Raw genomic sequence first — 267,891 nt, forward strand, 5'->3', positions numbered from 1 at the left:
CCGGGAGGCCAAGGTTAGGAGGTGAAGATTTGAGACCACAACTGACAAGATTCCAGCTCAACTAATGACTGGGCATGGTGGCATGCCCTTGTCTTCCCAGCTACAGGGGAAGCAGCATGGCCCACGCCTGTGAACCCCAGCAACACAGAGAAGCAGGAGGAGGGCAGCCCAGGCCAGCCTAGGCGTGAAAAAGCCCGACTTCCTTCCAACATAACCAGGGCAGGTAGGGACAAGAAGGGTGGCTCCAGGGATAGAGTATCTGAAATAGTGAGTACAAGGCCATGAGTCCAATTCCTGGTGCTGAAAACAAGTAACCTTCTGTTCATCTAGAACTTTCTTCTTTGATCTGCTACTTTCAAGAGGAAAAATCCATAGGTGCACAGAATTCGTCATTCGTGGTTTTGGGGTTTTTATTTTTAATCCCTTTTGCTCATTATTTTTACTTTTACTCATTTGCACCTAGAATACTATATACCATTCAAAGAAAAATAGATACCCAGTCAATTCTCTTTCATTAATTAACTACCTTCACACGGGCCAGAGTTGGCACTTAAAGCCAGAAGGTAAACGTAGAAGAGAGGGAAGAGGGGGAGGAAGAGGAGCAGCAGCAGGATGGAAGCCTCCCAGTCAGCCCTCCCTGGGAAGGCTTAATCACAGAGCACAGTGAGCTGTCAATCCGCTAAAACGGGGACTGACTGGCGGGAACTTGGCCACACTGGAGCTGGCCCCGGGCCAATGCGCACTGTTCTGTCTTTCCACAGCTTCCATAATTTGTAGCCTCTCACTCTCAAAGCCAGAGAGGCTCTGATTCTTTTCTCATGCAAATATCTCTTCATCACAAAGTCTGATTTACTAATAGCTAGATGATCATTATCATGGGCAGAAAGCTTTATAAGCTTCCTTCCGTCATCTATTTCTCAATGAATAAACATTTACTGTGGGTTTTAAGTGAGTTTCTTTGAGAAAATAGGAAATCCTTATCTTCTGTACCATGGTCACAGAAATAGCTCTTGCTCTTCTTACATGGAAACCAACTCAATTTTTATCTTTTATCCTATATCAAATGCATTGTTATTTTAGGGAGCTGAGTAGTGTTAAAAATATTTGTTCACTGTCTCTCTCTCTCCCCTCTCTCTCTCTGTGTCTCTCTGTGTCTCTCTCTTCCAGTTCAGATCCTCTGCCTTGTAATGGCCTATCTACTCAATCCAGGAGATAAGTGTCCCATGGAAAACCGAGAGTATTACACAAAAAGCCTGAAATCTGAGCATCCTGGTGCAAACCAGCCTGGGCAGGAAAGTCCCTGAGACGCTCATCTCTAATTAACCACCAGCAAGCCGTAAGTAACAGAGCTGTAGCCATTAGAAAAACGCCTCCAAGTTCAAACCTATGACTGGAACTCATGAAAACAAACCTCATGGCCCCGCTCCGCATCCCGGCTCCCGTGCCCCGGCTCCGTGCCCCGGCTCCGCGTCCCAGCTCCGCATCCTGGGCGGCTGCCCCCGCAGGTCATCTGAAGAGCCCAACGGGTCATCTGAGGAGGTCTCCCCGGAACCCAACCCCAGAGCTCTGTATTCAGAGACCCAGGACCATCTATGGCGTGTCCAGGGTGCACGCGGAGCTCATGGGAGAATATTGTCATTACGGGTATGGCCTAGATTTCTGGTGTCTGCCATACCCTGGGATCATTTCAGCCGATTCCCAGCCTGGAGGAGGAAGGACGGACCACGCAGTTCAGATTTTCCCCGCTGCTGCAAAGAGAGGCAAGTTCGAATGTAACAAATGAGGAAGTTCTTTCACCCAGAAGTCAGACAGACCTTCATGTTCATCAGAGAACACACAGGAGAGAAACCTTATGAATGCAACAAATGTGGACAGACCTTGGCATGGATAATAGAATTCACACAGGTGAGAAACCTTGTAAACATAGAAAGTCTTTCAACCAAAACTCACACTTTAGCAGGCCTAAGAGAATTCACACATGTGAGAAACATTAGGAATGTAATAGATGTGTAATGTCTTTCACCTGGAAGAAAATTCAGTTTGCATTGGAGAACCCAAACAGGATAAAAGCCTTGTGAATGTAAATCCATTTTTTAAAAAGAACTCTTAAAACAGGCTCAGATTGTGTGGTGAGCAGCAACCGGAGTAGAGAGAGCTAACAAAGCATATTGCTCATAAAGTTTACTTGCACATATGAAATACAATTAGGTTATTAATATGGAGAAGATAACATGACATCCTACATAATTTCATAGATAAGTCCGTTCTGTGCATATTAGGTAACATAATGAATTCTACTGAATAATCAACAAAAAATATTGTCTCTAAAGTAACCGTGTTTGCCTACTGAAAAAGTAGTCAATATGTTTAATGAAATTAACAGCAAGATAAACTTAGACATCAGACTACTCAGTAAATTTTTAATTTGTCATTGAAATCAGTTATTTTAGAATGTCTCTTTCAAAAGTGTTACATTTGATTTTAGATAATCAATCTCTTGTTTAATGTGTACTTAAAGGTAATCTTAATGGCAAAAAAAGAAATGATAAAATAATGGCATTCACAGGGAAATGGTCAGATCTTGAACGAATAATGTTGAGCGAGACAAGCCTAGAGCACAGAGGACAAAGGCGCATGGTCTCCCTGATGTGTGGTTGTTGGAGGGGGGAGGGGAGAACAGTAGAGATCATGTCTGTAAAGCAACAAACTTCTTTTCAAATGGTATTTCTACATGTTTTGGTCAGCGACTTTACATCATCTCTCTAAAAACAAACAATTACTAAATAAACATAAAAAGGTCTAAGATAGGCCTTCCAGGAGCACAATAGCTCAAAAGCTACAGACATATGATTATATAAGATGAGGCTAAGCAAAATGAACTCCAAGAGATGGAAACAGGAGGATTTTACTGTTGTCAATGTTTAATGTACTAGGTGAATTTCCTTTGACGTACCCCCTGTGGTCACTGTATATGATTCTGGTACACTGGATATTGTATATATGCTTATCTGAACTGGGGAAGGGAAAGAAAAATGAAGGAGGGTGTAACAAATATGACAAGAAATGTCCTCACTACCTTATTATGTAACTATACCCTCTCTGCACATCACCTTATCAATAAAATTTAATTTTAAAAAAATCTGGAAATAAGAGAAGCAGGGAACGGAAATGGGTGAAAGGGACTGCTATTGACTAGAGAGCTAATGAACAGCACAAAGACTACAGCTAAGGCTACCTCCTCGAGGTGAAATTCACTTAAGAATATAGACGGATGGGATCTCCCTGTAAAATAGCACAGAGGAAAGCTGATGGATTTGATTGTGTAAATCATTTCACAGTCTATATTTCTCAAAGGATGTGTGCATTCCATCAATGGTTGCCATTCTTGTTTCTATAAAGCTGGGAAATCACAGACATGTTTCATTAAAATGCAGCCTAGAAAATAGAAAAAAAAAATTGATCACATTGTATATAGCCAAAACCACCATCCATGACAGTAACTCTTTTCATCTTGCAGAAGTAAAGGGGGCTTATATCTGTAGCCCTCACTCAGGGATAAAGATTAGGAGGAGTGTGGTCTGAGGCTTATCTGGGCAAAACATTAGCAAGACCACATAATTCAACAAACAAACCAGACACAGCGGCATGTATCTGTGATTCCAAGTATGCAGGAGGCAGAAATAGGAAGACCACAGTCCAAGGCTAGCCTGGGCAAAAAGCATAAGCCCCTATACAAAAATAACTAAAAATAAGAAAGGACTGGGGGCATAGCTCAAGCAGAGGAGTATCTGCCTAGAAAGTACCAGGCTTTACATGTGAGACCTGAGGATTAGCGTTCCAAGTTAGCATGGGCAGACAAGCCTTCCGAATTCTTATCTCCAGAACTGGAGGTGTAGCTTAAATGGTAGAGTGTCAGCTCTGAGTGAAAAAGACACGCCAGTGCATGAGACCATGCATTTGAGCCCTAGTACTGGCACCAAGAAGAGTGAGAAAGAGAGGGGGGAGGTAGAGATACAAAGACAGAGAATATGTGTTCAAGCCCTAGAAGTGGCACCAATGAAAGAGAGAGAGACAGAGAGGGAAAGGGAGAAAACATGAGTTCAAGCTGTAGTACCGGCGCCAAGAAAAGGGGGGGGAGAGCTTTTTCAAAGAGCAAAGACCTGCGTGGTGTTAAAGGCAGCAAGTGCAAAGGCTCCGGAGTGGAACTTGACTTGGCATATCTAGAGCATGGCAGAGGTAGAGCTGAGGAAACACAGGGAAGAGAGAAGATGCGGTGGAAGGCTGGGTGCAGTGGCTCTCACCTGTCATTCCCGCAATCCCAGCTACTCTGGAGGAAGAGCTGGGGAGCATCTCTGGGAAAGGGCGTGTACACTTGTGTGCCTGTGTGCGGGCGTGGGCAGTCTTGTGTGAGCTGCTATCAGGTAATCGTGAATACAAACCCTTCCTTTGTCACCTGCCAGCTTCACTTATTCATCCTGGCAGTGGGGTTGGCCCAGGTGATGTTGGGACCGCAGGCTGAAGATCCACGGGGCTCCATCCAAAAGCTCACTCAGGGAGAGTGCACAGGAGACCCTGGCCCTGGCCCCAGCCCTGACCCCTCTCTCAAACCAGGAGATGAGATAGCTAGTGAGCTCAAGAATGTTAGCTTAAGAGTTTAGGCTCAGCTTGGCTCCCTACCCCTTCTCCGAGGTAAGAAAGGAGCTAGTGGATTCAAGCATTTAGCCTAAGAGCTTATTCGCCGCAGGGTTACTTTTCTACCAAAATGATGTCCACTTTGTGTTAGAGAAGACATTTATTTACTCACCACTACGTCATGATGGATAAAAGAAACTGCCTGGGAAATGAGCTCGAGGCCTTTGTCCTCCGGGTCGGGTGCCCCCTGCTATCCCCGTTGGGTTTTTGAGATTGCCTCTGTGTTTTCTTTCTTTCTCATGCCAGCCATGCAGTTCCCCTTTCAGGTACCCGTTCACCTTGCGGTGCTGGGTGCGGCAATGAGTGACTGTTTTGGTTCTGGCAGTGTTCACATTTCTTTCACAAGAAGAACCAGCACAAAGACGCAGAGGCAAGGAAGGCCCTGGCATGTTTGAGGAAGTGTAGAGAAGTCTTTGTAAACGTGGAACAGATTACCCTGGTTAATCTTTATGACCTGTCACATCTATACTGATTAAGATTTCCCTGTGATCACAAAGTATTATCTTGCATAAATAGAGTTTTGAGAATGTAATTGCTACATCACCTCTATGTAATAAAATCTGGGTCAGGTGCCAAAGTTGTGCAACGTGGGAATTTACCAGCTTTAAAACGCCCTACATCAGGATCGCAGTTCAAAGCTAACCCAGGTAGGAAAGTCTGTGAGGTTCTTCTTTCCAATTAACCAGAACACACACACACACGAGCTGTTGCTCAAGTCGTAGCCAGCTAGGCTTGAGAGGGAAAAGCTAAGGGACAGCACCCAGACCCTGAGTTCAAGCCCCAGGCCCCGCACAACAATGGCCCTGGTCCTCCAGTCTTGCACCACCAACCGGGCCTCCGTCTGCGCCATCCTGAATTGGCCACCGCCACTTTAGGGTCCCCGGAGGGCTCTAAGTGCAGACCGGAGGGGCAGCGCGGGCGCCAAGTGCTTAGAAGGACTTTGTCAAAAACGGTTGACAAGGAATGGGTCCTTCCAACCGGGTCGCCACGTCGGGAAGGAGGGGGCTCCGTGTCTGGGGGGCTCCGTGTCCGGGGGGCTCCGTGTCTGGGGGGCTCGGGTGCGGAGGGGGCTCCGTGTCCGGGGGGCTCCGTGTCCGGGGGGCTCCGTGTCTGGGGGGCTCGGGTGCGGAGGGGGCTCCGTGTCTGGGGGGCTCCGTGTCCGGGGGGCTCGGGTGCGGAGGGGGCTCCGTGTCTGGGGGGCTCCGTGTCTGGGGGGCTCGGGTGCGGAGGGGGCTCCGTGTCCGGGGGGCTCCGTGTCTGGGGGTCTCCGTGTCTGGGGGGCTTGGGTGCGGAGGGGCCTCCGTGTCTGGGGGGCTCCGTGTCCGGGGGGCTCGGGTGCGGAGGGGGCTCCGTGTCTGGGGGGCTCCGTGTCTGGGGGTCTCCGTGTCTGGGGGTCTCCGTGTCTGGGGGGCTCCGTGTCTGGGGGGCTCCGTGTCTGGGGGGCTCGGGTGCGGAGGGGGCTCCGTGTCCGGGGGGCTCCGTGTCTGGGGGTCTCCGTGTCTGGGGGGCTCCGTGTCTGGGGTCTCCGTGTCTGGGGGGCTCGGGTGCGGAGGGGGCTCCGTGTCTGGGGGGCTCCGTGTCTGGGGGGCTCCGTGTCTGGGGGGCTCGGGTGCGGAGGGGGCTCCGTGTCTGGGGGGCTCGGGTGCGGATTGGGCCCTCCGGCCCGCGCCCCGCCTCTCAGCCGATCGCCTCCCCCGTGGGCGCTGGGGCCCGGCGAGGGCGGAAGGCTCACCTCTGGGTGTCCAAGGGAACCCCACCCTTCGGAGGCCTGCCTCAACTTCCCCTCGGAGCCGGTGCCCCGGCCCCCACCCCGAAACCTCCGCAGCCCGCCCGGGAGCTGAGCTCCGGCTCCGCGGGTGGCGACCCCGCCGTCTCCCGGGCGTCAGTGCCCAGCCTCCGTAGACGGCGTGGATGGCAGGACCGCGTGGGGCTTCGTGGGTGTAAACGTGGGGCTTCCGCGAGCGGGCCGCCGTGCGGAGGGCAGGGAACGTGACAGCTCTGCTGGACAGGTGCGACTGGGCGAGCGCAGGGTCTGCAGACGGCGCATGCGCGGCTGGCACCGCGTGGCCCATTTGACTGCGCATGCGCGGCTGGCACCGCGTGGCCCATTTGACTGCGCCTGCGCGGCTGGCACCGCGTGGCCCATTTGACAGGAAACTAACGCCGGCTGTAGAGAAATTTCCAGATACTTAGTCACTGTCTGTTGTGACCTGGGAAAACACTGGCCTCGTCGACTTCCAGGAAGGTTTCTTTTCTTTTTTTGTTTTTGGCCTCTTCCCGCTCAAGGCTAGCACTCTGCCACTTGGCCATTTTCTGTATATGTGGTGCTGAGGAATCGAACCCAGGGCTTCATGTATATAAGGCAGGTGCTCTTGCCACTAGGCCATATCCCCAGCCCCTCCAGGAAGGTTTCTTACCGTAGCCGTCCGTGTACACAGAGAGTCGACCTTGTTAAAACGTGACTTCCGGTGACTGTCATAAAGGCGCCTGGCCATTTTGAAAAAAAAAAAAAGAACTGGGGAGCCCGCCGGCGAGCCGCCGCCTCCCGCCCTGGGGGGCCGCCCGCCCGGCGCCCGCGCCGCAGACAGCCCCGCCCATCGCCCCGCCCCACGACCGCGCCCACCCCGCGACACCGCCCGGGGGCCACGCCCCCGGATAGCCCCGCCCGCCTAGCCCGGCCCCCTCGCCGCCCCAACCCCCTCGCCGCCCGGCCCTCCCGCCGTGGCCCCGCCCCCTCGCCGCCCCGGCCCTCCCGCCCTGGCCCCGACCCCTCGCCGCCCCGGCCCTCCCGCCGTGGCCCCGCCCCCTCGCCGCCCCGGCCCTCCCGCCGTGGTCCCGCCCCCTCGCCGCCCCGGCCCTCCCGCCGTGGTCCCGCCCCCTCGCCGCCCCGGCCCTCCCGCCGTGGCCCCGCCCCCTCGACGCCCCGGCCCTCCCGCCGTGGTCCCGCCCCCTCGCCGCCCCGGCCCTCCCGCCATGGCCCCGCCCCCTCGCCACCACGCCCCTGCCGTGGCCCCGCCCCCTCGCCGCCCCACCCCTCCCGCCGTGGCCCCGCCCCCTCACCGCCCCGGCCCCCCGTCGTGGCCCCGCCCCCTCGCCGCCCCACCCCTCCCGCCGTGGCCCCGCCCCCTAGCCGCCCCGCCCCTCCCGCCGTGGCCCCGCCCCCTCGGCCGGGCTCGGCGCCCTATTTGGTCATCGAGGCCCCGCGCCCGGAGTCGCGCGCGGCGGAAGCGGACGCGGGCGCCTCGCGTGCGCAGAGCGGCTTCGCCCGTGGCGGCCGAGGACTCTCGGGGCCCCGTCCTGCCCGGAACAATGGAGCTCGGCGCGCGAGGGGCCGGGGCCGCGCTGCTCGCGGGGGCGCTGCTGGCGGGGGCGCTGCTGGCGCTGCTGGGGACGAGCCTGGACGCCGCGGGCCCCGCGGGTAAGGCCGAGGGCCGGGGAGGGAGCGCGGGCCCGGCGCCCGGAGTTGCGCCGTCGCGTGCAGAGTTCCCGGCGGCTGTGGGGGGGGGTGGAGCGCTCGGGCCGACGGGGCGCGGGGGGAGCCCGAGGCTGGGGCCCCCGCCCGCGCGGGGCGGTGCTGAGGGCGCGGGGCGCGGGGCGCGGGGCGCGGGGGCGGGCCTGGAGGTCCCCGGGGCCCGGAGCCCTTCCCGGGTCGGAGCCCGCCGGCGCGGAGGGGAGTTGGCTTCTTGGCGCGGCCCTCGCAGACTCCGAGAACTTTCCGGAGGAGGTCGGGAACCGGCTGCACCCCGAGGTCTCCGGCGCCCATCGAGCCCCGTCCGTTGCCCCGTGAGTGAGGAAGGTCTTCACCGTGTGCCGCTGGGAGATGAGTGACTTTAGCCAGATGGCTCGGGCCCAGAACCCGCCTTTGCTGAAATGGTCTGGGTGGATTAAAGTACCGTGGCCCTTTTGCCGATCTGTATTTGTGTGAATTGCGCTACTGGCTAATGAGACTTGCCAGCCGAAACTTGAGATCATTCAAGAACAGATTGATCAGTAAGATCGTCTTGTAGTCCCTGGCTGCTAATGTCGTCCCAAGGTTTGTGGGAGTTACTGACTGGAGAAAGCAGGAGGGCCCTCCCTTGTCTTTCTTCTGACCTCATAACACAGATTTTTACTTTTTTTTTTTTTGGTCCTATTTTAACACTCCCATGTTCTGTTTAGGAACGTGTCACTAGAGGTTAATGCTCTTTGGAAACTGGAAATGCCCCAGTGTAACACAGCCCTGATTTCCTGAGCCAGAATCAGCAGCTGAAGCTGCATGCATTTGTGTCACCTTGAAACCAGACGAAGAGAAGGTGCCTCAGACTTCTCAAAAAAGCCAGCAACAGTTCCAGACTCCAGGGCTAGTGAGATTGTTACAAAGTGGCACAGCTAAATAACTGCAAGAATAGACTGGATATGTAGCTCAGTGTTAAGAGCTCCCGCTAGCATCTTGGGGGCTCTGAGGTTAATCCCCAGCACTGAAATACAACAGAAAAAAATCACCCTAAAAACTAAGTCTGATTCTTTGGAGCTTTGAATCTATGAAGCTCCTGTTTTGCCTTCAACAGTTGTGATCAGTGTGTCTCTGGAGCCTAACTCTAGTACCGTGAAGATGCCAATAGCCAGTCAATACCTTGAGCAATTCCCAGTGGTGGACTCAGGTGGACTCCAGCGTTCAGGTGGGGTTTCATCACTAAAGCACAAAATGCTAAGTGGAAAATCGAGTGACCAAAGCCCGGCTGGTGGAATCAGAGGTGTCTTGTCTCAGCACAGCCCATGAGTGTGGCTTAATCTGGGTGATTTCTCATCTATAGCTTGTGGACCAAACCAAGCCCCACTGCTTTACACTGCATGAGAAATATTGGAGAAATGTGAAGTGCACTTAACAGTGACTGGCATGCAGCAAATACATTTTCTTGCTGCTTCTGTTGATTACAGCCCTTGAATCTGATAAAACATCATGTACATACAGATCTTTGGTACTTGCAAAGTTTGCATTTCTCCTTTGTCTTGCAGGGAAAATATATTAAAATTATCTAGCGCCTTTTACAATGAATTCAAACCATTCACTAGGTTACTGCACTGTACAGTTGTCATCTCTGGGGAATTCTTTGTGCTGACATTTGAGCAGATGGCTGTTTTGCTGACTGAATCTCTCTTTGTTGTGGTGCGTTGATCTTGCTAATGACCAGATTCAAATGTGCAGCTGCACATTACGGGCTACGTATTGTCTGCGTTTAGGCTCAAGTCCCGTCACTGAGTGACAGCACGGCCTGCCCGGCCTGCCCGAGACGCGGAGCATGTTGTTAGCTCTGTTAGTGGCCTGTGTGAGTTTGAAGGTGAGGAAACCCTCTGGTAGTGTCTCTTGTGTACATTTGTAGGACGTGGAACATGCAAAGATTTTGGACAAGCCCAGCCTAAAGTTTATGAAATACTCAGTCATCTGGAGCATGTCTGTGGTAACTTTGTTCTAGCCACAGTTTCTCACTTATAGCCAAAATCATGGCAAAGGTGAACTCACCCATCCCAACCAAGGACTTGTGACCTTGTGGCACTGCTACCCCCGGTGACTGACAGGATAATGGTGCCCTGGCCCAAGTTCAAGTCTTGGGTCTTCTCCTTGCTGACTAGGGTCACCAGGCAAGCTACTTGACCTACTGCGTGCCGTCATCACGTGCCTGCCTCCCAGTCTCCCTGTGGCGGTTGCTCCACTTGTGAGCTCATTTGAGACCAGTGACGCCTAAACAAGAATGCATTGCCTGGCCTGGGAGGAAGGAGGCGCAAGTCAGAGGCATGGATGACCGGCTTGCATGAGGGGCCTGCCGGTCAGGTAGAGGAAGCTAAGCACACACACACACAAATGAGTCCCAGCAAGGAGAAAGGCGGGGGTGGGCCTCCTGGGCAGACAAGGCAGCAGGAAGGTGTGGGCAAGGGGTCTTGTCTGCCTCCGAAGGGTTTTCACACCGCTTGGGTATCCCACCTGGTACCTTTGAACACTTGGCATTATGGTAGAAATTTTCTCAACATTTTTTGGCCCTTTAGTAGGATATAATGGAAATACAGGGGTTGGAGGCATGGCTCAGGTGGTAGAGCACTAGCCATTGAGTGAAAGCATCAGATAACCAAGTCAGAGTCCCAGTCTTGGAAGGGAGGGAGGGAGAGGGAGGGAGGGAAGGAGGCCAAGAAAGAAAATATAGGTGTAGTTCTTATAATGAATAGCCAGCTAAGACAAGATCTGGGAAACTTTTCCCTGCAGATCTCCTGTAATTCGTGCCAATTCTGATATTATCTACCTGGAATTAGTGTCTTTCCCACAAATTAAGGGTTTGCTCCCATAGCGTTGCCCTCAGTCCTGGAGCCAGTGGCAAGGCTGGCTCTCCTGCCTTGAGTTCCCACACCCTCCTAGAGTTAGCCAACTTCCCAGAAATGGCTCACAGACCTTGGGCAAGCATTTATTTACATTTACTGCTTTCTGGTAAGCAGCTCATCAACTCTGCTGACGGGTTTTATGCAGCTTAATCTGCAGCCCTCTCTTCCTCTTTCCCACAAGTCAGTGGACAGACCTGAGAGTTTGGGAGAGGAGTCCTGCCTGAGGCCAGCAGAGACCTGCTCCAGGCGCTTCATCAGACCTACACTGCCTCTCAGAGTTCAATGATTGTCTTACTTTCACTTCTTATCTTTTTTTTTTTCTTTTGTAGGTTGTGGGGCTTGAACTCTGGGCCTGGGCACTGCCCCTGAGCTCTTCAGCTCAAGGCTAGTGCTCTACTACTTGAGCCACAGCTCTACTTCCAGTTTTCAGGTGGTTAATTGGAGATAAGTCTCTCATGGACTTTCCTACCCTGGCTGACTTTGATCCACAATCCTCAGATTTCAGCCTCCTGAGTAGCTAGGATTACAGGCATGAGCCGCCAGCACCCAGCTAGTTTTTAATCATCTTATACATGTTATGTATATTAAGAGGATTAATGTAATTGAATAAGTTAAATAATTCATAATATTTGATTTTTCAGGAAGTAAACATTTCATTATGATGACCCTCCTTAAAAGGCCCAGATTTCATTTTTTCTTTTTATAAATTTAGATTTTATTTTATTATTTATTTATTTATTTATTTGCCAGTCCTGGTGCTTGGACTCAGGGCCTGAGCACTGTCCTTGGCTTCTTTTTGCTCATGGCTAGCACTCTGCCTCTTGTTTATGTGGTACTGAGGAATCGAACCTAGGGCTTCACACATGCTAGGCAAGCACTCTAGTACTAAGCCACATTCCTAGCCCAAATCTATATTTTTGTAGGGTTTTGTTTTGTTTGTTTTTTTATTCTAAGCCAGATTGTGCCTCACACCTGTAATCCTAGCTCCTCGGGAGGCTGAAATCTGAGGATTGCAGTTCAAAGCTAACTTGGGCAAGAAAGTAAATTCCCAGCCAGGGACCAACCAGTGGCTTACACCTATAATTCTAGGGATCGGGAGGCTGAGATCTAGAGGGTCAGAGTTCAAAGCCAGCTCAAAGTCTGCCTAAACTCCATCTCCAAAATCATCTCCAAAATTCCACCTCCAGAATCACCAGCAAAAAAACGAGGCTGGAGATGAACGTGGCTCAAGAGGTAGAACAAGCCAACCAAGTATTAAGGCCCAGAGTTCAAACCCCAGTATGGGGAAAAAAAAAAAAGATTTGAGAATCCCACATAAAAGTAGCTATTCTGTAATTCACTTAAACTACTAACCAAGCTTAGTATCATAGACTTCTCAAAATAACACTGGCAGTTTATGGCCCATGACTAAAATAGCTCTATTTTCGACAGCTTGTAAGAGGAAATTAAAAACCACCAAGTATTTAAAAATAACTTTGAGATTTCGAATTTGGATGTATACTCCAGCTTGGTTTAGGTATATGTTTGCTGCCTTATGAAATATTTAGATTGAAGAGGAGAAAATGGCCCTTGGGTATTTGGGGGCTTGTTTATAAGAATAAGGGAAGTTATTTCAACACAGCAGTATTGACACTAAGACTCTGGACTAATCCAGACACGGTGCTATATGTGGTGCTTCTTGGTCCCCTGGCCATGCTGGAAGAGGAAGATGGCTGGCTAGTGTGGGGAGGCCTGCTCTCGCCCGTGGCGTACGCGGTCATCTCAGTAGCTCAGTGCCCCATCCTGTCAGGCAGTCATACTTCAGAGACGCACCTTGGAGCAGGCAGGCAATTTGTCCACAGTTCCCAGCAAGCAAATGGGTGAACTGACAAGACCTCCTGCCGTAGACACAGTGGACCTAAAAGACATCTCAGGTCTGGTAGAACTCAGTAGACCATAGAGGAACTAGGCAGTTTTGCCACAAAACAGGAATGGAGAACAGAGTGGATTGCCCCACAACATTCCGCCCTTTGTGCCTGGTGCAGGCTGAGCCCTGGCTGCAGGGAAGGGCCACGCCTTGGGCGGCCTGCGTGCTGCTGTTGCAGCTTTGTTCCTGTGGTATCAGATAATAAAAGCAGGAATTGATCAGCCTTGTGTTTCTGGAGTCTACAGATAACCTCAGGTGATCGTTAACAGAGGCTGACAGTCATTTGTGCCGGTCTTACCGTTACACACATTTGGGGTCCATTTCCTATAACCACCTGAATAAAGCACTGCAAACTCAACGGGAGGCCTAGACAACGGAGTTTCTCACCCCAGGGCTCGAAACCACAATGGGAGACCAGGTCTCAGCATGGCTGCTTCCTCCTGCGTGGGGCGGGCAGCACCTTGTGGCCTGCTGTGTGTGGCTTGTGACTGTGGTGTTTGCTGACATACAGAAGTACCCTGTGGTCCTGGCCTTTCCCTTCACATGGTATTTGTTATCTATAACGATTCCCTTTCCATAAGGGTACCACCATGAAGTATAGCCTGCTGGAACCTGATGTGGGAAAAGACCTTCTCTCAGTAAGGCAGCCCTAGTCTGGAAAATACCGCGGGTTAGGAATTCAATATAAAGATTGGGCTGGGAGACAGTAGGGAAAGGGTGACTTACTCCTCTGTATGTCACCTTTATAACAAAAAAAGTAAATAGGCTTGGAAGCTAGGTGCCAGTGGCTCACGCCTGTCATCCTAGCTACTCAGGAGGCTGAGATCTGAGGACCACGGTTCAAAGCCAGCGCAGTCAGGAAAGTCCATGGGACTCTTATCTCCAATTAGGTACCAGACAACTGCAAGTGGCCCTATGGCTCAAAGTCCTAGAGCACTAGCCTTGAGCAACAGTGGCCAGGCCCTGAGTTCAAGCTCGATGATGGACCAAAAAATAAATAAAATTGGAGGGGCTCCCACCTTCACTGTCTACAGTATTAAGAGTATTCCGTTTACTGAATATTTCGTGGGGTATAATTTCTGTGCAGAGTAATGCCAAACTTAACAGTGAGTGGAAACACTCCTCCTTGGTGGCCCAGGCCTGCCCTAGGCATTGAGGGCTAACGGGGGCAAGGGGACACGGTGACCTCTGTATCCTCCAGCACTAAAAAGACCGTGTTTTGTTTTGCTGGAACTAGGGTTTGAACTCAGGGGCTCAAGACTGCTTGGTTTGCATGCTTGGCTGGTGCTTCTAACACCGAGAAGGAAGTGAGTTGATGCTTCGTAAGGTATAAACAACTTCCCCCAGTTCATGAGGAAATGAAGTATCATCACAGACATTTTGTAGTTTTCCATGGTTGAAAACTCTGCAAGTCCAAAATGCCTGTTTTATATGGGAGATTCATTAATCATGACTTAAAATAAATAATACCTAGCTCTTCCCTATGCCATAGCAACCAGCTTTACTGTTTCCCGACCTTTTTTTTCAGGAAATATTACTCTATATGTGCCTTCCAACCACACAAGTGGATCTAATGACACTGTAAATGCAACAACTTCAGTTCCACTGGTCTCAATCAATGTGACACTTGTTACCGTGAAATCCACAGCAACTCCACAAGTGGCAACCACAAAGCTCTCAACAAACGTGACTTCTACGACCATGAAGTCCACACCCAGAGCAACAAGTGTTGCACAGAACGTAACCAAGATGTCCACCGCCTCAGTGACCACCACCCACAGTAGTCTACCAGGACCTCTGGCAAGTACGTCTTCCCGCTTTTTCTATGCTGCAAGTAAGCTGTGAAGAGGCACATGTAGCTCATCGCTGTATTCTGTGAAAATGAATATAGAAACTCTTGGAACAAAGGGAAATTTAGTCTGTTCTTACACAGAAATTCAGTTTTAACTACAACATTAAAATATACTAATGCCTCTTTTGCTTTGTTTTCTTTGTCACAGCAACTGTTCGTTCTGAAGAAAATAAAGGATCAAAATTTGATACTGGCAGCTTTGTTGGTGGTATCGTGTTAACACTGGGAGTCTTATCTCTTCTTTATATTGGATGTAAAATATATTACTCAAGAAGAGGCATTCGGTATAGAACCATGTAAGTTTTCACTAGCCACTTGTCCTGTGCTGGCTGGCACGCAGACTCGGGATGGTCCTCTTACAGTGGTAAAAATACCACTAAGTCTGGGCCAGGCACTTCTTTGGAGGGTTTTAGAAGATAGCTAGCTAGTGAAGTCAGTAGAGGTCGGAGTGCAGGTCTGTTTGACAGTCTTAACCACTATGCTATACTTACTAGACACAATTAATTTTGATGATAAAGCTTGAAATTGTTCCAACATTACTGTGTACTTTGTAGTTTTGATACAAATACAAAAAGCCAAGTTATTTTCACTTCTTATATATTACAGTGACGAGCATGATGCCATCATTTAAGGAAATCCATGGACCAAGGAAAGGAGAAAAACTGCAGCTCTATCAACTAATCTCGGTTATTACTTTAAATTGAAAATAATGTAAGAGGCCATGCTTACATTGTGCAGTGCATTACATAAGTGCATGAGGATTCCTCATTCCTAAAGGTTTGGTTTTAAATTACTATAACATAATTTATACACTGATTAGATTCACTTTGGACAAACATGCTAAGATAAGACCTCTGTCTTTTTCTTTTTGTGGCCCTGGTCACATGGGACCAATAATTAAAAGGTGACCTCAAAGGGCAGGATTCCAAGTGGGTCCACAAGTCAGGCACTTATCACAACATTTAGGATCTTTTGCGCCTTTCTTGTTCACACAGGGAACTCCCAGCTTTCCAGAGCTGGATATATTCTAATTCCTAATGCCACACAACAGTCTAACGCAAGAAAGCACCATGATGTTTTTACAGTCTAGTAACTCACCTAAAAGCAGAATACACTCTTCAAATAAAACCCCAAACAATGCACTTGCTTTGCTCTATTAGACACTCTTTAGTTACATTTGAAGAATATGCATTTCTGTTAACTTTTTTGAGCTTTCATTGTTAGATTATTTTCCCCTCTGTATTTCAGGCAAATCTCAATGTTATTTAGGCAAAATATATGATAGTGCTATAAAGATTTGGTTGTAAGATGTATTATAGGAAAACACTCTTTGCAAATTATTTGCTACTGTGAAAATATTATCACTGGAAATTGCTTTTCATATTCACATCTCTATTTTATTTTTATATTTAGTGAATTTTGCTTTCAATTTTTAGAAAATGTTAATGGAATGTAAAAGCACCTAACTTTTTTAAAAGCCCTAGCTGATTTCCTAAACAATATTTAGAGCTGTAGATTGTCAGAACTGTAGATGAAAGCTGTGTTTACTAAAGCAGAGCCAAAAGGATTTCCCCAGCTTGCACACCTGCATTTGAGTACACTGTAGTTTCACTTGGGCATGGGGAAATGACATTTTATACATCTATTTTTGAGTAAATTCTTATTTTAGATAGAAACTTTGCTTACCTGGGTATCCCCTAGACAACTCCTCTTCCTCCTTTGCTATCGGGGATAGGAGGTACTTTCAGATGCACTATGTTAAGAGAAAAAGCACAGTATTACAGAAACACCAGTGCTAACCAATGTATTGTTGCAGCGTTTTCACAGTTTTACAGTTTATATTCCAGCACTCAAACTCAGGGTCAAGCTTTAATAAAAGGGGAAACTCACTAAATACTAAGATAATGTTTCTGTCCTAGAGGGCCAAAGTAAACCACACCAATTTCTGAAAGCAAAAATGAACAAAAATGTCTTGGTGCATATACACCTACATTTAGTAAAAAAAAAAAAAAAAAAAACAAACAGAAGTTAACTTCTGCCATCAGCTTTTGGCTTGGAGAGGATGCCAGATAGCAAGATTTTGATGTGAAAAGATCATTTCTACCTGCTGTGCATTATGACTAGTTGATTGACAGGATAAAAATTGTTCACCATGGCTATGCAGGAAATGGTATAAACCTTGTGTAGTCTGGGTTGATTTGAAACTCAGTAAGTTGTCTGTGACTAACTTGCTGTAACTAGTTTAGCTGGTTATGCAGCCAGTGCTTTCCTTCCCCACGCAGTTTCAGTATAGCCTCTCATGGACTTCAGTACCAGCCTCAGGAGTTTTTTGAATACTTGTTGCTGTAGCACTTTGAAGAAAGAAAACTACTTTTACAGTACTGAGTGCCAGTATTTGCCTTGAAAATGTCCTCTTGCTTTTTGGGTTGAAAATAATGTAGTTTTGACTTTTTATATATATATACATAAGTAATTTGTTATTTTCAGTGCATTATTTTACTCTGCAGAAATTGAAGAAAACAGTAATACAAAACAATTGCTTTGAAACACATTTGCCCTAAGCATAAATTGTCTTCCTAATTGTGTTTACTTGAGAATGTATTTACTTGAAGATAAAAACAATCCACATCTATGTCTAAAAATCTGGGATAATATATAAAAGGAATAATTCAAATAGACAAAGAGTTGGCAGTTTATTACAGTATGACATAATTTTGTATTTTCAAGACAAAATTCAAACAAGGTGTTGTTACTGTTCTTTTCTATTAAGGTGACTAGCTTTTGGTATTTCATTGTTACTGAGATCTATTTTTAGAATAAAACTTGCTCTCCATTGAAAGATTTTAATGTGGTTGTTCTTTTAAGGTCGAGAGAGGAGGTCCATTCACGCGGGGCACACGTCAGTCAGGTCCCTTAGGTAAAGGGGTCATCCTTCCCTCGGCTCTCAAGAGAAACTGTTCCTCCGGTTTGGGAATTTTGCCAGAGTTGAGCTCATCAGTAATTTCTTCAATAGCACTAGGTGTCGGGTCCTCGCACTGGCCGCTCATTTGAACCACTGGTGTGTTCACACCAGCTGTAGCGGCCCACGCCTCTGCAAGATGCTGAAGCCTGCAGGGCCCTTGCTGCCACCTGCTGGCCTGCCCACAGCCCACAGGAGGTGGGCACAGAGCCCAGGCGCACCCCGGAGCAGTGCGGCCAGCCGGCTCCAGCCTGCGCACACTTTCCCCCGTTCCCTCCAGTATTCGGCCTTGCTTCATCCTGTTAAATTCAAGGAAAATTCATAGTAGAAAAGCCCAACGTGATGCAGTGAACTACAAGTGCAGAGCTAGAGCCGTGGAATGCTCCCGGTGTGGTTGCCCTTGCAAGCAGGGGCACGAGCTCCACCCAGCCCCGACCTGCTGAAGGCCAGGGCTCGCGGGTGGAGCCAAGCACTCTTAGGGTCTAGCAAGCCCTCCAGGGTCTGAAAACCACTGCTCAAAGGGCTGCCAAGTCAACCTGCTGCTTTATTCTATTGGGCAGGAGTTTTTAAATAGCCTGCCATTTCCTGAACTGGCTACAAACACACGATTTTGATCAGGTGTATCTACAAATGATTTAAGTATTCGTTGTATGGGTAGTACACGCACGTAGCTCTCCGCAGACCAATGCCCGGACGACTAAGAACTCACAGCACAGCTGAGTGCACAGAGCACCCACGCGCGGGATGGCCCCTCCCACCAGTGTGCTGACGCGCCAGGAGGCTGCGAGGAGGATGAAGGTGGCAGCCAGGTGCCCCGACGGCAGCCCACACCACCCGCCGCTGCTCAGTGCACGGGGCCTACTGCCATCTCCCCCGCTCCCCCTCCCCCCCGCGGCTGCACACACCCCGGGAAAGGAAGAGGTCAGGAGGACACGGCAGACACGACCGCCTGCCAGGAGTCCCGCGGTGCCCACTCATGTCGGAAGCAGTGGCCTCCATCCAGCCTTCCCCTGCACCACCCCAGGAAGGTCTTTTACCTTGAAACCATCCTACCCAGTTCAGAAGAGGCGATAGCTCCCCAAATGCACAGAAATTAGCCTAAGAGCCAGGTGCCCACGCTTCACTCCTCGAATGCTAGCTACGCCAGAGGCTGAGGTCTGAGCAGACAACTCTGCAAGATTCTTATCCCTAGATAACCAGCAAAGGAAAGCTGGTGAAGGCACAGCACAAGCTGTAGAGCTCCAGCTGAGAGCGAAAGGCTCTTCCATTCAAGCCCAGTACCGGCACACGCAAAGACAAACCAAAGACACGTGAACACAGCCTTCTAGCTCCGGCCTCAGAGAACTGCAGATCTGCACATTACACAACAAAGACTTCAGAATGTTTTAAGGAAGTTCGTCAAGTGTTGAAGTAGAGGGCTAGCGGTATGGCTCAAGTGGTAGAGCACGTGCTGAAAATAAAGCCGTCGGTTCGATCCCTTGTACCACGTATACACAGAAATAACAAAGTGAAGGCAGATGTCAAAATCATGAAATGAACTAAAGCTTTACGTTTTTGTAACAAAAGACTTGACCACTTACCAGGAAGGAAGGTTGGTTTGGGCTCACTGTTGGGGACATCTGTCTATGGTCAGCTGACGTGCCCTGGGGCCTGTGATGAGGCAGTACATCTTGGTGGGACCACAGGAGAGGGGAAGCTGCTCACCTCCATACATCCAGAAAGCAGAGAGGGGAGGGGGCTCGGGGCTAATAACCTCTTGAAGGGCCTAACTAATGACCTGACTTCCTTCTGTAGGCCACACAACTCTGAAAGCGTCCACCATTTCATGATAGCATCAAGAGCTGGAGACGGGTTATTAACCCATGGGCCTCTGAAAGACACTTACTCAGACCATAGCAGTGTGTCAACACAGCCCAAGTGATGGTCCACAAGAAACACTGTGAACTCAAAGACAGGTTCTTTAAAAATACAGTTGTTCTTTGGTGCCTGCAAGGTAATAGTTTCAGGACCTACCCCCAAGACACCAAAATCCCCCAGTGAACTAATCCTTTATATAAATGGACATCATGTTTGCATATAATGTACAATGCTCTTACAGACTTGAAATCATTGTATTACAATGCCTAAGAATATAAATACTGGGGCTGGGGATATGGCCTAGTGGCGAGAGAGCTTGCCTCATATACAGGAAGCCCTGGGTTCGATTCCCCAGCACCACATATACAGAAAACGGCCAGAAGTGGCGCTGTGGCTCAAGTGGCAGAGTGCTAGCCTTGAGCAAAAAGGAAGCCAGGGACAGTGCTCAGGCCCTGAGTCCAAGGCCCAGGACTGGCCAAAAAATAAAAAATAAATAAAAAGAATATAAATACTATATAGTTATGGTAAAATAGCAAGAACAGGTACATGTTCAGTACAGACACAATTGTGTTTTCAAACATTTTCAGCCCCACAGAGAGAAGGAAAGATGAATAAAATGTGACTCCACAGACTTCATGAAACAGCACCAAGAGAAAATATTCAAATTCTTAGATTTAAAGAAGAAAAAAATGTCATTTTAGTCACTTGGGAGGCAGAGTTCAAAGCTAGCAAATGCGGAAAGTTATGAAGATCCCATTGGAGTGACCCAGTGTTGCGGGTCCATGCTGTGATCAAAGCTTGGTGAGAGGTGTGCATGGGAAGACTGAGGCTTCCTGCGAAAAAACAGACCTTTAAATAAAAGAAGTAGAGCTGTGGCTTAAGTGATAGAGTGCAAGCTGTGAGCAAAAAAAACCCAAAAAACAAAAAAGCCCAGGTACAGCATCAAGTTCAAGCCTCAGGACCAGCACCAAAAGAAAAAAAAAGTGGCTCAAATGATAGTGTGTCTAGAAACTGCAGGGTTCAAACCCCAGTACCACAGAAGAAAAGGGGGGAGGGGGAAGCTTTAAATAATAGCTGAGTAAAATATCACCAATGGGGGGGGAGGGGGAAGAACAGAAAGATCCAAAGTTACAAATCAGATTGCAGCCAGTAAAATTATTCCAAGACAAATTGTCAAAGCAAAAGAGGATCATGAAACTGTGAGAACGAAGTATGTTACACACACAATTCCAATTTCACTGCTGACGCATTTCAGAACCATAATAATCCAGAAAAGGATGGGATTATATAGTCAAAGTGCTGAAGAAAAACGAAGTACTTCACTTGGCAAAACTATCCTTCAGAAATAGACAGATAAGGAAGACTTAACCCAAGCAAAAGCTCTGGGTGTTCATCACCACTAAACTTGCCTGCTTAGAAATGCTAACGTAGGGAGTTATTCAACTAAAACAAAAGGATCAGCCACATGGAAACATACAAGACCCCCTGGCAAAAATAGTCAAAATCATAATACTAGAATAGTGGTGTGTAAATTATGTCTTTAGTATGAGTGTTAAGCTGTAAAACTATTAAAAATAATTTGTTAATGGATACACACTATTAAAAAAAAGCTTTAGCCCAGTGCTAGTGGCTCACACCTGTAATCCTAGCTACCCAGGAGGCTGAGATCTGAGGATCACAGTTCAAAGCTAGCCTGGGCAGAAAAGTACGTGAGACTTAGCTCCAATGAACTACTCAGAAAATGCCAAAAGTAGTGCTGTGGCTCAGCTGTTAGAGCACTAGCCTTGAACACAAAGCTCAGGGACAGTGCCCAGGCCCTAAGTTAAAGTCCCAGGACTGGCAAAAAAAAAAAAAAAGCTTTACATTATGATATGAAGAAAATAAAATGAGGCTAGAGTAAAAGTATTTCTTTTTTATATTTTAATTTGCTATGATTTAAAGTGGGCTGGCAGAGACTGTCTCAAGAAAAAAGACGCCCGATGCCAAATAGAAAACAAAGAGCAGAAAAAAGCTAAACATACTTAGATAAAACAAAGTTAAAAACTATAAAAAGAAACAAGTTCATTACACTATAGAGGGGCCCATTCCATACAGCAATTATACATATGCCCACCACTTGAACAAATAAGTATTCATTGTAGGACACTTCACTATTGTGGGGCACACCTGGAAGTCGACGAGCCGGCCCCGCCTGTTGCTCAGTCTGGGGGCCACGTGTGGCTAAGATGGCGGCGCCTCACAACAACGCACCGCTGCTCCAAGTGTCTTTGGTGATAACCCGGAGGCGGTTCTGTGGGCAGTGACCACCCCCTTCCACCCTTGATGGACAGCTCACCCCGCCCCTTCCTGCCGATCTGAGACCTGATTGGCTCCTGTGCCTTATATGAGTGGCACGTACTTCCCCAATAAACGAGATCTTGCTTCGACTTGACTCCCAGGCCGTCTGATTGTCCTCCGGTAAGGGAGGGCTGGGTGCGGGCGGCCTGCCGACCCTTTCCTTGCTTGGCTTGTCCAGTGGGGACGTGCCTTCTGGTCTCTCCTGCGGGTCGGGGGAGCACGCGGGGAGGGGAGGAGGGGGGGAGGGGGGTGGCTAAAGACCCCGACACTCTATCATACATTTAACAATGGATAGGTATATCATCCAGACAAAATAAGCAAATACAGGACTTGAATTACATATTAGACCAAATGTACTTATCACACATACATGGAGCATTCCACCGCAAACAGGACACAGACCCTTCTCAAGCATATGCAGAAACCCCCCAGGATGGAACCCTGAATATATACATTCTGTAAACTTACACTGCACAGTTAAGTATTCACCAAGTGAATTCACCTAAGTCCTTGGGGCGCCGCCCACATCTCCAGCACTGCACAAGTGCTGACACACTCCCTCTTTTCTCTCCAGAGGTAACAACCACTTACTTAACTGCTAACATGGCGATTAGGGCTGCCTACTTAAGAACTTCAAATTACAGAATGATATTTCTCTCACACTGAGGTTTTCGTATTCAAAGCCGTAGGAGATTCATCCATACGGTTGTTAGGGATTTGGTTACATTAACTTACTTTCATTGTGGAATGCAGCAGTTGGTTCACCTACTACCTGAGGGGTTTCCAGCAGTGAGCTATTAGAAATAATGCCACTGTAAACCATTCTGTATATGGTCCTGGGGACAACCTTCCATGTGTATGCTCAGGATTCTCCTGTCTGGTCTCAGGGTTCTATAGGTGCACACAGATGGTATCTTGTGCTTTGTAGTTCTGTTGCTTCAGCACAGTAATACATTATGACAGCACATGAGGTAGGAAGCCTGTTCACCTCAGACCCACCAGAACCCCAAATCCCTTCAACAGGCATGTCCCCAGTGACCTCATCTCATTCCAGGCTCGCCTCCTACAGGACCACAGGCTGGCAACCAAGCCTTTACCCATGGCCTCCGGAGGGTACTCCACAGGCAAACTCTAGCAATTATTAAAACTGACAAACAAGGGGCTGGGGATATGGCCTAGTGGCAAGAGTGCCTGCCTCGGATACACGAGGCCCTAGGTTCGATTCCCCAGCACCACATATACAGAAAACGGCCAGAAGCGGCGCTGTGGCTCAAGTGGCAGAGTGCTAGCCTTGAGCGGGAAGAAGCCAGGGACAGTGCTCAGGCCCTGAGTCCAAGGCCCAGGACTGGCAAAAAAAAACAAAAAAAAAAAACTGACAAGCAAGATAAATGGGACTCAAATAAAAAACTAAACAGTTATACTAGCAGTCATCGCAACTAAAAAAATAATACAAGCCATTCGTGGTGGCTTATACCTTTATTCCTAGCTACATCAGAGGCTGAGTCAGGATCATAGTTTTAACTCAGCCTGGGCAACTTAGCAAGACCCTGTCTCAAAATACTGCCAAAGGCTGAGATGTGGCTTAGTGGTAGAGTGCTTGCCTAGCATGCGTGAGGCCCTGGGTTTGACTCCTTAGTACCACATCAACAGAAAGGCTGGAAATGGTGCTGTGGCTCAAGTGGTAGAGCGCTAGCCCTGAGCACAGAGAGGCTCAGGGACAGAGCCCAGACCCTGAGTTGAAGCCCTAGGACTGGCACAAACAAAAAAACCCTGAACTTCAACTCACAGTGGCTAGAAGTCTGAGATGGAGGTGTTGGGAATGCCTGTATCCAAATCTCAAAATACTGGTCACACATACTGAATTAGAGCTCACCAACTCGGCGTATTACCTCTTTACAAAGCATCGCTCCAAATACAGTCACATTCTGGGTTACTAAGGATTAGGACTTCAAAATTAAAATTTGAGGACAAAAATCCAGCACTTCTCTTGTCTACTGCACATGGCACCATGCTTGGCACAGTGGAGCCTTGATAGAGTAACTCCCATTAAGCAAAAAGAAAAAGATCTCAGGAGGCTGAGATCTGAGGATCATGGTTCAAAGCCAGCCCAGGTCAGAAAGTCCCTGAGACTCTCATCTCCAATTTACCACCAGAAAGCCAGAAGTGGCACTGTGGCTTAAAGTGGCAGAGCACTAGCCGTGAGCAAAAAGAGCTCAGGGACAGCGCCCAAGCCCTGAGGTCAAGGCCTACAACTGAAACAAAACAAAACACCTTAGTAATAACATTTTATTTCATATTAACAAAGGATCGGTTCTTCTGGTTTTGGTTTTACAGTGTTGGAGATTGAAGTCAGCACTTGGCACATGCTAGGGAAGCACCTTATTGCTGAACTACACTATATCCTAATCCTGAGATTAGTTCTGATTTAGACATGCTGGAAGTTGACTAAAGGGCTTTTGATTCCTTGGGAAAACTGATCATCTTTTATGAATCCTAACTGGTCCAGGGTAAAAGGAAAGTCTATATTTTCTACCCATTAATTTAGGATGGGGAATTCTCAGTCCGCACCCTCCATAATGGCAGGGAGAGATTTTTCTCTTGCTTACATGCATACATGTATCAGAACATCAGGATGGAAAAGGTCGAGGGACTGGAGAACACAGATGTCACTCAACCTTCCTCCCAGTATATTCTTACTTTTAAGATCTAAGGGATTATCTTGTGGCATAAGAATAAAAGAGAGTTTTATGTAGTAAATCTCCTTACCCAGCCAAAGCTACATCTTAGGAAAGATAAAAGATTACTGCTCTCAAAAAGGAGGCACTGGGCTGGGAATGTAGCAGGAGAGCTCTTGCCTAGCATGCATAAAGCCCTGGGGTTCGATTCCTCAGCATCACATACACAGAAAAAGCCAGTAGTGCTGTGACTCATGGTAGAGTGCTAGCCTTGAGCAAAAAGAAGCCAGGGACAGTGCTCAGGCCCTGAGTTCAAGCCCCAGCACTGGGGGAAGAAAAGGAGGCACTTATAGTGCCCGTGTCCTACTTCCTTATCCCACCACCACCAACCACCAAAAAAACCTATTCTTGAAAATCCTAGAAAAAATGTATCTAACTTTACTTATTAAAAGTTTTTTGGGGGGCTGGGGATATGGCCTAGTGGCAAGAGTGCCTGCCTCATATACATGAGGCCCTGGGTTCGATTCCCCAGCACCACATATACAGAAAATGGCCAGAAGTGGCGCTGTGGCTCAAGTGGCAGAGTGCTAGCCTTGAGCGGGAAGAAGCCAGGGACAGTGCTCAGGCCCTGAGTCCAAGCCCCAGGACTGGCCAAAAAAAAAAGGTTTTTTGGTACTGTCCTCATCCAATATTAAATGTACGTGAAAGAAAGCAACTACAGGTTGTTATCTGAAGGAATTCTCTCGACTCACAGCATTTTAAAATGCACTTCTTAATTTATTTCATGAGTGTAAGCATTTAATGGCCACTGGGTACAATGAAGACATGAAAATTACTTTTGAAATCAGGTACAAAGTACATTGCAATGATGCAAGCGTTTTATAAAGCACTTTATTAAAATGTGTCTCACAAACTAGGAGAGATCTTACTCACCAATAACAGGAAAATCCTATTTTCCATAATAAAAAGCACCAAACAGCATTTGGTACAACCCCTGACCTGGAGTTCTCAGAGTTGACGGGGAACACCCAGGGCAGGCGGTCGGCCCCCCAGGCCCGGCCGCTCCTTCAGTACTTCCTACAGCCACACGCACTACTAACTTGGCTCATCAGATACCAATCATCCCTTGCAGCTACACAGACAGATGAAGTAGGCAATACTGACTTTTATAAAACAAGATTATGAAAGCAGTAGAGCAAAATGTCACCAACTGAAGAACCAGGGATTCCTTGTTTCAGACAGCTTCCAAAGTCAACACTCCATGCAGGCTACTTTTCCTTATGAGAGAAATGTCCGAACAGTGCCCTTGATTACCCCCCTGCAGATGGGGCACTTCCTTAGAGAAGGCGCACACTGCTGGCACACCACCAGGTGGCCACAGGGGATGAAGACGACAGAGACCTCTCTGTCCATGCACACTTTACAAGTGCGCTCCTCCTGCAGTCTCCGCAGCTGCTCTTCCAGTGACAGACCTGATTAACAAACAACAACTTTAGAATGCAATTCGCTGAAACTCATTTTCACTCATTAAAAAAAAAAAAAAGTTACATCTTATGTTGCTTTAAGACTCAATCCTACTTTACCTGAAACATCTTCTGTGGGAATATACTTCATATTCTTTGCCACTAAATGAAGAGAACATACAGAAAGCATCACTATTTCACCTGCTACCTACTGAACGGCATAGACGCCATTCTATATACTAATTACATTTAGGCATACTCTACTTGAACAATTAAAGACATCAGTCTTTTAAAATAAGTGAAATATATAGTTTGTTAACTGGATTTTGCTAGTAAAGAAATGACCATAATCTTAAGGATTTAAAAGTAATTTTCCCAACAAACTCACCAAATAAGTTCTCATACAATGCAGAGTCAATTTCTTGTAGACAGTTTTTGAAGATGTTGGCTGCAGCATTTCCTTTAACTAAAATAGTATCAATCAGTTCTCTTGCTTGTAAGGGTATCTGTGTTTTCTGTTTAATAATATCATGTTCCTGCTTATTAATTACTTTGGCCTTTAAAAGATTATCCAGGATAGGAAGGACACATGTCAATTGTTGGAACAGAGCCATTCTATTCTTCCGAATCAATGACAAGTCATCTTCATTCAAAGACAAGAAAAGAAAAAAAGGCATTAAATTTTAAACACCTCCATGGCTGTACACACATAATGAACCAACCAGCCCCACAAACAACTCAATCAACACATACGGTTTGGAAAAGAAAAGGGAGGTTATGTGCTGTACTTGGGGAAATTTCCAGATTAAACCAAGACACAATTTAGAATATACAGAGGGTCTCTTTCTATAATTTTTGTATTTACATACTAACACACCCTAGGACCCTGCTTCTCTTTTATTCTGTGGGAAGGGAGTGGAAGACTTTAGAAGGTAGTAAGAATTTGCCCGTGTATTCCATCTGCCATGGAATTACAAATACTGACTTCTAGTTACATCGCTTTACTTTCTTAAAGTACCTTCAGATAAATTGCCTCATTTGACAGAAATATTCTGCCAACTAATCAGGGCCACATGTTGCTGTCTCTCACCGGCAGATAGGGAAACACGCAGAAGAGCATGGTGGCTGGTCACAAAGCATCACAGACAGGAGCTGCAGCGCCAGGTGTCACAAGACAGGCTTCTCTCAACACTGCTCAAGTCTTTCATGCCCCCCTGCACGTCTACTGCGGCTTAGTAGCCAAGTACCTAGTGTCCCTCCACCCATCTCAGACGCCTACCCAGTACCTGAGATACAAAGTACTTAGTACAATGTCTGACACACTATAATTGTATAACTCTAGACTTAGGACAGTTTTTTAAACTACCTATAAATGAAGCTTGATCTTATTTAAAAATCAAATGTCTTATATAAAGTGCCAGTGGCTTAAGCCTAAAATTCTAGCTACTGAGATCTGAAGATTATGATACAAAGCCAGCCTGGACAGACAAATCCTCAAAAGCCCGAAGTGTGCAGGCTCAAGTGGTAGAGTTACAACTGTGAGCAGAAAAAGCTAAGAGCTAAGAGCTAGAGCAAGAGCAAGAGCAAGAGCTCAAGACCCTAAGTATTGGTACCCAAAAAAAGTACATATTTTATATTAACTCAATTCACAAAAAACTTCCAGTTAATTTAACATACTTAGGGAATCTGGACATGAATTCCTAAGTATTTTTCATCCAACTCCTTCCAAATGTTTACCTTCAGATTTTCAAAAGAAAATCAAAAGTATGCTGCTGCAAGGCTTAAGTCTACTGAGAAATAAATCATAGAAGAAAAGCCCAACTCCCTTCCTCCTTTACATTCCATGGAAGGGGACTGTTCTGTCCAGCTCACAATTATCAAGTTCCCTTCCTATCGGGCCACCTTCATAATCCGCCTAGCTGCTTGCAAATCTACGTCTGCACTTTCCCTTTCCAAGATCCCCACGCCATGCCCGAGTGCACCACTATAAAAGCTAATCCAGGTCTAATCCTGTCCTAATACAAGTCTCAGCCAGAGGTGTCAATGGCATTCTTGTATCATCCTGCTTAACTCTTCCTGTGCCTTACACAGCCTTTCTCCTACTAGCCCCCCACCCCCATCTCTACAACTCAGTGGTCACAAACTTGCTGAGGTGACTACATGTATTACTGACTTCATGTAACTCACCCTGGGTGCCTCTACTTAGGACCCTGACTCTTTTTACTCTTCTCAGGCCTTTCTTTCATTCAGTCCTTCCTGTTTCCCAGTCAATCTAATAGAATCTGGAAGTGTAGCTCAGTGGCAGGGTGCGCATTTGTGAAGCCGTGTTTAATCCATAACCCACCCACCCCCCCGTAAGTCACCAACAGCCCAATACCTGATGCTATCTCTTCCGCTTGTCTTTCCTTCTCTTCTTCTCTTCTTTCATCTTCCGCATTAAGAAGTGCTGACACAATATCATTAACTGTTTTGTAGTTCTCCCCCGTGGTGAGGATTCTACTCTGAACGGTCTGTCTCACCAGGCTTCTGCTAAAGCCCATCTCTAGAGCAGCTTTCACCACTGGCGTGTCCATCATGACTGCATCTTCTGAAGAACTTTCTCCGGGTCCAAAACGAACAACTATTTGAAAAAAGACATTCTGAGTATTAAGTTCCATAGCCAGAAAACTATGGGAAGAACAATGACAGCCACTCCTCTCGCAGCCTGATTAAGGAAATGAGCTATGCATCCGTTACCTGCAACTCCAAGAGAAGCTGAATTTAATAACCGTCACTGAGGCATACCTAATACGCTACATTTTTAAAAATGACTTCCAGAGTACATCCTAGCTATTGTGTCTTTTAGAATTTTCCCCAAATGATCTAGCACCCATTCCTTTTTGGAAATGGCGAAGTGTTCATTGTGGACGTGGGCCTGACATGCGCGAGGCCCTGGGCTCCACCCCCAGCCCTCACACACATGCTCACTGCTCGCACGGCAAACCGTCACCACACGGAAAGCGGGCTGCGACGAGGTGAGGCTCAAGGTTCAAAGGCTTCTCTAGCTTTACAAGGCCGTGGGCTTGACACACTGCGTCGCAAGAGGAGTAGGGGGGCCAGAGAGATAGAAGCTGGGGGCTCCATGGTAGAGAACTGGCATGTTTGAGGTTCAAGGCCCTGGATTCCATTCCAAGTGTGCACACATGCACCACCTGTACATACATGCCCATGCACACACACAAAAATTGGACTGAGAGCTGAGGGTATATAGGTCAGTGGTAGAATGCTTGCCTAACACTTAACAGAATATGGGTTTGATCTCTAAACTGGAAAAAGATGGCTGAGATCAAATAACATGGAGAAATATAATAAAATAGGAGACTTGTTATCCAAAATGTGTCTCAAAGTATAATGGAAAAGTGTGATTAAGGAAGCGCTATGATACAGACAAATGCCATGAAGCTATATATATATATATATATATATATATATATATATATGGTGCAAGGTGATTGGGAAGCAAGAAGCCATCTCACACAGGGTCGGAAGCATGTCTGGTAAGCAGGAACGCTAGCTCATATTATACTTGTGTCAAACTATACCCTTTTTCACAGAGCCTTTACTGCCATCTGCTGGGGAAATATTAAGAGTAAACATACAAAGGCACAATACTAAACATGGGTACTGAGTAATCTTGCCCCAAAACTAGGCTCTCTTTCTGAAAAGATAACATCAAAGCAGAGACTTGATCCCCAGCAACATGAAAGGAAAAAACCACTAACTCAAATGTCAAAAGTTAAGAAATTAGCTGTGGGAATGTCTCAGGTCTTGCAGGCCAACAGAATGACACAGGTGTTAAACTGGAAAAGCTAGCTATGTCCAGATGATGGGCAGCTTTGTAAGGAATATGCATTTTATTCTAAGTTTGCCAGAATATTCTAGGAGGGATTTAAGCAGCAGACTGGCAGTCTAACTTTTTTTAAAAGGTGACTGGCAAGTCAGTGGAGATGAACTTTATGGGGTAAAGTGAAATCAAGAACTGAGTTAATCAGTATGAGATGGTTTGGGGGAGGGGGAGGAGTAAGGATCAGAGAAATGTTGTAAAAGAAGAAGGACTTTTGCAAACTTAAGAAAAACTGGTTGTAATGCAAAGTTTTTAAGCTTAGCAAACCCCATTCACTGAGATGAGGAAGGCCAGTAAAGCAAATCTGAGGATGAAGGACAGATATATATTTTTGGTTTTATCATATTACTGAGACATGTATTCGATAATTACCTTTGAGATTTAAACAGATAATTGAACATTCCAGCCTCCGACTAACAAATTAAAAAAAATCTAAGCTGAGCATGAAGACTACTTGATCACTTAGAAGTGTAAAAATGCACTCATGCTTGTAATCCTAGCGACTCAGGAGTTTGAGATCTGAGGATTGCTGTTCAAAGCCAGCCCAGGGAAGAAAGTCTAGCACTGTGGCTCAAAGTAGTAGAGTGCTAGCCTTGAGTGAAAAAAGCTCAGGGACAGTACCCAGACCCTGAGTTCAAGCCCCACAGCTGACAAACAAACACAGCAGCCAACCAGAAAGGGCATGGTGGTAAGACTCTGAAATCCCAGCACTGGGGAGGCTAAGGCTGGAGGACTACATTCAAGGCCAGCCTGAGCTTCACATTGAGACTGTCTGTCCCAAATGCATTCACGGTGCCCAATGCTAAGAGGTCAAGTAACTGACTGGCAAACACAGCAGTTGTTAGTGAACATGACAAGAGAAGATGTTGCCAAAGCAACATTTACAAATCAAGAGTAAGGGACCAGACCTAGAATCCAGAGAATGAGGCCAGGCATGGTAGGGCCTATCTGTAAGTCTAGCACTTGGGAAACTGGGCCAGGTGATCACAAGCTCACGGCCAGCTACATAGCTAGCCACATCATGTCTCATAAACAAGGAAAAGAAAAAAGGACAGGAGAGGACATGGATATATATATAATGTGGACTGGTGATTTTGCTACTGAGAAGGAAAAACTTTCTTATGGCTTCTTTGATTCTATGATTTTCTCAGGGAAGCAAGGAAGGAAAGAAAACTTAGAAATTTATGGATAAAAACGTGAATTAAGTCATTTTGAAATTGGCAAAGGGACACCCCCTTGACACTGGTGATTACAGGCTGTGAGACGGGGTAATTTCCGCCAGGTCTGCCACAGAGCTAGTCCCCATGTCTTCATCAGGTAGTCCCTGCTTTCCAATACTAGCCAATCAGGACTCCTGCCAGCCCTCCAGCGCCAGGCTCCTGGGATTTCACACATCTCCTTTCTCTGTTCTAAGAACTTAACATCCTTTGCTAGCTGTAATTAGTACATAAAGTACACCGGTTTGGACACCACAATATATATTGCATACAGGTAACTACTGACAAGACATGGCTAAAATTAAGTTCCAATCTGAAGACTAATTTAGCTCAATCTTTAAAGATATGTTACCTGAGCCTGTTCTAAGCCAGGCTAGCTTAGAGGTACCCCTTCCCCCCAGGCCACCTGCATGTGTGGCACTGCTTTGAGGGATTTGTGGCTCCTACTTTTGCCTGCATCTTGCCTCTTCAACTGAAAAGTAGGCACACTGGCAAACTCGGAATACCATCAATTGTAGCTAACTTAGTATTGTTAGCTTCCTAGTATTTTTCTTGTATCTTTCCTCAGCAATACCCCCCTTCCTTTTTTAAAAATTAGTTTTGTGTGCATGCGCTGGTCCTAGGGCTTTAACTCAGGGCCCTGCCTCTCTAAGCCACAGCTCCATACCTCTAGCGTTTTGGTTCACTTAATTGTAGGTAAGAGTCTCTCTTATCAGCCCAATCTGACTTTGAGCTGCGACCTCAGATCTCAGCCTCCACAACAGTTAGGATTACAGGCATGAGCCACCAGCGCCCAGCCTCCTTTCTCTTCTTTTATATACTCTTATAATTAACATTCTCATAAAATTTTCCATTCTATATTTAAAATACCCTTATACATACTTAGTGGATCAGCATTTTCTTCCCCAGCAGTGTCTGAAGTTGACAACAACTATAAAATACAAAAAAAAAAAAGTTAGCAGATAAAATCAGAATTTCAAACAGTCTAAAGAGTAAGTTTATAAATGTACATATAAAACAAAAATAAGATCTTGCTATGTATAGCAGACCAGCTCAACTACGGAGTCCAGGTGGACCTCAAGCCTGCCAAGTACTAGGATTCTGGATATGTGTCATCATGCCTGGCAAAACTGGTCGTTTAAATACATGGCTTTCCTTGTTGTACTGTAATGACCACATAGCTTTCCTTAAACTTCATCTACCCCAAATTAGAATTCAAGTACGACTCTCGCTTCAGTAGAACACGTTTTAATGGTTTCTCATTCAATTTGGAAAGTAACAACTGAATGGGGTTACTTTTAAGTGGTCTCAACTCCTAGCCAGATGCTGGTGGTTCAGACCTCTAATACTAGCAATCACCTGAGAGGCAGAAACTGGGAGGACTGCAGCTGAAGATGAGCCTGGGCAGGAGGCCACCTGGCCCTTCTCAACCAAGAGCTGGGCTGGTGGCCTACACTCACTACCCTACTGTCTCCGCCTACTAAATGTGGGCATTACATAGCCATCATATACCAAAATTTCAAGCGCTATCACTAATATAGATACAAAATATGTAACCAAATTAGTAAGAACACAGAAATAAATACTGCTTGTAATAATAATGTCTGTAATATCAGAATTCAATGTTATTTTTTTCCTTTGTTGGTGGTAATGAGGTTTGAACTGAAAGCCCTGTGCTTCCTAAGTAGGTGCTCTACTACTTGCGCCATACCTTCTTTAACACTTTACCAGGCTGGCCTCAGACCAAGATCCTAAAAGAGTTCTGCCTCCTGTATAGGTAGGATTACAGGCATGAACCACTAAGCCTAGTCTTCAGTGTTAATTTTTTAAATATATTTACCTGTTCAAGAAGATGAGGATATCTTGCTTGAATCTCATCAACAAACTCCTGACCTTTCATACATATCAAGAACTCACACCTAAAATAGGAGAATACTTTTAAAAATTATTTCATACCAAAATATAACCTGATTATTCCCTGATTATTCAACCCTTTTTTATTACACTCATAGCAAAGGCACTTTACTAACAACCAGATGTGTAGTCCAGATGTGAGCCCTCGCAAAGAACAAGACCTGATCTCAAAATAACCAGTGCAAAAAAAGCTAGATGTGCGCCTCAGCAGTACAGCACCAGCCTAGCAAGTGCAAACCTCATTACCACACCCTACTCCCCTGCCCCACCAAAAACACACAGCACGATTTTCAGTTCTAAGTCCTAAACATCTAATGTACAGCATGATGATATGACTCTCTCCTGTATAGCTGAAATTTGCTGATAGTATATATTGTTCTCATGAAGGGAATAACAAAGTTTCTATGTGAGATGGTGGGTATTAATCCTGATGGTGGTAATCTTATATCCAACCATCCCTGCACACTACATAAATTTAACTTTGTCAATTATACGTCAAAAAGCTACAATCACAAAGTGCAAGAGGCACATCTGATAAAAGGCTTGTATGCAGAATGTACTAACTCTCAGGACTTAATTTTTTTTTTTTTTTTTTGGCTGTACCACAATTTCAACTCAGGGTCTTAGGCTTGTTAGGCAAGCACTCCACACTTTCAGCCCTTTCTAACACTGGCCTCAAACCCCAATCCTCCCAAAAGGAATCCTCCAAGTAGACAAGATTACAGAGATGAGGCACTATTGTCCAATAAGACTTTTCTTTTAAAAAGTATAATTTAGTCTTAATTTTTGTTTCTTAATTTTCAAGGATAAAAAAATTAAATTGAGACAAACACACACATATGGTATTTAAAGTTATTAAGAAAATACTATATTGCATCAGAATAGCTAAAATGAAAAAGACTGACCATGCCAAATATTAGTACAGATGTGTAACTCCAGTAAGTCATATACTGCCAGGTAAAATTAAAATGGTAGTCACTTCAGAAAACATTTTGGCAATTTCTTTTTATTTTCTTCACATTTTTATTAGCATCAATTAGTTATACATGAAAGCTTCCTTTTGACATGTCCATATGTGCATACAATTACTTCACCTCTATCATCTTTCCAATCCCCCTCCCCCTGCAAACCAATCTCAACAAGCTTTACTGCTCCATTTTCACAGGTGTACATAAAGTATTTTGACCATATTCACTTTCCTTTCCCCTCTCCAATCAACCTAGCAGTTAGATAGTTCAAATCCACAGCTGGCCATATAACCCATCAATTCCATTCCTAAGTATACACCTAAGAAAAATAAAAACATATTTACCAAATGCTTAAAATAACCCAAATGTCCTTCATTTAGTAAGGAGGCAAACTGTGATGTAAACTCTAATGCAATACTTAGTAATAAAAAGGGAACCCAAGGAACATGGATGAATATCAAAAGCACCATGTTCAGTACAGGAAGTCAAGACTCAGTTGCAAGCTGTACAATTCATTCTATCTATATGACAAGCTGCATGATTTTTTCTACTTATATGGCAAAACTACAGGACAGAGAACAGACCTGGGGTAGGAGGGACCTGAGGTAGTGGGATATGGAGTAGGAGGAGAGAGTGGCTCCCAAGGGGGCTGAGGAAACCTTTTAGGCAATGGAAATGTCCAGTGTCCTAATCATGACTGTGGCTAGATGACTGTATGCAAGAAAACTCATTAAATCAACTCTGAGACCTCAAAAACCTTCACTTTTTAAAAGAAAACAGTGAACAAAATCGCCCACTCCCCTTTAAAACAGAATATTGTTAGGGGATAAAAGAAAATCTACTGAATTCGTACAGAAGATGGTAAAAAAAAGATGCAAGCATCCTGAATATCCACGCTCGTCCCCCAGAGGGCAGCTCGTCTAATTGCAAATTACTTTTATTGTTGACTGGTTCATCTCTGTACTGGTATAGACATGAAATGTCTATGCTTAAAGTAACTGGCTTGGGGCTGAGAATGTGGCTTAGGGGTAGAGTGCTTGCCTAGCATGCATGAAACCCTGGGTTCAATTCCTCAGTACCACATACACAGAAAAAGCTGGAAGTGGGGCTGTGGTTCAAGTGGCAGAGTGCTAACCTTGAGCAAAAGAGCTCAGGGACAGTGCCCAGGCTGAGTTCAAGCCCCAGGACTGGCAAAAAAATAAAAAATAAAATAAAATAACTGGCTTTCTAATTGTAAGTTTTACTGTTGACTGGTCTGTATCTATACTGGTCGAAGACATCAACGACAATGACTCTGTGGCTGCTCCCTACTCTCCTATCTCTAATTCACAAGAGCACAGACTATTAGATCCCTAGCATACTTGATGAGTAAGTGAACGGGGCTAAAATACGCTGATAATGATTATCCAATTACATTTTTAATTTACTGACATAAAAGCTTACAACTGATACCTGTGGCTTTCAGAGAAGCACTTCTCCCTCAGCTAACCATTTTAAGCATAACACAAATTTCAAATATAAAGATTTTTTGATTCATAAGGCACAAGATATAGCAAATCAAATGCCAGAATTCTGGAGACAGTTTTGGATATCCTGAGTTAAGTTTCAAATCATATGTACATACTTCCATAGAGTCACGTGGGAATAAGTCATCTAAAACTGTGACACTAAAACATGTTTCTTACAAAATTAATCCTAACTAAATTAACCATGTAAGTTTCCAGAGGGAAAAAAGTCAAACTATATCTTGATATACTACTGATGACCTAAGAACACAACTTGCCTGATGTTGGTGGCTCATACCTGTAATCGTAACCACTAAGTACACTAAGCTCTGAGGATCACAGTTCAGAGCCAGCCCAGATAGGAAAGTCAGTGAGACTATGACCTCTAATTAACCACCAGAAAACTGGAAGTGGTACTCTGGTTCAAAGTAGTAGAACGTTAGCCTGGAGTGACAAAACTCAGGGACAGCGCCCAGGCCCTGAGCTCAAATAATGTACTGGTCCATAATAAAATATTTTGTTAGGTGAAATTTGTCATTCTATTTCACACAAAATGACAAAAAGGTTTTTAAATTTCCTGAAGAAGTTCAAGAGACTAAGTGGTAAAATACACTTTCACAAGGTACACAACGGTAATCTGCATGAATCTACTTAAATATGATGACTGCAGTCAAATTAGAAACAAAAAGCAGAACCGTGGCTGCCAGAGGATGTGTGGGGAAAGGAGGTAGTGTGTGGTGCCAACAGTTTTGGTTTGAGAAGATTAAAGGTCCCAGGGATGAATGGTGATGAGAATATAATAGGACTTACTGCTAACAACAGTACACACTTAAGCATGGCTAAAATGGCCAGCTTTATGCTATATTTTATATAACTAATAAGTAAAATAATAAGACAGTAACTAAAATAGTCTAACCCAGCCCCTTCATTTTACAAATTCAAGTTCTCGAAGCTAACTCAATTACAAAGTCAGAACTAATTTCTAATTCTATCCCACTAATCACTAAGTCCTCAAATTCCTGCTAGGCTATCATTAAAAACGTTGAGTGGCTGGAGATGCAGCTCGGTGTTAAGAGTTCACGCCTGGCTGACACAAAGCCCTGCATTCCATTTCAAGCAGGTAAAATAAACAGGAGACACACTAGCCAGAGGGAAAGCAAGAGACAGACACTTCGTAAAAAGGAAAAGCTGTACGGCGCTGGCCATCGTTATACATGCCTATAATTCCAGCTCTGAGGAGGCCGAGAAAGGAGGATAAAACTTCAAGGTCTACTGTGGCTGCATATGGAGACTGTTCCCCAAAAACTAATACATAGCCACAACCATGTAATAAGCGCAGTCCTACTTCTTTTAAGCCCACATTTTTTCAAAACAATTACTTTGGTGGGGGTTTGTAGTGTAGCTCAGTGACAGCATGTGACTAGCAGGTGCAAGGTCTTGAGTTCAATCCTCGGCAAGTAAAATAAAATCTTAAAATTACCTTGGAAACCATTTGGCATGTTCTACCCACGGATCATCTCCAGATTCCCAACACCTCAAGCCACCGTCACAACAAAAGCATTTGACATCATCATTGCGATCTAGAGAGGAAAAAGGCCAAAAATTGGCTATCCGTATGTCCTACTTACTACATGAGACAAACTCGACAGAATATACAACTATTGGTGTCTTACCCACGTAATAGAAACCAGCACTTGCGAGCTGCTCGGGCTGAACTGGAGCACTGGGTGGCCAGTACATAAATGTTCGCATTCGAGCTGCATGTGTCTGCATGCTCAGATTTGAAATACTGAGCCTCAGGGTTTCCAGGGAATTTTCCAAAAACGGACAGTGGGGAAAATGCCTCCGATGTTCTGACATGGCATCATCCTTCGGCTCCCAGTTACTCAGCTTTCCACCACAGGCAAAACAGGCCACCCTGTCTCCAGGTCCTATGTAATAAAAGCCAGCTCTTGCCAGTTCTAATGGCGACAAAAAGCTCAAGGGCCACCCATTGTAAGTGACAACTCTGGCTCCTTCAGTGCTCATGGCGTAACTGCAGAGGTTTGTCCTCAATGAAGAGAAGTCTTCCACTGCTCTAGAGCGAAGAGGGTTTGGCGCGAGGCTGGAGTAGGAAGTGCTCAAGAGGCTGCTGTGTTCCAGAGGAGGGGACAAGGAATGTGCAGGAGCATTTCTCGCTGGAGAGGCCTTCTTGGAGGGAGACTGCTGCAGACTAGCTGAAGTCAGGCTCTGAGCAAAGCTGCAGCTGGGGTACAGCTGTTTGTGCTTTCCCGCAGGACTGTCCCCTGGCTTCCAGTTGTCCAGCATCAGGCCACAGCAGAAGCACTTGACCTTGTCCTTCACCCCGGTGTAATAGAAGCCAGCCCGGGCGAGACTCCTTTCTGAGACAGGAACCCCGGTGGGGAAAGTCGAGTATGTGGACATGCGGTACAGCTCACAGGAAAAGTCATACTTCATTTTTTGCTTGTCTTCTGTCCAATCTGACAAGATGGCACTATCTTCCATTATACACCTAGTTGATATGTGGGACCCTCGGATAACTTTGGGAGGCCGTTTTGTGCATAAGTAGGTAACAGTGCTTTCAGATAACTAAATACTTCTATGTCAAATTTCTCATCTCCACACTAAAGTGGATTCTGACCACTAAAAGGAATCAAATAATAAACTCCTACTTACCTATAATTCACTACACCTTCATCCTATGTAGATGAATCTCTCCTAAATGACCAATATACTACTTAGTACTCTACGAGATTATATTAAAAACCTTTTACTCAAAATCTGATAAAAATCACTAACCTACTGAAAACGTTTATGAATTTCTGAAAGCATTAAATTTTTTTCAAAAAAGTTCACATTCTCAAAAAAATTAAGCAACTATAAAACATATAAAGTATGCCTTTAATTTGCTTTTGATGATAAGCAATGAAGCCTGTGTATGAAGCCAAGTACTGATTATGCCACAAAAGTCAGCTCGCAGGCTTTAGACCCTCATAAACACTTTAACAGGGCATCCTCATTTTATTCTAGCTACCACAAGTCATTACTGTCTCCTACACTTAGCATCACATAAAACTTCCATAGCTTCCATAGAGTATTAAGAGTGGATCATATTAGTTTCGGTTAACTGTGGGAGAAGGCAACATCTGAAGCCTGGTATAGTATATGTGACGAGTGAATTTTGCTGAAAACTCACAAACTTACTCTTTATCTTAAATACTTAAATTTCCACTTCTAACTCTACCACTGGTCAATGGACAGTATTTTCCCCATAAACTTGTTAACCATAAAACTTCACAACGTACACTTTTTTACACTACATGAGAAAAATTAAGCTGCTCTTCACTTAGGGGCCCTTTTGTTATGAATCTGAAAAGATAGCTTTTGTTATCAAAAATGCCTAACAAAATAGTGTGCCAACAGAACTGACTATACTTAATGTACTACTAATCTACTAGCCGTCTTTCTGAAAACGCTCCAACGAGACTTTTCAAATATAACTCACACACGAAATTACACTCCATGGAATTCGCACCACATCCCTTTTATAAAGGTTTACGGTTTCCACGGTGGGGCTTATCTCTGCAGAGGGCTAAAAATAATGGGAAAGATTCTTCAGGGCTGTTAAGTCTGAAAAGGAAAGGGGGAAAGAAAACGGTAGTTTAGAAAAATGTGCTTACAGGTCAAATACAGCTTAGAGACTCTTCCACCTCCTCGGTACAGTCTGGGAATGGCTTTGATAACACTGCCTGTGATAACACGGCTCCATTCCAGCCATTTACCCCCCCCCTTTCTGGGAGGCAAACCTCGGTTCGCGAGTGCAAGGCGCTCTCCGCGGCACACACTGTGTGTGTCTGAGAGTGTGCCCTAGAGCGTGCCCCTTAAGAATGAAATAGAAACAGCCTTCCCACACAGGAAGACGGGGTGACCTGGGGCTCCTTCCCTTCCGGACTCAAAGGCGCCCCGGCACTGAGCCGGCGCTCGGGGTGGGGGGAGGCCAGCGGGCCCCCCTCCGCGTCCGTCCTCGGGACGACCCCCGAGCTCCGGGGCTGGGCCCTTCAGCCAGCCGAGGTCGCCGGCCCCACCCGGACGCGCTCGGCCATTCCACCGAGGCCCGGCCGGCGGCCTGCGCGCCCCGCGCCGGGGCGGCTCCCGGGGCCAACCCCGAGCGGCGCCGGGCGAACCGGGAGGAACCGGGGCGGGGGGGGGGAGGGGCGGGCTGCCCGCGGACCGCCGGCTGCTCACAGCGCCCGGGCACCCGCGACGGCGCCGCCGCCACACCGGCGTCGAGGCCGGGATCCGTCGGGGAACCCCGTCCCTTCGGGGGGCCTCGCCCGCCCCGCCGCCCCCGGAGGCCCGCCCGGGGCCGCCGCACTCACCTCGGGCCCGCGCGGGGTCGGGGCCGCGGCCCGGACGCCCCTCCCTCCCTCCCTCCCTGCTCCCTCACACCGCGAGGCGGCGGCGCCCACAGCCGCCCAGCGCCGGGACCCCAACCGCGGCCCCGCCGGACCGTTGCCGGCGCGCAGTGACGTCAGCGCGCCCGGCCGCCGCGCGAGGGCTCTCGGGAGTCCGGAAGTGGGGCGGCCGGCGCCCCGGGACGCCGCGGCTGGGACTGTGCGGGGCCGTCCCCGTCCCCGGCCCCCGGCCCCCGCCCCCGGCCCCCGCCCCCGGCCCCGGCCCCCGGCCCCCGGCCCCCGGCCCCCGCCCCCCGCCCCCGGCCCCCCGGCCCCGGCCCCGGCCCCCGCCCCCCGCCCCCGGCCCCCCGCCCCCGGCCCCGGCCCCGGCCCCCGGCCCCCGGCCCCCGGCCCCCGGCCCCCGGCCCCCGGCCCCCGGCCCCCCGCCCCCGGCCCCCCGCCCCCGGCCCCGGCCCCCGGCCCCCGGCCCCTGGCGGCGCTGCGGGACCCGCGGCCGCGGACGACGTCCCCGGGGCTCACCGGCCGCGGTCCGTTCCGAGCCGGGGCGGCCCCGGAGCGCGCGTCGCCGGCCCGCACCCCCCCCCTCCGCGCGCGCCGCCCGTCGCGGACGTCGGGAGCGCGCTTCCCGCCCGCCGGGGAACTCCGGGGCCGCTCCCGCTTCCGGCCCCCGCCGCGCCGGCCCGCCCCGCGGGGAGCGCGAGGCTCCGCCCCGAGGCCCGCGTGGCCGGAAGCGCGTGCGGCCGTGCGTCACGCAGGGAAAGGGGAAGCCCGGGCGCCCGCCCGCCCGCCCGCAAGGGAGGGAAGGAGGGAGGGAGGGAGGGAGGGAGGAAGGAGGGCGGGGGCGCGCGCGGGGCGGGGCCTCCCGTGACGTTTCTTCACCTTTCTGCTCGCTCGGCGGACTCTTTTCCATACTAAAGCGCAGAGTCGTCGTCGATCGTGTGTGCGCGTGCGCGCGCGCGTGCCGGGCCTGGGGCTCGAACCCAGGGCCCGGGCGCCGCGCTGCCCCCGGGCCTCGCTGCCACTCGAGCCTCAGCGCCACCCGCAGCTTCTTCCGTGTAATTTGGGGGCCCCGAGAGCCGCCAGGGACGACTGGGCGGCGGGGACCGGCTGCCCCGCGTGCGCCTCGGACCCCGGCCTCCCGCCCGGCTCGGCTCGCAGGTGTGCGCCTCGGACCCCGGCCTCCCGCGGGGGGCCCTGCTGTAATGAAGTCGGGGGGCCCTGCTGTAATGAGGTCGGGGGCCCTGCTGTAATGAGGTCGGGGGGCCCTGCTGTAATGAAGTCGGGGGGCCCTGCTGTAATGAGGTCGGGGGGCCCTGCTGTAATGAAGTCGGGGGGCCCTGCTGTAATGAAGTCGGGGGGCCCTGCTGTAATGAAGTCGGGGGGCCCTGCTGTAATGAAGTCGGGGGGCCCTGCTGTAATGAAGTCGGGGGGCCCTGCTGTAATGAGGTCGGGGGGGCCCTGCTGTAATGAGGTCGGGGGCCCTGCTGTAATGAAGTCGGGGGCCCTGCTGTAATGAGGTCGGGGGGACCCTGCTGTAATGAAGTCGGGGGCCCTGCTGTAATGAGGTCGGGGGCCCTGCTGTAATGAAGTCGGGGGGCCCTGCTGTAATGAGGTCGGGGGGGCCCTGCTGTAATGAGGTCGGGGGGGCCCTGCTGTAATGAGGTCGGGGGCCCTGCTGTAATGAAGTCGGGGGGCCCTGCTGTAATGAAGTCGGGGGGACCCTGCTGTAATGAAGTCGGGGGCCCTGCTGTAATGAAGTCGGGGGCCCTGCTGTAATGAAGTCCGGGGGACCCTGCTGTAATGAAGTCGGGGGGGGGGGGGCGAGGCATACGAGTTCAGTGAACTTTTTATCTCATTTGTCCACTATGAATGAGACTGAAAGTCTTCTGTCCTCTGAATGAGGTATAGTAGTGTTTATTTATTTATTTTTAATTCAGCAAACAATAAAGAACATTGGAGTTGGTTGTGTGGTATTATTGAAGAAGAACACCCTGACACTTGTGAAAATGCTAAAGAGGGCTTTACTCAAGATTACAGCAACAATAAGAACATTGTAACAGAAGAGACCACGCAATCCATCTGAATAAAGAAAAGACAACTAGAGATTTATACCTAGCAGAGAGAGGAAGGCTGGCGGTTGAGAAAGTACTGGAAAATGAATGGTAGGGTTTTACAGAAGGCTTATACCTCCCTGGCAGGGAATGAGGAACTTGAACAGATAGCAAGTGTGATCAGATACCCATCAAGGGGAGAATTCTTACTCAATTGACTTAGGCGGGTTTTTGTTTTGTTTTTGCTAAAATAGGTAGGCAGATAGATTATAGGAGGGGTGGGGTGGAGGGGTCAAAGATGACTCAAGCTATGCTCATTGCATGCAATTGGCACCTTGTGGCCAGATCTTCCTTGAATCAGCCTGAAAAATCCCTGACCTCAAGTAAAGATCATGGGCCATGCTTGTGGCAAGCATGAAGAACAGGACCTTGTTCTCTCTGCACATTTTCCATAAAGGAAGGAAAGGAGAATTCCAAAAAGTCCATGGAATTCCAGAAAGAAAACTTTACCTCTGGATTTCCAGGCAGCACTCGAGAAAGACAGCAGAGGGACAGAGATGTTTAATAATTTTCCCATGGGTGCTAAGATGTGATTTGAACCCAGAGCCTGTCCTTTTCATCTCTGTGCTGTTGTGTCTCTTACACTGCCATAATTCTCAAGTAAAGTGCTGCACAACAACTGTTCAGTAAATAGCCGTTATTATTCTTAAGATGCTGTGCCCACATCGAGCTTTTCTTATGCTCTTCCAAGATGAAATGCCACCCAGAAAACAGTTCCAAGTCCAGCTTCTCCCGTGATTCCTTGTAAATAAGTTCATCTTTCCAAACCTTCCTTTCAATATCTGAAGGAGTGTAGAATTGACCCAAGATCCTCTACCTTATCAATGATGTCTTAGAACTTTATCAGTAATACCATATGAAGAGGAAGAAACCTCCCAGCTCAGCCTTTTAGCAGAGGGAACTTATTCTCATCCCAAGGACTTAGTTACTGCACCTCAAAATGGAGAGGTGGCCTCTGGTCCCCAATCTTTGTTTGTGTTGCCCTTCCCCCCCCCCAACATTCCCTTTGTTTTATTTCTGGCCACAGAGCCCTGCTACCTCTATAGGAATAAAAGAATAGGATTGGATATGTTGAAACACAAAGCAGTAATGGAGTATCTAATCATACACAAGAGGTCTGTACAGAAAGAGCTGTTGGTCCCAAGGGCTGGTAATGAGCAGTTTCACTAATGCAAAGTGGTGTAAATAAGACAGCTTTTCTCAATGGGCGCACCTACCCCGTTCTTTCTCCACGTGTTTTCCGCACTTGTTCTTCCACGGGTAGATCTAAGAGGAAAATGGTTTCTTTTCATGGGGTGTGCGTGGCTGCTCCCTAGAACCAGATAGAGAAGCCGGCCTTTCGCCCTGAGCTTCGCCTCCACTGTTTCTGCTGGCTTTGTTCCCTTTAATTATTAACGTTTGCACCTGGGTAGGGGTTTTACCGCGACCACTTCCCTGCGCACATCTGCTCCTATCCATCTCCTCATCCACCCAGGACGTAGCCCACGCCAGTCCCGAGCCCAGGAGAGCCTCCTGTCCGGCTCCCAAGCCCTGGAACTGCAGGCGGGGGGACGGACCCTACCAGGCCCAGCCGGAGAAAGGAGCTGTCCATCAGAGGTGATCTGCGTCTCCCCTAACAAAAACCAAGACAACGGACAGGTGTTCTGCAAGCTTGAAATGCTTGAAATGGTGGTACTCCCTCAAGTCTCCTCTCTGGGAATGGACCGGGTGTCCCGTGGCCCCAGGGGAGGGGAGGGGAAACAAAAGCATTCCCATGGCCGATGATAAGGTTAGCCTGCATCCCCAGAGCACATTTTGGTTTACTTCCTCCCGCAGTGCTGAGTTCAAGTCCAGGGCTTTCAGCACCATTAAGCCGGTGCGGGTCTCGTCGGGCATCAGCCTGGGTGGGGCTCAGAGCCATGGGCACCGCAGACACACGCAGACACACGCACGAGTAATGACGGACACACGCAGACACACGCACGAGTAATGACGGACACACGCAGACACACGCACGAATAATGACGGACACACGCAGACACACGCACGAGTAAAGACGGACACATGCAGACACACGCACGAGTAATGATGGACACACGCAGACACACGCAGACACACGCACGAGTAAAGATGGACGCCGCAGACACGCACGAGTAATGACGGACACGCGCAGACACACGCACGAGTAATGACGGACACACGCAGACACACGCACGAATAATGACGGACACACGCAGACACACGCACGAGTAATGACGGACACACGCAGACACACGCAGACACGCAGACACATGCACGAGTAAAGATGGACGCCGCAGACGCGCACGGGTAAAGACACAGGTCCCTGAGGCACCGACACACGGGCAGGGGCCTGGGAAGGCGCACGCACACATACACACACACAGAGGACATGGAAACATGCACACACCACATAGAAACACACACGCACACACACACACTTGCCTCGGGAGACAGAAACGACACGCGCAGTGGGAAGGCTGCCCAAGGCCCCGTCGCCTGCTCTGTGCTGCCGGCTGGGTGGTGGGGACTTTAACTGCCCCCCTGCCCTCTCCTGCCCCCTCCTGCCCCCCTCCTGCCATCCCTGCCCTCTCCTGCCCCCTCCTACCCACCCCTGCCCCCTCCTGCCCACCCCTGCCCGCCTCCTGCCCTCCTGTCCTCCTCTGCCCCCTCCTGCCCGCCCCTGCCCCTTCCTGCCCTCCCCTGCCCCCCTCCTGCCCACCTCCTGCCCTCCTGTCCTCCCCTGCCCCCCTCCTGCTGCCCCTGCTCCCCTCCTGCTTCCCCTGCCCCCCTCCTGCCCGCCCCTGCCCCCTCCTGTCCTCCTCTGCCCCCTCCTGCTGCCCCTGCCCCCCTCCTGCTGCCTACCCCTGCCCACCCTCTCCTTGGAAGGAGGCAGTGCCTTCCTCTGAGGAGAGGGATCTCCTGGTCTCACCATACACACGCGCACACACATGCACACACGCGCACACATGCGCGCATGCACACACACGCACGCACACACACGCGCGCGCACACGCACACACACGCACACACTTCCCCCTGGGCCACAGGCCTGGCAAATTGGAGGGGGTTCCCAGCCCAGCCCCTCGCCTGCCGGTCCCCCGAAGACTTTGCCGTGGAAAGCCTGGGGGGGCCACGCGCCGTCCCGCTCCAGCCCGGCACGAGTGTGAACCTGGGGGTGTGCACGAGTGTGGACCTGGGGGTGTGCACGAGTGTGGACCTGGGGGTGTGCACGAGTGTGAACCTGGGGGTGTGCACGAGTGTGGACCTGGGGGTGGGCATGAGTGTGGACCTGGGGGTGGGCACGAGTGTGGACCCGGGGGTGTGCACGAGTGTGGACCTGGGGGTGGGCACGAGTGTGAACCATGCACGAGGCTGCACTCTGTTCCACGAGGAGCAACGGAAGGAAGGGAATTCTGGGAAATTCGTCTTGCAGCTTCTGGAAAAATCCCCCCCCCCCACACCGGGACTGAGGTTTGAACTCAGGACCTTGTCCTTGGGAGCAGGCGCCCTGCCACCGAGCCGCGCCCGCCGCCAGGTCTGTAGAGCTCCCCCAAGAATAGGAAGATCCCGAGTGAGGGCCCCCGCTGGGAAACGTGCTAAAGGAGGCCACCGCTCGGAGATCAGACCCTCCCGTCGGAGGCTCTGAGGTGGGGGGGTGGGGGGCTGGGGGGGCTACGGGAGGCTGGGGGGCCGGGGGGGGTCTGCGGGAGGCCGTGCGGGTTGGCGAGGGGCCGCGCCTCAGGCCTCCAGAGGTGGCGCTGGCCGCGCGTGGGGCGGCTGGGCGGGGAGGAGGGGCGGGGAGGAGGGGCAGGCTGGCGGGGGTGTGAACGGTCCCGTGGGAACCTGGAGCCTGGCTGGCACCTCCAAAGTGTCTGTAGTTGAAAGGGCCCTGCCCCCCCCCCACTGAGTCATCAGATTCCCCCTGAGGAGGGGGGGCGGCGGTACCCCAGAACACTGCCACCAGGAGCCCCCGCAGCCTCGCTGCCAGCCTGAGGCAACGGGAGAAACAAACCACGCTGCCAGCTGAGCGCCACGGTCCCGCACCTGCAATCCTAACTGCTCAGGAGGCTGAGACCGGAGGATCCGAGTTCAAGGCCAGCCCGGGTAGGAAGGTCCTTGAGACACCAATCTCCAATTACCCAAGAATCAAAAGCCCCGCTTCAAAATTTAGCAGGTTAAGCACAATGTGTTAACCTGGACGTTTAAACCGACCCGAAGTGCTAAGTGGGCACAAGGCATCTCAAAATATCCCCAAAATGTGACTGTTACCTTTTTCCTAATATATATGTTTTCCCTTCTTATTTTTTGCTTTTGGGGACAAAGTCTCTACGAGCTTGGTAGACCACGCTGGCCTGAAATTCATGGTCCTTCTGCCTCAGCATCCAGGGTGCTGAGATTACAGGCAGGTACAGCCATAGCTGGCCTCCTCACGCAACTCCTCACAAGTTCCCATAACTAAGTCATTTCTTTCAGGGGCTGAGAACATGGCCTCGTGGCAGAGTGCTTGCCTCGGATACATGAAGCCCTGGGTTCGATTCCTCAGCACCACATATATGGAAGGGGCGCTGTGGCTCAAGTGGCAGAGTGCTAGCCTTGAGCAAAAAGAAGCCAGGGACAGTGCTCAGGCCCTGAGTCCAAGCCCAGGACTGGCAAAGAAAAAAAGACAAGACTTTCTGGAAGGGCCTCCATGGCTCCCACCTGTCATCCCAGCTGCTCAGGAGGCTGAGATTTGAGGACTGTGGTTCGAACCACGTCAAAAGGAATCTCAGAGGGAGATCCGTGAGACTTTTCTCTCCAATTAACCACCAAAAAGCCAGAAGTGGCGCTGCGGCTCAAGTGGTAGAGTGCTAGCCTTGAGCAAAAAGGCCCAGGGCCTGAATTCAAGCCCTGGGACTGGTACACACACGCGCGTGCACGTGCACACGCACACACACGACCCTCCCCCCAGTCCTCTGTGTTTTGTCACTGTTCTGGCTGTTACACTGACCTCCGCAGCTCCCTCCTAGGCCTTCGAGTCTCACGCACTTTCCTCTCCTGAAGGGCTTTGAAGCATGAACTTCGGATCTCCGCCTCCTGAGCAGCTGGGATGTCAGGCGGGAGCCGCCGCCGGTGCCCGGCTGCTTCTTTCCTTTTGTTAGTATTAGCCACAAAGATAACAAAACTCAAACCGCCCGGACCCTTGGAAGGCAGCTCAGAGTGCAAATTCATCCTGAGTCTGAATCCTTTTAGTTAGAGAAGGTCAAGCTGTTCCGGGAAGTGTGGAGCGTTCTTCTAACAATACTAACTCTTCCCAAAGCCTCCCGTTCCGAACCGCCTGCCTCGCTGTGGTGTGTCCGCGGCCCGTGGTTTCTGGCGGAGCCTCCAGCTCTTCAGGGCGTGACGGGCCTATGTTCAGACCCAACTCCACGGAGTCAGCACTGCACCAAATCACAAGAACAGAGAACAGCACTGCACACTTAGCAGCAAAACAAAGAAAGAAGCTCCAGCCTCGCTATGGCCAGAAAGTACTGAAGAGTCACTCTCTGTCCCTCCCGACATCCCCGGTGCTGCCGCCCTCAGCCCGGGCTCAGTCTCCGTGAGATCGTTCACACGGCTTCACGAGGCGGGGCGTCGTGGCACACACCTGTAACCCCAGCACCCAGGAGGCTAAGGCAGGAGGACCAAGCGTTTGAGGCCAGTCTGGGCTACTCAGCGAGACCTAATCCATGGCTACCCAGTGACAAGTACCCGAAGAGAGACTGGGCTCCCCGTTGGGCTGACCGCCACGTCCGGGGGGCGCCCGTGCTTCAGGCCTGTGGTGAATTAGAACATGGGGGCGGAGGAGCAAAGCTGCTCATGGCAGCCAGGAAGAAGGGGCCAGGCACCGGCGAGGGACGGGAGGAAGGGGCCGGAACCAAGCCCCGCCTCCTCCGGTCTACATCCTACCCCTTCCCAAAACACTGTCAGCAGCTAAGGACCGTGACTTCCACACGGGAGCCTGAGGAGGACATTCTGCCCAACCGCAACTGCACTGCGGCTGTGCCACCACTGTAAGGCCTGGGCTTCCTGGGCCCCACTTTCTTGGCCTGAAAATGTGTCCGAGGGGCTGAAATTCAAGATGACTTCCAGGAGGAGAAAGAGAAAAGGGCGTTGTTCCATGGAGCTGCCACAAGGGGGCGACCTTGTGGTCCAACCAGGCTGCAGCTCAGAACCAAGTAAACACTGCCATCTAGTGGCAGCATCTCTCAACTTCAACATTGACACTTTGATGTGTGTACTCAGCCATCTATCTGGTGTGTGTGTGTGTGTGTGTGTGTGTGTGTGTGTGTGTGTGTGTGTGTGTATGTGGTGGGGCTTAAATGGAGAGCCTGAGCACTGTTCCTGAGCTCATTTGCTCAAGGCTACGAATCTAACACTTTTAGCCACAGAGCCACTTTGGGTTTTCTGGTACTTCATTGGAAATGAAGTCTCATGGACTTTCCTGCCTGGGCTGGCTTTGAACTGTGATCCTCAGCTCTCAGCCTCCTGAGTAGCTAGGGTTCTAGGTGTGAGCCACCAGCACCCAGCTGGATTCTTAGCATTTCTAAGACCATAAACTAAGTGTTAAAGTGTGCTGAAGTGTTTTCCTGTTGTTATCAAATGCCAAAAAATAAATAAAATGATAAATGACAATGTCGATGTTTTGGAACCCTTTGTTCACGTTTGTTAGTGACACTGGAGATGACACTCAGGGCCTCGTGAACGCCCGGCCATCTCCACCCCCGAGTGGCAGGCAGCCCGGGCTCACGCATGTCCTCTTGGAGTCTTCCATTTTCACTCTGGAGTCGGATTCCTTTCTTCCCCTGTGTGGTAGAAGTGGGAGAATCGGGGTTTGAACCCAGAGCTCCCCCGTTTCCGTCTGGCCGCTGGCTGCGGAGGCCTAGCGCTTGCAGCTCCCGCCCCAGCGCGGGCGAACGGCTTTGAGCATTCCTGAACTGCAGGGAGCTGCGAGCTTGTCAAGTCTTGCTGGAAGCTGCACCCCAACCCCCCCCCCCCCCGCCCCCCAGCAGCCAGCCGTGCTGGGCGGGGCGCGCCGGGGCTCCAGGGGTTACAGGAGGGCGGGGGAGGGGAGATTGCTCTGAGGGCAAATCAACCTTGAAAACACTAAAAACAGTTGGCCACCCTTCCCTGCCCTGCCGGGGACTAAGTCCCAAGTACTCGCTGGGAGCCATTCCACCCGGCCGGCCTGCTGGCGCCCGAGCCTGAGGCGTCTGCTCAAGGACAGCGCTCGCCCGGAGCCGCAGCTGCGCTTGGGGCTTTTCTTCCCTGCCCAGGCTGGCTTAGAACCACCAACCTCAGCTGGCTAGGAGGAACGGGGCTGGCATCCCGGGGGGTGGGGTGCGGGCCCAGGACGTGAGGGGAGACCCGGCCAGGCCGTCCTCCATGGCAGAGCAAGGCTCTGGGCGCGCAGCGCTTGGGGGGTGCGGCTCGGGCCCCCCTGCTCTAGAGCTGAGAGGGCAGAGTCAGGGGAGACTCCGTGTGCACCGAGGCTCCCCCACATCGCGCTCGGGGCGCCCCTGGGGCCGCAGCCCGGTGGAACAGCCACCCTGAGGTCGGCCAAAGCAGCCCATTCGGGCGGCCCTTCCGTCACGTCCCGATAGGAGCGCGAGTGTTGAGAGCCAGGTGTGCAGCGCACGCCCGTAGTTCCAGCACGTGGGGGGCGGCGAGGCCGGAACGGGAGCGGGAGGCCGCTGGATCGCCCGGCACGGTGCTGTCTGCGCAGGGCGCGGTGGCGCACGCCTGGAGTCCCAGCCACGCGGGAGGCTGAGGCCTGAGGACCGGGGGCTGAAGCCTGCCTGGGCTCAATAAAGCCCACGAGACTCTGACCCCCAAGGAACTCGCGAGAAAGCGGGAAGCGGGGCTGTGGCTCAGGTGGTAGAGCGCCAGCCTTGAGCTGAAGACTCCTGGGCAGCGCTCAGGCCCAGAGTTCGAGCCCCACAACCGACAAGAAAAGAAGAAAGAAGAAAGAATGGCCGCGGGGCTGGGGCGGTCGGGGCCCGCTGCCCGCACGGGGCGCCTGCTTTGATTTCTTTTGTGACTGTTGTTTTATTATACCTTGGCCGGGCTGAGGATCGAACCCAGGACACGCTGAGCGAGCGCTTGCCTGTGAACAGAGGAGGGGGCGGCTGTGGGGGGCTCTGGTCGTCAGCACGAGGCCGACGCCTTCCTTCCTCCCCGGAACGTCCTTCCCCGGCTGGGAAGAGCAGCCGCAGGTCCCCGCGGGCGCCGTGTTCCGGGGGGCGGTGCCCTCAGCCCGGTTCCCAGGCGGGCAGGGGAGGCAGAGCGCACGCCCCAGCGAGTCAGCAAGCCGGACGAGCTGGGGGGGGGGTGCACCCACACAAGGCGCCTGGGAGCAGGCAATGCGGGGCCGGAGAGCCGGGAGGAGTCGCCTCGAACTCGGGGCCGGCGCTGTCCCTCAGCCTCTTAACCCAGGCCCGCGTCCGCCACTCCCGCCTCAGCCCCACTCTGGCCTGGGGGCGGCCCATTGGAAATAAGTCTCAGACCTTCCTGCCCAGGCTGGCTTCGAACCCTGATCCTCAGATCCCAGCCTCCTGAGGAACTAGGATGGCAGGCACGCGGCGCCGGCCCCACCCAGATTTCTAAGCCTGGCAAAGGAAAATGGGAGGCGGCTGAGCAGCCACATCGGTTATCACCATAGTTGGGTTTGGGGGGTCTGTTTGGGGTATTTTTGTTTGGTTTGGCCAGTCCTGGGGCTTGAACTCAGGGCCTGGGCACTGTCCCTGGCTTCTTTTTGCTCAAGGCTAGCACCCTGCCGCTTGAGCCACAGCGCCCCTTCTGGCCTTTTCTGTGTATGCGGTGCTGAGGAATCGAACCCAGGGCTTCACGCGTGCTAGGCGAGCACTCCGCCGCTGAGCCACATGCCCGGCCCACGCGTTGGCTTTAAAGTACACAAACACACACACACGAGCACTCCACCTTCCTGGAGGTAACAGGCCTGCACACCCGCCCTGGCCCAGCACCACGGCCTGGGTGGACCAGAGGAACCATCTAGAACAGAGCCACCTCTTCCCCCTGGCAGCGAGACCTGCAGCCCAGGGGCGAGGGACCCAGTTACCCTTCCGGCTGTTCCCGCGCCGGCCACCAGGGGGCGGCCACGCGGGGAGCGCCAGGCCCCGGGCTCCAGGGAAGGTTCGGGGCATCCTTACCAAGTACTCAGTGCCCAGCCAGTGCCCAGCATGCCTCTGTGCGGCCCCCACCCCGCACCCCCCACCCCGCACCCCGCACCCCACCTCTCACCCACTCGAAAACAAACCACCCAGTGTTTGAGAGGAAAACACCAGCTCTGTGCTGCCAACGTGGAATGGACTCGCTGCGTGCGCGATCCACGGGGCGGGCGGCTGACGCGGGGGCCTGGACGCGGGGGCCTGGCTCGGCTGCCCACGCGGGGGCCTGGACGCGGGGGCCTGGATGTGGTTGAGCTGCGGCCAGCAGGCTGGGCCCCGCCCCCTGACCTTCCCGTGGCCTGCCCCGCGTGCCCAGTGCAAAAGGCGGCCAGTCCCGGAAGGCTCTGGAAGCCGGGCTTGGGGTTTTGGGGTTCGGGCTCCTTGTGCTAAGTGCAGAGTCTCGGGAAGCGAGGTGCAGGAGGCGTGAGGCTCGCGCTGAGTGGGGGAGGCCCTGACACTCGGGCCTCCAGCTGATGACAGAAAGGGCTGGGCGCGGCGCTGCGGCTCGGGTGGCAGAGGCCTGGCGGGGACAACGAGGCCTGGGCGCTGCCGGGCCGAGCTACAGCCCCGGGGCCATCGCTCCCTGCAGAAGCAGAGCTGAAAAGCCTCACAGCGCCCGCAGGCTGCCTCTGCACAGCGCCCTCGCCTGACCCCCACCTCAGCCTCACAGCGCCCCCACCTGACCCTCACCTCAGCCTCACAGCGCCCCCACCTGACCCTCACCTCAGCCTCACAGCGCCCCCACCTGACCCTCACCTCAGCCTCACAGCGCCCCCACCTGACCCTCACCGCTCAGCCTCCCGCGGGGCCCAGATCGCAGGGCGAGCACCAGGCCCGGTTCCCGGCCCCTCGGGAGTGGCACCCCTGCCCCCACCCCCATTCCGGCTCCAGGCCCAGTCTCCGTACAGCCCGTTCCTCCTCCACGCGCCCCCCTGCCTGGCTGCCATCGGACGGGAGGCGGGAGCACCACCCCCCCTTGCCCTCCCCACCGTCGAGGCTACAATCCCATGACCTCCCGGCCTGGAGTTCGACGCGTCTGGTTTCAGTGCAGCGCTTGAGTTGAATAAAACTCAAAGCACGAGACAGGGGCCGATGTAACCCCGAAGGGCCCGGAACTCCTTGCTCAGCCTCCAGAGGGCCGGGACTGCACGTGTGTGCCACAACACCCGGCCTTCCAAGATGACGCTTCCCTAAACCAGCCACCCGGACCTTGCTCGGAAACGCCCGGGAAGGGCGGCACGCCGAGGTGGATGCGCGTGGAAGGCGTTGTGGATGCGCGTGGAAGGCGACACGCCGAGGTGGATGCGCGTGGAAGGCGTTGTGGATGCGTGTGGAAGGCGACACGCCAAGGTGGATGCATGTGGAAGGCGTTGTGGATGCGTGTGGAAGGTGACACGCCGAGGTGGATGCGTGTGGAAGGCGACACGCCGAGGTGGATGCGCGTGGAAGGCGACACGCCGAGGTGGATGCGTGTGGAAGGCGTTGTGGATGCGTGTGGAAGGCGACACGCCGAGGTGGATGCGTGTGGAAGGCGTTGTGGATGCGCGTGGAAGGCGACACGCCGAGGTGGATGCGCGTGGAAGGCGACACGCCGAGGTGGATGCGCGTGGAAGGCGTTGTGGATGCGTGTGGAAGGCGACACGCCGAGGTGGATGCGCGTGGAAGGCGACACGCCGAGGTGGGTGCGCGTGGAAGGCGACACGCCGAGGTGGATGCGCGTGGAAGGCGACACGCCGAGGTGGATGCGCGTGGAAGGCGTTTGCTCGCTCTGCGGGCCGGAGAGGCAGAGCCAAGATGGAACTGGAGGCGGCCTGGCGGGAAGGGACTGACCCAGAGCTCCTCCCCTCGGGCAGAAGTCGGTCTCCATGATGGGGGGGCAGGTGGGGGTCGCCTGTGGAACAGATGTGCAGGCCCCTCAGGAGGTATTCCTGTGAGTGCATGCTGGGAACTGAACCCCCAGACTGGCACACCCTGAGCCTGGCTCACTCGAGAAGCCGACGTGACTGGGCGCTCGAGGGCCGGCTCGCGCCCCACCTGCCCCCCCCCCCCCCCCCGCACCCAGCGCGCTGAGGAAGGAAGGCAGCCCGCGGACGTCACTCCTGCTAGGGAACAAGGAAAAGCACTTCCAGGAGGGGCTCCGGGGCTGCCGCGCCATCTTGTGTTGAGAGCTGGCCCGAGCGTTTCGGCGAGGATGGGTCAGGAGCAGCCGCGGGAGTCGGGGAGCCAGCCCGGGGCTTCGCTGTAGAGCAAACAACTCCTTTTATGGAAGGCAGGGGGGCCCTGGGCTGCAAATCTGGGGGTTCACCTGTTAGCCTAAACCAATACTGAAGCCAGCCAGTCCCCTTGTGAATGCTCTGGTCCAGTAAGGGCGCCCCCCCCCCCAAGCGTAGGGCATGTGTGAATATTTGGAAGCAATTGTGAAAGCAAGTGAGGAGAGCGATCTTAGCGAGTTGGGGGTGCCATCCTCACCAAAGCGCAAAGAGGAGGTGCCAGCGGAGCCAGCGGAGCCGCGCTGATGGAAACCGACATGCCAGAAATGCCTAGCTGCTAGGATGGAAGTGGAATCACTCCAAGGCTGCCGAAGCCGGATGGGTGGAGCGGATTTTCGGTGGGTGCCCCGCACCATCGCCTCAGTGGACAAATACTGCAAAGAGGAATCAATGTCAGTTTCCTCATCTTGCCATGTCCCAATTGAATCGCATGGTCTGATTTCATCCAGGGCAGAGGCACCGTGTGTGTGTGTGTGTGTGTGTGTGTGTGTGTGTGTGTGTGAACCTCGGGGATTGGCAGGTGGAGGCTGGACTCACTGGTAGGACCTGGTGAGCAGGAAAACAGCAGGAGACACAGGTGACTTAGTCAGATGCCTTCCTGCAACCCAGGGAGAAAAGTGAGCTGCAGATTCCCAGGGGCCCCCACCCCGGGAGTTCCCAAGAGCTGTTGTTTGAGTAGAGGGGACATCTGAAGTGCAAATAAAAAAATCACTGTCAACAGCGTAGCCAAACACAGTGAACTAAGAAACTTGCTTTAGAAGCCCGGCTGGGCACTGGCGGCTCCCGCCCATGATCCTAGTTACACAGATCTGTGGATCTTGGTTGGAAGCCAGCCCAGGCAGCGAGGTCTGGGAGACTTCTTTTTTTTGTTTTTGCCAGTCCTGGAGCTTGAACTCAGGGCCTGGGTGCTGTCCCTGAGCTCCTTTTGCTCAACGCTAGCGCTCTACCGCTTGAGCCACAGCGCCACTTCCGGCTTGTTCTGTGCATGCGGTGCTGAGGAATCGAACCCAGGGCTTTATGCGTGCTAGGCAGGCATGCTACCGCTAAACCATATTCCCAGCCCCAGGTGAAACTCACCTCCAATAAACTACCAAAAAACCAAAAAATCCCTTAGCGTAGCTGTGGCTAAAGTAAGCACTGAGCAAAAGAGCAGCTCAGGGAGGGCATTCAGGCCGAGACCAAGCCCTAGTACTGACACACTCACACACACACACACACAGTTAAGTAAGTCGTTATACATTTATGTATAACCGAATTCTCCCTTTTCCTCAAAAGCTTCCCTCCCTTGGCGCCCTTTCCTGGGCGGCTGCGCCCACCCATTGCGCAGCCAGGGTTCCCGGCACAGCGCCTGCCCGACCTGCCAATCACGCCAGGCCCCGCAGCCCACTAGGGCACCTGACCATTCCCGTCCCTTTCTGGAGCGCCCTTCCCCAGGTCCTCCCCACGGAGAGGGAAGCCCTGCTGCAGGGGGAGGAGGGCGGGCAGCAGCGCCCACTCCAAGAACGACTCCCTAGACGTGCGTCTTTACCGGGGAAGACGGCCACGCTCAGGCCCAGCACTCCGGCGCCCCCGGGTTTGGAAGGCTGGCAGGGACCCGGGCCTTTGTCTTCCTCTTAACGCGTGGCCGGAAGTGTTACATTCCCCAGCTATCCCGGGTTTGGCCGGCACCGGCGCCCCATCCGTACCGCAGGGGCGTTCAGAGCTGGTGCCCAGGGATGGATCCTGAGGCAATGCCACCCCCCGCGGATCCCTGGCCGCCCAAGAGGGGCACGGGGGGTCAGGGGACTTCCGGCCCACGTGTGGTTTGTATCAAGGCTTCAGGTTACCCAGGGACCTGGCTGGCCCTGGATCTCCTATAACATATGTATATGTATACATATATATCCATATATATCCTTTAGTTTGTTTTGCTGGGCCTGGGTCTTGAACTCAAGGTCCGAGAGCCATTTCTGGGCTTCCTTTTGCCCATTCTACCTACCACTTGAGCGTTTCCTGTGACTGAGTCTCCCAGACTTTCCTGACTGGGCTGGCTTCAAACCATGATTCCTTTATGTCAGCTTCCTGAGGAGCCAGGGTTACCGGCAAGGGCCACAGGCGTCACGCGACTGTCTTGTTTTTGCAGATTCTCTAAAGGCCATGAGACAGGTTCATGGGAAAAGGTGTGACTCAAAATTCTCATCAACTGCCCAGTAACAGCTGCAAGAGGCTGTTGCACTCAAAGCCCAGCTCCACGTTTGTCTTCCTGAGGCTGTGTGTCATCACATGGCCCAGCGTGGCCCTGAACTCCTGGGCTGGAAGGATCTTCCCACTTCAGCCCCCCGACGGGCCGCACTTGAGCTGCAAGCCGCCCAATCTATAGGCACGAGCTCCGCAGTGCTTGGCATTTTCGTTTTTTGAGACAGGGTCTAAGTTGCCTAGACTGTGGTCTCGAAGCCCGGGGCTCAGGGATCCTCTTGAGCAGATTCTCCATCCAGAGACTGAAGAGGGAAGATGGCCGATCACAGGGCCCCAGAGCGGGTATGGACACCCCACCCACCCAGTGGGGGACCCCGGAGCCAATGAGAACAGCCCCCTGTGGCCGGGCCCGGGGGCGGGGCCCCGCTACACAGAACCCACCCCAAGACACAGGGCCCCTAGGCTATACCAAGTGACAAGGCTTCACAAACCCAGGACTCTAGACACTGCGTGTGGCTCTGCCTCTTTAGAGCACTGGCATCAGCAGCCGGGCCAACCACACAGCTCCAGAGACGGGGCCACACCTCTGTCCACGTCTAAGACTGCCCTCCACCCCTCCCCCCCGGGCTAGTGCTCTCCCACTGGAGCTGAAGGTCTACTTCTGTGTTTTGTTTTGTTTTGTTTTGTTTTGGTGGTTAATTGGAGATCAAAGAGATTCACACTTTCCTGCCTGGCCCAGCCTCAACCCCTAATCGTGGGATTACAGGTGTGAGCGGCTGGTGGCTGGCTGTCCCTTTGTTTTACTTGACTGAGGGGGACGGCAGGTGAGACCAGAACACACGTTAGGGGGTTTTACGCTTCCAAGTTCCAGGTACCATGCGGGACCTCAGGAGAGCTCAGTGGCTGATCTGCCTGCCGGTGAGCACCCTCCCACCCCCCACGCCTCCTTCTTGTTCTGCGGGAAACGTTCACAAAAACAAAACCAACCTTACCAACGGTTGAAAACAATGAGAAGAGTTTAAGGAGAGAGAATATATTTGAATCACACAAAAAAACCAAAAAGGTATTACATAGGAAAAAAATGATGTAACAAATTCATGTGAAGTACCTAGTATAAGCATGCGCGTAACAGCTAAAACAGATAACATTGGTTCTAATATATATATATTTAACAGGTGTGTAGTAAAGAAATCTCTAATATAAAACATATAAAATGTGGAGAATAACTTTTTCAAGATACAGAGAGTAATTAGTGAGATAGACATGCCCACGGGTCTTATAAAACCCAGCCCGGAAAGGCCAGAGAGTTCACGGGAGCTCTGGCGGGCAGGTGGACGAGGCGGGTGGGCGGGTCGCCCGCAGACCCCGCCCGCTTCTGCACTTGGACTCAGCTCTGACTGGCATGAACTCGGGCACAATCTCATCTCCCCTCCCGCCTCGGTCCACACAGCGCACCCGTGTGAGGATTTAAAACACCCACACCATCGGGAGCCAAGCCACCGCCCCGCTTTTCTTTCCTCTCCCTTTATAACATGCACTCTACTTGGAAAATGGTTACTGTAACAACAGTGCTGTGGAGTCAATGTCTCCATCGCTCCGAAGCCTTGACTGTGAAAGAAGACAAATGTAAAAGGCTGGTACGTTTAGAGATTATAAAATTGGTTTATTGCAAAAGAAAATTCAAGAATAACCAGTTAAATTCTTACCCCCATGCTACCCAATACAAGCGAGAGGCGTTAGCCACTTTGATGTCAGGAGCCGAGACGCACAAAGCAGCCTGCGCGCAGGCCGATACCGGGAGGCAGAGGGGCCGCGCGGGCCTCCGCGCAGGTACAGGAAGCAGGGCCAGGGCAGCGCCGGGTTGGGAGCCCGGGCCGCGACACTGAGGTATCATCAGGCAAGTGTGGCGAGGGACAGGAGGATGCGGATGCGGGCTGTGCGGGTGATCAGAGACGTTCAAACTTTAGGAGCAACTGCCTGGAGTGACAGCAAGATGCAAGGCAAGTCTTTACTGAAGAGAAAGAAGTTCATCAAGTTTTCCCCTTGTCCGGGAGGGCTCCCACCAGCCCCCCTCAGCTGAAGCTGAAGCTGAAGCTGATGGAGAAGGCACAACTGTAGTCCGTGGCTTACTGGTGGATGTAAGTCCTTCTAAGCAGCCTCAATCTCCTGGACCGCCCATACTCCCGGTTCTGTATTGTAGGTACAATTTCACTATTGTTCTAAAACCCAATGCCTCTCTCTGCACAATGGCCATTTCTTTCCCCCAGACTTCATTCAGCATTGAATCTTACCGCTATTGCTTAATAAAATCCTTAGAGTCAATTACTATGAAAGATCAACCTACCAATCATTATACATAATACAGGGTTGCATCTTCTGAATACTCTTTAAGTTCTTAAAACGTCTTCCACCCCTCCAAATCAAAGGGCCGAAATACTTAGGATTTTCGTAATTTAAAAAAAAAAAAAAGGAAAGAAAATCTATCTTCCTAAACTGAGGCTTTTGTCAGCTTTAGCCAGGAAAAAGAGATTTTTGTCTGTTCAAACCCTTGAAAATAAGGGCTTCTACTAGAAGCAAAGACCCTTAAATCCCAGAGGCTGGTGCCATTATAATTAACAACCAACTATTATCTCATAGCTTATATTGAAGAGTTAATTCATGCTCACTTAGTTCCTTTAAAAATATTCTTTGGAAACCATTACTATTCCTGTAGACATATACTCTAGTTACAGCTCTTTTCATAAAAATAAGACCTAGGCATGCGTAGATCTACTTCTTTGCTAAATTCAACTAGCACGGTATACATGGATTAACCTGACCCCTCCCCCCGCTGACTTGCACGCACCCCGCACCCGAGGCCAGGTCTCAGCAAAGCAGCCACACTTCAACCCAGGCCGCCGCGTTCATTCAACACTGGGAACCAAAGCTGAAGGTTTCCTGGGAACCCGAGGCGAAGGGGAACCCCGAGAGCTCACGCTTGTCTGGGCGTCACTAACCCGGCGAGCTCTGAGCCAGGGGGGAGAAGCCGTTTCTCCTTCGCTCCGCGCCAGTCCGTGGGTGCGCGCCCCGCGGGGGTGGGGGGGAGCCCCCGAGCCTCAGACCCTGCCCAGACCTGACCCCAACCACCAACTACACCGACTACCACCACGTGCTCGCCATGCAGAGACTCAAATCTCACCTGCAGACGCAACTTGGGAAGGAGGCAAACCTAAAAAAGATAAAAATAAGGAAACCAAAAACAAAGGAGACACCTTCTGCTAGGGCAGTTATTATAAACATGGTGTGTGTCTAGAGGAGCGGATAACTCAGATTTAAATAAAATGGTAAAAAAAAAAAAATCCAGAAATACAGATTTTACCAAAAGAACTACCATAACCATCACAAGCTACAACTATAAACAGATTCACTAGTCACCTGTGTAGGTTCCGACAGAAACAACCAGCCATCCACGACAGCCACAGAACGCAACCCCAACCCACCCCCCAGAACACCCCCCGCCCTACACCCGAGCGCGTGGGGAACTGCCTCGGGCCTTCCGGGCTCCTACGATAAAATCAAGGTCACTACGTGCCTAATGGTAACCCTAGAGGAAACGCGGCCAGGGTGGAGACGCCGGGGCGGGGCTCGGCCCGGGTTCTCGTCCCCAGGACCCCGGGGGGTGGGGGGGGGGAGGGAGGGCGTCCCGGCCCGGCGGGGGCCATGTCTTTGGCTTGTGGGCGCGGCCGGTGCGCTGCCTGGCCCGGGAGGACGGCAGGGGTGGGCGGCCCCCCGTCTTCACTGCGCAGGCCGGCGCGCGCGCGTTCGAGGAGCCGAGAAACCCAGCGCGTCCGTCCGCGGTGTGGGCTCCTGGGGAGCGCGGCGGGCGGGCGGGCGGGCGCGGGACGGGCGCGGGCGGCGGTGCGGGAGCTGCGGGCGGGCGGGCGCGTGGGTCTCTCCTCCATCACCCCGGGGCGCCCGCGCGCGTCTACAACCACGTGAGGAAGCTCTCCTTGTCGAGCTTGGTGGCGGCCAGCACGGACTCCATGTCGTTGAGGATGTCGGAGCTCAGGGCCTCCTGCAGGCTGGGCATGAGCTCCTCGCCCTCCATGCTCATCGCGTCGCCCTCCAGCGTGCCCAGGTCCACGTGCGTGCCCGGGAGGCCCTCCAGGTAGTCGGGGAAGCGGCTCTGCTGCGAGGGCAGGCCGCTCTGGCTGATGGCGTCACCTGCCCGGACCGAGGGGGGAAAGGGGGGGGGGAGAGAGGGGGTGAGACGGCCGTGCGGGAGCCGACGCGAGCGCGCACGCAGAGCACACCAGAGCTGATCCAAGGGGCGCGTGCGCACAGCACGCACGCACAGCATGCACGCACAGCACAGCACGCACGCAGAGCACGCACGCAGAGCACCGCCTCCACAATGCCCAGAACTGATCCAAGGGGCGCGTGCACACAGCACGCACGCACAGCACGCACGCAGAGCACCGCCTCCACAATGCCCAGAGCTGATCCAAGGGGCGCGTGCGCACAGCACGCACGCACACCACGCACGCACAGCACGCACGCACAGCACCGCCTCCACAATGCCCAGAACTGATCCAAAGGGCGCATGCACAGAGCACGCACGTACAGCACGCACGCAGAGCACAGCACGCACAGCACGCACGCACAGCACCGCCTCCACAATGCCCAGAACTGATCCAAGGGGCGCGTGCACACAGCACGCACGCACAGCATGCACGCACAGCACAGCACGCACAGCACCGCCTCCACAATGCCCAGAACTGATCCAAAGGGCGCATGCACAGAGCACGCACGTACAGCACGCACGCAGAGCACAGCACGCACAGCACGCACGCACAGCACGCACGCACAGCACCACCTCCACAATGCCCAGAACTGATCCAAGGGGCGCGTGCACACAGCACGCACGCACAGCATGCACGCACAGCACAGCACGCACAGCACGCACGCAGAGCACCGCCTCCACAATGCCCAGAGCTGATCCAAGGGGCGCGTGCGCACAGCACGCACGCACACCACGCACGCACACCACGCACGCACACCACGCACGCAGAGCACCGCCTCCACAATGCCCAGAACTGATCCAAGGGGCGCGTGCGCACAGCACGCACGCACAGCACGCACACCACGCACGCACACCACCGCCTCCACAATGCCCAGAGCTGATCCAAGGGGCGCGTGCGCACAGCACGCACACCACGTACGCACAGCACGCACGCAGAGCACCGCCTCCACAATGCCCAGAGCTGATCCAAGGGGCGCGTGCGCACAGCACGCACACCACGTACGCACAGCACGCACGCAGAGCACCGCCTCCAAAATGCCCAGAGCTGATCCAAGGGGTGCGTGCACAGAGCACGCACGCAGAGCACGCACGCACGCACAGCACATACGCAGAGCACCGCCTCCATAATGCCCAGAACTGATCCAAGGGGCGCGTGCACACAGCACGCACGCACAGCACGCACAGCACGCACGCACGCACGCACAGCACGCACGCACAGCACGCAGAGCACACACGCAGAGCACTGCCTCTACAATGCCCAGAACCGATACAAGGAGCGCATGGAGTCTGGGTTTCCTCGAGCCCCCGGTGGGCGGCGGTCTCTGGGAAGCATCCGGCCATGGGGGGGGGGGGGGGGGGGGACGGGCACAGGCGTCCCTCACCTCCCAGGAAGAGCCGACGGCCCAGTGCGGAGCCACGGCCACCGGGTGCATGGGAGGACGGCCTCGGGGTGGGCGCTGCTCGGCTGCACCTGTGCCGCGCCCCCTCCACCCACCCCGCCATTCCCACCCACCCGACGGGCACAGGGAATCGATCGCACACGGGACACCGATTTATAACAGAAAGCCAGGCCTCTGACAGGGTGCTCAGTTACTCTGGCGGGGCAACGTGAAAGGCACCTTGCAGCCATTCACACAGGACTAAGATCCACGGCACGGTATCTAAACACCAGGAGAGGACTCCAATCACACGTCACCCAACACACAGCAGAGCTGACCCCAACGCTGGTCACAGAGAGACAGAGACAGACACACACACACACACACACACACACACACACACACCCTCTGCAATCCCAGAACTCAGGAAGGGGGGGGGGGGGAGGAAGGGAAGGAGGGAGGGAAGGAGAGAGGCACAGCGTGAACTGGATCTGACAGGACTGGCATGGCTTTCTGGGGACTCGCCCTTGCCCACAGCACTCATTAGGCCTGGTGTGACCCAGGAAGGAAGCGTGCTGACCTGTGTCCATCTCGTCCACGCTGTTGAGGAAGTCATCGGGGGTCCGGGGGACACTGTAGCTGCTCATGCTGAGTCCGCTGTCGGTGCTCTCGTCTCGGGAGTGATAGGTGCCACTGCGGAAGCACGATCGCATCAGTTCCAGGCACAAACTGAACACGATTCTCAAGGGGCACCGGCGGAACCCTGGCCCCGCCACGCCCGCCACGGGTCCCCGCCGTCACTATGAGACCCACACAAATGTGTCTGCAGGCTCCGGGCTTGGTGGGAGAGGGAGACAGGCAGACAGACTCAGCTGGTTTGACTGGCTGCAGGGTAACCTCTGTGGAAATGCCCCGCATGGAGGGCCGGGGTCAGGTGGGGTCGATGCCCCATCGCACACACCGGCACAGGTGGAGTCAGCACCTGAATTCCCGGAGGAGCCCGGGCTGGACCACCGTTTCCTCCCTAGCTCTGGGAAGAGCACGGAAGCCAAGGAAACCCAGCCCCAAATAAGAACCAGGATTCCTGCTGGGGCTGGGCCACTGCAGAGGAGTCACGGTCGATGAGAAACACCGCCCCCCCCCAGCTCGTGTCACGTGATGGTGCGCTTCCTCTCCTCTCCCTTCCCTGAAACCCAGCGCCCCAGCAGCACTCAGAGCCCCAGCTGCAGGGGGGCCTGGAAGAACGCATGCCTCGCAGGAACGGGGCACTGCATCCCACTGCGGGCTAAAGGAGACTTTTCTAGACTTACACGACACAGTGGTGAACAGCCGCAGATTAGGATGTTCGTGAATAGGCATGTTCTTGGCTGGGCACCTGTCATCCTAGCTGCTCAAGAGGCTGAGATCTGAGGATCGTGGTTCAAAGTTAGCTCTGGACAGGAAAGCCCACGAGACTCTTATCTCCAATTAACTCCAAAAAGCTGGAAGTGGAGCTGTGGCTCCAAGTGGTGGAGTGCTGGTCTTGGATAGGAAAGCTTAGGGATGGCATGCCCAGACCCCTGAGTTCAAGCCCCGGGACCGGCAACATAACCAACAACAAAAAGACTTAGGCTCACAGCACAAAGGCAACTGCTGGTATAAACGGAAATGTTCACTTCTATGAAAACTATGAATATTTGCAGAACTATTTTTTCCCCCTGGGTGTCAGTCCTGGGGCTTGAACTTGGGGCATAGATGCTGTCCCTGAGCTTCTTTTGAGGAAAGCTAGTGCCCTACCAGTGAAGCCACAGCTCCACATTTGGCTTTTTGGTAGTCTACTGGAGATAAGAGTCGCTTGGGCTTTGCCTGGGCTGGTTTTGAACCATGATCCTTAAATCTCAACTTCCGAAGTGGCTGGGAATACAGGCGAGCCACAAGCACCCAATGCTGCTGCTATTCTTCAGTGTGAAACTTTAATTTTCCCGTGAGGCGTACTTAAGCATCTATATAACTTACAGCATAAGGTAAAAAGGAAATTTTAAAGATTGCTTAAAAAAAGTGAAGAGAGGAAGGCCTTCCGAGAGCCTCCTTCTGAGCCCAATGCGGCTGTGGGTTCTGGGTAGGTGGCAGGAGAATGGTTATGACTCCAAAATACATTCGTAGACGCCTTCAAAAATAATTCTCAGGCCACTAGCACAAGGTGAATCCTGAGACGTTAAGAATAAGGAAAAATTCCTAAATCATTTGTAATAGAGGAAAAATGAACTCTACTCGAGTTATTAATTTTAAATGGCTTTCAAGGGCAAGAGAATGCCAGTTTTAGTTTGCAATTCTCAACCATTTGCCCCAAACCTAAGAATTGTGCTAATTCATTAAGAAGCACCTGCGAGCTAGTATTCACAAATACTTCTATGAATCTTTGTGCACTTTTTAAAAGAGGCCCTGCCTTATATTTTATCTCCTTGCATGACAGCCCACGAGAGCAAGACAGAGGGAGCTTCTCAGTGCTCCTGGATTATCTACTGATTTTGCAAAATGATCATTCCATGAAGATTCAAGACACAGCTCATCTGGTCTCACAGGAAGGACTCACCATGTTCCTTCATGATTCTGCCATTGTAAGCAGCTACTCGTCACCAGGACAGGCAGAAGCAAACAAGCGGTGCCCGGGTCCGAGCAGTCGCCTCTGCCTGTAGGAACCTTTATGGAGCGAGTGCTGTGCACAACGGCGCGCGTCTCCCATAGCGCCCCCTCCCTACTGGACACTGTCACCCCAAAGCCCACTTGCTGTCAGAGGCCGAGCAGCCACACCTGCAAACCTTCACCGACCTGTTAAGAAAGGGGTCTGAGCTGTTGGCAGTCATCGTCCTCAATTCCTGAGACATCCCAGGCGAAGACGCTGGGTTCTGTGTCCCGCCGTCCTGCTCCATGGAGGGTAACTGGCTGCGGAGGGCAAGCTCCTTCAACAGACAGAAAGGAACACACAGAGAATCAATCCACGGCCAGGCGGACTCACCCTTAGCCTGAAGACAGCACGCGCACTGGAGCAGCCACAAGTCTCAACACACAAAGTGAACACGTCCTCCGACTACCAGTAGCCGACATTTCCTATCCACTTCAGGGGACTGAAAACTAAGGCACCCGTCGAAGGCTGTCTAGTTCTCTGCACCCGAGGGCATTTGCACTGTGCTGGGTGGTTCGTGTCCCCGACCCCCGCTCACACAGGAGGGAAGAAGCCTCATGTCCGTGTCTGTGTCGCCTCATCAGCTCCCACAGGCCTTTGTGTGTTTGTAACCAGCAATGAAAATTCAGCAGCAGAAAGACACCGAGGCCACCCCGCCCCCGCCACAAGCCTCCCTGGCTTCCCGTCCTTCTATTCTGAAATATGCACAGTTGTGCCCTCTACTCCAGCAGAGAAGCGGGAGAGAAAGACAGCAGAAGTATAAAGATGACGCGGACACATGGCTCTCCACCATGACATCGGTTTAAAGTGAGCAAGCAGCACCTCATTAAACAGACACCCAGCAGGCCAAGGGGGCTGGGCGCACCGCTCAGGCGCAGCGTGGCTCGGCTCGTCTGCTCCAGGTCCTGACTTCACTCCCCAGTGCTGCCTCGTCCATCCACCCATTCATTCACCTCTAACTCTAACCCTCGCAGCCACCTCTGCATCTCCATCCATCAGTCCACATCAGCCTCCATCTCCTGCTTCCACGTTACTGAGACTGGTGAGAAATAACTTGCGCACCAAGTGCTGTCTGATAAACCTTCAAATACGTGCTCCACCCCCCCACCCCCCACCCCCGCCGCTGGCCCCCCGCTGCCAGCAACATCATCAGCCCTGATTTTTCCTGCGCCTCGCCTTCCTCGCTCCTAGCTGAGGAGAGGAGCGGTCTGCTTTCTGTTCTGCGGACCCATGGGAGCTCTATAAGGTTTTCTATCAATGAACCACTCAGCACTTAGAAAAGCATGGTGCTGGGGCCAGTTCCTGCTCCGCGTACGGTCCATTCCCCTTCACTGAAAATATTCTATTATAATTGTTCATCCACATGCTGTTAAAACATTTTGGTTACTTCTAAGTTTTGGCTTTGTGCAGACACATGCTTTCATTTTTCTTGGATATCCTAAAGAATTCTAAAACTTAAGACTAAGTGCTTCCAAATTTCGGACTCTTCCAACTGACTTTCTCCTCACTTTTCTAAAAGAAACACATCGACTTAACATAAAGCCCAAAGGCTAACTGTTTGAAAGTGTTTCCCTCCCCATTCCTTCTCTTAGTTTTTGGTTGTTGTGATTACTGGTTTGAACTAAAGACCTTGCACATATCCCCAGCCCTCACTGTGTTTTCTCCGTGCGTGCGTGCGTGTGTGTGTGTGTGTGTGTGTTTTACCCTGTGGGGAATTATATGGAACTCGAAGGTCCACAGCTGGGTCTGATTCCGTGCAAGTCCACGCCAAGACTGGAGTCGTGGCTCACGTGATGAGAGCGTTTGCCTAGCAAACACCGAGTTCGATCCCCAGTACTTAAAAAGAAACAAAAGCCCACTGCATGGAGCAGGCAAGCTCCATCCGCCTTCCTGGGGAAGTGAAGTGCTGCGGCCTGCTGGCTTTGCTGACAGCACAGAGGGCGAAGCCCAAATGTGGCCTAGACCAGCCAGGATTTACAAGCTCAATGGGAAAACCCACCACATTTTTGTATGATTACAGAAGAAAACGAGCTAAAAATACTTACTTTGTTTAGAAAAAGTCAAATACTCTAGAAGAACTATTTGACCTTTGAAATACAGAAGCATGATTTAAGTGTTGGCTGGATTTCCTATAGTTTGCTTACTTCCTCATTTTTGAAAGATTGTCATAAACTATTCTAGCTACCTTTGGGAAAAGAGAAGTTTAACCAACTTGTATTTTTAGCTCGGGATTCTAATTTTAGGCATTGTAGTCAGGATAAAATGATCCCAAAACACTTCATGGATAAGATGTAACTTACAATAAAATATTCCAAACTATAATCAGTTTTCAGGCAATTTAATTACAAAATAGTTTATATTCATCCAAAAAGTGTTTTCAGAACTTTTTTTCCTTTAAAGTTTTGGGGTCGTTTGCTCCCAGTGCTAGGAGTAGAACCCAGGGGCTCATGCACGGTAAGCAAATGCTTTTCCAAAAGATGGCAAAATGATCGTTACAGAAGAGTTGCTTTCTACACAGCTGTTATGTAGATACATACAGGCTGATTTTTAAATGTAACAGAATTATATTTTAGACTAACAACTTATTCTTTCTTATTGTTGTGCACGTTAAAGTAATTTCCTCTGAAGTCACGAGCAAAAGGTCCATAACACCCCGAAGTACATGCTCCGTGTTCTCCATCGGCACCCTTCTTTTTGTGCAGCGTGTCTTCCTTTCCACTGACACTCCTCGGTTAGGAGTGCAAGGCGTCGCAGGGGCTGCTTGTGATGGAAGCCCAGCCCTGCCAGCTCCCCGCAGGGCGCAGGACAGCTCACGAGAAACCACTTCATGGTTCCTAATTCTTGCTGTCCTTTCCTTTTTCTTTCTTTTTTTCCCCCTATTGTCTCACTGCATCGACAGCTTAGAAGCTGTTCTGTACACAGCCCAAGCTGTCCTCAAACTCGTGGACTTCCTCCCTGGGCCGCAGCGTGCTGGAGCGACTTCCTATGGCCATTTGACTCCACCAGTCACCGGGGGCAGACATCTGCACATAACGAACTGTCTTTATTCTGGGGACTTTCAAGAATTCTAACAGGGACACTTGGGCCTCATTTTGACCTTGGCCTTATAAGGGAAAATGGAAATCCCTAATTGCTCAGAGGGAAGAGAGCAAGTCTCCCACTGATGGAAGAGCAACTTACAGTCACCACACTCAACGAACACGTTTGCAGTTTAGACTTGATCTTAAAGGAAGTATAAACATCAAAACTGTACAACACAAAAGCTCATCCTGAGACCCCCCCCCCCGCCTCGCCCATCCTCTCAGACCCTGGGAGGAGAGCAGGAAGGCGTCCGAAGCCGCCTCCCTCACGAGGCCTGCAGATCCCCACGGGAAGCTGGCAAGCACACAGGCAAGAGCAGGCTTAGAAGACCACGCACACAGCTCACAATCTCACCAAGCAAAGACGAGTTCTGAGAATCACAACTCCTTTTGAAATAGAAAAGCTGGGAGTGACTGAAGGGAGGGTAAAACCTAAAGTTCAAGTAGAAATCAGTGCCATTTTGAGGTCACAGACGTGCGGGGAGACAGTCTACTTGGGGGGGAGGCCCGAGCGCCAGCCCTGGGGAAGTCCTCACCGCTCGGCTTGGCAGAAAGACTCCAAGGTATAACCTCTGGCTAATCTACACCGAGGACCTGGAACACACAAGCGTCTGTCTTTCCTAATTCAATATCCTTTGTTTCTTTGGCCAATGCTAAAACATCATAGAAGAGCCTACCTGACATTTTGGAGAATTGGCTGTGCTGCGATTGATATTCCGCATTGCCTAAGAGTGAAAAATAAGACGGATAAAAATTACTTTAAGCCACATGGTTTGGCTGTGTAGGCTTACAAATTGTATCCAGACATATCACCATAGCACAGAATTCCCAAGCTACCAAGAAGCAGAGGACCGAGGAGGACAGGGGCCAGGGAGTCACCGCAGAACACAAACTAAAACCTCTCCAGTCTGACAGCCTTAAGACGGGACAGGACAGCAAGACTGCAGGGCTCCCGGCCCAGGTACCACGTGACGAGGGCCGAGGCTTCCACGGAAAGAGACCCCGTGGCCCGCAGAGGGTCACAGAAGCCACTGGCTTCAGATCCGCTGCACGACACTGACCGCTAACACAGAGACAAGAAGTCTGAAGTCTGACTGTTAGTATGAGAACAGAGCACGCGGGTCACCTCAAGGCAGGGAGAGACAAGACGGCAGCAGAGGAGACACGAAGAGGTCACCTGTGAGGAAGCGAAGCTATTCTGTCCAAGGCCCATCACCTAGAGTAAGGACGAGAAGATGGGGGAACTCCTCAGAAGGAGGGGTTAACAAGGAGCAGCATTTTGCCCATCAAAACCAAAACAAAGCAGCCGGACTGACGTTGGCATCCACGAAAACGGTGGGCGGCCCATCAAGACTTTTAAAACAAAAACCTTCAGGCTGTGACATTCCTGAGTAACTCGTGTCTTCTTAAAGCTTCTCGCGTTGGACAGGCCTCCGTGGCCTGTGCAACTGGGGTCCGCCTCTCCTGACGGCGGTCAGTACTGAGCGAGACGCTCACCTCGAACCCTGCTCAACTGAGGTTCCGTTCACCTGTTCCCCTGCTCTGACAATGACGTTCCCTCGAATAGAACTGCCCTCTCTGCCAGTCCTAGGGCCAACTACAGACAAAGCCACTGGGGAGTTAGCCCGTCGGGGTTCCACGAACACGCGCTCCTCAGGTTCCGCGGCCACGCTGAGGCGGCTCACCTGCACGTGTGTTTGGTCAGGGGAGGGAGGGAGGACCCACCGCTCACTGACGGACACTCAGGAGACAGAAAACAGGAAAACAAGACTTCATATCCACTGCACTTTCACATTTCTTACCACTGTGGGGTATCTATTCGAAACCACAGAAAAGCTTAAAAAGAAAAAAGACTTATTCTGCCTAACATGACAAAAGTCCTCAATATCTGAATAGTTTAAATAGGCAGCAACAAGGTAATTTAAAAATTATTCTAAGGCCAGGCCAGTGGCTCATGCCTGTAATCCTAGCTACTGAGATCTGAAGATGACGGTTCAAAGACAGCCCTGGCAGGAAGTCCATGAGACTCTATATCTCCAGTAAACCTCTCAAAATCCGGACGTGGCTCTGTGGCTCAGGTGGTACAGTGCTAGCCTTGAGGAGCTCAGGGACAGTGCCCAGGTCCAGAGTTCAAGCCATGACTGACCAAAATAAAATTTTTTTTAATTTATTAGGGGCTGGGAATATGGCTTACTGGAAGCGTGCTCGCCTAGCATGCAGGAAGCCCTGGGTTCCATTCCTCAGCACCACATACACAGGAAAAGCCAGAAGCGGCGCTGTGGCTCAAGTGGCAGAGTGCTAGCCTTGAGCAAAAAGAAGCCAGGGACAGTGCTCAGGTCCTGAGTCCACGCCCCAGGACTGGCAAATAAAAATATTTTAACCCCATGCTTGGCTGGGTCCACCAGCAGCCCCTTTCCCGCTGGTGGACAACCATTCTACTAAGCCAGCTTACCCGAAGATGAATTGAGAAGAGGAATTACGTGACTGTCAGTCTTGTTTTCTGAGAGGGAAGTGGTGGTCCTAAGAGACTCCACGCTCGCCACCATCATCAAGAGCACACCCGGAAGGAGGGGAGCGATTGAGCGATGGTGTGACTGAGCCACAACAGACTGCAACCTGGGAGCAGGCACCCGCGGCTCCCCCGGGAGCCGCCCCGCGTCCCTCCTGGACCGAGGGGCGCAGGACGCCACAGCCCATCCCTGCCCGCCTGGCTCCATCGGCGGCAGCCGGCGCCCACGGCGCCAACGTGGCTGTGACTCGGGATTACACGAGACAGCCACGCCGCTGGTCACTGCCGTGGCGCCTGGGTCCCGGGGGCTTTGGGGACACCCGTGTGCAGGGTTCCCTCACGGCACCTGAGGCCGGGCTGAAGCCGGCCGGGCTCGGGAGAGGCGCGCGGAAGGCTGGTGTCTACCTGGGGCCTCACCTGCCGGAGCAGCTCCTGCTGCTTCAGTCGCAGCCGCTCCTTCTCCATCTGCAGCTGCTGCAGCCGCACCTGCTGCTGCTGGCTGGAGCCCCCGCCCCCCAGGAGGGCTCCCTGCGGGCTCTGGGGCGCCAGGGGTGGCGGCTGCTTCACAGGGGCGCTCTGACTGATTCTCTGGTTCATGGCTGAAACGAGAGAAGAGAGCGTCCTCAAGAACTCCGGTGACACGACTCCGTTCTTCAACAGCACCCCGGAACCTGACAGTAAGCAGCACTAGAAACCAAGCCTAGGAATCCACTGGGATTACGATGGCCACATTGAGTTCTCGTTGCTGAACCAAGGCCACAGGATGTAGAGCCACGAGACCGCCACACAGGTAGCACCAGAGAACACGACCACGAGCGTGGGACACCGGGGCTCAAAGACCCAACTATAACGAGACTGCTGTGTAGTTCTGTTTACGGGTCCTGGAACTTGAACTCAGGACCTACTGTCCCTGAGCTCTTTTGTTCAAGGCTAGCACTCTACCCACTTGAGCCACGGCTCCACTTTTGGCTTTTTGGTGACTAACTGGAAGGATTGCATGGACTTTTCCACCAGGGCTGGCTTCAGACCACAGTCCCCCGCCGGTGCCTATGTGGAAAGAGCCCTGGGACAGCGCCTGGCTCCCGCCTCAGGGCTGTAAACTAGACAGAAGCAAAGAAGGAACACCCACTGCTTGCTCGGGGGACCAAAGAGCTACGAAATTTGCAACTCACTGTCACAATCTAACATTTTATAATGCTGGCTTCTCATGACAAATGACTATTTGATTCACCACAGAAGTCTCACACCAAAGGATCAAAGGATGAGGGGCGGGCTGGGAACGTGGCCTAGTGGTGGGGCGCTTGCCTAGCACGCATGAAGCCCTGGGCTCCATTCCTCAGCACCACATACACAGAAAAGGGGGGAAGTGGCGCCGTGGCTCAAGTGGCTCTACCGGTACTCTAGCACTCGTCTAACCTTGAGCAAAAAGAAGTCAGGGACAGTGTTCAAGCCCCAGGACTGAGGGGGAAAAAAAGATTAGGGGCTACACTCTGACCAGGGCAAAATTTTGAGTTTGAGGCCAGAATACATTATCTAGCAGGACGGACCAGGGCTCTCAGCCGATGGCTAAATTAACGTCTTTATTGTCAAAAGGCGAAGGCCACTGCCCGATCCGCACCTGGGCTGTGCACCTAAATCAAGCGCCAGACCTAGGGATCTCCGGGAGGGAGGGAGGCCATGTACACAAAGCTCACCTCCTATGTGCACGTCTCAGTGCTTCTTATCGGCCAACGGATCTGTGTAACTCACCCGCACCCCCTAATCTCAGAACTACTGCTCCACAAGCCAAGCCCCTGTCATCAGCCATTTACCCAATTGGTTCCGCCCATACCCCTGGCTGTCCCCAGTCTACTTTTCACGTCTCCCACTCACATTTCCAGGGTGCACTCACTTGGTACTCTTTTTACTGCAGAACAGCATTCTGTATTTAGGAACTGCGTGCTTTGTTAGCTGGCCCATCATTTGACGGACACAGGGGTCGTGACTTCACTCTGGAGCGCCATGGTAACACAGCGATCCGCGCTTTCCATGGGAACATCAACTTTCTATCAGCTACTGCCCAATGGAGTCTCCTGCTCACGTGGGAAGGCTGCGCGTGGTTAGCTTCGTGAGGAACTGCCCAACTCTTTTCCAAAGCAACCACATCGCGTTTCCACCCCCGCTGCCACGTAGGAGGGTTCGGATCCATGCCTCCACATTCTGCTCCTCACTCTCAGTCTTTCTCAGCCGGCCCACAAGAGTGGTTTAGATGGGCCCTGTCCCTGGGGGCGGCTGCCGTTCATCTCCTCCCGTGCTGGTCTTGTCACAGCCACATAATGCTTCTCTCTCAACTCAGTACTTCTTGCCTCTCCCTAGCATCAAGTCCCAAGTGCCCTCAAAAGGGATTCAAGTATTTCCATCCATAACTGCTCAAAAACACGGGTGACAAACCCAACTGCAACATCCAACATTGCAACATTTGACTCAATCCTCGTGATAGCGTTACTTTGCAAACAATACACTTGTGGATGGCATAATAATAATAATACTGCAACTCAGGGGAGCAGAACAAAGTGAGTCAGAAACAGAACCAAGCCCCAGTACCACTCCCCTCCTAAGTCATCCTCATCTCCTGCCAGGCAGACAGGCCTTGGGGTGGGGGTGTGGGGGGGCTCTCCAGTCTCTTCTTGCTTTTATCTGAACCTGGGAGGGAGGGGGTGGCACCCACCAGCCCCTCTTCCCCGCCAGCCTCTCTTCCCCGCATTCTTTAACACAAGTAAAGCTGGAGACAGCTTTCTTCTGAAAAACAAAGGTGTGGCTGGGCATGCTCAATAGCTCGAGTCATTAAATGATCACACAGTGACTGGCAATAGGAAGCTCTTAAATGATAAAAATTGGGAAGTTAATAACAAACAAGAATGACAGGAACATTCTTTATATAGCTACTGCGTGGCTGAGCCACCCGTCCAGCACGATGTACACATTAACTTCATTAACATGGGTCTACTTGCCCTCGGTGAAGGGTGGAACCGTTTACCATGTCACCTGTCTTCCACGTGTGATCGCACAAGCGCCGCCCTCTAACAGTGGCTTCCACCTGACTCGGTGATGTGTACAGATGGGCTAAGCTTCAAGCTCAGACTTTCAACTGCATCTGTTTGTAGATGTTCTAGAAACTTTGTCTTTAAAGCATACCTACAAAGCACCACCGCCGGCAGTGAAAGCTCAAGCTGCTAGGAGCTCCGGGGTCTGAGGAGGGCACGGTTACAGCTTCGCCATCCTGCCCCCTCCTCCCCAATGCGCTTCAAAGAGACAGGGCTTATCTTTAGATGAAAGGTGCAGAGAACCCTACTCTCCTCTCAAAAGTAATTCCCAAGGACCAGAAGACCCAAAAGCAGGACTGAAAAGGTGCAATCAAGAGCTCAAAAGTTATCAAGGAAACCCCAGTGCACTGCAATGAAAAGTCACTTCCAGGAGGAACTCAGCAACCAGCACTCGGCGCTCGCCTTTCCCAAGACTGGACGCATTGTTCAGGGTGTCCAGTTTACCCCGCTCCCATTTCCCTCGCAGGCCAAGTGAAGTCAAGGGAGGTGAGTGAGGTCCCTTTCTCAATCACTGGTAACTTAGTGCCATCAGAAACACCTGGGTCTCTCTTTTTTTGTGGTGGACCTAAGGCTTGAACTCAGGCCTGGGCAGTGAGCTTTTGTGCCCAAGGCGAGTGGAGAAGTAGAACTCCTCCACTTCTGGCTTTCTGGTGGTGTTTAACTGGATTTTCCTGCCAGGGCTGGCATCAACCACCACCCTCAGATCTCAACCCCTGAGTAAGTCCTTTCATCTACAACACAATTTAATTCAGTGGAGCCCAGGAAGTTATGCAAAGGAGCATGTGGAAAACACGAGACTCGCCTTTACTGTAGATTTGGAGGGAAAACAAAAAATTGGAGGTTGGGGTGAGGGTGGGCAGGCACAGAAAATGCCCGGCAGTGCGCTGTCATCCCGGCTCTTCTCCTTGAATAGCGCGCATACTACTTCGAATGATACCACATGTAAAGAGGTACTAGAAACATGAAAGGTTAGCGCGCAGTCAGAGAACAGAGAACACAGCCCCCCTAAGATGAGGTCTATGTTCCCAGCCGTGGAGGGAAAGAGATTTCTCAGTGAAGTGACACCAGCCATCTCGTCAGGAGAACCTTCCTCAAATGGAATGGACTGACCTCAAGAGCAGCAAGCCCATCAAAGGCGAGGTCTGTTCCCTTGGCGGTCTTGTGCTGTACTTAGAAGCCCGTTGGACGTGGAGGGGCTGGGGGCCCGTACTGCCTTTCCTCAGTCGGGATCCTCCCTCGCTCAGAGTCCCAGCAGGGCAGGTAGACAGGTGGGCTTCTAGAAGCGGAACGGCCCGCAGTCCAATCGTCCTAGGATAAATTCTACACCAGAGGTCCGGCTTTCGCACCTGTCTCCTGCCCAGCTTAGAATTCCCTGAACTCCAGGGCAGCTCAAACTCCCAGCTCACCTGGGCATAATTTTCAAATATTAAACATAAGTAAGGGCTGGGAATATGGCCTGGTGGTAGAGTGCTTGTCTCACATACGCAAAGCCCTGAGTTCAATTCCTCTGTACCACATATACAGAAAAGCCGGAAGTGGCACTGTGGCTCAATTGGTAGCAAAAAGAAGCCAGGGACAGTGCTCAGGCCCTGAGTTCAAGACCCAGGACCAGCAACAATTAACAAGAAATTAATCTAACAACAGGCCTTGGGTTTGTTTTGTTGTTATTTTTTTGAGCTGTGACCTCAGCCTCTTGACTAGCTAGGATTACAGGTGTGAGCCACCAGCACCTGGTTTAAACCTTCTGTGTTAACAGTTCAAGGATCTCTGCATCCACCCTGACATTTAGTGACAACTGACGATCTGTTACATATTACTAACACAGTTTCTAAAACAATGCACCAAAGACTGGTTTGTTGTTTTTCTATGTTAAAGGAACAAGAAATCCGGTAAAAATTTACTATTCCCAACCAATTATTTAACTCCCTAATTTGAGAGATCTTATTTAAGCTTCACGCGAGATGCGAGGGAAAGGCTGTTTCATTTAATACTCTAGTTTGAAGGGCCTGGTTAGCGATGTAGGAAGGGTCAACCTTTGACCTTTGAAGGAGGCCACCAAATCAACACTCGCACGGAGGCGCGGCATGCCCTCCAAGCCGTCCCGCCCCGCGCGGAACTTGCCAGACCTTACGAGGGGCCAACGCTGAAACACAGACTTGCAGAGTGCAGGGAGCGGCTCGAGAGCCAGGAGAGCCATCGCTGACCACCACTCGCCGGGCCGGCCAGGCTCCCGGGGGAGACAAAAAACACCCCACAGAACTTCAGGTCTAAGGAAGCCTTCAAACTCCAGCAGCAAGCGGCCCGTTCCTAGCCGCTGTCACCCCAGATCAGGACTCATTCCCGGGCCGTCTCTCTCCTACCCCCTTCCGTTACACTTGAGCTCTCTGACTGAAAAGGTCTGGAACAGATTAAAAGTCCAGCCACAAAATAAAGAGCACTGGCACGCTGACAAGCCTGTCTGGGAGACACATACACAGCGGGCCCGAAAAGGGGGACGACGCAGGGAGAGAGTTTCATGAGAATTTTTTTTGGCACATCTAACTGTAAGCTGTGTGTATGAGAGGTGGGGTTGTTTTCGTGAACAAAAACAAAAAGCAAAAAAAACAAAACAAAACCTTCCTCTCCTTAAAACAAAAGCCCAAGCTGGGGCTATAACCAATAAATCTAAGTTCTGAGTAGAGCTGGGACTGAGGTGTTTTCTTCCCCCCCCGGTCCTCACTGTTTCACGGAAAATACTCCTTTGCAAATGTACTAATAACCTCCATTTTAAATCCTGATCTCAGTAAAGAGTCATTTTTGTGAGCTTAAAAACTCCAAAATGCAAATAAGTTTAATTTCTTTCATTAAAAATGATCCCAGGAGGGCTGGGAATACGGCCCAGTGGTAGAGCGCTCGCCTAGCACGCGTGAGCCCTGGGTTCCGTTCCTCAGCACCACATACTCAGATAAAGCCAGAAGTGGCGCTGTGGCTCAAGAGGCAGAGTGCTAGCCTTGAGCAAAAAGAAGCCAGGGACCGTGCTCAGGCCCTGAGTTCAAGGCCCAGGACTGGCAGAACAACAACAACAACAAACCAACCAAACAACCAAACAAAAATGTGGTCTCTGTCAACACAGTCCTCAGAACGAATGGCAACATTATTAAATGCCCTACCTCTCATGGGTTCCTATTTCAACCACAAGGCCTTATTCAAATATTAAAATAGAACTTGAAGTTGTGAATTATTAACATGCCACATTACTTTTCTGTTGTTGTTTTTTAACCCTCAAACAGGTCTGGAAGCCCAAGATGGCACTGGCATTTATGCTAAACTGGGCATCCACCAAAATGACCATCTCCGCCCCGACGCGGCTTTGGCTTCGTTTGCATCTCAGGTCCGCACACTGGTCCGTAAGTTACCATCTGAGGCAAACACATGCACTGTTAGTTTGGACTTTTCTGTCCTTTTTCCTTGAGGTATACACAGAGGCAGAACGGTTTCTAGGGCTCCTGGCAGGGAGGGAGGGAGGGAGGCTATTTGATTTAGCTCCCTCTATATGGTGACGTCTCGGGCGTGTGCGCGCGCGATGGCGATGGCATCAGCGGAGTCAAGTCCTCCTCCCCGCGAGGCCGGTGGTGGCCTGGGGTCAGCCCCTCCAGGCTTCAAAGCGTCCGCGAGCCTGACCCGCACAGTCATCTGCACATTGTTCCACTTAGCTGCGTCTACTTCAAGATGACAGCTTCAAAACCACAATTTTTAGATTCATTTTCCATGGCTTTGGAAAAGGATCCCAGAAACCCAACTGAGGAGACTGAAACAGTGCAAAATACATGCAAGTGTGGCTACCCAGGCTCGGCGCGCCCGTGCACACTCATGAAACAGGCGTGCAAGCTTGTGGGCAGGAGCTGCTTCGTGCAAGGGGTGGCCGTTCGCCCATGTCACGGGGTGGGGACCTGGCTTGCTTTTTTTCTGTATCCTAGATTTTTGTTTAAGGGCGGGGCCCTTGCTCTGGAGGGAAGCGGAAGCCAGGTGGGGAGGGGATGCTTTCCAGGCTGGGGGCCGCCCCGCGCCCCGCCGCCAGTCAGGACAGGACCACGTATCACCGCTCGTCACCCGCCCAGGTCACCCACAAAGCCGGTGCTCCAGGTTTCTCACGTGGCCCCACGACTGAGAGGAGCCAGGTTCTGGTCTGTCAGCTGTTACAACATCCCCCTCCACCCGGAGGGACACGCCGACCGAGAGCTCGGCTGCTTCTCAAGTTGAAATGCACAAGATTGAAGAAACAACAACAACAACAGTATTGGGAAAAGTTGTATGGACAGTCGTTTTGTAATACTACATGGCTGTATTTAAATGTACTTTCCTAAATTCACACACACACACACACACACACACACACGTGCGCTTTTTGCACGACTTAGGAATGAACCTTTACCAAAGCGAGGGTCGATCCTGGGGTCCAGCCAGGAGGTGGTCTTGTCCTTGTGGTTGATGTAGTAAACCTCGCCATCCTGCGTGGTGGCTTGTTCCCAGCCATCTGGAAGAGGACCTACAGTGCAGGCGGCAAATAAGCATGGTTAGTTTCTTTTTTCCCCCCCTAAAAACAAAATAAAACAGAGAAGGTGCAAATTTAAACATAAAAAAACAAGAATTCGTGAGGACCGATTTCAGCTTGTATTCAGAGGAAAGATAAACTTGGATACCTGGTTCTTCTCCTCAGAGGAAGTCAGAGAATAATAACATCCCCAGAGACACAGATGGGGTGGGGCACAGATTAAAACCACGCCTCAGGCTGGGGAGATGGCCTAGTGGCAAGAGCGCTTGCCTCCTATACATGAAGCCCTGGGTTCAATTCCGCAGCACCACATATACGGAAAACGGCCAGAGGTGGCGCTGTGGCTCAAGTGGCAGAGTGCTAGCCTTGAGCAAAAGGAAGCCAGGGACAGTGCTCAGGCCCTGAGTCCAAGCCCGAGGACTGGCCAAAAAAAAACCCCACACATGACCCACAACCGCCAGGTTCCTCTTATTTCCACTATGTATGAGACTGGCCTACACCAAAAACACCGTAATACACCAACATTCCCTACCTCAAAAAAACTTATTTTACAGCAGAGTAAAGACTGGTGGGAAGTAGGGACTGTGGATGGAATTTTGTTTGATGTGGGGGGGGGGGGTGGAGACGGTGGAAAGCTTTGCAAGGCTGGGGATGTGGCTTAGTGGTAGAGTATGTGCCTAGCATGCCCTGGGTTTGTTCCTCGGTACCATATAAACAGAAAAGGCCCGAAGTAGCGCGGTGACTCAAGTGGTAGAGTGCTAGCCTTGAGCAAAAAGAAGCCAAGGACAGAGCCCTGGGATGAGAGAGAAAGAGAGAGGCAGAGACAGAGAGAGACAGAGAGAGACAGAGGGAGAGACACAGGGGAGATAAGGGTGCCATTTTGAAGGTATGGAAGGAGGTAAGACTAAATGGACAGTTAGCACTTGAGACTATTTTCCTACTTTTAGGAAATTTTTCCTACTTGAGGCTGGGGAAGCCAGGTGATGGATTCGTTTCAGGGAGCTAGGCCCAAAATAACTATTCACACACACTCCCCAAAAGACAGAACTGCTGCAAGTTGTGAAGATGGCGCAGGTTTAAACTGTTTTTGAAAACCATGTCAGCTATTTAAGAACGCCAAGCTCCTGAGACACGGCATGTGACCGCGGGCGGCGACCAAGTCCACAGCACCCCCAAGGCACATGTGACCCCAGCTGCTGCGAGGCCCAGGGCAGGAAGACCAGGTCAGGGCCCCTCAGCCCACGGTGGGGCGCCGAGGCCGAGGCCTGCCGCCCACACACAGAGCTGGATGTGGGCCGTGGGTACGGAGGCCCGGCCGCGCCCGCCTGTCATCCCAACCCCTCAATCCCAGCGATCGGGAGGCTGAGATCTGAGGCCTGTGGCTCAGCCAGCCCAGGCAGCAGCGTCCATCCAACTACGAACAAGCCAGGGAACGGAGCCACAGCTCACAGTGGTACAACACCAGCCTTGGGCCCCGAAGCTCAGCGACAGTGCCCGGGCCCTGAGGTCAAGCCCCTGGACTGGCACCAAAACAGGAAAACAAAACCACAAAACCCACAGCGTGGCGCCATCTGAAAAGGAACAGTGTAAGGGGGGTGGGGGCTGGAGGCTGGAGACATGAACACCTGCCTGCAAGCGAGAGGTCCTGAGTTCGAACACCAACTATGAGTGGAGGGAAGGGGAAGGGGACAAAGGGGAATGAAAAACAAAACGACTTTTCATCATTTCAATTAGTAAAGGAGCCAGTGGGTAAAATGGGACGACTATTCCTATAACGGCAATTCTCCCAAATCATAAGAAGACCTTTAGACAAGTCAAGGGCAACAATAAATATTTCATCCAAATTGACTTCTCCTTACTGGAGTTATGTGTGAGTTTTTCAAGGCTTGGTTACCATGCTCTGATCTTGGTAAAAAGAACAAAGGGGAGGGAAGATGACATAGAAAGCGCAGGAGAAACCAGGTTTACAGTCATCAAAAGAAAGTGGTATGCTGGGCTGGGAATATGGCCTAGTGGCAAGAGTGCTTACCTCGTATACATGAGGCCCTGGGTTCAATTCCCCAGCACCACATCTATAGAAAATGGCCAGAAGTGGCGCTGTGGAGCGCCAGGACTGGCAAAAAAAAAAAGAAAAAGTGGTATGCTATCATTGAAAAGAATTGGAATTATTTATCCTTAGGGAAGACATATTTTACACAGGATTTACGATAGTGCTTGATTGGTAACTCAACTACTACAGCCATCCCTAACTTCCTGTAATATTTTAAGAACAAACAAAATCTTGTGTTGTAATCCAAGGGTGACGTGACCTCCACCCCTGCCCTTGCCTAAGAACGCTGTGGCCTGCGTAATAACTAACTAAAGCCACCTGCGAGGTCTAATCAAACAGGAAAGTCTTGATCGCGCAGGCCGGGTGACCAGCATCTATCTCCTCGCCTGCCCTGCAATTCAGGAAGAAAGACGTCTCGAGGGACAGCAGACACGCCCAGGTGACTGGCGCAGAGTGCAGACAGGCCTAGCAAGAAACCCTTTCCTTAGAAAGTCAATTCAGTGACCTTCCAAAGGGAACCAACCCCACAATTCTGGCCAATGTCAGTTTGGGAATTCTAGTCCATGTATGAAGATAGTGTTCTAGGTCCTTTGAAAGCCAATTTGTTTATTGTTCCATATTTCAATAGCCACTCTCCAGACTACCTTCACGCAACCTGAGTCTCTTCAGTTTAACTTGATGACATAAGTTGAGTTTTAGAACGTTTTCTGTGAGACTAGTTTTAAAACAAAAATAGAGCATTTTAGACTCATCAAATACCACAAACACCTTTCATTAAAACTTTTAACCTAACGCAAATTTTACCATGTTAACTTAATGACATCAAAAGAAATTATTTTGGGATACTCAATTACTGTAGGATCCATTCCATTTTACTCATGGTGCCTATGTATGGTAGTCTATTGTTACCATTTTTTTAAAGAATTAGCATCTTAATCTTTCATGCAGATATTCATCCCCTGAATCACAAAATTACTATAGCTATGGAGTAACCAGGACTCAGCAATCAGTGAGAAGGAGAAGACAATATCCCAACGCTTATCAAGGGAACAAAACAGGCATTGCATTTGGTTTGGGTTTGTTGTTTTTTTTTTGCCAGTCCCGGGGCTTGGACTCAGGGCCTGAGCACTGTCCCTGGCTTCTTCCCGCTCAAGGCTAGCACTCTGCCACTTGAGCCACAGCGCCACTTCTGGCCATTTTCTGTATATGTGGTGCTGGGGAATTGAACCCAGGGCTCCCTCTGCCAGTAGGCCATATCCCCAGCCCTGCATTTGGTTCTTAATGACATGCATGCTTATGTACTTCTTTATGTTCTTTAAAAATTCCTTCTAGTTTGTTGATTAAAATGGTACTTTCACACTTGAAAGTTAGAATATAGAATATTTTAAATAACACGGCTCTCAAAAGAATTCTTTTAAAAAGAACTGTATAGCCAGGTGCTGGTGGCTCACACCTGTAATCCCAGCTACTCAAGAGGTAGAGAGATCTGAGGATCATGGTTCAAAGCCAGCCCAGGCAGGAAAGTCCATGAGACTCATCTCCAATTAACCACTACAAAAAGCTGAAAGTGGAGCTGTGGCTCAAGTGGTAGGCTTGAGCACAAAAGCTCAGGGTCAGGGCCCAGGCCCTGAGTTCAAGCTCCGGAAGTTCAAGCACAATAAAATAAATTTTATCTTAACATTTTACTACCTATATGAAACAAACTTTCACATAATTCTGAGAGCCAGAAATAAACTGACTACTTGGATAAAGAGCCAATGGCCTTGTATTTGAAGATAGAAAGTTTGTAGAGATAAGCATAGCCTCCAAAACAGTGTGGTAGTAGGTTTTAAAAACTATTCTGGGGGCTAGGGATATAGCCTAGTGGCAAGAGTGCCTGCCTCGGTATACCCGAGGCCCTAGGTTCGATTCCCCAGCACCACATATACAGAAAACGGCCAGAAGCGGCGCTGTGGCTCAAGTGGCAGAGTGCTAGCCTTGAGCGGGAAGAAGCCAGGGACAGTGCTTAGGCCCTGAGTCCAAGGCCCAGGACTGGCTAAAAAAAAAAAAAAAAAACTATTCTGAATGCATAGCAACTTCATTTCTTGCACTGTATGAGTTCTCATTTACTCTCGTATGTATGCATACGTACGTATGCATACGTCTATCTAACCCTCTATGAGGAAAGCCCACCATGTTCCATGCGTCATGGAATGGCTTTAGCTGTGCCTGCGTGCCAATCACAGGTGAATTCTCATTAAATCTCCACAAGAGTTTTGAGGAGGGCTCCGTTATTAAAATTGAGACCCAGTGACTTGTCCAAGAACCCATCAGGCCCTAAGTGACTGGGAGGATTCAAACCCGGATCCCCGAGTCTAGGAGCTCTTGGCCTCTGCCCTGACTCTCCACGGTCTCGGCGTCAGACGTGGAAATCACTTTGTTCGGGAGGTAGAAGGCACGGTAGGGATCAGCAAGAAGCCTGCCAGCCTCGCCACACAGCGGGGAGAACGTGGAGATGAGCGGGCGCGCGTGCGCAGGAGTCTCGGGACTGTACCGATCGTGGCTCGCTCCTGAGCTGTCCTTAGGCAGGGGGCGGAAGGAGCCAGCCCTCCCTGAGTCAGGGGACAAGGAACGTCCCAGCACCCTCCAACATCACAGGACACCAGGTCCCCCAGAGCTGCCAGGGTCTGAGCCGGGGCGGCCAGCGCGGGCACAGGAGTGGAGCTCCTTGAGGAAGCCGGCCAGGCAACGGCGCCTCTCGAGTGAGAGAACCGTGAGCCCGGCCCACCCCACAGAGGGCAAAGCCAGCGCCCACGAAGCGGGAAGGGCAGAGGCAAGGCTCGCCCTGGGCCCTGCTGCACGGGGGCAAACCCAGGCTCTGTCACCTCTCCTCCCCACCTGCTCTCGTCCTAAGAGGCAGACTTGCTCCTCACGAGGCAGGAGAAAAGCCGCAGGGCTCATCAGCTGAGAAAGAAGAACTCCGTCTGTAGTTTTGCTCAGGCTTTTTGTTTTGTTTTGTTTCTACGAAGTAACGCATGCTCTGTTTGGGAGAGGTGTGTTTGGATTAACAGGCGGCTTTCCTGGTGCCAGGAGGATGCACGAGTATTGCTTTAAAGGTCGACTCAACGTGCGTGGTGGCGACCTCCAGAATGCCATTGCTTGAGGCTGCACAGGGTGACTCTCAAGCACCCCCGAGCACCCCCACAGACGTAGGGGGAGCGCCCCACAGCGTGGAGCCCACAGACACGCACAACACCTGAGCATCTAGGAAACCTCACGCTCTCTCTTCACCTTTACAGAAACAGAAAAGGAAGCGAGTGCCTCACTCCCATCCGGAGACCCCAAAATAAGGGAAACTTCAACTCTAAGACCTCAGACGCGTGAAAGAACACACACACACACACACACACACACACACACACATCACGAGGCGCACAACCAGGAATCTGGGATGCCCGCTTCATCACCCAAGCGCAGTCACTTGTGGCTTTTGAGTTAGCGGCTGGATCGGTGCCTGCACGAGGCTCTACCACACAGCGCATCTTATTTTGAGATAAAATGTCTCCGTGCGGCAGGGGAGGGGCCTGGGCATCACGCAGGCTGCGGCGCCTGCAAGAGCACAATGGCCGCTGGGCAGAGCCAGTTCCGAAGGCGCGTCTACACTCCGGGCGGGCCGATGGCCGGTGTCCCACTCACCTGAGGCCGAGCTCATCAGGCTCTGCTGCACAGACGGGCTGCTGGGGGCGGCGACGTTCATCTGAGAGAACAGGGCCTTCCTGGGGTCGTGCCATGTGGTCGTCTGATCCAAGTGACTGTGAGAAAACAAACCGCAGCGTCAGCTCACCAATACCTTCGGTCCTGGTCCTAAAAGCAAACCCTGATCTAGCTGGGCACTGTGGCTCACACCTGCAACCACTCAGACCTAGAAAATCATGGTTTGGATCTAGTCAGGAGAGAAATCTCTGAGAAGACTACTGTCTCTATCAAGTAGCAAAAGGCCTGCCTGGAGGCCTGGCCCAAATGACTGTACCACAGTGAGCAAAAAAGCCAGAAGCATGGAAGCCTGAGTTCAAATCTGATGCTGTACGGAATGAAAGCAACATAAAGGAAAAGATCCTTGTCCAGCGAGGGTGCAGGCGTGGGCTTCTCAGGACACAGAGCCCGCAGGGTGAGCTCTCGGCCTTCCTTCACCCTGCCCGGCTATCCGACACTTGCCTCTTCCATTGTGGAAGTGCAAGATTGGAAAAATTACACCTGGACTTTTAAGTGATGCCACCTTAAGAGAACCACAAGGCAGTGGCCTGAAGATGCCATGTAGGGAGGGTGGAGGAGAGCGGCAGTGGTCCGCAGTGGGCACTGGGTGGAGAATGAACTCTACAACTTGTGGGTGGGCCCGGGAGGGGAAAACCAGAGTGAGGGAAGGGGCGACACGGTGCAAAAGGAAATGCTCTCACTGCTTAACTTATGTAACTCTAACCCCTCTGTACATCACCTTCGTAACCGTTTCTTAAAGATAAAATTTAGTCTGCAAATGAGTCATCTAAAAGAAAACTATCAAACCAACACTCAAGCCTTACAAACTTACAAGAGAACCATCTCCTTTGTTCTCTCTGAAATGCCAAACAACCCATCGTTTTTAGGCCCAAAGCCCCCTCGCCAAAGTCTAACAGCAAATACGTATTAAAACATGCACTATAAAGTCAGCGCCTAGTTTCCCTCCTGGAGCAGGACGAACACAAAATGGGTGTGAAGGACGTTTCCGTTCTGAGCTTGTTACTGCCGCTGGCCCTCGGTGGCGTGCCGGCGTGGGCAGCCGTGATCAGGCCCATGTTTGTTGTGCCAGTGTTATTTATAGAGTCACATGCTAGAGGCTGCTCCCACCCAGCTAAACCTACACGCTTAATTGGCTCTAGGAACAAAGACACATTGTTCAAGCTAATCCTTCTTGGAGCTACAGTTTCTAAACCATATGCTTTCTGCATTTGTGTAGGTCCAGCGTGGATGGCTATTTTTCACAAGTCTCAAAAGATCAGAAGATATGCACAGAGAACTCCTTGATAAGGAGACAGTCTCTAATTGTTTATATTTTGGGGAGAGAGGGGAGTTTTAAGTTGTCCCTGCAACGCCCAGCTTGGCCTAGAACCCACAATCCTCCTGACTCAGCCTCCCCAGTGCTGAGCATACAGGCATGCGTCACCACACCTGGCTAGCAACTGTTTTCACATCACCAGGAGCCAAACTCTTAAATTCAAATTTTACTGGGTTATCACAGAAGGATATTAAAAACGGGTAAAAATTAGGAGGGAACACGAGCTTACACCACATTGCAATCCATTTATTTTTCATCTAACGTAAAAGTCCAGAAAGCACTGCTATGGCTGTGCCTATTCAGGTGTGTTCAGTTTAGCCATGAGTACTTCTGGAAGATTCCTTGTAGGGTCTAAGCTCCACATATGACATAGAAAAAGCTCAATAGATAGCGAAGGCTATTCAACACCACTTGTCATGGGAAAGACCAGTAATCACCTAAGTGTGAAGTTCCTGGCTTGTCTGCCCGGAATGGAGTTGACTGGTTGCCTAATTTAATCCCCTCCCTTCACAAACCTTGAGTAAAGAAGAGGCCAGCTGGGTTTGTTCCCCGCTGACTCCCCAGAATGCCCCCCACCCCTGTGCCTGGGTCTAAGGTGTTCCGCCGTCCCACAGGCACTAGGAGGCTGGAGAGCAGACTTGCTGACTTGAAGAGGGAAGGAAAAGGTGGCCTGATCCCACCTCCCATCAGGAGGAGAATGGGGGGAGCAGATGGGAAGGTGTTCATGGGGGGAGGGGAGCGAGGGGGAGAATATCTTCCATTTTCTCACAATACCCAGGTTCGAATTGACCGCCCCATTTCCCAAGAACGGCCTATTAGAAATCATAGGCTGTTTGGGATTCTTGGTTCCGTGATCTAGGTAGTATTTTTCCCATTGTACCTGGAGAAAAGCAAGTTAAAACCAGGAGGCAGGGCTGGAGTGCGGCTCAGTGGTGGTACGCTAGTCCGTGAGAGGCCTGGCTTCAATCCCCAGCATCCCAGAGGCAAACAGCAATCAAAAGGCCAAGCTCAAACCCCAGCACCACCAGAAGGGAAGGGGGAGGGAAAGGGGCCACTCCCATAATCTCCTGGGAGTCTAAGGCCTGGAGGGTCAGATCACCACTGAGGCCAGCCTGGGCACTGAAGTCTCTGAGGTCCTACCTCCAAAATGACCAGCCAAATACAGGGCTAGAAGTGTGGCTCAAGTGGTAGAGCACTAGCAGAGCAAAAGCCAAGTCCAAGATCCTGAGCCAAACCCCAGCACTCACAAGACAAGACAACAAAACAAAAACCCGCAAGATGTTTCACAACCTATCCTAGCTGCTATCAAAGAATATAGAAATTAATAAACACGTGGAAATGTGTATCACTGTTACAAGTAATGTAAGCTTATTTAAAAATGCTAAAGATCTGGGCTCCAGGGGCTCATCCCCGTAATCCTAGCTACTCAGGAGGCTGAGATCTGAGGCTAATGGTTCAAGCCCAGCCAGCCTGGGCAGGAAAGTCCTTGAGACTCTTTATCTCCAGTTAACCACCAGAAAACCAGAAGTGACACTGTGGCTTAAGTGGTAGAGCACTAGCCTTGAGCTAAATAGCTCAGGGACAAAGCCCAGGCCCAGAGTTCAAGCCCCACTATCAACAACAACAACAACAACAAAAAAAAAAAAAAACTAAAGAGAAACCATGGAAATTAAGTGTTGGTCAGAGTGTGATATCAGTACTTGTGACCTTCGTGCACTGCTGGAATGTAAAGTGGTACAAAGTGGAGAACAAACCAAACATACAACATACAACAACATAAAACTACAGGACCCAGCAATCCCACTTCTGTAAGTTACCCACAAGAACTGAAAATAGAGACTCAAACATATACTGTTGTACTGTTGTTCAAAGAAGCATTCTTCAGACTCGCCAAAGGTAAAAACAACCTAAATGTCCATCAACAAATGAGGGGATAAACGAATTGTGGTGTACGTGTGTGATAACGAGAACTTAGCCATAACAGAAAGAAAGCCAGGCTATTACAGAAAAGGACCTATATTGTATTATTCTACATACTTAAGGTACCTGAGAAGGAATAAAGAAGGGAAAATGATTACCAGGAGGTGGGAGAAAGAATAAGGAATTATTTAATAAAAACAGGTACAGTTTTCTATGTGGGATGTTATTGATGGCTGGGCAAAATGCCAGCAAAGTGCATACTTTTAAACAACGTCTACGTATGTCCATACTAGATCTGTATGAACTATATCACAACTTTGTCTTTTCTTGGTGATGCTAGGGTTTGAACTTGGGGCCTTGCCCCTGGTAGGCAGGCTCACTATCACTTGAGCCATACCCTAGACATTTTTGCCCGCTCCCCCCGCCCCCCCCCCCCAGGAGAAGCGCACGTCATCACATCGGGCTCTGCAGCGAGAACTTGTCAGGAGGGGAGCAATCCGTCCTGCAGACGAGCTGCCTCCGCTGCACCCCTAAGACCTGGTGGAAAACCTCCTGTTCAAAAGTACGCTTGCTTCTGTCCTTTACCCGCAGGTTGGCAGATTTGAGAATGGAATGGCAGGTATAAGGAACAGTCAGGAAAAGCCAACACCCCCATGCTGCCCTGCTGACTTCATAAACGCAGTGGCCCCCGGATCCTGCCGTACCCTGGGTTCTCGTACTTGGAGTAAGTGAGGCAAGAGAATTCCTGGCAGGCGGAAGCAGAGCCATAAAGCCACAACAGTGAGCAATCAACAGGAGATAGAAACACTCCCTGCAGATAAAGCTTTCAGCTTATTTCTACCCCAAGGCAAATTTTAACTGACTTTGAGAACTGTGGACTCGGGTCCAGAGCAGCGAAGGGTGTCGGCTTAGGCGCCCTGCCCCCCACGTAGTCGTGAACACCAAGCAGGCCTTCCATTCCAGAGGCCAGCGCTTAGTCCTCAGGAGGGAGGGGGCGGAGCAAAGAACAAGCTAGGCCGGGCCCACAAACAACCAAGTAAACTTACCCTAATGTCACCCCGTGCCATTAAAGGTTAACAAAGACTTGGTGCAAATAATATTAATGACAAGAACAGTAACAATAATAAAATGTATCTGTTCTTTTGATCTCCCTGTTTTTCTAGTTCCACACCACTTTTAACGAACCTCTGATAACTAGCTGAGATCTGAAGACTGTGGTTCAAAGCCAGCCCCTCAGTAAGTCCATGAAACTCATCTCCAATGAACCACTGAAGACTGGACGTGAAGCTGGGCCTCAAGTGGTAGAGGGCCAGCCACCTCCAGCAAGAACGCTCAGGGACTGTGCTCAGGCCCTGGGCTCAAGCCCCAGTTCCCACTCTCCCTTCCTACACAGAGCAAATGAACTTTTCATCCTGTTTCCAGTGCTGTGTGGCTTCCCCAGATAGGATGTCAATGCTAAGTATGACAACGACACCAAGTCCACGCACTCGGGTTGGGATCCTGGGGCCTGCCACCTACGCCCACCAGGAACCTCCAGGGGGCAGTGCTGCGCACAGGGACCCGGGGACCAGAAGGAACCAAAGCCTCCCTGGTCTTATCTACAGCCCCCTTCCTATCAAACACTCCAGATAAACTCGGAAAACACAGGCCACTACCAATGCCAGTTCACTTCTGCCTTCAGATGGAGGATCTAAGGCTCCTGCGAGGTCGTAAACCACGCGTTTATAGACAGATCCGATGCTCGCTCTGAGATCAAAGCCTCCATTTCCACCTCTCTCCCAAGCCAACTGATTCCCCGAGGTTTAAAGCATGCTCTATTAATTTCACATGCAACGAGCAAGCTAGGACTTTTAAGAACATTAAAACAGCTCAAGTTCCAAAACAGATCGTGCCACACTATTCTAAATAAACAAGGACAGTCATAAAACTACACTCATAAAATTCACAAAGATGCTTTGAAAAGTTTAATTTTTACTATTTTACCAAAATGCCGCAACATTACTAATTTCTAAAACCAATGCAGCAAATATTGTTTCTTCTTTCACTATGGATAATTCCTTTCTCTAATACTGTACCAACTTTTTTGTGTGCGCCAGGTCTGGGGCTTGAACTCGGGGCCTGAGCACTGGATGCTGTTTTATGGCTCAAGGCTGGCATTCCATCACATTGAGCCGCGCCACTTCCACCATTCTTGGTGCTTAACTGGACTAAGAGTCTCATAGAGTTTTCTGTCCAGGTTGGCTTTGAACCACAATCCTCAGACCTCAGCCTCTTAAGTAGCTAAGACTATAGGAGTGAGCCACTAGTGCGCAGCATATACCAATTTTTTCCAATCAATAGTATGGCTGACAGAAAGAAAAATAATGGCTCATGTTATATGCATTCTTCGAATTGTTAAACACTACTAATGCATAAAAAGCCAATAAACAGGTAATGAGTCTTAGGAAAGTTTCTGAGGCGAAAGTGTGAAAAAGTATACACAGTAGAATTGAAATAATGTTACAGGAATGAGTCAGGTGAATGCCACAGAAGCTGAGGGGGGGAAAGACTCAAATATTATCAGAAAAATATGCTGACACATTGGAGCCTTAGGTCTCATATAACGAAGTGAAAATGGAGGGAAGGGATCAAAACAGTCAAAATTTGGATGAAGCACAAAGATGATGAGTGAGCAAAGGGGTATGAAACTAGATATCCAAAGCCGCTTGGATCTACAAACAGAACTGCTGAAAAACACAATCAGCGTTCTTGAAGTCTTTCATGCCTCACAACCAGCTCTGCAGTGTCCTGATCATCTTGTTTTCAACCTTCAGGGTTTGTTTTTTTCCTCAGTCCAATTTATGGTTCTAAGTAGGAAGAGGCCTAGACAATACCTTATGGATTTATTGTCCAGTTGGTTGGCCTAACAATGGACAGATCTTTCTTTCCACACACATTTGATGACTGACACGTGTCACGGGGGAAGGGCAGAGTAAGTCTAGTGGGTCAATGCCATTTCCGACAGTCTGGATAGAACCCTTCAGGAACCCTTGGAAGAGAGAAATCTCTCCTATTTTACCCCCTCTCTCCGTTGGGAAATACTTGTTCAGCCCTTGCGAACTCAGGGACCCCGTGTGTGGATCCGGGATTGCGGCCCCTGGAGAGTAAGCTGCCCTGGGATAGCGGAGCAGCACTGCTTTCTATTCTTAGCCAACAGCAGGGCCGGGCCTGGCCAGCCGCACTGTCGGCCTCCGGAGCCAGAGGTCAGTCTCACATTTCACACACCAACTCCAGTTTATAGTGCTCGCCAGCACTCCCGCACGAGTGTGGAAGCAGCGTGAAAATGACAGTCCCACCTAAACCCAAAGTCCTGTAAGATCACAGATCCCGAAATAAAATTATCTACCACGCTAATCCTTTCAAAGGGAAGCCCGGCTTCGCGGTAGGTGAGGAGGCTCGGGCCTGCTGTGGGGTAAAGGGAATCACGGTGTGCTTTGACCTGGCCCGCTTCCCAAAGGCCACGGCAATCCCTGCAATCGTACCTACAGGAAGTCTCTGGATTCACAGCCCAGGCGGTGGGCTGATCACATGCACAACACGCGTGCTGGCGTGTGCGGCCCCGTCAAGCGGTGTCATGGAGACAACCCACCAGCCCGACGCAGACAGGGCGGCACCAAGTGATTAACAGCCCTGTACAAAAATAGACAAATAACGTGGCCGTGCCAGAGCACTCATTCCTGAAAGCAGAAGTTTATTCTGCCCTTTAAAAATAGGCGCTAGAGTAAAAATCAGTACAACACGCTAAAAATTCAGACGATAGGTGGCAGGCTTTAAAGAACATCGGGGGTGCTTAACACTTGCCTTATTAACACATTTTCTTCATTTTTCTCTACCTAAAATTACGTCATTAAGTGTCTTGCTGCCATGGAGGAAATTTGGCCACTCTACCTTGCAAAGAATTTATAAATTGAATTAATTCCGTACGCCAATGGGGGAAAAATCATTTGTGAGTGTAAGTGTGTGTGTGTGTGTGTGTGTGTGTGTGTGTGTGTGTGTGTTTCAGTCATGGGGCTTGAACTTTGGGCCTGCCTGCTGTCCCTGAGCTTTTTCACTCAAGGCTGGCACTCTACTACTTTGAGCCACAGTGCCACTACTGGTTTTCTGATGATTAATTGGAGATCAGAGTCTCACGTACTGCCCTGGCAGGCTTTGAACCACAATCCTCAGATCTCAGCCTCCTGCGTAGCTGGGAGGACAGGTGTGCGCCACTTGCACCCGGCACAAATGTTCTTGCTGCGCCCGCGCGTTTCCACACTTTCCAGTCAGCCCCCCTACATCCTGGGGTTGAAAGCCACTCCGCCTTGGCCAGCAACCATGGAGAAACCATTCCTCTTGCTTATCGTTCCCACAGGTGGGGCATTCCAGCCAGGCCAGTTTCCTGAAGGAAGTTGTAAGCAACAACTGTCCACTGGATCTTGCTCTTTTCACGGCTATCATCGAAAAGCAGAGCACCACGGGCCTTGGGTGAAATCCTCGTCCAACTGTAACCCACAGGCTGAGGGTAAAGCTCTGTGGCAGAGGGCGCTGCATCCGGTAAACAAGATGTCCGCCTGACCTCTTCCCCTGGAGTGTCTTCACCACGTGACCCAACAGCAATGAACAAGCCCTGGAGTAAGACACTGCATTGCCCCTTACAGTTCATGTGGCAATCTCACCTGTTACCTTCATGCAGAGTGAGAGAAAATCAAGTCTGCTGTGGCAGCTAGGGGCTGTGACATGGAAGGGAGCAGAGTGGGGTGCTCCTGAACCCGTCCGTGGAAGGAGGACCCACCCCCTCACATGGGACCCCGGTGCGTGGTGACACACCAAGCACACGCACGCATGCACACTCATGCAGCAGCCATGCGATCAACAGATGATCGCCAAAACAATGCAGAGTATGTAGAAAAAGTATTAGACACAAAATAATTCACAACATTCATTTAGTGGTGGTAACGAGGTAATCAGGGGCTGGGAATGTGGCTTAGTGGTAAAGTGCTCGCCTAACTTGCATGAAGCCCTGGGTTCGATTCCTCAGCACCATATAAACAGAAAGTCAGAAGCGTTGCTGTGGCTCAAGTGGCAGAGTGCTAACCTTGAGCAAAAAGAAGCTCAGGGACAGTGCCCAGGCCCTGAGTTCAAGCTCCAGGACTGGCAAAAAAAAAAAAAAAAAGAAAGAAAAGTGGAGCTGTCTGTGGCTTAAGTGTCAGAATGCACCGAGGACTCTTGAGCACAAAAGCTCAGGGACCTCCTAGGCCCTGCATTCAAGACCCATGCACACACACGCACGCACACAGAGGTAGTCAAGAGATTAACACAAACTGCTCAACTGTACATTTTCAGAGGCCTGGTGGGTGAACCCAATCTCCTGGCCTGTTGTTTCATCTGGACAGGATTAACTGAGGTAGCTCCTGCTAGGACACTGAGTCACACAAGCAAGTATTCAGACACAAGTACTCATGCTTGTAAGAAGATCTGCACACACAAAAGGAAATTTCTCAGGCTGGAGAAGCCAGTCAAGCGGTAGTGTACTTGCCTGGTAAGCACAAAGCCTCAGTACCCACCCAAAAGGGGGCGGAGGCTTCTTAAACACCAAATTATCAAGGACAGGACATTACGTAATACGCACATCTGTTTTTCTATGAAATTGAAGTCGTGTATTCACTGACAAAATATTAACTTTTCTCACTCAAGTAAATGAACAGAGTAACAAAATAATTATGAGCAATTTGACTATTGCCTGTGAAGGCTAAAAACAATGTTTAAGTTGTATGTGGCCATCAAAATGGCTCAGAATTAGAATGGACTGTGGAGGAGACTGCAAACGAGGCATGGTCTCTACTCCGACTCTGGCACCAGCAGCTTCCTTCCGGGCACTCTAAAAATCCCTGTTCTGGGGGCTGGGGATATGGCCTAGTGGCAAGAGCGCTTGCCTCGTATACATGAGGCCCTGGGTTCAATTCCCCAGCACCACATATACAGAAAATGGCCAGAAGTGGCGCTGTGGCTCAAGTGGCAGAGTGCTAGCCTTGAGCAAAAAGAAGCCAGGGACAGTGCTCAGGCCTTGAGTCCAAGGCCCAGGACTGGCAAAAAAAAAAAATAATAATAATAAAATAAAATAAATAGGGGCTGGGGATATAGCCTAGTGGCAAGAACGCTTGCCTCGTATACATGAAGCCCTGGGTTCGATTCCCCAGCACCACATATACAGAAAATGGCCAGAAGTGGCGCTGTGGCTCAAGTGGCAGAGTGCTAGCCTTGAGCAAAAAGAAGCCAGGGACAGTGCTCAGGCCTTGAGTCCAAGGCCCAGGACTGGCAAAAAAATAAAAATAAAAATAAAATAAAATAAATAAAAATCCCTGTTCTGGCTGCCCAAAAAGGTGACTGCGCCTCCGTTTTGTGCCAATAGAAGAGGTGCAGGCCACAAGTTCACGCTTCAAACTTTCATTTTCTTCTCCAGCTTGATAAATAAAACAAGCAGCTGATATGGTAGCAGTATTTCCTCCATCAGGCCAAGCATTTCTCTAAACCAGGCTACATTCTTAACAAAATACCCCAAGATGATGAACTATTGGCTGCTTCTGTAAAGCGTGGTCCCCTCCTAGTTTCAGTCTTTCCTGCTGAACTACCCAGTCTTCGTCAGGCTCATCAATAGCCTCCCGAAGAGCGTTCCTCCAGAGTACCAGGTCAATCCAAGTAAGGAAAGCTCCTCTCCTAAATCATTCCTCCTATTGCCGATACTCCTGTTCTTAGCTCAATTGTGAGCAGTACTTTATACAACTGCAACATCAAGTGACATGTCGTCAAGTTACAAAGCCATTCAAATATAAAGCTGGTCAGTAAGTCAACACAAGAGTTCAGTAGAGTGTAAAAGTGAGCTTCCAAACACATCCAGAGACCAAACTCTCGCGCGAAGCTTCTTCAACATCCATCTCCAGCACAGGCGTCTTCTCCTGCTTCCCCTCTGGGTTCAGCTACTAAGGGCGGGCGGGGACGGTGCCTGCTCCCCAGCCTGGTCCCACAGCGGTGCATACCGACCCGGGCACAGGCCAGCACCGGGCCAGGTGAGAACAACGCATCTGCCACCGAGTGCACGGCCCACGGAGGAGTGCATGACCACGGTGCCTCAGAGGGCGCTCACCGCGGGCCGTCACCCTGTTAGGGACACAGGACGCGCCTCGGTGAGGGCGAGACCTCAGCTCCCAGAAGAGGAAGCTGGGAGGCAGAGGGGAGTGGAAGCACAGAGAGACGCCCACAGAGCTCAGGGGACATCTTGAAGGCCCCCCACACACGTTCCCAATCCCAATCCCAATTCCAAGCCAAGCTGTTGGCGGAGTTTTGAATTTTATTTTCTTTCTTTTGTTTTGCTGTGGGTTGAACCCAGGGCCTCCTAGGCAAGAAAGAGTTTAACCACAGAGCTAGACTCCAGCCCTAAGTGACTTGATTTAATTCACCAAAAGGGATTAGTGGAATGGAGCAATCACTGCACTCTTGGATACAGAACCATTTCCTGGAATCTGAAAACCAGTGTCAGTGTAAGTCCTGTCACCATGAAACCTGTCAACAAAGTGGGTTCAGGAGATGCTAGACCCGCATGCTCTGCTCTCCCCTCCACGGAGGTGACTGGAGACCTGCCCCCTCTGCCCTGGAGAGGGGGAGGACAATGGCATGGTGACTTAATCAGCGACTTCAAATCACAGTCTGAGGAAACACTCCATAAATAGCAGTTCTTGGCCTTACAAAGCTCTTCACAGAACCAATAAAAGTCCACTACCAAAAATGGATGAGCCACGGCTTTTTTTTTTTTCTTTCTTAAGTCAAGAGAACCACTAGGGATTTAGTGCTAATTATGTTACTCATTACCCATTTTGGGAGCATGAATCACAGCTCTGAAATCTGATTCATTGTTTAAATCCAACTTTGGGATAACAAAAAAAAAGTTACAATGAATTAAATCAGTTTTAAAGCAACCTAGGTTTGGTTTGTTTTTTTTTTTCCAAGTCCTGAGGCTTGAGCTCAGGGCCTGAGCACTGTCCCTGGCTTCTTCTTGCTCAAGGCTAGCACTCTACCACTTGACCCAGTGCCACTTCTGGCTTTTTCTGTGTATGTGGTACTGAGGAATGGAACCCAGGGCTTCGTGCATGCTAGGCGAGCACTCTACCACTAGGCCACATTCCCAGCCTCCCAACCTAATTTTTCAATACACACACATTCTTAGTTGACAGAATGTCTTCACTCCCTTCCATCCAGACAAGCAGTGCCAAGAGGATCAGGACACGCCTCCAAATCCACATGGGCCCCCACGACCCCATGACCTGCATGCACACGGAGAGACAGACAGACACACACACCCCTTGGCTGGACCATTCCCACAACTTACTATACTACAATCTAGCTCCAAAACCAGTGAACAGGAAATTAACAGTCTAATTCATGAGTGATAAAAACAATGAGTACTCTGTTCACGTAACGCAAGAAGGAAACGAAATCAACAGCAATTAACAGAAGCATGGAGAAATCTGGGTGCCGGTGTCTTAGACGTGGGCACACATGGCTCCTCTCTGCACAAGAACAGGCTGTGTGCAAGAACCACAGCAGCAGCCACCAGCAGGCCCCAGGACCTGAAGCTGACACCTGCCCTGCCCTGACCCTGCGCTTCCCAACCACTGCCTGTTCCCTGAGATTCTGCCCTGGCTACACAAGCCACACTGACCAGGAACCAGAAACTACCTCCCTGCAGCAGGCTACACAGGACGGAGCTACAGTGTCCACGTTGCTGTCAGTTACATTCACTTCGTATTTATTATCGTAGGGAAACTCCTACTTTCCATCCAAAATACTAAGTTCTGGGTGTAACTTATTGTTTCACAAAGTTTCATTAATAAATTCAAAATCCTAACACTTGACCACTACTTACTTTATACATGAGAGAGAAAGAGAGAGAAGGCAGAGGGGAAAAGGAAAAAGGGGATGGGAGAGGGAGGAGAGGGGAGAAAAGACACAACAGAAAAGCAAAGATGGCTGACGGCGTTGTGCCTGCTCATCAAGACTAACGAATCTAGTCCCAACTTCACAAAGCAAACCATTAAAACACCTGCTACATGGGCTGGGGATATAGCCTAGTGGCAAGAGTCCCTGCCTTGGATACACGAGGCCCTAGGTTTGATTCCCCAGCACCACATATACAGAAAACGGACAGAAGCGGCGCTGTGGCTCAAGTGGCAGAGTGCTAGCCTTGAGCGGGAAGAAGCTAGGGACAGTGCTCAGGCCCTGAGTCCAAGGCCCAGGACTGGCAAAAAAAAAAAAACACCTGCTACAGAAAACCACGAAGTGGATGTTTATGAAATCAAGACGCTATGAAAAATGTATGGGGCTAGAAGAAAAGTAAATAGATTAACTGGAAGAAAAGAAAAAACAGTAGCCACATTAAAACAGGAAAAGTGCTGGGTACTGGTAGCCACACTTGTCATCTTAGCTATCAGGAGGCTGAGATCCGAAAACTCCATGAGACTCACATCTCCAATTAACAAGCAATAAAGGACTGGGAAAACCAACACCCCTCACTCAAAACCAAGGGAGTCTGTCTTCTGTGGTAGAATGCCACCCCGTGCTTGAAGAAGTCAGCCAGCCAAGGCTCTCTGTGGTCCCAGATCCTGAGCCAGGCTCCACGGCTGGGGGCTGAACTCAGGGCCTCAGGCCCTCAGTGCCCTACCACCGAGCTACACCGCCAGCCCAACTGGCCTGAAGTCCCACCTGAAGACACACAGGTCAACACGGGGTGTGCTCTGCCCTCACGCCCAGGGGACAACGCTCTCCTCGCATCCCTGAAGAAAAGGGCCCGCTTTTCCCCCCTAAGCTTGAAACTAGTCCCAACAGGAAAGGCTGCCTGCGATCCCGCTGGGAGGGGTTAAAAGCCATCTTATGACATCATCTGGAAGCCAACCGAAAGCGCCTGGTGGAGGAGACGCGGCCTCTATCAGTCAGAACATGGAGAGGGGAAACAGAAGCATCTCTCTGAGGATAACTCCTTGCTGTACACTATTTTTTTTTTCTTGCCAGTCCTGGGCCGTGAACTCAGGGCCTGAGCACTGTCCCTGGCTTCTTTTTGCTCAAGACTAGCACTCTGCCACTTAAACCACAGCACCACTTCTGGCTTTTTCTGTTTATGTGGTGCTGAGGAATTGAACCCAGGGCCTCGTGTATAGGAGGCGAGCACTCTACCACTAAGCCACATTCTCAGCTGCTATATACTTTTTAATCTTTAAAAAAAAAATTATCCAGGAGAGCTAGGTAGAAGTCAATGCTTCCGGCACTGTCTCTTGGCGCTCACTTACCTAACTCCTTTCTCAGCTCCATGCCTGACCCTGCTGACACATTCCCTCTACGCTGTACGCAAGTGATCACATTCCCCTCCACTCTTCCCCTGATGACTCACTCAACGGCATTTCAGTGCCAGTCCTGAGGCTTGAACTCAGGGCCTGAGCGCCGTCTGTGAACTTTCTGGCTCAAAGCTAGCACTGAAGCCATGGCTTCACTTCTGGCTTTTTGCTGGTTGGTTGGAGTGAAGAGACTCACCTACTTTCCTGCCTGGGCTGGCTTCACACCAGTCCTCCAGACCTCAGCCTTCTGAGAAGCTAGGATCACAGCTGTGAGCCACCAGTGTGCCAGTGGCGCTGAGCACCTTTTAGCACACGTCAGTATTCACGTGTTTCCAGTGGCGTGTCACCTTCTTCTCTGATCGCTATACAGTGCTTGCTGTTGTTTTGCTTTGGTCGTTGAGATTTTATGCATTTATTTTTATTCGTGTTTGAGACATTCTTACTACACAGATCAAGATAACGTTGAAGTTATTAGGTAGCCCAGAAGATCTCCTGCCTTCACCTGTTCAAGGTTCAGGCCCAACTTAGTTGTTTTTTAAGTTTTAAAAGTTTTTCCCTGACATATTTCTATATTTAACAGATTTTTACCTAAACAAAAAGGAGACTGTTGAAAATGTGAACCTGAAGCAGTTCAAGGCAAGACGGACAACACTAAACATACATCAGCTTTATCTATCCGAACCTAAACCCAGCCTTCCTGAAACTCTAACCGCCTCCAAAAATGATTGAGCTCAGGACATTATTAGGGGAGGGGCAAAGTAATACTACGACAAGGACAATGGTCTGTTAAACCTCACATAAGCCACCTTCCTGAGTTTACCTACTGAAGAGCACCTGCCAGAGAAAAAACAAGACCAACAACAGCTAAGCCTAGTTGCACACCTCTTGGCTAGCCTAGGCTAGCATAGGAAGGCTTACTAAGCAATTTAGATACAAATATATATCGTCCTGACCATCATCTGCATGGATGAAACAAAACAGGAGAGGAGCTGGTCACTAACTCCACTTTTTACGTATTTGTTTGTGTAAGGGCTGGTACTTGGGCTTGAACTCAGGGCCTCATACTATGGCTTAACTTTTTCTGTTCAAGGCCACACCTCAGCTTCCAGCTTTTCGGTGGTTAATTGGAGATCAGAATCTCAGACTTTCCAGCTTCCTAAATAGTTAAGATCACTGGCAGAGCTAACACCCCACAATGAAGAGTTTTGGGGGGAAAAATCAGCAAAAACACTACAAGTAAAGAAACCTCTCAGAAAGCCTAAGAACAGAAGAAATCAAATAGTTATTCCGACTCTCAGGACTTCCAGAAAGAACAGATAAAGCAGCCTCAAAGACCCATTGAGGAACTGAAAACTATTTTCTGGGACTGCAGGTCAAACCAAAGCAATGATTCCACCAAACCTTTAAGGACATCCCTTACATTGAGGCCTGAGACTCCACACCATGCATTTCTTGCAGTGAATTTAAGAAGGATCAGATCAAGTCATATCATGAAATTCCAGAGCCCCAAAGTTAAGCAACAAAATGTTAAGTCCCCAAGGGCTGCAAACTGGGCTTCCGTGCCCAGCAAGGGCTCACAATCAGATATAGTGAGACAGTTAGGACACAAGTCTTCATAACAACCATTCCCCAGCAGGACCATGGTGGCCAATGCTGACCCTTTGAAGACTACAGAAAAGGTTAAGGAAGGAGTTCCTCCTGCTTAGCGGACACTGAGCTTTGCAGGTGAGCAATGGGAAGATGGATGCCTGTGAGCTGACTACAGCGGTTCAAAGGAGTCCAGTGCTCCTCCCCTGCAGAGCCCTCAAGGAAAAGGAAGACCTGATGATCCTTCCAAGAGAAGGAGCTGGTCATCCCGAAACAATATAAGGCAGATAAAAATGGCAAAATGAGTCACCTCTCAGTCCAGATGAACGAATCTGGCTCCGTGGCCACGCACATGACTTTGGTGATGGAGATTTTATGAGCAGCCACTTTGACAAGACATTGTTGTAGCAATGCTAACTTCCTGCTTCAACAAAGTGGAAAACAACCGTGTGAATTAACAAAGACCGGGAAGGGAGGGAAGGAAGGAGGGGAAAAAGGGAAGAGGGAAGGAAGGAGGGAGGGAGGGAGGGAGGGAGGGAGGGAGGGAGGGAGGGAGGGAGGGAGGGAGGGAGGGAGGGAAGGAAGGAGGGAGGGAGGGAGGGAGGGAGGGAGGGAGGGAGGGAGGAAGAACTTGGAAGCTAGAATAAAATGGAAGATATCCTTCAATCTTCTCAAGGAAAAACAATTTAACTCAATTCTACAACTAAACTGCCCATTTAAGCATTAGCTGATATTTTTAGACACAAAGGATCTCAACAGTTATTTCCCATGTGCCCGTTTTCTCAGCAAATTCCTGAGGGGTGAGCCAACGGAGTGTGAACAAATAGAGAAAGAGAAATCGATTATCCAACCAAGAGCGAGGCAGGGGCTCCCGGAATGACGCAGCGGCAGCTCTAATAGTAGGGACACCTCCGTCTAGTCTAAGTGGCCCAGGGCTGGCAATAAAAAGAACTCAAAGTGGGCAAAGAGGACAAAAAAAGAGCAGCAGAAACGCACAATGAAGAAAAACGAGCAATTCTAACTATGAAACTTCTTCAGAACACCTAAGTGCTCAGTTAAGAGCAAAACTTGCAAACAGTATAAAAATGACTTAAAAATTTCTAGAAATTATACAGGGAAGATCAAGTAAAGGGGATTTCTGAGGGGGGAAATTCAATCGTTTTCAACACATACTGGACAAATATGAAATTTTAGTGCACGAGGAGACAACTGGAAAGGCTGCAAAGTCTTTTTCTCTGAAAATGTCAGCAGAGACTTCTTACAAAGTGGGTCACTGTTCCTGTTCATTATAAAACCTTGGAAGTACTAAGGGAGTTACTAAATCCATGAATTACTCCCTTAAAATTAAACTACTTGTTTATATTTGGAAAGCCTGAAGACAATTATCTTCAAATGTCTCTCACTGGTAGAATGTGGGTACTTCCGCTCCTACTTTCTCCTCTCCTGAACTTTCTTATTCTCTAATGAGTATTATCTATCATAATAAAAAATATGAATCTTATTTCTTGTTTTGTTTTGGGTTTTTTGGCTAGTCCTGGCTTCTTTTTGCCTAAGCACTCTACCTCTTGAGCCACAGTGCCACTTCTGGCCTTTTCAGTTTATGTGGTGCTGAGGAATCAAACCCAGGGCTTCATGCATGCAAGGCAAGCGCTCTACTGCTAAGCCACATGCTCAGCCCTGAACCTTATTTCTTAAAAAAAAAAAAAAAAAAAAAAAAAAAAAAATCTATCAAATCAGAACCATGAAGAAGGAGAGGTAGGAGAGTCTCATAAATTCAAAAAGAACCCACAATCCATGTCTTATACAGGAAAAAAAAAAATCACATCCTTCTGGGTTTCCTGAGCCATGCAAGTCACCTATGGATGGGTGTGATAAGTTGAATTTCAAACAACTTTCTAGTATGCATTGGATTTGGCCAAATCACACACCTGCACTCTCAACGGCTGTTTCTCAAAGGCTGTGTGTTCTGTCCTAAATGTTCTCATGTGTGTATCAAAAAGCACCTCTAAACAGACTTGTTGGTCAAATAAAACCTCTACTTTAAAACAAAAACACCTCAATTTCAGTTAAGAAAACAACCAAAAGGGAAGGAAGCCTTCACTAAAATGCCCCTCAGCCACCCAGACAGGACCCAGCAGGAAAATGAGATAGTCAACTAACCAGCAAAAAGCACCTGAAAGATTGACAAAGCAATAAAACATCTGGAAGAGAATCCCGCATTTCAGTGGCTCTTTCCACTCTCATTGCTGTGTTAACTTGCAGGGTTGCTCAGAGAAGGAAGCTTTATCATCTTAGCTGTTACAGATCCTGATCCTTCTGCTACTAAGCCAAAAGAGGAGTTTCCTTGTCTGGAATCTTACAGGGGAGGAGATGGCTTCTGTGACTCACAGAACTTCTTCCTTTGCTTTCAGAGTAAGGAAAGAGTCGGTGTGGCGGTGCTGGATCTCAGGAAGTTGGGCACTATCAGAGCCATGAAGCAATTCTCCATAAAAACAGCTTCAAGTTCTGATCCATCCCAGAATCTTAAATGACTGTATCACTTAGGAAGCACAGACAGAGAACCACGCGGCTCTTCAGACTCCTTTACCTGACGCTGTAATGAATACTTGAATTCTGCAGTTACAGAAGGTAGCAAATTAAGTTTGTGCAAATCTCATCTTTAAAAATGACTTCAATTTGATTCTTCCTCAGCTGATATGATAGCTCTCCAACAAGAATCGACATCATTTATGTGTAGCGGTGCTCACTTACATTCTTCTAACTTAGAAAGTGTTCTGTGCATCATCACTAGTTAACTTGTTTCGTTGTTTCAACTTCCAACTACTGAAATACTGAGCAGGACTTTTAGTTTATGTGTTTTTGCTAAGTATATGAGCATGGAGTTGTTGTGTTTTTTTTGGGGGGGGGGTTGTTGTTGTTATTAAAGGTAATTAGCCAAGTATCCGGCACCTATAAAGTGTGGCATGTAAACATCTAGCTTCTTAATTATCTTCCTTAGTTCACATCAGACATACCGTTCTTTATGTTCAGTTTACCATCAGAGAGCACCATCTCCCTGCTGCTTTTCCCCTCGGCTCAACGCCGCCCCTCCAGCTCCTCCTCCCTCAGCCGCTGGGGGGAGGGGGCATTCTTCCCGGCCTGAGCTGCCCACACACTGAGCAGGAGCGAGAGGGGGGAGTGCATACTTTCATCTTCCCTCTCCACTCCATCTCAATAGCAAGACAAACAGGCCGAGACTGGCCCTCCCCTCAGACGGGGAAGTACTCGGTGAGTGCAATTTGCAATGTGGCCTTGTGTTGTGTGTGTTTGAAGCTTAACCAACTTGCAATGGCTAAGTTACAAGCCTTTCATTTTTAAAGGGAAATACGCTCGGGTTACATAGGTATAGGGGGAAAACAGATGGCCTTATTCTTTATGAAATTCTTATTTAAAACATCTAATCTCTTTTGTATGTCTTTATAGCCCTCCACCGGGTAAATGGGAAACCTAAGATTACATTATAGCAAGAAATGGTTTATTTCCTCTGATTGGTGCATTTCTGACTTGGCTGTAACTAGGGCAGTGGAACACTCATTTCTAAAATGACATGTAGTAAAAATGGTCAAACTACTGTATTTACAGCCGTCAATTAGATCGGCAAGGTAAGTGCATTTAATGTTGGCACATGGCTAAATGCTATGCAATGTCCAAAAAATTAAACTGGGAAAAAAAAACCCTTTTGAAAACAATGGATTAATCGAAACAAAATCAGAGCACAAGAAGCCCTGTATCTTCAAGAAATAATAACACAAGGGGCCAGTTATTCGGAAAATAAATGAGCATAAAGCAACTAACTTTTAGAAGTCACGAAAATAACTGAAAATAAAACAACTATTAGAAGTCACGAGAACATTAGCAACGCAAATCCACACACTTAATGCGGTGAATGGCATTTGTTACATGGAGGTGCTGATAGCCACACATACAGGCAGTTCTGCAGGCATGGTAATTGATAGCCACACGGTAACAGATTCAATAAAATAAATTGGAGAAGTAAAAGCACGTGTTGTAACCAAAGATGTTATAGAATACTAATTCAGGAAGTTATTCAGCAGCTTATAAAGAAATAGGAAGTTGTGGACCAACTACTTGAAGAACCATTTCCTGTAGGAAAACTGTAAGACAGCCGAAGAAGGCAGTAATTGAGTCATAAAGAGAGTGAATTCTTCTGAAATAAAATCTCAAGGCACTATGCTAGAGAGGAAAGTTTCAGACTCGGCTCTTGAGGAAAGGCATTGGAGGTGGGAGCGAGAGCTTGCGGTGCGTGGCGTGTCCCCACTCCCACCCCGGCTCCCACACCTTGACCTAGGCCAAGGGCTGGCAATGGGGCTTACTGGTACAGTTCCCGCCCTGGGTTCGATTCCTCAGCACCACAGAAAAAGCTGGAAGTGGCGCTGTGGTTAGAGTGGTGGAGTGCTAAAAAGTGAGTGAAAAAAGTTCAGGGACAGTGCCCAGGTCCCGAGTTCAAGCCCCAAGATGGGCAAAAAATAAAATAAAATTCTAAAGATAGCTGAGGCAAAAACGGTGAACCAATGCGACAGCAACACGTAGAAGACAATATGCTGGGCTGGGAATACAGCCTAGTGGTAAGAGTGCTTACCTCATATACATGAAGCCCTGGGTTTGATTAGCTGTGGCTCAAGTGGCTGAGTGCTAACCTTGAGCAAAAAGAAGCCAGGGACAGTGCTCAGGCCCTGAGTTCCAGTCCCAGGACTGGCAAAAAACAACAACAACAAAAAGACAATACGTTGTAAACCAACAGTACAATTGGGGGAGGGGGTTGGGGGGGGGAAGTGGGAGAAAAATGAGGTAACAAGTTTGATAGAAATGTATTCATTGCCTTACATGTGAAACTGTAACCCCTCTGTACATCACTTTGACAATTAATTTTTAAAAACACATAAATCAAAAAAAAAAAAAAAGATAGCTAGCTCTAGGAGCAGTGATGGTTTACGCTCGTAATTCTAATTACTCAGGAGGTTAAGAGTTGAGGATCTCAGTTCAAAGCCAGCCTGGCAATGAAGTCTATTAAGACTGTTGTTGCCAATTAACCAGCAAAGCAAACAACAATGAAAACCCACCAATGATGGCTGGCTACAGCCCTTCGGTAAGTATGCTGCCTTGAAACTAGAGGGCCAACCAAGTTCAGAAACTCATTCGTGTACAGTTCCAGGGATACGTGTCATCTCCAAAGTCGACCTTTCTGACTGTTCTCTCAAATTACATCTCCTTGCATGTTTGGACCACCTATAATCAGTTCTGTATGATATGCTGTGTTAGTTTCAGCAAATACCTATCCATAACATCCATTTTTCACTGTTGGAATGAGTATCAAATCTGTAACTAGTTTATTAAGTCCTCCAACATCTGGCTGGCAACAAGAATCAAACAAGAGAATGCAAGTATTGACTGCCAAGAAAACTAAATTGTAAAAAGTGAGTCACACCTGCAGCCAGCTACTCCTCAGGAGGCTGAGATGCGAGGACTGCGGTCTAGGAGTCACCAGCCTGGGCAGGTGACCAAAAGCTGGAAGTGCAGCTGTGGCTTAGGTGGTAGAGTGCCAGCCTCGAGCAAAAAAATGCTAAATAAAAGGAATGAGCCCAGGCCAAGTTCAAGCCGAGGACCAGAATTTCAAGAACTTTTGACCAGGGGATTCTCATATTGCGCTCCCTTGTTCCATGAACGTAATCGTTTTTTAAATGATCTCCAACAACAGCAACTTGGCTCAGAGGACAGATATTCATTCATTCCGCTCATCGGTTTGGCGCACACAGGACTGCCTGCAATGACCCTTTAGGCAGGGCGCGGGGCACTGGTTCACATTCCTCCGGAGCCCCCAGCATGGAACTGTGTAAGCCCAACGCAGCCATCTCCCGCATCCAATGCTCCCAGGCTGGCTCCGCTAACCAACTTACCTGGCCTGCTCTTAGTGACCCACATTCTCCCCTCAGGGAAAAGCCTTCTATTTCCACAAAGCTGATATGGAAAAGGTTGGATCAACAGAATGAAAGCGACTTCCCCTGACCGAAGGAACAATTGTCAGTCTGTCCTCTCCACAGACTTCTTTCCAGGTAAAGCCCTTCTCCACCTCCTGCAACCATCCCTCCCCTGAGGTTGGGCCTGGTTTTGCCTTCTTTTACAGCCCCCCCCCCCCAATGGATGTGGACCAAGAGAGGGGGAAGAAGTATACACCATTCATTAAACCTGTCTGTGAGTCTAGCCTTTCAAAAGTAACATTTCTTCTGGAAGAACCAATGGAAACTTAGAAACAAGTATCTAATGATTGCAGTTCAGACAATGAAACAACTGCTCATTCAAAATAATGGAAATGTAAGCAGAAGTGTCACCTACAAGCAGTTACAACAAGATACAAAAAAGATTTTAAGTGTATAAAATGTGTCCCTTTAACTTGTGTCCACTCTCAGCCGCAGGAGAGGACGCCGGGCACCCAGGAGACAAAGCTGTTGAAAAATCTCCCCACAAAGCCTGTGACCCAGCAGGGAGAGGTTTAAAGGAGTTGCAGCTTTTCTTCTCCAGAACAAGCCGGTGAGTTTCCACTCTTCTCCCCAGGAGGACGCCCCTCCCCGCAGAAGAGCGCCGCTGCTCTTTCAATCACCAAGGTCTGCAGAACAAATGATCTTGCTCATGCAGATGAGTTTGCCAGACTTGTGTGTGCTTTCCAGCCTCTGGCCCTTTATGGTTCTGGTTGAAACCTGACCCTTTGAAATAGACGCCAGGCTGGGCACCAGAAAACAAATTTTCAAAAAGAAAACGTTGCAGAAAAGAGGCAAAAAACAAACAAGACAAAACACAGAAACTGTTTAAGATCAAACCTTCCTCCCCACTCTTTTCCAGAACAAGGTCACAGAACTATTTTACATCACTAAGGAGTGAGTGACCCGCCCCGAAAGGCAGGCAATACAAAACACATTGAGATTCACAGAACAGAAAAATTTTAAAAAGACATACAACAAAACAACACTGCTAATTGTATTATCAGACCTAACAAATGTTAGATGTTTCCATAGTAGACCATCCAGAAAGATCTAAATCAAAACCAGGATTTTCTCAGTAATCTCATCTTGAAGAGATAGGCAAAAGGAGAATTTAAGAATAATTTCAATGTGTAACAAGTCTTAGGCACAACTCTACCTATTTGACTCAAAAGAGCCAGATGAAATGGAAGTCTTTATATAATTTCAAAATTAGAGCATAAAATTCCATATCTATAGAACTCTATTTAGAGAATTCTATTTAGAGAATTACAGCTAATTCCACTCTACTTTCATACTATTGCAGTGTAATTTTGCCATTTTATTAAAGACAAAGCCCCGATTTTAAAAAAAAAAATCACTAAAGGAACTTTTTCTTTCCTCTTAGAAGGCATTCTGCTTTGAAGACCCACTAGACTGAAAGATAGGTATCAACCGACTAGGCATCAAACCTAAAAACTTTTATTATTATTACTCTTCATATTTGGGAGGAAAAAAAGCTGATAAATCATGCCAGACTGTGGCTCTCCAAAAGTTCTTTCCTTTTTTTGCCAGTCCTGGGGCATGGACTCAGGGCCTGGGCCCTGTCCCAGAGCGTCTTTTTGCTCAAGGCTAGCACTCTACCACTTGAGCCACAGCCATTGCTGACTTTCTCTGTGTATGTGGTACTGAGGAATCGAACCCGGGGCTTCATGCATGCTAGGCAAGCCCTCTACCACGGAGCCATTCCTAGCCCAAGTCCTACTTACTTTATGATTTTAATAAAACGTTTATTTAGAAAGACACACCAGGGCTGTGTTGCTCAGTGGTAGACTTTGTGCTTAGCCATGAGCAAGAAGACACTGGGTTCCATCCCTAGCAGTGCCATGCAAAGAAACAAACACCATAGGCATCTCATATAATCATGCCAAATTCTTGGAATCTGAAATTTGTCATATTGTCTTGTACTAGGGCCAACTTACAGGTTTGACACAAACTCTACACTGCCATAAGACTACAAGGGGGAAAAAAAAACCACTATGAACCAAGCAAAGTTTTCAAAACGTTACTCCCACCAAAGAAAGTATTTAGGCTTTTTACTTCGAATACCGAACTGGAATAAAACGTATGGTGATATACTATATCTACCTACCCACCTATCTATACACTACACACACACACACTTGACACGGCTGTCTTCCAATCCGTTCTACCGGCTCCCCACACTTATCTTCACTCACTTCAAGAAGTATCTCTGGCCGGAAGGCGTCTTGGCCATCTCCCAGCCCGGTGGCAGAGGCATGTCGTCGGGAATCTCGAAGGACTGCTGCCGGAGGTGCTGCGCGGCGGGCGGCGCCGCGGCCCCGGGGGCGCCGCCCGCCGGGGTCAGGGTCCCCGGAGACACCGCGCCCAGCTGCAGGGATGCGGGCGAGGAATGGGACCGGAGGTGCTGCGGGGTCAGGGCCCCCGCAGAGCCCGCATCCGTGCTGGCCTGGTGGGAACAGAAAGATGCAAAGGGAAGTTTACCACCACCCACGAAAACATCCCAAGACTCCCCTCGAACGTCCTCCGAGTGCCCCGGCCACCCAAGCAGGTCAACGGCGCGTAGGATCTGCTGGGGGTGGGAAATCCCGTCATCTGAACGCGCACCGCCTTTCTAATTTCACGGGTGGGCTTTCCGAGGAAACGCATCCCTGTGTGCTAAACTTGCCTCCTCCATCTTTGGGAGACATCGAGTAAGAAAGAGGAGCTACCAGGTCACAACAAGGGGGCTTCTGGAAGGTCAAGGCAGAGACGGGAGTGCCACGGGGGTGGGGGGGTTCTATCCCCAGCACCCCAACAGCCGGGGCCCTCCGGGCGCTTCCGCTGGAGACCGGCCCGGAGTCACTAGGGTTTTAAATCGTTTGTTTTGTTTCACCCAGGTCAAGCCTAGACGGCACCTGTCCCGGGCACCGTGAACGAGCACCACCGCCCCAATGCGCATAGCACCTGTCCCGGGCACCAAAGCTCTGAAGAGCCGTGGGGTGGGTGGCCTGGGCCTCGGGTGGGAGCCGGGCGCCTTTCCGTTCGCCTCGTTCGGAACTCGGAGTTACAGCTCCGTCCCCTCCGCGCCCGGAGCCCGGGGATCAGAGTCCCAGGGGCCACCCTGGCGCTTCCCCAAGCCCGTCCCCAGCGGAGGGCAGAGGCCGCGGACGCAGGGGTCCGTCCGCGGTCGGGGTGGGATCCGCACCGAGGACCCGGCGGCCCCGCACCGCCCTCCCAGTGCGGCCGCCACCCCCCCCCCCCCAACGGCTCGTCGGCAGCCTAGAAACTTCGAGGCGGGCAGAAGCAAGCGCTGGGTCGCTTTCCGCCACCTCGCAGAAGCCGTACACATTTCCGACTTTCCAGCCGGGTTCCTGGGGGGCCGGGAATCGTTGGCAGAAACAACGGCGCCCTTTGGGGAGGCGAGCGCCCGTAAAGGCCGAGCGCCCCGCGCCCCGCGCCCCGCGCACGGCCCGGCGAGCCCGTCCGAGGGCTCCTCCACCAGCAGCCCGGCCGCCGCCGCCGTCCTCCCGGCTCGCAGACGCCACACCGCGGGGGCTGGGTCTGCGGCCCCGCGGCCTCCACGCCCTCCCCCCCCCCCTCCGTGCGCCCGGCCGGGAGGAGGCGGAGGACCCCGGCCCGGCCCCCTCCACACGCCCGGCCCGGCCCCCGGGCCCCGCCGACCGACCCCGACCCCGAGCCCTCGCCACCGGGGGAGCCGGAGAGCTCGGCGGAGGTCCGCGAGGAGGAGGGGGAGGAGGGGCAGGGGGAGGGGAGGAGGGGAGGGGGCGGGCGAGGGGGGGAGGGGAGGGCGAGGGGAGGCGGGAGGAGGGGCGAGGGGGCGGGACCTCGGCGCTCGAGTTACCGAGCGAGCGGGCCAACTCCACACCAGTATTTGGAAAACCGATTAACTTGGGGGCGCAGCTCCGGGGCCGGGGGAGCGCGGCGCGGGCTCCGGGGGCGCAGGGCCGGGGAAGGCGGCGCGGGCCGGCCGGTCGGCGCGGCCACGTCCGCCCCGGGGCCGCGAGCGGGGGCCGCCGCCCCACGTGAGCTCCCGGCCCCGGCCGAGCCGCGCGCGCGCCGCCGTCCACCCCGGCCCTCCCTCCGCGGGGAGGCGGCACGGGAGCCCCGAGGGCGCCCGCGGCCCCGGGCCAGGCACAAATCCTCCACCGACTTCCAGGAAAGTGCGGGCGGGGAGAAGCAGCGCCCCCGGGGGGCGGGGAGCCGGCGAGGCGGACGGCGCCCCCCCCCCCCCGCCAGCTCGGGAACAAGAGAACAATTATCCGGCTCCCGAGGAGGCCCGAGTGGGCCGAGGGGCCCCCCGGAGGAGGCCGGGGGCCCAGGGCTCCCCGCCACCGGCGCCCCGCCCGCCCGCCCTCCCCTCCCCCTCCCGCGGGGCCGCGGTGCGGGGCGCGCGCCCGCCGAGCCCCCGCCGCCGGCCCGGCCTCCCCACCCCCTTCCTTCCTGCGCTCCCGCCAACCTCCCGGGAGCGCCGGGAAGAAAGGAAGGAGGCGGCGGGGGCCCGGGCCGCGGCCGCACCGACGGCCCGCGGAGGCGCCCCTCTCGGCCCGGGCCGCGCGCGTTACCTGGCGGGAGTGCGCCTTGGGCTCGGGCGGCTTGAAGAAGGAGTCGGGCAGCTTGCGGAGCCGCATGGGCACCGTCGGGGGCACGTTGGCCGTCTTGGGGTTGATGACGGCGTTGAAGAGCGCCTCCAGGTCGGTCTCCGAGTCCCCCCGGACGTGCACCACCTGGTGGCCCGCGGGCGGGGCCTGCGGCGCCGCGAGGGGCGCGGGCGGCCCGGGCGCGGACGGCGGGCCCTGCCCGGGGCCCGGGGGGCTCTGCGCGGGCGGCTGCCCGGGGCCCGGCGGGGCCGGCGCGGGCGGCGGCTGCTGCCCGGGGTCCATGGCTCCGGCTCCCGGGACGCGCGGCCCTGGCCGGGCGCGAGGGCTCCGCCCGGACGCCGAGGTCGGCGCGGGGGCCGCGGGAGGCGAGGGCTCCGGGCGGCGGGCGGCGGGCGCTGGGCGGGCTCCGGGCTCCGGGCTCCGGCCTGGCTCTCGGTCAGGCCCGGGGCGCCGCGCCGCGACCCCGCATCCCCGCGGCGGCGCCTGGAAAGTTGGAGCGGCCCCGCGCCCTCCCCGACGGAGGCCCCGCGCCGGCCCCCGCTCCGCGGCCTCCCCTCCCCCTGCGGCCTCCCCTCCCCGCTCGCGCCTTCCTTCCTCCCTTTCTTCGCCCCGGCGGCGGCTGCGCCCGACTGAGACAGAAACTCGCTCCGGACGCCAAAACTAAAGTTGAGACGCGCCCGCCCGCGCGGCCGGCTCCGCCCCTCGCCGCGCTTCCTCCCTGCGCGCGCCCGCCCGCCCCGGATCCGCGGCCGGCGCCCGGGGAAACTTTCCCCGGAGTTGCCGCATTCCTGCGCACCCGGGCGGCACGTGACCGCCTCGCCCCGCCCCCGGGCCGGGCCGGGCCGGGGCGGCGGGGACCCGGGGGACCCAGGGGCACCCCGGGGGCGCCGAGCGGGCCGGGCCGCGCTCCGTTCCACCGCCGGCCCGGGCTCGGGCGCCCCGAAACCCGGGGGAGAGGCCGGGCCGCCCGGGGGCGCCGGAGAGGAGGGCGCCCGCCCGCTGGCCCCGATCTCCGCGAAGGGCCACTCGCCCACACCTGCGGGCGCGTGCGGGCCGGGCCCGGGACGGACACACTGTATCCTTTCCTCAAGTGAAGCGCCGAAACTTGCAACATAGTCGCTGGAAACCAACGCCAATAACCGAGATTCCCGAGTGAAGCGCTTAGCCCGGGCCGCGAGCGCTCTGCCCTTCCCATGACGCCCAGCACACCCTTCCTTCCTTCCACGAAGCCTTCCTTTTTAACAACAGCCGCGTTCTTGGGGTGTTTTACTGTAGTTTGTCCATTCAACCAACTCGCTGGGGTTGCTTTCTTTTTTTTGGGGGGGGGGATCTGTTTTTTGTGCTTGTTTTGTTTTCCAGAAGCTTTCTGCGTAGCTCAGGCTAACCTGGAACGTCTGTGTACCCCAGGCTGGCCTGGAACTCACCGTGTTCCTCCTTCTGTCTCAAGAGTGCTGCAATTACAGGCCGGCTCGGAGTTTGAAACCCACTAGCTCTTGCTAAAGAAATCTAGCTTCTTATTTTAATGATTTTCTTCGGCATTGCTATGTGAAAAAGCTATAAATAGGATTAAGCAAAAGAAAGGGCCCCTGAGCAAAAAGATAATCTCCTCCTCCAGCCTGGACATGCCCGCCGAGTGCTGAGCTCTGGCGCTTGGGGTTGCTGGGCTGGGCTGGGCGGGCGGGCAGGCGTCACACCCGCCAGGTTCTGATGAACTGCTCTGGACCCCCACTCCCCGGCTCAAGAAAGCCGAGGAAGTGAGCCCCACGACTGCCTGGACTCCTTCCTAGCCCTCCAACATCAAGTGCATTGAACTTGAGTTACTGAGTTTCCCCGCTGACTCCAGTTCCACCATTTACTAGCCGCAAGTAGCTCGGACAAGTTACTTATTCTCTGCTCCTGGACTGAAGTCGGGGCAGCCACCCCACCCCACCCCCACTCCCATGGAGGCATTAAATGACTCAAAGGATGGAAAGCATGGAGGGCAGTTTTTGACAATGGGGGGTTGCTAGTGGCCCTCAGCTATCACAGGTCACTTCACAAGGGGCAACAACACATTCTTAGGGCGGCCCTTCTCAGGACAGCCTCTGGACCCCTGGTAGCATTTCCCTGCAAATCCAGTAATCAATCCACAAACAAAACCTTTGGGCCCAAACCAGGCATTAAAACCAACTGAAAGAAAACATTAAGAAAGGAAGCGGTTGGACCCCTGGGGTTGTAATGGAAGCTGTCCCTTAACTTCTGCGTTTACTACGGTGAACATTGTCATTAAAGGGCTAGGGGTTGCTTTGTTCACTTGTTTCACCAGCCATTAAATCAAGGACAAAATTACCTTGATAAGTAGCCTGAGAGGCTTTCTGGAGTGATTGTGTGTTCTGTTAGATGCAGTATCAGCCACCAGGATTTCGTAACTTAGTACCCATTGTCTACCCCATTTCAATCTCAAGCTAGCTGGGAATGAGGACGCGTTTAATCCTGGGTCCTGCTGCTTCCCCAGACCTTTTCTGCACTAATTCTCAGTTTGAGGCACTTTGAAATGGGCAGGCAGCAACCTCTTGCAAAGACCTGCCCTGCGTGCATGCACACGCACGCACGCGCACACACACACACTCCTGGACCACTGTCCATGTCTACCTAGTCAACCACCCACCTTGACCACCCACTCAGCCACCGCTCCTGTGTCTGTGCCCTGCCCTCGGCCACGGAGACTGCAGTCGGGAAATGACAGGTGGTGGTAAGCCATTCTCCCACCAGCCTCGCGAGTCCACCTCACTCTTCATTAACCCCTCGTGACTCCTCTTCATTCTGCTGTGGTTTGAATGTGTGTGTCCCTCCGTCAGTCCTGGAGGCGACTGGGTCCTGAGGCCTTCTCCCTCCAGAGTAGGACGAAGGCACGTCCTCCTGTCCCTTCTGTCCTTCTGCCACGGGAAGACACTGCCTTCCTCTCCAGAGGCGCAGCCACCAGGCGCCCCCAGGGGAGCAAGGGCACACGGTCCTCACAGGGCCCCACCCTGGCTGAACCCCGACTCCCCAGCCTCCCCAGCTGTTGGAGGAAGTCACCCCCCCCCACACGGACAGATTCGCCAGTCTGTGGCATTTTGTTACCACTGCAGTACTTCGGCTTAGCAGTCACCACTCCCTGCTCACACGCCCCTCAGTCGCCTGTGCCCTCCGCTGCTTTGCCCCCGCGTGGTTTTACCGCGCTGATTCCACAGTCGCCCAGCCTGCTCCTCCGCGCGATCAGCGGCTCCCTGGAGCACCGCGCACTCTGCCCCGGCACCAGATGACACTCCACGGCTGAGCCCGTGAAGCAACTTCTATAATTATCGGGTGAGCAGTACAATTATTGTGCATTGTTATTATTAGGTGTTGAAAATATTAATCTGCTAAGTATAAACTTTTGGAGCAGAGTCTGGATTGGTGACCGTCTCTTGGCATCCTGGGAGCAGAGGAGACATGGCCACCCCTCCCCCAGGCTCCAGGGGGACACGCAGAGGGACTGCCGCAGGGGAGTGGGTAGCATCCTCCACATTCGCAGCACACGGCCCCTGCCTGATCTTCTCCATCCGCTCAGAATGCAAGGGCCGCCATGCGCTTCTGGAAGCCTGGAACGTCCTCCCCGGAGCCCACGGAGCCATCCCTGTCTACGTGCACACGCGTGTGCGGCAGGAAAGCGGGCGGGCGCCTGCTCTTTACCCCTTCCCTCCTTTTTGTTCGCTCGCCTCTTCAACTGCACACACCTGGAGCTGATTGGCGCCTCCCTCCCACCAACGCCAGCCCCCCCTTCCCAAGCCACATCCTTCCGACCCACCATCTGAGGCATGACATCCCAGCCTCGCGCTTGCTCAGCCGGCACACGCGTGTTCCGAGTCACCTGCAGCCCCCCACCAGGCACAGCCAGCCAGTTCCTGAGTGCGAGGTTTCCCCCAGATCGCTGGCACTCTGCCCCCCAAGTCCACTTCCCACCTCGCTTCACAGGCCCCCTTCTAGTTTACCTGGCTCTCTCGGACTTCTACTCTGAATGGACATCAGGATGATCTTTCCGGGCTGGGAATATGGCCTAGTGGCAAGAGCGCTCGCCTCTTATACACGAAGCCCTGGGTTCAATTCCCCAGCACCACATATACAGAAAACAGCCAGAGGTGGCGCTGTGGCTCAGGTGGCAGAGTGCTAGCCTTGAGCAAAGAGAAGCCAGGGACAGTGCTCAGGCCCTGAGTCCAAGCCCAGGACTGGCAAAGAAAAAAAAAATGATCTTTCCAACATCCAAGTCCACTATTCAAGACAAAGCCTACCCCTGGCACAAACCATGAACCCTTTTGGTCCTTGCTTCTCTTTTCAACCTATCTCTTGCTACTCACCTACATGTGCCTGTCTGCCTGCCTGTCTCCCTTCCTCCTTCTCTCCCTCCCTTCCTTCCATCTTTTTTGGCAGGGCTGGCTATGAAACCCAGGCTAGCCTTTAGCCTGTGGAGCATCCCCACTGCTGCTTCTGCAGATGTGATCAGTGCTGTGCTCTTTAGACAACACCTACTGGATGCCACTGTTTTAAAGCAGAGCATAGGAGAAAGGGAGAAACTCCCCTTGCGGCCATGGCTGGGTCTTGAGGCGCCCAGTGTAGCTGTAGCCACACTGGCGATGACTGCTGATCCTCTTCCATTGATCACTGAGCACTCTTGAGTTTCTCTGTCCTAGGGAAGTGACCACTTCTGGCCCTCTGCCTTTCTTTCTGCTGAAACTGGAGGCCGCTCCTTTTCTTCTCCTATCTCACCATCTGTCCACACACGGCTTCAACAGTTTCAGAACTTTTGCTTCTTCCCTTGTTTCTGCCCCCCCCCCCCCACCATTTGCTAGTACATATGTTGAATGGATCAAATTAAGATAAAACACTTATAAAAACACTGACAGAGTGCTGATTGTGTATCCAGCTTCAGTGCCGATGGTTATAGCACTATTTCACAATAATAATGAGAATTTTTTTTAAGTAAGATTAGCGCACTAGTGGCTCATGACTGTAGTCCTAGCTACTTAGGAGGCTGTGATCTAAGGATCATGGTTCAAAGCCAAGCCCCCACAGGAAATTCCATGAGACTCTTATCTCCATTTAACCACCAGAAAACCCAAAGTGGCGCTGTGGCTCAAAGTGGTAGGCTAGACTTGAGCTGAAGAGCTCAGGGACAGCACCCAGGCTCTGAGTTCAAGTCCCATCTCTCTCTTTCCCTCCCTCCCTGTCTTCCTCGCTCCCTCCTCTCCCCCCCCCCCCACAATTGAGCTTGAATATATTCTCCTAAAAGCCTCATGCACATTAAGGAGAGCCCAGACACATCTGATTGGAATCATTGCCTGTAAGTGAAACTATTAAGGAAAATCTTGCTGAGAAAACTTCTGGCTGACCTGAGAGGATGGCTGTTGAACTCAGGAGCACTGTTTCATGTTTATGTGTAGAAGGTATTTTGTGTGTATTTGTAAACTGGTGACATCACTTACTCTTTCATTCCACTTCATGCTCTGACTTCTCAAGTACAAAACATCCTGGTCATAGTCTGGATGACTGTTGCACGTTTTCCTACAGTAGGTGCTGGTCATTAAGTGGGAAATGGACTCCCCAAGCAGGAAACCACTGTGAGCAAGAAATGCACAGCACCCTGGTTGGAAGCCGTGCTCTCTGAGCGAGCTGAGCCTCCAGTCAACTGTCCATAGAGTGCCCTTCTGACCTTCTGAGCACGAAAGGGAGATAAATTAGACCAAGAAAAAACCAACAACAGCCCTCACCATTTTGAACTTTGGTCCTTTCTAGCAGGGATAGCAGTATGCAGTCTGAAAGATGCTCTTTTGGATCCCAGGCCCCAGGAGGAGCCCCAGCCCCTGGTCCCCGGAACAGCACGCACACCCGTGTGCTGTATTGCTAGACAATGGCATTCAGTACACTGGATTTATCAGTACACTTATCACTTAGCATAGTTTCTACGTGTGCAACCCAATCAGAAATGAAGGAGCACTCAAGTTCTGTAGAGGAATTCCCAGCTGCATAGTCCTACCTAAAAGCTACCCACTCCTCACAAAGTGAAGAAGATTAAATACACAGTACAGATGACTGATGACATGACCCCACAGATGGAGCTGGGGAGAGGCTTGAGGGAGATGACTACCGGGCATGCGCTGTGACTCTGGGTCCCGAGGCCATTATCCGACAGTGGTTCTGGGTCCCCCACCCCCAGTTCTGAGGCACTAACCCAGGGGCTTGTTCCTAGCAGGCACTCTACCACTGAGCTATAACTTGGTCATCATCATCATCATCATCATCATCGTAACAGGCGTGCATGGCTGGGGAAGCACCAGAGGAAGGAGACCACAGGAGAGGGGGCCGAGGGGGGACAGTGAGTATGTGATCTCTGGACTTTGTTCACATATGCGGTGACTGCTATCCATCACCCACTTACACGATGTGATTTTCTGTGTGGTCACACAGGGGCTTGAACGCAAGAGCCTTATGCCCTTATGCAGCTTGCCTGTTCAGCTGGTGCTCTACCACCTGCGCTACACCTCCAGCCCTGTTTTTTGCTAGTTAACTGGAGAGAGAGTCTTGTAGGATTCCAGGGATGAACCACTGGTGCCCATTGGCTTAAGTTTCTTAGCCTTGCACCCCAGTCCTTAGTCAGCACACCTCAAGTCATGGGTTACCTCTGTGCCAATCACCTGAGCGAGTCTTTATCTCAGTTACTACTGAGGGCTGCTTGTGTCTTCCTTGCGATTTTGGCTTAGGAGACCCAAATGACCTGGATTTTCCAGCTTTTAGCCTACGTCTCTTTTCAATGTCCAAACCACAATTCGGTGAGCCCTTTCTCCTTCGGTAGCATCTGGAATCTCTGAAGCATGTTCTCAAGTTGCAGAACACCATTCACATGACACTTGTGTCTGCCGTCTTCTGGTCAGCTGTCCCGATCCAGCCACGGCTCCACTCTCGGCTGACAGAGCTGCTCTTCCAGCTGCCCTCTGGGCTGCCCTGTGGGTCTCCGGGGCGGTGATGCTCCAGGACTCCTCTGGTCGCCTCTGCCCCTGCGTGCGGACCGCAGGCGCTCACTAAACCTAACAGGATCCGGGACACTAGGAGCACTTCCTGTGGGCATCGTGCTCTGAAGCGGGCCAGAGTGCAGCCCGCCAGAGAGAGGGCGCCACGCGGACGCCAGGACTCGGGGCCAGCCGCGCCCTCCCTTTCTTCAAGGCCAGCTCATCCCTGTCTATCCCTGCGTGCCAGAAAATGGAAACGAGTGCCTAGTGGCAGTCAAGTGCCAGGCACTGGGGTCGTGAGGGCGAGCGAGACAGACATAGGTCCTGATCTCGAGACAGGCAGACAGGAGACAATCCAGAACTAGTTTAGCAACTAATCACAGCTATCAGCCACGACAGGAACACAACAAAGAAAAATCCAGCAAAAACACCCAGGGTCTGAGCTGAGGCCGTCTCCCTTTGGGGCCAGAGAGAGAACAACTGATTTCCCACCGCTTACTCTCCATACAATCAAGGAACAAGCCACGAAACCCAAGGAAGACTTCTACATATTCACCCTTTACACCATTGTGCAACAGTTCACCCTCCTTTTTTTTTTTTTCCACATTTCCTCAGTACAGAATTAATACAGCCAAAGTCTATGTGGCTGGGACCACCATAAACCCAATATATGCATGAATTTGGTCACCAAAACGCTCCATGAGGGAGTATGACTAGTTGCTTCATTTCCTATGAAAAGAAACTAAGGTACAGAGAGGTTAATTGGCTCAAGGTCACACAAGTAATGGCAGAATTAAGAATCCAGGCAATCTGATAGTCCAGCCCAAACTCTTTAAGGTTTTCCCAGTAGGCGTCCCCACTTAGCTAATTTACATAATCACAGATGGGTCATTAAAATGTCCCTCCCCAAACAATAAAGTAATCTTTCCTGAAAGGTGCAGTTTCTCTGCCTTTCACTGCTGACAGAAAGCAGGGATGGTTCCCCAGAATCAGTTTCTGTCTGCCTCTGGGCTTTCATCCCGGGCTGCTCTCCTGCATCCTTATCAGATTGCTTTCAGTTGCTCTTCTCTTTGGTGGCTTCCAGGTGAGCCAGGTAAGCCCTTCTTTCTCAGGCTTAGTTCACAACCCCCCCCCCCCTTTTATTTTTTGCCAGTCCTGAGGCTTGAACTCAGGGCCTGAGCACTGTCCCTGGCTTCTTTGTGCTCAAGGCTAGCACTCTGCCACTTGAGCCACAGCGCCACTTCTGGCCTTTTCTATATATATGTGGTGCTGAGGAATTGAACCCAGGGCTTCATGTATGCGAGGCGAGCACTCTACCACTGGGCCATATTCCCAGCCCACCACTCTCTGAACTCATGCAACAGTGCCTATCAATGAAAGTGCATGTTTTCTCAGAGTAAACTGATCGCTGCCTGGCATAGACTTAGCATTCAAAAGGAATCCGTGGGCTGGGTGTGGTAGCACATAGCTGTAGCTTCAGCAGGAGACAGAAGGACAGAGTTCAGAGCCAGCTTGGGCTACCTAGCAAGACCTGGTCTTGAATGAATGGAAGAATGGATTACTGCTTGATCAGAGGGTCCTCTAGCTCTAGGAGACTAGGTGACTTATAGCATAAACAAACAAACAAAAAACCCTACAACAAACTTTTTTTCTTTTCTTTTTTTTTTTGGCCAGTCCTGGGGCTTAAACTCAGGGCCTGGGCACTGTCACTGGCTTCTTTTTGCTCAAAGCTAGCCCTTTCTGTTTATGTGGTGCTGAGGAATCGAACCCAGGGCTTCATACATGCAAGGCAAGCAAGCGGCTCTACCACTAAGCCGCATTCCCAGCCCCACAACAGACTTTTAAATTCTTGTTGTGTCTTTACGTAATTTTAAATTAGACACAAACAGGTATTGAAGTAGCACATGGCATCATGTACACACATACACAATTACTGCGTATCAATCAAAACAAGAAAGTACTTAGAAAGAGAAAGAAAGCTGGGAACGTCCTGTCATCCTGGCACTCGGGAGTCTGAGGCAGGGGCATCTTGAGTTGGAGACCACCTGGCCAGCCTACGCAGCAAGACTGTCTCTCTCCACCCCCACCCCACAGCAGAGAGAAGAAACAGTTCAATTCAGGTTAAAAGAATTTTGTATATCACAGCTTTAATATTCTTAACCCACAAAGAGGCTATCTGGAATTCTAGGAAGTCTGGTACTTTTTGAGTGTCATGTCAGTACTCAAAGATTTCAAATTTGCCTCTTCAGACTTTTTAATGAGGGATCCTCAACAGTGAAGTCTATGCAAATATCACACAGAGCCAAAAATCCACGTCACTCACAAGCATTTCAGATAGGTACACTCACCAACAATGTGCCAAGGCACCGTGCAAGGCAGTGCAGGTGAAACAGGCCTGTTCCTCTCAGCCCCTGCCTGGGTCCAGTCACCTGCTGGCCTCCACACTCAAAACCACGTCAGCACCCTCAATCCCTAGAACTTCCCCCTCCTCAGAGCCTCAACGTCTCTGGCAGGCTTTCCATCACCTACAGGATGTGATCACTTTCCCTGCCAGTCAGGTCTGGTGAGACACACCTGTAATGCCAGCACAAAGGAGGCTGAGGCAGGAAGTTCACGCATTTAATGCTAGCCCGGACGGCATTAAACAACAACAAACCTGTGAAATGACCATTGTGTGGATGCAATGGGCCGCAGTACCAAGACCACCTGATTCTGCGGTTCTGCCAACTTTACGTCAATCCAGAATTAGCTTCAGAGATGAAATATGTGGAAAATTGAGAGCTCATTTGAATCTTCACACAACAAATACAATCCAGATTTTCAGTTCCCTGTAACTTGCTGTAACCATCTCACAACTGCTCTGTATCTACTGTGTTAAGGAATCAGACAAACTTAGAGACTCTTTGTGCTTGCATTCTGCTCTAAGCAGTTCTCTACAGAATAAACATTTATTTCTAAATTACTGTGGAAATGGAAAAACAATAAAGGAAAAGCCAGTAGGTACAGATCATCTAAAGGACTCAAGACATGTCCCCAACACCAAAACAATGGTACAGAACATTCACGTGACGTTTGACGGGGTCCACAACCAAGTAAGAAAAGGTCTGCTCGTGACTCTTCCTAGAAGGGTAGCACACACCATCCGAGTCCTGAAAAATTGTTTAGTATATTAATATTAGTACTTTAGTATATTCTAGAAATGACTGCATGCTGATGATAAATTTTACTATTACTCATTTCCTGTCAATACATCAGGAAACACAAAAAAAAATCTTTGGGTAGTTAACCAATATTTTAAATCTTTACTGACAGCAGTCTACTGTGAAGAATAGGTTTGTTCTACACATAAAGGCATAATTCTTTTTTTTTTTTTTGTCAGTCCTGGGCTTGAACCTGACCTTCTCAGTGCTTCAGGCTAGCACTCTACCACTTCAGCCATAGTGCCACTTCCTGCTTTTCCTATTTATGTGGGGCTTCATGCATGCTAGGCAAGCACTCTACCACTAAGCCACATTCTCCAGGCATAATTCTTATCCTTCAAGAATTTACAAGCATAATTATGCCCGGACATAATTCCTATCCTTCAGGAATTTACAGTCTAAAGGGAAACCCCATCATTTGCTAAAAATGCTTTTAATATACTAATATGAAATTTTGTTTATTAAAGTTGTTTTTGTGTTGGTCCTGGGGCTTAAACTCAGGGCCTGGGCACTGTCCCTGAACTTCTTTTGCTCACAATTAGTGTTCTACCACTTGAGAGACAGTTCTGTTTCTGGCTCCTGGCTCGTGTGTGTGTGATTAATTAGAGATAAGAGTTTTGTGGATATCTCTGCCCAGGCCGGCTACAAACTGCAATCCTCAGATCTCAGCTTCCTGAGTTGCTAGCTTTTCCCCTAGTCTCAAGAGCCACCAGCGCCTGGCCTAATATGAACTTTTTAATGTAAATTCTTATTGCTTTTCTAATAAGGTCTTTGTACAGAGGGCATGGACTATTTTTCTCTCTACTATTGTGCCCTAAGCCAGCACACTAGTTGGCACAATTTAAGTGGTTGAATGGAGATACTTAGAAAGTATTTCATTTGTAATCTCTTTCATGTGATACTAAAATTCAAGCTTCGGGTTCTGTGATACAAAGACATTTATGGCATTTTATTGCTCTGTAAATGATGGCTTAACAGACCAAGGAGCTGTGCTCTACTCCGTGGGAACCATGGATATAGCTCTAAAGTAAGTAGGGGATATTACTAGATACAAACAGAAGCCATGAGGAAAAGATCAAACAATATATGTTAACACATCATCAGCTTTTTTTCTAGTCTCAAATACCCTAATTGTTAGCACTAGCTCTAAGGACTCCATTAACAAGCAAAATCATTGGTTGCAAAATTTCCCTCCATACTTACATAGGCTGTAACTTTAAAGACAGAAGAGGTAATTTGTATTTTCTTGGTTTGTGGATGCTTTCGAACACTAAAGGGGCAAAAAAGGCATATTTAAGATAAAAAGCTCAGTCAATGTATTCCTAACACAATTGAATCACAGCTTTCCATTCTATTACCACTGATTCTATACTAATATTGCCAAAATATTTTCCTTTTTTTTTTTTTTTTGTAGTCATGGGGCTTGAACTCTGGGCCTGGGTGCTGTCTCTGAGCTCTACAGCTCAAGGCTAGCATTCTACCACTTGAGCCACAGTGCCACTTCTGGTATTCTCATGGTTAATTTGGAGATAAGAATCTCATGGACTTTCCTGCCTGGGCTGGCTTTGAACTGCAATCTTCAGATCTCAGCCTCCTGAGTAGCTAGGATTACAGGTGTGAGCCACCTGTGCCCAGCCGAAATATTCTTAAAATTTATCTTCCTTTCTCTTTCCCTCTCTTCCTTTATTTTTTTAATTTTTAATTTTCTTATTTTTGCTTGTCCTGAGCCTTGAACTCAGGGCCTGGGCACTGTCCCTGAGCTTTTGTGCTCAGAGAGCACAAAAAGCTGAGATCTAGAGATCTCAGCTTCCTGAGTAGCTTGGATTACAGGCATGAGCCACCAGCACCTGGCTCTATTTTTTTTTTTTTTTTTGCCAGTTCCGGGGCTTGAACTCTGTGCCTGGGTGCTATTCCTGAGCTTCTCTTGCTCAAGGTAAGCACTCTACACTTGAGCCACACTGCCACTTCTGGCTCTCTTGAGTAGTTTATTGGAGATAAGAGTCTCATGGAATTTCCTGCCAGGGCTGGCTTAGAACTACAATCCTCAGATTTCAGCCTCCTGAGCAGCTAAGGTTACAGGTGTGAGCCACTGGCACCTGGTTTTCCCTTCACTTCTTTAACATAAAGTTCACTGTATTTTCCAACCTGGGTTTGAACTCTGAATCTTCCAGCTTCAGCCTCCCAAGTGCTGGGATTAAAGGTGTGTGCCTCAATACCGAACTCTATATGATGCTCTTGAAAAGAATAATTAGGAGCTGGGGTCTAGCTTAATGGTGGAGCCCTTGCCTATCATACACAAGGCCCTGGGTTTCAATACCCAGCCCTGAAAATAGTGTAACTATATTAATGTCTTGTTTTATTAATATCATTTGTAATATGAAAATTAGAACCATATTAACTTCAAGGTATCCAGACTATTCTATGTAAGTCTACTCATTTTGAAAATCAAGAACTGTACTGCTTAACTAGCATCTGAAGGCTATAATCTAAGCTCTTCCAACCCAATGATAAAAGTCCACATCTGGGATGGATATGTGGCTTGGAGAATTCTCCAAAAACGTTAGTAAGTACACGATTCATGTGTCAAGTAGATGAGATACAGGCAAGATTCCTAACTATGGCCTTACTTTTGTATGTACCTTTTTGAAATTTAACAATTGATCGTTTATACTTCAGTAAACTGCTTCTCAAGTGCTGCCTACTTGACTTAAAGGAATAATAATCTTGGGAAGATAGCATTTGTCCAACATTTAAGCGATATTTTTGCATGATCTGCAATAATGGATAAGGAAGAAAATAGATATTCTACCCTTTGGTTGAACAAGAGGTCCCAAACCATAGTTCATAGTGTGTCCTCAGCATCTTCAGATATGTGGAGTAAAGTTTGCTAGAATAGCGACTGCTAGTGTTTACCTGCCAGGGAAGGTTGGATGGTATACGGCAGCTGCAGCACACATACTCTGAAAGCTAAATGGTTTCCTCATGTATGTGGAAACACTTGAAATCAGCTAACGAAACTGGAAAGATATCCTCCTTGGTGAGATGGCTGGGCCGGGGTGGGGGGGAGGCACGATTGGGCATGTGGTTCTGTGTTCGGAGAAGCTGCCCGAGACACTTCAGGTTCCATCGACATGCATGATTCTGCCTGCTGATTGTCTAAGTGCCCAGTGTGGCCAGAGGTTTTCACAGGTGGAAGAAACTGTAGCTAAGAAACAGTGGCTAGGAAGGGGGAGAGAAGCGGCGCCTGGGATCTCCCCTCCACAGCGCATGGCCGCCAGCGGGAGGCACATGTGGTACACTCACTGTGGGACACGTGGGGGTGGCAGGCGTGTGTTTACGCTGGAAGGGATGCTGAAGAGACTCTTTAAGAGTGCCATAGCCGTCTAGCAAGTTCTACATGAGCTGCCCGGGGTTAGGAGAGAATGGTGTAGGCATAGCTCTTCCCATGGTCTTTATGCATCGACACAGTGTATCTTTTTTTTCTTTAAAAGCAGAGATTGAAGGAAGTGGAGCTGTGGCTCAAGTAGCAGAGTGCTAGAGATGAAGGGGGGGGGGGGAACACTCAGGAATAGCACCCAGGCCTTGAGATCAAGCCCCACTACTGAAAAAAAAAGGCATACTGTTGTTTTGAAAACGACACTAGAAACTTAGTAAGTAGTTAAGTCGTGCAGTTTTTAATGCATACAAGGAATGAATATGAGATTAAGGTGTGTGTAAGTGAAATAAAAATTAAGAATCTGATGAGAAGCTAAATTTGCTTTCCAGGCAGTATGAAAGTGTATAACTGAATTCTGGAACCTTTTGATTTCTGTTGTTCTGTCTTCCTTATCTATAAAGATGATCCAATATTTTAATTGAAAAATGAAATTTACCTTTAGTTAAAAGTATAAATAAGAATTTTGGACTGGGAATGTGGCTTAGTGGTAGAGTGCTTGCCTAGCAAGCATGAAACCCTGGGTTCAATTCCCCAGCACCACATATACAGAAAACGGCCAGAAGTGGTGCTGTGGCTCAAGTGGTAGAGTGCTAGCCTTGAGCACAAGGAAGCCAGGGACAGTGCTCAGGCCCTGAGTCCAAGGCCCAGGACTGGCCAAAAAACCCACAAACACCCAAAACTAAAAGTTAAAAAAAAAAGAAATTTGTGAAGTTTTAATTCTTGTTTATTCTTCAAAATAAAAGGGAAGGAGGGAGAGAGAAAAAAAGGTAGAAAGAAAAACATTAGTAGAGTACTTAAATTAGTTGTGTATCTTTGAGATTAATGTTTGTTTGTTTCATGCTGGTCCTGGAGCTTGAACTCAGGACCTGGATGCTGCCTCTGAGCTTTTTTGCTCAAGGATAACACTCTACCACTTGAGACTTTTTTTTTTTTTTTTTGGCCAGTCCTGGGGCTTGACTCAGGGCCTGAACACTGTCCCTGGCTTATTCTTGCTCAAGGTTAGCACTCTGCCACTTGAGCCACAGCGCCAGTTCTGGCCACTTTCTGTATATGTGGTGCTGGGGAATCGAACCCAGGGCCTCATGTATACAAGGCAAGCACTCTTGCCACTAGGCCATATCCTCAGCCCCAACACTCTACCACTTGAAACACAGCTCTGCTTCTAGCTTTTTGGTGGTTAATTGGAGATAAGTGTCTCAAGGATTGTCCTGCATGGCCTGGCTTGCAACTGCAATGCTCAGATCTCAGCTTCCTGAGTAGCTAGGATTACCAGAGTGAGCTACCAATGTCTGGCTGGGGTTAGTCTGAAAAACCCACTATTATACCTTTGGAAAAAAGCTAATAAAATTTTATAATTAGCTAAGCAAATTCCAACATCCTGAGGATCTTTTCCACCCCTCTTGTGAGAGTGAGAAGACATTAAGTAGAAAGGGAAGGCCGAGAAGATAGAAGTTGCTTATAAGAGAAGTGTGGGTGACATGTCTGAATTAGGAAACAAGAGGTGGATGAGAAATGAAAGGAATGAGAAGCAGAAGAGAGTTAAGGAAATTTAGAAATCTCTAGCCTGGAAGAGAAAGAGGAAGCTATAAGAGGGGATCAGGGTACTACAAATACATGCCATGGTATAGGAGATTACAAGAGAGGAGTGTGGTGGTTTTATTTTTACAAACTGTGGTGTAGGAGGCTACAAGAGATCACTGTAGTTGTTCTTTTACACACTGTGGTCATGGTACAGGAAGTTACAAGAGGAGATCACGGTGGTTGTGCTTTTACACACTATGGTTGTGGTGTAGGAGGCTACAAGCGGAGAGCATAGTAGTTGTACTTTTACACACTATGGTCGTTGTATAGGTAGTTACAAGAGGGAATTGTGGTTGTTCTTTTACAAACTGTGGTTGTGATATAGGAGGTTACAGCGGGGATTCTGGTAGTTGTACTTTTACACACTGTGGTTGTGATGTAGGCTACAAGAGGAGACTGGTAGTTGTGCTTTTACACACTATGGTTGTGATGTAGGAGGCTACAAGAGGAAGTCACAGTAGTGGTACTTTTTACACACTGTGGTTTTGGTGCAGGTTATGAGAGGAGATCACAGTGGTTGTTCTATGCTGTGGTTGTGGTATAGGAGGTTACAAGGAGATTGTGGTAGTTGTGCTTTTACACACTGTGGTTGTGATGTAGGAGGAGACAAGAGGAGATCATGGTAGTTGTACTTTTATACACTATGGTCATGTATAAGTAGTTACAAGAGGGGACTGTGGTAGCTGTGCTTTTACACACTAAGCTCGTGGATGTAGGTTACAAGAGGAGATTGTGGTAATTGTGCTTTTACACACTATGGTTGTGGTGTAGGAGGTTACAAGAGGGGATTGTGGTAGCTGTGCTTTTACACACTGTGGTTGTGGTACAGGAGGTTACAGGAGGAGATTGTGGTAATTGTGCTTTTACACACTGTGGTTGTGGTGTAGGAGGTTACAAGAGGAGATCATGGTAGTTGTGCTTTTACACACTAAGCTCGTGGATGTAGGTTACAAGAGGAGATTGTGGTAATTGTGCTTTTACACACTGTGGTTGTGGTGTAGGAGGTTACAAGAGGAGACTGTGGTAGTTGTGCTTTTACACACTAAGCTCGTGGATGTAGGTTACAAGAGGTTGTGGTAATTGTGCTTTTACACACTATGGTTGTGGTGTAGGAGGTTACAAGAGGAGATCATGGTAGTTGTACTTTTACATACTATGGTTGTGGTGTAGGTTACAAGAGGGGATTGCAGTTCTTTTACACACTGTGGTTGTGGTTTAGGAGGCTACAAGAGGAGGTCGCAGTAGTGGTACTTTTTACACACTGTGGTTGTGGTGTAGGAGGTTACAAGAGGACATTTTGTTAGTTGTACTTTTACACACTGTGGTCGTAGTGTGTAAGACCACAGAAAGATGCTGGGTAATTCCACATGGCTGAACAAAGAGTTGGCTCTATTAACCAGAGACTTACTATGATGGAGCAACATTACCTCACCAGATCCTTATAGAGAAGCTTTGCTGTTTCCAGGTATGGTTTGAGTACATCTTCATACTGACAAAGGGATCCACCAAGGCAAAGATGTTTAAAAAGACAAAATAGGAACTCATCTCTATCTGGCTGACTGAATACTTCATATTTTTCTGAGTCTTCTATTAGCAACACCTAGGATGACAAAATTCTCAATGTAATGTTATCCAAGGTTCTAATTTTTAAGCTTAAACTTTGAACTTACATGTTTAAAAATAAATTTGGATTCTATTTATAAAATAAAAACCTCGGGAATCAAACACTGAACCTTGCTCAAGTTAAAAAAGTGCTTTATTCACTAAGCACATTCCAGTCCAAGCTTGGAGTTTGTTTTTGTTTTTTTGTTTTTTGGTCTTAAGGCTTGAACTCAGAGCCTGAATGCTGTCCCTCAGCTCTTTCACTCAAGGCTAGCATTCTACCACTTTGAGCCACAGTGCCACTTCTGGTTTTCTGGTAGTTAAATGGAAATAAAGAGTCCCATGGACTTTGCTGCCAGGTCTGGCTGCAAAGCGAGATCCTCAGACCTCAGCCTCCTGAGCAGTTAGGACGGCAGGCATGAGCCACCAGCGCCTGGCTTGGATTTCTTTTAAGAACCAGTCCTTAAGCAACTGCAGAGTAACATGAGCTGCACATTTTCCCTCCTCTGTTTTATGGCTAGGTACTAATGCTCCACAGGAGAATGGACTGAGTGCATAGCCATGAAGTCATACTCTTTTCACCAAAACAAAGTTTAATGTAGTTAATCAAGTGGTCTTGTTGATCTTTTTGTTTTTGCCTTCCCTGGGCTTGAACTCAGGGCCTGGGCACTGTCCCTGAGCTTTGTCAGTACCAGGCTAGTGCTCTACCACCTGAGCCATAGCTCTTCTTACAAAAAGAACTTCTATTCCAGGGTTAATTTTTTTTAATTTGATGTATCAAGAGTCTTATGTTGCAGAAAATACCAAGGCTCGAGTTTCTCCACTGTGGCATTACTGACTTGTTGGGCCAGATGGCTTTGGTGCCAGTACCAGAATTTGAACTTGGGGCCTCAAACTCTCCCTAGGCTTTTTCGCACATGGTTCATATCCCTCGAACCATGTTTCCAGTCTGGCATTTTGTTAATTGATGATGGCTCCTCTGGGATCTTTAGATCTCACCTTCCTGAGCAGCTAGGATGAAAGGCGTGCGCTGCTGGCACCAGCTGAGTTGTATAGTGCTACTCACTGGATGTCTGCAGTAACTGGCTGGAAAGCACCTTCCCCTGCTCACGGAATGTCCTAATGCCCAGCGAGAACTCCTGAGACACACAATCGATTAAGCTGACAGGAAGCAGTAAGCGTCCTATCCACGAGATTTACCAATGGATGATATTGATAAATATGATTATGTACCAATGATCTTATTTAGTGACAAGAAGCATTTCACAGCCAGGCGCCGGTGGCTCACACCTGCAATCCTAGCGACTCAGTAGGTTGAGATCTGAGGATTGCAGTTCAAAGATAGCCCAGGCAGCAAAGTCCAGCACTGTGGACTTTCCAGCACTGTGGTAGAGTGCTAGCCTTGAGCAAAAGATCTCAGGGAAGGATAGCAATGTGCCTTAGTTATCACTAAGTGCTTGCCTAGCATGCATGAAGCCTTGCATTCAACTCCTCAGTACCACATGAACAGAAAAAGCTGGAAGTGGCTCAGGTGGTAGAGAGCTAGCCTTGAGCAAAAGAAGCCAGGGACAGTGCCCAGGCCCTGAGTCCACACCCCACAACTGACTAAAAAAAGCATTTCATGGGTTTTGGGTTTTAAGCAGATGAAAGTTTTGATATTTTACATTTTGTTAAATAAAACTTCATTGTAAGACTTTAACACTCTGTACTTACTTTTCGTAATTCATCAGAAACCATAAATGGATCACAAAAAGAATCTAAACATTTCACAATATGTCCACTGTCTCGTACAATATCTTCTTCATATAACCGATTAAAAAATGACATTGAAAGCTGTGTGCACGGAACATTTGTAGCTTCAATTTTTTCCACTTCAGTTCCTGAAATAAGAGATTTTTTAAAGAACAGAGACAAAGTCAACATTCTCAATTATTTCTGAAATCAAGCACTGTGCTGAAATCCCAAGAAGTAACCGAATATGACCCAATAACTGTTTTGGTAGTCATGCGCTGCATGTTTCAGTCACTGATGGCTGTGTATACCATGGCAGTCCAAAGATGAAAACAGAGCAGAAAAATTCCTACTACCTAAGTTTTCAGCTCTCATTTTTTTTTCCTGTTTGTGGTACCAGTGTAAACAGACCTGTGCACTGCTAGCCATGAACAAGTATAGTTCATACAGTCATGAACAGTACACGATACTGAGCATAAATGACTATGCTCTAGTTCATGTGTCTACTGTACCTTCCATTGTTTACTTAGAAGCAACATTCCTGTAAAACCCGCTGTACTGGGATGCCGTCTCTATACCTCATGTGTGGGCGATGTCACCTAACCATGCGTTTCTTAGACCATATTCCATTGTGACACAGTGTGTGGCTGTAACTAGGGACACACTGACTTAGGGATTTTATTAAATTCTTATTCTGTGGCCTATTCACATTTCACTAATCATGAAATATTTATAATTAAACCGTAACATTTCTAGACTAGTTGATTATAAATCAGAGGATATCTGGAAGTGAAATACATGGTTTATGTGCAATAAGGGATTCTTTAACTGGGTTTAACGCATTTATCAGAATTGCAAATAGACCTCTTTATGATTTGTATTATGCTTAATGTTTTAGGATTCACATTACAAAAATTTAAATATAGGAGACTGCTAAGTCTTGGAAGGTATCTTAAAAATACATTCTTTTCACTTAAAATCAAAACAAAACAATAATAGAAAATCAATACTACCTCTGTAATCTCATATATATACAGTGTTTATTTCAAAAAGCTTTCCAAGTGAAGGTAAATTTCAAACCAGGCCCTAGTAAGGTTTCCTAAGTTGAGAATTATAGAAATTTGAAAAATTATTGGTATTTTATCTACTTTTCTTTTGTGCCAATTCTGGGGCTTGAACTCAGGGCCTGGGCATTATTCCTGAGCTTCTCTTGCTCAAGGCTAGCGCTCTGTTTGAGGCACCACCACTCCTAGCCTTTTCTCTTTATGTGGTACTGAGGAATCAAACTCAGGGTTTCATGCAAGCTAGGCAAGCACTCTATCATTCTTTTTTGTTGTTGTTGGTACTGAGGCTTGCACTCAAGGCCTGGGGACTGTCCCTGAGGTCTTTTGCTCAAGGCTAGTACTCTACCACTTTGAGCCACAAGTGCCATTTTTTTTCTCTCTTTTTGGTAGTTAAACTCAGATAAGAGTCTCACAGGGACTTTTCAGCCCAGGCTGGCTTAGAACCATGATCCTCAGATCCCAGCTGCCCAAGTAGCTAGTATTACAGGCATAAGCCACCAGTGCCTGGCTCTACTTCTTTCTTGTAGCTTTATTCTTCCCTCTCACCACCCCTTCTCCTACCCTAACTTCCTAAATGTATTTTTCAGGAATAGTTTTGTTACTGAAGGTTGTACTAAAACATAAAGTCATAAATACTACAATGACTATTTATTATTATTATGTTATTAACCAACCATTTATCCCCTTTCTTTAAAATTTTTTTTGTTGGTCATGGGGCTTGAACTCCAAGCCTGGGCACTCTCCCTGAGCTCTTCAGCTCAAGGCTAGCACTCTACCACTTGGAGACACAGCGCCATTTCCCGTCTTCTGGTGGTTCACTGGAGATAAGAGTCTCATGGACTTTCCTGCCAGGGCTGGCTCTGAACTGCTCCTCAAATCTCATGAGCCACCAGTGCCCACCTGCTCCCTCTCTTTGACACACATACTTACTTAGATATGAAGAGATGGTGTTCTTTTGTTTGAAGTAAACGAGGTATGGGGGCCTCGGAGCATCCTCTCCTGCGTACTTCTGCTGTACCTTCCATCTCCCAAGTGGCTGTGTCACGAGGAAGCAACACTGGCAAGCTGGCAAGTGTCTAGCCCCAGCACTGGGAGGCCAAGGCAGTGGGAGGGCCGTTTGAAGCTAGTACCAACACACCAAACAAAAAGCCCACACTACGGCAAGTATGGGCACCCCTTAGTTGGACTGTCCACCTACAGTCATGCGTGAACCTGTTGTTTGAGGCCATGATCCTTAGCTGGGCTAGTGTAGAGACAGGATGCCTGAAGGCAGGAACTGTGTTTGCCTCAGGAGCTTCAAGAACTATGTTGCTAAGAGAGCTCTTCTTGCTTCAGAGGCAAATACTCTTGGGGATCAGATAAAGTGAAAAGACCATAGGAAACAAGAGAGCCGTTTGGAGCTCAGTTGAAAGACCGAAGACTTGGGAGTTGTGCAGAGTCTGACCGCTTTAGAAAACTGGCGCTTAGCCACACACAGCACAAGACAATATGCTTGCTTACTTTTTCTTTTTTGCTTTATTGAAACAAGGCCTCACAATGTAGCCCAATCTCACTTGAGATTTTCTTGTCTCCACTTCCTTACGGCTGAGATTATAGGCATGAGCCACCAGGCCCTGCTTGGGGAGTAGCAGGAGGGCTTAGACAAACAAGAAAAAGTAAGAGAAGGTGTGAGTTCGCTAATGGAAGAGTGCTGGCAATCTAGGACAACTTCTGCTCCTGAAACCCAGTGCTGTTCTTCTGACCTACTTTGCAGACTACTTCTAATTGATCCTGTCAGGCACATGTGGAATTTTAGAACCTTTCTTTTTGTAATGCCTTATTCAAAAATAAAATTTAGGGGCTGGGGATATAGCCTAGTGGCAAGAGTGCCTGCCTCGGATACACGAGGCCCTAGGTTCGATTCCCCAGCACCACATATACAGAAAACGGCCAGAAGCGGCGCTGTGGCTCAAGTGGCAGAGTGCTAGCCTTGAGCGGGAAGAAGCCAGGGACAGTGCTCAGGCCCTGAGTCCAAGGCCCAGGACTGGCCAAAAAAAAAAAAATAAATAAAATAAAATAAAATTTAAAAAATTCAGTGCTGTTTTATAAAGTATTTGCCCCTATAGAGGAAGGTTGATCACACTTCAATGAGCCTTTTTTCAAATGGATTGCCTCAAGTTAATGTCAACACGTCTTCAAAACTCTCTGATACATGGCTCAGATTATTCTCCTTTATAAAAGTTCTAAGTTGGGCTGGGGATATGGCCTAGTGGCAAGAGTGCTTGCCGTATACATGAGGCCCTGGGTTCAATTCCCCAGCACCACATATACAGAAAATGGCCAGAAGTGGCGCTGTGGCTCAAGTGGCAGAGTGCTAGCCTTGAGCAAAAAGAAGCCAGGGACAGTGCTCAGGCCCTGAGTTGAAGCCCCAGGACTGGCCAAAAAAAAAAAGCTATATGTGTTATGACTTAAAGGACTAATAAACATCATAATAGAAAATAAAAGTTCTAAGTTGGCAAATATATTGTGCTCAGACACTCAGTTTAATTTTGTAAGTGGTCTGGAGATCATGCTGTACCAGCTTTTTGCTCTATACATTTTGCAGTAGTATTTAACCAAAAGCAATAAAATATGGCCTGTTAAGTCTAACATCATGAACTGCTTGCAATCTTGTTCTTACTTAGAGAAAAGTTGCTTTTGTAACTTTTTCACAGAGTGCTATTAGCACTCCATGAAAACACAACATGACAATTTACCCAAAGCATTCCTTCACCATTAAAAAAAAAAAATCTAACTTACAAGCAGTTGCTGGCCTAGGAATGTGGCTTAGTGGTGGAGTACTTACATAGCATGCATGAAGCCCTGGGTTCGATTCCTCAGTACCACATAAACAGAATAGGCTGGAAGTGGCACCGTGGCTCAAGTGGTAGTGATAGCCTTGAGTACAGAGAGACCCAGGGGCAGTGCTCAGGCCCCAAGTTCAAGCCCCAGAACAGGCAAAAAAAAAAAAAAGCAAAATTCCTATTTTCTTGAGTACAAATCCTCATTACCAACCAGATTCTCTTTCTAAATGGAATGATACTTTTATTATTGAGACTCCAATCTTAAGAGTGTTTGGCCAGACAAGGTGGTTCACGCCTGTAATCCCAGCTATTCAGGAGGCAGAGACCTGAGCATCCTGCTTTGAGGATAGCCTCCATACCCCGAAGTTCTCAGTAAGCTGCCTCAAAGAACAAGCTGGGTGTGGTACATGCTTGTAATCCCATCTCTGAAGAGGGCCCTGGCCGGAGGACCTTGGACCGAGCCTGGCCTCAGGCAAAAGAAAAAAAAATAGTGTTTATGTCTGTTTTCAGGAGATTAAAATGAGTGTTAAGTGTTTAAATGTTGGGTTGAAAGCTCCAGCCGTGTTTCAGTGTATTGTGAAAGTGTTAACTATATGATATGCTCCTGAGACTACGAGACATTCTTCCACGACTCAATACAGCCTTACTAAAAGTAATGTTCCATGGTAGCCCACTCCTCAGCCAGAAGCCAATGCCCCGTGGCAACTGAGACTGTCCAAACAGCCCCATCTTAGGGGAATCTTTTGTGGTCCACATGCTTTTATGGAGAGACTTGTGGTACATTATCAAACACACATACTCACGTATATTTTAACATACCAACAAGCTCTTTGAGTACAAGTTTTCTCTTACATTCTCAATGCTCCTTGCATCTAAGAGAGGAAATGGAAGACGCACAAAACTTTCCAAAATTAAGAAAAAGGAAAAAACTGCTTCTCTGTGCTAAGCCAGGACCATAGCAGTAAACTCCCAGGACAGCCATGCGGGCAGACCAGACACAGCTGGTTAAACTTGTTCTTATCAAACAGATGAGTCACTCTTCACAATTTATATTTAATAATGAGAATTCCTGAGGCAAAATTTTGTTATAATAGCTAAACAGTCATTTGAAAAGTTGAAAATTAATTTCATTTACCTAATGTAATCCACTGTCCAGAAGAATCTGAAAGTAACTGCAGATTTGGAATAACGTTTGGGTCTTTGAAAAAAGCCTAAAAGATTGAAAAAGAACATGTCAAATACTTTATCATCATAATAAAAAATCAACTTGCAAAATAGCTTTAGTAAAATCTCATGCAATACAAACTAGGAAGGTAACTTTAAATTGGTAAAACATGTTTTATAAAGGAGTGAAATTTTATTATATTTAAGTTCGAATTTACGTATGAACCACATTGTTGTCCAAGTAAAATATGTCTGAGGCTTAATACAATTCAAACAATTCAGAAAATCTTAGGGGCAGCACCCAGGCCCAGAGTTCAAGCACCACAATTTTTAAAAAAAAGTACTTTTTTGGGTTTGTATTTGCTGATGGTACTGGAACATGAACCCAGGGCTGTCCCTTATCTTTTTCTTTGCTTCTGGTTTTGTGGTGGTTCATAGGAGATAAGAATCTCACAGGCTTTCCTGCCTTGGCTGGCTTCCTAGTGGTCTTCAGCCTCCTCAGTAGCTGGGTTTACCCTCACGAGCCATGGATCCCAGGCGAGGAAGCCGTTTTTAAAAATAAAAGAGTATTTGAAGTCAGATGTGGTGGTTCAGGTTCTAGTCCCAACACTTGAAGATTAAGGCAGAAGGATTACAAGTTTGAGGCAAGCGTAGGCTACATAGGGAGACACTACCAAAATATTGTGTGTGTGCTGGTACTTGAACTCAGAAACTTTGTTTTTTCCACTCAAAGTGAATTCCAGGAGCACCCTCATGAAAGGTCTCTAAATAATTAAGTTAATGAACATTTAGAAACTGTGGTGGACTAAACCTCCTTAATTATAAAGAAACACTTCATGATTCCAGCAGTGTGTTCACATGGAAGTGTGTTTTTAAAATATCATTTTGTGTCTCTACCTGTGAGCTCAGGCTATGTTGTACTGGGGCTTGAACTCAGGGTCTTGGGCTCTAGCTTCAAGGGCCCAAACTTGTTGAGCCACACCTCCACTTCAGGCTTCTGCTGGTTACTTGGGAGATAGGAATCTCTGAGTTGTCAGTCCCCGCTGGCTTTAAACCACAACCCTCAAATCTCAGCCTCTGAGTAGCTAGGTTACAGATGTAAGCCACCAGTGCCTCCATTTAACAGCACACCAGAGCTTATCCTTGCTCGTGGCGTTTCTCTCTTCAAAGCGGTGCCTTGGCTTGGAAGTTCTGGCGGGAATTCTTCCTGTGAAATCGCTATTGGGAACTTGGAAGTCCAGTCCTCAGATGGATTTTTATTTATTTATTTTTTTTGACTCAGGGCCTGAGCACTGTCCTAGAGCTTCTTTAGTTCGGGACTAGCGCGCTCTACCACTTGAGCCACTTGTGGCTTTTCCTGTGTATGTGATGCTGGGGAATCGAACCCAGGCCAGCACGCCACCACTAGGCTGCATTCCGAGCCTCGGATTCGATTTGACAACACCTCCAAGCAGTTTATGGCTGAGTGATGAAGCTAGGTGATCGTATCGGAAAAGACGAGCTTACTTAGGAAGAAAGGAATTCGGGGCCAGAAAGGTCTTCGGGGCCAGACCCTGACGAGAGGGGGGGACAATCGGGGAGCCAACCCGCTCCCTGCAAACACTTGGGCTGACCGCGCTCCGCGCCAGCGCGCGTGCGCGGCGCCCCGGGAGGCGCGTGCGCGCCCCCGTCAGGGGCCCGGGGCGGGAGCGCGCGCGTCCCCGAGGGTGGGCGGGCGCGGGCCCCGTCGCCAGGGCCGACCCCATACCCACCAGAACGAAGTCGTCCTTCCGGTGGGCCTGGAAGGTCTGGTCGAACCCGAACGCCTGCGCCTTGAGTCTGCCCAGCATGGACCTGGGGCACAGAGGGGGCCCCCGGTCAGCTCGCGGCGGGCGCTCGGGCCACCCCCCCCGGCCCGGCCCCGGCCCGCCCCGGCCCGCCACGCCCGCCGCGGGGCTCCGCCGGCCTCGCCGCCCCTCACCACTGGCGGAGCCGGCTGGTGGTCTCCGGGGCGCTCAGGGACGGGAAGGGTTTCTGAGGCAGGAACCTGAAGTCGAAGCCGCCTGAGTGCCCCGGCTCCCCAGCAGCCATCGAGCTCGCGGAGCTTCGGACGGGGAGAGCCGTTTCCATAGCAACGCGGCAGCCGTCGGAGCCGCGCGACGCTCGGGAACCCGGCGGGACTGAGGCGAGACTCGGGCGGAGCCGCTCGGGGGCGGGGCTGCGGCGCGGGGGCGGGGCCGCGGGGCTGTGGGGGCGGGGGCTGCGGCGCGGGGGCGGGGCTGCGGCGCGGGGGCGGGGCCGCGGGGCTGTGGGGACGGGGCTGCGGCGCGGGGGCGGGGCCGCGGCGTGGGGGCGGGGCCGCGGCGTGAGAGCGGAGCACGCAGGGGCGGGGCCGCGGCTCGGGGGCGGGGCCGCTCCGGGGGCGGGGCTGACGGCAGGGGGCGGGGCCGCGCTCCTCCCCCCGCCCCTTCCCGTCCCCGCCGCGCTCAGGGAGCGTCCCCTGGCTGGGAAATGGGGCCGCCACCTCTGCTTTCCCGACACCCTCCCCCTCTCCCCCGGGTTTAGCTGACGTGCGGACCGGGGGGGGGGGGGGGGGAGGGCGGAGAAGCATTGCCCGTCCACACTTTGTGAGCGGTAATTCACCCGCACGGGTGAAGGTTCTAGTCTCGGATGGACCCATCTTCTGTGTGGTGACTCAAACGTTTCCCAAGAAAAAAGTGATTCCGAATTAATTAGTTTTATCTATGTTGGAAGGCAGATGCCTGTGTGACTGCTTGGGAAAATATTCTCTTTTCACCCTGTGCGTTTTTTCTTTTTCTTCAGAAGTTGTATCTGAAAGTTTAAAGAAACTCTTTGCCATACAATGGTTATTCAACGAAGTTTTCCTCAGCCGGGCGCCATAGCTCACATCTGTAATCCCAGCTACTCAGGGGGCTGGCGTCTGAAGATCAAGGCTTGAAGCCAGCTGGGGAAGCAAAGTCCGTGAGACTCTTATCCTGAATACTACAGAACAAAAAATCTGAATACTACAGAAAAAAAGTTTGTATATCTATAGTTTTCATGTTTATTTTATTGTCGAATAGGTGGGTAGCTCTTCTTTATCCGTGATGTCCTCAGAATTTAACTTGGCAATATATATGATATATCTATATCATATTTATAATATACTATATGTGTGTATGTGTATATTTATTTTCTCCAGCAAAAGCAAAAGAGAGGCAGGGAGAAAGATGAAGAAAAAGAGAATAATCCTTTTAAATTGCTTAATATGCCAGTGCATTTCTATATTACAGTTTATCCTTTAAGGTTATTCCCAATTTTAGGCTACTATGAAAGCAGCTGTGAACATTCTTATTTATTTATTTTATTTTGCAGTCTTTTCCTCAGTGCATGCTTTCTGTTGCCATTGTATTCAGGATGGAGATGCTCAGTTAGACTAGGTGTGTGTAATTTCACTAGGCACACTCGCCGTGTCTCCAGAGTGGGAGTCTACCTCCTAAACAACAATGCATAGGATTTATGGTTGCTGTGTTTGTGTGCAAGCATGCCTTTAGGAGCCATGCTTATTACAGTCTAGCAGCTTGCTGAGTGATCATCGTTATTCTGTCCTTAGTGCTGCTCATGGTTCCTCATGGCACAGAAGGGGTCAAGCGGACTGCTGGTTTCTGGAAGCCACATGTGGGAGTCAGGGAGGGAGGATGGGAGTAAGCAAGCCAGTGCTGGAACAGGTCCCTTCTGTGCGGAGAATCCTGGCTTTGACATTCACGGAACCCTTCTTAAGTCTGTAAAGAAAAGCAGCTCCTTCACCCTCCTCGTGCCGGAGTGAAACTCATGTCAGGCTTTGTTTGGCTCCTATAAAAAAAAAAAAATCAGCTGGGAACGTGGCCTAGTGGTAGAGCGCTTGCCTAGTACGCATGAAGCCCTGGGTTCCATTCCTGAGCACCACCGGAAGTGCTGCAGCAGCTCAAGTAATGGAGTGCTAGCCATGAGCAAAGGAAGCTCAGGGACAGTGCCTAGGCTCTGAGTTCAAGTCTCAGGACTGGCAAAACAAAAACAAAAACCTCTAGTTTTTAAAATTGTAAAACCTGTGTTTGGCTTACATTTGTTTAAACAAAGTAGGAAGCATTGTAAAGCAAGATACCCCGTTTCTTACTCAACAGGCTTCCAAATCCACTTCAGTATGCACCAGTGGAAATGTCTGGTTGGTTTCTAGCACAGTTTTGATCAAAGGCCCAAGTCAAGGCCTTGCCAGTGCAGTCCCAGCTCAGCCCTGGGGACACCGTGGGATGGGTGAGCCCCCGGGAGGCCAGTCCGAGTGGGCAGTGCTCCAGCTACTAGAGGACTGACCTCCATAGAGACTGGGGGGCCAGGTCAGGAGACCCCAGTTTCTTATCCTCCCCGCTGCCCGGCTGTGCCGTGCGTGTTTTCTTCCACCACACTGTGTCCTCAGAGGCCCTAGGTCACCCAAGCACCTTGTCTGAGACCGGCCCTCCTTTTCTTTTTAATGAATACTCTTTTTTCAAGCACTTCCAAACAATCACTTCTAGGGTAAAATACAGATTTATCTAGAGGTTTAACTATCATAAAAAACTTGCACCAGCCAGATGCTGGTGGCTCACGCCTGTCATCCTAGCTACTCAGGAGGCTGAGACCTGAGGATCCCGGTGATCCCGGTTCAAAGCCAGCCCAGGCAGCAGAGTCCCTGAGATCCTTATCTCCAATAAACGACTAAAAAACAAAACCCAGAAGTGGGGCTGTGGCTCAAGTGGTAGAGCACTAGCCTTGAGCGAAAGAAGCTCAGGCCCACAGTTCAAGTCCCACAACGGACAAAAACAAAACCAAACAAAAGGCGCGTTCTTGGATACAGGCCCTCCACGCCCGCCCGCCCGCCGGCACTGGCCCCCCCCCCCCCCCCCCCGCCTCGGCCGGGCCGCCCGTGGTGTCCAGTGGAGGTGACCGTGCGTGGCACGCGCAGTGGGTGGCTGTCCCGGGCCTGCCGCGCTGGCGGGCCTTCCCGTCGAGGGGCTGCGGGGAGGAGGGGGAGGCGGGGGAGGCGGATCCCGGAGATGAAGTCTTTTCTTTTTCCGAGATGGGTGGGGGGGGGGGGCTTCGCTGTTATTTGAAGGCTCCGCCGAGATCGCAGCAGCTCCTTGGAAAGCACGACGACTGTGCTAAGCCCGCTCACCGCCTTTAGCCCACTCCGACGGGAGTCATTCTCCATCGGGACGAGGGGACCCGGCGGGGGCCCGGGCACCGCGGCAGCGCCGGCTCCCCGCGCCCCTCCATCCCGCCGGTAGCTCGCCCGCCGTGGAAGCGCGGTGCCGGGGCGCGCGGCCCAGGGCCTCCCCTCGCGGTTCCCGTCCGCAGCTCCCTTTCCCGCCGTCAGTGCGCAGACGCGCGCGCGGGCTCTCAGGGGGGCCCAGGGCCCCGACGGCACGCTGCCCCTGCTCCTGGGCACCGCGGGACGTGAGGTGCTCGGCTGGGTGGGTGCACGGGGCGGGCGGGGGCCGGGCGGGGGTGAGGTGCTGGGTGGGTGCACGGGGCGGGCGGGGGCCGGGCGGGGGTGAGGTGCTGGGTGGGTGCACGGGGCGGGCGGGGGCCGGGCGGGGGTGAGGTGCTGGGTGGGTGCACGGGGCGGGCGGGGGCCGGGCGGGGGGTGAGGTGCTCGGCTGGGTGCACGGGGCGGGCTGGGGCCGGGCGGGGGGTGAGGTGCTCGGCTGGGTGCACGGGGCGGGCTGGGGCCGGGCGGGGGGTGAGGTGCTGGGTGGGTGGGTGCACGGGGCGGGCTGGGGCCGGGCGGGGGGTGAGGTGCTGGGTGGGTGGGTGCACGGGGCGGGCTGGGGCCGGGCGGGGGTGCGGTGCTCGGCTGGGTGGGTGCACGGGGCGGGCTGGGGCCGGGCGGGGGTGAGGTGCTGGGTGGGTGCACGGGGCGGGCTGGGGCCGGGCGGGGGTGCGGTGCTCGGCTGGGTGGGTGGGTGCACGGGGCGGGCTGGGGCCGGGCGGGGGGTGAGGTGCTGGGTGGGTGCACGGGGCGGGCGGGGGCCGGGCGGGGGGTGAGGTGCTGGGTGGGTGCACGGGGCGGGCTGGGGCCGGGCGGGGGTGAGGTGCTGGGTGGGTGGGTGCACGGGGCGGGCGGGGGCCGGGCGGGGGGTGAGGTGCTGGCTGGGTGGGTGCACGGGGCGGGCTGGGGCCGGGCGGGGGGTGAGGTGCTCGGCTGGGTGGGTGCACGGGGCGGGCTGGGGCCGGGCGGGGGGTGAGGTGCTCGGCTGGGTGGGTGCACGGGGCGGGCTGGGGCCGGGCGGGGGGTGAGGTGCTGGGTGGGTGCACGGGGCGGGCGGGGGCCGGGCGGGGGGTGAGGTGCTGGGTGGGTGCACGGGGCGGGCTGGGGCCGGGCGGGGGTGAGGTGCTGGGTGGGTGGGTGCACGGGGCGGGCGGGGGCCGGGCGGGGGGTGAGGTGCTGGGTGGGTGCACGGGGCGGGCTGGGGCCGGGCGGGGGGTGAGGTGCTGGGTGGGTGGGTGCACGGGGCGGGCGGGGGCCGGGCGGGGGGTGAGGTGCTGGGTGGGTGCACGGGGCGGGCGGGGGCCGGGCGGGGGGTGAGGTGCTGGGTGGGTGCACGGGGCGGGCTGGGGCCGGGCGGGGGGTGAGGTGCTGGGTGGGTGCACGGGGCGGGCTGGGGCCGGGCGGGGGGTGAGGTGCTGGGTGGGTGGACGGGGCGGGCTGGGGCCGGGCGGGGGTGAGGTGCTCGGCTGGGTGGGTGCACGGGGCGGGCTGGGGCCGGGCGGGGGTGAGGTGCTCGGCTGGGTGGGTGCACGGGGCGGGCGGGGGCCGGGCGGGGGTGAGGTGCTGGGTGGGTGCACGGGGCGGGCTGGGGCCGGGCGGGGGGTGAGGTGCTGGGTGGGTGGGTGCACGGGGCGGGCTGGGGCCGGGCGGGGGTGAGGTGCTGGGTGGGTGGGTGCACGGGGCGGGCTGGGGCCGGGCGGGGGGTGAGGTGCTGGGTGGGTGGGTGCACGGGGCGGGCGGGGGCCGGGCGGGGGTGAGGTGCTGGGTGGGTGCACGGGGCGGGCTGGGGCCGGGCGGGGGGGAGGTGCTCGGCTGGGCGGCCCGGTGCTCGGGCAGGCTGCGGCCGGTCCCGGCACGCGGGGGAAGGGAGGGGGACTCAGCTGTCGCCCGGAGTCGTCATTTACCGGGAGCACCCTGTTTGTGAAGGAACCCCACTTAGGTACTGGAATGTAAACGAGAGCGCAACTGTCTGGAGAATCAGGACCTGTGGAGTACAGCCCGCGGCGGGGGGCGGGGCGGGGGCGGGGCGTGGCACCGCGGGGGGCGGGGCGTGGCACAGCGGGGGCGGGGCGTGGCACCGCGGGGGGCGGGGCGGGGCACCACGGGGCGTGGGGCGTGGCACCGCGGGGGCTGAGGGCGGGGCACCGCGGGGGCGGGGCGGGGGCGGGGCACCTCGGGGGGCGGGGCGTGGCACCGCGGGGGGCGGGGCGCGGCACTGTTGGGAGCTGAGGGCGGGGCACCGCGGGGGGCGGGGCGCCGCGGGGGCCGGGGTGCGGCACTGTTGGGGGCTGGGGGCGTGGCACCGCGGGGGCGGGGCGGGGGCGTGGCACCGCGGGGGCGGGGCGGGGGCGGGGCACCTCGGGGGGCGGGGCGTGGCACCGCGGGGGGCGGGGCGCGGCACCGAGGGGGGCGGGGCGCGGCACTGTGGGGGCGGGGGTTGCGGCACCGCGGCGGTGTGGGGGTTCGCGCCTCCACTGTGGGGCTCCCCGGCCTCGGTGCCCAGCACCGCCCCCGACCACCAGACAAGCCCCCGCCTCCCGGCCTCCCTGCCGCGCGCCCCCTTCCCTCCGGGCTGGCTGGCACCGGAGGGGCCCCGTTCCCACAGGCCGGCCCTCGCCTGGCGGCCCTCGCCCGCGGCTGCCCCCTGCCCCCCGGGAGCCGGGCCACCCTCTCGGCCGGCCTGCATCTATGAACCGCGTCGCTCCATCGCCCGGAGCCGTGGCCTCCCCCCCCCGCCGGCGCCCCGCGCGCGCCCCGCACGCCCCCCGCAGCGGTCCCGCTCACTTCACGAAGCGCGTGTCCGTGCGCCGCGGGAGCCACGGGGACGCGCGGCTCGTCGAGTGGAGAGGCCACGGGCTGGGGCGCGGCTCACAAGGCGCCATGCCGGCCACCCGCCGCGGACCCGAGTTCAAACCTCAGGCTCGCCACGAAGACGGGCGGGGGAGGAAAGGGAAAGCCTGGAGCGGGCGGAGGGCGGGCGGCCTTGGCTGTGGCTTGCCACCGCCCCCCCCCCCCCCGGAGTCCAGGCCGTTCCCCCCTCAACCCGAGTCCCCTTTGTCCTCCACCGCCCTCCCTCCTCGTGGGTCCCGTGAGGGCGCAGACATCCGAGCCGGGCCCCGGGGACAGGCGCGCACACGCGGGACACCTGTGCTGTGCGGGGACCCCTTCAGTTCCACCCGCGCCCCGGCTCCCGTCCACGGGCTCACCCCTCCCCGCGCCACCCCTGGCCACCGGAGCCCCGCCCGCCCTTCTCCATCCCGTCCTGTCCCGTCCTGTCCCCGCATGCGGAGCCTTCCGTGGCTTGGCCCCGTTCTCTTGCCGCTCGTATTTCATCCACTCTGGGCTTCCTATCGGGGTTCACGCTGCTCTCTGACGGGCCTGCGGGCATCTGCAAAGCCCTGAGAGCCGTCCTGCCCTGAGATAGGAGACATGCGAACCGACCAGCAAGGACCACCCCCCCCCCCCCCCCGACTTCCCATGTGAAGCTCTGCCAAGCGAGCCATACTCCCTATTTATTTATTTATTTTTTGGCTTATTTTTCAGAGGAGATCTTGTGTTTCTGCCCTGGGTCTCTCTGACATAGGCTGGGATTACAGGCCTGCACTACCATGCTTGCTCTGGGTCATTTATAATCTGTCCTATTCAGCACTATGTTCTTGATGCCTAGGAGAGCACCTAACACATAGGCTATGCTCCATAAATATCTGTGAGTGGAAATTTTGATAAAATACAAGTGGCAGGAAAAGAGCTTCTTGGTATATTGTTGGGTAAAGTGAAACTGTGCAAGAATGGAATTATTTGTACGACACACACCGTACATAAGAGAAAAGACTGTACTGTGAGTCGTGCGTCAGCTGTCCCTATTTTCTCAAGAAGAGGGGGCCTTTGCAGGGGAGAGTGGATAGCTTAAGGCCCGGCGAGAGCTGTGAACTTGGGCCTGTACCATACCCACGGATGGCTCCTCCCGTGTCCTCCATGCTTTTCTTTAGCCGTTGGTCTCTCCTGCCTGGACTCCTAGGGCCTCGGCTGTCTTCGCTCTGGAATTCTGCCGACAGTCCACCCACAACCCCAGCACACTCTCACGGCCCCTCCCCAGTCCCCGGGGCCCTTCACCCCAAAGAGGGGACCTTCACACTCTTGCCAGGAGATGGAGACCCTGGCAAGTCAGGGTTGCAAGGCCGAGCCGGGGCCTGGGGCTTCTCTTCTCCCCAAGTCGGGAACACAGCCTCTCCTGTCCCGCCGCGGGGGCTCCCCAGGCCCCCAGCCTCCCCCCGTGCGCCTTTTGTGCCACCAGGACTGGGACACGAGTTCAGTGAGCACCTGGGGTCATTGCCTGTTCGTCCACGCTCTGATCCCTGTGCACACGAAGCCCCCGAGCCGGAGCCGCGGCTTCGGGAGAACGCGTGAGCAGAGCGCGCTCCGCTTGTGGCTGACGGTATGGACTCCTCGTCTTCACCCGGATCCGCGCCAGGACCCGGCCTGCGGCGAGACCCGGAGCACGGGGTGGCCGGCCGATGAGGCTTGTGTCGGGGTAACTTGTGTTTTTGAGCACACGCTGTTTTTGCCAGGCATTGTTCTAGACATTTCCCCCCCCCCCTTTTTTTTTTCAGTTTCTAAAATCCACTACTAAGGGGTGACTTTGATCAATATCTATTGTATTCATAAACTGGCTTGTTAAATGGCAACTCGTTTGTACAGCTATTGAAAGATAATAAAAATATATCCAAAAATAAATCCATGATTATTAATAGCACAATTAACAATGGAGTGTTATTCATAGTCCAGAGAGCTACCGTTAGGGCAGTAAAGGAGATCCCGTTTGTCTTTGCTTCCTGGGAAGCAGCAATGCCCCCCCAGCGCCCACCAAGACAGCACCGCCGCATCCTCGCGGCCGGGCTTCTCACCTCGGTGGATTTCAGGAACCCCGAACTCCCCGTCTCCCCACCACGGCCGGCCGGCTGAACCCTCCTGCCTGGCTTGCTTTGCCCGTGCTGCAGAGCTCCCTGCGGATGAAAAGCAGTCCATTCTTTTGGGCACCAAAGCACTCGGCTTGTGCCCTTGCTGGACTCGGCCCGTGTTGGGGAAGGAACGGTGAGAGTGTGACACTCAGGGCAGCCTGGCACCGCTTCTGCCTTCCTGCCAGCGGGGTCAGGAGCAGCTGCTTCCCCAGGGCTCTGGGAGGGACGGTGCCCCTCACCCTGGGGCCTTGCAGGGCCTTGCTCAGCCGCCCTCGCCAGCTACCTTCCAGTAAAACACCTCACGAGCCGCCCGCTGGGACTGGGGCCCAGCAGCCCGGGCCTGGGAGCCGTCCATGACTGCGGGGTGAGGGTCAGGTGGGCGGGGGACCCCCAAGCAGTGGAGCCTGTGCGGAGCTGGGAGCCAGCGCCCCTGACTCTCAAGGCTCTGCCCCTGAGTGGCGGGGGGGGGGGGCTGCCTGGAAATGCCCCCCCCCCAGCGCAGTCAGCCGCCCCCTCACTCCCAGAGAGCATTGCTTTCCTCACGGTTGAGGGGGTTCGATCCACAATTGTGCAGTCAGCTTCAGGCCACTGGTGGATAAGGGCAGAGCATGATGCTAGAGGAGCACCTTATAGCACCCCCACTTTCCCCAGGGCTGGGGTGTGGAGGGGCTGGAGACTCCTGAGCCGTCCAGGACGCCCCTGTAACCAGGCCCCACTAGGCCCCACTTGTTACGATTTCCACACTGGCCGGGTCCCCAGGCTCGGGATCAAGCCTGTCCCTCGGGGGTCTTTGGGGATCTTCTAGATCCAAACCACAGCAGATGCTGCTCCACCTTGTTTCCGGTCAGACCTAGAAATGGCCTCAAATTATTGATGAAAAATGTGGCATGAGATCAGACAGAAATCCTCTGGCGTACCCCCAAACCTCTGCAGATGGACAGACGTATTGTGACACATCATCGCCCAGACCCTCTTCTCACCGAGATGCCCCCCGTCTGCGAGGGCCTCGTGGGCCCGCGGTCCGCTTCCGAGGCGGCAGGCCGTCTCCCGCGGAGTCCAGAGGCTTGGCAGGCTCTCGGGGTCTCTTGGAGGTGGAGGCGGAGGAAGGAGCGCATGGCTTTCTCCAGGCTTCAGTCAGGCCAGCGCTGACGTCACGTTAGAAACGAGGTAACATTTCACGTGCCACAACGAGCATTTGGCTTTAAAATGTTTTTTTTTTTTTTTTGGCCAGTCCTGGGCCTTGGACTCAGGGCCTGAGCACTGTCCCTGGCTTCTTCCCGCTCAAGGCTAGCACTCTGCCACTTGAGCCACAGCGCCGCTTCTGGCCGTTTTCTGTCTATGTGGTGCTGGGGAATCGAACCTAGGGCCTCGTGTATCCGAGGCAGGCACTCTTGCCACTAGGCTATATCCCCAGCCCCTTTAAAATGTTTTAGAACTGTCTTTTTTGTCAATCACGGGGCTTAAACCCAGGGCCTGTAGAACTATTTTTTCCAGATGACCATCATTGCTAAAATAGGGATAAAATACCACTGCTCCCAGTTCCTTTTGCAGTGCTGTCTGTCCGTGGCAGTGCAGTGTCTGTCCACTGCAGTGCAGTGCAGTATCTGTGGCAGTGCAGTCTCTGTCTGTGGCAGCGCTGTCTGTGGTGGTGCAGTGATCATCTGCTGCAGTGCAGTGTCTGACCGTGGCACTGCTGTGTCTACTACAGGGCACTGCCCCTCCATGACAGGGCAGTGTCTGTCCAGGGCGGACATGTCTCCAGGCTCTGTGGAAAGTCAGCCTGCCTGCCTGCCTGCCTTCCTTCCTTTCTCCCACCTTCCTTCCTTCCTTCCTTCCTTCCTTCCTTCCTTCCTTCCTTCCTTCCTTCCTTCCTTCTTCCTTCCTTCCTTTCTCCTTCCTCTCCAAAGTGATGTACAGAGGGGTTACATTTTCATACATAAAGCAGTGAGTACACTTCTTATCCAACTTGTTACCACCTCCCTCATTTCCCCCCTCCCCCTTCCCCCTTCCTCCCCCCCCCCCTTCCAGCTCCACACCGTGGAGACTCCTGAGCCTGTGGCTCTAAGGGCAAGTTCTTTCTGGATGTCCACAAGTGGCATTCAGTCGCTTTGTGCTGTAAGCCCCGTGAAGCGTGGAGGAGTCTGCCTCCACAGGGTCTGTGGGCTCTGAGCAGGTTTCTCAGTGTCGTCGTCTGTTAAGAGAGGAAAGCTCGTACCCGGGGCGGAGGGGCCGCTCCCTCCTCGAGGGCCTGCGCAGGGCAAGGGCCCGTCAGCCCTGCCCACCGTGGCAGGGACGCGCACCACCCAGCAGCGGAGTCCTCAGTTTCTCAGAGCTTGATGCAAAGTCGGGCCTCTGTAAAAGCGGACTCGGTTTCAGCTGGAGCTTTATCTTTCCTTTCACGCTGGGCCATGGTGGGAGATCAACTGTCAATAAAAATATCTTTGTTTTAATCCAAAAAAAAGCAAATCAAATCCAAAAGAGAAAATTTAATTTTGCCTTAGAATGAAATGCTTTCTGGAATTCATGGGATGTAGAAATTGTTGTGTTTGTTTGTTTTATTAATTTTATGTATTTTATTTATGTAATACTCAGGAATCGAACCCAGGGCCTCATGCATGCTAGGCAAGTGCTCTACCATTAGGCCACATTCCCAGCCGAAATCATGTGTTTGAAAGTGAGAAATTGTCAAATATAGGTATACCCCAATAGGAGGATTTAAAATTATTTTTAATAAGAATATACATGGAACAGGTAGATTTTAATACTGCTATGGAGTTGCTGACTCCTAACAAAAATACAAAAATACTCAGGAGGTGGGTGTTTCAGATGGGGTTAGAAGGCGTACATACATTTCTGCTTTTCAAATGTCAGAAACACAGTGCTTGAATACCTTATCACTTACAGTCATTCTTTTCTTGTTTTTGTTTTCATTTAAACAATTCTCAAATATTTGTGCTTTACTTGGTGCTGGTTTAGATACTGGTGCTGAGAGATGAAGCTAGGTGAATTATTTAAAACTTACAAGAGCTACGTGGGTGCAGGTGGAGGGGGAGGAGGAGGGATGGGGGAGGGGGGCTGGAGTGGAAGGGCTGGGGTGCCCTGTGCAAGGCCTGGTCCTTACTGCGGTGGAGGAGGGGGAAGGGGCGGGATGGGGGAGGGGGGCTGGAGTGGAAGGGCTGGGGTGCCCTGTGCAAGGCCTGGTCCTTACTGCGGTGGGGGAGGGGGAGGGGGAAGGGGGCTGGAGAGGCAGTGGGGGGAGCACTATAGGAGCATTAGGGTTGCAGCAGGCATTTCTGGGAGGAAATTACTATGTGTTTACATTGGATGTATAAAATCAACTCAAACGTGATTAAACAACTAACATCATCAATGAAATCTCATAAATTCTAGCTGGTCTGCCACGAAAATAAACCAAAAAGCAGTGGGTTGGCTGTACTGAAAGCAGTGCTTTCATTTTCTTCCAGGTGAAAGGCAGCGCTTGGCTGAGGCTTTCTGTGGATGAAGGTTTTTTGGCTCCCTCGCCATGCCCACTTTCCAAGTCTTTGTGATGTTCTGATAGTGTCTCTGTGCCTTTGATGATATTTGTGCTTTCCAATCCATTTGGGGAAAAGCTAGCTGAAAGCCTTAGTCCAGGTCCTGCGCACATTTGGAAGGCAATCTAAACAGATGACAATGGAATATGTTGTGTAAGGGATCAGCTAGATCCTCCTAGAAATTTGGCATCTGCTTGCTAAGCCAATGGCTTTAGTACAGTGTTAAAAAATCCCACTTAGTCTTTGTTTTTATCTCAAGCCAAAGAGAAAATAGCCCTACCTCTATGTTGATGGAATAGTTCTGGTGATAGCGTTTTTATTCTAATCTCTAGTCTTGAAGAAACAGATCTATGTGTTTTTTAAACCCCACACTCTTGACTATTTGAACAGTGGTAATTGATATATAATGTGGAAAATTTTGTATACAAATACAACACACCAATGGCTGGGAATGTGGCTCAGTGGTAGAGTGCTTTCTCAGCATGCATGAAGCCCTGGGTTCAAATTCTCAATACCACATAAACAGAAAAAGCTGGAAGTAAGACTGTGGCTCAAATAGTAGAGTGCTAGCCTTGAGCAAAAGAAGCAGCTCAGGGACAGCGCCCAGGCCCTGAGTTCAAGGCAAAAACAAAAACAATCCGTGCCCCGCCCCCCGCCAAAAAAACCCCCACAAACCCCCAAAACAAATACAGCACATCAAAGGAAATATGACCCTGTACTTCCTGTGTTTGAGAGAGGAACTTCAAGGTGTGGCCTCAAGGGAGAATCAGTACTGTTTCATCATTCATTTATTTAGCCATAAAATTGTCTCTTTGCATTATAGCATTTGCTCTTCTTCTGTTTCTTGTTCACTAGTTTTACCTCCCGAGGTTTCTCATGGCTGTTTGTTTTCTTTTGTGTATTCATGTCTTTTATGGTTTTATTTTACTCTGTGTATTGAAATCTCATGCATATATGCTAACATTCACTCCTATAAAGTATAATTCTGTGGCTTTTAATGCATAGATTTGTGTAGCCATCACTTGTTTAGATTATCTTCCTAAACCCACACAGAAACTCCACAGGTATTAACACTCATTTCCTGATATCCTCTTGCCAGTCTCTGGCTGCTTCTGTGAATTTGCATATTAGACATTTCATATAAATGTAATCATGCAATATATGGCCTGTCAAGACTGCCTTCTTTTACTCAGCATAGTGTTTTCATGATTCACCGAGTTTATATCAGAAATTATTTTATATTACTGAATACTATTCCAGCATATAGACACATTTATCTGTTCATTGGTTGACGAACATGTATTATTTACACTTATTAGCTAATATGACTAATAAAATGCAATAAAACAAAAATAGTGTTTTCCTGAAGATGTGTGTGTGTGTGTATGTGTGTGTGTGTGTGTGTGTGTGTGTGTCCTGGGGCTTGGCTTAGGGTCTGGACTCTGTCCCTGCGCTTTCTTTGCTCAAGGCTAGAGGTGGACCACTTGAGTCACAGCGCCACTTCCTCAACGGCGATGCTCAGATCTCAGCTTCCTGAACAGCTAGCATTGCAGGGCGAGCCATCAGTGCCTGGCCTTAAGTAGGCTTTGCTATTAAAAAACGCGGATTACTCCTTCCTTGTTCAAGGCCAGCCTGGACTACAAAAGGGGAGGAGGGAAACCTACCAGTGTGGGAAGATTTGCCTTGTAACCACTAGAGGGTGGTATGTTACATTCGTTAATTTTTTTCCACAACAGTTTTAATATAAATCGACCTGATTATGATAGCTATAACATTATATTAAAAAAAGACAGTTAAGCTGCACGCTAGCGGCTCTCACCTGCAATCCTAGCTGCTCAGAAGACTGAGATCTGAGGTTTGTGGTTCAAAACCAGCTTGAGCAGGGAAGTTCATGAGACTCATTTCCAGAAAACTGGAAGTGGCACTGTGGCTCCAAACGGTAGTGTGCTAGCCTTGAGCAAGAGAGTTCAAGGACAGTGCCAGGCTCCCGGGCTTATTGGTGAACACAAAGACAACGGATAACAAGTTGTAGGTGCTTTGGCTTCTTTTGTCTTTACAGCCTTGAATTCTGCTCTTCCACAACTTGGTCCTGAGCTGCTGCAGCAACCTGAGCTGCGGACAGCTGCCTGGTGGGTGCCGTTCTCTTCCAGAAAGTTCCTTGTTTCTCTTTGCCTCGTGAGCCCCCACTTATACCTCAAGACCTCAATATCCTGCTGTGCCAGGTCAGAGGGAAGTCCACTCCACTCCCGCCCTTCGGGGCCGCGTCCACCCTACTCCAAGTGGTTGCATAAATCTCTCTTCACCAGGAAACGCAAGTGCGGGGGTGCGGGGTGTTTCTCTAGCTGCGGTAGTGTCAGGCGCACCCACAGTGCTTGGAGTGCATATTCAGTAGGCCAGAGAGTAGCAAATGTAAGCACCACAGAGAGGTCGTTTGGCGAGAGCCTGTCCTGCAGAGTCTGCCCATTGCCCCTCTGTGCTCTCCCTTGGAATGGACCAGGAAAAGCAGCCATCCAGACTTCAAAGCCCACCGAGGCAGGCTGCTTGGGTGACGGTAAAGGGAAGTTAGTCTTTCCTAAGTATGAAAGGGAAGGGAACGTGGGAGGATAATTCAGTGTGTGTCGGGCTTCCTCAGAGCTCTGGCCACCTCTGTGGGAGGAACAACGAAAGGAGAGATCATTTATCATGCTGGCTCACAGTTTCAAAGGTCTCAGCCCATGATGGTGGGGAAGGTGGGTGGTGAGAGCAATTGCCCTCATGGTGGTCAGGAAGGAGGGAAGGAGGAAAGGCAGGGGGGACCGAGGGAGGGAGGAAGGGGGGAGGGGGGAGGGGGGAGGAGGGGCTCATTTCTCGTAACTAGGGTGCTCTGAGTTTCCTTCTCATCTCCTAAAACACCTCTGCCAGCTGAGGACCAAGCATCCGGTACTTCACCTCACTTTGAAACCCTGACATTTAGGTTTGCTAACAGCTGGAAGATGATCACTTTAGAAGTACAACCGCTAAGCCTAAGTTAAATTCACCCTTCCATCCCTTCCTTCCGACAGCAGTATTTGCTCAGCCCAGCAGGTGAGGGGATGTCACTGGGAGTTGTAAGACCTGGATACCTGCAGGATTAAGGAGACAGGATCCAGTGCCTTCCACTCATCCTCTACAAAAGCTTAAAGGATTTAGAGTCCAGTCTCCACATGTCTTAAGTACACAACAAGCAAATGAAACAACTAGCCATCTGAACAGTACATGTATTTGTTTATACAAATTTATGTTATATGTCCACTTAGTCATGTTTGTAAAAGGTTAAAGAATATTTTAGCAAGGTCTAAATCTTGTAAATACTTGCAACAGTCTAAAAACTCTGCTTTGTAGAGAGACCAGGTTGTACATTCTTAGGATTAAGCTGGCTCTGAAGTCAGACTTTTGTTTGATTTCTGGTTAGATCTTTTCTGGCTTCCTGACCTTGGGCCCATTACTCAACGGCATTACGCATTTTAAATATAGACACAATAATAAATAGCCTCTTGGGGTTGCGAGAGGAATTAGACCAGATCCTGCATAGCTGTGTGTATTGTAAGCTTTTGTGGCCTGAGCATTTGGGCCGATCACATTGAATGCCCCATGTACAACAGGGCTTAATTCATTTTAAACAAACCATTAAGTGTACAATTTAGTTTTATGTAATAGGGACATTTTTTTTTTCTGATCCCAAAACTGGGACATAGGACAATATATTATTTAAGCCATTGTGGAAATTGTCTTGTCAGTTGATTTGAAGGTAACTTGATGACGGGGACATGGCATGCCCCAACACTGGTTGCAGTTAACAAGACGAGCACTCGATTCCCATTTCATCCCCGCCATGGAAAAAGGAAAAAAAAATTCTTCCTCCTTCTCCATCTATTTCATCACTTACCGACTTAATCATTTATTTACGTCTGCTACATTATTCTTTTCTTTAGGCTACAATCTAATATTACCATTATTTTACTGACCAAATGTTTCTGCCTCATTCAGTTCGGCTCCTGTGTTTCTTTGGGATGTCTCCACTTTTACTTATTTTTTATTTAGATTTTTTTAAATTTAGGTGTCCTTATGCTAAGCCTATATTGTATTTCCCCTGCTCTAGCAATCACTTCACTAAAATCCTTGGTTCCTTTTATCATGTTGTATTGAAATCTGAGTGTCGGCACTGCATAGGAGACAAACACAAGTATGTGTCGCGGCCCAAGTGTGCGCACACGTACTTCTTCCTGTGTCCACTCATACGGATTTCAAATGTTTGAAGTCATGCGAATGCCTCTCTCGCACGTAACCCCATCTTCAGTCCAGTCCCACAGGGTATATTCTGGCTCGCTCTCTGTCAGTTGTGGGGCTTGAACTCGGCATGGGTGCTGTCTCAGAGCCTCTTTGTGCTGAATGTCAACACTCTACCACTTGAGCCACAGCGCCACTTCCGGCTGTTGAGTGGTTAATTGGACAGGAGTCTCATGAGGCCTTTTCTGCCCGGGCTGGCTTTGAACTGGGATCCTCAGATTTCAGCCTCTCGAGTAGCTAGGGTTACAGGCGTGAGCCCCCAGTACCAGGCTTATTCTGGCATTCTTTCACATCTTTGGTCAAAATTACTCCTAGATCTGTAAATAGCATGTTTCCATGACTTCAAATACGAGCCCACGAGCACATCGCTGACTTTGTGTGTCCATCTCGTATGGTGCAGCTTCGTTGAATTCATGTATTCGTCCTACGGGCTCCTTTTGCAGTCTGTGTAACAAACATCTCACCGCCTGGAAGCAGGGCCACAGGCTCCTCCACTTTAGGATCTCCTAGGCCAGGACCCCCAGTGAAAAAGCACTGACTGCTTTCTTCTTAAACCTTTTGGGGTTCATCCGCTTTTACTTCCCTTGTTTCTGGTGATGCATGTTTGACATGGGTGTTGATTACGCTTCCCTCTCAGTATTGCTTTTGCTGTATCTCAAAGGCTTTGGCATAGTGTCTCCATTTTCATCTATTTTTTTTTTGTTTCTTCCTTGGTCCATTAGTTATCCAATAAGCTGTTTATTTTCCATGTTTTCTGTGTAGTTTCCAAAGATTTTCTTGTGGAAAACTTTTGTGTTTATTGAATTGTGGCTAGAAAACAATATAATTCCAACTATTTAAACATTTGTCTTGTGGCCTAGCGTAGGGTCTGTCCTGGAGAACGGCCCCTCTGCTGCTGAGGAGAATGTGGTTTCAGCTACTGGAGTTTTCTGTACGTGTGTGTTTCATCAGTTTGCACAGGGCACAAGTCTGTGGTTATGTTTATTGTTGACAATGGGTGTTAAAAGTTACCTACTATATAGGATATTGGTGTCTCTCTCTCCTTTTGGGTTTCTTTGCCTCAATACTTTTTAAATATTTAGTGTGTGTGTGCATTGTTGAATTGACCCAACCCAACTCCAGATAAGAAATTTCACATAAGAAAATTTGTGGGCTGGGAATGTAGCTTAGTGGTAGAATGCCCACCTAGCACGCATGGAGCCCTGGGTTCGATTCCTCAGCACCACATATATAGAAAATGGCCAGAAGTGGTGCTGTGGCTCAAGTGGCAGAGTGCTAGCCTTGAGCAAAAAGAAGCCAGGGACAGTGCTCAGGCCCTGAGTCCAAGCCCCAGGACTGACAAAAAAGAAAAGAAAGTTTGTTGGTATGGAATTATAACCTCCTATACAACTGCTTAAAAAAAGCAAAAACATTTGCTTCTACCTGTTAGATTTTTCTCCTGAAATAGTACAATATTTCTCTATGCTGTCTTCAAAATCATTGAGTATCCTTAAAATGACTTTTGAGAGTTTCCTACACTGGTCACAATCTGGTCTGTTCCTGGCACTTTGAATGTTCTGAGTTAATATTTTCCTCTGAGCTCTTGGTGCTTGGCATGTAATGTCATCTTGGCTTAGGTATTCATTCCGGTCGTCAACAATTCTAAACTGCTCATTTTTCCCCCTGAGCCTATACAGCACTATTTTAGCATGGAATGGTATCCAAGTTTGCAAGGAGTCTGGCATGGTTGTGCTGTCACTGTGTATGCACTAGAGGGCAATCCAAGCCCAAATGTGTCCTAAATCATCAGCTGGTATGTGGAGAATACACCAGATTACCTATGAATAGTCTGTCCTCAGAAACTTCTCAGACGTTGCATCCGCGTATGGAATTGTGGTCAGGCCTTCCTCTGAGTGCTCTGAGCCATCCTCATGAATGGACCAGTTGTGTGTTCGTCATGCCTATCGTCACCAGTGCTGACAATCTGTACGACACCCTGAGTTCATAACCTGTCCAGACCAGCACTGCACTGGGATAGGACCGGGGCTCAGGCTATCCGCTGCCCAAGACCACAGCAAGCAGCCTGATGCTCACAGGCATAGAATGAAGATGGACTGCTGGTGTATGTCTTCACCCCCCACTGGAGCTGTTGTGGAGGTTCTATTTGCAGGGATGCCTGCAGACAGAGGCAGTTAATATCCACCCGGTCTACGATTTCACTACCCAGCGTGAAGCTCCCTGGCTCCTATCTGGCTTCGCACCAGAATGTTATGCCATTTGGGATTGAGGTGGCGGTGCTGGTGGGATTGCACTGAAGGGCCGTCCAGGTGAGGGCAGTCCCTTGGCTACCAAACCTGCCCTACGCTGGGTCACCCTAGGATCTCACAGCCACAGGGAGTCTCGAGGCATGCCCCGCCCACTCCCAGGCTGTCCTGTGCACAGGTCCTTTCTGTGCATCTGGGTCTGGCCATGAGGATCCACTTGGGAATTCTGTCCCGCGCACACGTGTGTGTGTGTGTGTGTACATGCATGTGTGTGTGTGTGTTAGGAACTCTTGATTAAGAAGAAAAGAAATGCACACAGGTAAGTTCAGTTCACAGTACAAAAGATTTAATTTTAGAAGAGGAGGTGTAGGAGATTATAAAAAGAAATGGAGAGGGCTGGGAATGTGGCTTAGTGGTAGAGTGCTTGCTTAGCATACATCAAGTCCTGGGTTCAGTTCTTCAGTACCACATAAACAGATAAAGCCAGAAGCGGGGCTGTGGCTCAAGTGGCAGAGGGCTAGCCTTGAGCAAAAGAAACTCAGGGACAGTGCCAGACCCAGACTTCAAGCCCCGGGACTGGCCAAAAAAAAAAGGAGAAAGATGAACCTGAACAGGACATAAAAGAAAAAATGTATTGGGAAGTTAGACTAGGGTGGAGCCCCCGTAGGCTGAGATAAAGCATGCGTATAGACACTAAGCAAAGTGTTAGGCCAGCAGGGGTGACGCAAAGACACAGCAAGAGGACATTTTCTCCCACAGCAAAAGGAAGGTGTTCAAGATAGTTTGATCTGGCCTTTCTCTCTGACCACTTCATTCCTACCTAGCAGTAAGAAATTTAGCTGGAAATAATCCAGGCATAGAAACAATGGAGGGAAAACAAAAAGATGTATGGGGCTAAAATTTTATGAAAACACCAGTTAAGATCATGTAAGTTTTGGCTTTGCTTCCATGTTTGGAAAAGTGAGCTTCTGGTAAAAATGTTTTCCCAAGTAGATGTTCCTTCTAGGAAATAAGCCCAACTGCAAACCAAGTTATCTAGTTGGGATTACAGTTCACTTTTTTTTGGCTGGTCTTGGGGCTTGAACTCTGGGCCTGGGCGCGGTCCCTGAGCTCTTCAGCTCAAAGCTAGTGTTTTATCACTTTGAGCCACAGCACCACTTCTGGTTTTCTGGTGGTTAACTGGAGATAAGAGTCTCTTGGACTTTCATGCCCAGGCTGGCTTTGAACCGCAATCCTTAGATCTCAGCCTCCTGAGTAGCTAGGATTACAGGTGTGAGCCACCGGTGCCTGACACAGTTCATTTTTATGTGTATCAAACTCACTCCCTTTGAGTTTTTAAAGTGTGATCAGCTTTGTAAAGATTAGTTACTCCTGGATAAAGTAATATTAACTTTCCAACATGCAGAGTTGATAACAAAGGCTACTTTGTAACATTCCTGAAGTATGACCATGCTACAACAAAGCCTTGAACAGTTCTTCTTTTTGTGGGATATTATTAATCATATACCACTGCACAAAAATTTAATAGAATTTATTAGTAATTTCAGAAAACAAAGCTTCACAACTGCTACATAATTTGAATAACAAAATAGCCTCTTATTTTTAAATATAATGTATATAGCAACATGCTTGCTGAAAACATATTTCCATTCATTTAAAAATGTATCAATAAAATACATAATAAAGTATAATTTGTGGCATAAATGTAAACTAGCCAGTATATCTCTATTACCTATATTTTGTCTTATTTTATAGGTACAGTGTTTTAAATCATTAACAAATGCAGAAATATATACACAGGGAATTCTCAAAAATAATGATTCAATTAAATATAGTTATTTCATACTTCATCAGTATTTTCTTTGTAACCTGGATCCAACATCAGAAGGTGGACTGGCCCTCGGCTGGCTGTTCTGTAAAATAGTTCCAGAATACTCCTTTACTGTAATAGTCACGGGCTTTAACAGGTGAATCTCCTTATAGTTTTAATAAGACTGAACTCATAATTAAACATTTTTTAGGGATAAGGTTTTGCTGTGTAGCCATCCTCAAATTCTTGAGCCTTCTGCCTCTGCTTCCTGAGTACTGTGATTATAGGAGTGCACCAGCATGCCAAGTTTCATAAACCAAACGATTAAATGCTATGCAACTATTTTAACAAAGCTAAGTGCTACTATATAAGGCATCATATCAACAATCCATTCTCATGTTTACTCTTTGATATCGGCGCCATTTAAGACATTTCTACCATCTGTTGTGTAAATAGCCAAAGTTGAATGACTATTTTCTACAGAAAGCCCTTGGACACTGTACAAGATTCTAGGAGTGTTCAGCAACTAAGTTATGTTCAGAACTCATTATACTTACTTTATATAGAAATAAACTTTGGTGGAATGGAAATTCTGAAAGTTGAGGCAGGGCCGCAACGGTGGCGGTGGGGCTGACCTGCTGTCTGTGCTAGAGCAGAGCGCCCTCCCTCCCTCCCTCCCTCCCTCCCTCCCTCCCTCCCTCCATCAAGGGCCTGGCAGACAGCCCGACATACCGGCAGCAAACCAGGCACTGCCTGCTGACTGAATGAAGAAAAACTACAGAAGCAAAGCTGTGTGGTTTCCAGAAGGGAATTCTAAAGCCTCGGTAGGACAAGGCCTGGGGGGAAGGAGCCTTCCCAGCTGGGTGACAAGGGAGATTTGCCAGCCACTCAGCAGAGGGTTAGAGGTGAGCTGGGGCAAAGCCGAAAGGTCCCGAAGGCTTCGCTCCGGTGTTTTAATTGCATCTTTTAGGTGACAGATGGCCACTGAAGCTGAGTTTGCTGAGGAGAATGGTATGTTCACACTGGTATTTAAAAGATTATTCTGGAGATGGTGGTGTGAAGGATGAGTTGGAGATCAAACCTAGAGGTATTTGAAATGGTCCAGATGAAATGTGACAATTCTTTTTAAACACATTAAAACATTATACATGTTTTGGAGATATAGTGTGACAAATTTACCATATGTATGTAATGTATAATAATCAAATTGGGGTAGTTAACATTTCCATTTTCTTAAACGTGTGTGTGTGTGTGTGTGTGTGTGTGTGTGTTGTTGGGAATTGAACTCTCAGGGTCTTGCGCACACTAGGTAAGAACTTCTCCTTAAACTTTTCATCTACAATCTACTTTTCAGGGTAATTAGTGTTTCCCTCTCCTGATGACTCTACGGGCATACAGTCCAGTCCTCCTCTCCTAATTATCCGTAAGATGCACATGATTGGGAACATGGCGAGGTCTCCCACGGAACTATACAACTAGCTGGAGAAATTCCTTTCGTTTGTGCCAGTACTGGGGCTTGAACTCAGGGCCTTGTGCTCTCACTTGGCTTTCTTTGCTCTACCACCTGAGCCACACCTCCACTTCCAAAATTCCTAAACTAGGACGCTACCAGTAGGAACAGAGAGGAGTGGATGGATGTGAAGTACATTTGGTACATAACGTTAGGAAGACTTAGAGACTTTGGGTATGGAACAATGAGAAGCCTGGTGAGGAGAATATTTCTGTCTGGAAATTTGATGGACAATGGCATCACTGGTTACGATAGGGATTTTAAGGTAGTACCGACTTTGGGGAAAGGATAACGTTAAATCCCAGCTGTCAGTGGACAGCTCTGAGACACTAAGAGAAACCATGCTGCCTCACACTGTAGTCACGCACGCGTGCCCCCGGTGTGTCTTCCTCTTCATTAGACTGCAGGGACTGTTTGTATTTACAGTGCATCTTTACTAGATTCCAGATTAGTAGTGTTTAGTTTTGAACTCCTCAGGGTGCTGGGGCAGTGGGCGGGGCCAGAGATTATGACCAATGTCAACTTCCTGGGAGTTTCCAAACAAGTTACCTGTCTAAAAGTCTTAAACATCAACACAACAAAGAGTTCTTTTTTTTTTTTTTTTTTTGGCCAGTCCTGGGCCTTGGACTCAGGGCCTGAGCACTGTCCCTGGCTTCTTTTTGCTCAAGGCTAGCACTCTGCCACTTGAGCCACAGCGCCACTTCTGGCCGTTTTCTGTATATGTGGTGCTGGGGAATCGAACCCAGGGCCTCATGTATACGAGGCAAGCTCTTTCGCCACTAGGCCATATTCCCAGCCCAACAAAGAGTTCTTACCCATTAAAAAAGTGAAGACAGTTCTTACCTTTCTTGATGCATCACGTCATGCTATTATCTAAACAGAAGAGAAGACCTTCCTTAGGTACTTACCAGAACTGGTATTAATTGTAAAGTATTTCTGATAGATGGATTTCTGCAAATGATTTCTTGTACATCTGAAAAATTGTACCACGAGACAAAAATTTTATTTACATGAAAAGAGAAGACTAAAGAATTCAATGTTAAAGTCTTATGTGTCAAATATTTAAAACTGAGCAAGACTAATTTTCTACTGACTACAGCCTATACTTAAATTAGGTCCAAAAATAGAATATTTAATTTTGGTAGTACTTTTTCCACCTCTTTAGCCACATTCCAGTCCAATAAAAGTCATTTGATTAGAAAGAGTCACACAAAATTTAGGCTGATGGGCTGGGAACGTGGCTTAGTGATACAGTGCTTGCCTACCATGCGTGAAGCCCGGGGTTCCATTCCTCAGCACCACATAAATGGAAAAAGCCAGAAGTGGCGCTGTGGCTCAAGTGGTAGAGTGTTAGCCTTGAGCACAAAGAAGCCCAGGGACAGTGCCCAGGCCCTGACGTCAAGGCCCAGGACTGGCAAAAATAAACAAATAAAATAAAAATTAGGTAGATAAAGGAAACTTCCTAATACTTTTGACTATTTTATGGCAATCTTCATTTGAATGTTGTGCTTTCCTCTCTTTTTATCTTTTTCTTTAAAAAAAATAAGTAGGGGCTGGGAATATGGCTTAGTGGTAGAGTGCTTGCCTCCCATACACAAAGCCCTGGGTTCGATTCCTCAGCACGACATAAACAGAAAAAGCCGAAAGTGACGCAAGAGGTAGAGTGCTAGCCTTGAGCAAAAAGAAGCCAGGGACCGTGCCCAGGTCCAGAGTGCAAGCCCCAGGACTGACAAGAAAAGAAAAAATTTCACTCTTCAAGTATCTAAGGAAAAGAGAGCGGTTCACTTAAGTACCGAGGCAGAAGAACATGAATGAAAAGAAAATAATTTAGGCAGAAGCTTTCATATGAAGAATTTAAATATGTGGCCATGTCTGTATGCTGGGTGAGTGGCTGACATCTGTAATCCCAGTGACCTAGGAGTGAAGATCTGAAAGACTGTGGACTGAGGGGAGCCCCAGGTCAAACCGCACACCCTACCCGAAAACCACTGAAAAACAAGAGGGATGGGGCACGGCCCCAGTGGTGAAGCACCCGCCTAGCAACTGAAAGGCTCTACTCTCTCTCTCTCTCTCTACTCTCTCTCTCTTCCCCCCCCACCACAGAAACCGCAAAGAAAACCACCACAGAAAATGACTAGAAATGTCTAATAGAAATGAAAAAATTCTCCAAGCTGTTAACTTGAGTTGGGTATCCTAATTTTTTTGTTTTTGATACCCATCCGGGGGCTTGAACTCAGAGCCTGGGCGCTGTCCCTGAGCTTCTGCTCAAGGCAGTGGGTCTACTACTTGCGCCACATTTCAACTTGTGGCTTTCTGGTGATTCGTTAGAGCTAAGCCTCACGGCCTCTCTTGTCTGGGCTGGATTCCAGGCTTGAGCCCCGCGCTCTGGGAAGGAGGAGACAGACGCCATGGATTCTCAGGCTGGGTCAGCCTGAGCACCTAACGCCACCCCTGTTGCAGAGCTGCTGTTCCACACTCACAGTGCAGCCTTTCATCGAGATGCTCAAGCGAGTGCAGGATCTTCTGCTCTTCAGCTGACAGGGCCGACAGCTTGCATTGCTGGGTTTTACTTAAAGCCAGGCTCGGTGTCTGTGGCTGCTTGCTATTCAAGACAGTAAGAATTTCATCCTCAGGCAATGAAGCTTTCACTAGATTCTCAGCCATCAAAAACTCGAAGGTACTATCTGAAACTACAGAAACTTGCCATCAATTATTCTTTGATCCCTTTTTGTCTTGGGACCAGCCCTTATAATATGCTTAGCTGTGAATATCTACCGAGAAATACCAGGAGTGGAATATACCAGAAAATATACCAGAGTGGAATAAAACTGATAGTCAAAAAAATTCACTAATCATAAAATTATAAAAGTAAAAGTAGCAAAAACAAAGTAAAATAGTAAAAGAATTGCAAATATTAGTAATAATGCAAATATTATTTCTATTACTTAGAAATACTAAGAATTTCAGTAATTTGCAGAATCAGAAATAAAATAGCAACACTGTACTATATAGGGAAAAAGAATATGAAGTCAACTCACCAAAAATACATACAAAAATAATTAAGCCTAATGTTAATAAACAGAACACCACAGTCTAAATCAAAGTATGACTATTTGCCACATAAGCAAATATAAGAAGTGATTGTGCCTCCTGTTAACACATATCACTGGAAGAATCTTAAATAATACTTTTTTTTTCCTTGTTGGCTGTGGGGCTCGAACTCAGGGTCTGGGTGCTGTCCCTGAGTCTCTTTGTGCTCAAGGACAGATACACACACACAAACACACACACAGAGACACACACAGCCCCATCGATGCTTATTTCTTTTAATCCAATATTTGTTTAATATTCAGTTTTATTCAACAAATATTTATTTGTTGTACCTACCAAGTACTGTAACTTAAATTCTGAAAATCTTACAGAAATAATTGACAAGTTAGAAAATAATTTTTAAGTACAATATTATTTTTTGACGAAGATCCAGTAACAAACAGAAGGTGCTGGGATGAGGAAAGTTCAGGTGGTAGTTTCATAATCCCATACTGATAATAAGCACTTGAGGAAATATGTGGAAAACGAAGGTAAAAAGAAATAAAGCCCTGGGAACAAAGTTCTGAGGAGAACATTGAAATAAAACCTACCTTCTTCAGTATTACATACCTTCTTCCAAGTTGGGAGAAACATTTTTAGTACGTTGTGGCTCACTGGAAGTTAGTTGGAAATTTTGTCCAAAATTCTGTAACAAATACAATATTCAATCAATGTAATTCCACGTTTGAAGTTTGTGCGATACACACGGACATTAAGAGCTTTTAATTGCTTGGTCTGTGTATTAAACTACCATTATTTATGTAGCTTGGTTCTTCTACTTTTTTATTTTTGGAGGATAATAATTACTACTACTTTTCTAGGGAGGATAATAGTTACTACTACTTTTCTAGGGTAGCCAAATACTTAATGAGAAATGTCTGACTGCAATGTTGTTCTGGACACCCCCTCCGGCCTATGCTGAGACAGGGCTTTGCTACAGAGTCCTCAGGCCTCAGGCTGCAGAGTGCTGGGCTTCCAGGTATACCCCTCTGTGCTTCAATGCAGTTGGTTTAGAATCTTCTCTGGTAACTGTTCATTGAGGGAAACAGAACACAGCACGAAAGAACCCCTCCCCCATGAGAGCTCCCACGGAGGGGGGGTCACTGTAGCTGGGGCTGTAGCCACGCTTGTTTTGGTAAACAGCTGGTAACAAGAGCCCAGTACATTAAGAGCATTCTGCTTTTCAAGTAATTTTTCCTTCTTGAATATTTCTTATTAATACCATACTTACAATCATTTGCTCATTGTACTTCTGTCCTATATGTCCACGGATTTTTCTTTTCTGCTCTAAAAGATTTCTCCGTTTATTGTCAACAATTCGTTTTCTTCTTGTAACAGAACCTTAAAAAAATGCCAGCACAGAGTCAACAATTATGCAAGTTGAGTAGATAATATTTATCCATTACAACTTTCTAGTCACCCTCAAACGTCATAGAACACTGTACATTTCATATACTTGGTCAACAAATTTATGAGTTATTTTTATGTTCCACAGAGGGCACAGTTCAAACATTGGAACAAATGTCTTGTCCTGAAGGGCTTATTGTTTAAAGCAGCGACCTCCCGAGGTCCCGGGAAGCAGGTGGGTGAGACGGGCCACTGGTGTGCAGGAAGAGCACACTGGAATTCCAATTTATGCCTACGTTAAAAAACGAGAAATGGTTCGCCGCACGTTAGGCGGTGGCGGGGCGGAGCACGGGGCCGGAGAGGGCGGGCGGAGGGCCAGCCCTCCTCAGTGCTCCCGACTGGCGCTCACGCGTGCTCACCGCGCCGGCGTCTCATCTATCCGAGGGCCCAAACAAGGCCTCCCAAAAGGAGCCGGCGGCGGAAAGCACTTCTTCAGGGCCTTCGCTGTACGTGCAACGCGGCATTACTTAGGGTGAGTGGCTGGAATATGAACGTTCGTAACAATCAAGGACAGGTGAACAGGGGAATGGCCGACTGCCACTGTGGGCAGCGGCATTTGACTGGGAAGTTTTTTTAATAGATGAGAAACTCTAAAAAAAGATCTTTTAAGTAGTTGTACAAAGGGGTTGCCATTTAAGAAAGCAGTGTATGAATACAATGTATATCATTTCTTTCTAAATTGAGAATTTTGAAAAAGCTTAAGGCAATGGTATCATTTTATTCCTCAAATGAAATATAGAACAGACCAAATCTGAGTTGTCACTATTTTGGAAAGGGGTGAGAAGTTTAGGCACATGTATTTACTTACAGCTATTTAATAATTTTAAAGAAAATAAAGGAATGTGTTCTAATATTCACTTATTTGGAATAATTTAAACAGTATTTTTCATGGTGCACACCTTTATAAAACATCTGACTACACTGGCCATGTCAGACAAATATGGGATAAGAACAGATCCTATTCCTTGTCCTTCTTTAAACTTACGAGGGATGTCGTACAAAAAAGGAGGCTGGAAAAAGTTTCTTAGCTTAGCACAGGTCAGATCAGGCTTTAACTACTGGATCTAATTAGAAACGGAGGCAGTTATTTTTCTAAGACTAAACTGTAATTCACTACCAGTAAGGAGAATTTCACAGGCCTCCACAGGCTGCACGAGGTGTTCTTACCGGCGGCTCTCTGGCTTTGGCACAGTATGGCGTTCTCTTTTTTCCATGAGGGAACCGGGTGTTCTTTAGTATGTCTCAGAGTCACGGGTGGATAGCGTCCCTCACATCCAGGGCTTGCTGGGGGGTGGTGAGCGCCCCCCTGAGGGCTGGCTCTTGTGCAGGTGTGGCACTGGGCGGAATGGTAGGAGGGCGGGGAGGGCATCACGGTGGCCAGGTCTGAGTGAGCGTTGGGCTGGGAGGCCCCGCTCTCCCGGCTCCGCGGGCTCGGGTGGGGCTCCGCTGGAAGCGCGGATTTTGAATGACAGCAGCTCTGGGTAACGGTGCTTTGGGAGGCCCCAGGCACTTCGCATGGATGCTGACACACGTGTATGTTTTCACCACTCTGGAGCGCTGACGTTGGTTTGGGAGGAGGGTGAGGTATAAGCAGCCTACCCCGAGTTTGTGCAAACGCGTTGGCCTTGCTTACACACTGCGTCTGGATGACGGTGCCTTTCCTGTTTACATACACAAAGGTCGACCCGGCTTTTGCAGCCCCGCCTCTCGTCGTGGCCTCTGCTGGGCCCCGGGCGGGACTGCCTGTCTGAGCTTTGGCACCCCCGTTCTGTGCAGGGGCTCTGCGTTCCTCTTTCTTAGAGGCTGCCCAGGCTTGTTTAATGAAGTTATAACCTGCAGGTGTACAGCAGTTCAAAGGCACGTGGTCTGCTCCAGATGCTCCGAAATGAGCAACGTCTTCAGACACAGAATCAACCTGGGGATTCTTCCTGTCCTCGGGGCGTCCAGGCTGGGCAGGCCCGCTGCCGGCGTGGCTGCCGGCGTCACTGGGAGCTGGAGCCTGCGGCGGGGCGCCCGCCCTGGCGGGCAGCGAGCCGCTGTCCTCGGCCTTCTTTGCGGCATCCCCGGTCTCATCAAACCACCGTAGTTTTTTACTCATCTTTGGAATTTCTGCACCTTTTTCTCTTTCCTTTGTTAATTCAATACTATCCCTGATAACGGCTGCCTTTTCATTTCTAAACTTAAAGCCTTGATTGGTAATCAGTGTCTGCAGATAGTCATGCTTGCATTTAGAATCTTTCTTTAAAATACTTTTAAGAAACCTTATACCTTGCTCCTGGCTATCATACTTCATTTTCTTGTGCTGGTCAAGTAAGTCATAATTAACAATCATGTTAGACAATGATACCCTCTGTTGTTTGTCTTTTGAATCAGGATTCTGAGGTACAGAGGTGGCCTGAAAACTGTCTGAAAAAAAAGGCAACTCTTCTTTGTTACAACTGAAATCTTTCACCTTTTCTTCTTGCTTGCTTTCCAGTTCATCTAGCTTATCTGAACACTGCACTGGGTCGATTTCTTTTATGTGCATATTGCTCATCGCTACAGTCCTCGCGCACTGTCGATTAGATGGCGGAAATACGGCTGTCGCTCTTGGTACAAATGATGTAGGAGCTGAAGCTGTTCCATTTCCTTGAGTGAATTCAGCTAATTTCCTTTGGTCTGAGGGCGCGGCTGCTCTCTGAGCTACAGAATGTGGGGTGGCCCAGGTTCTGCTCAAGGGCAACGCAGGGCTCTCCATGCCGGAGCCCCTCTCCCTGTCTCCAGCCCCCGAGTTGGCCACGCTCTGCCACGCGGCCATTCCAGAGGCCTTGTCCTCCTTCTTACGCAGTGCTGCTACGGGAGGGCTGTACACAAAGACAACGGGCCTCCTGGCCGCACTCGCGGCTCCGGCCACAGTGCCACTGGCAGCACAGGGACTCTGCTCCTTAGTACTAGAATGCTCCTGGGAAGGTCTAACAGCAGGCTTACTGAAAATATCTGAGGGAGGCGTGACAGTCTGATGAGCATCTAAATTTGTCAGCCAATTATTTATATGTTGAACTTTCGAGAAAAACAGCTTATCATCATTGAAGCAGTTTAGATTAGTTGACTGCAGGTTTGCTGAGATGAGGGGAGCAGAGTCCCCTTGTGCGGATGGGTCTTTAGGTAGGGGTAGGTACACCTCTTCTCGTTCACCAGCCTCGAGACTGTCTATACTTGAGAGGGTCTCAGAGTTGGTGATGTGATTAACTTCATCATAGAATTTCTAGGGGAGAAAAACAACACTGTTTTATGCCTTAAACTTTTTTAAATGGCAATTTTTTTAATGCCTCGAGCTGTTGTTACTGAGTCCAAATCCTGACCCACTAACAGAAGAATATGAACAGCTCTCAGGGGAAAAGAGGGGAGCAGCAAATATCTACAGTGAAATATGCTGACTTTAATTTCAACGCCTAACATAACTTTCCAATTATTTTAGGCACAATATGGGTTAGAAATAATTTTTGCGCTATTTTATTTCAAATATGGAATTTCTTTCTTTCTTTCTAGTTAGAGACTGCATCGCTGAGAATTTACTTCAGAGAAGTGAAGGCACTTTCTGGCCTCAATAATGCTAACAGTAAATAAATACACCAGAATAACAAGAATGGCAACTGTCATTAAAATATGGACTTTTGAATGTTTCATATTAGCAAGTAATAGTTACTTAAAACCTGTATTTTCTCCTGAACCATTCACTGAACCTGAATGTGCCCTTCCTGCTGGAAGGGGAGCCCCCCTCTTTTACAGAAGTTAATCCTGGGGCCTGCAGTAGACTGGCTCACGTGTTAGCATCACAGAAGGCACTTGGTCAAAATGTCTATGCTATTTAGATGGGGCCCCTAAAAAAATAGTATTTAAAAATTCTCCTAGGTAACTATAATACAGTAAGATTTAATCTTGATATTGACCAACTGACAATCTCATAAATGTGTGAATATATTCTTGAAAAATAAAGAATGTGAACAGGAAGGAAATCAGCTGAAACACATTCATTTTTGGGAAACAAAAAACAACCTCAAAGTAAATGCCTTATGAGGGAGAGATCAGTTAAATTTTGTTACGCTGCAATTAGGAACCGAATACAACTTGTGATAACAATTTTCAGGCTGCCTTTTTTTTATTTTTGCCAGTCCTGGGGCTTGAACTCAGGACCTGAGTACTGTCCCTGCCTTCTCTTTGCTCAAGGCTAGCACTCTGCCACTGGAGCCACAGCAACACTTGTGCTTTTTTTCTATATATATGGTGCTGAGGAATTGAACCCAGGGCTTCATATATATGATGCAAGCACTCTAGGCCATATTCCCAGCCCTCAGTCTGCTTTTTATAATGAGCTCTAGTAATGACATTTATAATACACTGTACTTTCAAACAGCTTTCCTGTTTGTCATAAAGTAACACTCATTAAGCAGAGTTTTTTGAAATGGGAAACGGAAAAAGAAAAATAGAAGCAAAGAGGGCCTTGGGAAAAGCATCAGGAATAAACCTAAAGTTTCATCCAGAATCTGTGATAAATCTGTGCTGAGTACTCGCATTCTCTATGGCCTATCTAGCAAATGGTATGCATGTCTGTAGTGGGGAACACGGAAACTGAAATATTAGCATATTTACAACTTCATACTTGCAAGCTACTCAAGTGCTGCTCTTCTAGGCGTTTCTGAGTTTCCTCCAATTGAACCTGAAACTTGTTTTTGTTAGCAGCCATGTTTGTTGTGCTGTTTTCCTTTATTTCTTTATCACAATTGGTTCTGGAAATGAGATGTTTCCTAGGCTTGTCATTTGACAAGGCTGAAGACAAGGCAGAATCTAGAGCTCTGTGAACAGACATGAAGACACTTAGCACATTTAAATAAAGTCAATTTATTTCAGTAAGTAGACAAATGACACATTTGTATAATAGGTATGCATATGTCCAGATAATCTCCTATGAGGACATTGGAGAATGGTGAAAGTGTTCAATAGTACAAAAGATGGTTGTGAGACTACTGTGCCAATAATGGAGACATCAGGTAGAAATGCCCAATTATTCGTGACTTTATCACACCCCATTCTTTTATCATTTGGGTGGAGTAGAAGTAACTCTTGTAAACTCAGTCAAAAAGAACACTTGGTTCCTACTGATAGTAACAGTCTTCATTACCCTTTGTTCTGAGTTAATACCAGGCTAATCCATATTCCTACAACTAAAGATAGCTGAAGACTCAAGCAGATAGAAATGATGAAAAGTGCTTTGTTGGGGGGAGAACAGGGATTTCCTTCCCACGTAAGTAGGTTTGGGAACTTGGCTCTTAGTAAACAGTGTGCACATTTGTTTTTTGTTTTGATTTTTGGTCTGAGACTTGGTACCTGACACAATCGCTCCCTGGCTAGTGCTCTACCAACTGAGCCATGCCTCCAACGCTACACATTTGATTTTACAATTGTTTCAGACATGTAAGTGCAATGTGATGCTATAGAAAGGTATCTTCAATACAGAATTTACTTGTGTGCTGAAGTATAGCCTCAAAATTACCTTATCTTCTATCACTTGGAAACCAATAGCATAGTATATTTCAGGATACTAACAAAGTGAAAAGCAAAGAGTTAAGTGGGGCTTTGTTGGGGAGGGTGGGGCAGAAATGTTGCTAACGTAAAACTGACTGCCTGTGCACTGTGGCCAGTGGTATGGACCCTAGGGCATTAATTACCAATTCAGTTCATTCCTTACCGACTCCACGAGGACAGAAATGTTTCGGTGAGTGACATATGGCTATAAGTAACATATATCTATCTCCGATACCCATATGTATTTATTTCTATTTGGACCAACCAAAAGAGTCAAAGTCAATAATAACGCCATTCCTAACTATCTCTTTGTTCTAATGGGGAGATCAGAAGAGCTAGAAAGTGTTCCTGAACATCAAGGATATATTTCTGTCTTTTCCTTTTATACTCCCCTGCTTCTCCATAATCCTTCCCAAACAAAACAAAGCTGAATCTACAAAATGTCTAATAAACTCCATTTATTTACCTTTCAAGTTGTCGTCTCTCAACTTTTTCTTCTCTATTCCTTTCTTCTCTACTCCACTTTCTTCTCTTCTCTTCTCTACTTTCTTTCCCCCGTGAGGAGGATTGAAGGGATGGATAGGAATGAAAGGAGAGGGGGTGGTAGAGAGAGAAGGAGAGTGAAGCATGAGGGGAAAGGGAGAAACCATAAAAGAGGAGGAGACAGGAGAAACTGGAGAGGGGAAAGCAAAGCACGTTGGAGACACACATGGAGAGGGAGATGACTGCAAAGGAGAGGGCACGAGAGGGACAGGTGAGGGAGGGAGAGGGGGAGAAGAGGAAGGAGAACGGGAGGAAGAGGAGGAGGGAGTGGAGAACACTATCGAGGGTGAAGAAGAGGCTGACCTGGAACTTGGTGAAGGCAAAGAGGATGGAGACCCACAGGGAGGGGGATGGGAGGGAATGGAGGTGGGCCGATGGTCTACAAAGGCCTGAGGCTGGGGTGACAAGGTGGCTTGTGGAACCGAGTGCTGAACCGACTGAAAAAGACGTTCAGGCAATGGATTGACACAAGACAGGGCGGAGCGTGGCTGAGGAGGAGGATGACTGGACAGACAGGAAGGCTTCAAACTAGGGAGCACTTCCAGAGCAGCTGGGGAAGCAGCCAGGCGCGTGGGCAGGGAACGCCGAGTCAGGGCCGGCGGCACTGGCGCAGCTGGGGTAGAACGCTGTGCTGGAAGGAGATGTTTGGGTCTTAGAGTTTTATAGAATAACTTGTTCTGTGAGTCAGGATCAAGGGTAATTGGAGAACTGAAAGATGGGTGTGGTCGAAAGTTAGGTGGGTCAGAAGGGACCGGGGCTGGGAGACAAGGGAAACTGTTAGAAACGCTGGAAGGAACCGGGGGTGGAGGACGGGGGAGATGCTTCATTGGGTAAGACAGGAATGGGGCTGACATAGAGGTCTTGGAGAGAGTGGAGGGGACAGATGGCAGGGTGTGGGTCTGGCGGGTGGGAGAAACAGTTGGGTAGCTAGGAAGAATCTGGGAATGGTGGGATGACAACGGGGCCCGGGAAGGGGACAGCTGATCAAACAAGAAGGGATTGGGCGTGGAGACAGCCGGGCAGGCGGGGACGGATCTGCACAAGGGGAAAAGCATTTGGACAGGCAGGTAGAAAGAGCCTCATTATGATGTAGAGAAATGTCCTGGGCTTGCTCTCTGGGCTGGCTTCTCAGGCTGGATGCAAGGCCTCCCGTGGTCAGCCAAAGCGGTCACAGGGGCCGCCACGCACCCCGCGCCCACAGGTGTCCTCAGCTCAGTCCTTGAGCTCAGAGCATTTTCAGAAGACGGTTAGCCATGCATCTACACACAGGCGAGCTGGACAGTTTAGTGTAAAACTGGTACGAAGGGCAAATAAAGGTCACCTCTGGACAGACTTTTCAGGGTAGCATGTAGTTTTAGAAGCATCTTTCTCACCAGAAATACATGGGTATTGGAGATAGATATCTAATCATTTCATTTTATTAAAGAGTAAGTGCTCAATATGAGTGAGAATACACCCTCTTTTACTCGAAACTACTAAGAAGGCTTATTACATGTTTACAACTCTAGTTCCTTATTAATGTTCCTACATCTCATTATTTCCTGAAGCAGTTTCCAAGTGCATAAAACACTCTTGATTTTTCTTGTGGCTTAAGCATTAAATGTCCTTTACTTTTTTCTGTTTTAGATGATCCTATTACCAACTTTTGATAGTACTGGGGACTGAAGTCAGATATCAACCCCTTAAACAATTTTCATCTGCCATGAGCACTGTATTAGAGTAATAACTTCTGAACAATGATATACCTTAAGTTTCTTCAGAAATTCTCTTGGCATGATTTTGTTCCCTAGTCCATAGTGGGCTACATTCTATTGAGAACAAAGTTTAATGCACTGCTTAGTTATGTTTATAATAAAAACAAACATTTCCATCAACCTAACACCTAATTCTTTTTTTTTTTTGCCAGTCCTGGGCCTTGGACTCAGGGCCTGAGCACTGTCCCTGGCTTCTTTTTGCTCAAGGCTAGCACTCTGCCACTTGAAACACAGTGCCCCTTCTGGCCTTTTCTATATAGGTGGTGCGGAAGGCAAGGCAAGCACTCTTGCCACTAGGCCATATTCCCAGCCCCACACCTAGTCCTTAATATTCAAGTAGCTCATATTTGTACAGCATTTATAGTTTACAAGGCACTTCACATATATTACTTAATACTATTAGATATCTGTGGAGAGAATTCTAATTCTTCAAGTAATAAACTATAGTGCTCTCTCTGTAGCTTCATTATGTGTTTGTTTTTCAAACATATTACATCCATGTGACATTTACACACAGGTACAAGTATAGATATCACGAAGTCATGGTCATAACATGCTTCAAATTCACAACTTATGCCTTTCACGTTTTCCTTCCCCTTAACTTACTTATTCTTCCTCCATAGTCATTAATTTTTTAAATTGTATATCTTAGCCTCTAATAGTCATATTCTCTACTTTGCTCAAGTTCTGAGTAAATTCCTGACTCTTCCTCTTCACCTCTGAATGGCTTCCAGTTCTTTCCATTCTGGCAACATTTCCACAAAATAAATGCTGTGTGCTTATTTCAACTTGTTCAGTAATCCTTTCTAGAACATAGGTTTAATTCAAGGCCTCCCTCAGAACCCACTTGCCCACACTCTTTTCTCACTGTCTACACAAGCCAGATTAAACCACTTGAAGTTACCCTAGCAAGCACTCCTTTCGTGACTCTGTGCCTTTTAACACAGTTCTTTACTTTTTATCTCATGTTTTCTTTCAGTCTCTAACACTTCCTGCCACATTTATGCCCTTCCTCAAGCATTCACATCCATGGTTTTTCTTCATTATTTACTTGACTTCCAGTGTGCATAGCACTGAGCGGAACACTACTTTGTGCCTTTTTCCCTCCAGGATCTTGACTGGTACAAGTTGTTATGCAACTAATTCAGGATTCTCTAGAAGCCATTTGGTCTCTTATCAACTCCTTTTTCCTTAGTGTTTTCGATGGCACCCCCCCATGTCCTAGCAACCACTTGGCTGCGATGGCTGTTCTGATTCCAGCCCTGCTCCCTGCTTGCATATGCGCTGCTGCCCATCACAGCGCCCACGCTCATGGCAATACCCGCTGCCTTCGCTGACCCCAGCTGAGGTCTTTCTCACCAACTCTAAATCACGTGTTTTCTGTGTTTGTCAACATAGCCTCTTCTTGCACTCCATGATTCCCAGTCCATTATGATGGACTGCAATGGTAAGTTTGAAAATTCTTTGAGCTTCCTCATGTACTTCAAATCTTCTTAACTTCTCAGGATGATGTTTATATATTGCTTAACATACAGATGTACTTTCTTCACCCAACTTATGGCTAGTCAAACTTTTAGTATTTTGTGTTATGATTCAACCACATTCTTGCTCCTTGCAGTACATGGCTTTGTATATGCATAGCCCCTGCAAAGCCATTCACCTCATCCTCCAGGATCAACTCCTATTTTCTTCAAAGTTTTGCTCAAGAATTCTCTATTAGGGGCTGGGGATATAGCCTAGTGGCAACAGTGCTTGCCTCCTACACATGGAGCTCTCAGTTCAATTCCCCAGCACCACATATACAGAAAATGGCCAGAAGTGGCACTGTGACTCAAGTGGCAGAGTGCTAGCCTTGAGCAAAAAGAAGCCAGGGACAGTGCTCAGGCCCTGAGTCCAAGGCCCAGGACTGGCAAAAAAAAAAACACACACAAAAAAGAATTCTCTATTAAGTTAGGCGCCAGTGACTGACTTTTGTAACCCAAGCTTCTCAGGAGGCTGACATCTGAGGATTGGGGTTCCTGCCTGGGCCGGAAAAATCCATGAGACTCATCTCCAATCAACAGCAAAAAGCCATAACTAGGCTGTGGCTTAAGCGGTAGAGCACTAGCCTTGAGCCAAAAAAAAAGGCTCAGGACAGCACATAGTCCCTAGGTTCTAGCCCTAGGACTGGCACACACACAAAAAGACTTCTCCATTTCATGAGGTCTTTTCTAAACTTGAATGAAATGTGAGAGCATGCATTATCTTTTTGCTTTTATCTCTAATCAAGTGAATTATTGACTAGCAGAATTCTGAAAATGGAATGTTATATAAAGGTAACATATTTACATAATTCATCAGAATTATCAATACTTTCATGTAAGTAAATGTTAAATATGATCATTACTGATTTGATATTCTTCTTCTACTCCTTCTTTTTCTGTGCTGGGGTCAAACGCAAGGCCTCGTGTGCAGCCAGGCAAGCACTCTGTTCACTGAGTGCCTATCGGTTTTGAAGCGTTACTCAACTTCTCAGACAGCAGAAGAGATCTATCTGGGTGGTCTATTGCATGTTTTTAGATGATTTACTCATCAAATTTTGGAGCAGAACCAGAGGATACTGTGATCTTTTTGAGATGCAGAAAAGGATTTTCTTACAGGCTTTTCAGTAAGGAAAAGATTCTTTGTGACTTTGTGGCATTTCTACCACACAGTCTTTTTTAAAATGAAACCTATGACACTACAATTGAAAACCATTTCATTTTCTCAGCAAAGATGAAGAAAAATACCAATGTATTAAAATAGTTTCAGTAATAGTTTCTACAAAAGAATTGTTTCAATAAACAAAACACTGTAAAGCAGAGAACAGTAGAAGTCTTGGACTGGGACAGAGCACAGTGGCAGGGTATTTGCGTAGCAAGTGCAAGGGACCTGAGTTCAACAGACCTACAAATTCAGCAATGAGAAAGCCAAACATCATAATATGCAAATAATAAAAAAATACTAGGTAAGGCAGTAATAAATTACTCACCTCCAGTTTATTGTTGGTCTGTGAGAAAAGGGAACATTTACTTCTGGATTTAAGTTGGATTCTTGAATTTGTTTGAGGGCCTCTTCTAATGGAGGAACTGGCTTTTTAAAAACTACAAGCAGAGTAAAGGTCAAATAGTAAGGAATCACTCTATAGTCAATGGTCTTTTTACACATCATTTAATTGGTCAAGGACAATATTATTTTTAAATGCTTATGTCAAGAAAATAGATTTCTACAGATGTGGCTGCTCATGTCTGCAGTCCCAGCTACCCGGGAAGAGGCAGAGATCAGGAGGTGCGCGTTTCGTAGATAGCTCCGGAATCTGAACAAACCCAGGCTTCTCCCCCTTGCTCCTGTTGCCTCAATGCTCAGCCTTATCCTGGCCCAGAACCATCAGAACAAGGACTACTGACTGAAGCCTCTGAGATGCTGAGCTAAAATAAACCCTCTACTCTGTCATTTTATGTTATATTCCATCCAAGCAATGCAGAGTCTGATCTGATTTAGCACTAACATATACTCTGGTCTACTTAGCTACTCTTTCTCATTGCTTCCATTATCAACTCTACATCTATCCACTGGCTATTCTTAAGCATAAATTGTTTGTTTTTGTGTGTATATGTGTGTGTGCCAATCCTGGGGCTTGAACTCTGGGCTTGGGCGCTGCTCCTGAGCTCCTTTTTATTCAAGGTTAGCACTCTACCACTTGAGCTACAGTGTCACTTCTTGCTTTTTCTTTGGCTAATTGGAGATAAGAGTCAGATTTTCCTGCCTGGGCTGGCTTCAAACAGCAATCCTCAGATCTCAGCCGCCTGAGTAGCTAGGATTACAGGTGTGAGCCATCAGTGCCCAGCTAACATATGCTTTTATTCTGTGACTTTCTCTTTAAGTTCAGACCAATATTTCTAGTTGCTGACTTAATTTTTCCATATAGATGACAAATGAGTACCACAAAATCAGTGCATTTAAAACTCAGCCAATGACCTTTCACGCACCTCTAACCTCTTTCACTTCCATTGATTGATTGATTGCCAGTCCTGGGGCTTGAAAATTCAGGGCCTGGGCACTGTCCCTGAGCTTCTTTTTGCTCAAGGCTAGCACTCTACCACTGGAGCCACAGCACCACCTCTGGCTTTTTCTCATTATGGGGTACTGAGGAATCGAACCCAGGGCTTCATGCACACTAGGCAAGTACTCTACCACTAAGCCACATTCCCAGCCTTCTTCCTTTTATTTTTGTTCTAGAAAGTAAGATACCTGCTCTCCTCCTCTGTGAGAGGGGAACATGAGCACGCTGGAATTTTTCAGTAACTTCTTCAAACTTCTGTTTTCGTTGTTGAAGTATATGTTCTCTAATTTGGTATTCTTTTTCTTCTTGTTCTTTTCGTTTATCTTCAAAAGCTCTATTCAAAAGAGAAATAGTAAGTTAACTCAGCCCAAGAAAATAGTTTTAAAACAATGCCACAGTAACCACAGTGTTTTGCACGGAATGTCACTTAAGTTACGTGTGACATGATGGTGCTCACTAGAAACAAAAGCCTTGCACAAAGGGAGAAGAGCAGATCTGTGGTTGGCAGGGGCGGGGGGGGGGGCAGTGTCAAGGGCACCTTCAGGCTCCACCTAAAGGGATCCGTGCGGACCAAGGCACCTGGCTCCTTGGCCATGTATCTTCTATTATCCTGGAAGTGATGTATATTGCATGTTGGGGGAAACAGTGCAAGAAAATAGTAAGAAGAAAAGAAACACAATTTCAAGCAGTTGGTGAAAACAGCCAGCATTTGATTTTGGAGCATTTCCTCCTGACCACTGCTGGGAACAAGCGCTGCAGGTGTCCATGTGGATGACAAATGGAGAAAAAAGTACTATAGAAACGTTGTGATCACACTGTCAGCAGACAGAACATACTTAGATGAAAATCTGTCATCATTCTTATCAAATCCTTGTCATATGCCTTTGGCTTCGGAAGCTAAAAGGTATGAGATAAACAGTAACACATACACAGTAAAACAGATTAGATTCATTAACTTCAAACACCTGGATAAAGAAAGGGTTAATCTAAAGAGAAGTACAACGTCAGAAAAAAAAAATTCCAGGTAAACAATTTTGTCTTCCCACGTGGGATTTGCAGCATATACCCAGTGATGCAGTTAACAAACTCAAGGGATTTTCTCCTTGTGTGTTATAGGAATACAGATAAGGCAGGGAAGACAACAATAAAACATACCGAACTGCTGTCTTTATCTGTTAAAGTCTAAAAATGTTAAACAGCAACTAGATAATTTTTATTCTTTATTTTATTTTGCAGTTTAAGTATAAAGTGTTTTGCTTTTGATAGGAAGTTATTTATCTATTAATCACATTTCTACCATTCCAATTCCCCCCATTTTTGTAAGTAAGTGAATAAGGGTAGTTCACTAGGAAAATGAGATAAAGCAAATGACAGTGAAAATAAAACTATATTTTATTAGAAATTAAGTAATAATTCCTAATTTGTGCTCACAGGGCGATACTGAAAATAAAGATAGAATTTAATAGTGATTTAAAGAGGTACCCATGACTGTAACAAGGAAAGACTGTTAGGGTTACAAGTCAGCAAGTTAGACAAGACCTGCTATCTTGGTAATACAAGTGAAAAACCCATTTGAATCTTGATCATTGTTTTACAAAGTACTGTCATGACTGGATTGACGGAGCGCTACAAAATGGAAACACCTTCCAATTACTTGGACTTCCTACACTTTGGAGGAAAACACAGTGACTTACTTTCTTCTCCGGTTGGACTCCATAAAATATTTACGAGCTCGATTTCGACATATTTTTTGTTGCTGCAGTAATATTTGCCGCTCTTCTTCTAAGTTTTTCTCTAGATGGATTTTCATGTCTCTGATGACAGCAATAAGTTAAGAACAACAGTTTACTTAAGTCTTTAGTGTGTGTGATGACTAGCTGATAAATATAATTACCACCTGTGCTAATGACATATATAATGGTGTGTGTTTGGGACAATTATTAGTGTTAGCATTTGATCAGTGAGCATTTTACAGAAAAAATCTGACTTGGTATTAAAATATAAGGTATACATCACTTTCTCTGGTGGGAGGATTTCTTTTAGAAATTATGAGCTCAGACAAGGAGACTGCCTATCTTTGTTACGCAGATATATGAATGTTTATTAATGAGTTACGTTTTTAAACAGGTATATAAACCAATGAAAGGCTACTTTTCACTAAAATAAAGTAGATGAGTAAAGTGTTTCAACAGATACTTTAAAGCAAATATTACAAATATTTAAAGATCAAATAATTTATTTGCAATGTTTGGAAATGGTTAATCTATTTACGTATAAGGGAAAAAAACACCTGGACAATCATACGCAGTCATGTGTTAATGTAAAAGTTTTTGAGAGAAGAAATGGCATATTTTCATTATCATTTGAAATTTACCATATGTAACTATAAGCTTTCTTCAAAATGGTTTTATTGATATGGCTGATTTCCCCAATTTATTTGTTTTGATTTCCATGACTTATCAGTGTTTTTCTCATTATTCTGAATGAAAACAGTCATTGCCATGTGATTATTCAATGACTCACCACTAGGGAGATGGGTGAGCTTATACTGAAGGGAAAGCTTGTATGGCAAGTCCTTTTGAAACAGGGTCCTGCTTTTGTTTAGGCCTGCCTTGGTCTGCGGTCCTGCCTTTGGGACAAGTACTTGGTATCTATCACAGGCACGCACTACTGCTGGTCCTTAGGTTTTGGAGGTACTGGGGTTTGAACATAGGGCCTCATGGGTCCTAGTAAGGCACACTACAGCTTGGGCCTTTTTTTGCTCTGGATATTTTCAAGACAGGGTCTTAATTTTTTTTCTAGGCAGGCTTAGACTGAGATCTTCCTATTTATGCTTCCCAAAGTAGCTGGGGTGACAGAAACATACCAACACACCCAGTTTTTCTAATGAGATTTGAGTCTTCTGGAATTTTTGCCCAGCATGGCCTTGAATCACAGTCCTCCCTTTTAGCTTCCTATAGCTAGAATTACAGGTGTTAGCCATGATTCCTGGCTTTTAAATAATTAAAATGATAGCACTTTAATTTAAAACACACACACATATATAGTTCATTATATAAATGTAATATATTTGTGATATGTAATATATTTTGTTATAAAGTTTATATACACTAGCAAAAATATAAATAAGCCAAAACACATAACATCTGGTTTTATTTTCAGGCCTTTTGGTTGTCTATTGATCGATAACAACTTGTTTACTTTAGCTATATAGACCGTATCCTTTTAGTTATATATATATAAATATATTGCCAGTCCTGGGCCTTGGACTCAGGGCCTGAGCACTGTCCCTGGCTTCTTCTTGCTCAAGGCTAGCACTCTGCCACTTGAGCCACAGCGCCCCTTCTGGCCATTATATACGTGGTGCTGTGGAATAGAATCCAGGGCTTCATGTATACGAGGTAAGCATTCTTGCCACTAGGCCATATCCCCAGCCCAGTAATATGTTTCCTTATAGAAAATTATTATAATTCTAGAATGAAGTTTTTTGTTTTTTTTCTTGAGCCGGTCCTAGGGCTTGAACTAGGGGCCTGGACGCTGTTCCCGAGCTTTTCTGCTGAAGGCTAGTACTCTACCACTTTGATGCACAGCTCCACTTCTGGTTTTCTGGTGGTTAAGTGGAGATATAGAGTCTCTCATGGGGACTTCCCTGCCTGGGCTGGCTTTTTAAACCATGATTCTCAGATCTCAGCCTCGTGAGTAGCTAGGATTACAGGTGTGAGCCACAAGTGCCCAGCTAGAATAAAGTCTTATGGGTAATATTCACCACATATAGCGCTGAATTGTTGATGTATTCATAATTTGTGCGTGTTTATATCAATGTTCACATGACACTTATTTAAAAAATGAAAATGATGAGGGCTGGGGATATAGCCTAGTGGCAAGAGTGCCTGCCTCGGATATACGAGGCCCTAGGTTCGATTCCCCAGCACCACATATACAGAAAAAACGGCCAGAAGCGGCGCTGTGGCTCACGTGGCAGAGTGCTAGCCTTGAGCGGGAAGAAGCCAGGGACAGTGCTCAGGCCCAGAGTCCAAGGCCCAGGACTGGCAAAAAAAAAAAAAAAAAATCTAAAAAAAAAAAAAGAAAATGATGAAAAGACATATGCCTTTTCAATGCGCCATTTCCCCTGTATTCTGATTCAGAGACAAATTCACAGTGTCACAGGAGTTCAGTGCTCAGGAAGCTACAACTTTAAGGGGATGAAGCCATTCCTATAGACTACCTTGCTCATTTCACAGTATACCTTTGAGAAGGCAATTCAGGGGAAAGCAAGAGCAAGACCAGCCCAGTGGGGTGAATACACAGAGACTAGAGGAGGCACAAATTGCTGCTGCAAGCTACGGTTTCAGAACTTGGTCAGAGGAGGAAAAGACAGCAGGGAAAGCCCTTGTGTGTTTTAATTTTAGTGGAGCTCTGCGCCCGTACTTGTCTTCCATAGTTGGCCAAAGAACTGAAACTCAACTCTTAGCTGCTCCATGACTTGCCCTTAGAACTGTACGCATCACACCACAAGTTGGAGACGATGTGGTTAAGCAAAAGGGGGAAGGGATATTCATGGGGGGGGGCGGGGGCGGTGATCAATTTGGAAGGGGAAACTGTTTTCTCAGAAGGAAGATGGAAAGTGGTTACACTGGCCCATCACTGCCAACCAGAGTCCTTTGAGAACACAGATCGCATGCTCATTACCCGAATGTCCTTGGAAGGAAGGGCGGGCTCGAATTCCGTTTTCTACAGTGTCCCTAGCACGAAAGGTGGTCTCACCCAGTTCTTTGGGGAAAATTCAGAAGGAGACTCCAGTACCAAAGTCCAGGACCGTCTCCCTTCCCCGCCGCCGTCTCTCCCGGAACGAGCCACGACCCGCCCGCTTCCCGGGCCCGGGGGGAGCCTCGGGCGGCGGCGCGTTTCCTTTTCCAGGGAGCACGATTCGTGGGGTGGTCGGGCACCACTTCCCGAGGGCGGGGACGTCATTTAAACCCACCCGCCACTCTCAAGGATGGGTGTGTGGAGGCGGCCCTGCAATATCCAGATCCCAGGGCTCGTGGGGGGTGGGGAGGGAGGGGGGCAGGAGGACGGCTCGGCCCCCCCACCTGCGAGGGCCCCGGGCGCTGGGGAGGGGGCGGGGGCCGCTCCCACCGACCGGGCCTCGGGTCCCTCCCCGCCCCCCCACCCCCGCCCGGGCCCCGGGTTCCGCCCCGCCCCCCGGCCCCCGCCCGGGCCCCGATCTCGGCCCCGACTCCGGCCCCGGGTCCCCGACCCCCCGCCCCCGCCCGGCCCGCAAGGATACAGGTAGGCGCCGGGCCGCGGCCACCCGCAGCTCTGGCGGCGGTCGGAGGCCGCCCCGCCGCCGGCGTCCGGGGCCTCGCGTCCCGCGCCCGGGGCGCCCGGCCTCCCCGCCGCCATCCTTCACCGGGGCGCCGCCTCCGCGCTCGCCGCGGGCGGCCCCCGCATGGCAGCCCGGCCGCCGCCTCGCCCGCGCCCCTCCCCGCGCGCGGCCCCTCGGCCCCGCGTCACGGGCGTCCGGGGCTCGGTCGTGGCAAGCCTGGCTTCGCGGCGGCGCGGGCGGCTGCCGGGGCGACGGCGGCGACCGGGCTCGGCGAGAGCGGGGGCTGCGGCGGCGACCTCGTCGCGGCCATCTTGACAACCAACGGACGCCGCGTCCTTCGCGACGGGATCCAGGGGCGGAGCCCCCGCCGCGACAGCCAATGGGAGGAGTCGAAGGAGGGGCCTGCGCCAGGGCGCCCAATGGGAGGAGGCGGAGGCGGGCCCTCCTCTCCGGCAGCCAATGGAAGGCGGCGTCGACGCCGGCGCCGGCGCGGAGCTGCTCCGCCCGGCCCGGGACCCTCGAGGCTGGCGGCGCGCGGCTGAGCCGTGCGGTCGAGCCCGGCTCGGCCTTCCTGGCGTGCGTGTTTTTGCGGGTGTCGCCGAGGCAATGAATGGAAAGTCCCCAGACACAGGCCAGTGTGGCCAGCAGATGCTGCAGCGATGGTTTCGGGGATCATTTGGGATTGGGCTGGGGAAGCACGGAACCCGTCTGCGTGGCGCGTTGCGGGGGGGGGGGCTGGGGGTGGGTGGGGGATGGCCCTCCCCCAGCACCGTGCCTGGGGAAGAAAAGAAAAGCATTGCGAAGTGGGACACCTCCTCCGCGCCCTCTCCCACCGCCCCGCGAGGCCTCGGCCCGCTCCAGGGCCCCGGACTTGAGGGCTCGCGCCGGCCCCGCAGGCCCTTCCCAGCCCCCCCGCCCAGCCAGTCCGCCCCCTCCAGTGCCCCGGGGCCGGCCCCGCAGGCCCTTCCCAGCCCCCCCGCCCAGCCAGTCCGCCCCCTCCAGTGCCCCGGGGCCGGCCCCCCCCTGCCCAGCCAGTCCACGGGAGAAACTCCGGAAAGACCCGCACGCTCCGGTTTTCGGAGCCCACCAAAAGCGCATTGACGTTTTGATTGTGTTTCAGTTGTTTTCTTCCTGCAGACACCCTTCTAGATTGGAAGCAAGGCCAGTGAGCTTGGCCAATTCAAGGTCACTCACCCACCTATCAAATGCCGGCCTTTGGGAATCAGTTTCTTCATTTTCACAGTGCAAGACGGTAAACTTGCCAGCTGAAAGACTGGAACAGATTTTTTGCACACTTGAGTACACAGATTCAAATTGGAATGTGTTCTGGCGCACAGACTTTTTTTCTCAAGTGCCACAACGAATCCAGTTTTTAAACACCGTCTCGTTCAGGTTTGTGTCGAGGACAAAATACACATTTCGCATATCCTCTTAACATATATAATCACAACAAAGAAAGGCTAAATGTGTGCACCTGTAGAGTTGGGTGCCCTGGCACCTGTAACTGGTCTGGACACAGGCACTGTCCTTGCTATGCCCAGCACTATCACTAGAACTCTCCTCTCTCTCCAGGGCTGATTGGAAAGTCAGCAAAGCAAGGCAGTGCTCACTGTAAATAAAAGTGAAACGGTGCAATTGCTGTGTGCAGTTTTTGGTGTGTTCACTTCCCTAAAGACAACTTTTTTGCAGTGTTGTTAGCTTAGTAATCCCTACCCACGTTATTACCCTGCTGTATGACGCATTAACTAGATTTAAGAAACTGGATGGGATGGGAGGGGAAAAATGGAGTAGGATGGAAGGGGTAACATTGATCAAGATGCATTGTACTTGTAACCTCACCTATGGAATTGCAACTTTTTTTCTTTCTCAAAGGTCTACCATTTGGCTCCCTGTTATAGGCTGAACGTCAGCTGTTTGTGTTTGATTGAAACCTAGCTGTTCATTACAAAAAAAAAGCACTCCGAATTAGGTTATTGACGTACAGAGGGGTTATAGTTACATAAATCAGATAAAGAGGACTCTTTTTTTTTTTTTTGTCAGTTGTGAGGCTTGAACTCCGAGCCTGGGCACTATCCCTGAGTTCTTTTTGCTCAAGGCTAGTGCTCTGCTCTACCACTTGGGCCACAGCTCCACTTCAGGTTTTTTGAGTGATTAATTAGAGTTAAGTGTCTCACGGGGACTTTCTGCCCAGGCTGACTTGGAACAGTGATTCTCAGATCTCAGCCCCCTGAGTAGCTAGGATTACAGCTGTGCCACCAGTGCCTGGCAAGACTACATTTCTTTCTGGACAGTGTCAAGCCTTTCCTCACCTTTCCCCTCCCGTCTCCATGCACAAGTCGAGTAGTTGATTTTCAGCATCCTGTCGAGTGAGAATGTGTGTTTCAGAGTCACAGAAGGTTGAAGGAAGGGTCCCCATTGGGAGGGAGCTTTTGGGGTTGGTGCAGGGATGAAGCAGCTGTGAATAATCGGGAACAACATCACTTCCTACACAAGGGCAAGAGGCTGACAGGATCCACGTGACCCCTCGCAGTGTGTGTGTGTGGGGGGGGTTGGCGGGGGAAGAGCCAAGGCCGGCAGCCAGGGACTGTAGCAATGGTTCATGCAGAAGCTGGCGCAGACAAACCTCCATGCCAAGAAGGTGGAAACTGCTGAGCTTAATGGTTGCTATTGAGCTTCATCTTTATAGTTCTGTTGAGTAAGAGATTTGTCTAAAAGGGAACATCATTGGACTGCTGAGAGCAGTTTCCTTTGAGTCTTGGTGATGGGTACACGGTTTGGCTAAAGGAGCACCTTTCAGTGTGTCTGTGCACTTCCGCGTGTGTTTAGGTTAATGAGCTCATGAACCAAGTTGTCCTTGTGACTAGTGAAGTTTTGAGAGAACAGCTGGATCCTGGTCCGCCCAGAGCCCTCCAGTCACACGGGGAGAACGCTGGCCGGGAGCCGGTTTCGACTTAGGTTGCTTAAAATGTTCCTGGACCGCGTCGTGCATTTCAGACAACCTATAAAATAGCTTTTTGTTATGTTCAAAATGCCTCAGGTTGGAATATAAAAAGAAAAGAAAGACTGAATACAGAAACAAGTAGAAAGTTAGCAGTGTTTGTATGACAACAGTAGGTTTTCCTGCATATTTGGACTTGCTGTCTAGACTTTACAAACGAGTTCACACCAAACAGCTAGAAGCAAATAAGTATTATGTGTTATTTATTTCTTCTTCAGACAGCAAAGAGAATAAACTATGCTTGGTAATCTGTTTCCAGTATGATGGCAGTTTTGCGTGGTATTTTGAATCCCCCTTGCTTTTTGTGGTACTGGAGTTTGAGCACAGGGCCTCCCCCTGTGAAGCCAGCCCTCCACCACTCCCAGCCCTTGAGTTATTTTATTGTGTCATTTAGTTTCCACCATAGCCACTCAGTAGTAGTTGTGACCAAAAATCAAAGATCCATCGATGGCTGTCCATCTATTCCTTTGTGTTTTCTCCTTGCCACTCATACAGATTTCCGGATTTCTGAAGGACATTATTACTAGAAAAGGGAATGCATAATTATAAAATATGTTAAATAAGTATTGACCTCAAATTTTCTTTTCTTTTTTTTTTTTTTGGCCAGTCCTGGGCCTTGAACTCAGAGCCTGAGCACTGTCCCTGGCTTCTTTTTGCTCAAGGCTAGCACTCTGCCACTTGAGCCACAGCGCCCCTTCTGGCCATTTTCTATATATGTGGTGCTGGGGAATCGAACCCAGGGCTTCATGTATACAAGGCAAGCACTCTTGCCACTAGGCCATGTTCCCAGCCCCCAATTTTTTTTGGCCAGTCCTGGGCCTTGGACTCAGGGCCTGAGCACCATCCCTGGCTTCTTCCTGCTCAAGGCTAGCACTCTACCACCTGAGCCACAGCGCCCCTTCTGGCCGTTTTTCATATATGTGGTGCTGGGGAATCAAACCGAGAGCTTCATGTGTAGGAGGCGAGCACTCTTGCCACTAGGCCATATTCCCAGCCTCTTGACCTCAAATTTTCTGTTGGCCCCAATGAAACCTTTTTTTCTGGTTGGTTGTGGAGCTTGAACTCTGGGCCTGGGTGCTGTCCCTGAGCTCTTCAGCTTAAGGCTAGTACTCTACCACTTGAGCCACAGTGCTACTTCTGGTTTTCAGATGGTTAATTGGAGATAAGAGTCTCATAGTCTTTCCTGCCCCGCTGGCGTTGAACCATGATCCTCAGATCTCAGCCTCCTGAATAGCTTCAAGGACTGTGTTCAAGGACTGTCACGCAAGCCCGCACACACACAGTTGAAAGTGTGCTAAGTAACGACTTTTCCTTTTCCAGGATTAGATTGCTCGGATGTTAAAGATACCATTGGCTCCATCACCAAAACACCAAGTGGCTTATATGTAATCTACCCAGAAGGTTCTAGTTACCCATTTGAGGTAAAGCCTTCCTTTTATTACAAAAGCATACAATGACTTCAATCAATATTAAAATTTTAATTGCTTTAAAATTATTATCTCTTGAAAAAATTAAAATAAATGAGTAACAGTTCTAGATTCAGTATTTTGGTTTTCAGTTCTACTGCCCGACGTGACTCACTGAAAGGCCACGGCTGTGTGGGCATCACTTTTCCATTGACTTGTGCTGCTGAAAGACAGTTACAGAATGATGCAACACAGATCTTTAATTAGCCCACAGAGATTAGGGAAGAAGGAACTGCTTCGCTTTGGCGCTTACTAAAATACTTGAGGGTTCTCTTCTTATGATTGTATTTTCTTTGACGATAAGTGATTTTACATGATTATGTAAGACATAAATAATTTCATAAAACTTTTCAGTGGGGTGCAAGGAAGATCTCCCTCCATGAGAGGATCCATTCTTCAGTTGCCTAATGAAACCTCCATGTCTGTCGTTAGCATTCTACGCTGGGATTTGTCGTAGGAATTTCTACCAGAGATTATGTGTACTGATGGGCTAGTGTGCAGTCATATGTGTAGACGTCCTATGTCCATACATTCTGGACACTTTGTGCAAAAGAAAGTGGATAGTGTTACGCCTTTATTAAGAATCTGTTGTCTGGGGGCTGGGGATATGGCCTAGTGGCAAGAGTGCCTGCCTCATATACATGAGGCCCTGGGTTCGATTCCCCAGCACCACATATACAGAAAATGGCCAGAAGTGGCGCTGTGGCTCAAGTGGCAGAGTGCTAGCCTTGAGCAAAAAGAAGCCAGGGACAGTGCTCAGGCCCTGAGTCCAAGCCCCAGGACTGGCCAAAAAAAAAAAAAAAGAATCTGTTGTCTGATAAAATATCTTTCTAAATAGATATGATCAGTTTTTCTTGGAGTATATTCTCTTGAAATCTCTTGACAAGATGTTCAAAAATTGGGAATTCAGTGGGAAGTCATTTTAAATTACCTAAATTCTTTGCCTACAGATTCAAAACGATTTGAACAGCTGCGGAAAAGAAGGCGTCTAATTTTATGTAGTGTGGGATGCATAGCGAACTCTTGCTGGTTCCCCAACTTCCTCCATGCTTTTTCCGAGGGGGGGGAACCGTGTGTAGGAAGTTTCTGATTTCTTCCCTTACACTTGGACAGGTGCCCTGCAGGTGTTGGCAAATGGAGAAAGTTGGTGTCTGGGAGTAGAGGGAGGAAAATGTCGGGGCGGAGGGGTCTGGCTGGGCAGGGGCCTCTGAGGGGTTAGTGTCCGGACGTTAGGTGAGAGTCAGAAATTCAGATATTTAAAGTGACAGCACAGTGTCCTTGGTGCTGCATCTCAGAAAGCGCAAAGAACTGGCTAAGTGTGGAAAATGTTGTGCCAGGGAGTTTATGTGAGGTTCTCTAGACAAATAAGATGGACTTGGAGCACACAATCTTTGGTGGTAAGTTTATTTCACTACGGAACCTTCAGATTTTGCCATGGTTGTTAAAAGCTTTCAGTTTTCAAACCCATAATCTAATCAAAACAGTGAAAGAAACAGGTGTCAGAAGAATGTCAGGACAGAGACACAGATAGAACGAGGGGCGTACATGTGGGCAGGCCACAGCTTTGGCTTATTAACTTTGTGTAAAAATAGAACTATACGCTTGAGCATTTGACTATCACAGCTGTTTCCTTAGAAGTACAAATATTCCTGATAATGAAACTCAAGAGAGATTTCTGTGAGTTCTCAGAGGACACAGCACCCTGTTCTACTCACACAGAGTGGTGGTGGGTGAGTGTACAGTGTGATTTCTCAAGGAATAGACACATGCATACACATTTTTAAACAAATGGCTAAGTACAGCTAGTTGAGGAGCCCCATATACTATATAATCTTTCTGGTAGTTCGATTTTGTCCAGGGAAAATATTCATGAAATGACCATAAAATTTAGGGAATGCTTGCTGGGCGTTATGTTTTTTAACCTGAACTTTAGAAAGGTATTGAAGTGTATGAGTACTGAAAATTATATTTTATTTTCTCTGCAAATACGTATTTGCAATGCATGTCAGAGACAGAGTTTTAATAATTGGCAGAGCTGGGGAGATCTATCACTAGTGATTGTTTTCAAGCTCGTGAAAGTATTTATCTCAAGAGATGCCAAACATTTAGACGCATAATGAAACGTAGACCTTGAGATCCTATGTATTTGATGTAGCCCTTCTTTTAGTTCCTGTTTCAGGCATACTACTCAAATATTTTTGCCCGTGAGTAGGGTAGAGGCGTATGGGCTAACGAAGAACTTTTTAGTTTCTTAATTTTTTGGACCTTCACCCGGGTGCATAGTTGACTGAGTTGTCTTGGCTAAGACACTAATCTGTGAAGGGATTCTGTGACGACGAGTCATACCTACAATGTGCATCCTTAGCCCTTTACAAACAGTTAGCTCGTGGAGAGTGGGAGGCACACCGCAGGAGTATATTCAAGTTTCTTTGAGTTTACTAGGTCTTCTATGTTAACTTGATGGCCGATAACTAAAATCAAATCGCTTTTAAAGTTATCAACCGCAGTTTCTTCATTTTTATTTTTAAGTTGTTATTAGAAGGGATGTACGTAGGGGCTGCAGTCAGGTAAAGAGTACATTTCTGTTTGGACAATGTCACCTCTTCCCTCACTGTCTCCCTCTGAGTCTGTTTCTTACAGGTAAACGTCTCACTTTGCTCTATGCAGATTGTCTCATTTCCTCAAATTATCCACCATTATATCCATCACTTCTAAGTACGACAGGTCTGCATCTCATTGTTTTCAGCCTAAATTATTCTGTTTAGTCTATACATTGCATTTTGGTTGGCATATCTATTTTAGGACATCTGTCAATTCATCACCAGACTTTAGCATATTGCAATCTGCATGTGATAGATTTTAACAGAGTCAAAAAATAATTTAAACCTTTCTTCTAGATGTGATTTTTTTATTTTGCATAGTGGGCTGGTAATAGATAATAAAATAATGTAGTCTGGCATTAAGAAAGGGCTGTTGTGCCCAGGCGAGGCCTTCGGGGGCTTCCGGAAAGGAGATAACCAGAACGCAGTGCCTTTAGCACCTCGGGTGTTGACAGTGACGGGCGGGGCCCGGCGTGCCTGCTCCAGGGTCGGTCCGTGAAGAGTTGGTGTCGTCTTAGTAACAACACTGGCTGGGGGTTCAACCAGGGTGGCGGTGCAGACCTGAACGGCGTCCAGGCCTCGCCCGGGAAAGCCACCCCAACTGGCATCCGGTGGGCCACGCGGACCAGAGCCAACTCCACCATCAAGATGAAGTCTGTCTCCGTGAAGATCAGAAGGACCTACAGTCCCTCTTTTCAGTAGCCTCATCTTAGTGTCGTGCTGGTTCCAAAATTGTTTTTGATAATATATTAAAGATTTTACATGGGTTCCCTTTTGTGAATTTAGGGTTTTATAGATATTAGCCAAGAATGTGACTATCAATGATATTTTGGTATTATGAATCTAGAGAGCTTCTAGAAAAAAAGCATTTTAGAAAAGAAATGGCACATTGTACATATATATACATATATTACTGACTTTATTAACAACATGCAATCTAGTCTGTCTAAAGTGAATTACAGCTCGTATTTCTGATGTTTATAGTGCTTTTCAAGGCTTTTTGCCTCTTTTTTTTTTTTGGTCTATTGTGGGGCTTGAACTCTGGGCCTGGGCACTGATTCAGAGCTCTTCAGCTCAAGGCTGGTGCTCTACCATTTGAGCCACAGCGTCATTTGGGGTTTTCTGGTGGTTAATTGGAGATGAGAGTCGCATGGAGACTTTCTTGCCGGGGCTGGCTTTGAACTGCAGTTCTCAGATCTCAATTTCCTGAGTGGCTAGAATTACAGGTGTGAGCGGCTGGCGCCCAGCAAGGGATAACTTTTTTTTTTGGCCAGTCCTGGGCCTTGGACTCAGGGCCTGAGCACTGTCCCTGGCTTCTTCCCGCTCAAGGCTAGCACTCTGCCACCTGAGCCACAGCGCCACTCCTGGCCGTTTTCCATATATGTGGTGCTGGAGAATCGAACCGAGAGCTTCATGTGTAGGAGGCAAGTGCTCTTGCCACTAGCCCATATTCTCAGCCCAGCAAGGGATAACTTTTTATGCAGATGAATATAAAGGCTCCATGTTTTAAAACATTTAACGGTTCCTAGGCGATGCTACAGTATTTACCTGTATTGTGTTTTCCCTCGGAATTCAATGGTGTCAGCCTTTCCGTGGGGTAACCCTACTGTTTGCACAGGTGCTGTGAAGTGACATCATTCGTTGTCTTGTGACGTGGTTACCTTTCCCCTGGCTGGAGCAACAGTCAGGAGGAGCCGGCTGTCCCCCTTCTGTGTGACAGACCCAGACACGACCATGAACGCTCCGCCACAGCCTGCATGTAGTGTTTACGAGGTGCTGTGTGTGAGTCACGAGGTGTTGGCTTAGTGCTTCTACTGTGCTCAGCGTGAGGCGGGGCCCTCGGTCCTCGTTGCTGTGTGAGGTGGCTGCTTCTGTCCCTGGAGCCACCGGAGAGCCAGGCAGTGCCGCGGGCGTGGGGGTGACCCGAGCCGAGCCCCGAGCTGCCCCTGTGCGCCGCAGGCCGGGTCATGGGGCGGCCGCCCCTCCCGGCCTGGCCTTCGGCCCCCAAGGGCATCCGGACCTGAGGCCGTGACTTCTGTCAGCTCTGATGTCATTGCTCAGCCCTGCTCGAGAGGACGAGCCTGGACGGCCATGCGTTGGTGTGGGAGCAGGAGCTGGGTGGAAGGGAAGCTGAGGGGCGTGAAGCCTTCCGGGGGCAGCTGCTCCCCGTGCGGAGGACGGTTCCCTACGCGGCTCACAGCACCCACGCTGTCACCTCCAACAGACAAGAGAACTGAGGACCCTGTGAAGCAGCTGTGAGGGGGGAAGGCACCACGGAACCACACAAAGGGCTGGAAGGCTGGTTTCACCATTCCTGGTCCTGGACATTGACTAGAAGGCATGCTTTGTGTTTGCTATAGAAGCCGAGTTTAAGAAATCAAATGCTTGTCAGGTGGCACTGAAGAATTTAATGAGTTGGCCAGCTGGGAATAAGACCTGAGGTATTTCATTTTCCACAAATGCTGAGGCATTTCTATTACATCATCCGGAAATGGAAAGAAATGTCAGAAAAGAATGTAAAAGAGCTAAAGCTTTGCTTACATCTAAGTCACACAAACTTCTCATAAGTCACAAGCTTACTGTCCGCATCTTGGCCAAGAGCCAGTGTCGGAGTCCCGGGCGCCCCCAGCGATGAGCCCAGATGTGCATCGCCCCGATGTTGGAGAAGCACCCCGGGCCGCCCGCTCTCCCGTGCACAGTCCTGCCCGTAAGGTCCGTGCCGCTCATTCCTTCCTCCCGAAAAGAAAAAGAAGACGCTTTCCAGAGTCATCAGCTGCCTCCCGTAAGGCATAAGCTGGATATTGAATATGTGAATCAACGGCAAAGATTTTTCTCCCATTCTGCGGGTTTCTTTAGCATTTCTGGCACTTTCCCTTTGTTATGCAGAAGTTTTAAAATTATATCGAATCCCGTGTTTCTGTTCTCGATAGGGTTCCTGAGCTGCTGGAGTTCTGTTCAGGACATAGTTGCAGGTGCCTGTATCTTGAAGTCTTTTTCTGATGTGTTCCTGTAGTAGTTTCTAAGCTGGGGATCTTCTGGGAAGGTCTTCAGTCCATTTTGAATTGATTTTTTTGTGCAGGGTGTGAGGTGGGATCTTCCTTCAGGCTTTTAGGTGTGGCTGTCCAGTTGGGCTGTCTTTTCTCCTCGTGCGTTCGTCCAGAGTCAGATGGCTATAGCTGCTTGGCTTATCCTGCATCTTCTGTTAGATCAGTCTGTGTGTCTTGTTTTCACCCAGTACCATTATACTATGGCTTTGTTGTATAATTTACTTGGGGTCTTTTATACTTCCATATGATTAATTTTTTTCCTATTTTCTGTGAAGAATGTCATTGTGATTTTGATGGATATTGCATTGGATCTGTAGACTGGATTTGGTATTGTAGCCATTTTCACAATATTAATTATGCACATCTATGTTCATGGAACATCTTCCTCAGTTTCTTTCTTTAGTGTAGAGTTTCGTCAGAGGCTCTTTCTCCATCCATTGAGATGATCACGTTAGGCTTTTGTTTTTTTTGTCCTTGATTCAGTTGATGTGCTGTATTATATTGATTTATCTATTTTGAGCCATTTTTGCATCCCTGAAATAAAATCACCTCAACCATAGTATATGATCTTTGGTTTGCAACTATTTTATTGAGGAATTATCTGTCTTTGTTCATCACGTGGGCTGTGTGGAAGAGAATCTCAGGAGAATGGAGGGAGTAGGAAAATGATTGAAACAGAGAGAAAGGAACCAGTGTGGGCTAGATTCCTGAGCAGGCAGCCGCCATGGGCCCCTGTGTCTCCATGGTCATCCAGAGTCATCTGCATCTCAGAGCCCCTACGTGTGATTCATGGCTGCTAGGTGGGTGTGCTAAACCCTCTGTACTTGTAGTCCATTCTGAACATGGCCAGGTGGGCTCTGGAAGCCAGAGGAAGCCTTGACACAAAGAGTCACAATGGCTTACAGTGAGATGGCGTCAGGTTTTTATGCACAGGAGTGCGTGGGCTGGGAATGTGGCTTAGCGGTAGAGTGCTTGCCTAGCATGCATGAAGTCCTGGGTTTGAGTCCTCGGCACTACATGAACAGAAAAAGCCAGAAGTGGTGCTGTGGCTCAAGTGGTAGAGTGCTAGCCTTGAGCAAAAAGAAGCTCAGGGACAGTGCCAAGGCCCTGTGCTGGATAAATAGGGATGTAATGTGAATCCTAGCCCTGGATTTCTTCGAGACTTTGGAGATACGATACTAATACAGCTGATCAATTGTACTTGATTCATTCTTGAAATGGGGCTTGAATGCTGACAGGGCATTTTCTTAGTTTCCTTCTGTAGTACTGATGACTCCATAGGCCTTTAGCTACTGCACAGATTCTGGCACATGGAGGAATTGTGGAAACAGCTGTGTGGCATCTTCCAGTGTCAGTGGACTGAGGAGAGAGTGGTTTGGAGTCAATGATCCCGTTGTGGGCTGGGAATATGGCCTAGTGGCAAGAGTGCTTGCCTCCTATACATGAAGCTCAGGGTTCGATTCCCCAGCACCACATATATGGAAAACGGCCAGAAGGGGCGCTGTGGCTCAGGTGGCAGAGTGCTAGCCTTGAGCGGGAAGAAGCCAGGGACAGTGCTCAGGCCCTGAGTCCTGAGTCAAAGGCCCAGGACTGGCCAAAAAAAAAAAAAAATGATCCCGTTGTCTTTTGATCCTCGGAGTCTCCACCATGACGAGAGGACCACAGTAGCAGCCTGTGGAATAACCCCCAGCATATTTGTGCATTTCCCGTCCCCCGTGCATAATTAGCCTTGAGGGTGTCATGGTTTCCATTCGGGAAGGATGAGAGGATGGGCCGCCTTGCTAGCTGAGGATTCAAGGTGGGGTCCTCAATCGGAATATCTGGGCACATTAGAAAATAACACCCGGTCCTCAAGGTATGAACTGCCCAGGCTGGACGCTCCAGGCTGGGCATGGTGCAGAGCTGTGCAGTGCGAGTTCCGGCAGCCGCGGTCTGTGGCCCCCTTTGTCCTCACGGGCTTCCTGGTCTGGGGATGGACACAGTGCAGGGGAATTGGGTGCAGGCCTATGGCTTGCTGCACTGGAAGCAAAGTCAGACCCTTGTCCTCAACACACAGAATGTTGGGTGCAGACAAAATGGAACATTACTGGGTGTCTGAGAATTTCCATTCTAGTGATCTCATGTTCCAATAACAGCCGGAAGAAGCACGAATTTTTATGAAAACCAGATTTTACCTTATTTTGGGCCCAGCAGTATTTGAGCAATAGGGCTTTTTGGTAGATGTTTGGTGCCTTGACTTTGCAGACTCATCTCCTTACCGTCGCCGTGAGGGGGGTCAGATAGTTTCCACACCTCCCACTGGCATGGTGGTCTCTACAGCGAGCACCGCTGGGCACGTCCCGTGCTGGCATGCTTCTCTAGTATAGGAAGCGCGTTCTGTGTCTTTTCATAGGATATACAGAGGGTAGGTGGCCGTCAGCTGCTTCCGCGCGCTAACCCCACTGGAAGACTTCCACCTTTGAGATCCTGAGCAGACAGCCATCCTCTGTTTACCGGCAGCCGCCGCCTGGCTCAAGTCCCCTTTGAGTCGTAGCTTCTGTCAATTCGCTGAGAAGCAAGAAAGCAAGTAAAGCTTTTATAGTTGCATCAATAATCTTACAATTACACCCACAGGCTACATAAAACCTGCTTGATCTTGGAGCTTTAAAGTGTCTAATCGGATCCCCTCCATCTTCCCCCTAGTTCACCAACCCCGAGCTACCGGACTGCCATGCGCTGCTTCGGCGGATTCTTTTTTTCTCCTCCGGGCCCGGGCTTTCCTCCACTGCCACCCTGTGGTTGTCTAGATCATTCTCCCGGCCCCACTGCGAGGAGAGAGGAAAGGGCACCCACGGGGCCCGCCACCCCTCGACCCCCGCAGAGGACACCCCCGCCCGGGCCCCTCCCCGCGCGCATGCCCGCGCGCCTCGGGGACGCAGCCGGCCAGGCTGGAGAAGACGCACCACGCGGGCCCGAGCAGCGTGGCTCCGCGCGCGGCCCTCGCCCTTGAGATGACCTTGTTTGCTTGGGATGGAGTCGCCCACCTTTCCCCACAGCTGGGCTTCGTCCCCGAGCGGCTCCCCCTCCTCTGCGCGCAGGGCCTCGGCGGGTGGGGAGGCGGGCGTGGGGCAGGCTCCACGCCAGGCCTGGGTCGCGCGTGGCCGGAAGGCGAGTGGATGGCGAGGATCGGGCTCCGTGGGAGGATCTGCTCTCGGTAGAGACGGCCACGCAGCCGGCCATCTAGACGGCGGTGCGGACGGGAGAACCGCGGGGCAGCCGGGGCCCGGGCGCCGGGGCAGGGCCTCCCGCCCTCCCACGCATGCACAGTCACGCGCGCGCACGCACGCGCACGCGCAGGCAGCGCCTCGGGCCTGGAGAAGCCAAGTCACCGGCGGGCGAAGCGGGCCCGGGCGGGGGGCGGAGGGCGAAGCGGGCCCGGGCGGGGGGCGGAGGGCGAAGCGGGCCCGGGGGGGGGGTGGCGGAGGGCGAAGCGGGCCCCGGGGGGGGTGTGGCGGAGGGCGAAGCGGGCCCCGGGGGGGGGTGGCGGAGGGCGAAGCGGGGCCCGGGGGGGGGGGGCGGAGGGCGAAGCGGCCGGGGGGGGGGGCGGAGGGCGAAGCGGCCGGGGGGGGGGGGCGGAGGGCGAAGCGGCCGGGGGGGGGGGGGCGGAGGGCGAAGCGGCGGGGGGGGGGGGGCGGAGGGCGAAGCGGGGCCCGGGGGGGGGGGGCGGAGGGCGAAGCGGCCGGGGGGGGGGGGGGCGGAGGGCGAAGCGGCCCCGGGGGGGGGGCGGAGGGCGAAGCGGCCCCGGGGGGGGGGGCGGAGGGCAAAGCGGGCCCGGGCCGGGGGGGGGGGGGGCGGAGGGCGAAGCGGGCCCGGGTGGGGGGCGCGGAGGGCGAAGCGGGCCCGGGGGGGGGGGTGGCGGAGGGCGAAGCGGCCCCGGGGGGGGGGGCGGAGGGCAAAGCGGCCCCGGGGGGGGGGCAGAGGGCGAAGCGGGCCCGGGGGGGGGGCGGAGGGCGAAGCGGGGCCCGGGGGGGGGGGCGGAGGGCGAAGCGGCCCCGGGGCCTCTGCCAGGCCGCACCCCCCACCCCGGGCTCCCCACGCTGGGCTGCAGCCCCGACGCCCCCCGGGCGGTGCCCAAGCCTGCCTGGTAACGCGCGTGGCTCACCACCCTCCGGAACCCCAGGGGTTTTCACGCTTCAAAGTGAAAAGTGTGCTCAGCCCAAAACACTAATTAGGAGCCGGGTTTAACACAAAGTGAGAATGGCACCCGGCAGGACATTGTTAGGTGTCTGCCAGCAGGTGGCAACAGAGTCTCAACCGTGACTCTGGAGCGGATTAAACCACGCACGGAAGATGAACGCCACGCGTGGGGGCCCGAGCTTGGATTCCGTTGTGCCGTGTGCTTTTCCCGCACGAGGACTTTACTTTCCCATCTGAAATCGAACGCAACCCGCCGCCCACACTCGGCTGCGCGTTTCCCAGTGTGGCAAGGCGGGGGTCACTGTAACCTTTCCCAGCACGCGGGGATTCCTGTCCCGTTCGCCCCTCGACCCTGCGCCCTCCTTTCGAGGACGTCAACTCACGCCATTGTGTTCTGTTGGTTGTGGGGCTCGAACTCAGGGCCGGGGCGCCGTCCCCGAGCTCTTTCTCTCCAGGCTGGCGCGCCACACGTTCAGCCCCAGCGCCCCTTCTGCTTTCCCGGGGGTTCACTGGAGGCCAGAGCCTGACAGACCGTCCCGCCCGGGCTGGGGATCGCGGCCTTCCCGCCGCCCCCGGGCTGGGGATCGCGGCCTTCCCGCCGCCCCCGGGCTGGGGATCGCGGCCTTCCCGCCGCCCCCGGGCTGGAGATCGCGGCCTGCCCGTCGCCCCCGGGCTGGGGATCACGGCCTTCCCGCCGCCCTCTGGTCTTCCGCGCTTCCTCTCCCCTAGCCCCCTTCGGGCTTCATGTCACCTTCGCTCGCGTCAGGACGCAGGTGTGCACATTTTGTTCTGTCTCTGACTCTAAGCAGAATGGCTTTGTCTGACCTGAGATGTTGCAAGGAACTGAAGCGGACCTCTGAGCAGGTAGAAAGCCCTTGGTACCTCCTTGCCAAGTCTTCCTCCCTCTCCTGTCCTTCCTTCAAGTACAGGGCCGCCATCCTTAGGCTGAGTGAGGGCTTGGAAGATGGCCCAAACGAAATACAAACCGGGAGAGATTTGATTTGTGGCTTCCTTATTTATTTATTTTTTTTTGCCAGTCCTGGGCCTGGGACTCAGGGCCTGAGCACTGTCCCTGGCTTCTTTTTTTTTTTAATTTAATTTGTTTATTAATTGAACACAAATTTTTTTTACAAGGTGTTGTGCAAAAAGGGTACAGTTACATAGTAGGGCAGTGTGTACATTTCTTGTGATATCTTACGTCCTGTTTTTCTATCCCTTCTCTAGGTCAGGTAGACACATATGCAATATACAATGTATCAAGAACATATATAGTGTTCACAGGCTTGGTCTCTACTGTCTCTCCGTCTCCCTTTGTTAACAGTCATATATCAGGGAGATCATGCCCCTTTGTTTTCTGTGTGCTAGGCTTGTCTCGCTCAACATTATTTGTTCGAGTTCTGACCATTTCCCTGCGAATAGCAATATTTCACCATTCCTATTTTTTGGATCCATTCGTCTGTGGAGGGGCATCTGGGTTGTTTCCATATTTTGGCTATTGTGAATTGTGCCACGATAAACATGGAAGTACAAATGTCTTTTTGATATCTTGGGACTTGCTGTTTAGGATAGATGCCTAGGAGTGGTATGGCTGGGTCATAGGGTAGGTCTATACTGAGCTTTTTGAGAAACCTCCATACTGTTCTCCAAAGTGGTTGTACTAATTTGCACTCCCACCAACAATGGAGAAGGGTTCCTCTTTCCCCGCACCCCCTCCAGCATTTGTTGTTGCCTGAGTTCAGAGTATAGGCCATTCTAACTGGGGTGAGGTGGGGTGAGGTTGTTTTTATTTACATTTCCTTTACCACCAGGGATGTTGAGCATTTCCTCATGTGTTTCTTTGCCATTTTTATATCTTCTCTTGTGAAGTCTCTCTTTAGCTCCTTTGCCCATTTCCTAATAGGTTTATTGGGCTTGGAGGGGCTTAGTTTTTTGAGTTCTCTGTAGATAACAGATATCAGGCCTTTGTCTGTTGCTGTGCTGGTAAATATCTTTTCCCATATCGTTGGCTGTCTTTCTATTTTGGTGGCTATGTCCTTAGCTGTGCAGAAACTTTTTAATTTGTAGTAGTCCCATTTGTCGAGTTTTTCCCTTTTTGTTGTGCCCCTGGGACTCTATTCAGGAATTTCCTTCCTGTGCCTATAAGTTCTAGCGTCTTTTCTACTCTGTCCTTCAGTAGTTTCAAGGATTCAAGTCTGATATTGAGGTCCTTGATCCATTTTGAGTTGATCTTGGTGCATGGTGATAGGCTTGGGTCTACTTTGAGTTTTCTGCATATGACTGCCCAGTTCTCCCAGCACCAGTAGTTGAAGAGGCTATGTTTATTCCATTGTATGTCTTTAGCTCCTTTGTCGAATATCAGTTGGCTGTAAGAGTGCGGTTTTATTTCTGGGTCTTCAATTCTAATCCATTGGTCTTCCGATCTGTTTTTATACCAATACCATGCTGTTTTTGTTATGATGGCCTTGTAGTAGAGCTTGAAGTCTGGTATTGTGATACCTCCTGCACTGCTTTTTTTGCCTAGATTTGCTTTGGCTATTCTAGGTTTTTTGCTGTTCCATATGAATTTATGGATTGGTTTCTCTATTTCAGTGAAGAATGTGGCTGGGATTTTGATAGGTATTGCATTGAATTTGTATAACAATTTGGGCAATATGGCCATTTTCACTATATTGATTCTGCCTACCCATGAGCATGGGAGGTATTTCCATCTCCTTGTGTCTTCTTTGATTTCCCTTATTAGATTTTTGTAGTTTTCATTGAATAGGTCCGTCACGTCCTTGGTTAAGTTGATCCCTAGGTACTTTATTCTTTTTTTGGCTACTGTAAATGGAATTGTTTCCATAATTTCCTTTTCTGTTTGTCTATTGCTGGTGTACAGAAAAGCTGCTGACTTTTGTGGATTGATTTTGTATCCTGCTACTTTGCCAAATTGGTTTATTAGGTGTAGGAGTTTGGGTACTGAGTTTTTTGGGTCCTTCAGATATAAGATCATGTCGTCTGCGAATAGGGATAACTTGATTTCTTCCTTGCCGATGTGGATCCCTTTGATGTCCTCCTCTTGCCTTATTGCTATGGCTAGGGATTCCAGCACTATGTTGAAAAGAAGTGGGGAGAGTGGGCATCCTTGTCTTGTTCCTGAGTTTAGGGGGAATGATTTAAGTTTCTCCCCATTTAATATGATATTAGCAGTTGGTCTGTTGTATATGGCTTTTATTGTTTTGAGGAATGTTCCGTCTATTCCTGTTCTCTCCAAAGCTTTTAATAGGTATGGTTGTTGTATTTTGTCAAAGGCTTTTTGGGCATCGACTGAGATAACAATGCGATTCTTAATTTTAGTTCTGTTTATGTGGTGAATTATGTTGATTGATTTATGGATGTTGAACCATCCTTGTGACTGTGGGATGAAGCTTACTTGGTCATGATGTATGATTTTCTTGATCAGTTTCTGGATCCTGTTAGCTAATATTTTATTGAGGAGCTTTGCGTCTGTGTTCATTAGTGATATTGGTCTGTAGTTCTCTTTTTTTGTTGGGTCTTTGCCTGGTTTGGGAATGAGTATGATATTGGCTTTGTAGAATGAGTTTGGGATTTCTCCCTCTGTTTCTATTTCGCGGAAGAGTTTGAGGAGTATTGGTATTAGCTCATCACTAAAGGTTTTGTAGAATTCGTTGGTGAATCCATCTGGGCCTGGGCTTTTCTTTGTTGGGAGGTTCTTGATTACCTCCTGTATCTCGCTGTAAGTTATTGGTTTATTTAGTTGATTTATTTCTTCTTGGTTTAGTTTGGGCAGTTTGTACTTCTCTAAGAATTGATCCATTTCTGTAAAGTTATTGTTTTTTTCTGAGTAGAGGTTTTGTAAATAGTTCCTTATGATTGTTTGAATATCGTGTGTACTTGTTGTAATTTTTCCGGTGGAGTCCTTGATTTTACGTATATGAGTCTCTTCTCTTCTTTTTTTTGTAAGTCTTGCAAGGGGTCTGTCAATTTTGTTTATTTTCTCAAAGAACCAGCTTTTAGTCTTATTTATTTGTTGAATGGTCTTTCTATTTTCAATCAGATTTATCTCTTCTTTAATCTTTGTGATCTCTCTCCTCCTAGTCGTTTTAGATTCTGTCATTTCTTGTTTCTCCAGTTGTTTTAGTTTCATCGTGAGGTTATTCACCTGCTCTGCTTCCATTCTTTTAATGTGAGTGCCGAGGGCAATGATCTTGCCCCTCAGTACTGCCCTGGCTTCTTTTTGCTCAAGGCTAGCACTCTGCCAGTTGAGCCACAGCGCCACTTTTGGCTTTTCCTCTATATGTGGTGCTGAGGAATCAAACCCAGGGCTTCAGGTACACGAGGCAATCACTTTTGCCACTAGGCCATATTCCCAGCCCTGCTTCCTTATTTTTGTAATAGAGAGACCTGAGACCTGGATAAGGCTAAGCAGTGTGTTTAGGAAGGATAGAGATGCCATCTGCTTCCTCCTCATGTGGGGGTCCTGGGACTGTATTGAACTTACTGTGTTGGTGGCTTTGTTATTGTGTTTTGCTTCTTCCTTTTTGACAGGGTCTTGCTAAGCTCGTCTAGAGCTCTTGCGTGCAGGCGAACGTCCTGCCCAGCCTCCCAAGATCTCAGGCTACAAGTGTTCCCTTCCACGTCTGGTGTATATATATATATTTTTTTGGGGGGGGGGTGGTCAGGGTGTGTGTGGGATCCCCGTGCTGCAGGCTGGGGGCAGAGCCCCCCTGTACGAGGGCCTTGCTGTGGGGTGGCCCGCCCCTGGGAAGCAGTGGTCTCCCTGGAGAGGGGCCGTGTCCTGCGCCGTGGTGTCTAGTGAGTGCCCCTGCTGCATTTGCTCACGCTTTGTCCCTGCATTTCTGTGTCCCCCTTACCTTCCCAAAGACAGAGAAACTTACAACACGTTCATATTTTGTGTGCATGTAGGCGTGTATACATGGTAAGCATGCGTCTTTTAAACATTTATTTATTGTCAAAGTGATGTACAGAGGGGTAAGCCTGCATTTTAAAAGCCACTGCTGGCTAAATTTCATTCACAGAGTCTCCTTTGGCAAGAGTATTTAATGGGTTTTTATTTTGGAAACTAGTCGTTCAGATTTGTTTTAGAAGCATTCATTAAGGCAAGCCTGTACTTAAGCCATTTAAATAACTTGCCCTTCTTTTCTAATACAATTCTTAAGAAAGGATAAAAGAATAAAAGTCAGAATCAACTGGCCCTACAAGTAACAGCTTATTACTTAAAAGTATCCTTTTAAGCCTCAGTTCTTTGCAAGTGAATTAGAAGGCCTAGAAGAAGAATTAGAAGGCCTAGAATTAGAAGGTGCTAGAAAACATCATGGAAATCAAGTTCACACGCACAGAATTGAGTAACTCGTGGTTTATGTAAGACTACCTCCTCAAGCCTCCACTCTTTTTTTTTTTTGGCCAGTCCTGGGCCTTGGACTCAGGGCCTGAGCACTGTCCCTGGCTTCTTCCCGCTCAAGGCTAGCACTCTGCCACTTGAGCCACAGCGCCGCTTCTGGCCGTTTTCTGTATATGTGGTGCTGGGGAATCGAACCTAGGGCCTCGTGTATCCGAGGCAGGCATTCTTGCCGCTAGGCTATATCCCCAGCCCTCCACTCTTGATTTACTGTGAAGCTGTTGGCTATCCTCTGAACAATCCTATTTATCCCAGAATTTCATAAAACTCAAGAGATTTTGATCTTTTTTTACATCTTTATTTGTCATTATCTTTGAGGTGTTGTGCACAGGAATTACCATTCAGTAAAGCCAATTATGAATATGATGCATCTTGATCAATGTTATCAGTTTGATGATGGCAGCCTCTCAAGGTCCTATCTAAACAACTGGAACCCCCAAAACTTTCCAAAAGGTTTTCTTTTTAAAGAATAAACAAAATTTATAAAATTAATTCAAGTGCTGAGAGCATTAAATTTAATTATATAAAACCAAAATTAATTGTAATCTGTAGTCAGATAACTAAGATGAGTCATTAAAATTTAATTTAAAATAGACAAAAGGTTTCCATTATGTTTGTGGGCACTTAAGCATTTTTCAATAGGAAGTTGTCTTTCATTGCTTACAGTGAACAAACAGAAAATTCCATTTCCAACAGTGAGTCTTTATAAATAGCTTTATAAATGTTTCCAGTTCATGTTTTTAAAAGGATAGACTAGAATAATTGGAATTATTTGTATAAATTTTTCATGCAAAGTAAAGATTATTTCATGAGCTCCTAGAAGAAAAGCAGTGGAGGCAGAAATGATTTTATGCTAATTTAGTGGTCATCTTTTTTTGAACTTTTCAGCTCTATGGTAAGGAATCTGAGACTCTCCCAGTGAGTAATGAAAACACCACCACGGAATAGGTAATGGAAGGTTTGGAGCTAGAATTTAGATGGTTGGATGCAGCCTTTTTGTCCTTCCTTCCTTCCTTCCTTCCTTCCTTCCTTCCTTCCTTCCTTCCTTCCTCCCTCCCTCCCTCCCTCCCTCCCTCCCTCCCTCCCTCCCTCCCTCCCTTCCTCCCTCCCTCCCTCCCTTCCTCCCTCCCTCCCTTCCTCCTTCCTTTCATTCTTTCTTTTTTTTGTGTATCTGTCCTGGTGCTAGAACTCAGGGCCTGGGCACTGTCTCCAAGCTTTTTCACTCAAGACTGGTGTTCCGTCACTTGAACCACTTACAGCCTTTTGGTGATTACTTGGTGATAAGAGTTCTCACAGACTTTCCTGCCTAGGGTGGCCTGGAGCCACCGTCCTCAGATCTCAGCCTCCCGAGTAGCTAGGACGACAGGCCTGAGCCCCCCATTCCTGGCTGGAGGCCAGCCTTTTCCAATCAAGAAGACTCTCTTGCTAGTGTCTTGAGAATGGTCAGGGGTTGGTACGTGTCGTGGTTCCTGTGGACGCTAGCTGTGCGTGCTTTGACTTGAGGCGATACTTGCACATTCCTGAGCAAGTCCTAGTTTCTGTTTTTGTTTTTGTTTTGTTTTGCCAGTCCTGGGCCTTGGACTCAGGGCCTGAGCACTGTCCCTGGCTTCTTTGTGCTCAAGGCTAGCACTCTGCCACCTGAGTCACAGCACCGCTTCTGGCCATATTCTGTATATGTGGTGCTGGGGAATCGAACCCAGGGCTTCAAGTATACGAGGCAAGCGCTCTTGCCACTAGGCCATATCCCCTAGTTTCTATACTCAATCATGCCAGCCCTACCTACCTAGATGCAAAGCACTTTAGGGCACAGTAGCTAAAGGAAATTGCATTTGTTCTTTAATAATTAGTGAGTATTGGGATATTTGCCTTTCCACTATCTACTGAATACCAGCTAAGAAAAAAACTTTGTAATTTTTTAAAATTTGTTTTTAATAAGACAGGATTATATCTTGTAGCACTTTATAGTGGGGAATTTCTTTCAATAAAGTGCTGTTTGGCTGGGGATATAGCCTAGCGGCAAGAGTGCCTGCCTCGGATACACGAGGCCCTAGGTTCGATTCCCCAGCACCACATATACAGAAAACGGCCAGAAGTGGCGCTGTGGCTCAAGTGGCAGAGTGCTAGCCTTGAGCGGGAAGAAGCCAGGGACAGTGCTCAGGCCCTGAGTCCAAGGCCCAGGACTGGCAAAAAAAAAAAATAAATAAAAAAAATAAAGTGCTGTTTTTCCTAAAGGTTGGCCAGTTTCTGTCTACCCTTAGGATATTTTTATGGGAAAAATGTATTTGATTATAAAATGGAGATATAATTGTTAGTATTCCCACTAATCAACTCACATTTCTTCTTGTCTGTGGAGGGGGTGAGATTTTTACCACACTGAGGCTATGTAGCTGAAACAATTTATACAGGAAAATAAAATCAGCTTTTATAAAGAGCCGGAGTATTTTCATAATCTTTTATTGAATTAAAAATGATCTTTACAACTCTTTATTTATATCCAAGGCGTGCAATTTATGAGTACAGTGCATTCCGGTCAGTGTCACCTCTCTAATAATTTTCCTCTCACGCATCCCAACCCTATCTATCCCCTCACCTTTCCTAGTTACATTTTCACCGTATGTACTGTATCGTATTTGTTTCTCACTACGAACCGTTTCATTGCAGGAGAGCTGGGCAGGTAAAATAAGCCAAGCAATTATTAACCTTTAGTCATATTTTCAGTGCACACTAATTTCCATGCCCATTTTTCTCGAAGGATAAAATTACTGTTGTCAGCCTGTTTTTCCAAATGTGACTTTACATCTGGGTTGTCTTTCTTGAGTTTAACTAAAGTTCAGATTTCTTAAGTTAAAGTTCTCACCTGTTTGAATCCATGGCTTTGCAAGCTTAAGGTTGATTGGATTCAGCCTTGGCAATGGCTCAGAAATAGGCCCTGTTCTGACGAATATTCATGTGGCTAAATAGTTGAAGACACAGCCGTGCTGATGTCCCTTCAGGATAAAGCCCAAGACACGGACGTTCTGGGTCAGAGGTCCTGTGCTTTCCTAGAAAGGAGCCTTTTGGTTGTGCGGTCCGACCGCGCGCGCACGCGCGAGATGTCACAGCGCGAGCGGGCGCGAGGAATGTCACGGCGCGCGCGAGAAGTGTCACGGCGCGCGTGCGCCCTGGGTGAAGCCGCCGCGCACAGATCGCTGGGATGCGGCCTTTCGGCGGCCACCACGTGTAAGAGGAGGTAAGGCCGGAGGTAAGGCCGGCAGCGCGGCTCCGCGGGGGGTGGCGGGGTGTGGAGGGGGCTTGTCACCGCCTGGGCGCGCGGGGCGAAGCCCGAACGCCTAGGACCGGAGGCCCGAGAGGGTCTGGCGGACTCCCAAGGAAGACGACTGTGAGCCGGGATCCGGCAACCTGGATGACTCAGGCGTGTGGGTCACTGTGGAGCGCGGGGAGCTTTTGCCAGAAGCAAGCCCCGTGAGCGCGTGGGGATTTGTGGGTTATCGTCGTCGTTTGGGGGACGGTAGAAATAAAAAAAATTCTCCCCAAATTCCTCATTGAAGACACTTTCTCGTGTTCTTCTCCTGAGGAAACAGCAAATCCACAGCCTCTAAAGACACAGACGTACGAACTAAATGTACTTATGAATTATATATAAGACTTGTAAACACACATATTAAATACAAAAACGAACTATAGTTAGTACATATAAGTTAAATATAAATATGTAACTTATGTAGTGAAAACTACGTAACGGGCAATATACCTAAAGGAACTAAATAGACAAAGGGAAGCTAAATGCCCGTATCTACACAGCGTATGTATTTTGTCTATCCATTTATACTTGTGGATGTGGTCCTCACAACCACCTGTCTGCCTGTGCTCCCGGAGGCGGACAAGGATTTCCAGGACAGGTGACCGTGACTCTGATGACTGGTGTCCACCCCGAAGAGGTGGGGCGGTGTCTCCAGCCTTCTCCTGCCCCATGCGGGGCGCCTCTGCTCAGCCTCCAGCCTTTGGTCTTCGTGAGATGGAACAACTTGCCTCTAGTGAAGCCGCATTGCTCTGATGGAGAGAGATTGGAAGTCCATGTGTGCCGGGCTAACTCTAGACCTCCTCCTGTGTAGATCCCAGGCCTATTTGCCCCCTCCGTGTGTTCCCCTGGCCAGTAGGAGGCAATGCGGGAGCAGGGCCCACGGGTAAGCTCCGGACCGGGTGTGGCCGCGAGAATGCCCTCCCCCCCCCCCATACTCACCAAGGAGGCCAGGTACGCGTGGACATCTCGGAGTCAGCTTCAGGAGCTTCCTGAAGTTTTATTCAGGGGAGGGGTTTATATAACAGTCATGGCGGCAGGGAGAGGAGGGACTAACTGGGTATTAACGATTGGCTGATGAACTGTCCATCACGGTGATGTCACGGAACTTCCCGCAGAGGCGGAGATCACAGTCCCCCCCAGGACCGGCCCCCTGGGCTCAGCCAGCGCCATTATGAGACATGTGGAGAGGCGGGGCTGGTTCCGGACTGGCAGGGGGTGCGGGGGGGTGGGTGGAAGTAGGAGTGGATCATAGCCACGCAGTCCCAGGTCTTAAAGGTATAGCCATCCCCGACACATGTGGAGATGGCCAAACCATCAAAACCATGGTGAAAGATGTGGGAATGCCCCCACCTGCCCAGATTCCCAGAACCCACCAGGATACTCCCTCAGGACCCACCCAGATTCCCACCCCCCGGGGTTCCCCTAGGTCACCCCCAATCCCCCCAGGATTCCCCCAGGACCCACCCAGATTCCCAGCCCCTAGGACCCACCCAGGTCACCCCCGACCCCCCCAGGATGCCCCCCCCAGGACCCCTCCAGGACCCACCCAGGTTGTCCCCCCAGAACCCCCCAGAAGCCATCCAGGTCACCCCCCCAGGACACCCCCTAAGACCCACACAGGTTGACCCCCATCCACCCAGGATACCCCCAGGACACCCCCCACGAGTCACCCAGGTTGCCTCCCAACCCACCCAGGCTTCCCCCTTCCCTCTTCAGGGTGGTGAGAGGGAAGGCAAGGCCCGAGGATGTTGCGACTTGGGTCCAGGAGTTCCTGGACGCCGGACAAGGAGCGCTGTTTTGTACTTCTGTGAATGCTTTCCACCCCACAGGCGGCTCGCCGTTGCGTGTGTGACTGTTGCCAAGATGAGGTGAGCCACCCAGTGGACAGATGCACACGGATTGTGCCAGGACTGTATGGTCCTCACTGAGCACAAACTCCAGTCCTCAGGCTGAGTTACTCATAGTAGGAGCCAAAGCTGCCGTTTTCTTTAACCCAAGTACAATTGTACGGAAAATAACTTGCAAAAAGTTTTCTGAAGAGGGGTTCACCTCGCACCCTATTCACAAGCTGGGCACTGGGGAGAGGCTGTTGGGCTTTTTTGCCCCTCCCGGCTCGGACTCTTACTTCTTTCTTTCCACCCTCCCTTTCACGCCCTCTCCCCTAGTCATCTGACCTGCAGATAAGCTAGAGGGGAACGGGGGGAGTTAGCTCCGACCTGTCGCGCACGTGATCTGCCGCAGATGTGTGCCCACCTCCTTATCGCTAGCAGTCTGGCGTACACATGCAACGGGGCTGGCTTCTTAGAGCGAACTGACTTTATTAAGAGAAGGACAAGGGGAGATGATTCCGAGGGAGGGGTTTGGCCAGGATGTCGATAGGCTGAAAGGTATCACCTGACCCCCAAGGGCTAATGTCACTCGAGCGCGCAGAGCCAGGGCGGGGTTGGTAGGCGCCAGGCTGGCTAGCGTGGGTTGGGGGCTGTTTGCCCAACCGGTTTCTCTGGATTCTGATCCAGAGGGGGTAGCAGGGCCGCATTCCCCAGGGCTGGGGGAGGTGCATCAAGCCCCTTCCATCAAGGGGGAAGATGGATCCCAACAGAGGCTACTCGAAGCTGACATCCGGAGACGGTGCTCAGGCCCTACGTCCAAGCCCCAGGACTGGTAAAAACATAGAAAGAAAAAGGAAACACACTTTAGGGGCTGGGAACGTGGCTTAGCGGTAGAGTGCTCGCTTGGCGTGTGTGACGATCTGGGGTCCATTCCTTAGCACCGCATACATGGAAGTGGCGCTGTGGCTCAGGTGGCAGAGTGCTAGGCTTGAACAAAAGGAAGGCAGGGACAGTGCTCAGAAAGAAAGAAAGACCTAATTTAGAAAAAAATGTATTACACTATGGTGGGAGCAGATGCCAGAACCAATGAGTCAGCATGGGGTTTTCTGTCCTAAAATAGCGTGGGGAGGATTGGTGACTCCAGTTCCCCGAGCGCGGGACGGCTTCCGTGGATGGAACCGTGTTGCTGGGCGGGCGGCTGCTCATTCTGCTCCCCGAGCCCCGGTCCCGGGAGTGAGAGCCCTTGACGCCCGCTCTGCTGCCGCATCTTCCTCCTCCTCTGCACCCGGGAGTCCTCCCGCGACCCCGCAGGCCACGCGGCCGTCCTCCACTCCCCCCTCCACCTCGCACGCTGGAGTGAGCTTCCGCCTTCCCACACCCCCCCTCCCTCCTGGCTGATGTCGTATGATGTTCACCGTCGGGTCATGGCGAGCTAACGGTGCTGCAAGGCCGTCTCTCTGGCCATCGTCTCTCTGGCCGTCTCCCTCTCCCTTGAATGCCTTTCATGCTGGCCACACTCTCTTGGCCAGTGTTCTCCTCTACCCTGGCCCTCTGGCCTTTTCTCCCTCATCGCGAGCCCGGGGGCTCCCCCCTCCCTCCCCCCCGCTTGCCCTCCCCCGCTCGCCCCCTCCATCCGTTCCCTCGCCAGCACGCTCGTGCTCTCTGCCCCCTTCCTGAAGGACTCGTGCCGCGGAATGAGATGGGCGTTCGGGAAACTTCTTGAGTAGAGGTTCATTTTCTCATGTCATTACTCACCTCCTGTTTCAGGAGAAGCAGGCTTTGTGACTTTATTTCCTTCCTAAGTCATTGCAACGTGTTTTTCTCGCTGATATCCACTGTAGGGTTTTCTTTTTTCTTGCCAGTCCTGGGCCTTGAACTCAGGGCCTGAGCACTGTCCCTGGCTTCCTTTTGCTCAAGGCTAGCACTCTGCCACTTGAGCCACAGCGCCACTTCTGGCCGTTTTCTATATATGTGGTACTGGGGAATCGAACCCAGGGCTTCAGGTATACGAGGCAATCGCTTTTGTCACTAGGCCATATTCCCAGCCCCAACTGAAGGGTTTTCAGGAGGGGTCAGAATGATATACAGTGCGCCCGGCCCGGCATGGGTAATGGCAGCCGGGCGTGGGTAATGGCAGCCCCACGTGAGTAATGGTAGCGGGCGTGGGTAATGGCAGCCCCACATGGGTAATGGTAGCCGGGCGTGAGTAATGGCAGCCGGGCGTGGGTAATGGCAGCCGGGCGTGGGTAATGGTAGCCGGGCGTGGGTAATGGCAGCCCCGCGTGGGTAATGGCAGCCGGGCGTGGGTAATGGCAGCCCCGCGTGGGTAATGGCAGCCGGGCGTGGGTAATGGCAGCCGGGCGTGGGTAATGGCAGCCGGGCGTGGGTAATGGTAGCCGCGTGGGTAATGGTAGCCGGGCGTGGGTAATGGCAGCCCCGCGTGGGTAATGGCAGCCGGGCGTGGGTAATGGTAGCCGGGCATGGGTAATGGTAGCCGGGCGTGGGTAATGGCAGCCGGGCGTGGGTAATGGCAGCCGGGCGTGGGTAATGGTAGCCGGGCGTGGGTAATGGCAGCCCCGCGTGGGTAATGGCAGCCCCGCGTGGGTAATGGCAGCCGGGCGTGGGTAATGGTAGCCGGGCATGGGTAATGGTAGCCGGGCATGGGTAATGGCAGCCCCGCGTGGGTAATGGCAGCCCCGCGTGGGTAATGGCAGCCCCGCGTGGGTAATGGCAGCCCCGCGTGGGTAATGGCAGCCGGGCGTGGGTAATGGCAGCCGGGCGTGGGTAATGGCAGCCGGGCGTGGGTAATGGCAGCTGGGCGTGGGTAATGGCAGCCGGGCGTGGGTAATGGCAGCTGGGCGTGGGTAATGGCAGCTGGGCGTGGGTAATGGCAGCCCCGCGTGGGTAATGGCAGCTGGGCGTGGGTAATGGTAGCCGCGTGGGTAATGGCAGCTGGGCGTGGGTAATGGCAGCCCCGCGTGGGTAATGGCAGCCGGGCGTGGGTAATGGCAGCTGGGCGTGGGTAATGGCAGCCGGGCGTGGGTAATGGCAGCTGGGCGTGGGTAATGGCAGCCGGGCGTGGGTAATGGTAGCCGGGCGTGGGTAATGGCAGCTGGGCGTGGGTAATGGCAGCTGGGCGTGGGTAATGGCAGCCCCGCGTGGGTAATGGCAGCTGGGCGTGGGTAATGGCAGCTGGGCGTGGGTAATGGCAGCCCCGCGTGGGTAATGGCAGCTGGGCGTGGGTAATGGCAGCTGGGCGTGGGTAATGGCAGCCCCGCGTGGGTAATGGCAGCTGGGCGTGGGTAATGGCAGCCGGGCGTGGGTAATGGCAGCTGGGCGTGGGTAATGGTAGCCGGGCGTGGGTAATGGCAGCCGGGCGTGGGTAATGGTAGCCGGGCGTGGGTAATGGCAGCCGGGCGTGGGTAATGGCAGCCGGGCGTGGGTAATGGCAGCCCCGCGTGGGTAATGGCAGCTGGGCGTGGGTAATGGTAGCCGCGTGGGTAATGGCAGCTGGGCGTGGGTAATGGCAGCCCCGCGTGGGTAATGGCAGCTGGGCGTGGGTAATGGCAGCCGGGCGTGGGTAATGGTAGCCGCGTGGGTAATGGCAGCCGCGTGGGTAATGGCAGCCCCGCGTGGGTAATGGCAGCCGCGTGGGTAATGGCAGCCGCGTGGGTAATGGCAGCCGCGTGGGTAATGGCAGCCTGGGGGGCGGATGTGGTTAGAACCGTAGGCTCTGCCCCTGGCAGTGCTTGCCCTCCAATCCCATCTCCTTTGCTTTCAGTGTTGCACCCGGTGCACATCCTTCACCCTCGGCTCCCTCCTTCCCTGTTTGGGGGCTGGGGTGCGGTCAGCTCGGGGAGACTGGGGGGCACCGTGCATTCCCGGGTGTGTGCACCCCCCGTGCAGAGCCGGGGATGGGGCCAGCTCGCTGTTACTGTGAGTCTTCAAAGGAAATTGTATTTTAACTCAGTTTGATCATCCGATGCCTTTAAATCAGCTTTTACTTTGTGGGTGTCATTTTGAGACCCCCCACCCCCCCAAATTTAAAGACTTTCCTTCACCGTTTTCCATCGCGTGGACAGGAAAGGTGGTGGTGCGCAGCCTCCTCCTCCTCCAGCGCGGCCTGGCCGCGGGAGGGACGCGCCCCCTCCATTCTGCCACCGCCGTCGGAGAGGGGCCGGGTCGATGCTCACGCCTGCAGTCTCGAACCTGCTCACCAGCCGTGCAGGCCGGCACAGAGCTCCGGACCGAGATGAGAACAGAGCCAAGACCCACGCCCTCACCTCCCCCACCCGGGCATGGGGCAACGCCCACCCGCTGGAACTCTAATGCTTAACAACTGAACCATGAGAATATTTGCCTCCAGTATAAACACACGCACACACACACACACACACACGCGCACACACACGTACTCAAGATATCTATCTTCAAAAGAAACAAGACAAAGCAGAACTCAGAAACAACAACCACAAACACAACCCCCACCCCGGGTTCGAGAGTGGGGTGTGTAGAACAGAGCGGGTGAAGGAGGGACCGCATCAACACGGAATGCGGGTGCACGGCCTTCTCCCTCGCTTCCTTTCGCATGCAGCCGTCGTGTGTTCACACCCCCGCTGCGAGGTGAGTTTGTTGTGCTTTCCGCCCACACCGACGAGGCCCGTCGGCTCCCCCACACCCCAGTGCCAGGCCGCGATGGCCCCGGCTACTCTGTGCTTCCAGTGGTTTTGAACTTTCAAGCCCAAAGCCTCAGGACTTTGGAAGACACCGTGAGCCTTCCGTCCTTCCGCCCTTCGTTCTGTTCTCTTTCCAGCATACGGAAAGGAAATCAAAACAAAAACTGTCCTTAGAGATGTGTGTGTGTTGGTGGGGGGGGGGTGGGGGGAGCCACCAGCACCCCCTCTTTGGATGGAGATCACCTTCCGCCACGTCTCCGGTCCACCCCTTTCAAAGGAGAGAGGAGGCCGCTGGGAAGAAGGCGGCGGTGGCCCCCGTGGACACCAGCCCTGGCCGGCCCGCGGCGGTGGGGGACGAGACTGGCTGATGAGCCCGGGGAACACGCTGAGAGTTATTCGAACTTGGGTGGTACACGAAAGTTCCTTTCCGTGTGTCGTGTACACTCGAGCAGATGGACAGAATATGGAATGCACTTGACACACGCAGCCTAACAAAGAAGGCAGCAGCTACGGCCTACCACTGTGGGAACTTGCATGCCTGCCTCTCGCACTCAGCTTCCTGATGGAAAAATAATGTCATGAACTTCAAATAGGTCACAGTTTTCTTCTGGTTTTTTTTTTTCCCCCCTTTATGTTAGCTTGTCACTTACCAAAACAGTGACTGTTTTACAGTAATCATCAAAGGGATTTTTTTTTTCTCTTGGTTTAGTCACATATTCCCAACGTCTGTTTGGCAGGAAGTCTTGCTCTTTCCCTAGATGGAGGTGATCTCTCAGATGTTTTTATTTTGGGGTTCCCTTTGGTATATATCAGTTCCTGGTTTAGTCTGGAGGTACCTGTGTTTTCCCTTTCCACTAGAATATAAAACACTCAAGCAAAGGTATTTTATTCACTGTACTCCTAGTTTCTTCAATAGACTAGGTTCTAAACAAATAGAACATATAAGCAAATCGATAGGATTTACCTTGAATAAGAACAGCAAAACACAAAACATAGCAAAAAAAAAAAAAAAGAAAGAAAAAAGAGGAGAAAAGAAAGCTGTAGATCTGAAGGCAATGCTCCTGACTAGAGTAACAAAATGAACTTTCTGTCTTCTCATTATCAAACCACCTAAGAATTGGTGTGACCTTAGGCAGGGTTATGAGTTGTAGCAATTTTAGGCAATGTTTGTAGCCTTCTCTAGGCTTGTATTTTCCTTTTCCTTTCTTGAATTTAATTTTTTTTTGTTTTTAATGGACACATGATGATTGTACCTATAGGTGATTGTACCTACATTTTGTTGTGAAACTAAGCACAGAGGCAGATATTTTTGGAATAAGATGAGAGGAAGTGTGCTGTGTTTTTCGTGTGTGTGTGTGTGTGTGTGTGTGTGTGTGTGTGTATGCTTATGTTTGTGTATTATAGGTGTTTTAAGATGTCAGATTCTTGAGCATTCTATAGGCTTGGAGAAAATAGCCACCGAAAGGAAGAAGTTAATAATCAAGGAGAAGATGTGTTCAGCATCACTGAACACCTGTGTGATTCTCATAAACACGTGCCTGAATACAAACCTAGATTAAAAGATGAATAGCAACATGCTTTGTTTTTGCATTGAGGAAGAGGACTTGCAGTGCAGAGCCTCAAGTACTCAGATGCATCAAAACATGAGCAGAGAATAATGATCATGTTCTGTGAAATAGATGAGCACACCCTTATAAACAATGGCTGCTGATTGCCTGACGGGTGCAGTGTGAAGTACATTTCCTGCTGCCAGGTTTCAGATGTGGTAAGTGACATGGCAAATGATGAATGCTATTTCTGAAGTTCACCAAAGACTTAAAAGGAGATTCACGTATCACCAAATTGGGATGGATGAAAGGAACAAAGATCAGGATAAGGGGAAAAAAAAAAGGACTAAATGAGAATTTGGCTGCTTTAAATTCAGATACTATAAAACTATAAATAGGCTAGATAGGGTAGAGGCTACTGAACTGCTTAAATCCCTGTCTGAATATTATAATTCTTAGGGTATACTTGAAATGCCTAAGAGAATGAAACTCTGAAAGTTACTGCGAGTGGTTCTCCTCAGCAGGTAAATGTTTTCTTCTATTTTTCCATTTCTTGTGGCCAACTCTCCATATTTTCCACTTTCTTGGTGCTGTTTCCAAAGCCTCTGGGAGCTCTTGCTACTTTGCAGATATTCAGGAACGTTGCGAACGGGCGGTTCTTCCTCATGCTCAGGTCGTATTTGCTACCATGGATTCAAGTGCATATTTGAGTATTGGCTCCAAGGCTGAAGAGGTAGCTAGTGCAAGGGGGCGACCGTGAGCCGCCTCCTGAAGATTCTTCCTGTGACCTTTGTCCTCCGGAACGTAGATCCCTTTCTGCTGCCGCGTGTTTAGAGGGGCCAGCGTGGTGAAGGGGGACGGGACCCCTGGCTCGCAAGCTCGGGGAAGCCTGACCCGAGAGTCAGCTCCCTGCGTGGCTTTGTGCGTCCGCTGCTTCCGCCCCGGGGTCTCGGCAGCCGCTCAGTCGTTTTAAAGGCCACGGGTATCCGGCGAGCCTGTGCTTCATTCAGGACGATTTCATCTCCGCCTGTCCTGCCCCCGTCTCCACGCGAGGGTCACTCCGCGTGGCCTGCACTGGCGATGACCTTTCTGTGGACTGCTCTCCCTTCTTTCTGTCGTGTTCGTGACGTGCGTGTGAGTGGAACCCTTCGCCGTGGCCTCTTCTCTCGCACAGGTTCAGCCACAAACACTGCTGCACGTGGGTTTTTCTCACTATGCAGTTGGTGGAAAAGCTCAGGGGGACCCTTTCTAAATTATTATTAAGCATTTAAAAAACCTCCTAGGAGGACCCCCACAAAATGGGAACCACAAGTCTAGCGAGCCTAGGTTTTCAGCTGAAAGCAAGCCAGACGCATCTGCAAAGCTGGTCGAAACGTGCTTGAGAATGGCTGTTAGGATGTCAGTCCAAACGAATCATCTTGTAGATCTAGCCACCCAGTCACCAAGGAGAAGACGCGGTACTGACTGCAAACTCGGGCCCCTCCCTCTGCCACGGCCCTGCCTCCGTGGCTCCATGGTTCCCCCCTCCGTGGCTCTCCTTGCTGGGGCCAGCTCCGCCATTTCTAGTAGAATGAAAGGCTGCCCTCATCTTCAGAGGCCTGGTGGATGGAGAGAAGTGTTAGGTAAGCAAATAGCCACCAGGTACCATGCCAGGGGTGCCAAACACAGTAAACAAGACGTGCCAGGTTCTGAGGATAAGCACATAAAAATGAGAAAGTAAAGCAGGCACTCGAGTCTAGGAGCATGTTTGCCCTTACTAGAATTTTCCTTGTGAATTGAAAATCTTTCCAATTGTTTACACGGGTTCATCAGCAAAGCTTGAGCCATGTCTCCCTGTGCTAACCTCTCCTCTCCATTCCTTTCTAGAAAGTACTTCTCCATGGTCCTTCTCCGTGGTCTTTGCCAAGAGCCCGTCTTCACAAATCCCGTTTTGCAGACTTGGAGTGCGCATGCCCATGGCTGGTCTGGGTTTTCCTCCTCCCCGAGGGCGTCTGCCCTCGGGGTGCCAGGGCTGCGGCTCTCAGGTGACTGGGGGGGAGCAGAGAGGGCAGCACTGGGGCGAAGGCCGTTAGACACGTGGGCAGCAGACCCAGGAGAAGGCCACGGGTCTAATGAGCCTACTGGACGATACGGAAACGAAGGCCGAGGAATGGAAGAACACGAAGACATTCTGGAGGTCTGAGAGGCGTGCTGAGATCTGCTGCTGAGGATCAGAACAATGCAACCACAGACCCGCTCAGGGAACTGCAGAGGGAACCGTGTGGTGTGGGCCGGGAAAGGCACGGAATGAACTGGAGAGCAGGCGCAAGGGGGGTTTATGGTCCTTTATCCCATACCATCGCTTTCGTCGCCTCCTCCTTCCCGGCCATGCTTCCCCCAGGGCGGTCACCAGTGTTTCTCAATCACGCGTGCTTTTGAAATCTTGTTTACAGAAGAAGACTTGTCAAAGATTTCCAGCATTGGTTTAAATACCATCGTCCTGATCTTCTTTCGCCAAGAACAGATAGCAAGCTAGATCTTAACCCTTCATGCTTGAATTCGGTCATGACTATCAAACAAAGCCAAATTCATAAATTAAATAGAAGTGAAAGCACAAGAATGAGAAAAATCCAGTTAAACACTCGTAACAGAAAGAGAACTGTTCACTTTCCTAATAACCCACTCCTCCGTCTACTGACACCTTTTCCCTATTGATCCGTTGTCTCTCTGGGCCGATCAGTTTAGTGTCGTAAAATAAAATAAACAAAACACACAAAGTAGAAACACTCAAGCAGGAACGGAGTTTCGTCTTTCCTTTCCCAGTAGGCGGAGAGCATTTCCGGCTCATCTGAGCCCGCTGACCCGGGCCGGCCAGGCCAGGTGCCGGCTCCGAGGGGCCGTGGCTCCGGGGCTGCGGAGCGCGTGCGCGCGGAGCCTTCGGTGGTTCTCCCCGGGGGAAGTGCATTTCCTTCAGATACCCGAGAGGCACAGGGTGGAGACTCTGCTCTGGCCACGTGACAACAGAGGAGCCCTCGCCCGAGTTTCTCACTTGTCAGGATCAGCTGCAGATCCTTGAGGAGGCTTAGCGCAGCTCAGCTCCTCGGAAGTGTAAGCCTCCCTCGCCATATGTCTATCTGTCGTTTGCCTTAAAGATATTAAAATTGGGATAGTCTCTTTGGAAAGGGGGAGGCAACCTGTGCGGAAGAGTGCTTCCCTAAAGAATAAAGGTATGAAGAGAAGAAACAAAAGAGAAAGAGCTTTGAGGCTCCCCTTCCCCCCAGAGCTTGTGCGCCATTGTTATTCTTTCAGTAAACAAAACTTGGAAGGCAGGAAAACTACATATAAACACGACAGTGCTTTTGCACATCCTCTTCCGAGTCTGTTGTGCGGTGTGTGAAGATTCCTGTCTTTCTGTTTCCTTGGGGGAAGGACAGGTGGAGGGCGGGGGTTCTGCAGAGGGAGGCCGGAGCAGAATCGGTGCAGCATGGACAGAGGACACTACTGACGAGTTCAGACTGCTCAACGCCACTCGCGGGACTGTGACTAAACACATTTATACGATGTTAGGTCATCTTTGGCGGTGCTAGGTCGAGTAGTTTTGTGACTGTGCTGGTTGTAACTTCTACCTTACTTTTCTCCTTTACAGTTGCAGGCTGTTTCCTTTGAACTGCCTGACGTACTTGACAACTGTGGTGCTCTGGAACTGCTGAAGTCTTGCTGAGGATGTTTGGCAAGGACTCCAGAGGAGACAGCATACTGCAAATGATTGCCAGGAAAAGGAGAAGAAAAGCCCGGGAGGGGCCCGTCCGACCCCTCCCTCCCCAGCCCCTCCCTCCCCGGCCCTTCCCTCCCCGCCCCCTCCCTCAGGGGCCAAGTTCCCGTGGGGAGAAATCATTGCGTTAACATGCAAGTTCTGAAGGTGAGCTCTGGGCATATTCAACAACACACACATCAAACAAGAACACCAGTAGTGATTTCAGGGTCAACCCCGACTCCCTAATTGTGTCTGGGCACAGTGGTGTGGACTTGTTTGATGCCAGCACTCAGATTTGAGACCAGCCTGGGTTACACACAAAAGCCTGTTTCAACATCTCCCTGCCCCCTCAACAAAATAAAACCAAACACATTTTGAGGTGGAGGAGCTGCTAGGGATTTTGTTACATAGCTTAGATGATAACATGTGATCTTTGGGCAGTAAGTCAAGGAATAGAGAGGCAGGGCTCAAGTAGCAGACCACCAGCCCCGAGCCAGGCAGGCAAACAGGACATTTCCTTGCCTCTGATGCTTACTTGGAAAGTTTATTAACTCTTTAAACAAGTTTTTCAATAACCAAGAAGGTTTTCATTTATTTAATGTGGCCAACTTTTATTTATATTGTAATTTGCCATATTCTTTCTCTCTCTGTCTCTGTCTCTGTGTCTCTGCCTCTGTCTCTCTCCTTTGCTCCATCCTTTTTCTGGGACTGGGACTCTGACTTGGTATCTGATGCTTTCACTCGTTGCCTGGCGCTCTACCACCTGAGCCACGCCTCCAACCCTCTGGCATCGTATTCTATGCCATGCATTGTGCAGACTTAGTGCCTCCACCCCCGAGGCCATGGCGACCTCCACAGTCCCTCCCCGCCTCTCACTCAGATGACGAAGAACAATGTGACAGGTTAGTAAGCACCCATGACTGAAGACCAAAATGAAACCCCAGTAACATTCTGCTGGAGCGCATATGTGTATATATGTGTGTATATATACATATAGGTGTGTATATGTATGTATATATACATATACACACATAATATATATGACTTTTTTTCTTTTGACTGTTGTTTGTTTTTGTGCATATTTTGGAACTATTTCAACCATCTGGAGGAAGTTTGGAAAACGTTCTGTCTTCTCAGATTGAGGTATGGGAGTCTAAGAAGTGGGGACTTTTGATTGGCATCTTAGGGTGATGGAGGGAAAGTGGCCTTGCGGGTCAGGTTGAAGCCCCTGGCCTGCAGTCCTCCCCATTTCGGTATTGATTTCATTTTCAGGAGGCAGCGGAAGATGGAAGCGGCACCCGCATGGATGCGGGATCATGGAGACGTGGAAGCGGCACAGAGGTCGCCGGTGCAGGGGCGCGGCGGGCAGAGGGGGGCTGGGGAGGGAGGGCGAGGACCCTCCTTGGGGAGTGTGCGGTTCTCGGGGGGCGGGCGCAGCGTTTTGGGCCTTGGCGTGGGTGGCAGTTGCACGACGTCGTGCGCGCGTGCGCTCTAGAGGTCTCTGGAGGCCGGGGAACTTCGGGGGCTCATTCGGGGAGACTGGAGGAGAAGGAGGGGAGGAGGAGGAGCGGTGGGTGGTAGGCGGGGGGGGGCATTTCAGGGGGGACGAGGCAGCCCCCACACAGCCGCCATCCCCGACAACAGCGGCTGCCTTGAGGGTGGACGCGAGGCGCAGGGGGTCACCAGGTCACCGGACCCCCCTCCCCCGCTCCCGGCTCCCCGCCTTCCGTTCGCGGCTGGCTCTTCTCGAGGGTCCGCGGTGACGGCACAGCAGCTCCAACATTTCCACGCGCGGCTCCCGCTCCGCTGCAAAAGCCGGCTGCTCCCCACCCGCGGCGGGCTGCGGGGGGGCCGAGTCAGCAGCCTGGGCGCCTACACAGCCCCCCCACCAAGCCAGCCGCCCCCCGCAGTGCGTACGGGAGCCCCGAGCGCGGTCCTCCCCGCGGTGTGGACGGGAGCGCGGTCCTCCCCGCGGTGTGGACGGGAGCGCGGTCCTCCCCGCGGTGTGGACGGGAGCGCGGTCCTCCCCGCGGTGTGGACGGGAGCGCGGTCCTCCCCGCGGTGCGGATGGGAGCCCCGAGCGCGGTCCTCCCCGCAGTGTGGACGGGAGCGCGGTCCTCCCCGCAGTGTGGACGGGAGCGCGGTCCTCCCCGCGGTGTGGACGGGAGCGTGGTCCTCCCCGCGGTGTGGACGGGAGCGCGGTCCTCCCCGCGGTGTGGACGGGAGCGCGGTCCTCCCCGCGGTGTGGACGGGAGCGCGGTCCCCGGGTGTCCCCAGCTCCTCCCCGAGGGCGGGCCTGGCGGGTGGAGCTGTCTGAGGGGAGGGGCGGGTGGTGGGGGCCATGGCCTGGGGGTGCTGGTGCGGGACTCCGCTGCGGGGGGGGGGGGGGAAGCAGCGGGTGTCTGCGGGTCGGGGCTCCCCGCGGCCCAGGCTGGGCTGCTGCTGGCGGTGTGGCCGCGGGGCGGGCCCTCCGGGCCCTCGGGAGAGCAGCTGCCCGCGGATCGGATCAGAGGATCCCAACAGAAGGACTGGAAACCCGGAGACAGGATGGCGGCGGCTGGGGATCGCGGCTGCTTCCCCGAGGGCGCCGCAGACGTGGCCTCCAGTGCCCCGTGCCGCCCCGGCTCGCCTCGGGCGGAGCCCGCAGCCAGCGCCTCGCCCCAGCCAGCGCCCCGCCCCGGCCAGCGCCCCGCCCCAGCCCGCGCCCCGCCCCAGCCCGCGCCCCGCCCCAGCCCGCGCCCCGCCCCAGCCAGCGCCCCGCCCCAGCCAGCGCCCCGCCCCAGCCAGCGCCCCGCCCCAGCCAGCGCCCCGCCCCAGCCCGCGCCCCGCCCCAGCCCGCGCCCCGCCCCAGCCCGCGCCCCGCCCCAGCCCGCGCCCCGCCCCAGCCCGCGCCCCGCCCCGGCCCGCGCCCCGCCCCGGCCAGAGCCCCGCCCCGGCCAGCGCCCCGCCCCGGCCAGCGCCCCGCCCCGGCCAGCGCCTCGCCCCGGCCAGCGCCCCGCCCCGGCCAGCGCCCCGCCCCAGCCAGCGCCCCGCCCCAGCCCGCGCCCCGCCCCAGCCCGCGCCCCGCCCCAGCCAGCGCCCCGCCCCAGCCAGCGCCCCGCCCCAGCCAGCGCCCCGCCCCAGCCAGCGCCCCGCCCCAGCCAGCGCCCCGCCCCAGCCCGCGCCCCGCCCCAGCCAGCGCCCCGCCCCAGCCAGCGCCCCGCCCCAGCCAGCGCCCCGCCCCAGCCAGCGCACAGCTGCGATGCCCAGGCTCTCCCTCCCGGTCTGTCTGTCCATCTGTTGCTTAAGTAAGGCTTATTGCTTTCACCTGGTACCTGATGTAGTCTACATCTCCCTGGTTGCCGTCTCAGAGGCCTCGGTCCCTGATTGGCTGCTCCCCACCCCGGGCCTGGGGGTGGAGCACCGCCCAGCAGCCCACGGTGCCAGGCAAGCGCGCTGCCACGCTCGGAGTCTCACCACCAGCCTGGCACCGAGTCTCACCACCCGCCTGGGCTTTGCGCTTAATACTCATAGCGAGAAGTGTCCCAAGGATCTTCCATATGGAAAAATGTACCCAAACACATGGAGTTTGCTCTCTGTCAAATCGCACGATCGCCATGAACGCTCCCTGGTGGCAGTGCCAGCTCCTGGCTTGGTGGGGGCTGCTCCCTCCCGGGGCAGCTCACGGAGGGAGGACGGCTCCAGCCTTTTGGGGAGCTGCCTTCGAGGGACCCTCCTTCTGAAGCCAGTCATCCAGGGAGCGGCCTGGCGCTTTAGGGGGGCCCACACGGGTGTGTCTCCTAGGAATGAAGCCTCCCATGAGGGCCAAAACGCAGAGGTGTTCCCAGAAAGCACACTTGTGCACAGTGGGAAGAGACATCCTTCCTTGAAGGAAATGACTGTGCCATTTTCTTTAATTATATGTAATTAGGATGATGAAGAGGATGTGTCATATAAGCTATCTCCATGCAGAGCATCACTGAAATGTACAGAGATGCAGGTATATCGACGCATACATTTTTGGCGGGTACTCTACTACTTAAGCCATGCTTCCGGCTCTTTTTTGCTTGGGTTATTTTTGAGATAGGTAGTCACTTTCTTCTCAGGTTAGCCTGGACCACAAACTTCTTATTTAAGCTCCAAATACCTTGGATGACAGCCATGAGCTGCCATGCTTCGCTGTTAGTTCAGATGGAATCCTGTTATTTTTTTCTCCTCTGGGCGGCCTTGAACTATGAACCTCCTGATCCCAGCTGCCCAGGTAGCTAGGATTATAATCGAGAGCCATTGAGCCCGTCTTCTGTATACTTCCCTTCATGCCTCACCCTATTTTTGTTACATATATAAAACAGAACTGATGGCAGCCATAATAGTTAATTATTTATTGAGTGTCTTTTATTTTTCAGATACTTCATTGTGTACCTTTCAGAGTATCTCATTTAATTATCAAAATAAGACCTAAGTGACTATTTTATTTCAATCTTTAACCTAAGATTTCCTTTGTTTGCTTTTTGCCAGTCTTGGGGCTTGAACGCAGGATGTGGGCTCTGTCCCCAGGCCTCTCTGTGTTCAATGCTAGCCCTCTACTACTTGAGCCACAGCACCACTTCCAGCTTTGTCTGTGTATGCGGTAATGAGGGATTGAACCCAGGGCTTCGTGCATGTTAGGCAAGCGCTCTACCACCAAGCCACATTCCCAGCCCTGCAAGATTTCCTTTCTTTCCCAATATTACTTAGCTTGTAACTTAAACTCAGTTTTGACTCCATGTCAAAGTAGTTTTGCAAAATAATTGGAAGTGTCAATAAACATTTTGTGAAGCGCTCATCAGTTATTGCTTATGTCATATGTTTCCCTGCATGATTCCAACTATTTCAACTGGCTGCAAGTAGAGAAACCTCGCGCCAGCAAGGTATAGCTGTCACGGAGGAAGATTCCAGAACGGAACTTCCTCATGACTGGAATCATCACAACATGGGTATACTGTGTAATTTTTGCCAGTTTATTTCTGTACGTTTGTTTTACACAAAGGCGTTTGTTAGCATTTGTTAGTTGTACAAGGGGAGGCAGTTATTGTGACATTTCCACACCTGAATAAATGTACCTCAATTAATCTCACCCCCTCCCTCCCTCCCTGTACCCTCTCTCCTTCCTGTACATTGGCTTTTTTTTTTATATTATTTTCTTGAATAATACACTAGTAAGGGGCTGGGGATATGGCCTAGTGGCAAGAGTGCTTGCCTCATATACATGAAGCCCTGGGTTCGATTCCCCAGCACCACATATACAGAAAACGGCCAGAAGTGGCGCTGTGGCTCAAGTGGCAGAGTGCTAGCCTTGAGCAAAAAGAAGCCAGGGACAGTGCTCAGGCCCCGAGTTCAAGCCCCAGACTGGCCAAAAAAAAAAAAAAATACACTAGTAAGGTCTAAGGAAAAAGCAAACTAGTGTGGGACATGAGAATGGGAAGTGACTGTCAGGTTGTGGATGAAATTTCTGAAAGGCAAAACGACACATGAAGAAGGGCAAATTTCAGAATGACTTTCTAACGATGTGTCCACACACGCCTCTCAGCTTCAGAGCAGGTGCGGAGCTTGGTGGTGACTTTAAAGTTTTCCTGAAGAATAAACGCATAAGAACAGCTAATAAAAACTGAAGTCCATTTGAAGATTAGGCAAATAAGAATAGGCAATGAACTTTTGCCAGTGGATTTCCACTGGGGGGTCTTTGGTACATTAGATATTTAACAAAGCAATGTGACATTAGCCTAAGGATTTAGAGATGATTTGGGCAACGCAGTAGCCCTATACAGGCATCTTCAGTATCCTCTTCTGCATTTGTTTGACTTTATTGAGAGAAGACACACATGAAACAAAAGGAAAATAGGACTGAGCTACATTTTAGGGACAATTGTATCATTCCTGTATTTTAAAGTAAAATTTATATACATTAAAATGTTTGTTAGCTTTGAAGAAAGCCATTCAAATCTAGAGAAAAATCTCAGTTTATACCTCTGCTGTGAAGATTAGGAATGGCGTGAAATGATCATAAGGAAGCTCCCTTTATTACTTCTGTATGAGCATGAGGAAGCCCCCGTGTATTATTGACATATGCTAATTAAAACTAAAAAAAGAAAAAGCAACGAAATGAAATAGCTGCAGACTCCAAGTCCAAGTTGACTTTAAAAGGCCTGTGTCTGGAATATTCCATTAACAGGGCCCAGCGTTGTGTACAAACTCAAGAGGAACCAGATTGACTTGAACAAACACTCCAGTTTTATTATCACAACAACAAGAGGAGAAGCATGGAAATCAAATAACGGTGGCCCGTGCCGCCATGCCGGCCGCGCCAGGCCTCGGGATGTGGCTGTGCGCTCTCCTGCCTCTTCCCCTGGGGGCCTCCCCGTGCCCAGGGGGGCCTCCACCACCCCGCCGTGCACAGCACGTGTGACTATCCCAGTGTGTGTGCAAGGTGGCGGCAGGAGTCTGGGCCCCATGCTTCCCAGGCAGGAGTCATGTCTTTGTTGCAGAGATCTCAGGAAGGCTCCTCCCCTCCGCCCCCGCCCCCCCCCCCCCACAACAGCACATCTACCAAGCCTCCGTTGGGTTAATCCGTTATTATCTGACTCACTTATTTCATGGAGATTGTAAAGTGTGATTTTCTTCAGTGTTGGCAGTCCTTTTAGAGACACCAGCTATAATTCTTAGGTTACGAAAAAGGATACTATTTATCAATCCTCTTGGACTGAAACACTGAAATGACCACATCTAAACTCTTTATTATGTAATGTTTCTTACTTGTTAAACATGTATATTTTACTTAAATTCCTTGGTCTTTAACTTATGGAGTGAGATAGCCTATGTTTTGGATGTTAACTCCTGTGGTATATAACATAAATGGTATGAAGTGTAACATCATCTTATAACTGAAGTTAGTCGACATTGAAGCTGGGTAGCTTATGTTGGCATTATAAAAATTCATTGTTGGGGTCTATGAGTGATGCCAATAAATCTCACTAGAAATCTGGATGGATTCTTTGGCAAGAAAATTTGGGATGGGAATCAAGTGAAGACTGCATTCTGAATCATGAGCCTAGCCTGGCTCGTATGACACGCTGATTTATTTCAGGACATCTAGCATGGCTACAGTGTCGGCGGAGGAGGCGTGAGCAAGGAGGAGCTGGGGAGTTACTGAACGAGCCAGGAAAATCATCTTATGGAGAAGGAAGTGGAACTGCTCCTCTCCTCCCCCAGTGTTCGCAGTCAGAGCTGGGGGGCTGGATTTTTCCAGTGGAAAGTCCCGTCTAAGGTATGAGGTAATGAGGCGCTGTTGCCACTCGGGGAGACTCGTAGCCTCAGGGGCTGACTGTGGCTACGTGGCGAGCCGCAGTGCTCATGGCGACAGTGGGTCCCGGAAGGAAGGGAAGGAGTAAAATCAGCAGGCACTGCCCATTCTTTCTCAAATTCTTCGCTTCATTCAAGGTTTTTAGTTTATTTGATGCCAAAGAAAGTAAGATGAAGGGGCGGGTCAGTCAGAAGGGTACTTTCTACTCAGATTAGGATGCCCGTTTTATGGAACATTTAATGTCCTAGAATCTAGCTTTATATTGAAACAGTAATACAATAGACATTTTGATCTCCAAAGCTGAACTCCGAAATCTACCCTTCTATTAATTCTGACCCAATAGGTTTGCTTACTGGATTTTGCCAGCCCCATTAGAACAATGTTTCTTTCTCCATGACATGTGTGCTTACTTGCTCCCAGCCTTTCTTTGTCATAAAAGCTTTTGCAATCATAAAACTTAACTTAACTTGACATAGAAGGGTACAGAAGGAGAGGAGGCATTCCACCTTGTGTGCATGTTCTTGCTCACATTAATTTGTGATGGTGGGGTGGGTGGGGCGTCTGTCCCATATTTGGAGTCTGGTTGAAGCCAGAGGTGTGGATTTGCCTGTCTGGAGCTGGTGTATCAGTGAATGTCTGGGATACTTAGGAAATCAACATTTAAGGGTTAGATGACAGGGAAGACTCTAAAAGTGGGATTTGAAATTAGGTGTCCATAAGTTGTTATGGCAGAAACACCAACCGTCTTAGCCATTAAAATGTCAGTTGCAGGTCCTGGCTGAAACATCTGGCTGTTTCCTCTCTTTCCAAGTTCTGGAGCAGCATTTAGTGAGCAAATGATAGGCACTCAAAGTCAACAGTGGCGTTTGTCATAAACAGATGGAAGCACAATGTGGACTTCCTCACACGTGGCGGAACCTTCCTGGAAGAATACGGCTGCGTCGGCAATGAGGACGGTCTGCCCCCGGTGACAGACGACCTAACTCCGTGTCACACACAGAAAACTCGTCGGCCAGGACTCAGCCCCCGGTGACAGGCAACCTAACTCCGTGTCACACAAAGAAAACTCGCTGGGGTTTTGTGTTTTTCCCCCACCTCATCCTTTTGACTTTCTTTGAATTGGTGAAGAGAAGCCATCTCAGCCATGTCATAGCAAAGTCTCTATGGGATGAAAACCCAGAAATGGTGTTTGCCAGGTGGGTCCTTGAGCCATGCCCCCCCCTCTTGCTTTGGTTATTTTTGAGATAGGGTCTGACTTTCATGCCTGGGATAGCCTGGGCTGTGCCCCTACTACTTTTGGCTTTTGGGGCAGTTAATTGGAGATGACTGTCATGGACTTTTCTTGCCTAGGCTGACTTTGAACTGTGATTCTCAGATCTCAGCCTCCTGAGCATAGCAGCTTCCTAGGGCTCCAGGAGTAAGCCCCCGATGTCTGGCTCAACTTGCTTCCAACACTCGTACTGCTTCGCCTCACACGCTGTAGGACCAGACCGCGTGATGACTGTACAATCAATGCCACAGCCGTTGCAGCGTGGGGAGGAGTGGAGGAGCAGGCGCGTGTCCGCGATGGTCGGCGAGCACAGCTGGCCCCGGGGAGTTCTAAAGCAAGAAAGCAAACTTTTGATTATCCTTGTGAGTCATGTTAAGTAGAAGTTGATTAAAAGAGCTTGTACAAACTGAATTACAGACTGCCACATGGCTTTCTCTTGCAGAAGACACCGAGTGAATGTAAATATGAAATGTGGCTACTTTTATGAAATACTTTTATGAGACATTCAGAACAGAATTGTACATCAGCACCCTCCATCCAGATGTTCCGCCTGCAGGGCGTCATTCTAATGGCTGGGCAGTTCAGTTTTCTTCTGAATGGCCCTAGTTTTCGAAGTAAGCAACATTTCATTTGAGGCTCAAATACCAGTTCAGTTTTAAAAATGAACTCAGCAAAGTTTTACCTTTTTTTTTTTTTTTTTTTTGCTTTGTAAGTAGCTGTGTAATGTTTGGAGTTTATTCACAAAATGAGTTGGTTTCATGATAAATAAAAAAAGTCCCACGAGTCCACGCGTCCCAGGCAGGCCGGACAGGACTCTCAGACGGCTCACGGTTGATAGGATGCCCTCCGAACGAAGCCCCAGACCCCCGAACAAAGGAAAAAGGTCTGCGTTTCTCCATTGCCCCCCAAGTCCGTGGGAAGACGTGGAGTGTCTCGGTGAACATTTGTGGTTCCCTGTGGGCCTCGCGGAAGGCAACGAGAAAAAGTAGAGAAACGAAGGAGCCTGAGCTGAAAAAAAGACAAAGGCCGAGGAAAGAAACGCTGAAGAGCGAGCGAGAGGGCATGAGCAGAGGGAGTGGGTGGGTGGGGGGACCGTCTGGCCCCTGTGCTGTGGCCGGCAGCCAGGGGTCACGCCAGCTCGAGTTCCCCGCGGAGGAAGACCCTGGGCTCTGAGTGCTGGGGGATTATTAGCCCACGGGACCTACTCCAAACATTGCTTGCTTAGGGAAACGCGAACACGAGCTCATGGTTTGTTCCGAGTTTCATCTCACGGTTTTTCTGGTTTGGACTTTGTCTTTCTGGTCTTGTCCTTCGGGGTTTTGCTTCCTTTCTTGCGATCTCAGTAGCCCATCCAGAAGTATGATTGCTGTGATTTATTGAGGAGAGAAACTTCTGTTGCTACAGAGGAATCCATCCAAGAAATGGCCCATAATATTGGAGAAAGCACATAATATACATACAACATGTGGATGTTAATTATTTAATAAAAGATAAAAGGAAAACTTTAGTTTTGCTACCCATTTCTGCCAAAATCTGAGGAATATCAAATACAATAGATATTTATTTTTAATGTTTCAGTCATGGATCTTGAACTCAGGGCCTGGGCGCTTTCCCTGAGCTTATTTTGCTCAAGGCTAGCGCTCTACCACTTTGAGCCACACGCCACTTTCAGTTCATATTTATAGGGGGCTTTGACTATGGTTTGGCTTACGTGTAGTTCACATGGTTATATCTAAAAGATTCGGTCCTACAGATTGATGGACTTGTGGCACGGATGAGTTAGGAGTGGCAGCTCGTCGGGCAGCTGGGGGATCTCTGAGGAGCTCATGGGCACCCTTCGGGGGCGGGGTCTGCTCCCCTCACTGCCCCGCCAACCTCCGTTCTCGTCCTGTCAGTTCCGGTCTCATCCGCTTGCTGAGGTGGTTGTCTTTGCGTTCAGCATGGGTTAAGAGTTCTTGGGTTTGTCAAGGCTCGGAACACAGGGCGCTTGCTCAGTAGAACCTGAGCCCGGCTGTGGAGGGCACGGAAGCCAATACCAGGGCAGTCTCGCCTGTGGAGGGAGGGCACGAGGCCACACACCCATCCCCTCATGAGCTCGAGTCGCGCCTTTCTGTCATGAAGATACTCAGAGACGACGATCATGCTTCTCCCGGTCCGTAGCTGTCTGCCCGGCCTGGTGACCTTTGTCCTTCGAGGCCTAGAAACTTCTAAGCTGGACCAAATCCCACTGGTTCATCCTTGCACCTGTTTTCTCAACGACAGCAATTCTGTTTAGGAATACTGCTTCTGCCGACACCTGCTATTGTTTTTCTTTATTCTTTCCTGCGACCGTTTCGAGCAATCCAGGCTCACGTGAAGGCCTCCGAGCCATCTTGCGCCGTACTGCAGCGTGAGAGGCAGGGGCAGACGTGTAGATACCCACTTTGCCCAGCCCCACTTGTCCATGAGGTTGTCTTTCCTTCAATAAGCACGTGGGGCTCCTTTGTCACAAATCAGGTGCTGCAGACGGTGGATTTGTCGTTTAATTGTCCCATTGATCTTCAGGAGTGTTTTGTTCCAAAACCATTGCTGCTTTTGTGATTGTGGCTTGTTAGTTGAAGTCTTTTGTTGTGATACCTTCGGGACTGCTTTTGAAAAATTGTTTTGCCTATTCAGGGCCTTCCATGCACATTTTTGGATAGACTCTTCTACCGCTGTGGAGAATGGCATAGGGATCTCGATGCGCACGGCACGGGTGAGGCGGTCATTTCCATGACGTCAATCCTGCCCATTCGTGGACGTGGGAGTTCTTTTCACCCTCCACTTAGCAGCGTTACTGGCAGATGGCATCACAATGAGCTCTAACACCAGCACAGGAAGTCGCCGCAAATCAGCTTCCTTGTGTCTCTGCTTGTTTCTGTGAATCATGTCTTGTTTCCCCATGGAGGCTGATCTCAATTGCCTGGGGTCCCAGTTTCCAAGCGTACGTTCTTGTCTTATTGGACAAGATCTGGGCAGAGGTTAGCTTTCCCCCAGCTTGCCCTTCCTCTAGAGTCCCAGTGTGAAGCGGTGCTGCTGTTTGTCTGGCTTCCTGCTTAGGCAGACACGTGCCTTTTCTTTAGAAGACATTCCAAGAAGACATTAAATTAACCCTCAGCCAGGCTCCCCCATGTCTATACACATGGACAAATGGCCTCTAAGAGAAAGCAGTGTTGAAAGCTGGCCTTACTTTTTTGGTGTTCTGTTGGGGCCCCTTTCGCCCTCGCGCGTGCCCTGCCCCACCCCGTCCCACCGGGCGGAAAGCTGGGGTGCGGCCCAATGTGCAAACCTTGGCGGTGCGCAGTCGCGAGACGCCCCTCCTCCCCTCGCACACTTAAAGAACGACACGGGAGTCACGCGGGCGTTTCAGGGTGAGCTTCTGGAACTTCCACCGGATTTACTCAGGGGAGGGGGTTATATAACAGTAATGGCGGCAGGAAGGGGAGGGACCTGGAGTCACTAGCTCAGATTGGCGACAGGCTAATCTGAGCTGTCCATCACAGTGATGTCACAGAGCTTCCCCCAGGGGCGGAGACCACAGCCCACAGAACCGCCCCCTTGGGCCTGGCCCGGCGCCATTTTGACACACACGTAGCGGAGGCAGAAGGCAGGGCTGGTTTGCTACCTCTTCCGGTTCTGGACCCGGAAGGGGGTAGGAGTGGCTAACAGCCACGCAGCCCCAGGGCGGGAGAAGGGGGCTGCCTCTCAGGACCGCTCCCCTCAATGCCAAGCCGAGGCCCCAACAGGGTTCCACATCTTCCTAGATTTCGGTCTGCAGAACTTCGTACCAGTGACGATTCCTGTATTTTTGGTGAGTTCTACCTGTCCTCCGCAGAAGAATTCCAAGTCCTTCCTCCCAGAACAAGGCCAGAGGGGTTCTCGGAGCCCCGCTGAGATTACACACTGACCACAAATGACTACTGGGGGTTTCCAGGGCAGAGACTTTTGAACTCCGGGCACCCGGGCTGCCAGTCCAGTACTCTATCGCGTGAGCCGTCTTCGCAGCCCCGATGGCTTTTGAGATCGGGTCTCCTGCTTCCCCCGGGGAGGCCACTTCTTCCACCGTCCAGCTCGGAGGAGAGGTACGAGCCACCACGGCCAGCCGGGGCTTTGGTTGTCCACTGTTGTTAAGAGGGGGGTTTCCGGAGCTTTCCCCTCAGGCTGCCCTCCACCCGAGTCTCTCCCTCTCTGCCTCTGGACTTCCCTCAGGCTGCCCTCCACCCGCGTCTCTCCCTCTCTGCCTCTGGACTTCCCTCAGGCTGCCCTCCACCCGTGTCTCTCCCTCTCTGCCTCTGGACTTCCCTCAGGCTGCCCTCCACCCGAGTCTCTCCCTCTCTGCCTCTGGACTTCCCTCAGGCTGCCCTCCACCCGCGTCTCTCCCTCTCTGCCTCTGGACTTCCCTCAGGCTGCCCTCCACCCGCGTCTCTCCCTCTCTGCCTCTGGACTTCCCTCAGGCTGCCCTCCACCCGTGTCTCTCCCTCTCTGCCTCTGGACTTCCCTCAGGCTGCCCTCCACCCGCGTCTCTCCCTCTCTGCCTCTGGACTTCCCTCAGCAGCTCGGCCGGAGCCAGGGGCTCCACGGGGGCCAGGGTCTTGCTGGTAGCGCGGCGAAGGCCCTCAGAACCACATGGGGAAGCCGAAGCAGATGGAGAAGGCCCGGTGGGTCCAGGACGCTGGAAGACCCGGCCGAGGCAAGGGGGGGGGTGTGAAGGGCATGCTGGGAAAACGCACCACGAGCGGTGTGGAACCTTCTGGAGCAGATGTCCTGCAGCGAGGGCAGAGCTGGCTGGCCCTCGGGCTGGTGTCTGCGGCGTGCGTCCTACCCCTCCTCCGCTCCACCCGAACCACAACCACGATGGGCCGGGGCCACCCTACAACTGCTGTGCGTGCCCCAGCTTCCCGACCCCCACGCCGCCCTGCAGAGGTGGGGGGACCGAGACAGGGACGGCTTTGAGCTGGCTGCATGAGGACTTGGGGCGCGCCAAGGCGCCTCGGAGTCAGCGCGCGGAGCCGCCTCTCGCTGGCATTTGAGGGCCCACCCGCCCCCTCCCTCCCCCTCCCTCCCCCTGCCGTCTGCCGGCGTGGGTGCTGGCCAGTGAGCACGGAGCGTGCAGCGCGCCCGGGCTCGCGTGCCTTGCACTTCTGAGGTGCGGCGTGTGAGAGCTGCTGGGTAACCCCCTCCTGCCGGGCATCCGCGGTGGCCAGTGGGGAACGCGGACCCCCAGTCCCTCGGTGCGCGCGGGACCATCAAGCAAAGCCTGCGCGCATATGGAGAAGCAAAAAGGTGTTTTGCTTCTTTCAGAAGAGAAAAAAAAAATCTCTTGGCTCGGTGTGGAAATGTGTAGCTTGTTTAAAACATGAAAACAATCAGAATACGTTAACAACTTCTCTTTGCAAAGCAGTCAGTGAAGGTGGTGAAGATGCAGTAGTGTGGGCACCAGTTCGGCTCCTCCCTTGCAGCCACATCGGTCACTTTTCTGTATTGGAATCGTCACTCTCCTTTCCCACTCTAAGGCCTTTTCTGCTGTCAGTACAGCTTTATCTCCCTCCCCCTCCTCCTCCTCCTCCTCCTCCTCCTCCTCCCCCTCCCCTCCCCCTCCCCCTCCTCTCCCCCTCCCCCTCCTCCTCTTCCTCTCCACCTAGTGTGAACGCTCCCCTTTGCGCTAGGCCCAGGCTCCGTGGCTCTCCGAGAGTCCTGCGTCCAGTGGGTGAAATCATACACTCCCACTGCCGTGGTCTCACAAAGCATTTCCATGCAGCCCACTCATCGGGCTCTCAGTCCCAAAAGGAAATAAAGGCCCCCAAGGATGGCAATTCAGCTGTATTTCATAGGCTTTTCTGAAGTCTCTCCCCACTTAAGAGGTGCGAACGCGTGTGTCTTTACACTCACAGTGCATGGCTCCTTAGATTTGAGTTCCTCCACTGCTTCCACTTATTGTGTGTATTCAGCCCAAAATAGTTACCGTAGCTTTCCTTGGTGGAGGTTTTGTCACAACGCCATTGAGAAGAGAATGGGGCTTGTGTATACCTAAAAAACTGGACAAACAGTAAGTGAGGGCAAGGACCGACTGTGTTTCCTTTGCCTGTTTGGTTGACTCCATGTTCAAAACATATTCATGCCAATAACTTCCCATGATCCATTGTGACTGGTGCCCACTGACTTCCCATGATCCATTGTGTGACTGGTGCCCACTGACTTCCCATGATCCATTGTGTGACTGGTGCCCACTGAGTTCCCATGATCCATTGTGTGACTGGTGCCCACTGACTGGTGTCCACTGAGTTCCCATGATCCATTGTGTGACTGGTGCCCACTGACTGGTGTCCACTGACTTCCCATGATCCATTGTGACAGGTGTCTACTGACTTCCCGTGATCCATTGTATGACTGGTGCCCACTGACTGGTGTCCATTGACTTCCCATGATCCATTGTGATGGGTGTCTACTGACTTCCCGTGATCCATTGTGTGACTGGTGCCCACTGACTTCCCATGATCCATTGTGACTGTTGCCCACTGACTTCCCATGATGCATTGTGTAACTGGTGCCCACTGACTGGTGTCCACTGACTTCCCATGATCCATTGTGACTGGTGTCCACTGACTACCCATGATCCATTGTGTGACTGGTGCACACTGACTGGTGTCCACTGACTTCCCATGATGCATTGTGTGACAGGTGCTCACTGACTTCCCATGATGCATTGTGTGACGGGTGCCCACTGGGCCTCGTTTTGTTATTTTGTTTCTGTATTGTTGACGACACTAGGAATTTGAACTTGGGTCCTCATGCTTGCCGGGCAGGTGCTTTTACCCCTGCGTCCCACATCCAGCCCTGAGTTTCCCTGGTTGTTTTTGAGCTAGGTCTTCCTGCTAACCACACATTAGGCTTCCTGCGTAGCGAGGGTAACAGGTGGGTCACTGTGTCCAGCTCTCCACTGAGAAGGGGCTCACAATTTTTTTTGCCTGGTCTGGCCTTGAGCTGTACCCCTCCGAACCCCAGCCTCCCAAGTAGCTAGGACCGCAGACACGCGTTCCCAGCCCCTGGCTACCAGGTGTTCGTGTCTCTTGTGTCTCTTGCCCAGGCGCCTGCAGCGCCTCTGTGCTCTCCTTGACTTTCCCCGGGCTCCCTCGCGCTGAGCCCCTCACAGAGGCCAGCCCGCGTGCTGAGCCTGTCCGAGGTGCTAGCAACAGGAATGGCCGGGCATGGCCGGGCGCCTCACTGCAGCTGCTCTGCAGCCCCAGGTCTCCGGTGCTTCTCACCAAGTGTATTTCCATGGTCTGCAGGGAGAACGGCGCTGCGGGGCGCGTCCATTGTGTGCGGAGGGCGGGGCCTTGAAGGTGTGCTGCCACTCACCACGTGCAGATCGTGGCATTTCGAACCATGACTCCTTTGCTATTGATCTCTCGGTCTGTATCATATACATACATATATGCACATACATGTGTGTCTCTCTATGCATATATGTGCAAATCAATATCATCTATCTATCTGTCTGTCTATATCTATCTTTTGCACTAGAAAGAGTATTAACTTTCAGCGGTGGCTGTTTTGGGCGAGTAAAGCCTGATTGATAGGTCTCTCCTATCCCCTGGTTCTAATAAGCAGGGAGCAGGACACACACGCTTCGCAAAGCAACTCCTCTGAGCAGGCGCTGAGTAATGAGTTGCTCCCGCGGTGGGATTAGACCCTTGTCTAAAGCACCTATCAACACGCATCCCACTGCAGCAGATGGCCTGGTGTGGAGGGGGCGGATGGCGGGGGGCGGGGGGGAACCAATGCCAGCAGCGGCTGCCTCTGTTTCTCTTTCCTAATTATCCATTTGGCGAGGCTATTTCTGGAATGTCCTGTGGTGAGCATTGCTAGGTGGAAGATTTAATTTGGGGCCTGCATGGCTTGTGTGGGACCATGAATGTCTACACTCTCGGCTTTACACCATTTAGACTGGAATAGAACATATTTCTGGCCATAAATGAAGATTCTGGAAGGTAATTTTCAGTTTGCCTTTAGAGCAATGTTGAGTTTTCTGCCAACGAATGTACCAATGTATAATTCCTCGAATACATTAGATTTCTTTTTAGCTTTAATACTCCTCAGTTAAAAAATACATTGTAATGCTTATGTTAATCCAAGACGGAAGCACCCTGGGGTGAGGGGTGGGTGAGTCACGTGGTCTGACAGGGTGCGCGTCGCGGGTCTGCTCCAGACCCGGGCGCCGGGAATCCGGGGTGTTTGAACCCAGCGGCAGTCCGGTGTCCTGGCTGAGGCCGAGTCTCGCACTTGCGTGCTTCTGTTTGTCCCATTGGTTATTCCCAGTTTTGACTTTCTAAAGATAAGTCAAGCTCTATGAGGAAATTACATTCTTGGGATTATTAGACTAAAGTGAAGGGCAAACATTTATAAAGAGAGTAAATATTAAAGGAGCAGACAGCCTGGTGCAGCGCTGAGATGACATTGTGTGTCGTTTGCTTCGTCCTCCTCACACTCCACGATCTGCTTACTCAGAGGCGCCACGCGAAGCAGAGACGTCCTTTCTTGTGTCGCCCACGGTGCGGTGGGCGGGAAAGTGTGTCTCTTGTAGGCTCGAGCCCTCGGTGTCTGCGTCTTCAAAGCTGGTTTTTGAGTTGTTTGTTTCTAACAGCTCAAACAATGATGATAACTATGGTATTAATAATAGTAACTCTCAAGCACTGACTATGTTTGAGGCATTTTAAAATACAACATTTCACTTACGTGTCTATTTTTGGAGAACTGTGGTTGTATTAAAATCCTTGTAAGGTCTTCTTTGGCCACCTTATTTATCTCTGATCTCTAGTGACTGTGTATTCTCTGTAGGTGTGGATAAGTAGACGGGTGAGTGAAGTATGTAAAATGTTACAGGAGAAGAGTAACCACTGGATCATTCTTAGCCACTGGTCAATTTGTGATCATCTTTAAAGTTAGAGTCAGTTCACTTTTTTGTTTTCTTGAAATCGTTTGAACAGAACTTCACATTTCCTTTAAAATTTTTTTTTTAATTTTTTAATTTTTTGGCCAGTTCTGGGCCTTGGACTCAGGGCCTGAGCACTGTCCCTGGCTTCCTTTTGCTCAAGGCTAGCACTCTGCCACTTGAGCCACAGCGCCACTTCTGGCCGTTTTCTGTATATGTGGTGCTGGGGAATCGAACCCAGGGCCTCATGTATACGAGGCAAGCTCTCTTGCCACTAGGCCATATCCCCAGCCCTCCTTTAAATTTTTTTAAAAATTAATTTTAAGTAGTTGTACAAAGGAGTTGCCATTCAACAAAGCAGCTTATGAATTCAGTGCGTATTGATCAGCGTCATCTCTTTTGACATTCTTATCATGCTTCCCATCCTGCCCCTGGCCTCATTTTTCTTAATTTTGTAGGATATGTATTGGATTTTTTTCTGTCACTTACCAAAGCAATTTATGTATACAATGCATCGTGATTGGTGTCATCCCTTCAATATTTCATATAACGTTGCTAGATACCAAGGAGAATATGCACAAAGCAAAGCATGATATAATGACTAATCATCATCTCAGTCAGATCTTAGACGGTCGCCAATGACCCCCCCCTCCACCCCCCCCCCCACCCGGTGCTCACCCACCAACCCCCCACCTTTCCTGCCACCGGTGAAGGGCTGTCCTGAAAAGCTCCACTTACAATTCTACGGCTTTTGTGCGTCAGGCTTCTGTGTTATCAATATGCGTTTGTAAAGGATTTACGGAGCAGAACTTGCTTTGGGCTCTGGAACACACGTTTCTCTCTCCTCAAGTTCATCTACGTTGCTGTAGTGCCGGGTGTAGGGCGCGCAGGTTCTGCTGTGCAGCTCCGTCACAACTTCTTCGCTTCTCTGCGTGGACTGTGGGGGCTCGAGTCGCTCCCTGTTGTTCCTCTAGGGAAGGAGCCGTCCCCGAGGTTCCTGCATGTGTCCTGTGGGTGTGCTGGGCTTTCCTTCTGGTGTGTGTCTCTAGTTAGCACTGGGGGAAGAAGGGTCGCCATTAGAAGGGGTGTCAACTGACTTCAGAGGCCAGGGATTTATTTCCTTGGATGAACCAGAGTTGAGACTCTCGTTACTCCAGTTCAAGCCACTCACGTTGGCTTCCATTCACTGGTCAGTCACCTTACCTAATCAGGGCTGGGGGTTCTGGCCAAGGGCTTTGAGTGCTACCTGTGCCAACTAAGACTCTAGCCGCTGTTGTAATTCCACAGTTATTCAAGGTTATGATTAGAATGGTCCTGGCGACTTTGTGACTCCCAAGAGGGGCTCTTCACCCCCTAGAGGGAAGCATTATGATGAGAAATTAGCCCCAGAAGTGGGTTTCCACCCCTTTGGTGAATGTGAAGGACAGACAGACCCCTCCCTAGCAGATTCATGGAACGGGACTCTTAGCTGGTTCTAGAGCTACTGCTTGTTTTGTGGGGTAGATTCCTTCTCCAGGCTGTAGGCAGCTCCATATATATATCGCAAAGAAATCTCAACTTAATATTATTTATTCTAAAAGCATACTGTAACCATATGCACTCTGAGAAAGTCTTCACGCAGCTGATCACGCAGCGTATCTTTATTTGGCCTCACGACACATCTGCTACTTATTGGAATCTTTCATATTTTTACTAGATAAGAATCCATGTACTTTTTAGAATGCTTTGATCTGACCTCAAGGAATTCTGATCCATGTGGCAGATTACTTTCTGATAGATTCAAATTACAATTTGTATTCTTAAGTTTCCTGTACTGTTCCTAGTCAGAAAAAAAAATGCTGCAAGTTACTAGGAAATAGGCTTAGTGTACAAGAAACCAGTCATGCCTGCACACGGATTTCCCCTGCTGAACGTTCTATCCGTGCGTGTGAAGCCATCAATGCATCCATCTTTTCTTGGACGTGTGAGTTTTCAAATGTCATGCCCTCATCATTAGGCAAGGCGATAGGGCTGAGTATGAAAATGGTTCAGTCTACAATATAATGTTTATGGCAGTGTCCGCGTGCCATAATCCACACACACGGGAGCCAGCAGGGGGCAAGAGCTGGCCCGTCCTGCCTTGCAGGGGTGAAGTTTATACTGTAATAAAGAACTTTATAGGGCTGGGAAGGTGGCTTAGCGGTAGAGTGCTCGCCTAGCATGCACGAAGCCCTGGGTTCGATTCCCCAGCACCACATTCACAGAAAAAAGCCAGAAGTGGCGCCGTGGCTCAAGTGGCAGAGTGCTGGCCTTGAGCAAAAAGAAGCCAGGGACAGTGGTCAGGCCCTGAGTGCAAGCCCCAGAAATGGCAAAAAGCAAAACAGAAAAAAAATCCCCATTAAACCCCTCCCCCCTTTTTAGGGTAGAACATTCAATTCCGGCCAATGATTCTAATAATTTTTGGGACAGAGCTATCATTGAGCAACATGTTTCAGTATATGTATTTAAAAGTACAAATTAATGATCCAAAGATTTTTTTTGCCCTTTGTAGTTTCTTGTCTTTGAAAGACTAAAATTACTAATATTAAATGCATTCATTGAAGTTTGGCGTAGATTTGTGATCAGCAAAAACCCTATTTTTAATTTTCATTTTGTTTCTAACTTAACGTCCCCTCTTGCTCCCTCCCCCGCTTCTCCCCTTTTCCGTCTCCTCTTATTTCCCTGTCTCCTCTTTCTTTCTCTTTCTTTCTGTCTTTCTGGGACTTTCCCCCCTTCCCTTTGTCTGGATGGACTCGATGGAGTCTTCGAGATTCCCTACTTAGCGACAACAGTTCCCTCTTGTTCCTCTGCTCCAAGTTCATCTATTTACATACTGGTAAACTGAGTCACAGAATAACAACGATAACCACCAGGCGTGGGAGCGGGAAACTCTGCTGAAGGGTGGGAGCGTGGACACTACAGCCGAGGACGGGTCCTCCCCTGGGTCAGAAGGGGGTGGGAAGGGGTGCCAGGGGAGGGGAGCAAGGGGAGGGGCCCAAGGGGAGGGGTGCAAAGGGGGGTGCAAGGGGGGGTGCCAGAGGAGGGGTGCCAGGAGAGGGGTGCGAAGGAGAGGGGTGCCAGGGGAAGGGTCCTTAGGCAGCATGGCCGTCAGGGTCCGTGGTTCCAGCCGCCAAGTGGCTGCTCAGCGAGCCGGCTCTATTCCCATGATCGCGGGGACGGTTCCAGACGGCTGTGAAATGTTTCTGGTGGTAAAAGCACCGTTGTTTATTTTTTTGGTTGTTGTTTGGAGATTACAGACATGCACATCTGCTACTTGCAGGTTATCAGTCACGTGGTGAATCATTTTATTTCGTCTGGTGGTTATGGACAATTTGCTTGGAAACTTGGGGGTTATGTCGAAAATACAGTTTGCCCTCCGCACCCATGGGTGCCCCACACACTGAAGGAAGCTGGTCTTCTTGGCACACAGGATAAAATACAGCTGCCCCACTCCAGCGTCACCCCCAGACGCCCTCCAGACTCAGGGCCTTGTTCTGGGGCAGACCTGGACTCCAGCATCACCCCCAGACTCAGGGCCTTGTTCTGGGGCAGACCTGGACTCCGGCTCGTAGCGTAGGAGGCAGCTCACGGGGCCACTCGAGTGGCCTCCTTCCTGTCACTTTACCAACAACACTCACACGCACACGCACGCATGCGCGTCCCTCCCCAGGAGGCCTCTGGGCTGTCCCGAGCCTCACTGGGCCGCGCACCGAAAGGCTTTCCTAACGCGCTGTTTGGCCTCTGGGGGCCCCCACCTCCTCTCTGCGAGACCCAGGGTCCCCTTCCCCGGCAAGCCTTCCCTGACAATGCTGCCTTTCGTTTAGAGATTGTTACTTGGCTTCATGAACGAATCCGAGAGTGAAATCGAATGTCGGCCTCTTTTCAGGCACTTTGCCCACGTGACCTCTGCAGAGAGAGCCGCTGGGGGGGGGGGGGGGGGAGATTCTCACAGCACCGAGGGCTGTGACCGAGCTCTTAGCACCTGGCGTTACAGCTGTTGGTGTGCTTCTCCTCCCAGTCACTTACGAGACCTTCAGTGCAAAGACCGCGCCTTAGTCGCCCTTGCATTCCTAAGTGCAGAGTCTGACCTCTGGCTCCAATAACGTCTGTCACATTACCTGACTACTGAGTACCCAGTGCGAACTTAACTCACCAGAGTGCTAGCTTGCTCGAGTCGGCTTCCTCTCGTTTGCGTCCTTATTTAATCCTCTATCACGACAGATTGTGTTTTTTTGCCTTATGTTTTCCCCAGGAACTGTCTTTTTGTCTGTCTCTGTCTTCAGGAATGAATGCTATTCACCACCGAGGGCTTTATTTCTTTATTTCAGTAGACGAAATGCAGAACGCGGGCTGCTGGCCTCGCGGAGGCTGCTGTCCTGACGCTGCTGGCGGAGGGAAGGCAGCCCGCGGCCTGGCCTCCCCATTCCTTCCAGGCTCAAGTTGCGGACAGAACCACGCGGCTTCCCCTCCCCGGCCCCCCGGGAGGCCCTGAAGATTTCACCGTGGGTGCGGGAGGAGTGGGGAGGGTGCACGAGAGCAGACAGACCGTGGCTTGGTGGAGGGCGGCCCTGGGCCTCGCCAGCCCCGCCTCACCCCCCCCCCCCCACAGGTCTACTGAGCATCACCCCCGGCTTCTGGCTCGCGGGCTGACCTTGTGCTGGCGGCCCTGACCTTTCCCGGACAGGCTCCCGGCGAGGCCTCTCCCCAGCGCGGGTCTCGACCCTCCATCAGCCCCAAAGGAGCCCGGGGCTGGGAGCTGCTGTGACCCCTGCTGCCCTGCGCCTACCAGGGGAGCAACGGCCGCCCCACTCGCTTTAGAACAGCACGGGGGGGGGGGTTCTGTCCCCGCCAACTTGAATCTGGAACCGCGTGAGGAAAAAGAAAGAATTGTGTGGCACGGTCTTCCAGCTCAGTGATGTTGCCAGAGTGCGAATCCCGCCAGCCTTCCTTGCCCGGGGTAAATCGTCCTATGAAAACAAACTCTGATTTTCAGTGACACCCAAGTGAAGAAACGATTTCCAGCACAATGACGGTTCCAGCTCAGCGATGTTGCCAGAGTGCGAATCCCGCCAGCCTTCCTTGCCCGGGGTAAATCGTCCTATGAAAACAAACTCTGATTTTCAGTGACACCCAAGTGAAGAAACGATTTCCAGCACAATGACGGGTAAATGAGAGTGGTATGAGCTCATGCTCTCCCTCTCCAGTTTGCTTGGTACATTGCTCTTTCCTTGGTTCTTTCTCCTTTTTATTTTTAAAGTTTATTGTCAAATTGATGCACAGAGCAGTTACAGTTACATACGTTAGGCCTTGGATACATTTCCTGTACTGTGTGTTACCTCCTCCCTCATTCCCCCCTCCCCCTCCCCCTTCCCCTCTCCCCCCATGAGCGGTTCAGTTGTTCAGTTGGTTCAGTTGCAAACAGTTTTTTTTTTTTTTTTTTTTTGGCCAGTCCTGGGGCTTGGACTCAGGGTCTGAGCACTGTCCCTGGCTTCTTCCCGCTCAAGGCTAGCACTCTGCCACTTGAGCCACAGCGCCCCTTCTGGTCATTTTCTGTATATGTGGTGCTGAGGAATCGAACCCAGGGCCTCATGTATAGGAGGCAAGCACTCTTGCCACTAGGCCATATCCCCAGCCCTGCAAACAGTTTTGCACGTACTGCTTTTGCACTATCTCTGTATCTGATCTGAGTACATTGGACACCGTGTGTACTGGTATTAGAACTAGCAACCTGAAGGGAACACCAAAGCTGAGAGACGCAGGGCGAGAAGACAAACGGCTCCTCTTTCCTTGTTTCTTTTCCATGGGAAAGGGATCTCTGCTGCGTGCAGCAGTGCACGCCTCCCTAGCAGCCGCTTCCCGACTCGGCGCTCGGCCCTGCGGGACTGGAGCCTTAAAATGCGCTCGTGAGCGGGGTGTTCAAGGTCGCTCGTGTGCGGGGGTGTTCACGTGCACTCGTGTGCAGGGGTGTTCACACGCGCTCGTGTGTGGGGGTGTTCACACTCGCTGGTGTGCGGGGTGTTCACGTGCGCTCGTGTGCGGGGTGTTCACATACGCTCGTGTGTGGGGGTGTTCACACGCGCTCGTGTGCGGGGTGTTCACGTGCGCTCGTGTGCGGGGTGTTCACGTGCGCTCGTGTGCGGGGTGTTCACACGCGCTCGTGTGCAGGGGTGTTCACACGCGCTCGTGTGTGGGGGTGTTCACGTGCGCTCGTGTGCGGGGGTGTTCACGCGCGCTCGTGTGCGGGGGTGTTCACACGCGCTCGTGTGCGGGTGTTCAAGGGCGCTCGTGTGCGGGGTGTTCACGTGCACTCGTGTGCGGGGGTGTTCACGCGCGCTCGTGTGCGGGGTGTTCACACGCGCTCGTGTGCGGGGTGTTCACACGCGCTCGTGTGCGGGGTGTTCACACGCGCTGGTGTGCGGGGTGTTCACGTGCGCTCGTGTGCGGGGTGTTCACGTGCGCTGGTGTGCGGGGTGTTCACATGCGCTCGTGTGTGGGGTGTTCACGTGCGCTCGTGTGCGGGGGTGTTCACGTGCGCTCGTGTGCGGGGGTGTTCACGCGCGCTTGTGTGCGGGGGTGTTCACACGCGCTCGTGTGTGGGGGTGTTCACACGCGCTCGTGTGCGGGGGTGTTCACACGCGCTCGTGTGCGGGGTGTTCAAGGGCGCTCGTGTGCGGGGGTGTTCACGTGCGCTCGTGTGCGGGGGTGTTCACGTGCGCTCGTGTGCGGGTGTTCAAGGGCGCTCGTGTGCGGGGGTGTTCACGTGCGCTCGTGTGCGGGGGTTTTCACGTGCGCTCGTGTGCGGGGTGTTCACACGCGCTCGTGTGCGGGGGTGTTCACGTGCGCTCGTGTGCGGGGTGTTCACGTGCGCTCGTGTGCGGGGGTGTTCACGTGCGCTCGTGTGCGGGGTGTTCACGTGCGCTCGTGTGCGGGGGTGTTCACGTGCGCTCGTGTGCGGGGGTGTTCACATACGCTCGTGTGTGGGGGTGTTCACACGCGCTCGTGTGCGGGGGTGTTCACGTGCGCTCGTGTGCGGGGGTGTTCACATACGCTCGTGTGTGGGGGTGTTCACACGCGCTCGTGTGCGGGGGTGTTCACGTGCGCTCGTGTGCGGGGGTGTTCACGTGCGCTCGTGTGCGGGGGTGTTCACGTGCGCTCGTGTGCGGGGTGTTCACGTGCGCTCGTGTGCGGGGGTGTTCACATGCGCTCGTGTGCGGGGGTGTTCACGCGCGCTTGTGTGCGGGGGTGTTCACACGCGCTCGTGTGTGGGGTGTTCACGTGCGCTTGTGTGCGGGGTGTTCACATGCGCTCGTGTGTGGGGGTGTTCACGTGCGCTCGTGTGCGGGGGTGTTCACGTGCGCTCGTGTGCGGGGTGTTCACACGCGCTCGTGTGCGGGGGTGTTCACACGCGCTCGTGTGCGGGGGTGTTCACGTGCGCTCGTGTGCGGGGGTGTTCACATGCGCTCGTGTGCGGGGGTGTTCACATACGCTCGTGTGTGGGGGTGTTCACACGCGCTCGTGTGCGGGGGTGTTCACATACGCTCGTGTGTGGGGGTGTTCACACGCGCTCGTGTGCGGGGGTGTTCACGTGCGCTCGTGTGCGGGGTGTTCACACGCGCTCGTGTGCGGGGGTGTTCACATACGCTCGTGTGTGGGGGTGTTCACACGCGCTCGTGTGCGGGGGTGTTCACGTGCGCTCGTGTGCGGGGGTGTTCACACGCGCTGGTGTGCGGGGTGTTCACGTGCGCTCGTGTGCGGGGTGTTCACGTGCGCTGGTGTGCGGGGTGTTCACGTGCACTCGTGTGCGGGGGTGTTCAAGGGCGCTCGTGTGCGGGGTGTTCACATGCGCTCGTGTGCGGGGTGTTCACACGCGCTCGTGTGCGGGGTGTTCACGGGCGCTCGTGTGCGGGGGTGTTCACACGCGCTCGTGTGCGGGGTGTTCACGGGCGCTCGTGTGCGGGGGTGTTCACACGCGCTCGTGTGCGGGGTGTTCACGTGCGGTTGTGTGCGGGGTGTTCACGTGCGCCCGTGTGCGGGGTGTTCACACGCGCTCGTGTGCGGGGTGTTCACGTGCGCTCGTGTGTGGGGTCTTCACGTGCGCTCGTGTGCGGGGGTGTTCACACGCGCTCGTGTGCGGGTGTTCAAGGGCGCTCGTGTGCGGGGGTGTTCACGTGCGCTCGTGTGCGGGGGTGTTCACGTGCGCTCGTGTGCGGGGGTGTTCACGCGCGCTCGTGTGCGGGGGTGTTCACATGCGCTCGTGTGCGGGGTGTTCACGTGCGCTCGTGTGTGGGGTCTTCACGTGCGCTCGTGTGCAGGGGTGTTCACACGCGCTCGTGTGCGGGTGTTCAAGGGCGCTCGTGTGCGGGGTGTTCACGCGCGCTCGTGCGCGGGGTGTTCACGTGCGCTCGTGTGCGGGGGTGTTCACACGCGCTCGTGTGCGGGGTGTTCACGTGCGCTCGTGTGCGGGGTGTTCACGCGCGCTCGTGTGCGGGGTGTTCACGTGCGGTCGTGTGCGGGGTGTTCACGTGCGCCCGTGTGCGGGGTGTTCACACGCGCTCGTGTGCGGGGTGTTCACGTGCGCTCGTGTGTGGGGTCTTCACGTGCGCTCGTGTGCAGGGGTGTTCACGTGCGCTCGTGTGCGGGTGTTCAAGGGCGCTCGTGTGCGGGGGTGTTCACACGCGCTCGTGTGCGGGGTGTTCACGTGCGGTCGTGTGCGGGGTGTTCACGTGCGCCCGTGTGCGGGGTGTTCACACGCGCTCGTGTGCGGGGTGTTCACGTGCGCTCGTGTGTGGGGTCTTCACGTGCGCTCGTGTGCAGGGGTGTTCACACGCGCTCGTGTGCGGGTGTTCAAGGGCGCTCGTGTGCGGGGTGTTCACATGCGCTCGTGTGCGGGGTGTTCACGTGTGCTCGTGTGCGGGGTGTTCACATGCGCTCGTGTGCGGGGTGTTCACATGCGCTCGTGTGCGGGGTGTTCACATGCGCTCGTGTGCGGGGTGTTCACGTGCGCTGGTGTGCGGGGTGTTCACATGCGCTCGTGTGCGGGGTGTTCACACGCGCTCGTGTGCGGGGTGTTCACGTGCGCTCGTGTGCGGGTGTTCACATGCGCTCGTGTGCGGGGTGTTCAAGGGCGCTCGTGTGCCGCCTGCCCTGTGATGGGTCTGAGGGGCGCGGGCCGCTGGGCAGTTGGCTTCGTGTGTGCGTCCACGCTTTTCCGTGTCCGTGGGAAACACAGGAGCAGGGCAGAGGCCCGGCGGGAGGCAGAGGCCGGCACCCCGCAGGCGGTGTCACCTCAACTTACAGGAGGAGCAGCTCCCTTTTGGGGGGTGCGTGTGTGTGTGCGTGTGTGTGTGCATGTGTGTGTGTGCGTGTGTGCGTGTGTGTGCGTGTGTGTGTGTGCGTGTGTGTCAATGGCTTGCACGTGGGCTTCTCCGGGGCCTCTCATTATTTCCAGCAAACCCCGTGCAGAGTCGGCAGCCGCTGCAGCTGTGCCCCTGTCCCTCCTGCCGGGAGGAGGGCTCACGACACCGCGGGGTCCGGGCCGCCCTCCCCTCCCGCGCTCTCCCCTGCTCCTGCCCAGCCCCCTCCCCACCTCTGCAGGCGGAAACAAAGCGCGATAAGGATCTAAAGAACTCCGATACCTAGGCCTTGCCTGAGGTTAGACTCATTAAAACGGACAGCTCAACGCGTGACAAGTATTGAACACAGCACGGTCAACGCGGAATCGTTCCATTTCCAGGCCAGCCAGTTGAGCAAGGCCCGGGAGGCCATTTATTCTGAAAAGTGTCTCTTAGACGAGAACGCCTGGGAAGAATGCTTTGGAGACGTGTGTGACGGAGTCGGCGCTTGGTGGGCCGGGTCTTTCTGCTTCCCTTGTCAGTGAGCACGGCTGGCCAGGGCTGGCTCCCCTCCCCCGCGTGGCCGTCTACGTGGCCGGAGCCTGGCTTGTGGAACGGGCCAGCCTGCTTCGCCATGAGTACCGGCTGTGGCTCTGCCAGCGCTTCTGTCTCTGTGCCTCTGGCCATGTCCCCTGGCTGCTGCCACCAGTCTCGGCCACTTCGACCTCCTCATCCGACCTTCCGTCTGGGACTCTGCTGCACCCGCCTTGAAGTCCAGCAGGATTGGGGCTCTCTCGTCGCGGCGTGAGGTCTTCACGTCCACGTAGATCGTTCGGGAGCTTTAGGGACCGTGCGAGACGCCACGATGTCAGCTGCAAGAGAGGCGGACACGCGCCGGGTCACAAGGGCTGGGCCAGGGAGAGAGCAGACTCTCGGGCCTTCACCGGGGCTTCTGCAAGCTCTGTGGACTAAGGTCCTTCTGCTCGGCTGCGGGCCGGGTGGGGAAACTGTGTCCTGGGTGAGGCCCTGAGTGCCGGGCTGGCCCTCCAGGGGACGGCTCCCGGCGCGGCCACGCGGCGGGGAGGAGACTCGGTTCACAAGCGGCTCTTCGGAAGGAGAGAGGAGCTCCCCCCACGGCCCCGCACGTCGACCCTCACCACGCCCGGGGTATCCACAGGGGGGGGGGCACGGGCGCCCTCCCCCGAGTGGCCTGGGGACACGTGGAGGTGGGGGCACTTCGTGGGAGGTGGGGGCACTTCGTGGGAGGTGTGGGCACTTCGTGGGATGTGGGGGCACTTCGTGGGCACTGGGAAGCTTTGGCTGAGGCATAAAGTAGATTCTGACTCCAGCCTCGAACTCACTTCGATTTCTCTAGCTGGTTTTGATCAAATCACCTCACATTTATGAAGCTCAGAGTTCTTGAAAATACCATTTTGCTGTTATTCTTCAGCTGTTGTACGGGGTGGTTACCATTTTATGAGCTGAGGACAATTCTTCCTTCACTTTCCCCCATCTCCCTCTCCCATCCCCGCCCACAAGTTGCACACTTCTTTTCCACATAGTAGGTCTACTGAGTGCCTTTGCCGCATCTGTTTGTCCTTCCTCCTTCAGTTCTGTGCCCCTTTTGCCCCCGCCCCAAGACAAAACATCCAGAGCAAAAACAAACACCCCCCCCAACCAATTTGTGTTTCCATGTTTCTGGAATTTGTTCTCGTAAGCAGTGTTTCACACGTGCAGAGCGGCTGTGCCTGGGGGTCCTCCCGTGAGAGCCTCCTCCGCCTGACCGCGTGGGTGAGGGCCCGGAGTCTTGTAGAACACGGTCATCACGTCCAGTGGTATTTCAGATCTCACTTGCATATGTGGCAGACAGCATGCGCCGTTTGTCTCTCAGGGAGCTCAGAATTTTTTTTTTAAAATCTGAAGAGTAGATATGAATATCTAGTAAAGTGATGAAATAAAAATGGCACCACCCCCCACCACACTAAAGGATTTGTAGAATTCTGGACTTAATGGGCCTTCAATGAAGTTTTCCGTCATCCATGTCTTAGCCCCGTCAGCTGCCCATCCCCAGCAAAAAACACTTCAAGTTCTGCAAATTCTCACCATTATTTTCCTAATGAAGGTTTTGCTTGAGAAATAAAATTCTCCTAATGCTCCTCTGTAGTAGGCTATGCTGTTTTTATTTCTGATGAGTATAGAAGTGTTTATTGAGCCTACATGTTAGCAAAACTGGTTTATCAAATGAACTAGTGGTGGTTGCATAACCTGCTTAGCGCACAGACAGTACCATGTTATTGTGACTGAGAAACCGTAAATTATGCAAAAGGGTGAGAATCGAGTACACTAGATAGAGAATGTGTGCTGACAGAAAGTCTGAGGCGGACAGCTAGAGAGGGGGCCGGGTGCCACAAACCTCATCTGACCTCGCTTCACCAGCATCTACCGGCGAGCTACACTCAGGTCAGCAGTAACAGAACTGGACGCGTGTAGTTGCCATGCCACGAATCCCAAAGCAGCTGGCTGCTCAAAGGAGCGTGGCGGTGTGGGAGGGGTTCCTTGAAAATAATTGAACTCCCTTCCTTCACCTCCTTCCCTCCCTCCCTCCCTCCCCTTCCTCCGTTCCTCTCACCCCCCTCCTCTTCTGCCTCCTCTTTCTTCTTGAGATGAGGGCTTCGCTGTACAGCTCAGACTGTCCTTAATCTTGCAACCTGTCTGCCTCAGTCTCTCAGGTGAGCGCTGGGATTTCAGAAGTGTGCCACCATAGCTGCCCTTCAAACACGCTGTGGAAGAGTTTCCGGTTACTACAGGGAAGCAGCTCACACCAAGGCTCGTGCTTTTCCACTCACGGCCCTGAAATTCCTGAGGATTCTCAACAAGGGGGTCTGCCATGCTACTGTGCTCGGGAATGATGTCACTTATACAAGAAGATGAAATGGAGACAGTGACGTGGACAATTCTCTCATGGGTTTTCCCCACACGTGGGATTAAAAAACAAACAAAAAAACTAGAGCTGAGGAAGAAGTAGAGTCAGGGGAGAGCTTGGAAATCAAATCTGGGCATTTTTAGCTTGGCGGTTACCATGGAATAGTATTACAATAATGGGAGGAGGAGGAGGACGGGGGAGGAGGAGGAGGAGGAGGAAGAGGGGGAAGAGGAGGAGGAGGAGGAGGGGGAGGAGGAGGGGAGGAGGGGGAGGAGGGGGAGAAGGGGAAGGGGGAGGAGGAGGGAGGGGGAGGAGGGTGCTGGTGTTATGGCTGCTCTCAGTAGAGCATGGACTCCATGGAGCACTGTGAAGGGGGAGGGGCAGGCCAAAATAGAGGCAAATCCAGCGCCTTCGCTTCTGTCCAGTGCCCGTCTCTCTGTCCAGTGCCCGTCTCTCTCTGTCCAGTGCCCGTCTCTCTGTCCAGTGCCCGTCTCTCTGTCCAGTGCCCGTCTCTCTCTGTCCAGTGCCCGTCTCTCTCTGTCCAGTGCCCATCTCTCTCTGAACCCCGAGTTGGCAGGCGCGCTGTATTTGGGGCTCGTTCTTTGCAAGGCCGCGCTCTTGGGGAGACGTCGTGCAGATGGATTGTGCACGCGTTTTCCCAGGCCTGCCAGCCGCGCTGACTCGCAGCCAGAGCCGCCGGCTGGGGCCTCCACCGCACTGGCTGGCGCGGGGCCCGTTCCCATCCGCGTTCCCATCCGCCCTGTCACCGGGAAGGAATCCCGGCATGGGGGGGGGGCTACGCACCCAACAACTAACCACTCCACACTGAGCGTCCACCAGCCCCCCCCCCCCAGCCCCAAGAGGCAACCCCATGCCCACTTCATGGAATCCCCCCCGCCCCCATGAAGGCGATGAGCATTCGCTGGGAAAGCAAAGCTGCCCTCTCGGGCCGTGTTCAACGACCGTCCGGGACCGTCCAGTCTGTCGGAGTACATTTTTCTTTGGTGCGGAGCCTCAGTTTCCCATAGAGAGGACAAAGCCGTGTGTCCCATGCCAGCCATTAAAATAAAAGGTAAATGAAATGGTGCCGTCTGCCATGGGGGAATTGCGGGCGTCTGCAGGGGTTCTCCCCCTCCCCCCACTGCTTTCCCCTGGATGGCAGCTGCCCCTGCCATGCCTCTCCTTGGTGCTGACTCCATCGGGCCCCAAGATCGCAGGCAGCAAGGAAAGAAGGATGAAGGATGGACTGACGGATGGGAGGATGGACGGACGGATGGGAGGATGGACGGACGGATAGGAGGATGGACGGACGGATGGGAGGATGGACGGGCGGATGGGAGGATGGATGGACGGATGGATGGAAGAACAGGTCTCAAGACAATTGAAAACATGCAGCCATTTTGTTGATCTGGTTGTTGCTTGCTGACTATTCTTGGGGATTCTGTATTGCGACTGGGAGGGCGCACGGGTCCCCCCTCCCCCCTCCCCGCCCCTCTCCGGCCTCCGCCCGCTTCCTTACCCTTGCGTCTGTCCCGGGTGCCAGCCTCTCAGAGTGGCCCACCTCCCTCGCGCACCTCCCTCCTCCTTTCTGTTCCAAACCTGCTGGGTTCAGCGTGACTTCCTCACAGACTGACTTCTTATTCTGAATTGATTTAAGAAATGCCACTTCTAATAGGTTAGTGTATAATGTAATTTGCTCTTATCAGACAAAATAAACAATTTAAATCTTAGAGGGCAATTTCTCCTTTCAGCTTTCATTTAAAAATCGACTGATGAGAACCAGGGGTGGACGGCTCAGCCCTGCAATCCTAGCTGCTCAGGAGGCTGAGATCTGAGGACTACAGTCCAAAGCCAGCCAGGGAAGGTAAGTCCCCCCGAGACTCTAATCTCCAGTTAACCACTCAAAAACCAGAAGTGGTGCTGTGGCTCAAGTGCTAGACTGCTAGCCTTGAGCAAAAGAGGCTCAGGGATAGCGCTCAGGCCCTGAGTTCAATCCCCACAACTGACCCCCCCCCCCAAAAAAAATCCACTAATTGCAACAAGTCCAGCCATTTCAGCATGCAAATGTAACATCATAAGAGTGTTATACTCATCCAGGACCAATTCATAATTGATGTGATGGCATATACAACTTATAGTAACCCCTTAATTTATACAAGATTTCAAAGTTTCAAGAGTGTTTCAGATATGTTTTATTCACAGCAGAGCCATGAGACCGTTTTATTCATTTCATAAAGCACCCAGCCAGAGTTAGAGTTACCGAGTGCTAACTCCTCAGTTCTTACCTCCTTGTGTGTGGTTTTCAAACCCAGCTTGCTTGCTGAGACATTTCTGCTGTCTTTCTAACCCCTAAAGCCAAGTTTCTGAGAGCCGTCAGCCATGTATTTGATGGAAGGAAGGGAGGGAAGGGTGGCACAGAGGAGTGACATTTGACAAAACCCAGCAACTACGTAGCGTGAGCTCGTTGGCCGGGGAGGCTGCAGGTGCCCTAGGAAGGCTGGTGTGTTTCCTCTACGTGCCTCTTCCCTGTTGCTCTTTGCAGTCCTAAGCTAAGAGCAAGGTAATCCAGCATTGGGAACAGACGAGTGAGCACAGAGGCTCCTCTGTCCCGTGGAAGCCTGGCTGAATAACCTCGAAGGTCACACCGGGGAAGCAATCGCAGTTCCTCATCCCAGACCTGTAAATCAAACGCAGCATCTTTGTCAGGTGATGATCAAGGTCATGGTAAACAGCAAGAGGCACCTGCTATACCATGATCTGCGATCAAGGTAGACTAGCTTTCACTCTGAAAGATAAAATTAGCTTAAAGCAAGTCTGATATATTATTCATATCTATCGAAAGAACAGATGACAGGTAGAGACATTCAGAGGGTTGAGAACTAATCTATAAGGAAGATCGTTCTGATCCCATTAATTGTTTCTAATATTAACTGATGAATCTGCATTATAGATTCTAGCACTTTATTCATGGTTTCCTATTTTCCTTCTAGATATTTAGTTTGCTGTCAAGAATACATCAACTACTTTTCATGAATACCTCTAATTCCTAGCAGAATGTCATGCAAAGAAATTCAGAAGTACCTGTTTGAAGTAAAATGGATTGAAAAATTTAAAAGACAACATCTTTCAATGAAAAACCAAATAAAACCTTATGCTGTTTTTCTTATATAATGAGTGATTTCAAGTAAAGCTGCCCAGTTACCTTCAGCTATCCAATTTTATTCACAAAACTGCTCAGGATAACAAAATTTCATGCTAATATCTAAATAACTAAACTAGAACAGGCACTGTTTTTAGTTCACTTCCCCTATCATTTGTGTGTACATGCGTGTGCACGAGCCAGACCTGGGGCTTGAACTCAGTTACCTGGGTGCTGTCCCTCAGCAGTTTTGCTCAGATAGTGCTCTACCACTTGAGCCATAGCTCTACTTCAGACATTTTGGTGGTTAATTGAAGATAAGAGCCTTTCCTGCGCAGGCTGGCTTGGAACCCTGATCCCCAGCTCTCAGCTTCCCGAGTAGGGAGGATTTCAGGCGTGAGCCACTGATGCTTGGCTCCCTGGGCACTCCTCAGTAAAGATATTGGTAACCTAAATGTACTTCGGTCTAAATTTGTCTTCTATTCAATTACCTTGAGTTTTGTTGAAACATGATTTTATAATCCCCCAAATGGTACATTATTTTTCAAGTAAGTGAAAACATGTGGAATAGTTATTGAATTTCCTGGTGAAGAAGCTAGTGATGTGAATGGTCATATTTCTTCTAAAAATTAGAAAATTTGGTCCATTTAATTGTCTTGCTAATGCTTTAAACATGTGGGAAAATATACTTTAAAGAGCAATAGTTTGAACATATAATTTTTTTCTTATGAAAATAGAAGCTTAAAGAATATTTACCAACTTTGATTCAATTCTAACTCCAAGCAAATAAATATAATACTGAAAGGAGCAGCTAAGTCTATCAGAAACGTCTGCACTAATGAGTACACTTGTTTATTTTTTCAATATTGTGTCAAATGACTACATACTGCTGCTCTGCCTTTAAGATATTTTGTTTTTCTGTTCTAAGAGGAAGAAAAATAGCATCCTGTATGACGTATCTATTAGATTATACCAGGAGAAAACATAAACATTCTTAGCATTTCTCCATTTTAGGCAATTTCTCTTTTGAAGACTAATTTATCTTGTGAGTAGAAGGGCACATTCGTTCAAAGCAAGTCAGATTTTTACTCCTAAGTAGAACCACTGGGCCATAAACTGAAAAATTCTTAGCTCCTAGGACATTTCTTCATCAAACTTGTGGCTAGGGCGAGCTCGGGCAAGAGCTGGGCTGCCCGGCCCGCGGTCAGCGTCGGGACTCGGCTCTGCCGCGACGGCTCAGCCTCCCCTTTGCTTCTTCTCTGTCCTTACTGTCTGTGGCCCAGTGGGCTCCCCACACCGCCCACTTAATTCAAACCACGCAAGCAGGCCACATGAGTTATAGCCTAAGACAAATACAACTTGTCATTTATAGTAAAATATAACCTTGTTTTTGTCTTTTGCCACCTCTTCTATGTTTATTCAACAGGGTGAGTTTTTGTCCTGTGACAGTCATTTCACAACTCTTGAATGAGCCAGTAGGATTATTTTGCGTGGGGGCCAGACCTGGGGCGTGAACTCAGGGCCTGGCTACGGTCCCTGCGCGTCTTTGTTCAAGGCTAGGGCTTTGCCTTTGAGCTACACATTTCCACTATGAGCTTTTTGGTGGTTAATTGGAGATAAGAGTCTCATGGACTTTCCTGCCTGGGCTGGCTTTGAACTGTGATCCTCAGATCTCAGCCTCCTGAATAGCTAGGATGACAGGCGTGAGCCACCGGTACCGGCCTTTTTTTTTTTTTTTAAACTAGTCATATCCCATTGGTATATTGGTGTGAGTCTCTTGAAGACACAAGAAATTGACAATTCATACCACCACTCCTCAGCGTTTGAGTCATTTCCAGGACCGAGGACTGAGGTCAGGGCTGTGCGCATGCTTGGCCAGCCCTCTAGCGCGGGAGCCACGCCCCAGCCCTTCTTGCCAGCTCTTCCTGTGAGGAGTTACACTCACCTGACTGCCAGGACTTAGGGGACAGAATTAAGGCTTTCAACTGCTGGCAACGTAGTTGCCCCTCATTTGGTTTCACATGGAATATTTATGTGTCACAATAGTAATTTTCTTGGCCACGTGTTGTGTTTGGTGGAGCTGGAGGACTCAGCACAGCTTTGGTGTGTCATGTATTTGAGTCAAGGGGCTGGGGATATGGCCTAGTGGCGAGAGTGCTTGCCTTGTATACATGTATTTGAGTCAAGGGTATAGTTGGTTAAATTCCTCATTGTTTTGTTTCATACCTAGTTAATTGAGCTGCATCTCAAAATGTGTATTTCAGTTCTAAGTGTTGGACTGACAACAGGTGTTTTTGCATATATTACCTCTAGTTGGGACATAGTGGGAGTTCTTTACATACTTAGAGCTTCTTGAATTTACATACCCTCAGCATACTATTCATGTCCAGACCCCAAAACCACTAATGGGAAAATATTGACTCACAATCTGCTTTATCATCTGGAATATGCTTATTATTTATCAATTCAAGAGGAAGTAAATGCATCTCCTTTGTCTCTGATTCTTGCTATGACATTTATGTGATTCATTCATGGCAGTTAGCCAGTTATTCTATTTGTTATATGACATAGAGAAAATTTTTTGATACAATACAATGCACTTGATTATGGTGGCATTTCCAAAACTATTTATTAGGTTATCTGCCTCCTCCTTTTCTTTTATCTCTACTGGAAGGTAGGAATCAACCACACTGAATTATTCATGTTTGGACAAACAAAAAATGTTGTATTCCTTAAGAGAAGTGTTGGCTTAGTTTAGTTTGAATGTTACACATGGCATTTCATAATTACTTCCAAGATCTTTCTCTAAGTGGAACCTGACATTTACAGTGACGTTAATTGATAAGCTTTGTACTGTTAGTTCCGTGGCGCCCTTTTGTCTGAGAATCTCCATATTTACTTAGCCCTCATAATACCTTTAGGTGGGGATGAGTCTGTGCTATTTCTCTCCTGCTTCTTACCTCTTAAGGTTAAGAAAGTGCAGCAATACATACGTAATACCTTCTCTCTGCTCAGCGTTACATTTACGGGGCTCACTGGACATCCTGGGGTGAGCTCTGGCCTCCGCTGGCCGGCCTCTGGTGCCGTGGAGACACGTTGGAAATGCTACTGGGTGGAGTCCCCATCTTCACCTGCCTGTCGCTCGTTGTAGATGAGGTCAGGAATCTGCATTGTACCTCGCTACACAGTCCACGGGTGGTGGCCACACATCCGTCAGCCAAGGTGAAGTCCAGCCGCGGAGAACTCCAGACCCTCAGATGGAACTCACATTCTTCTACTGTGGCGTGAGAAGCGACCACCAACTCCGGTTGTAAGGAAATATTTGGAATCCTAGGTTTCAAGTCTCGGGTTTTAGCACCAAGTGTCAGGAAATCCCAGCCGGCCGAGGTGGACGTGGTGCCTTCTCGGGAGCTGGGTCCCGTAAGCCTGTCACCCCGTGAGCTTGTCTTTCTGCTCTTTATTCACACTCTTGGCGCTCGGTATTTCCTTATGGGGTGACTCCCTGAGACTCACACTTATTACTCACACCTGGTGCAGGTCAGGAGTCTGGGCTGCTCGGCTGGTTTCTCGTCTCGGAATCTCGCAGCTGCAACCGAGATGCTGGCTGGGCAGAGTCCTCGTCCGGAGGCTGACCGGGAAAGAATTCACTTCCACGTCTGCTCGAAGGATCCGTAGAATGTATTTCCCTTTAGTCGCGAGACCGAGGAGCCCGGTGTGTTGCTGGTTGCTGGATGGGGGCCACTCTGAGCTCCACAGAGCTACTTCTTGAAAGTTACCCAGGGAGACAGAATCTCCTCCAGCCAGACCTAGTCCTGCACACACGCCAGAATAAATCCTTCAGCCAGACCTAGTCCTGCCACATGCCACAGACGTGGCGTGACTCTGCTTCACCTTTGCCCTCCTCTGCTGTAAGCAAGGGACGCGTCCTGGCTCCCTGAGGTCCTGAGCACGGGGGCTGGCGGTCCCAGGGCGCCCTTCCACCTAGAATTCGCGCACTCTGCTGAAAGCAGGGAGGGTTGCTTCTAATGGAAATGCCAAGCTAGCTGTGGTTAACATCAAGTAGATCTTACGGCTCTCTCATGCAGGAAAGACATGCAATGTACGGTGTCTAGTACGGGAGCTCCGCGGTTCATCTGGTAGCCTTGTTACATGAAGTCACGTTCCATAGTGTGTGGGATGTTTAGTTCAGATGTCCTATCCCAAGGTCGCCATGACCTTTAGCACCGAAAGCCATTTGCAACAGACAGGAAGGAAGGTGAATAGAAAACAAAATCACTCCAGCACAGCAGCTTCTTTAGCCTTCCTGGACGGCCACGCTGAGCCATCCGTTTGGTCAAATCTTGGTTTTACATAGCTGGAGGCTGCACATAGCTTAGTCACACAGAGCTGAGAGGGAGGCTGAGAAATGTCACGTATAACTAGAGTTATTGTGGCTCAAAATAAAACCAGTGTTCTTTTTACTAAGAAAAAAAAGAAGATTAAATGTCAGGCGATAACTTTGTTGTTTTTTAACCACCCAGACATTGAGAGATGCTTATGGTTTTGTCTTGACTAAAACTTGGACTTTTCCACCCAGTATTGACCACTTTCTGGAACTCATTTGCTTGGGCCTGCCTCTAGACCACCCTTAAAAAGCAAACAAGCATGCTGCTCGCTGACTGTTGGTCCAGATGTTGTACCGTGAAAAGTCTCATGTGCTCATTTCCCCGTCTTTGCCAGGGTTCCTGAACCGCTGACGTGTGTTGTGAGGCAGCCTGGTACCTGCACAGTGACTCTGTTTTGCTCATTTGACCCTTCACCTCCAGCCCTTGGGGCCCAGAAGTCTTCAGATGAAATCCTGGCCCTGTGCCTGCCTGAGTCCCTTCAACTTGGAGATTCATTGCAGGCTCTGGAGTTGTCGCCAGTATGGACTGGCCCTACTTCAGGCTGCCAGCTTACTGAGCTTTGCATCTCCCGCGCACGTGTGTGTGTGTGTGTGTGCGTGTGTGTGCACGCGCGTGCTTGAAATCTACCCCTTCCTTTGCAACAGGATTAAGCCCTGTCAGAGACTACATTCATTAGTGGGCTACGTGAACCAAAGCGAAGGCACGAGCAGCTCCGCTGGGACATGGAGCTTCCCACACGTTAACAAGAGAAGAAAAAAGCAACCCAGCCACCAAAGATTGCTGCTGTCACCGAGCCACACTTTCTCTCCCCAATTACTTCTCTTCTGCCAGCTGTGCTCTGTGACCCGGTGCTTTGCCCAGGAGACCTTTCGTGCTCAATAATTCACCACGCAGAAGCATTTGCCCGTCCAGAGAGGAGCCCAGCGCAAGCGCAAGAGCCGTGCGAGCATCCTACGTGGTACACGCTTCTGGTGAACCAGCCCTGTGGACATCCAGTCATTTACTATAGACATAATAAACACACATAACGTCTCATGCTGAGTCTGAAAGAGGCATGCTCTCCCAAGCTTATTCAGAACGTAATCAAGGAAGTCAAGGAAGGGTGCATTTATCCTATTGTCCGTTTAAGCTACAATTAACATTTTATCCATAACTGCAGACAGTGTTGCTAAGGTACCATACATAATATATACTAAAGTGACAATTTGTAAGACTCAGTAAATACACACACACACACATTTTTACATACGCTACAATCTTTCTCCAGCTCAAAATTGGATAGGACTGTTTAGCCCTTTAGAGTAAGAATATTTCTTAGACAGCATCTTGTCCAATCCAGCAGTTGTCCTCAGAACTCTCAAGTAGCCAAAAGTGTGTGGGGGGGGCAAAACTGTAATAGTCATAACCTTGAGGGTTATATGTGTTAAAAATGAGTAGGGAATCACAGTGGAGACTTTGAAGATAACAAGTGGACTGAATTTAAAAGCTGTATAAGAAAATAATGTGCAAAGTAGCTATACCCAGAAAGCATGGCCACAGAACAAACCTGAACTGAAGTTTGGGAAAGACCTATGTGTTTTACTGAAGAAAAACAGAAAATAGGAAAAAAAAAGTGTTACTGAACAGAGCCTCAGTGGCCTGCAATACACTGTCACCAGCAATACCCAAAAATACCCAAAGCACCTGTGGCCTCACCAACAGAAGAGACAGAGGAAATGGAACAGAAAGAAATCTTTAAAAAAAGACTGAAGACATAAATTTACAGGTTCAAGAAGCTCAGTAAATTCCAAAGAAGATAAATATAGAGAATGTAATTCTTACACATCATAACCAAAACTGCCAAAAAATGACCAAAGAACTCTGAAAGCAGACAAATTAAGATGATTTGTGACATCGAGGGCAACAACAATATAAATGGCTCCTGACTTCTACCACCCCAACAGAGACCAGAATACAGGGAGCGATGTCTCCACAGCAATCAAAGGAAAAGAAAAACGAGGTCAGCTTAATTCTATAGCCAGTGAAAACACTCTTCTAAGATAAAGGTAACAGAAAAACATGGGCAGGCAAGCGAACACGGAGAAGGTTCTTCCAGACTTGAGCTCTAAGAAACAGCACGGGGATTTTGTCAGGCCGAGACATCTACAGTTAGAAAGACAATAGTGGCAAGGTAAAGGTACGTGTGTGTGCACGCGTGCATGTGTGTGTGCCACATCAAGAGAGATGTGTATCCAAGTAGAAGAAAGTAATTATAAATTAGTAATGGAACAATTCAGTTAGTCTTAAATAAGGAGGAATGGAGGGGAAAGACAGATGAATGGGATGTAATCGGAACACAGTAGATAAACGTAGTCATGTAATTATATAAAATGCAAATGAGCTCTGTACTAGATGAAGAGGGCAGGGGTTATTAGCTTGGGTAAAAAAAATAATAGTCGGCTCATTTAAAGAGGATAGACAAATGTCATTCAAAAAGAGCTCTCTTAAAAGAGTCTTGCCTTTTGACGATTCTGTCTTGTTTACGTGGCGTGTATTCCTGTGTCTTGTTTACGTGGCGTGTATTCCTGTGTCTTGTTTACGTGGCGTGTATTCCTGCGTCTATCTTCGGGGAGCGGGGAGGGCGCAGACCTCGAGGGAAAAAGGGTGAAATGTGCAGACGTGGAGCTCGCGGGACACGGATGAGCGTGACCTCCGCCGCTCGTGGGTGGAGACGGGAGGGGGGCCTGGGAGGGAGTGCGGGAAGGGAAGACCGCGGGAGGGGAGACAGAGGGACCCGCACTCACGCCTGCCCCGCGTGACTGCGACCCCTCCCTGCACCACCTTCCTAACAACAGCAAGGTAAACTAACTCAGAGAAACGTATTGTGAGAAACGGCTGGGCCTCGCGCTCGCGAGCCTCCGGTGACCACGCGTGCTCACGGACAGCCGTGTCGTAGTTCAGGTGGGAGACCGAGGCCGGCGCCCTCCACTCGGGCTCCATTCATGTGGACTCCCTTTCCATCGCATCACGTTCTCATTCTGTCCATTTTTCTCTCCCCGAGTTCCCGGAGTTTATTTTCACAGCTTCTCATCTCTGTCTTCGCGAGACAATTAGATCCCTTGGTCTGGCTCCCACCTAGCGTGTAACCTCTTTAATACCAGCTTTCCGGGTGGCCACGCTCGAGCCCCAAAGCCTCCCACCTGCCTCACAATCGTTTGCTCCCTGTGTCGGCGATGTAAGTGCACGGCACGCGTTTGCTGCTGTCGTCCTTCAAGGCAGCGTTCCAGGTCGCCCCCGGAAAAGGTCTCTCTCTGACCCCCCGGGTTGCCGGCCCCGCAGGGTAAAGGGCATCGCTGGAGCTGCGGTCTACACCAGGGCTTCACAGGCGGACAGCGCAGATCGACGCATCCAGACCACTCCATCCCAATCCCCCACCCCATTTCCTTCGCGCGTTCTCTCTTCCCACTGGGTGCTGTTTGCTCACCGGCTTTACCACATGGGAGCAGGCAGGCCTCTGCTGTCCCTCCCAGAAGGCGCCCACGTTCAGCTCCAGGAGGGGCCTGGAGGCCGGGTCTCCGCGGGCCGTGAGCCAGGGCCTCTGGGTTTGCTCTGCACCTCCTGCTTTCTAGCACACATGCCGGTTTCGAGGGCCAGGAACCAGCTAGAGAAGTCAAAGGCTGCTCATTGTCACTTAGAACCACAGTCATCTCAGGTGATTTCCAACATGCAGGAATGCTCCAGAGGGTTTGTTGTAAAACAAGAGTTATATGTACTAAAAACCAATATGAATATGTTGAATCTGAAGTCAAAATTTGTAACTGAAGGAGGAAAGCCCAGCTTTGTACTCTACCAACAACAGAAATCAGCCCAGTGTCAGAGACCATGGCAAGGGCAGCAGCTAGGAGCCTCAGATAACAGCAGCGGGGGCTTCCCTTCTGGTTTCCTGAGATAAACAGCCGACCACCCCAAAATAACTCACCCCCGGGCTTACCTCAGATAGCCACAAAGCCGAGCATATTTATAAACTATGCTTTGTAGGGTTCATCATTTTCTTCATGGATTTCAAAGCCCGCCAGTTTTCCCCCTCACTATATCGCTCGTATTTCCCCCCCCCCCCCCCCCCGCGTCTCAATTCCCAGGGTCACGCCATAATTTGAGGCTTGCCCGTCATTCCTTGGGGGGGGGGGGGGGATGGAGCAGACGCAGCAAGAAGGGCGACCGCGCTGCCCCGAGCTCGTCCTCCGCTTCTAATTTCAGCAGCGCTCCTCTGCCTGACCCGGCTCAGGTGGCACCGAGGCGTGTGCGGCCACACGTCACCCTGAGACGCGTGCACTGTCTCCCCAACACTTGCAGCGCTCTTCCCCCCACCCGCGTCAAGATCTGCGCTTCACAGCCACGGGCTTCCGGGATTTGTCTCCTGTCCTGTCCTTAATACGAACCTGCGGGCTCCATCCTCGGGGAGGACAAAGGGGCAGCGGGACCCTGCGTACGCCCCCCTCCCCCCGTCCACACCCGTCCACACCCGTCCACACCCGGCCTTTACGCCCGCACTCTGTGTCTTAGCTCTGTCGCTTCCACGTTCTCGTTGTCTTCCAGTTTGATTCTGCAGGTGAGTCCACTCTTACTGTGAAGACACGGGGGGGGGGGGGTGGAGAGCGATGGGGTGCTGCCTGGGTGCTGGGGAGGGGGTGGAGAGCGGTGGGGTGCTGCCTGGGTGCTGGGGGGTGGAGAGCAGTGGGGTGCTGCCTGGATGCTGGGGGGGCGGTGGAGAGCGGTGGGGTGCTGCCTGGGTGCTGGGGAGGGGGTGGAGAGCGGTGGGGTGCTGCCTGGGTGCTGGGGAGGGGGTGGAGAGCGGTGGGGTGCTGCCTGGGTGCTGGGGAGGGGGTGGAGAGCGGTGGGGTGCTGCCTGGGTGCTGGGGAGGGGGTGGAGAGCGGTGGGGTGCTGCCTGGGTGCTGGGGAGGGGGTGGAGAGCGGTGGGGTGCTGCCTGGGTGCTGGGGAGGGGGTGGAGAGCGGTGGGGTGCTGCCTGGGTGCTGGGGAGGGGGTGGAGAGCGGTGGGGTGCTGCCTGGGTGCTGGGGAGGGGGTGGAGAGCGGTGGGGTGCTGCCTGGGTGCTGGGGGGTGGAGAGCGGTGGGGTGCTTATTTCTGGGGTACAGCAGGCACCGCCTTCCTCTCCGCAAGGCTGTCGTATTGGAGGGGTCTCTTTGGCCGCCCCTCATTATTGGCTGAGTTCCTGGCGTTTCTAGTGGCGGGAGTCTTCCTCCTTCCTGCCACCTGCCCACGACCTTCACCCACGCCTGCCCCCCGCTCCGCCCCAGACTGTGTTCCGGGGAGCCCCCCTGCTCCCGGCGACCCGCCCACCCAGGCGCCGTTCCCCCGGGGGCGCGGGGGCTGCCGGGCGGCCCGTGATCCGGGCCCACGAGGCCGAGTCCGCGCGGCTGGCTGCGCGGTGCCTCAGCCCCGTCACTCAGAGCGCGAGTGGGGACGCGCGCGCGTGACTGGACGGTGGATACGGCCGTGAGTGACTGGACGGGTGGCACCGACGTCCCTGTGTGGTCCCCACTGCGCCGAGCGCCGCGCTCCCGGAACTCCGACCGGCTCCGGGAACGGCAATGGAGGTGAGCGAGCGTGGAGTCAGTTCCCCTCGCGTGCTCCGCCGCAAGGCCGGCGCCGGACCCTTAGTCAAGGCACCGCCTGTATCAAGTGCTGCACGCCGGCTGTACCTGGCCGGACCCAAACGTCCACAACGGTGAACTGGATATGCCTCCCCCGTCCCTCTGGATTTCATGAACTAGTGGAAATAAAATGGATAGCTGTGTTACAGTAAACCAGCTTCTTATGTTGTCGTGTAGGTCTTCCACTAGAAATCGCACTGGACAAGACACAGGATACCTCATGCCTGCAGCCTCAGCTGCGCAGGAGGTGTAGAAAGTGTGGGGGGGCTGCGGTTCGAGGCCAGCCCTGGGGGCCCCACCCCCCCTCCACCAGTAGAAAGTGAGGTGTGGTGCTGGGTGCGTATCATCCTGGCTATGCAGGAAGCAAAGGTGGGATGCTAGTCCGGACCCACCCAGGCCAAAGAAAAACAGAGAGACCGTAGTGAAAATATCGCCTCTGGGGTGGACTTGTGGGTGCAGGTGGGGGGTGCAGGTAGCGATCACATAAATGGGGTGACCTGGGGATCACCATGGGCTTTGAGGACCGTGCTGGGACAATGGCAACCACAACAGGCACACCCATGCTAACTCGTCCCCTCCCCTGGCCGAGATGCTGTCCCAACTCTCGTGGCTCCGTCCTCCCTCCTGCTCCTCCCGCTCCTCCCTCGAGCATGCTGTTCTCGGTTCTTGGCCTGGCAGAAGATTTCCATGGCACCTCCTCCCCCTCAGCGACTCTCTAGTCCTCAGGGCGTTGCATTGTGAGGTCCCCAAACACCAGCTCCGCCAGCTCCGTACAGCCTGCAGGCCGATCGTGGGTTTATCTTCTGGTCCCCACCCCACAACCCCCCAACTAATCATGAAGCTCGCAAAGTCAGAGTTGTATTTTTTTGTACGCCTATAAGTTAGCATGGAGGCTGAACCATACAATCACCTCCTGGACAATCGATTTCTTTTCAACCTTCACGCAAGACAGTACGATATTCCTCCGCGTGCTATTTCCTAGGACCGTGAACAAGACGTTCCAAATGCTGACCTCCATCCACAGTGTCAGGGTTTGATGAGATGAGACTAGCACAAGCGGGCAGAGCCTTCCGGCGGGCTTTGTCCTCTGATCGACGGCTTCTTTGCCAGCGATCCGTCCATCCCATTCCTGAGAGTTTCCTAATGTGGATGGGAGCGGCTTAGCAGCAGCCTGGCCGAGTCACTACGCTTCACCCTTGCCGCAGACCCGCGGGCCTGGCCCTGTGGTCTTCGCTTCGCGTTGCCTGTCTCGCTAGCACATCGTGTCGCAGTGAAGGTGGCGTCTTAGGCTTTCCAGAGCAAAGGAGCCCATGGCGTCCCGAGTCCGTCAGCGGCGGTGGATTCGCTCAGTCAGCATCACCGCCAGCCGGGGCCCGCATGTGCCGAGTTACTAAAAGCACTTGATCTCTCACGCACGCTCAGTGTTTACACGCGGAAGTGGACGTAACAGACACCGTCCAGGGGGTGCGAGGGTCAAAGGGAACCTCCGGAGCCGCCCCTGCTGGGAACAGAGCTCTTCACAAGTCAGCGCAGCTACGCCAACACCCCAACCCCAGGGCCGGAAGCCCAGCTCTCGGGCGCTTGGCAGATTCCTCTCTCAAGAGGGCGGACAGACAGCTGTGTCCACGCGTCCATGCCGAGACCCGGGAGGGATGCGATCGCCGAGCAGGGCTGGCTCCCGACAGGCCACACGTGGTGCGTGTATGTGACAAAAACCCACGGACAAATGCACAGTCAGCGTGGGACGCCCTCCGAGCCAGCCCCTGGTGTGGGCTTCCCGCGTGTTCAGAAGCACACAGGTGCTGATGACTCAGTGCGGGGGGGGGGGAGAGGAAAAGGGAGGGGAGAGAGAGGAGAGAGGAGGGGGAGAGAGGAGGGAGAAGAGGGAGAGGGGGAGGGGAAGGGAGGGAGGACAAGGGGAGACGGGAGAGCACGAGCGAGCTGGCGAGAGGGCAGCGCGTGTCTGTGGAGAGGTTTGCAGGCTGTTCTCCGTCCTGACTCAGATCACGAGTGGCGTCTGAGGTTCAGGTTCAGGCCTGGCCGCGGAGACGCTTCTCTGCTACCACCGTCCTAAGAGGCCGAGAGTTCCCGTGGGTTTCCCCAGCCCCGGGAAGGAAGCGGCGCTCTGTCCGTCGTCTTCCGCCGTGGCCGCTTCTCTCCCCGCCCCGGCGAAGGCACCGCGCACCAGCTGGGTTCCAGGGGGCCCCGCGCCCAGCGCCCCGACCTCGACGCGTGTCTGAGCCTCGGCCGCCGCGGGCCGTCTGCGGGCCTTTTTCGGTCTGCTGCGAGTAGGCACGTGGGCACCCCCCTCCCCAAGACTGCAGCGGCGCCACGGCGAGGAACCTGGGGCGCGGCGGGTGGCATCTGGGGGACCCCCGAATGCACGAGGATGCGCTCTGGAAACAGAACGAGCCCAGGGCAGGTGGTGGAGTGCGGCCCCCCAAGCTCGTCCCGCCGCGCCCCCCTTAGGTCTGCGGCACGCCGATGGGGTTCCCATTGCGGGGACATTCCCTGGAGTCCAGACATCGGGGGACGCCTGGGCTCCATCCCAGGAGTGTGTGAGCCGCGAGCGTGTCCGGTGCACACGCGCGTTGCACTCGCCAGGATGCTCACCTCCACCCCCGACGGCACCCGCCCCCCCCCCCACCGCGCTCCCCGTTGGCCCCCGGTGCTTTCTGAAGGCGGATGGCCCGCCTTGAGCAAGGCATCACCGGCGGTGTGCCCACAGAGGTGAGGCGGCCCCACCCCAGCTCGCAGCGGACACGGCCGCGGTCTCCCCCGGCACCCACGCCACAGGGGTTCCGAATCCCCCGGGGCCTCGAGCTTTGTGGGTCTCTAACATGGCCTGGTATTTGCTGATAACGCACACGCATCCCCAGGCGCACCTCACTCCGTAGGTCACCTCCATCACCCACCAGGGCAAACGCGGTGTGAGTCAGGGCCGCGTGGCACTGTGGCAGGTGCGATTCTTCGCGGTCACTGGTTGGCTCAGTGGCAGTTGTGGGACTCGTGGATACAGGGGACTTGACTCTCATTTTGTGTTTATCCAGCAGCACGACGCCACAGAGGGAGGAAGCTTCCTTTTGAAATTTTTAGAACAACCCACAGGAGAGACAAATGGCAGAAGACCGTTGTTTATAGATTAGGGTTTTATCTAGAAACAGCACTCTGTCCTCGTCATCGTCTGAGGGATGATTGGCTAATTATATTCAGTAATTGAAAAATAATGTAAAAAGCTGCTGTGTTATTCCATAGCCATTTATCATTCACAGCAATTCCGATGGGAGGAAAACAAGTCTACTTGGTGATCTGTGTTTTGGGAAACTGTAGAGTTGGATCTGTTTCTTAGGAAGCGGATGCAAGGGTTAATGTGCTCAGCACGGAGCTCGCCTCTGTGCAGTCCCAGGCGTGATTTGGAAAGGACGCTTCGTCTGCGGGAGTCACTCCCGCGTCTTCAAGAGGAGTTAATGTGACCGGAGCAATTGTTTGGAGGGGGAAGTGAGGAGATGCCGAAGGGAGGGGGTGGTAGGGCCTGGAGACCGGCTGCAGGAAGTCACCAGGAGTGCTGGGTGTCAGGGCTGTCTGGAAGGTTCTAGAAGAGAGGTGGGAGAGGATTTGCAGCGGGAGAGACGGAGCATGGCCTGGCTTAGGCCGCTGCCGCGTCGTGAGACACGGTGGGAAGCCGTGGGGAGACGAGGGCTTCTCCTTTCCGCTTTCTGATCCCCCGTGTCGCCTGTCGATTATCCAAACCTGCCCGGGGAACGACAGGGAATGGACACGGAACTCCGTGCGCGCCAAGGCCACGGGAGGACCGGGCCCGGACCCGAGAGAAAGCAAACTGCTGATCGGCACCAGGAGTGTTCTCATCACCTGCCTCTGAGCGCACAGGCTGACCCGGTTCAAAAACTAAAGGGAAAGCATTTAGAGGGAGCTTATTCCCGCCCCTCACCCCCCCCCCCCCCGCCCCTCACCCGTCCCGGAAGCTCGGTCACAGAGGCGCTTTCCCTCTCGCCTCCCTTTGCAAAGGAAAACTGTCCTTCCCTAACACGAACTTTACGCATCTTCTGGTGCCAACAGTCGCCTTCCACACCACCGGTCTTCCTCTAACACCTGGGTTCCTTATTACTACTTTGTTGTTGTTTGAGACAAGAACTCAAGCCCAGTACCTGACGTTTTCATTCATTGGCTGACACTCTACCAACGGAGCCATGACTGCAATCTCAGAATTCCTTGTTTTTCAGCCAAGATTGTGTGTGTGTGTGTGTGTGTGTGTGCGTGTGTGTGTGCGCATGCCAATGTATGTCTGCACTGGGGCTTGAACTCAGTGCTTTGTGCTCTCACTTGGCTTTTTTGCTCAAGACTAGAGCTCTACCAATGGAGCCACACTTCCAGGTTTGGCAGTTCATTGCAGCAGAGTCCCACAGTCTTTACTGCCCAGGCTGGCTTTGAATCTCGATCCTCAGATCTCAGCCTCTGAAGTAGTTAGGATTACAGGTGTGCGCTGCTGGTGACCAGCAGCTTCTTTAAAGGGAAGTATACACATCCCTCCCTCCCCTCCCCAAGACCCGTGCATTATTATTTACTTTAGTCTGATCTCTGCCTTTGTGATCTTTAAATCTGGCAACATTTTCCAGTAACTTAAAAACCGTGGCTGCGGAGCTCCATCCTGCTGATCTCTCTCTTTCAAATTCTTTCCTTCCCTTCGTGAGACCAGTCCCCTGGATTTTCCCTCTGCGCCCTCTCTCTCCTCTCTCTCCCTCTCCCGTCCCCCTTCCCACTGTCCCTTGCTTTTAATTTCTTATTTTTAACAAAGCAGAACAAAGTAAGAAAACTAGGGAAGAGAAAGAGGAATACCTTCTTCTTGACACATAGGAGGAGAGTGGAGAATTCGGGTCTAGCAGACTATTTTAGGCATATGTGTACTTTCTGGGCTGGTGGAGTCTATCTTGAACCCTCATCTAGACACAGAGACCAACCGTCCAGACTTCTGGATTCCAGAATTTCTCTCTCTCTCCTGGGTCCTTGGAGTCTATCACTCATCTTGTCCTGGGCCCACGCCAGCTGGCTAGGTCTTGCATTCCTTTCTTCCTCCCCGGTTCTGCGTTTTGGGGCTCATTCCTGCTTGAGCAGTTCATGGCTCAGCTGAGAGATTCTCCAAGGCCTGTCTCTGACACCCAGTTGCCATGTCTGTGTTTTGTGCTCCTCAATCAAACCTTTGTTTTGTTTCTGCAGCCTGAGGCTCTGTCACTTGAGGGGGACTTAGTGGCCCGGCTTTCCTGAGATCAAACATTCCCACCCTCGGCAGCCTTCCTCCACGTGTGGCTCTCTTTCTGAGTTGTGGGAGCAAACAGCAGAAACGGCCAGGGCCGCCTTTGCAGAGGCGATGTTCCTACGGCGGGATGGGTCTTCCATGATGGGTCAGTGAGTTATTCAGTATTATTGGGTTTGGATCCATGCTCCACCCACCTGCGCCGCACACCACCAAGGAGACAACCTCCCAGGCCTGAACTCCAAAGAGCGTTGACCTGACTGAGCGCACGAGCAAGGCAGTGACAACGCGTGGGCAGAAGCCAGACCTTAGTCCTCGTGGGGACTCGCTCTGCGCTTCATCCTGGTGGCAAACTTAACTTCCCCAAAGCCTGGGACTGTACCCTCTGTCCTCTGGGATTGCCGTGAGGATTTACTGTAAGGGTGAACGTAAGAGGTGCAGCTTCTGGCGTGGCATCCAAGAAAGGGGCCCAGGCAGACGCACAGAAACCATCTGGAACATTTGAACCAGAAGCCCCCCCCGCTGACGGCGTCCCCCAGACCCCCCCCTGCTGACGGCGTCCCCCAGACCCCCCCGCTGACGGCGTCCCCCAGACCCCCCCCCCGCTGCTGACGGCGTCCCCCAGACCCCCCCCTGCTGACGGCGTCCTCCAGAGCCCCCCCTGCTGACGGCGTCCCCCAGACCCCCCCCCTGCTGACGGCGTCCTCCAGAGCCCCCCCTGCTGACGGCGTCCCCCAGACCCCCCCCCATGCTGACGGCGTCCCCCAGAACCCCCCCCGCTGACGGCGTCCCCCAGAGCCCCCCCTGCTGACGGCGTCCCCCAGACCCCCCCCATGCTGACGGCGTCCCCCAGACCCCCCCCCATGCTGACGGCATCCCCCAGACCCCCCCCTGCTGACGGCGTCCCCCAGACCCCCCCCATGCTGACGGCGTCCCCCAGACCCCCCCCCCCCGCTGCTGACGGCGTCCCCCAGAGCCCCCCCTGCTGACGGCATTCCCCCAGAACCCCCTCTGCTGACGGCGTCCCCCAGACCCCCCTCTGCTGACGGCGTCCCCCAGAGCCCCCCCTGCTGACGGCGTCCCCCAGACCCCCCCCCCTGCTGACGGCGTCCCCCAGACCCCCCTCTGCTGACGGCGTCCCCCAGACTCCCCGCCCTGCTGACGGCGTCCCCCAGACACCACCCCCGCTGACGGCGTCCCGCAGAACCCCCCCTGCTGACGGCGTCCCCCAGACCCCCCTCTGCTGACGGCGTCCCCCAGACCCCCCCCCCCGCTGACGGCGTCCCCCAGAGCCCCCCCTGCTGCTGACGGCGTCCCCCAGACCCCCCCCGCTGATGGCGTCCCCCAGAACCCCCCTGCTGACGGCGTCCCCCAGACCCCCCCCGCTGATGGCGTCCCCCAGACCCCCCTCTGCTGACGGCGTCCCCCAGAGCCCCCCCGCTGACGGCGTCCCCCAGACCCCCCTCTGCTGACGGCGTCCCCCAGAGCCCCCCCCGCTGACGGCGTCCCCCAGAGCCCCCCCTGCTGACGGCGTCCCCCAGACCCCCCTCTGCTGACGGCGTCCCCCAGAACCCCCCCCACAGCTGACGGCGTCCCCCAGAACCCCCCCCACAGCTGACGGTGTCCCCCAGAACCCCCCCTGCTGACGGTGTCCTGGGACGGGGCCTCTGCGGAGGCCGCAGGGGCGGCGCTCTGGGTGTGGGCAGCAGCGGGAACGGGAAGCCTGCGCTGGCCTTTGGCTGCAGGGGAGCAGAAGGGTCGCCCCTGGAAGAGGGAGCCGGGCTGGGAGCACAGGGTAGGAGCTGGAACCTCAGAGAAGTTGGCCATTTTGTTGGCACGGTTAGAATCCTCACCCCTAGACACACTGAAATAGAAGATTAATTGTGGTCAGCATCGCTATCTTCTGTGCCATATGGAACATTGGAAATTATTCCATCTACCCAACGAACGGGAGAATATTTTGAAGACCATGGAGGCCTCTGTTTCAAGGCTTCTGAGGAGGCTCAGGCTTCCCGTGGCCCCGCTGAGGCCCTCTGACCAGCGTTTGGGTCTCCTCCGTGTCTCACTAGTTTTCAGATCTCCAGGTGAAATTAGTTTCTCCCAACCTCCGCTCTTGCGTTTGCCCAGTGAGCTCCGCATGCCTCTATTCAAGCCTTAGGAAAGCAAGAGCCAATTATTCAGCTTGCAGGAAGCCATGGCTCCTCAGCCCCCACTCTGAGCCTGGAGCTGTTTTGCTAAACAGGAATGTGCCGGAACACTGTGTATTCTCAGTGAGGCTGCACCTCCCTGACTTCCCTTACGGCCATGAGAAAATCGCATTGAACGTGAGGTGCAGCATCAGAAGCAGCTGGCCGGATGATTGGCTAGGTGATTGGCTGGTCCTGAACTGGCCAGGTGATTGGCTAGTCATTCTTGAACCGGCCAGGTGATTGGTTAGATGATTAGCTAGTCATTCCTGAACTGGCCAGGTGATTGGTTAGATGATTAGCTAGTCATTCCTGAACTGGCCAGGTGATTGGTTAGATGATTAGCTAGTCATTCCTGAACTGGCCAGGTGATTGGCTAATGATTGGCTAGTCATTCCTGAACTGGCCAGGTGATTGGCTAATGACTGGCTAGTCGTTCCTGAACCAGCCAGGTGATTGGCTAATGATTGGCTAGTCGTTCCTGAACCAGCCAGGTGATTGGCTAATGACTGGCTAGTCATTCCTGAACCGGCCAGGTGATTGGCTAATGATTGGCTAGTCATTCCTGAACTGTGGGCCCCTAACAAAAGTGTCCCGTCTGTTTCCTATGGCACTTCATGAGATAAGATTTACACAAGCAAAGGCTGGTGAGGCCTGTACGAGAGGTCTGGGGGAAATCAGTGGTTGCTTAACCCAAGAAATGGGGAGCCCCAGAGAAAGGGGGGCTGGTGACGCAGCCCCAGGCTGGGGATGAGTGCTGGAAGCCCCCCGGAGGACGGCTGCAAGTCTGTGCTCAAGGCTGGTGTCCAGGGCTGAGGGCCGCACGGGCCACGCTCCACCGGGAAGGAGCGTGTGGCGCGAGCTCCCCGGTCCCGCTCCTGCGTGCCGCTGGGCCCCGGGCTTGTCCACAGCCAGGCCACGCCACGCGGCCCACTGCACTCACGTGCCCAGATGTCCATCACCGCAGGGAAAAGCCCTGTACAGCCATATGCAGAAGCCACCCGGTGACTGAGTTTCTGGGGCAATTTCTCTGCCGTTTCCTCGACTGCTCCGGTTCTGCCTCTCGGCGTCTGTGCGCGCAGGCCTGCCGCAGGGACCTCCCGAATCACGAAAGCCAGCCTGGCTCCACTCACCCCAATCGTGTTATAGAATAGGAGGACCGCACAGGGTGTTTCCGTCTAACACCAACAAGCAACAAAAGGAAGGCCAGGAGCTACTTTTTTCTTGAATAATTTTAAGGCAATTATTTTGAAAATAGGAAGATGGATATTTTTTCAGAATATAGAATGCTGGATCCAGACTATTTCATACTTCTAATTCTGTGAAATATTCATTAGTGTCCCTTTTTCTTTTTCTACCTGGGGTTAATAAAACAAAATTCACCACAAATAAGAAGGCAGCAATACTAAAGTAAGTACTTGGTGGAAAGGGCTGTGCCTCAAGCTAAGCCCCAGAGGGCAGTGGAGGAAGTGGGAGAAAGGGAAGGACGAGGAAAGGAAGTAATTCTTCCCACCAAACTCCTCCTCTAGCCTTCCCAGTGCGGCCGGCCTCCCTCAGCGCTGACCTAAGGGACGTCCCAGAGTACCGCTCAGCGCTTCGGGGAGAAATCTCACCCTTCATGGTCTTTGATCACGTGTCCACATGACCATGTGACCATCCCTGCTCATACCATCCCCCGCCCTCCCCCGCCACTTGGATCAGTCATGGATCCCAGATCTCGGGCTTGGCACTTAAACTGCCCTGCAGTGGAAAGCTTAGGTTCCCAGACAAGGCTCTCAAAATACTGAGGATAAGAATGTCACGTGCACATAGCTCCTGACAGATCACCATTGCTCAGTAATTCAGTTATCCTACCATAACTAGATTTTAGCACTCAACAACAGGAATGGCAAAGGCCAACATGTGATCCCAGCACTGTTTGCTGATGCTCGGTGAAGAACAGCATGGAGCGACAGCTTCCGAGTCGCTCTCTCCGCACTCCCTGGAGCCACGCAGCCCCACTCCGTCGGCCTCCCGCTGGGCAGAGTGGCGTCTGCCCACCTCTTCCCAATGTGCCGTGCAGAAGCTGCGCTTTGGGGTTTTCCTATCGGCTCCTTGAGTTGCCTGGAACCTCACTTCTTAGTGGAGTCTATCATGTCATTCCTTAGAAGCAAAAAGGAACCCGCGTTTCCCCTAAGTGTAAAGGAGGTGAAGGCTGGACAGGGAGGGGTGGCGGAGGACGGAGGACTGGAGGTCAAGTGTCCACTCAGCCCTGCCGGAAGCAGCCAGGGGCGGCATAGGTGGAGCAGCACAGGTTGCCCGTGCGTGTGTGTGTGTGTGTGTGTGTGTGTGTGCATGCGTGTGCACTCCTTCAGAGGGGGGAGCGGCGCAGGCCCCCCAATGCACAGGAGCTCGAGTCGGAAGGGAGTGGGGACCCCCCAGCTGTCTGGCTGCCGGCCTTCTCCAGCTCTACTGCCTTCTCGGCAGTCGCCAGGTGAAGGGATCAAAGCCCACAGGAAGGGAGCAGGCGCCGCGGGGCCGAGGACCACGGGATGCAGGGGGAGGAAAACCCAATTCTAGAAGGCAAAAGCTCTGACCTTGCACAAGTACATGTCCCCTGCAGCCAACCATAAAGCGAGGCTCTTCCCCAGCCCAGTGCCTGGTGGTGAACGTTCCTAAGACCCTGCAAACAGGCGCGGGTCCGCTCTACCCCCAAGAAGGCGAGCTTCATGTTTGATGAGAGGCTGAACAGGAGTCTTTCTTAGAAAGCCAGCGGCTGCAGGCAGACACGTGTTCCCAGAAAACTTACAGCTGCGAAGACAGTGAATTTTGACACATTAAAGTAGGGTAATCCGTTCCCCTTAGATCAGAGCATAAGCTGGGCCAGCTAGTAGCGGTGACGTTGAGGGTCTCTGGGTGAAAGATGGGGTTGAAGTCGATCCTTGGGAGGACTGAAAGTGAGGCTGTCTGTCCCTCCCTCCCTCCTTCCCCCCCTCCCTCCCTCCTTGATGCACCAGGGGTTAACTCCAGTCTCACACTCTACCCCTTGAGCCACTCTGCCAGCCCACCCGGCACGGTCCTCCATCTTCCACTAGAGCTCAAGTCGCCATGCTGAAATGAGGTTGGGAAGGGGAGATGAGCAAAACCCCCAGCCAGGGGACCCCACATGAGAATGTGGGGGGAGGGTTCTGAGGGCATTCCGCTAGCAAAATGGAACTCCAGCTGCGATCGGGTTCACGGAATTCTCCTCCTGACAGAGCCGCATAATGGAGAATGAGGTGGTTGGTGGCCTGCTATTTGACAAGTGGTTTACTTGCCAATTTGATTTTGTTCAGAAGGGTTGAGTATAAAAATGATCTCTAAAAGCATTTGCGCCCCGACAGTTTAATTTTAGACCTACAGGGCTTTAAGAAATCAAATCATCTCAACATTTCCATGTTTCAATAGTAAGAAGGAAAAGTTCACAAGGGTTGAAAGGAACTTAATTCTTTCCGACGGAAAAACCTTTGCTCTGCGCCCTTACAAAGGTGGTGGTGGTGGGGGGGAATGGGAAATTCTCAAGAAACCTGAAAAAAGTTGTAGCTATAGAAAAAATTACAGCTGCAGTAGCTGCCAGGAAGATAAACGTTCAGAAGAATGTACACCTGACATTAACAAGGAACACTGAAGAGTGGCAGGGGTGTGCGTGTGTGCATGTGTGTGCGTGTGTGTATGTGTGTGTGTGTGCGTGTGTGTGTGCGTGCGTGTGTGTGCATCTCAGCTGCTTATATCTTCTCACATAAATACAAGGGGAAGCATGGTGTCCCCCCCGAGGCTGGAGCAACGGCTCTTCGGGACTGGGGAGTGGGCTGGGGCTTGTCACTCGGGCCCCTTTGCTGCGGCGCGCTTGCGCAGGCACGTCAGGAGCGGGCACGTCCTCCTCGCTGGGCCGGGCGGGCGGAGGGGACACCGGCCGGGCTCGGATGCCCGCTGCCCGCTGCACCAGGCCCGAGGCCGCACGAGGCTCTCCCGTCCTTAGGCTCTGCTGACCGCGGGCGACGGCAGGACCACGAGGGGATGCCCACGTTTTGTGGATGATGGGTTTTTCTCCGTCCTGAAAGACTTCCAAGATGTGGGGATGACGAGGGAATGGAATCCAGCTTTATATGGGAGAGAGTGTGAGGAAGAAAGCTGGCAGGACGGGGTTTCAGTGCAGACGGTACACAGGATGGACAGGAATGTCCAGGAAGACGGGGAGACACGGCCACTAGGAAGTTAGGCTCCCCCCACCCCCGCCCGGGACGGAGATTGCGTCTTTACCTCTCCCCTCACCTCTGCAGTGCACGGACCTGCCCGCCCCTCCCCCGCCATGCACCTGCTTGATCGGGGGCGTTTTGCGGTTCCGGGCTGTGCCGTCCGCACCCCCAGGGATGCCGGTCTCCCCATGGGGGCGTTGCCTGTGACGCGGTGTGCTTCCACCGGGGCTTCGTGGGGCGCCCGTCCTGCCACGGGGCCGGAAGCGCACGAGGCTCCGAGTCAAGGCCACGCCATGCCCGCCACTGTGCGCCCCGCGATGCCACCAGGGCCGAGCGCCAGCCTCCCGCTGCCTGCACCACGCACGGCACCTCTCCGAAGGAAGACTCTGAGCACGTGGGGTCGGACCCGGAGGCGCCTGAACTTTCCAGAAAGGAACCAGATTCCAGACACAACTTGAAAGGAGCCGTGGAGAGGAACGGGCTCTGTCTCATCTTCTCACGTGGACGCT

The 267,891-nt window shown here is 51.0% G+C and overlaps 6 protein-coding genes and 1 long non-coding RNA gene across 12 annotated transcripts; 3 read left to right on the top strand and 4 right to left on the bottom strand.

Moving 5' to 3' along the window:
* The first annotated feature begins 7,880 nt into the window (after positions 1 to 7,880).
* On the top strand, positions 7,881 to 16,795 carry Tmem123 (transmembrane protein 123). Its single transcript, XM_048344041.1, has 4 exons — positions 7,881 to 8,110; positions 14,475 to 14,750; positions 14,947 to 15,094; positions 15,405 to 16,795. Exons 1-4 carry the CDS (start codon positions 8,002 to 8,004, stop codon positions 15,427 to 15,429), a joined length of 558 nt encoding a protein of 185 aa, XP_048199998.1. The 5' UTR covers positions 7,881 to 8,001; the 3' UTR covers positions 15,430 to 16,795.
* Positions 16,796 to 25,497: 8,702 nt separating this feature from the next.
* On the bottom strand, positions 25,498 to 39,371 carry Birc2 (baculoviral IAP repeat containing 2). Of its 2 annotated transcripts, XM_048344043.1 has the most exons (9): positions 37,250 to 39,371; positions 37,057 to 37,156; positions 33,030 to 33,108; positions 32,072 to 32,120; positions 28,467 to 28,709; positions 26,641 to 26,732; positions 26,478 to 26,555; positions 26,210 to 26,251; positions 25,960 to 26,098 (listed from the first exon to the last, which is right to left on the bottom strand). In XM_048344043.1, exons 1-8 carry the CDS (start codon positions 38,079 to 38,081, stop codon positions 26,237 to 26,239), a joined length of 1,488 nt encoding a protein of 495 aa, XP_048200000.1. In that variant the 5' UTR covers positions 38,082 to 39,371; the 3' UTR covers positions 25,960 to 26,098; positions 26,210 to 26,236. The 2 variants fall into 2 exon arrangements, with proteins under 2 accessions (XP_048199999.1, XP_048200000.1); XM_048344042.1 differs by having other exon boundaries at positions 25,498 to 26,098; positions 26,478 to 26,732; positions 37,250 to 39,366.
* An 18,021-nt stretch (positions 39,372 to 57,392) lies between these two features.
* Yap1 (Yes1 associated transcriptional regulator) lies at positions 57,393 to 109,234 on the bottom strand. Of its 4 annotated transcripts, none has more exons than XM_048344045.1 (9): positions 108,917 to 109,234; positions 106,550 to 106,800; positions 83,002 to 83,117; positions 77,157 to 77,270; positions 70,080 to 70,261; positions 67,831 to 67,878; positions 64,220 to 64,350; positions 61,992 to 62,104; positions 57,393 to 59,953 (listed from the first exon to the last, which is right to left on the bottom strand). In XM_048344045.1, the coding sequence occupies exons 1-9, from the start codon at positions 109,232 to 109,234 to the stop codon at positions 59,715 to 59,717; spliced, it is 1,512 nt and encodes a 503-aa protein (XP_048200002.1). In that variant the 3' UTR covers positions 57,393 to 59,714. The 4 variants fall into 4 exon arrangements, with proteins under 4 accessions (XP_048200002.1, XP_048200001.1, XP_048200004.1 ...); XM_048344044.1 differs by having other exon boundaries at positions 70,068 to 70,261; XM_048344047.1 differs by lacking the exon at positions 67,831 to 67,878.
* Positions 109,235 to 118,868: 9,634 nt separating this feature from the next.
* Positions 118,869 to 134,705, bottom strand: Cfap300 (cilia and flagella associated protein 300). 2 transcript variants are annotated; one of them, XM_048344049.1, is made up of 7 exons: positions 134,580 to 134,705; positions 134,305 to 134,386; positions 132,525 to 132,600; positions 127,486 to 127,652; positions 125,598 to 125,770; positions 120,357 to 120,423; positions 118,869 to 119,102 (listed from the first exon to the last, which is right to left on the bottom strand). In XM_048344049.1, exons 1-7 carry the CDS (start codon positions 134,660 to 134,662, stop codon positions 118,974 to 118,976), a joined length of 777 nt encoding a protein of 258 aa, XP_048200006.1. In that variant the 5' UTR covers positions 134,663 to 134,705; the 3' UTR covers positions 118,869 to 118,973. The 2 variants fall into 2 exon arrangements, with proteins under 2 accessions (XP_048200006.1, XP_048200005.1); XM_048344048.1 differs by having other exon boundaries at positions 134,514 to 134,704.
* LOC125349689 lies at positions 124,520 to 125,597 on the top strand. Its single transcript, XR_007210557.1, has 3 exons — positions 124,520 to 124,664; positions 124,729 to 124,731; positions 124,777 to 125,597. It is a non-coding gene; the product is annotated as an uncharacterized LOC125349689 (long non-coding RNA).
* Positions 134,706 to 154,179: 19,474 nt separating the features above from the next.
* On the bottom strand, positions 154,180 to 177,946 carry Cep126 (centrosomal protein 126). Its single transcript, XM_048344051.1, has 11 exons — positions 177,897 to 177,946; positions 174,304 to 174,423; positions 172,798 to 172,943; positions 171,539 to 171,650; positions 165,309 to 165,501; positions 161,835 to 163,913; positions 160,494 to 160,604; positions 159,833 to 159,908; positions 158,653 to 158,862; positions 157,081 to 157,145; positions 154,180 to 154,765 (listed from the first exon to the last, which is right to left on the bottom strand). The coding sequence occupies exons 2-11, from the start codon at positions 174,417 to 174,419 to the stop codon at positions 154,703 to 154,705; spliced, it is 3,171 nt and encodes a 1,056-aa protein (XP_048200008.1). The 5' UTR covers positions 174,420 to 174,423; positions 177,897 to 177,946; the 3' UTR covers positions 154,180 to 154,702.
* Positions 177,947 to 180,534: 2,588 nt separating this feature from the next.
* Angptl5 (angiopoietin like 5) lies at positions 180,535 to 185,849 on the top strand. Its single transcript, XM_048340781.1, is given in 6 exon segments — positions 180,535 to 180,573; positions 180,762 to 180,867; positions 182,254 to 182,354; positions 184,579 to 184,603; positions 185,383 to 185,430; positions 185,433 to 185,849. Coding segments are annotated over 6 exon segments (588 nt in total). The 3' UTR covers positions 185,702 to 185,849.
* The last annotated feature ends 82,042 nt before the right edge of the window (positions 185,850 to 267,891 follow it).

Source organism: Perognathus longimembris, chromosome 3 (genome assembly GCF_023159225.1).
Source record: "Perognathus longimembris pacificus isolate PPM17 chromosome 3, ASM2315922v1, whole genome shotgun sequence".
Taxonomy (NCBI): domain Eukaryota; kingdom Metazoa; phylum Chordata; class Mammalia; order Rodentia; family Heteromyidae; genus Perognathus; species Perognathus longimembris.

Coding starts and splice junctions, on each gene's coding strand:
- Tmem123 (XM_048344041.1), top strand. CDS start 8,002: ATGGAGCTCGGCGCGCGAGGGGCCGGGGCCGCGCTGCTCGCGGGGGCG. Junction 8,111..14,474: donor GGACGCCGCGGGCCCCGCGG/GTAAGGCCGAGG, acceptor CTTTTTTTTCAG/GAAATATTACTCTATATGTG. Junction 14,751..14,946: donor TCTACCAGGACCTCTGGCAA/GTACGTCTTCCC, acceptor TCTTTGTCACAG/CAACTGTTCGTTCTGAAGAA.
- Birc2 (XM_048344042.1), bottom strand. CDS start 38,081: ATGGAAGATAGTGCCATCTTGTCAGATTGGACAGAAGACAAGCAAAAA. Junction 32,121..33,029: donor ATCCTCATCTTCTTGAACAG/GTAAATATATTT, acceptor TGTATTTTATAG/TTGTTGTCAACTTCAGACAC. Junction 26,099..26,209: donor TCCCACAGAAGATGTTTCAG/GTAAAGTAGGAT, acceptor TTTGTTAATCAG/GTCTGTCACTGGAAGAGCAG.
- Yap1 (XM_048344044.1), bottom strand. CDS start 109,234: ATGGACCCCGGGCAGCAGCCGCCGCCCGCGCCGGCCCCGCCGGGCCCC. Junction 70,262..77,156: donor CAGGATCGACCCTCGCTTTG/GTAAAGGTTCAT, acceptor CTCTCGTTTCAG/CCATGAACCAGAGAATCAGT. Junction 67,879..70,067: donor TCCGGCAGGTGAGGCCCCAG/GTAGACACCAGC, acceptor TTTCACTCTTAG/GCAATGCGGAATATCAATCG.
- Cfap300 (XM_048344048.1), bottom strand. CDS start 134,662: ATGGAAACGGCTCTCCCCGTCCGAAGCTCCGCGAGCTCGATGGCTGCT. Junction 132,601..134,304: donor GGAAGGACGACTTCGTTCTG/GTGGGTATGGGG, acceptor TCAATCTTTTAG/GCTTTTTTCAAAGACCCAAA. Junction 125,771..127,485: donor TTTCTGATGAATTACGAAAA/GTAAGTACAGAG, acceptor TTGTCATCCTAG/GTGTTGCTAATAGAAGACTC.
- Cep126 (XM_048344051.1), bottom strand. CDS start 174,419: ATGAAAATCCATCTAGAGAAAAACTTAGAAGAAGAGCGGCAAATATTA. Junction 165,502..171,538: donor AGACCAACAATAAACTGGAG/GTGAGTAATTTA, acceptor GTCTGTTCACAG/AGCTCTAGATTCTGCCTTGT. Junction 160,605..161,834: donor AAAGCCAGAGAGCCGCCGGT/AAGAACACCTCG, acceptor GCATTTTTTTAA/GGTTCTGTTACAAGAAGAAA.